The sequence below is a fragment of the Vulpes lagopus genome, chromosome 14 (assembly GCF_018345385.1).
Source record: "Vulpes lagopus strain Blue_001 chromosome 14, ASM1834538v1, whole genome shotgun sequence".
Lineage (NCBI taxonomy): Eukaryota > Metazoa > Chordata > Mammalia > Carnivora > Canidae > Vulpes > Vulpes lagopus.
The window spans coordinates 35,828,170-36,037,101 of record NC_054837.1 but is presented as its reverse complement, the minus strand read 5'-3'; the positions used below and the strand labels follow the sequence as shown (position 1 = coordinate 36,037,101).

At 54.9% G+C, this 208,932-nt stretch overlaps 6 protein-coding genes and 1 non-coding gene across 20 annotated transcripts in view; 1 reads left to right on the top strand and 6 right to left on the bottom strand.

Moving 5' to 3' along the window:
- Positions 1-17,698: 17,698 nt before the first annotated feature.
- NOC4L (nucleolar complex associated 4 homolog) lies at positions 17,699-21,535 on the bottom strand. Its single transcript, XM_041729522.1, has 13 exons — positions 21,149-21,535; positions 20,751-20,858; positions 20,467-20,616; positions 20,289-20,388; positions 20,171-20,205; positions 19,770-19,820; positions 19,546-19,657; positions 19,383-19,443; positions 19,086-19,196; positions 18,837-18,997; positions 18,670-18,752; positions 18,449-18,562; positions 17,699-18,369 (listed from the first exon to the last, which is right to left on the bottom strand). Exons 1-13 carry the CDS (start codon positions 21,218-21,220, stop codon positions 18,250-18,252), a joined length of 1,278 nt encoding a protein of 425 aa, XP_041585456.1. The 5' UTR covers positions 21,221-21,535; the 3' UTR covers positions 17,699-18,249.
- A 1,475-nt stretch (positions 21,536-23,010) lies between these two features.
- Positions 23,011-27,827, top strand: DDX51 (DEAD-box helicase 51). Its single transcript, XM_041728373.1, has 14 exons — positions 23,011-23,446; positions 24,487-24,637; positions 24,935-25,080; positions 25,171-25,242; positions 25,333-25,439; positions 25,559-25,667; positions 25,753-25,898; positions 26,102-26,294; positions 26,378-26,493; positions 26,580-26,696; positions 26,848-26,949; positions 27,052-27,115; positions 27,210-27,344; positions 27,545-27,827. Exons 1-14 carry the CDS (start codon positions 23,036-23,038, stop codon positions 27,569-27,571), a joined length of 1,896 nt encoding a protein of 631 aa, XP_041584307.1. The 5' UTR covers positions 23,011-23,035; the 3' UTR covers positions 27,572-27,827.
- Positions 27,828-38,331: 10,504 nt separating this feature from the next.
- EP400 (E1A binding protein p400) lies at positions 38,332-139,096 on the bottom strand. 12 transcript variants are annotated; one of them, XM_041728492.1, is made up of 56 exons: positions 138,970-139,096; positions 131,664-131,817; positions 130,776-130,828; positions 127,486-128,849; positions 125,809-125,919; positions 113,645-113,735; positions 112,157-112,264; positions 111,030-111,415; positions 108,700-108,987; positions 107,779-107,964; positions 105,780-105,920; positions 105,223-105,301; positions 104,435-104,484; positions 103,988-104,045; positions 103,103-103,192; positions 100,678-100,785; positions 98,860-99,050; positions 98,407-98,584; positions 94,699-94,835; positions 93,613-93,782; positions 93,157-93,331; positions 92,932-93,068; positions 90,496-90,682; positions 88,386-88,552; positions 86,909-87,078; positions 85,931-86,149; positions 83,872-84,036; positions 82,310-82,459; positions 81,151-81,245; positions 80,405-80,676; positions 76,860-77,062; positions 76,603-76,772; positions 75,092-75,288; positions 72,123-72,234; positions 71,790-71,933; positions 67,828-67,968; positions 67,536-67,619; positions 67,076-67,210; positions 66,787-66,831; positions 66,553-66,706; positions 66,084-66,325; positions 65,782-65,955; positions 63,571-63,707; positions 63,372-63,428; positions 60,646-60,724; positions 60,303-60,554; positions 59,227-59,275; positions 59,043-59,152; positions 52,781-52,988; positions 52,480-52,649; positions 50,481-50,699; positions 48,422-48,617; positions 47,889-48,013; positions 45,745-45,891; positions 41,996-42,073; positions 38,332-41,222 (listed from the first exon to the last, which is right to left on the bottom strand). In XM_041728492.1, the coding sequence occupies exons 4-56, from the start codon at positions 128,812-128,814 to the stop codon at positions 40,950-40,952; spliced, it is 9,339 nt and encodes a 3,112-aa protein (XP_041584426.1). In that variant the 5' UTR covers positions 128,815-128,849; positions 130,776-130,828; positions 131,664-131,817; positions 138,970-139,096; the 3' UTR covers positions 38,332-40,949. The 12 variants fall into 12 exon arrangements, with proteins under 12 accessions (XP_041584426.1, XP_041584432.1, XP_041584429.1 ...); XM_041728498.1 differs by having other exon boundaries at positions 48,422-48,596; XM_041728495.1 differs by having other exon boundaries at positions 59,227-59,272.
- LOC121475891 lies at positions 75,490-75,620 on the bottom strand. The gene has a single exon (XR_005983840.1). It is a non-coding gene; the product is annotated as a small nucleolar RNA SNORA49 (small nucleolar RNA).
- Positions 139,097-142,771: 3,675 nt separating the features above from the next.
- PUS1 (pseudouridine synthase 1) lies at positions 142,772-152,823 on the bottom strand. 2 transcript variants are annotated; one of them, XM_041728574.1, is made up of 6 exons: positions 152,759-152,823; positions 152,184-152,415; positions 150,290-150,427; positions 147,637-147,739; positions 144,392-145,083; positions 142,772-143,069 (listed from the first exon to the last, which is right to left on the bottom strand). In XM_041728574.1, the coding sequence occupies exons 2-6, from the start codon at positions 152,403-152,405 to the stop codon at positions 143,040-143,042; spliced, it is 1,185 nt and encodes a 394-aa protein (XP_041584508.1). In that variant the 5' UTR covers positions 152,406-152,415; positions 152,759-152,823; the 3' UTR covers positions 142,772-143,039. The 2 variants fall into 2 exon arrangements, with proteins under 2 accessions (XP_041584508.1, XP_041584507.1); XM_041728573.1 differs by lacking the exon at positions 152,759-152,823 and adding an exon at positions 152,507-152,752.
- A 3,048-nt stretch (positions 152,824-155,871) lies between these two features.
- ULK1 (unc-51 like autophagy activating kinase 1) lies at positions 155,872-177,080 on the bottom strand. Its single transcript, XM_041728572.1, is given in 29 exon segments — positions 155,872-157,452; positions 157,542-157,677; positions 158,407-158,454; positions 158,456-158,565; positions 158,749-158,867; positions 158,953-159,125; positions 159,235-159,428; positions 159,821-159,964; positions 160,054-160,163; positions 160,526-160,716; positions 161,153-161,421; positions 161,738-161,824; positions 161,954-162,102; positions 162,893-163,015; positions 163,508-163,600; positions 163,720-163,780; positions 164,665-164,818; positions 165,501-165,589; positions 165,957-166,007; positions 166,404-166,486; positions 166,574-166,632; positions 167,677-167,778; positions 167,919-167,992; positions 168,075-168,248; positions 168,949-168,985; positions 169,234-169,266; positions 176,071-176,112; positions 176,196-176,288; positions 176,757-177,080. Coding segments are annotated over 29 exon segments (3,165 nt in total). The 5' UTR covers positions 176,868-177,080; the 3' UTR covers positions 155,872-157,396.
- A 19,963-nt stretch (positions 177,081-197,043) lies between these two features.
- Positions 197,044-208,932, bottom strand: part of MMP17 (matrix metallopeptidase 17) — a 19,131-nt gene continuing 7,242 nt past the window's right edge. For both annotated transcript variants that reach the window (XM_041729349.1, XM_041729350.1), the window contains exons 2-10: positions 207,465-207,597; positions 206,546-206,675; positions 205,908-206,191; positions 205,166-205,342; positions 203,784-203,883; positions 202,955-203,037; positions 202,700-202,852; positions 198,665-198,922; positions 197,044-198,054 (exon numbers count right to left, since the gene is read on the bottom strand). In XM_041729349.1, the coding sequence (XP_041585283.1) occupies positions 197,729-198,054; positions 198,665-198,922; positions 202,700-202,852; positions 202,955-203,037; positions 203,784-203,883; positions 205,166-205,342; positions 205,908-206,191; positions 206,546-206,675; positions 207,465-207,597 (1,644 nt within the window). In that variant the 3' untranslated portion in view covers positions 197,044-197,728. The remainder of the gene's footprint in view (positions 198,055-198,664; positions 198,923-202,699; positions 202,853-202,954; positions 203,038-203,783; positions 203,884-205,165; positions 205,343-205,907; positions 206,192-206,545; positions 206,676-207,464; positions 207,598-208,932) is intronic.

The following is a 208,932-nucleotide window of genomic DNA, read 5'->3' as shown; positions in this document are numbered from 1 at the left end:
TTCTAGACAGCAGGGCTTCAGGCTGGGGGCATATATGACCCACATGTTCCCCTTGTCCAGGGCCAGGCAGCCCACCTTCCAGGGAGGACAGGCCCCACCTGCCCCTCCAGGGAAACATCACAGCCATCTGCCCCAGCCGTGCCTGTCCCTGCAGAGGAGCGCTGTTCTGGTAGGGCCAGGGCATCCGAGCCCTGAGACAGCAGCTCCTCTCCCTCTCCTATGGGCCATCTCTGGGGAAGGTGGAGGCTCCGACCTACCCTCGGGGTCAAAGGGCACCCAATCTGGCATCCGCTGTTCTCTGGCCCCGCAGAGACCCCGGGAGTCTGCACCTCACTGTCCCCCATCCCAGGCCCCATGGCTCCCCCTGCTCCCTGCTGCTCCTCCCCTGCTCCTTCCTGGGGCCCAGTCCCCTACTTTCTGCTGCTGCAGGGAGCCCTGCCCACCCCGAGGTCCCCACTCTCCCTAGGGAACTTGACCAGCTCTGACCCAAGTCCCCAAAAACCCTCTATTTCAGATCATCCCCCAATTTTAAGACCATAATGGAGGCAAATAGCTGGTAGTGAGTGAGGCCTCCAGAGTCCACCTCTCACCAAAGACCTGAGCACACTCAAATCCAAGGGTGTCCTGAGTGAGGGTGAGATGTAGCAGCCATGGGCCCACTAAGGGGATTGCCAGTGGTTTAGAATAGAAAGTGTCACAGCTTAAAACCCTAAAACTCTCGGTGTCACAGTTCATCCGGCAGACTGACAGCCTCATCAAAGTGCTGGTTGTGCCCCACAGCCTCGCGGAAGATGGAAGTGTCGCCACAAAGCTCCCGTCCTCACGGGAGGCGGCACAGTTTGAAAGCCTGCTGTTGGGTCGTGGCTGGCGCCCGGCTCTGGGGACGCAGGTCACCGAGGACAGGCAGCCGGGCCTACGGGCACCACAGCAGTGGGTTCGAGGCAGTGGCGCTCTGTCTGCTGTATCCATGACAGACAAACCTTCCCACAAGGCTTGGTCCCAGAGCTCTCCTACGTTCGTTCACTGCAGACCTTCCTGCCTCGTGAGCAACTGTACCCTCCACCCAGGCTTGGGCTTTTCCAGAACTGCCTGAGAATCCAGGGCCTGGGGTGGGGAACTCAGTCCAAAGAGCCCAGCTGATGCCCCTGAGCTCTTTGGACTGAGAATGGAGAGAACAGAGGTGGCCTGGCAGATCGTCAGGTGTGGACACGTTCCTGACCAATTTTGTGGTCGCGGTGAGGTGTGGCCGTGGCAGGCTGGTGGGCATTCCCGCTGGTGCAGATCCCGTCTATCCTAACTCACAGTGACGTGCACTCCCCTGACCCCCACCCCACCATCCTGGATTCAGAAGACGCTCTCACACCATCCGTGGGTTGTCCTGGAGTGAACCCAGCCCCCAAAACCCTGACTCGATTCGTGTTCTCACTTCCTCGGCTTCAAAGCACAGTGATTTTTCCTCTCTGTCTTCTTCTGAAACACTGGTCTGTGGTTGAGGCCACCCCACTGTGCCAGCAAGGATCCATCAAACAGGGGCTCCCATGCAGGCCACAGATCGCATGATGGAAGTGCCGAGGCTTCAAGGTGGGGGGTACTGGGGCATCCTGGGACTCACCTTCCAGCAGCTGAAGGGACCAGGAGCCTGGGCCACTTGTGGGGCTGGAGCTACAGGAGCAACGGGAGCACCCACCATCGCAGATGGGCACCTGGTTCCTGTGGAGCAGTGCTCGAGAGGAAATCAGGCAGGTTCTGTCACCTCCAGTGATGTCTGCCAGCTGGGCCATACCCACTTGCAGGAGTCAATTTTTACATTTTCAGGAATTTTGTGAACCGATTGTGAAATACAGCTATTGCCAAAAGTAAATTACCCTGAACCCACGATTAAATATGTTATGTTGAAAACAAAGGCAAATACTCCAAACTCACTACTTGCTATTTATTCTCATTTTATGATCACCCACACTCTTGGTTCATCTATCACGTGGAAGTGAGGGCAGGCTCCCGAACGGAAGGTGGGTGGCTGGAAGTTGTCTGAGGTGGACGTACTTGTCAGGGGGAATGGCAGCTGTTGGACACCGGCCAGTGCCTCCCTGTTTGCATCGTCCCGGGGCTCCGGACACGGTGTCTTCCCAGCCACATAACACAGGGGGTTCTCGTCAGAGCAAAGAAGGTCTACAGCCAAGTGATCCCCCATCCCCACCTGCTTGGGGAAGTGCTGGCGAGCACTCTGGGAAGAAGGAGGAAGAGGGAGAAATAGGTTTGAAATTGCAATCCCACATCATCCTCAAAATAACCCTGAGTGGTGCTGAGAACTTCTGTGTCCATTTTATAGGTGGGGACACAGAGGCTCTGAGGACGGAAGATACGCAGCTCCAGGCGCACTCACACCTTCCCTGGTGAAGGTGCCAGTCAGGGGTTCCTAGGCAGACCTGCTCCACGCCACACCTGTTCCCCTGCACTCTCCCTGGCTGCACTGAATATGGGTTTTTTTCTTTCTTTTTAACCAATAGTCATGTTCAAATGGCAAAGATACAAGCAAATAGAATCTAATAAAACTTAATAGCAAGTCCACTTCTTCCATTAATCCAATTATAAATTGGCTCTGCAGTGAATTTAGAAAAACTCATGTTGTTTATTTAAAACGGTTCATTGGTCACCAAACCTAACGAGCAGTGGGGCTCTGGGCAGGGCTGTTCACAAGCAGATGCTTCTAATGAGGAGCAGGGACCACACAGAGGTTTTCCCTTTGCTCTGCTCTTGACAGAGATCACGTGCGTCAGAATTTAATTTTGTCTAATAAAAATATTTATTGCTCCAATGAATCTTCAGTTATGGTTGAGACTGGCTGGGTGAGTGGACCCTGTGGGAAGCAGGGGCCTGGCCCAGGGTGCGGTCCCCGAGAGAAGGGCAGGGAGTGGGCCAGGAAGCAGGTTGGGGGGAGCAGGGCAGGGAGGGCAGTGGGGGAGCAGGGACCAGGGCTGGATGTGGGTGGTGGGAGAGTAGAGCAGGGAGTGGGGCAGGGAACCAGGACAGCCAGAGATGGGGGACAGGGAGGGGGCTCCTGGGTGGGGCTGGCCAGGGACCCAATGTTCACAGGGATGAAGAGTCTTCTGAGAACCCCAGAAGCCCCCACCCCCACTCCCCCACCACAGCAGTGGCCTCAGGGCCCTGAGGGAGGGGATGCCTGGAAGAGGAAATGAGATGGGGGGGCGCTGAGGTCTGCAGCCTCCTCCACAGACCACACGCCCCCCAGCACCCGCCCTGCCCTGGTCCTGGGGCCCCGGACTCCCTGCAGGCACGGGGTGGCCCGGGCGTGTGGGTCCTGCCTCCAGGGCGCTGTGGGCACTAGTGGAATTCAGGGCTGAGCCCTCACCCCAGGCACACCCAGGCGGACAGAGGGGCTGGGGGTGTTGGGGGGAGGCATTGGCTTGTGGGCCTCACCACTGCTGGCAGCAGAGAACCCACACGGGAGAAAGCTCTTTCAGGCCCTTGGGACACGGCAGGCAGCAGTGCGGGCGGATCTTGTTTCCAGGGCTCCAGGCAAACCCGGGGAAAGTTCCCTCCTCACAGCCCAGGGGAGCAGTTTCCACAGCTTCTGGGAAGCCCAGGGGGTCTCGCAGATGAAGGGCCACACAGCGGCTGTGGGGACGGCTCTCTTGGTGCCTTGGCAGCCAAGCCCCGGGCACAGGGCTGACCTCATGGTGGCGAGTTGCATCCCTCCGGTCACACTGGCCCTGGGCTCCAGCTCCTGGCACTGGAGGGCCCAGTGCTGGTCGTGGGACGCAGAACTCCGGCTGAGCTCAGGGAGGCCCCCACACATTTGGGCGTCAGAAACATGGATATTCCAGCTGGACGATGACACCCACAGCACCTGGAAGCCACGGGGAAGTGTCCTGTCCGCTGGGCTGCCTTGCTGCAGGCACCCCAGAACCTCGGGTGTGCTGAGTCTCCCCATGTGCTAGCCTGGGCGCTGAGGAGGTGACGGTGCCCAGTGGCCAGCCGCGGCCTGCTGCCAAGGGCCCCAGGGGTACCTCTCAGCACCCGCTGCTAGCCTGGAAGCCGTGTCACTTGCCTGCGTGGGACCCAACCGCTGGCCTGCCGTGCCCGTGACAGCTTGCCCTGAACACTGTGCCTGACGGCTCAAGCTGGGGCCTCGAAACCACGGAGGCCCGTCCTCCCACGGCTCTGGGTCCAGAAGCCCAGAGTTAAGGTGTGGCCGGGACGTGCTCCCTGCTCCCTCCTAGGCTTGGGGGGGGACCGTCCCCGACTCTCCTGGCTTGGGTGGCTGCCTCCCTCCACCCCTGCCTCCTGGTGGAGCTGTGTCCCGTTCCCTCTGCCCACAAGGACACTGGCTGGTGGATCAGGACCGCCCGCAGTTTCCGCCAATGACAAGGCCATGAGCGCGCTGCTGGAGAACCCGCCTCGTTACCGGGGCAGGTGTCTCGGTGCCCGACTCCTTTGTAGGGCTGGGGGGGCACACGGCGCGGCTGCTGCCACTGCTGCCCGGCCCTGGGTCCTCGCAGGCTGCGTGCTGCCCGTCCTCACCTTTCTGTGGCTTCCGTGGGTCAGTCCAGTGCTTACAGCGGCCGCCACCACGGCGCCAAGCGTGGTCCGAAGCCCAGGAGGGCGGCCGTGAGCCAGCGGAGCAAATGCTCCGGTTTGACGCGTTTGTTCCCGGGGAACTTCCCTTGCTGCTGGGGGTCGATGGCAGTGCAGGTCCAGTAGTGTCTACACAGAAACCCAAGCGAGTGGAGTGGGCTGTTGAGCAGGGAACGGGGAGGTGACCTGCGGCCCTCAGGGACCGCGTCCTGTGTCCCCGGGAGCCCCAGCCCCGCTCGAGGATGGGAGCTCGGGCGTGTTGGGGGCGGGGACGGGATGGCAGCGCAGTGGCTCCAGTGAGGACAGCCTGTCCCCGACAGGAGGAAGCCTGCTGGGACCGTGCCCTCCGACGCGGCTGGCGTCCGGGGGCAGGTGTCTCTGTCTGTGAGGCGTCGGCGCTGAGGACGCCTGGAGCTTCGTCCCCAGAGGCTGCCGGCCCAGGCAGGCCCAGGCTGTCCCGGCTGCGGGAAGCAGGACGGAGCTGCGCAGAGCTCGGGGTCTGAGGGCGCAGCCGGGGGGCAGCTCACGGCCCCCAACCACGGGCCCCCAGAAGCCGCCCTGGCACGAACCAGAGCCGGGCCTTGCTGCCTCGCTCGCCGCGGGAGCTCCCTAGGCTGACAGCGCCGATGCAGTCCGCTGCTTGGGGACCAACGGGATGGGAAGCGTGGCTCGCTATTCCTGCTGCTCTTTTAAGCACCTGATGGTCGTTTTAAAATTAAGTTAAGTGGCTGATCTGAGCGGATTCAAATGACGGGGCAACCTGTCTTTGGGACTGGCTGATGGCAGCGAGGCCCGCCACCTGCAGCAGCACTCGGCAGGGCGCCCCAGCCTGCTGCTGCTCTGGGGTGTTGATCACCTGCGACCCGGGCTCATTTCTCCGGGAAGGCAGCAGTCGAGAGGGCCCGAGCCTTGTGGCTCGGACCCCCAGAGCCCACATCTGGGGTGGGGAGGCGGGTGGGCGCCGAGTTCCCGTCCTCGTCGTGCAGACGACGCCACTGCACAGGGGTCAGTGTTCCTAGAACCCGAAGGACTTTCGTAAGAAGTGTGGAAAGCATCAGCCTCACAAAGTGACCCAGGGGAAGCAGGGCAAGGATTCCCTTCGTGCCCAGGAGAGAGGCGCCATGACCGGAAGCAGAGTGGCCGTGGTGGGGGACGAAGCCGGTTTTCCGGAAGGCTACACCCGCGGAGTGTGCCGAGGCTCGAATGCGCTGAAGGAAACTGCAGGCCCCAGAGGACGCTGCCGTTAGGAGGGGCGAGCACTGCGGACTGGGAGGGGATAGGAAGAGGAAAGGCCAAGTGGTCCGGCTCCAAGCTTTGCGATTTTGAGACGGAAACGCTGACGCGGTAGAAGAATTACGCATATGAAAATAAACGCAGGGATACTTTTACTCAAAAAGGGAAAAAGCAGCAGGCTGGCTCCTGCGTGTCCTCCGCGGGGCAGGGGGCTCACCTTGGAGAACCCCCCTTCTCTCCTGCTCCACCTCGCTCCTGTCCTCAGGGAGGAGCCACCTGTCTGCACACCCACACAAAACCAAAAGGAATGACCCAGCAGCCCTCGGCGCACTCGTGCAGACATGAAAAACCTTCCAGAATAAAACAGCCTGAGGACAGAATGAAATCCCCACAAGTGCTTCACCTGAGACCTCCAGAAGTCAGCGTTTTAAAGCATATTTAATTTTATTTATCTTACACTTTTTTAAAAATATATATATATTTTTAATTTATTTATGATAGTCACAGAGAGAGAGAGAGAGAGAGGGCAGAGACACAGGCAGAGGGAGAAGCAGGCTCCATGCACCGGGAGCCCGACGTGGGATTCGATCCCGGGTTTCCAGGATCGTGCCCTGGGCCAAAGGCAGGCGCCAAACCGCTGCGCCACCAGGGATCCCTATCTTACACTTTTAAGAAGAGCTTAGAAATTAGAAGGCAGAACGTAAGAATGAGGTGAAAACCACAGATATCAGAGGTAAAGAAACAAAACGAGGCCTACCCGCGACGGCAGAACCGGAAGCCAAGATGCGGACCCCACAGGGCAGAAACCAAAATGCACGATGCACCAAAGCAGAACCAAGCGCTGACCAGGAAGAAGGCTCGAGGCCATCACACAGACCACAGAGCCCTCCGTAGACCCCTGAAACAAGGCTAATGCATCCCTGGAAGCCACAGGCAGAGGCACCAGTAAGGATCCGAGGTATCCCAAGAGGACAGGAAAACCTGCTGCAGAGGTCGCAGAGGCGCTCCCGAGGAAAGCAGGGGCCACTGCTCTGCACAAGGACCAGGACTGCGTTCAGGGATCGCAACTGGACTTTGCACCACGCGCCAGCTGCAGTCTACCCCAGAGGCCGCAGACAGCAGGTGCAGGCCGGGGGGCGCAGGGAAGCTGCTTGCTGGACAACCCCCAGCTCCGCCTGGGGCAGTAGATCCAAGCGCTGCAGGCAGCGCCCGGGACAGAGACCACACGCTAGCGGAGCCGGTCCCCCCAGAATGCTGGGAAGCCCTAAAACACCCCCCAGGATGCCGGAGGGGAGAACCACAGCACCCTGGCAGTGCCAGGGACCTGCCAGCCCTGCAGTCAGTTAGTGCCTTCTCCCTCACAACAGCCCTCTGAGGAGGAGTTAGTATTGACTCCCACTCTACAGATAGGGAAACTGAGGCTCTTGTGAGACGTTACACCACCAGTGTCCAGAGAAGCAGAACCAAAGAGATGGGTGGGTAGGTGGGTAGATAGGCAGGTGTAACAGATTTATCATGAGGAATTTGCTGACACCATTACCGAGGCAGCCGCCTGGTGGGCAGGGATGGGAGGGGTGGTCAGCTGGGAGGAGGGTGGTGAGAGGAGCTGTGGCCCACAGGGGTGGGGGACTGACCTGGTGGGCGGGATGGGGGGGCAGTGGGAAGAGGGTAGGGGTGGTGGGAAGGAGGGGGTTGGGGCAGTGGAGGGCCCAACCTGGTAGACAGGGCAGGGAGGGAGGCACCTGGGTGGCTGTGCCTGCTCCTTCCCTGTGCAGAGGGCACAGTGGAGGGTGGGGGGTGGGGGGAACCATCCTTCAGATTGTCTCCAGATGAGAAAAATGAAAACAAAGAAAATGCTTTTATTATATGTAAGTCATATCTTCACAAAAAAAAAACTTTAAACATGCACAAAAAAAAACATGCACAAAGTATAATTCTGCTTTGTCAATAAAATGTGTACACGTGTGCAAAAAGGTTGGTACCTCAACACTACAGTGCATCAGGGTGTTCATGTTTATTTTATTTTTTGGGGGGGTTCATGCTTAGTTTTGCTTTTCTTTTATATATGGTAAGAAAATATTCTGACATTTCCAATAATAATAATTGCCATTATAATTAATATATCATCATTATATTATATATTAATATTACAACAATGCAATTATTTATTGCTAATTTAACTAATATAAATTATTTATACTAGTGATAACCAATAATGAGTATACTTATAGTTATAATATTTGCGTAATACAATAGCTATATTATTCATTTAAAATAATAGTTGTAATCATTTCTAGTTATCCTACAATGAGATAATATCTTATAATAAGAAATGATTATTTTATGAAGCAGGGGTGTGTGGAGTGGGGCCCAGCTGTCTCTGCTGCTAAAGGCACAGGAAAGGGTGCTCGCTCTCCGCAATCCAGAAGCCTGGATCGGGCCCACTGGCACCTAGAGGTGCAGCTGTGAGTCACCGAGACGCCCTGCAGAGCAAGGGTCGGGGCAGGGCCTCCTGGGCCCTGAGATGTGCTCGCCTGAGATTGGAGCAGGGCCCACCTCTCCCCACAGAAGCTCAGGCCTGTGGGACTACTTGGTCACAGCTTGGACCCTTCCCTCCAGGGGGAAGTGGGAACAGGAGCCCCCAGACCCATGACCCCACTTGGCTCCTCTGAGGCAGACCAAGCAGGGGTGACAAGGGAATGGCCACAGTCCCAGTTGTCAGGTTCTGGTGCCTCACATGGGGGCCGCTCTCCCGCTGTCATCTCCCAGACACCTGGGACTCCCTCTAATTCAACTCAGGGTCCATCCCAGGAAAGGAGGCGTCGTATCTTCAGGAACTGTCCCACTTACAGGCGGAGCAAGCTGTATGCCTGCCCCACAGCAGCCATTAGGCAAAGCGGCGCTCAACACATTTCCCACGCGGAGTTCAGAGCGCGGGGTGGGCTCCATCTGCAGGCGTGGGTGCAGCGGGCCGCGGACGTGCGGGGCGGCCGGTGCTGGAGGGAGGGGACCTCCCCAGCAGGGCTCCGGGTGCAGGCCGCATCGATCACAATCCACAGAGGCAGCACCTGGCGTTCCGAGAACCCGCATCCTTGTGCTGAGAGCACAGACATTTCCAAGCCTACCACAAAGAACCTTTGCACAACACGCGAAGAATATCTACACATGGACCAGGAAAAGTCACACAGGAAAGGGGGCGGAAGACGCGATGACTCTTCTCTGCGAGGGCCAGCACCGCGCAGTGTGGGTGTGCGGGGGTGTGCGGGGTAGTACAAGCCCGGGACGGCCCAGCGGCGGACCACGTTGGCAGCCCTCGCCGCAGAGGCTTGGGCTGCCACTGCACGGGCCCCGCTTCCCGAGAAGCTGCCTGGGGCCTTGAGTGTCGCCCCTGCCGTTACTAGAGCCAGCAGCCTGTCTGCACCCCCTGACGCCTCCGGTGTGTGCGGTGTCATCTGGGATACGAAGCAGCTGCGCAGCCTGCAAAGTGCAGGACGTGCCTTGTGGGTGTTTTCTTTCTTTTTAAGATTTTTTTATTTTATTTGTTTGACAGAGTGAGAGAGAGCCAGTGAGCGCGAATTGGGGGAGCTCCAGAGGGAGGGGGAAAAGCAGGCTCCCCACCAAGCAGGGAGCCCAGTGCAGGGCTCGATCCCAGGATCCTGACACCATCACCTGAGCTGAAGGCAGATGCTCAACTGAGCGGATCACCCAGGTGCCCTCATCTCCCTGTTTGAAGAAACAGACTGGACGTGTATCCCCCAGGGGAGCGAGGAATGCGCGTCGGACCAGGTGGAAGAAAGCGCCGAAGAGCAAGGCCAGGTCCTCTGGCCTCCGCATTCCTATACCAGGCTGCCTTTTCTAATAATTTTTTTTTTCATACAAAACCCTATCTCTTGGTCATTTGTTTGTGTCTCAGAAATCTGGTCTCATGTGGAAGAATAGAAGGTATTTGCCCAGGAAGGCAGAGACCCACTTTGGAGGGGGCAGGGATGGGCAATGGTCAGTCAAGGATCACATTCAGCTGAGAGATAGGTGCTTAACCCTGTTTTCCTCACCTGCCTCGCCCTGGGGACACATCTCGGTGCCTCCAGGGGGTCAGAACCAAGCCTCTCAGACTCTCTTACCCTTTTCTGGTGATCTCAAGGTGGCTGCTACAGCTCCAGCCATCACGCACACTTTCTAGGCAACAAAAACAAGGAAGGGGAAGGAGGAGAAAGCAGCGGCCTATATCAGAAGGACAACGACTTCCCCGGAAGTCCTCGGGAGACTTCTGTTTTTGTCTCATGGGTAAGATTCACACACCCACCTCCAGCTGCAAGGGATTCGAACAAGCTTGTTGGCTTAGTGGTAGGGAACAGAAAACAGGGCTGGACGGGTGCTGGGTGAGCTGGTTCTGAGCAGGGGGTGGGAGTGAGGGACAAACCCTCCCAGCCGCCCCATTGTCACTCCACCTGCTGCCTTTCTGGAAGGCCCTGGAGGCTTCTGGATTGTGGAGAGTGGGCACCGGGTGGACATCCTGTACATGCCAGGAACCGAAGCTATGGGTGAGGCCCCACGCACCCCAAGCAACACCCCTCTTGGCTTGCTGAGGCTCCCTGCCCCAGACACCTGTGTGTACTCCTGTCCTCGGCAGGGACAGCTGGATCTGTGGCAATGCCCAGGAGTCACCCGAAGGAGGATTCAGCTGCTGGCACACACAGCGTCCAGGGGCCACCATCAGGCACGGCTGCTGTTTCTCAAGGTGGGGCCAGAGCTTTCCCAACTTGCAGAGAGCCTGGTCAGGCCAACGTCCTCTTGGGCTCGCAGCCCCCCCGGCGGTGGCCTGGCCACTCCGGCAAGCTTGCCACAGCTGCCCGTGTCCTTCAAGGTACCTCGCCCTACAGGCCTCCCTTCTCACTGCCCTTGGAGCTTGTCCCCTTCGTCTTTCTCCCCTGCGGCCCCTCCCGGGAGGCTCTCCTGTCTCTTCAGGGCAGCTGGCCCCTGGCAACATGGGGAGGGGCAGCCGCCTCACACCCCTCACTTCAGCCTCAGCAAAGGTGGACTGTCCGGCTTCCTCCTGGCAGTGTCCAGAACGCAGCCCACCTTCCCCAGGGGCAGGGCCTGCTCCGTCATGTGTCTCTCCGACCACGGCCAGGATTTCAAGGGTCCCCATGAGATCCTTACACCGAGCCTTGGGGATAGCCCAGGATACCGTGTCCATCTCTGGGTCCTTGCTGCAGTCCCGCCCACGGAGCTCAGGTGCCATTTGAGGTGACCTCTGTGGGGGCCGTTGGACCAGGATCACCCACAGAAGCAGGGAGCCCACGAGCTCTGGTCTTGGGTCTGCCTTTCGGAAGAGTGTGAACAAAGAGAGCCAAGAGCTCTGGGGGGCGGGGGGGGCCAGTCTGGGTTGGTGTTTTTCATCACCTGCAATCAGCTGATGGAGTGAGCTCTGGACCTCCTGGCCGAGGACTCTGGGAGAGGGGCCACCAGCTGCCAGGAGAGCTCGGGCCCCTGGGAGGGCACCCCCCACAGGAATTTGGGGAACACGCTGGTGGGCATAGCTTCTGCGGATGCACCGCTATCACCCTGGCTTATTCTCCTGGGGCTCCTGGCCCTGCCGGTCCCCAGCACAGGTCGTTTCCCTCCAGACCCCCTTCAACCCCCAGTCTCACTCCCTGGCCGCCCCGCGCTGCTGGCAAAAAGCCCTCACAGCCACGTAGCCTCCGTGGCACTGGCCTCCCTCCCTCAGTATGTCCCTTGGTCGCAGGTGTCGTGGAATGGCAGGTGTCTTCCCGCAGATGTGTGCGTGGCCTCCAGCGCCTGCTTGCGGTGGAGTCTCCCTGGATGTCTGCGGTGTGGTGATGGGTTCTGCTGCCTCACCAGCTCATTAGCTCTTCAAAGGAAATCAGATTTCTCATTGTGCTGCCCCCAGACCCGTGCAGCCCGAGGCCTGATGGAGGGAGGGCCCAGAACCAGGACAATTAATGCATCATTAAGAATTCCTGTAACCATCAACAATTCTAATTAGTGGCACTTTCCATGGTGCAGGGAGAAGGTGTCAATCTTTAAATGCAGGAAATTGGACTCTGAGTCCAGGCTACTGAGCAGGGACGTGCCTGCGGAGCCTGTGGTCCCAAATCCCTCATCTGATTAGAACTTGTCCCAAGTATTGACCCAGACAAAAGAAACAAAATTAACCGGAAATCAATTCCAGAGCAAGGGCTTACTGAGGAAATGGGCTTTGGCTCTCTGCTCATTAAACACCAAGCGGTCTGCACATTTTCCATCCAGGTGGGGGTCTAGGGGGTGAGTTTGGAGTGTTGGGGGGATGCCCACCTCCCTCCTCCCACCCGGCCAGGACGCCAGCCTCCCGCACAGAGCTAGCGGAAGGATCCAAGCCTCAGAGACTCGGAGGACCCACTGCCACCTTCACTCTCTCCTGGGGAGAGACGTGGGGGCGGGCAGGGCATCCTCCTGGGAGCCTGTGCTTCCACTCTCGGACCCTTCTTCAAGTCCAGGCAGGTCCCAGCTGATGTGGCTCCCACCCCCCAGTTGGCGCAGAAGCGCTGGGGGCTCAGCACAGCCTGGACCAGCCAGGCGGGAGGCCTTGCCGCTGGTCAGATGCGCTGGTCAGAGTCCTGGGCTGAGGGCCACAGCCCGAAGGAGCCTTTCCTACCGCTGCCTGTGATCCAAGGTATATAGTTCCTGAAGCAGCCTAGGCCTGGGCTACTGGCCAGCACCCCTGCCCCCCAGCTCAGTGCAGGGCAGGACTGGAGGGGGCAGAGCGCCAGCGAGCCTGGGAGGGGTCTTGTCTGCACCCCAAGAATCAGCAGACAGAAGAACTCCAGGCAAGCCTGCGCCCTGATGCTGGTCCGAGGACCTGGCTCCCAGCCAGCAGGCTGAAGCTGCAAAAGTGAACCTCAGCTCCTGGGGGGCCGCAGGCCTGCCAAGCTTCTGGAGCCCTCCCGCACCCCCGGCTCTCTGACTGCCTCACCTGCTGTCACGGCACTCATGGGGACACAGCTGAAGGTAGGAGGAGCAGGGGACTCCTGTGATTTCTGTAAAGAAACCTGCAGGGTGGCCGCTTGCCCATCTGCCACGAGAGAGCAAGGACCCTCGGCGAACTGCCGCGGAGCTTCCTCCTTCCTTGGTGATGGCTCGGGCTCACCTCCAGGGCCGCCGCGGTGCAGGCAGCTCCTGCTTGCTGCGCAGAGCCCACCGAGGAGCCCCTGGACAGCCCCCGGCTGCCCGCCCACGCCGCCGTCGTGCTCCTGCTGTCTGCGACCAAATCCCTCCCTGACGGATGCGTTCAGAGCATTTTAAAGTCTCTATGACTTTTCATGTTTCTGTGTAATTAGCTGAGTTAAAGTGAGGCGGTACCGGAGGGGGTGGGCCCCAATCCATGGACCATGACCACGCACGAAGGGCAGAGAGATGGGAGCGGGAGCCATGTGGTGGCGGAGCTGCGTGGTGGCGCACGCTGCTGCAGGATGGGTGGGCCCCAGAGGGCCCCCAGCCCCTGCTTTCTGGCCGGCCCCCAGACTGCGACAGAAGCCGTTGGTCTGTGCATGTCACAGCTCGTCAACCGCGAGGGCTGTGCCTGCTGCTGCGCTCAGGGGCCAGGGTCCTTCAGCCTTGTGTGCTGCCCTGGCCACCAGTTCCAGCCCCAGCGAGGCCTACTGACCCCAACAGAGGGGCCCCCAAGTTGGGTGTGGAGCTGACTGGACCAAGCAGCCTCTTTGTGGCACCGTCAGAGTCTAGTAGGGAAGGGCCTGGATCTGTCGCCAGTGTGCCCAGGGCCCTCGGGCACACAAGAGTGGAGACTGGCTTTGGGGCTGGCTGGATCTGATCTCCAAGCTCACGCTTGGACCCCGGTTCCTCTGCCCCTATTGGCCTCACATCTGTCCCCCAGCGCAGAGCACTGCTATTTCTCATGCCCTGAGATTGAGCCGCACAAATACAGCCTTCAAACCTCCTATGGCTGGACCTGTGAGCAGGGCAGGCAGGACCCTTGCCCCCACCTGCAGCCCTAAAGACCCGTGGGTGAGTAGGGGGCATGTGGGCAGGGCTGAGGCGTGGTTCCAGCCTGAGGCCCCTGCAGGAAGGGAGCTGGGCGCATCCCCTTCCAGGGCTGCCTGGGCAGGAGCAGGTGCACAGGGAGGAGTGGGAGCTGGTTTGCCGGCAGATGGACGCTCTGGAGCACACGCTGGGGACAGAGGCCAGGGAGCGCGGACAGTGCTGACGCTAATGGACATCTGGCAGCACAGCCCAGGGGCAGCGTGAAGGTCAGGGCCCCCTGTGGCACAGACCTATCGAGAGATGGGGGTCAGAAGGACCTGGGCAGAAGGGCAGCCGCCCAGGGCACCTACAGGGACAGATGGGTGGGGCAGGGCGGACTCTGGCCTCCAACAGAAGGAAAACCCGTGGCTGACGAACTCCCCAGTCCTGGGTAACCCCAAATGCAGGAGTCCACATCCTCGGACCCAGGAAAATGAGTTGGGTCAGTGCATCTCTCACAGATGAGCCACTCCCTGCCTGTAGGAGCCCAACTGGGAGGCCCTCATCCCTGGGGCTCCAGGAGGGACCCACAGACCCGGCGACGGAGAGAAGGTCCCAAGAGGACAGCCCTTGCCGCCTCCCCACAGGTGACCTCGAGGCCACCTCTCTCCTAGCCATACTAAGCCTCGGACATGAAACCTTTCTCCCTGGCTGAGAGCAGGAAGACGCACGGGGATCTGGGTCCTGCATCATCAGACAGACCCAGACCAGGCCCAGTCCCTGAGCTTGCTGTGCCACCAGCATGGATGGAACCTGCCTGCGCTCACGTGGTGCCCTCAGCCCGCTCCACACACAGCCGTGCCTCCAGTCCCAACCTGCTCAGAGCGCTCACTTCACTGGGTAAAAAAGTTCAAGTTCTACATCACCAGCAAGAGGGACCACTGGGGGTCTGCCCCCACCTCTCAGCCACTCCTCCTCACTCCACTCCTGGCACAGCAGCCACTGAGATGGGCTCCAGTGCCCAAGACACACCCTGCCCCAGGCCCTTTGCACTGGTGGTCCTGTGCCTGGAGCCCTCTCCCCTTCACCCACAGCCCAGGGCTCTCTCCTCACCCTCCCCTCTGATGTAGCAGCCCTGCTGGCAGCCCCATCTCCCCTCCCTCCGTCGTCTTTCTCCAGGGCACCAACTGCCTCTAGAACACCAGGCACTGTTTCGGTTATTCCACTGCCTAGGTGTCTCCCTCTGCTAGAGAGTGAGCCCCAGGGAGCTGGGACGTCATTCAGGTGAGCCTCCTGCGTACCCCACTCCCCAGGATGCCAGCGCGCACACCTGGGCATATGCGTATCTGTTGAATGAACACAGGGAGGCAGCCCTGAGTGCAGGCCGAGGGCATTCACTCCCCTCCCCGCCTGCTGCTGGAAGCCTCCACCCACAACCCCCTGAAACCTCCCTAAGCCCCAGCCCCCTGGCCGTGAGCGAGGCCTCTGACACCCCCACCCCCACCGCCACGCACACAGTGCGGCTCCTGAGCCACTGCCTCTTGTGCAACACCACCTTTCTGGAAGAATCTCCGGGTTTCTCCTGATGCCCCTTACCCGGCGTGCTGGGTCTGGCCAGCCGTCCAGGATGAGCGAGGAGCCCCCCCCACCAGTGATCGCCAGCGGTGCTTTATGAGGAAGCATAGACTTTATTTGTTCTGGCGAGTGGCTAACTCAGTGTGAACCCAGCCTCCCCGCTGGGGAGAACCCAGAGGTTGAGCGGACATGTCAAGCAGAAAGGCCAGGTGACATCTTCCATCTGACAAGTTACAAGCCTCCCGGGGGCCCCAAGCATGATCCCCCCTGTGGGGACAGAGCATCTTCCTGTCTTGGCTGGAGGGATGGGGGTTAGGGAGTGAGCCCCGGGGGGCTGGGACACCATTCAGGTGAGCCTCCCAGGAGGGGGACCTGGGAGGGCACAGCCAGGGGTCTGAGCATTGTCCCCCACCAACCCTGGCCCCAGGAGGCTGGTCGGCCTTCTCTGCTCTGGTCAGTAACCCCGGTCCCCAGCTGACTCCTCCCACCCGCAGGAGGAGGACTTCCTGAAAGTAGAGGGGTCCAAGCTTCAGGCTCAGGGGGTCAGGCCTCCTGCCCCCTGCCCAGTCCTGCATCCTTTTCCTGCAGCTGGACCTCAAGTCCACCCCAGGTGTTCCCAGCACCCGTCAGAGGCACCGAAGGTGGACACAACCCAGGTAGGTGTCTGCCGAGGACGCAGGAGCGGACACACAGCTGTGGCCTACACGCCCAGTGGAATGCAGCCCTGGTGCCCAGCACCCTGTGGGTGAACCGTGAGGACGTGATGGCAAGTGAAGACGCCAGACACAGGACAAAACGCGGCAGTTCCTCGTAGACGACGCAGCTTACGGGACAGGTAAACCCTGAGATGAAGAGCAGATGTGGGGAACCGGGGCAGGGAGGGGAATGCGGGGTCAGTGTTGCTGGTTGCAACAGGATCTTTTGGAAATCCAGAGGTGGTGGTTGCACACACTGGATGAGCTCACTGCCTCTGACCTGTAGGCTTTAAAAGGGCCGATTTCATGTTATTTATGCGAATTTTAGCTCCACAAAAATACATAAGAAAAACTTTACAATAAGTTTTTGAAGATCATGGAGCATCATTTCTGCCATAGCCTCCTAGTTGAGATAGTCCCAAAGCCATCCCAGTTTCAAGGGAAGGGACAGACATAAACCCCACCCTCAGTGGGAAGGGTAACAGAATTTACACGTTTAGACCACACGCACTCGGAAAACGCAGACCTTTGGGCTCTAGGAATATGTTAAGGTAGGTGTCCTCACACTGATTTAAACGATAAAGGGACACTTCTGCTCAGCAACTAAGAAAAGACTGGGTACTGGCTTCAGGCATGGCTTGATCTAGAGACTGGACTGACTCAGTGGTGTGCTCCAGACTGTTGAGGGTTCCTGAGTGTGTACCCCACACTGTTGTCATGTGGTGGTCTCGGGAAGGTCCCATAAGGATGGACTGGCCCAAAGAGAGGGCTGGTTTTGCCGTGCTAAGAGGGGACCCCGATGTGGGACTCCATCCCAGGACCCTGGGATCACGACCTGAGCCAAAGGCAGACACTCAAACCACTGAGCCACCCAGGTGCCCAACAGCAGCTGAGCCCCTCCTCTATGCCAGGCAAGTCCTGGGCCCAGGGGGGGCAAGGCAAGCAGCAGGTCAGTAACGAGCCCTCTTTGGTCCTTGTGAAGGATGGCAGCAGGGATAATCCTCAGACTTCTGCGGTGCTGCAGAGCCACAAAGATCATGTGCCCCATGGCACGCACCGTAACAGTTACAGGATGATCAGTAGAGGCCTCCCCAAGGCCTCACTCAGGCTAGAGTCTGAAGACCAAGGGCAAGGGGGAGAGAGCTATGGAGACGGCAGTGTAAAAGCTCTGGGGCATGAACTGGCTTGACAGAATCAGGGCAGTTCGGCCAAGAGGTAGGGGCGCTAGTGTCCCTAAATCACAGCACCCTATGTAGAGGAGGCGCTACTTCACCACCTGGACAAAGGACCCACCAGGCACACCAGGGTCCTGAGCCACCAGAGCAGCTCCCAGAGACCAAACTGGCAAACAACTGCTGCTGTGACACCAGGGCGCTCCTCCAGGGGTGGAAGTGTGCCTGGACCTCAGACAGGAGGCTGCAGGGCAACCAGGGTCTCTCCCTCCCAGGCTCTCCATCCCTGCCCGTGTGTCTGCCAGGCCCCCCCATCCCATGTGAGCTGCCGTCACTCGGGCGGCTCCTCCATCCCCAGACAAGCAAATTTTTAGGAGAAAAGGTAGACTCAACGACCGGGCTGGTCTGGCAGAAACGGGGCCTCAAAGGCATAAACACACGGGAACCAAGTGAGTGCCAGGCCCGTGGCTGCCGGTGCCCGCTCTATTCAGGAGGGTGAACACCCAGGGGGGTCCTGGGGGCTAGGGAACAAAGGTGTCCTCCTCAGGCCCTGGCTGGGAATGGGTGCATGCGCTCCCTGTGCTCCTCCAGGCCGACCAGGACAGAAGACGCTTACTGTCGCTCCTAGGTCACAAGTCCAAATGCAGTGGAGACGTGGGAGCGTGGCCCAGACGCTCCCTGGACAAGAGGGGCCTGGGGAGCTCGAGGCACCCAGGGAAGCCTTCAGGGCTGGCAGAAGCCACCACCTGGGCACCTGTAGCCCCCCCCACCCAGGGCAGGGGTCACTTCTGCAGCACCTCCGCAGCACCCACCTGGCTTCAGGCAAGGAAGAGGCCCCGGACACCACCCTCCAGCACAGGCCACATGCACAGCAGGCGTGGGGCTCCAGGTGGACACAGCCAGCAGAGGAGCTGGGAGACAGGGTCAGCGCCTAGCCACCCACAGCCTACCCCAATCTCTCTCCTATAAACCACTATGGGGGTGGAGGGGACGGCGCAAGGTCAGCTGAGTGTGAAGTGCTGGGCGCAGAGATCATCCTGAAGTCCCAACAAACCCTGCGCAGGGATGAACTGCAGCGGCACTGACTCTTGGCATTTCTTCTTCAGGTTCCGCTCGAAGATCTGCAAGGGATGGACGGATGCTCCCACGCTGCAGTCCCCGCACCCCAGCCACCCAAGCCTCAGCCTCCTCGCCCCTCACCTCAAACGCCGTGAGCTCCAGCAACGGTGCGATGCTGACCTCAGACACAGACAATGCCTGGTTGATGACACTGGCAGCCTGGGACACCTCGGGGTGGTAATGCTGCTGGAGGGCCTGCAGAATCGCGCACATCACCACTCTCTTCCTGGGCAGCGGCCCCAGACAAAAGCACCGACTCCCGGGTAGGCTGGGAGGTGGGGTGATGCACACAGCGTGCTCACCTGCAGCTCCCACAAGGAGCTCTCCAGAGCTCGGCTCTCAGCTGGGTTGCCTTCTTCAGGGTCATAGGGGTCACTGTCCAGCTCTAGGAATGAGACCCAGGCCCCACTCTGTGACCTGCCCCAGTGTACTGGCTGTTGGGGGCCCCCCAGGCCCTGCCCACACTCACCGTGGCCCAGAGGGTGGTGCACGAGGACACGGCAGGCGGGGTGCCGGCGCAGCAAATTGCAGATGAAGGGCAGGACCATGAGCAGGGCCTCAGGGGGAGCAGTCAAGGCCAGGCGGGACAAGCGCTTGGCAAAGGCAGCCACCAAGTATGCAGGCAGATGGCTGGGAGGGATGGTGGGTCTGAGTGAGACCTCCTCACCCAGTACCCCTGCCCCCCGCTCTGCATCTCAGCCCCGCCTCTGGCACTCACGAAGATGACAGGAAGAGATCTGCCAAGTGGAAGAACCGGGCCCGGTACTTGACGTGAAAGATGGATGGGTCCAACAGACCATAGAGCTTCCGGTAGAAATCGGGGTACTCGCTGGGAGCCGGGGGGTTGTGGTGTAAGTGAGCGGCAGCAGGCATGGGGGTGGAAGCAGATGATGAAGAGACAGGTCGTGGCTCCCAGTGGCCTCTGCCCCCCGCACCCCGCCCACCCCCCAGCCTCCCTAGGGCAGCTCAGCCGGCTCCCCAGCCTGGGGCAGACACCTCCCAGGTGAACACTCACAGGTTGTGCTGATGAATCAGGATAAAAAGTCCGTTCAAAGCCAAGAGGCTGATGGCTCCCCCTGCAAACACGCGTGGTGGTGAAGCCCCAGCCCACACCACGCCGCCACCCCACGGGCCTGCTCTGCGGGTTCCCGAAGACGCCCTGCCAGGCAGGCACTCACCCATGTCATAGGCGCGGGTCAGGAAGTCGATCATGAGGCTGGGCTGGGCCAGGTGGGGCAGGATGGAGTCATGCATAATCACCAGCACCTTCTTGTACAGGCCAAGGGGCAGCTGGCGGGGAGGCAGCATGTGTGGGTGCACCTGCCACGCTCCAAGGACCACGTGAGCCAGAGGGACCCTGACCTGGGGTGCCTGCTCCCCACCCACCCTGCCCCGTCCCTACCTCGTGCTTGAGGAAGCCAAGCCACATCAGCTGGAAGGCCTTTCTGTGCTCCTGTGGTAGGTGGCAGTGGGGGTGTCAGGGTGGCACAGGAGACTCGAGGTGGGGTGGCACACCCCACCCCAGGAGAGACACCACACACACCACCTTCCCCCTACTGTGCCAGAGCTGGAAACCCTGAATCAGAAAACTCCGACAAAATGAGGGCAAACACCCAGCCTAGATCACAGCCATAGGGGGGCAGACAGCAGCATGTGTGCGACCGCCCACAGCGAGGAGGCCCACTGAGGGCCTGGGACCCAGGTACCCATGTGCCTCTCCCCCCACCCCCTGCCCCCATCCCTGTGAGGGACCCCTGTGGCTGCCTGAGCCAGGGAAGCCACCCCCGCCACGGAGCACCTCACCTTCAGATGAACGACCTTCCATGTCTGTGACAGCTCTGCGGGGAAGAGGGGGTCAGCAGGCACGTGGGAAAGGAAGCAGCCGCACGGGGGCCCCTGCCCACCCACCCAGGATGCTCACTTGCATGCTTCACATAGAAGCTAGAGGTGCGGCCCTCCTGGCGGGGGAGGCTCACGGCAGACAGCAGCGTGAAGGCATTGTTCCAAAAAGTGAGCGGCACCTGCAGAATACCTGGCCTGAGCACAGATGTACCCCCACCCCCACCCCATCCCCCAGCCGTGGGACTCAGCCAGCTCACCTCTGGGTACCTGTTGGCGACACGGACCACAATATCCGTGGCCGCCTGCATGGTGTGGTAGCGGATGTCGTCATGTTCCAAGTACTCCCGGAACTGGGAGAGGAGCAGCGAACAGTCGTCCTCCAGGGACAGCAGGCCTTCCACTACAGCCTGAGCGCCGAGCAGGGGGTGGGCATCAGGGGGCAGCCACACCCCCTCAGCAGGGGAGGGTGCGGCACACAGGGCGCCCATCAGCCAGCTGCGCCAGGGCCCTTCCCAGCACCCCACCCCCACTTTGCCCCTACCTTGAAGAGCTGGTGGGGAAACAAGTAGCAGCCGTCCCACTTGGGTTTCTCCAGGGGGTGACCTCCTTCCAACTGCACAAACCTCATGAGCGTGCTGAGAGCTAGCTCCTGGGGACGGCGGGTGGCAAAGTGGCTAAGGTGCCAGGCCACAGGCTCCCCCCTAGAGGCCCCCTCACAATGCGAACCAAGTGCCCGTCACACGGCAGTCCCACAGGTACCAAACACACAACAAAACCAGCCACCAAAACACCAACCAGACAGGGAAGACGGCCGGGGGGGGGGGGGGGGGCCAACGACACGGCCAGGAACGCAGAAGGGGGCAGTGGTGGCCTCGCCTCCCTGTGTGTGGACCACGGGTGGCTGCGGGTGCGGAGGGTGCTCCAGACAGCAGCACTCACCTTGACCTCAAGGGAGGAGTGGGCCAGGAGCTCCCGCAAGCTGTTGCAGCAGCTGTGGTACCGGTGCCTCATCCACACCTTGTACTTGCGGGTGGCCCCTTGGGACCCTGCAGGGAGCGGAGCAGAGCAGTCAGCCCACACCCAACCCCACGAGGAGACGGGTGCGAAGGGTCACCATGTTCTGAGGACAGGGCCCCCCGCCCCTTTCTTTACTCCAAGACCTAAGCCATCTGCAGTGGGGACACAGGAGACGCCCCCACCCCCGCTCCCGAGGCCCTGGCCGCTGTGTCCATTTGGGTCAGACACCGGCCCGTCCCACCAGGCTTCCAGACACACGCAGGGCACACCGGGGGCCTTACCCGGAACCGGTGCCGGGAGCCTCTGCCCGCCCCTCCGCCCGCTGACCCCGCGCCAGCCGGAACCGCCTGGGGGGGTCTCACTCCGCGCTGGCAACCGCCCTCCGCCTTCCTGGAGCCGATCCCCCCCCCCCCGAGGGTGCAGCCGGAGGTGGCGGGGGGCGGCCCGGGGGGAAGGAGGGGGGCAGCGGGGGGGGAGGGGGTGGCCCGGGGGGAAGGAGGGGGGCAGCGGGGGGGGAGGGGGCGGCCCGGGGGAAGGAGGGGGGCAGCGGGGGGGAGGGGGCGGCCCGGGGGGAAGGATGGGGGCAGCCGGGGGGGGGGGAAAGGGAGGCGGCCCGGGGGGAAGGAGGGGGCAGCGGGGGGGGAGGGGGGCGGCCCGGGGGGAAGGAGGGGGGCAGCGGGGGGGGAGGGGGGCGGCCCGGGGGGAAGGATGGGGGCAGCGGGGGGGGGGGGCGGCCCGGGGGGAAGGATGGGGGCAGCGGGGGGGGAGGGGGGGGGGCCCGGGGGGAAGGAAAGGGGGGGCGGGGGGGGGGGGCGCGGGGGGGGGGGGGGCGGGGCCCCGGGGTGCCCCCCGGGGGGCGGGGCGGGGGGCGGCGGGGGGGGCGGGGGGGGCGGGGGGGCGGGGGGGGGGGCGGGGGGGGGGCGGCGGGGCGGGGGCGGGGGGGGGGGGGGGGCGGGGCGGGGGCGGGGCGGGGCGGCGGGGCGGGGCCCGGGGGGCGGCGGCGGCCGGGGGGGCGGGGGCGGGGGGGGGGGGGGGGGGGGGGGGGGGGGGGGGGGGGGGGGGGGGGGGGGGGGGGGGGGGGGGGGGGGGGGGGGGGGGGGGGGGGGCGGGGGGGGGGGGGGGGGGGGGGGGGGGGGGGGGGGGGGGGGGGGGGGGGGGGGGGGGGGGGGGGGGGGGGGGGGGGGGGGGGGGGGGGGGGGGGGGGGGGGGGGGGGGGGGGGGGGGGGGGGGGGGGGCGGGGGGGGGGGGGGGGGGGGGGGGGGGGGGGGGGGGGGGGGGGGGGGGGGGGGGGGCGGGGGGGGGGGGGGGGCGGGGGGGGGGGGGGGGGGGGGGGGGGGGGGGGGGGGGGGGGGGGGGGGGGGGGGGGGGGGGGGGGGGGGGGGGGGGGGGGGGGGGGGGGGGGGGGGGGGGGGGGGGGGGGGGGGGGGGGGGGGGGGGGGGGGGGGGGGGGGGGGGGGGGGGGGGGGGGGGGGGGGGGGGGGGGGGGGGGGGGGGGGGGGGGGGGGGGGGGGGGGGGGGGGGGGGGGGGGGGGGGGGCGGGGGGGGGGGGGGGGGGGGGGGGGGGGGGGGGGGGGGGGGGGGGGGGGGGGGGCGGGGGGGGGGGGGGGGGGGGGGGGGGGGGGGGGGGGGGGGGGGGGGGGGGGGGGGGGGGGGGGGGGGGGGGGGGGGGGGGGGGGGGGGGGGGGGGGGGGGGGGGGGGGGGGGCGGGGCGGGGGGGGGGGGGGGGGGGCCCCGCCGCCGCCGACGTCACCGCTCCGCGCCGCTGCAGTCATCAGGGCGCGTCGGGCCCCGAGGCGTGCGGCTGCGGGCATGGCGCTCTTCCACGTCGCGCGGTACGCAGGCCCCGAGGCGGCCGGGGCGGAGGCGGGGGCGGACGGCCGGGCGCGCGCGCTGCTGGAGCGGCTGCAGTGTCGCGCCCGGGAGCGGCAGCGGCAGAAGCAGCCCCGGCAGCAGGAGGCCGAGCGGGCCGCGGAGGCGGCGGGGCGGCGGCGGCGGCGGCCGCGCAGACCGCGGAGGCGCGAGGGCTGCGGGGCGGCGGGGAGCCCGCCCGAGCCGCGGGGGAAGCGGCGGAGACTGGACGGCGAGGACGGGGGCGCAGGTGGGGCCGGGAGCGGCGAAGACGCGCCGGTGGACCCGGGTGGAAGTTCTCCCGCGGAGGGTTCGGCGCCCCCAGCCCGCGGCCTGCTGCCCGGGGCCCTCAGGAGGAGCGGGGCGGCCAAGGTGAGCGGCCGGCGGGTGCGGGCGGGTGCGGGCGGGGAGGAGCCGGGAGGAGCGGGGAGGAGCGGCCGTCCCTGCGCCTCGCCCCCGGCCGGTGGCTCGCGTCCTGCGCAGACCCCGGGGAGTGTCGCAGGCGGCTCCGCTGTTCCAGTCGGGGCTGGGCTGGTTGTGCCTGATGGGGCACAAGGAGCTCTTACTTGGTGCGTATCCGTTTAGTAAAGGGAACCGATTTTGGCGGGGGTTTAGCTTACTCTTTTTCTCCCTTGAGTGGGGCTTTCCAGCAACTAGATACTGAGCTCAAGGGCTCTGGGATGATGGGGACTCCGGGAGAGGAAACGGTAGGCTGGCCCGGGCGCACTGGGACCCTCGGGTCGGGGCCTGTGTTGGACCAGGGTCAGGAGAGGAGGACCAGCCTGAGAAGGATGGACGGGGGAGGTGAGCATCGGGCAGAAGCAAGGATCAGGGCAAAGGCCCTGGGACAGCGGAATGTAGAGGGACAAACATCTGGGGATCCCAGGTGGCTCAGCGGTTTGGTGCCTGCCTTTGGCCCAGGGCGCGATCCTGGAGACCCGGGATCGAATCCCACGTCGGGCTCCCGGTGCATGGAGCCTGCTTCTCCCTCTGCCTATGTCTCTGCCTCTCTCTCTCTCTCTGTGTGTTTCTCACAAATAAATAAATAAAATCTTAAAAACAAGCAAACAAAAAACAGATCTCTGTGGCTAGAGCATGGTCAGTGATAGGAAATGAGGTTGGGGGCAGGTGCCAGGTCACAGAGGGCTTTGCCAGGTGTGCCTCTGGGTTGGATGTCATCCTAGCTGTGAGAGGACTGACGCTTCCTGATTGTGTCTCTTAATTCCTTCGGAGGTGGTGTGGAAGGTGGGCATGAGAGATGGAGGAGAAGCTGGGGAACTAGTCAGGCTACTCAGCCTGCTTTGCTGTGGTCTCTTCAGTTTGAGTCCCTGAGTCTTTGGTGTCTGTGGGTCTTGCCCCCCTAGTCCCGGGGAGTCTGGAGTATTCACTCGCCTTCTTTCTCTTCATGGTAGGCCCAACCTTTCCTGCCATTGTGGTTGGCTGAGCCAAGCTCTGTTGGAAAGAGCGTCACAGAAGACTTGGTGCCTATTGAGGACATCCCGGAAGTCCACCCTGACATGCAGAAGAAACTGCAAGCACACGGCATCTCGTCCTACTTTCCAGGTGTGTGTGGGAGGGGTCTGGACACATGCCCTCAAGAGCATCCCCACCCAGAATCACACAAGCCACAGGATAGCAGCTGTCAACATGGCTCCCTAGGCACATCCAGCATCAAGTGTGATCTAGGCGTTTGGCCATCTGGGCCTGGTGCTCTTCGAGGCCCAGGTGCTGTCCTTGAGCAAGAACAGCCCAGTCTAGAAGTCATAGGTGAAGGGCAAGGCTACTTTGGGCTTTGGTAGTTGCCCTGATGTTGGGTGTTAATGCACAAACGCGACTTGTGTCTCATCCTTCTTTGTCCAGTCCAGGCAGCAGTGATTCCCGCTCTCCTGGAAAGCATCGCCAACGGGTTCCTGGTGGCCAGAGGCGGCTACCGGCCCAGTGACCTTTGTGTTTCTGCCCCGACGGGCAGTGGGAAGACCTTGGCCTTTGTCATCCCTGTGGTACAGGTGAGTGTAAGGACCCCCCACTCTGCAGGCAGGCTCAGCAGGCAGGGAGCCGGCTCTGCTTACACATGTGGCTGTCGCCTCCTCCCCCAGGCCTTGCTATGTCGAGCTGTTTGCCAGGTCCGAGCCTTGGTTGTGCTGCCCACCAAGGAGCTGGCCCAGCAGGTATGTGCAGCCCGCGCCTAGAAGTCAGAATTAGGGATTTCGACACTGTGGTGCTTCCTACCAGGCTGCTGATGGCCATTCCTTCTCCAGGTGAGCAAAGTGTTTAACATCTACACAGATGCCACTCCTCTGCGTGTCGCCCTGATCACTGGGCAGAAGTCACTGGTCAAGGAGCAGGAGAGTCTCGTCCAGAAGACGTAGGTCCTGCTACGTTGGGGACTCTTCAGGGAACAGGGAGTGGCACGAACCCCTCTCCAGGCCTCTTTGTGGTTGGGGGGTCGGCATGGGCTCAGTGTTGAGCCACTCTGCTCCTCAGAGTAGACGGCTTCCGCTGCTTGGCTGACGTGGTGGTGGCCACCCCTGGCCGCCTGGTGGACCACATTGACCAGACCCCAGGATTCAGCCTCCAGCATCTCCGCTTCCTGGTACGTTGCACACCTGGAAGAAGACTGGGGTTTGGAACCAGTGTTGACTCTGACCACCAGACACTAGATCTCTTGCTTCCTTTAGATCATCGACGAGGCCGACCGGATGATAGACAGCATGCACCAGTCCTGGCTGCCCCGGGTGGTGGAGGCAGCCTTCCCGAGTGATGTTGCCAATGACCCCTTTGCTCTGCTCCAGAGGAGACAACTCAAGGCCACCACTGCTGCCAGGTACCTAATGCTGAGCTCTGCTCTGCACTTGGCATAGCCTTTTCCACCGAGGCCCCCTTGTCACGGCCGTCTGTCTCTAAGACCCCTTTCACCAGTCTGATCGGGTTTGTTCTGGGGCGGCAAGGCTCAAGGAGAACAACTAGGGCTCTGCAGGTCTGCTGGCCAGGCCAAGACTGCTGTCCCACCCCTCACTCCCCTGTCAGTATCTCTTGTCCTCAGATGCCGCTCCAGAAGCTGCTCTTCTCCGCTACCCTGACACAGAATCCTGAGAAGCTGCAGCAGCTAGGCCTCTACCAGCCCCGGCTCTTCTCCACAGGGCTAGCAGGCAGGGGCCCCAGAGACACTGACGGGGACGGGGACTCAGGCGGGAAGTACACCTTTCCTACAGGGCTGTCTGTGAGTAGGGTGCACGGCGGGGGGATGGGGGGTGTGTGTGCTCAGGCACGTGGGGCCTGGCCAACCCTGTGCTATCCCCACAGCACCACTACGTGCCCTGCAGCCTCCGCACTAAGCCCCTGGCCATCCTGCACCTGATTTTGGAGAGGAATTTCTCAAGAGTCCTTTGTTTTACCAACTCCCGCGAGAACTCTCACAGGTGAGGCCTTAGGAGGCGCAGGGGGAGCAGAGGGATGCAGGTTCCAGGCCCTACCCACTTAGCTCCTTGCGGCTTTTCCCACCCAGGCTCTTCCTGCTAGTCCAGGCTTTCGGAGGTGTGGCTGTGGCTGAGTTTTCCTCCCGCTGCAGGCCTGGCCAGAGGAAGGTGGTTTTGAAGCAGTTTGAGCAGGGGAAGATTCAGCTGTGAGTACCTGGAAAAAGAGGGCAGTGGAATCTCACCTCAGGGCCCTCTGAAGGGGAGGTAGTTTCCCTCTGTGGGAAACCAGTCTCCTGGCTGGTGGGGGTGGGGCGCTCCTGGTCTCAAGCAGGGCCCATAGCCCCTGCTGTTCTCCAGCCTCATCAGCACAGATGCCATGGCTCGAGGTATTGACGTGCAGGGTGTGCAGCTGGTAATCAATTATGACGCTCCCCAGTATCTGCGGACCTACGTGCACCGGTGAGTCTGCCCCGGGGTTGTGGAGGGAGATTTCCTGGAAGGAAACCACTGTCCCAGAGGACCCCTGGAGGCCCCCAACCTGGTCGTTGTGCTTGGTTTCAGGGTGGGAAGAACTGCCCGTGCTGGAAGAACCGGACAGGCCTTCACTCTGCTCCTCAAAGTGCAGGTCAGTCTGCTTGAGTCCCTGTAGGGGTCAGGGGTCCCCTGCTGGCAGCACTGCTCGGGGAAAACGGGATCCCTTTCTACCCATTTCCCTGCAGGAGAGGAGATTCCTCCGGATGCTGGCTGAAGCCGGCGTGCCCAAGATGGCACGGCACGACATCCCTAGTGAGCTCCTGCAGCCGCTCGTCCCTCGGTACGAGGAGGCCCTGTCTCAGCTGGAGCAAGCTGTCAAGGTGAGGGGCCAAGGCGTCCTATGACACACGTCTCGTGTCGGAAGAGACCTGATGTGTGGGAAGGGAGTACATGGCCCTGGGAGGGGTGTTGGGGTCAGAACCGCACTTTCTGAGCGAGTGCCGGGTGCTGCTGCTTGCGGGGAGTGGGGGTGGGGGTGCGCAGGTGGCACCACTCAAGCCTCTGCTTCTCCCCTCCGCAGGAAGAGCGAAGGCAGAAGGTGGCCTAGACAGGCTCGGAGGACTGCAGGCTGAGCCCACAGCAGAGCAGGCTCTTCCCATCCTGTGCCTCTTCCAGGGCTTAGCCACATCCTTTCTGAGACAATACTGAATGGTGGCTGCTGGATATGTGAGCAAAAGACAGATTCCTCTGATTTCAGAGGGAGCTGGGGATGTGGGGCCGTGCTTGGCACAGCTGGCCAGAGGCAGAAACACGATCGTACCTACGTCTCTTAGTGTGGGAAATAACAATCCTGTTCAACGTGACTCGTATATCAAATGTCATTAATACACTCTTTTTTCCTTTGTTCTATATATTAAGGTTTCAGGAAGTTCTTTAAAATTCTATGCAGGTTTTTTTTTTCAGTTAATTAACATATAGCATATTATTAGTTTCAGAGGTAAAGTTCAGTGATTTATCTGTCTTACGTACACCCAGTGCTCATTCCATCAGGTGCCTTCCTTCATGCCCATCACCGAGTCACCTTATCCCCCGTCCCCCTCCCCTCTAGTGACCCTCAGTTCGTTTCCTAGAGTGAAGAGTCTCTTACAGTTTGTCTCCCTCTCTGATTTCATCTTCTTTTATTTTTTGCTTCTTCCTCTATGATCCTCTGTTTTGTTCTATTTTTTTTTATTTATTTTATTTTTTTATTTATTTATGATAGTCACAGAGAGAGAGAGGCAGAGACACAGGCAGAGGGAGAAGCAGGCTCCATGCACCGGGAGCCTGACGTGGGATTCGATCCCGGGTCTCCGGGATCGCGCCCTGGGCCAAAGGCAGGCGCCAAACCGCTGCGCCACCCAGGGATCCCGATCCTCTGTTTTGATTCGTAAATTCCCCATATAAGGGGAGCCCATACTATCACTGTCTTCTGACTTCTGACTTACTTCACTCAGCGTAATACTCCCTAATTCCATGTACATCGTTGCCAAATGGCAAGATTTCATTTTTCTGATGGCTGAGGCATATCCATCGTATCTACACACCACATCTTCTTCATCCATCATCTCTCGATGGACATCTGGGCTCCGTCCACAGTTTGGCTATTGCGGACACTGCTGCTGTGAACATTGGGGAGCAGGTGCCCCTTTGGAGCACAGTGTTTGCGTTCTTCGGGTATGTTTCATTGTTTTAAATAACCTGCTCATCAGATGACAGAGTCGCTTTACCTCCTCAAGCGGGCAGTCCTCAAGTGCAGTCTTAGTGTTTACGGGTAATGGACACGAACAGACACATTCGTACTTTCCAAGTTGAGGACCAAAGGACGACATCACTGACCCAGCAGGTGTTCTCAAGTGTTACCATGTCTTCCTCCGAGGCCCGACGGTGGAAGGATGCCATTGTGATACGTCCAGGTTTCTCAGTCACCTGCTTGTCAGTGTTACGTTTGGATTTCTATAAAACAAGTGGTTGTGTCATCTGAGGACGATGATGTTTGCTGTCAGTCTGGGACCTGTTATATTTCCAATGATATAATGAAAATTCGTGGACTTTTTTTTTTACCTCACTGTGGTGTAAGAACAACCGGGAGTTCCTCCATCAGTCATGGCACAGCACAGGCCTACAGGCATGAGTGTTCTCCGTCACTTCACTGTGGGCTTCGCCACACTGCCCCCATCACTACCACTCCTCCCTGCAGGCCCGCACCAGCATTCTCCCAAGAGGGGCGTCTCCACGTACCCCTCCCACACCAGAAAACACCCATCCAGTGTCTGTGGGATGTCCTTTGGTCCTCGTGAGACCACGTCTTGCCATCAAATGTCCCCACGGGAAGTACATAAAGGACACCTATGACAGCTTAAGTTTGGCACATGCGGGTTTCTTGGACATGTGGACACTGACCCAGGGGACCGCAGTGCCAGTGAGCAAAACAGGAAGAAAGCCCTGTCTTCTCCTCTTTCAGCTGTGGCCAACTATTTAGTGATGGGGGAAGGTGAACAGATACTGGCCAGACTTTGGGGAGATCAGTGCACAGTGTGAGTGACCCAGTGACCGTAGGTAGCATAAGGTCCCCTCAAGACCTTGGGGAGAGAGCCACAAACTACAAGTCTGGCAGGAGTCCTGGTTCTCATGGCCACTTCCACCAGGAAGCCCAGAGAGGGCCTGGAGAGCCCCTGGTGTGAGCAAGTGCACTGCAGTCTGCCACTCCCTGAGTATGTTGGGCAGGGCCTGGGTTGTCCGGGGCAGCCACTGCTGGCCGTCTCCTGGTCCGTGTGGCACTGGCCAGCCCAGGCTTCCCTGTCCCAGGAGCCTTTGAGCACAGGGTTTGCATGGGTGGGCACTGCTCATGAGGAAGGAAACCTTCCATGTTTCTACCACAGGCTGCTGGGCCCCGTGCCTGTGCTCCCAGGTCAGAAGGGCTTCCCACCCCTCAGAGCAGGGGCTCCATTTCTGTCCCGAGCACTCGCTGTACATCTAAATCATGAATGAATAACCCCAAGAAACACGTCAAAGTGGAGTAAAAATCTGCTGAAGCTCCCATCCCTCCGAGGCCTGCAAACTTGCCTGCGCTAAAAGCACAAGGTCAAGTTTGTTATATTCTGGAATGTCCTTGGTCCCCACACTGTGACTCCTGAAGCCACAGAAGCACACACAGCCCCTATTAAACATCCCTGCCTCAGCTCTTCTCTGCGAAAGTGATGCATCCTGGGCAGTGGTCCTCACCTGGGCTCTGATGAGTGCTCTTCCGTTGTCTTTAAGAAATTGTAGGTTTGGGGCAGCCCAGGTGGCTCAGTGGCTTAGCGCCGCCTTCGGCTCGGGCTGTGATCCTGAAGACCCAGGATCGAGTCCCACGTCGGGCTCCCTGCATGGAGCCTGCTTCTCCCTCTGCCTGTGTCTCTAACTCTGTGTCTCTCATGAATAAATAAACAAAGAACTTAAAAAAAATAAAAAAAAAATTGTAGGTTTGCTCATGTTGAGTCAACACTGTTCTAGCCCCACATGACTTCGGGAAACAGGTGCTCCCAAGGACATCCTCTGAGTGGCGCTTAGCACTACTGGTGCAGGCAAATACAATGCTCATGAGACTCTTAAGTCCCCCTGCTCAGGGGAACATCTGCTTCTCCCTCTGCCCCTCCCCCTCTCAGGCTCCCTCTCCAATTTATCTGTTTTAAAAAATAAAATAGGGGGGATCCCTGGGTGGCTCAGCGGTTTAGCGCCTGCCTTTGGCCCAGGGCGAGATCCCGGAGACCCGGGATCGAGTCCCGCATCAGGCTCCTGCCATGGAGCCTGCTTCTCTCTCTGCCTGTGTCTCTGCTTCTCTCTCTCTATCATGAATAAATAAAAAATAAAATCTTTAAAAAAAATTAAAAATAGGGATGCCTGGGTGGCTCAGCGGTTGAGTGTCGGGCTTTGGCTCAGGGTGTGATCCTGGAGTCCTGGGATCAAGTCCCGCATTGGGCTCCCTGCATGGAGCCTGCTTCTTCTGCCTATGTCTCTGCCTCTCTCTTTGTGTCGCTCATGAATAAATAAAATCTTTTTAAAAATTAATAAAAAATTTAAAAAATGCTCCTGGACTTTTATTTTTTTTTATTTTTTGCTCCTGGACTTTTAAAAATATTGAGTATTTTTATTTTTTAAGATTTATATATTTATATATATATATTTATATATATATATAAACATCACTTGCTCAAAGTTTGAAAAAGCGTGTTTTCACATGCACCAATTCTCCAAGAAAATAGCCCATGAACAAATCTGTTTAATCTCAGTGTGGACGAAATCAATGCCTGCTAATCCCCAAGTACTCTGTGTCTCTGGCAGATTCAGCGGCAGAGTGGGCATGGCTGGGGCAGCCCTGGAATACACAGCAAGCACCTGGCAGGAGGAGAGTGGGACCCGGAGCAACACGCGCATCTAGACCCTGGACATCAGCGAGTGTAAAGCCCAGCGTCCCCGTGGGACAGGACGGTAGGTGAGACAGGAGCTCCTAGGACATGAGTCAGGGTCTGAACCGTCTCTTCCTGTGAAGGGAACACCTGCCTTCCTGGTCCTGCCTCTGACACCACTGCTTCCTCCGTGGACACGGGCCCTAAGGACACACGACTCCAGGTGCCGAGTCCAGAACCATTCACGATCTCCCCTGGGTTTTCTCTTCCTCACATTTGTTTTCAAGTCGTCTTTACATCCCCTCATGAGGCTCGAACTCAGGACCCCGACATTGAGTCTCTTGCTCCCAGGACCTTGTCTTTAACCCATAAATTTCTTGGAAGTAAGTTTCTCAGTTTCCAAACAACTAAAAATGTAAAATAACTGGTTTCTCATTTTATTTATTGTATACAGAGAATGGTCCATGTGGGGCTGACGTTAAATTTTGCCGATGGTTCCTTTGGGGACAATTTACACTTTCCATGTGTACTTTCAAAGAATCCTCTCACTTTGTGAAGGTTTTTACAGACACACACACTGTTTTATGTGTACGATGTGGTGAAATAGGGTCATCTGTGTTGTTCACACGTTCCACATCCTGCGTTTTATTTCCTCGATCCATCATTTTCTGAGAGACCTGCCAAAGCCCTGTCATTTGTGGACTTAAGGACGTCCGCAGGGCTTCTGTCTCCGGTGCCGCACCCGCCTAGAGCCAGCCAGAGCTCCATCTGACACGGGGCTTGGATGCTTCGGTCACCCGCCACCCTGCACGGCTCCCCTCCAGCAGCAGGGGGCACAGACCACAGGGACAGTAAGAGGGGCGGGGGCAGCCCAACCCCACCCCCGCACGTGGTGCAAGCGGCCTGTACTGTGTGGGGTCCCGACCACCATCCACAAAGTGGGGAGGCCTCTGCACCTCTCCACACCCTGCCCATCGCTGTAACTGTGATCAGCACATAAAATGTCTGGGGCACCTGGGGGTTCAGTAGGTCGAGGGCCTGACTTGGTTTTGGCTCAGGTCAGAATCTCAGGGTCTTGGGATCGAGCCCCCTTGCGGGTTTGACGCTGAGTGGGGAGTCAGCCTGAGATTCTCTCTCCTCTGCCCCTCCCCCACTCTCTCCTTCTCAAAATAAATAAAATCTAATTTTAAAAAATTGGTAAATAGAGCCCAGCATATACTAATAGAATTGTTACACTGTCCCCAAAGGCGAGGTAGACCCAAATTTAAGACACTTGCATGTCAGGAAACTCACTTTATCATCAATTTAAAGCTAAAAACCACAAGATGACAAAATTATAATTCATAAAATTAGTAGCCATTCTTTTTTTTTTTAAAGATTGTATTTATTCATGAGAGACACACACAGAGAGAGAGGCAGGGACACAGGCAGAGGGAGAAGCAGGCTCCATGCAGGGAGCCTGATGTGGGACTCGATCCCGGGACTCCAAGATCACGCCCTGGGCTGAAGGTGGCGCTAAGCTGCTGAGCCACCTGGGCTCCCCCCAAATTAGTAGCTATTCCTAATAAAAATTCAGTCAAACATTTATCAACAAACTTGATTTATTTTTTAAAAAATTTTAAAAGATTTTTAAATTATTCATGAGAGACACACACAGAGAGAGAGAGAGGCAGAGGCACAGGCAGAAGGAGAAGCAGGCTCCATGCAGGGAGCCCGACGTGGGACTCCACCCGGGGTCTCCAGGATCATGCCCTGGGCCAAAGGCAGGGGCTAAACCGCTGAGCCACCCAGGGATCCCCTATCAACAAACTTGATTTAAACCTGGTGCTTGGGACCCCCGGGTGGCTCAACGGTTGAGCGTCTGCCTTTGGCCCAGGGTATGATCCTGGAGACCCCAGATCAAGTCCCACGTCGGGCTCCCTGCATGGAGCCTGCTCCTCCCTCTGCCTGTGTCTCTGCCTCTCTCTGTGTGCGAGTCTCTAATGGATAAAATCTTTAAAAACAAAACAAAACAAAACATGGTGCTTTAGACAAACTAGCTGCCAAAGCTCAACAGCAAATGCGTGACTGTTGACCCTCAGAAACTAATTCCATTACGTTGGGAACACAACAGGAGTGCCAGATAGCACACTTTCATTCAACAGACACTTCAACAACAACAACAACAACAACAAAAACCAAATGACAGGGGACTGAAATTACCATTATTTGCATGCTCTATGTTTGTACGCCTGTCAGTGTATGAGCTGTAATTCCCAGGACTGCAACGACTTCGGCCTTGGATTTGCTTGAGAGACAGGCAGACGTGTTTAAACCTTGTGTGAACAGTACGTGTCTGAGAAGAGGCATCACTCTTTTGAAAAGAGAAACGGGTGCATGGGTGGCTCAGTCAGTAAAGCACGGCCTTCAGCTCAGGTCATGACCTCAGGGTCCTGGGGTTGAGTCCTGTGTTGGGGCTCAGGGGGCTCCCTGCTCTGCAAGGAATCTGCTGTCCTTGTGCCTCTGCCCTGCTCGCTCTGTCAAATAAGTAAATAAAAATCCTAAAAAAAAAAAAAAAGTAACATAGTCTATACATGGAATAAAAGAATAGTATCAAAGAAGGGAGTTCTTGACTTGCAAAATATTTGTGTTTATTCTAGAGCTTTTGTAATAAAAAATTAGTGTTGTTCTGGCAGAGAAATACACCCCCCCCCCAAAAAAAGGAAGAAGGAAAAGAATAAAGTCCTGAAAATAGGTCCAGAGATATATAGCGAATAGAACTGACTTTGAATGAGAAAAAAGAGTGCTTTATTCACAAAATGATAGTGGCAACCAGAAAAAAAAACCTAGCCTCCTACCACACACAATTTCTGATGGAATAAAGGGCTAAACTTTCTGGATGGACACGGCAGGAAACCCAGACCCCATAAAGGGAAAAGCAGAAGTACACAGGAAGGTTCTAAACAAAGTAACAGGGCAGGGACGCCCGGGTGGCTCAGTGGTTGAGCATCTGCCTTCGGCTAAGGTCATGATCCCAGGGTCCTGGGATTGAGTCCCGCATCGGGCTCCCCACAGGGAGCCTGCTCCTCCCTCTGCCTGTGTCTCTGCCTCTCTCTGTGTCTCTCATGAATAAATAAAATCTTAAAAAAAGAAACAAAACTAAGTAACAAGGCAAAGACTCATCACGCCTCGCTGCAAAGGAGGGAAATATCCTTAATATACAAAGAGCTACAAAACCAAAACAACTCCCCAAGTAAAGGGGACAAACACAGGGATGTTCACAGGACAGGGGCTGCCCGTGGGCAACAGCAGCCACAGGATGCCCTCACCCTTTTGATGGCAAAACCCTTGTGTCTTCTAGGAACGTAAACTGCTACCACATTCTGGGAGACACCGACTGAAATGAAGATTTTACGTTCGTTTCCCCTTTGACTCATTCATTAGGCCAGTGTGAGTGGTGGTGGCCCAGGACAGACACAATGAAATGCTGTCCCTCAGGGCATGAGTGGACCAACGCAGCACCCCCTTGCAGTGGGCTGCTGTGCACCTATGTCCTGATCTGAGTGGGTGCCAGAGGCAGACAGAAACAAGACCGGGTGCGAGGAGGGAGGGAGCACGGAGAGGTCTGATTTTTCCATATTGTTTGAGTCTTTCTACGAGGACGTGTCCTGTAATACTTAAAAGCTAACCTAAAGGTATGCCTCATTCTAAGGTACAAAAAAGGGAATCGCTTTGGCAGTCAAAGTTTTCCAGAGTGTCTTGAAGCTACAAGTAGTAAAAGCAGAAGCTAGAAGTGACTATTTTTTTTAAAAGATTTTACTTATTCACAAGGGACACACACTGAGAGAGGCAGAGACCCAGGCAGAGGGAGAGGCAGGCTCCATGCAGGGAGCCCGACGTGGGACTCGATCCCGGGTCCAGGATCAGGCCCTGGGCAGAAGGCAGGCGCTAAACTGCTGAGCCACCCACGTGTCCCAAGAAATGACGGTATTTGTGCGGCAGCAGGACTGAAGCACCCAGGGAGCAGAGTGGACCGGCTGCCCGCCCCTGGAAGCCCCCACACCGGGTGCTGGCTGAGCGAGCACTGTCCCCCTTCCCCACTGCCCACACAGTGGGGGCCACAGAAATCTTTAGGGGACTGGCCAGCAGTTCAGCACATTTTATTCTCCCAGTTGGATGTGTGGCACCTCCTCTGGGCCATCCCTGAAAGTCATGATCCAAACAAACCGGCAGCTTATCCATCTGTCTCATTAGCTTTCATTTTCTTGAAGGAAAAAGCCAAGTGTTGACCATTAAAAAAAAAAAAAAGCCGAGTGATCAAGCTGGTACGTGTGTACACGTGGTGCGTATGCTTCAGTAAGTGCTCCCTGAACAGACAAGAGAGCAAGGACGACCACCCGGCGCAGGTCCTGCCGGGCCGCATTCTGGAGGACAGCCACGACCAGGCCACGACCAGGCCACGCACCAGGCCGCGCACCAGGCCACGCACCAGGCCACGACCAGGCCACGACCAGGCCGCGCACCAGGCCGCGCACCAGGCCACGACCAGGCCACGCACCAGGCCACGACCAGGCCACGCACCAGGCCACGACCAGGCCACGCACCAGGCCACGACCAGGCCACGACCAGGCCACGACCAGGCCGCGCACCAGGCCGCGCACCAGGCCACGACCAGGCCGCGCACCCAGGCCGCGCACCAGGCCACGACCAGGGCCGCGCACCAGGCCGCGCACCAGGCCGCACCAGCACGACCAGGCCACGACCAGGCCACGACCAGGCCGCGCACCAGGCCGCGCACCAGGCCACGACCAGGCCACGACCAGGCCACGACCAGGCCGCGCACCAGGCCGCGCACCAGGCCACGACCAGGCCGCGCACCAGGCCGCGCACCAGGCCGCGCACCAGGCCACGACCAGGCCACGACCAGGCCACGCACCAGGCCGCGCACCAGGCCGCGCACCAGGCCACGACCAGGCCACGCACCAGACCGCGCACCAGGCCACGACCAGGCCACGACCAGGCCACGCACCAGGCCACGACCAGGCCACGACCAGGCCGCGCACCAGGCCACGACCAGGCCACGACCAGGCCACGACCAGGCCCTCAGAGAAGATGAGGACTGCAACAGAGCCCAGGGCAAACAGCAGGGAAAGCCGGGGCTGGGGAGACCAGGGCTGTGCTGGAGCAGAAGGGGCTGCTGTGCTTGGAGGGGAGGCAGCTGCGCCTGTGTTGGAACCTGACCCCATACGCGTTTCTGGGCAGGGGGAACACGTGATCAACACACTATTTTGAGAACCAAAACCAGATATTTTGTGTACTTGGCAAACTGCTTAAGTAATTAAAAGGGTACGCCCAACAGTAAACACCCCTTGATCCCTGAGCAACCCCTGCCCTGTCGCCCTCCCCAGAGGCAGTGGACACACCACTTTCTAGGCTATTCTGTGCACATCCAAGCGTACATGTAGCTCCACTCTGAGAGCATCCCACACAATTCTGCAAGTTTCTATTTACTGAACCTTCCCATTCCAGATTATATAGCTCTACCTTGTTCTTAGTAGCTATGCTCTAGTTCACTGCACATACATACCATGATGTATCCAGTAAGATGGGACCTTTGTAAGATTATTTTAGGGTATAAATATTTTAGGGCATATTTAGGGTATAAATGCAGGCCAAGGAGAGAGAAAGGATGGCAGGAGTTCCCCTCTTTTCTCCCAAGGGCCACTGAAATCACAGCCCCTAATCTGGAGAATGGAGAGCACGCTGCAGAGACTGACACCAGATTTAACCCCCAGAGAGATGGTTAACAGATCTAAGTGAGACCTCTAAAGCCAGCGGTAGTCAAGTGGCCTGTGGGTGAGCCCTACAGGGCATGGTTTATGTGAAACTGAATTTGGATGCTCCTACGTACTGGAGGTGGTGGCAAACGGACCCATGGGTTCAGAGGTGCTCCCCACTGCAGCCAGACAGCAGAATCACTTCAGTGGCCCCTGCCCCACCTCAAATGTATACACAGAAACACAGCCTTGGGCTTGCTGAGGACACGATCAGATGGTCATGGTGATGGAAGGGTTTGGAGGACACACGATCTTCTCCACTGAGTATATATATATATTGTGGGGCAGCCCGGGTGGCTCAGCGGTCTAGGGCTGCCTTCAGCCCACGGCCTGATCCTGGAGACCTGGGATCGAGTCCCACATCGGCTCCCTGCATGGGGCCTGCTTCTCCCTCTGCCTGTCTCTGCCTCTCTGTATCTCATGATTAAAAAAATATATATATATTCTCTTTTATTTTTTAAAAAATATTTTATTTATTTGTGAGAGACAGAGAGAGAGAGAGAGAGAGAGGCAGAGAGACAGGTAGAGGGAGAAGCAGGCTCCACGCAGGGAGCCTGATGCAGGGCTTGATCCCAGTACCCAGAGATCCTGACCTGAGCTGAAACCAAGGGTCAAAGGCTGAGCCAACTGAGCCACCCAGGGACCCCCAGCAACTTTTTTTTTTTTTTTTTTTTTTAACAAAAGTAAAAGTAATCTAAGAGCAAAAGAGGTGACAAAGAAAAGTAACACTTGCAGGCCACCTGCTTTGAGGAGTGTTGGGTAGAGAGCCTGTGAGGCTCCACCTGGCCCTCCACCATGTGGGGTGTCTGGAGGTGGCAGGTGACGGGAGAAAAGGGTAGCCACTGCTGTGGCATCCAAAAGCACCAGGTTTTCCTCCACACGTATTTGGAGCATGAAGGCTGGGTGGGGAGGCGCAGTCTCAGCAGGGAGAGAGTGGCTTTCACTGAGAACCACCAAGCACGCTCCACTCCCATGGCACCAAGGGGGTGGGCCAGGAGAAGCAGGCATCTGCCTCCAACCCTGCGTGTGTTCCCTTTGTTTTTCCTTCACACAAATCAAATAAATGCAACTAGCATCTTATTTTAATTTGAATACTACTGTTCTATGAAAGAAAAAACGAAAAAACATATAAAAAGGTCATTTTATTATACCTTTTGTTTGGCGGGTATCCGTGCCCTCTTTAAAAGCCTACTGTTCAAGTACAAATGGGTATGTTTACAAAGTATGTACAGCTTCAGTCTTCTTCCTTTATGTTTAAACCCAGCAACTGTCTGGCACAGAAAGTGGTGAAGATGCACACAGGTGAGCCCTGCCTCACACGGCCCCATGCTCCTGCATGTGCAGGTTCAGCTTCTTGCTCTCCAGGGGTGCCCCCAAAACAGCCTCAGCTTAGTTAGAGCCAAGACCTGAGTAGAGAAGGACAGGTGCCAGTGCTCCACACAGCCAGGTGCAGTCAGACAGTGTTCTGGCGGCCACTGTGACTTCCAGACCTCCCCCGCTGTCCTGGCAGGAACACCGGTTCTTGGGCGATGCAGGAGTCTGCTGACAGGACCAATGAGGAGGCATGCACAACCTCCAGGCTTGTGCTCATCTCTGAAACGTGGACAGTGTACTCTTGACAACAGAAGACCGAGAAAACCACACCCAGGGAGGAGGAGGTTTCCTGGAGCACCTACCAGAGCCTGCAGGAAGGACACAAGTCACACAACTGCTCCATGTTCTGCATCAGGGAGCCAATGAAGGACACACCCTGGGACATGAGGGGCTCTCACTGTCTCACCCCCCATGCCACACACGCTGCCACCCCAGATAAGTTCTGACAGATGCGCTGCACTCCCTCCTGGGGTTCCAGACAAAGGGAAGGCTCCATCTAGCAGCTCCGTGCAGGGTGCTCTAAGGCAGGCGCAGCCAGCATCTCTTCCTCCTCAGAGCAAGCTGCCAGTGCCCCAGCAAGGACGAAGGGCAGAAGAACAGGGTGCACAAATCCCAAGAAGCTGAAACACGAGCATCCTTCCACATTGCAGCTCCGCAGGTTTGGGGGTAAAAGAGAGCAGGAGTCCCCTGAGTGCGCACATAGCCTTCCTGTGCACTCTGTCCTCGGGACAGCACTGGCCATGCCAGAACCAACTAGTGTTGGTGTGGGAACAGGTCACGGTACTGTTTCGACATATTCGAGTTGACTAAAATGTTAAGTCCCTTCCATCTTCTCAACATCTGATTTTTACTTGTTTCCAAATTTCTCACCCAGAGCTCAATAATGAGCTGCCTAGCTGCTTCAGTAAATGCCATGATATTGCTGCTGATGAAAATCGATGGGGAACCAAAAATACAGTCCGGGTCCCTCTGTGGCACTTAAAGTGGTACATGGGAGAGGACAGATAAAATTAACAGCTAAAATTCACTCTCAGAATGCCCACACAGACCCAACACAAGCTGATCTTCTGGACCAAGTAATCTGAGAGGGACAGAGACAGAACAGAGGGGGTCACTGGACATGCACGTCTGCCCGGTGTGAGCATCCAGGTAAGCAGACATCATCTGCCCATCACGCCCACTGCAAACACTTCTAGATTAGCCTGCCATAGTGAAAAGATAAAACAGGCGAACATGGGACCTCCTCTTTGCCCCTCAACTGCACCACCCTCTCACTCCCAAATACTGCACAGGTTCCCCACTTTACACAGAACCATGAGGGAACACATCTGCTCACATATAAGACACAGGCATCACAAGAAACAGAAATCTGGCATTACCAGTCTATGCTGAAGAGCTCACTATGCCCATTTCTGTAGGTGATACTTGCAGGTTCATAAATACTCTGTACATGGAGGTTTCTCTCCCATCAGCAGATCGTGCCTGGGATGGGCAGGACAGCGAGGGGGCGGTGACAGGCATCCTACTCTCACCGGCACCGCGCCCCTCACACAGCAGTTGGGGCCCCAAACCCGCCTGAGACAGGAGCTCCACAAAGTTCTCTGGAGTGGCTTCAGTGCACTACATTCAAACACAAGCTTCATCCAAAAGCTGGGAGAATATCCCGGATATGCGGGGGTAGACAGCAGTCATACTGTGCGGAGGGCCTGGCGGCAGCCCCACTGGCTGCTCTTTGGAATGACAATTCAATCGGGGATGGTAAGCCTTCACCACGGCCGGGAGCAGGTCATGAGTGTGCCTGGATGGGTGTCACTACTAAATACCTCCTTCAGACGTCTGCTCAAACAAGTCCCACTTTAGGAGGGAAAGAAATCACATTGGCTTCCTCAGATATTCTCTCCTCCCCAAGGACCAGAACACGTTTTCAGTGAGGGATACGGAACTGGGCAGAGGTGGATGCTGCCAAAGACCACGTCTGAGCTTCAGGAAGTCCATTTTATGACTCACTGCACACTCCATGTGGTGATAGGTGGAACACTGCACACTAACCTTAGGAGATATTCTACATGCCTTTCAGGACCCTGCACTACTGCTCTGGGGGAGAGGTGAGGAGCTTCAACGGCCAACATCACTTCCTCCATTGGTCACCTAATACAGAAAAGGGGGTGCTTAACGCAGGTCACCCCCCAACCCCCGTGGTGTAGGAGGCAGGATAATAAAACAATGACACTACTTTGTTTCCATTATAACTTCCCAGGTGAACACCTCAAATGACACTGTCCCACGGTTCAACAATAAATAAAATCTACCCACTTTTGGCTAGGTGGTAGAGCGCACGGTGGCCCATCCCGAGGCCAACCTGCTGCTGTGCCTAGGGGCACGGAGGTTTGGTGGGTGTCTTCAAGCGGACGGCAGGGACTCTCATTTGTAGCTTGGGCTGCTGGCTGGGGCTGTCGGAACTGGCCGGCACCTGGGCGGGGTTGGGGACTCCAGGGCTCTGCAGCTGGCCCGCTGCGGTTGGCACAACTTGCTGTTGCATGAGCTTTTGCTGCACCACCTGTGCTGTCGCCGTCACTGTGGGGATCATCTGCACCTGTTGCCCGGCTGCTGTTGCCTGAGTGAGGGTCACCGTTTGCGGGGAAGCCTGAGCCAGAATGGTTAGAAAACACAGATCTAGTGACACAGTCAATTAAATGTTACCTGAAAGATAGGGAGGGGGGGTTTTAGAAACCTCCTCAGCACAAATGCTTTTGTGAAACGTGAGAACTATGGTGATGTATCAAAGTCTGACCTCTGGTTTCTGACCACACAGGAACAGGAAAAAGCCACTGAACGCAACCACTGTTGGCACAGGCTGACAGCTGGCGCCTGGTGGTGGCATTCAGATTTTAGTGCTGTTTAGTTCCTTGAAATCTACATACCACTGTGATTTTGAAGTATTTTGTTAAAGCGCTGCTTGACAAGGCCACATTTTGCAGCAGCAAATAAAAAGGTGGAAGCCTGACGGTTTGGTGACAATGGTCACTGCTGTCCTCAGTAGTACTTATACTTCTAGGACCAAGGTCACTGTAAGCAGATTCTGTTTCCTGTGTTTCCATAAACTAAGCTATGGGGGTTTCAGCTTGTAGGATGCACTTGCACTTGCTGGCTGAAGGGAGGATCCTACAAATGGGCTCCTTTTATACGTTCGACACTGAGTCTGAATATGGGTGTTCAGTTTGTGTCCTGCTAGATTAAGGATCAGATGTTGTCCCCAGAATTAATCTTTGCTGAATTAAGACAATCAACAGTGATTTTCTGAGAGTTAATATTCTACTTTCCAGAATGAAAACCAAGAACTCTCCTAGCAGGAAACATGAAGTTTTACTCAAAGTCCATGGGAGACTCCCCAGAGGAGTGGGCGTCTGCAGGTCCTACCTGCTGGGAAGCAGAGGCCACCTGCTGGATGCTGGCCACAGGTGTCTGCTGTTGGACGACTTGAGGGAGTTTTGCGACCTTGACAAATCAAAACAAAAAAGCCAAATGTAGAATTCAAGAGAATGTGTACACACAGAGACCTTTTACTCTTTTCTTTCCTTCCCAGTTCTTAATGCAAAAGTAAAAAGAACACAGGGGCCAGATGACACCAAAGAGCAATTCTCGGTTTGCTCACCTGCAGCCAGTTATCATGGCTCACGCAGAGTAATGCCTGTCTCCTTCATCTGTGTGTAACCAACAGCTGGCTTATCTTGGGCTCACACTTCAGTCATGGTTTTTCTTTTACTAACAACTGTTCCAAGTTTATATAAGACAATTAAACTGAAGACAGAATGAAATATTTTGGCATTTCATCAGCGCTCATGAGAGTCCCTTCGCCAAGTCCAGGCGCTGTTCTAGGAGGTTGCCTACACCATGAAGTGATCTGGACCAGCTGGGGTCCATTTCAAACATGTCTCAACGTTCAACGTTTTAAACTAGAACTAGTTATTGTATCATCTTTTAATATTTTCCTTGTTACTGAGATCTTCATTCCTTTCTTTTTTTTTTTTTTTTTTAGATTTTATTTATTCATAAGAGAGACAGAGAGAGGCAGAGACGCAGGCAGAGGGAGAAGTAGGCTCCATGCAGGGAGCCCGACATGGGACTCCATCCCGGGTCTCCAGGATCACACCGGCGCTAAACCGCTGAGCCACCCGGGCTGCCCAAGATCTTCGTTCCTGATAAAACTTTCCACCCTGTGCTGCCTTCTGCAAACACATCATCCCACACATATGTGGCTGTCTCGATGCAGTGGGACAATTCAGGCAACTGGTGTCTACCCAGGGTGTAGGTTCAGAGCAAACCAGGCTCCCAAGTAGCAGTTGCTGGGGGCCAGGACACCTCCCACCTGGGTCTCTAACTCACAGAGCAGGGACGAAAATAAGTCTTACCAAAATAATTCTGGAGAAAATGTCAAATTACAAGATGTACTTTTAAATGAAAGAGCTCCAAGTAAATGTTAGTACTCACTATAAAATCTGAAATCATCGGAAGGCACTTACTAGCTCATTGTAACTAAAATAAAAATTGATAAAAATTGTAAACAGAATTTGCTAAGAGAAAAAGAACCCCTGCCTGAGTGCTCTGAGCACTGGCGGGAAACAAAGACTCGGTGAGCGAGATCAGGGCCCCACCTGCACACGGCAGGATAAGCACAGACACCTGTGGGTGAAACTAAGACGTCTCAACTCCCAACCTAAGCAGAGGTGGGAGCCCAGAGCTGGGAACTGAGGCGCTACAGCAGCTTTCACCCTGAGAGCACATGACTCTCTAGGTCATGCAGGGTGCGCCAGACAAGAGGCCAAGTTCAAACCCACCGTCAGCGATGAGCTATAGCTGTGGTTCTATCACCTGGGGGAAGCTGTGAGGATGTCAACTGCCTGAGGCTCTGGTGCTGCTGGGGGAGGGGACATGGCTTCAGAACTGAACTGACACTACCCGAGAGACACCAGCCCTCCTGCCACAACTGACTGGCCCTGGTAGTGCCCATGGGCGCCCAGCAGAAGCAGGAATCAGCCTTCAACCCAGACCTCGAAGCAATCCCACGGCAGGCTTCAAGGAGAATTGGCTTCCAAGAAAATAACCACTATAAATACAAACAGTTCCTGAGGCAACAACAGCAAGGACATAAAACCCTTAATTTAAATGTAGCCAATAATAAGGAATCAAACATAAAAATAACACAAATAGAAAAAATTATGAGAAACAAACGCAAAATGAGAGCGGAGAGATTCTAACGTACGTCTGTTAGTGAATGACACAGAAGGACATGGAAGAGACTGTGTAGCCATCAGCCACAGGGGTGAGCCTGGAGTCATCAGCACAGAGACTGATGGCAGCCTTGAGACTGGGGAAGACACAAAGGAACAAACACTCCCAGCAAACAAGGTGAAGAAGGGGATCTTCTTACTCTACTGAAGGCTGATTCTAAACATTGGACCCTGCACAGTGACCAGAGTGACAGTGATACAGATAAGTGCCTGTGCGTGCCGCTCCGCCAGGGGCCTGCAGGCCTTGCCAGTGTGGTAAAGCAGGAAGAAAGGGGCAAGGGAAGAGGAAGATGCCAGCCACCACTCGGCACAGGCCACCTGTCCAGGTACCAAGGATGCACTGGGGGCCACAGACCAACTGTCAAAGGAACAGGGCTGATCAAGGCAGCCAGATGCAAAAGCCAAGGTGCAAAGAGAAAGGCGCAGACGTCACACAGAAACTCAGAAACACACTATGACAGAAGTGTCAGGAAACACTAAGTACTGAGGAACCAATCCAGTACAAGGGCTAAGACCTTCCTGGAAAAAATTCAAAAAACCTGGTCAGAGGGCACTGAAGGAGCCAAACAACCAAGGATGCATGGCACTGATGAGTCTGCACTCAAACTGCAAAGACACAGCCTCCCCCAGATACCCGGAGGGGGTGCAAACTCCAGCAACGTGCCGCCCAAGCCTCGTAGTCCTAGCAGTCCTGGTAGGAACCCCAACAGTTCCGTTCCTGGTGAGAGCTTAACAAGCTGACTGGAAACTAACAGGAAGTGCAGAGAGCCAGGGACAGCAGGATGTTCCTGACAGTCCGAGGCAGGCATGCCCCATGGGCCAAGTCTCACTACATGGCCAATGGGACGGACATGCAGACACCACGGTGCTAAAGAAAGCGCCATGCACAACACTACACACGATTTATGCTAGTGTTGGGCTATGGATCAGAAGAAAGGAGCGTGGAAAACAACAGGGTATTCTAATGGGAAAAATAAATTGAATTCTGTTTTATATTGTCTGGAAAAGCCCATTCCAAGAATGTCAGAAACCTCAGTGTAAAAGAAATTACAAAGTTTTTAGAAGATGAGAACATGAAGACCTCTGGAAGGATTTTTATGCAAGACACAAAAACACTAATCAGAAACAGACTGACAAATTCCGATATGTTAAAACTACTAACTTCTGTTCGTGCAGACACCACACAGTTCAGTGCAAAGAAGACAGGCCATGAGCGAGGAGAAGCCTGTGAACAGGACTGAGACCTTAAGGCTAACACCCAGAATGGGAACAGCGCCGTGACACTCAACAGGCGCTTCACAGAAGAGGAACCCAACTGACAGCAGAGTCATGCACAGCAGGACTGCAGGAGTCGCCAGGACACGCTGGTGGAGGGCGAGGCTGGGTGGAGGCTGGCAGGGCTGGCGCCACTGCAGAAGCCCAACAGACGTGCACACGCTCACAGCACCGCTCACACGCATGAAGCAGTCACACTGCTGCCGAGAGGTGGGTCCTGTCCCACAGCATGCGTCTCTGCTGTTCCCTGTACCTTCTCTAAGTATCCCCAGGCCAGGAGCAAAGCCAGGAGCAGCCCACGCAGCCATCAGCAGCACAGCAACGGACTGTGTTGACTCACTAACTCCAGGAAGACATCCAGACATGGAGGACACCCCTCAGAAACAGACCTCGGCATGGCCCCCCAGCCACACTGCTGCAATCCAGAGGCAGCAAAGCCAGCGAGGAACGTCAGGGGGCCAGCCATCTTTGAGGAGCTCCATTAATGGGGTGCTGGTTTCATAGGAGTCTGCCCGTCCTTATTCTCTGTAGCCCATGTGCTAATTACTCACTTTCCCAGGCACCTCCTGTTCTGTGACCCACCTTATGCTCAGGTGTGCTTACCTGGATCTGCGTCTGCACCTGCTGGGTCCCGGCCAATTTCTGGGCCTGGGAGATGGGTGTGGTAAGGAACTGGGTTTTAAGGGCTGGCTGGGTGGCATAGGTGACCTTCTGTGGTTGGCCTTGAGCAGCAATCTGCTGTGCGGTGATCTGAAGTAGAAAAATTGCCCCAGGTTAGAGCCAGGTGAGGCTGTGACCCCTTCTCAGAACAGGGTCTCCCTGTGGGCCCCCATGGCCCTCATGGCCACAGCATGACCACCTCCCACCCCCAACACTGCCTGCCTTTCACCCATTCCTGAAGCTGCCCCCGCAGTGTGCCTGGCCTCCTCTGTCGGGAAGCTCCCTCAGAGACCAGGCTGGAGTTTGTCTCTACATCCTCCGCACACGTGGTGAGGTGTCTGCTCATCACGTGAGTGAACTTGACCAGAATACAAAAACCATGCACATGCACTTTCCTGAATCTAATTTTAAGATCTGGGCATACTTTAAAATACTTAACAAAAGGGATAACAAACCTCTACGCACAAGCTTTGCATGTTTAGCCTGATTTCTAGTTTTCTTTGCTGGAAGAATGCAAATCCTATTCAGAAGGCCATGCATACACGGTCTGTGTGGTTTGTGAAGCCACCGCTACACACAAATATCTTCCTAATGTCTCAGAAGTTTTCTTTCAAATCCTGTGAACATCAGACCAATGCTATAGCTAAAGGTCTTCCATTTCTCTCCTGGCAGGAAGCTAAGCCTTCTCAATTACCCAGGCCCCACTGCTGGCACCCTTGCCCTCCTGTCGTAATGCCTCCAGCATGGCCAGATCTGTGAGCTGTCCTGCATCCCTAAAAGCCCCAAAGCCCAAGGATGTGGTGTGTCCCTCCTGGAACTGTCTGCCATCAGGGAGAAAGTGGCTCCCAGAGACGAGGGTACTGACCACTCTCTTCCATCAGGGGAGACATACCTTTCTTCCTGGCTGTGGCTCTCTCCGGAAGAGAGGAGGAAAGTATCTGAAGGGTACACATCCGGCATGGTGGGCTGCTGCCAGGACAGCGCTTCTCTGGGCCCCATCCTACGCTGCTCTACCATGTCCCAAGTGGTTCTGCCCTTCTTGCCTCACTGCCTTCCTTGCTCACGCTGCCATGCCCTCCTAGTGCTCAACTCACCCAAGGCTGCCGAGGACCGCTCAACTTTTGACTGTCCCTGTCCCCACAAAGCACAGTGGTGTCAGGGACTGGCAGTATCTCAGCCCCCACCAGATCTGAGCTCAGCTCCTGCAAGCAGGAGCAGCGACGCTCAGGGAAGAGCTGTCCGACTCTTGTGGGACACTGTACCGTGCCCCACATGCGATGATCAGCTCTGCGACTCTGAGCCTCAGTTTCCTTAAAGTAACATGCAGCCGTGCTCTGAAAACTGGCAGCAGATGCCCTCAGAGCTCCCAGCACACACAGGGAGTGATAGCTGCTCCACCCTCAGCCTGTGTGTCCAGCTCCAGTTCACAAACAGCAGGTACAACACTCAGTGCAAGCACCAAACGTCATCATCTGCATGCTGGGCCGTATACTACCAGGAAGTACACAAAGCAGAAGTTCTGGATGACAGGGCACCTCACACTCTGCTCCTGTATGTCAGTACAGCATCCGCACAGGGCACAACCTGAACACACGGGCCTACAGGAGGCTCCGCCTGGACACCTGCAACAGCTCAGAGCTAATGCTCAAATGTCAGAGTCAGCGGGACACTGACAGGACTTCACATCAGGCCCCTCTCCCCTTGCTTCCCCTCTCTGCCCTGCATGTACAAACAGGTAAGAATGTTAGTCCCCACCCAGCTCCTGGCCAGGTCCTATCTGTGTGTGCACATCTAGAGCCCAGGCAGTCACGCGGCGAGCTACACCTGCACCCCTGGACCCCCTCTGGCCGTTCCCAGCCATGCAATTCCACAGCTGACTTCACAGCTCCCCCATGAGCTCCTGTGACCACCTTCTCCCTGCAGGGCCTTTTAGCAGCTCCCACCCCAAGAGCTCTGTAAGCCAAGTGCACAAGCACAGGGTCGTGTGTGGCTCCCGTGCAGCACTCTCTTGTCCATGCGCCCAGCAGGAGGGCCTGGCTTGGCCTGAAGACAGTACAACGGGAGAACCACATGTAGACAGCCGGTACCTTCTGCTGGACTGCCGCAGGGCCCGGAGCGGCCTGCGGCTGGATGGCTTTCTGCTGCTGCACAGCTTGTTGCTTGAGCTTCAGCAGCTGCTGGACATGTACAGGCTGAGCCACGACGGTCTGTCCTGTGAATAGTGAGCCCATCTTTAGTCACAGAGCTCAGTGGAAACAAGGGTCTCAAACCTCCCTGAAGCTCCCTCAACCTCCCTGAAGCTCCCTCCACCTCCCAGACCCACTGAGTTGTTCCCACGGACTACTTTCTGGAACTACGTGAACACAAAACAGCCGTTTTGCAGGTATACTTAAAACGTCTGTGAGCCCATTGGGACGTTCAAACAAAGGTGTTTGTTCCAAATGTCAACAGATTAGATCAAGGGCTGAAACTTGTACTAGCCAGAGGGTGCCCTGACATAACTGAAAGGGGCATCTGGCACAGAAGCCAGCAGGGTGGGCATCTGGCACAGCCAGCCAGCCTTGCTCAAGGCTCTCAGTGGGGCAAGTGGGGGAGGGAAGGAGCTGCACATGATAGGCACCTGTGGCTTTCTGTGGCTGCCCAATGGCCACACTGATCCCAGCGACGTTCATGGGCAGGGTCGTCACACCTGGCGAGGAGACCACGGCCGCAGGCACGGACACCACTGGAGGCTTCGCCAGCGCCACCTGAGCGGGCTGGGGCGCCTGAGCCTGCATCTGCCCTTGCGCCTGCAGCTGCGAAGGGGGAACCCGGGTCTAAACAGTGAAAATAATGGGAGAGTCCAGAGATATTTGGGATACTATGTGTCTTTGCAAACATTCCCCCACAAGAGGTCAAACAGTGAGAAATTTACACATTCACAAAGGTGAGAAGTGGCTGTCAACTGAAGGGACACATTTCATTGAGGGCTGCTCTATGCCTAACCCACCACTGGCGAATGCCGGGAAGAGGGCTTAGCAAGACCCACATCTGCTTGTTCACACTGAGGCTCAGACCCTGCTATGTGGCACTGGTCTCCACTGTTCCTCCTTCTGGCTCTTGGACCTCAGAGAGGCCCTATCGATAGCCACATGTCCTACAGACACCCACTCCTCTGGCTGCGCCTGAAGGTCAGCCTACCGTCCCACCCTCAACCACTGCTAGTGACCACCGCCTGCCGGCACCGCTTTGTGCTACTTAGTCTCCACAATGCCACCAAACACTCGTTTCCTGAAGTTATGCTTCAGAAAGGAAAACAGACCTGTCTTACCTGTATAAGCAAGCACTGAGACTACCTGAGACAACACAGAGAAGTAAAAGAACCCCTAGCCCTAAAACTACCCACACATGAATGTGAAAACCGGTATTTAGCCCATCAGATGCTGTTCTTACCTGTGTCGCTTGCTATGGTGGGACTCACAAATATCCTGTAGTCTGTTTCTCTGCCTTTTACAACAATCCTTCTCCAAAGTTGCATGCTACCCCAATGTGTGGATGCTCACCACTATTCAGACAACTCTAGCTAATGGGGACCTGTCTCCACTAACACAACTGAAACAGCAGGACTGCGCCTCCATCTCATTGGATTCGTTCTCTACTTCATGTGAGAATGGAAACAGGACCGCTAGGTAAAGCGGTGACTGCACCTTGTAGCTCAGTGACTAGAAGCCCTCCCAGAGGAGAAGCCACCCATCTGGCCAATCTCACATGAGGAGCATGCCTTCCCCATGCCTTGGTTGGCACACAGGGTCGACACCCTTCTCCTTTGAATTTGCATTTCTCGTGAACACAGATGAAACCAAACTTGCTTTCCCAGTTCCTGTCCGCTTCTACCCTGCTTCTTACAGACATGAAGTGGGGGTGAGGCACACATGAAGCCAAGCCTGAGCACCCTGTGCAAGCTGTAGGGTACTAGCTATCGGATTCGGGCAAGTTACTTACTTGACTGCCTCAGTTTCTGCACCTACTACACACTGGAGTTTATGTGAACATGCCCATGCTGGCTTCAGCAGCAGTCTGTGAGCACTGACCACATGAGAAATACAGAGCCTAGGGAAGTGCCTGGCCTGGAGCAGGGGCCCTGGCATCGGCCATCCCTAGTGCCAGGACAGGGGCTCCCCCAGCAGGGCAGTGTCTGGCCCACAGGACATTTGACTTATACTTGTTGAGTTTAACTGATCCTCCCAGACACTATTTTCACCGCGACATTCTGCTCTTGTTCACAAACCTCGAGCCTCTCTGCCTACAGAACAGTGATACCAGAGCCTGGTGTTCAGGCCTCACCCACCTCCCTACACAGGTCCCATTCACCATAACCTACGCTCCAACTGCATGGGCCTCACCCCCATAGAAACCTCGCCCTTGTGCACAGCCCAGCCCGCCCCCACCTCCTCCAGCTGCCCAGCCCGCCATGAGCTCTGTGATGCTCACGTCCTGGGAAGCAGGATGACGTAAGTGCCCCCATGTGTCGTGTTTCATCCTCTCTGAGGACAACTTAAGCTCTTGGGGGAAAGCGCACATCTTCTACTTTCCTTGTAGGTCTGCCAGAACACCTAACACGGTCCTCAGCAAGCAGTAACATTCAATTAAATGTTAAAAGACATAGCTTTGGAAAAACAAATGTATCAACTGGAACTTACGAGCCGGGCCACCTGGAGGTTGGCCACGGTGGTGCCCGTGAGCAGGGCTCCGGGCCGCGGGGCCGTGACCGTGGCCAGCTGGGGGCTCTGCTGCGGCGTGGGTGGCGGGGCCTGCACTTGCACTTGTGTAGCGGGCTGTGGGGGCCCTGGCGGGGCCTGCGGTGGGGGGGCCTGCTGGGGCAGCTGCAGTTTCTGCTTCTGCATTTTGATCAGATGTTCCTAAAACCCAGATAAAGTAGCTTTTCATCAATATTAACTGCGTTCCATTTCTTATAAATCTTGGTTTTAAGTTACTATTGTACTATCCATTAAATACCAAGGTAGACAGTTGCTAACACACAATATGCAAACCATCCTCCAGAAGCTTTCTGACATTTTCAAATGTTCCTTTATTAAAAACTAGCATATCACTGATGATAACCAGAAATGGTGATTCTGACAGGTCAGTAAATTCATAGCAAAATTTCTGTTTTTCTCACTTACAAACAAGTTGATTTAAGTCTGTAGCACTATAAAATTTTAGAAAGTCTTAAAATCATGGTCCTTCCTGAATTTTTAAAATTTATAAGATGTGTATCAGCTCTCAACTTTTTATTCTATTCGTTTCCAAATGAATACTTAGATGGTAAATAAATCTCGTCTTGAGACACCTGGGTGGCTCAGTGGTTGAGCATCTGCCTTCAGCTCGGGGTGTGATCCCGGAGACCTGGGATCGAGTCCCGCATCGGGCTCCCTGTATGGAGCCTGCGTCTTCCTCTGCCTGTCTCTTCCTCTCTGTGTCTCTCATGAATAAAAAAACAAAAAACAAACAAACAAAAAAAACTCATGTCTTTAAAAGAAGTGAAAACATCAAGATGTCAAAATAGCTCAAAAATATTTCAAGGAATCAATTTTCTTTTTAGAAAACTACTGGGTAGTTCATGACTACCAGATCTCTCTCGACATGCTGAAAACAGTAAGGACTCTGAAACTGAGGAGAGGGCAGAGTGGAGAATCCAGGCACAGGCAAACAAGCGGCTAAGTGGGGCTCTGGCAGCTGAAGGAGGACATGCAAGGGCACGAGCCAGCTCTCATATCCTGGGGAGAAGCAGGAAGGGGAGGACAGGCCATACGTGTGTGTGGGGGTGGGGGTGGGGGGTGTAGGTGCTGGGCCAGTAAGTTTAAAATTCAGCGCTATCTCTCAGACTTCCACGGTGACAGGCATGTTCTAGATCTGGCCTGTACAATATGCTAGCCACAGCCACACATGGCCACTGCACCCTTGAAATGTGGCTGGTGCAACGGAGGGGGTGAATGGTTTACTTGGTTGCATTTCCTTCCTCTCGCGCACATCCCAGGGCCTCACTAGTCAAGTCTCAGCTCAGGGCCTACACGCCCTCACAGCCCTCCAGCACGCCCCCTGTCCCCTCTGTAATGGAGAAGGAGCAGGCCCAAGGTCAGGTACTTACTGTGGCAGGCCCGGCAACTAGTTGGAGCTCTACAATACTGTCTCATGTCTACATGTTTGTCCACTCACTTTCCATACCAAGCAAGAATACTTCTCCATGCTGGCAGGAATACAGTATTTCCTTTCAAAATGAATTCATTTACATACATAGCTGCACAGGTCGTGTAGAGGGTGGCAACAATCGGGACTGTCTGTACTCAGCACCGCAAATGAACTACACATGAAGAAACCAAGTATGCAACACTTCATCTCTGAGACCGTCATTTCCCACCAGCATGTTCTCCAGCTGGGAATGGAACCAAGCTGCCTTCTACTTCTCGGGAGCCTGAACCGCTACTCAGAGCACCAGACAGCAAGCAGAAAGACAAGTCTCCAGAGCGCTGTCAAAAGGCCACGCGACCATGAGGTGGCACTGTGTGGAAAGTCATTTTTAGGGACAATACAAGCACACTTCCCACAAAGACAACAGCAGACCTGTGCAAAATACACTTCCAACTAGGTGACACGTGAGGCCTCGGGCAGTGAGTGTGTGGTTTCCTACAAGATACTCACCGGGGTCAACTTGCCGACAGCTTTGATCTGTGCGGGTGACGGGGCCTGGCCCTGAATCTGCGGGACCTGCACCTGAGACGGCGGTGGCGGTGGGGGCTGCTGCTGCTGCTGACGGAGAAGCTGGAAGTGTGCAGGTGTGATGGCCTTCCCAGGCAGCTGCACTCCTGTGGCTGGGAGAGGGTGCTCTGTTACTCGGCGCACGCACATGGCCTGCCCCTTCTCCCACAACAGACGCATGCTCGTGTCCTCACCAGTTCAAACGTTAAGACGGGTCACACAGGAAAATCCCACCTGCCCTTACCTTGGGACACCTGAGTCACCAAAGACCGGGTTGGAGTCTGTACTGGAGTCAGGCTGGTAGTGACCACAGCTGAGGCTGTCACAGAAGTAACTGCTCGAACACCCTGGGTTGGTGCCAGCGACACAAGGTCGGATGTGGCTGTGGCCGGGGAGCCAACCGCTCGAGGCTGGGTGTGGACTACCTGGGCAGGAGCAGAGCCTCCAGAGGTCTGCAAGAAGCAACAGGGAAGCCGTCAGGTCACTCCACGCTATCCTTCAAGGCTTCCGTGTGTACCAGAGAACACAAGAGGACACCCATCTCTACACCTGAGGAAAAGGAAGCACTCTCCAGAGCTCAGTGCTTTCACAAACTGAATGATGGAGGGAGGACGCTGCACCTGTGCCTTGAGCTTCAAAGTGGGTCAGTCACCACAGAAAAGCCGTTTCAGATGGCAACGCTCCTATTCCCATTCTAAAAGGCTGCCCTGTCCCTCTGTTGTGACTTGAAAGAGTCTGGTCCCCAGGAACATTGTGAGGTTCTGACTATCCTCCAGATGCCTGTGCTCACTTCCCCAAACACACAGTGTAAGGTCTTGCTCTCCACCACTGCCCCTTTCCCACTGCCCTTTCTCCCACTTAAGGCTTCTTTTGAGCAGCCCTGCTGCCTCCTGTGCCCCACACTGACCTTTGGAGCCACAGCCACACCAGTCCCACCACAGACCCCACTGATTCCACCTCTGAGACTGCCCATGAACATGGCACTTGCCTCTGCTGGCCCCTCAGTTTGGGCGGTCAGGACATTCTTCCAGACTGTGCAGCTCACTCCCAGCCCTTCCACATGTCCCTACTCCTGTGTTTAGCTAACGCCAATATCACAAGCTGTGTTTTCTATTCAACCCACCTGGCTCCATGTGTCTTCAATCTCCTTTCCTGCCTTCGTTCACAGCATTTTTTTTCCTCCTCCCACTTTTCCCTCCCAAAGTTTGGAAGTTACACTTTTTATTCTTTTGGTGACTCACCTAAAAATTATACCACCTGAGTGGCTCATGTCATGATCTCAGGGTCCTGGGATCAGCCTCTGCTCAGCAGGGAGTCTGCTTCTCCCTCTTCCTCTGCCCCTCCCCCACACTGAAGCTCTCTCGCATGCTCTCTCTCAAATAATTAAAAAAATTATACCATGAGTACTTGCCAAAGTCACATCAACATCTCACATTTTTCCTGAACAACAAGAGTTCAGAGCATCTCAGCACCTTGGGCCTTGGCTCACTACAGACCACTGTTCCTGTGTAGCACACTGGTTGTATCAGCCCTGCAGGGACTTTCGGCTGCTGTGAGATCAGTCTCCACCTTGACTGTCCATGCGCTTACTCCCTCTGCCTCGAGCTTGTCCTCTAGTACAGACCCACCTGCTGCTAGCTCTGTGCTCTTTCGCTGTTTTCAAAAGAGGCAGAGTACCAGGGTCGGGTGTGACTTTCTTTCATTAGCACAGAGATGTCATTGCAGAGGCTCTGAGAAGGAGGCTGCTGTGTCTCTGGCTGCTCTGGATCCTCTCTGCTGTCCACACTGTGCAGGCGTTGGCTCCTTTCCACCGTCCTGGGTCAGGCTTAGTGGGAATTTCTATATACACTGCTCAGTGTCACTGCTCAGTTCTGGAAAACTCTCACATCTTCCATACTGCCTTTGGCCGCCCTCCTCCCCAACTGAACTCTGAGCTGGCCTTCTGCGGCCTCACATGCACCCTTCTGTGCAGCCCTTGCTGTCACCCTGCACTGCATTCAGGATGGCATCTCCTGACTTATCCCTGGTTTACTCATTCTCTCCTCAATGGTGTATAAACACAGCCCATTACCAGAGTTTTTCCCCCCAATTCTGATAACCATACTTTTCATTTCCAGAAGTCCTTTATAGTCAATCCTTGAACACTGTGGGGGTAACAGGTGCCAAGCCCTCTGCACAGTTGAAAATCCACATACAAGTTTTTTTGACACCCCAGAACCTTAACTGCTAATAGCCTACTGCTGACTGGAGGCCTTAGGAACACATACTTCATATGCTGCGTGTGTTACATGCTGCATTCTTACAGTAAGTGAAGCTAGAGACAAGAAACCAGAATGGCCCCTGGCGCCGTCAGAGGAGTGTGGGGCTCCTGGTCTCGGGGTCATGAGTTCGAGCCTTGCATTGGGCTCCACACTTGGCATGAAGCCTACTTAAAAAAAAAAAAAAGAAAAAAAAGAAAGAAAGAATGCACAGCTCTTTTGCAATCGATGCCCACGGACTCCACTATCTCAGGTGGGAATGTCTGCCCACCATCTGTTGCTTCCACTGGAGTCACTCTTTCCTCCTGTGCTTGGTTATTTTCTACCACGTGCCACTCGCTACACTGGAGAATCACCTGCAGAGGTTCTAGGGAATCTAGAGAGAAGGCAAGTTGCTCCAGAGCACCTGCACCTGCTCTGGCCACCTACCCTGGAGCACTGCCCACCCAGGTCCACTTCACGGGCTGCAAGGGGTGTGGGCACCCTTTGAATGCCACGTCTGCTCTAGCTGCAAACTGACAGAAGGCTGGTGTGTGGCTGCAGCTCTGCAGGCTTGTCCCATCCAGCCTGTCCAGACCCTCAGCTAACGGCAGGGTGGAGGGCAGGCGGGGTTTACTTCTGCTCCAGCCCTGCCCCAAGGGCTCAGGCTCCGACTCCTAGCTCAGCACCTCCCTTCAGTCTCTCCCCTGGAATGGGCCAGCTAGAGTCGCCTGTCCCACGAGGTAAAATGTGCTCTGCAGCAGACTCTGCCTCACTGCGCTATTATTCTGGCTTTCTTCTCTTAGATTTTGCCTTAATAATTATTATTTTGTCAGCTCCTTAAAACTTTTAAAAAGATTAATAAACATGTTTCTATCCAATTTTAGTTTGTTTCATTTAGAGAACAGTATAAATAACTCACTTCACCTTATTACCATAAACAGAAATTCATTCCTGGACTTCCAAAGTGGTTTTTACTCTGCCTGAATCCCGGCTACTACACACCCGTCACATCTCTGCTCAGAGACTATCAAGGGCTCCCAGCTGCCTAGTGAACAAAATTCATATTCTTTAGCCAGATATCCAAACTCTACGACCACTCATGGTGCCAAGCACACACAGCCATGCAGAGCCTCCCAGTGGGTGCAGGAGCCACTGCTTCTCTGTTAATACATTTGTTTGTGCCCCCTTTAAACAGACCTACTTGATGTGCCTTGAACACATCACACCTTTCTGGGCTGAAGAACCATGTGTGTGGATGACACTGTCCTGCTCTTGGGAGCCCAGAAGGCCCCCCCTGTCATCTGTACCCTTCATGGTCCAGCTCCAGGACTAGAAGAGCCCTAGGAAAGCATGCCCTGTGTCTGACTCCAATTTCTATTCCTATATCACAAGGAAGAGTATATTGTTTGTAAGATCTACTCAAAAAATACATCATGGGTGAACTACTTTATCTTCCAAAAATACCACAAATAGCATTAGGTCTTATTCAAAATAAAACTTGACTTATGCTCAATGACTTGAGCATTGCACTCTCATATGAGGAATGGTATCGGTCACAGAGAATGGTTTTAATGCCACATGCCTACCTAATAGCCTTTGTTATTTATTAAGATGGCTGAATCACAAGTGGTTTATTGCAAAGGTTAAAGAAAAATAAATAAAATAAATCTAAGCCACACTCTAGAAAAACTTTTAATACATGTTGTGTTAGAGAATATTCTAATTTTTTTGAGCAAGATTTATTGAAGTATAATTTACATACAGTACAATTTACCCACTTCAGGTATACGAACCTATGGTACCACCACAATCCAGACACAGAACATATTCTGTTTCCTGTCTCTATGATTTTGCCTTTTCCACGTTAAATGGAATCATGAAGCATACGAGGTTTTTTGAAACTGTCCTCACAGTAAAATGTGTTTTAGAGTCGCCCACCTCATTGTCTGGCCCAGCAGCTCACTCTCTTTATCGTTGGGTAGTCCTAGATAGTGCCCATGTATCTACCAAAGGCTGTCTGGGTTTCTTTCTTACCAATTATACTTACTCTTTTTCAGTAAGTATAATTATAAATAAAGCTACTGTACACACTCATGCTCAGATTTTTTTGTGCAGATGTATGTTTTTACTTCCTCTGAGGGAAAATCTAGGTGTGGAAGTGCTATGTTGTACAGTAAGTGTACATTTCATTTTATCAGAAGTGGCCAATTTCCCACTTGATGCTAATATTCTGTGTGCTGACTGTGGGCTCCAGTCAGGTTGCTTCACTGCCAGTGTTTGCTACAACCAGGTTTTTGTTTCTAAAGCCCAGAAATGTGTGGTGGCATTTCACTGTGGTTAGTTTTTCACTGGGGGCAGGCGCAGAGGGAAAGGGAAGGGATCATAAGCAGGCGCCATGCCCAGCACAGAGCCCAATCCCACGATTCAGTTCACGACCTGAGCTGGAATAGTTGGACGCTCTCCTGACTGAGCCCCCCAAGGTCCTATCTCACTGTGGTTTTCCCACGACTCCCCTGATGCTAACATTGAATATCTCTTCACATTTGTTTGCTATCCCTGTTGCTTCTTTGGTGAGATAACCACTTAAATCTTTATCCATGTTTTACAGTGTATTTTCTTTCTTTTTTTTTAATAATAAATTAATTTTTTATTGGTGTTCAATTTACCAACATACAGAATAACACCCAGTGCTCATCCCGTCAAGTGCCCCCCTCAGTGCCCGTCACCCATTCACCCCCAGCCCCCGCCCTCCTCCCCTTCCACCACCCCTAGTTCGAATCCCGGAGTTAGGAGTCTTCATGTTCTGTCTCCCTTTCTGATATTTCCCACACATTTCTTCTCCCTTCCCTTATATTCCCTTTCACTATTATTTATATTCCCCAAATGAATGAGAACATTACAGTGTATTTTCATATTACTGAAGAATCCTCATTTAATCTGCAAACTGGTCCTTTATCATGTGTCCTACAAATATTTCCCATGCTCTCCACTGTCTTCATATTTTTCAAACAACATGTGTCGCTGATTTTTGATGACGACCACTTAATTTTTCTTTCATGATTCACAGGCTTTGGGATCCTAGGACATCTCTGCCTAAACTAAGGGAGCAAAGATGTTGTCCTGTGATTTTCATCAAAAAGTCTTATCATTTTGTATTTTACACTTAGGTCAATGATCCATCTTGATGGACTTTTCATACCTAGCGTAGGCTACAGGCCCATGGTCTTGCACATGGCTACGCAGCTCTTCCAGTACCACTTATTGGAAAGACTACCCTTTCTCCTTGTATCCCTTTGGCACTCTTAATGAAAATCAGTTGACTACATACATGGGGGTTTATTTCTGGGCCTTGTATCCTATTCTGTGGAGCTATGTCTGTCCCTTTGCCAAGGCCACCCTGTCTGGATTACTACAACAACTGACCTTTACAGAAAAGACACTTTTCAGAACCCGACAGGGCCACCCTTCTACTTAACAGAACAGTGCTCAGGCAGGGCACGTGTTGCCCTTGGAAGTGTACCTAACCTGAAAAAGGAGACACAAATTTAATCTCTTCAATCTCAGTTGTTTATTTCTGCTGTTTATAGTGAAGCACTGGAGGCAAGGACATGGGCTGCATCTGTGGATGAGTGCAAGGTTTCCGCTGGTTCTGTGCTCTGAGGGTCTGACAGGGCTGTCCTGATGCCCAGGTTTGACACCTCCCTGCTTCCCACACATGGGTCTGGACCATCCCTCTTGTGCTCCACCTGGCCCCTACACACTCTGGCAATCATGCGATGGCACCTGGTGTGGTACGATGCCCTCCTCCGGTCCAGTTTCCCAAAGAGCGCCCATCTCTGCACCCCCGTATCCCGCAAGAGTAAACCTGTCACGCTGTACATGAGGAATCCTAGCAGTAGAGTCAGCGGCACACCCTCAACCCTACCTTTCTCCTCCTAGAATCGCTGTAGGTAGGGATTTCCATACCACACACTCCCTTAGCAAGAGCACCATGTGAGCCATTTCCTGAACCCCTGAATGTTCACATTATCTTAGGAAATTCAAGCTGTGTCAGTACTTCCTGCATTGCTGGGAAATTTCTCTACAAAGCAAACAACTTCCTGGATACCCAGTAGGCTCCGTTGGAAGAGCATATGACTCTTGATCATGAGTTTGAGCCCCATGTTGGGTGTTGAGATTACTTAAGAAAAATTTTTTAAATTAGAAAACAATGGAGTCCTAGGTCACGCAGGCTACTGAAAGTGCCCAGGGGCAGGGATGACTCACGGTCAAGGCTCCTGGTGCCACAGGCGAAGCAAGGCGCTTGTTAATGGACTGGAAGGTGGCAGCAGGGACCCCAGCGATGGTGTTGACGATGACATTTCCGCTCACTGTGCCTGCAGGGAGAGACCTGTGAGGCAGGAGCACAGGAAAACACTGATTTCTGATGGGGGCATCCCAGGCTTCTTACCCGTTGGCATGCTTGTCCCCGTGACAGATGTTTTAATGGCTCCGGCCTGCTGGAAAGAGAAAAGCATTTGAATTGGAGCACAAGCTCGCCCCTTCACAAAACCTCCAAATGTTTCCACTTCGTCAGAATCACGTCCACACTCCTGCCTGACTACACGGCCACACGGGCCCCCCACCATTCCCTGCCCCCATGCCCCATGCCAGTTCTGTCCCTTAGTCACAGAGCTCTGGCCTCACCTGCCCTCCTGACCCCGCCCCCGCCCCCCAAGCTTGGGGCCTCTGGTCTTACTGCTGGCGCTCTCTACCGATGGACCACCATCATTCAGGCCACAGCCCAGGGCCAGGAGGCCCCGCACAGAATCCCTCCCTAACCACCCACCACTCCACCCATAGGCCATGGGAGCTGGGGCTGAGGGAGCGTGCTTTCTGACCAAAGAGCTAAACTGCCCAGGCTGACGCAGCAATCCCACCCACCATGGCCAACAGAACCATAAACGAGGCTGGACCACTCCCACACCTGGCTGGCAGTGCCAGGCAGCAGGGTTTCCCCATGCAGTCCCAGGCATCCTCCCCACAGGTGACTGCGACATCCGCGTCACACAGACATGGGCACACAGAGCAAGGGAGTATACCGGGGCATGATAGCCGCAGCACAGGCTGCATGAGATCACGAGTCTCCCTTTCTTCCCCTTTCCTGTGTGTTTTTAACCCATCTTCTCTGATGGGCACTAAAGATGTATGCACACGCGAGTGCAAGAGTCAGGAGAAGGGAAGCTTGCACGTTGGCACAAACAGTATCAGCTCTGCACCTCTGCAGGGTGACGTTGACACTGACATCTCACAAATCCCACCTAACTCCAAACTTCCTGGGTCCCTCCACCTCCCAAACCTCCACTAACCAACCTGGCCTGCCTAGAGCAGCCAAAGCAGGTGAGGGCGCCCCTTTGCTCACTCACTCCCCCAACCAGGGAAAGTCTTGGCCTTCTGTGGTCTCTGAGGAAGACATACTGGCGTCTGAACAAATCCTCCCACCCGTGTCCCCGCAGGTGTCCGCGCCCAGGAGAGGCACCTTCTTACCAGCACAGCGGCGCTGCCCACTGTTGTGATCGCGGGAGGCACCTTCGGTGGGGGCTGTGTGGGCTGCGCCTGGGGCTGCGCCTGGGCCTGCGGTTGGACGGCTGGCGGTCCTGCAGGCTGCTGGCTGCCTGCCGCCTGAGACTGGGGCAGAGGTGGGGGAGGCTGCTGGGGCGGCGGGGGCTGCGGCTGTGGTGGGGGTGGTGGGGGCTGTGCCACGGGTGGCTGCTGCGCCTTCTGCTGATCGGCCAGCGCCTACAGAAGCAGAGAGGAGAGGGGCTATGGGGACAAGCCCACCACGCCCACCACCCCAGCCACGTCCAGGAGGCCCTAGCTCCTACTACACCTTTTTCTCTTTGGCAATTCGCTCTGCTCGGAGAGATGCAACCTGAATGGGAGGCAGTGGTTTGTCGTAGTTGATCCCGCTGAAAGACAACAGCAGAGACAGAAAATAAATGGACACAGTCTAAGGAAGACGAACACTCGAGAAACCCAAAGCTCTTGCCTCCCAAGCTGCCAGGTGGTAGGAGGCAGCTCCAATCAAGCTCCCTCGCAAAAGAAAAAAAGCTGCATGGGTCATCCAAGACCATGTCTCCCATTCCCTTTTGACACAAAACCTTCCAGAAAACAGGCCTGGGCCACCATAGTAATACACGGTACTATGTGGATATCAGGTGCCCCGGAAATGTGTGAGGGTGCACCTCACGGTGAACTGCCTGCCCCTCCAACCCAGCCTACCAAACTGCGGCCCTACTTCAGCTTAGGCCTCCCCTCTCTTCCCAATGGAGCATCAGCCCTCCTCCGAGGAGTTGTCCGTAGCCTGTGTCCCCAGGTCCCACTCTGGCCTGCCAGAAGCCCATGTGTCCATGAAAACTGAGGTCAGGGCCCAGGCTGCATGAACACTCCCAACCTCCCATGACACCCCGCTCCCCAGGCACAGAGACTGACCAGCAAAGCCCAGGGAGGGGGAGGTCCCACAGGCCTCCCCACCATCTCACAGAACCCTTGCTCCAGGGGTCTCTTCCACACAAGTACTATGACCTCTCCACCTCTTTGACTCGCTCTGCCACAGAGAGCTTGGCTTTGCTTAACACTTTGTGCATGCCTTCCCCATTTCCTAGCTTCCCCCACCCCTACTCTGCAGGGCCCAGGTGGGGCCACATCTGTCTGTTCCCCCTGCATGTCAGCCCCTCCCACCCTGTCGCTCACCCCAGCTGGCTCAGTGACTTCTTACCCATTCTCTGACCTCAACCACACAGGTCTGCCCAGATCCGCCATCACACTCCCACTCTCACATGAATATCCAGGCCTTCTCCCCACCCCTCTTTATTACACCTGGCAAAGCTAAAGCCATGCTATGCTCCCCCAGTCTGCCAGCTTCAGGTAGGGTCCAAGTATCTCCACTGACAAGGGAAACCCACCCTCTGCAAGGCCCCCCAGCCAGGTCACACGGCATCACTTCCTCTTCCTTGGCACATGGCCTGGCCTGACTCCTTATGGATGCACCCCTGTGGCTAACACCTCCAGATCCTGTGGAAGGCCGAGTCCCCACCCAGCTGTGGGCCAGGTGTCGAGTTCTCCTCTCACCTCACCCTGTCAACCTTTGGTCCTGTCCACCGGCCCACATGGGATCCATCCCTCTGATCTGAGCCAAACAGACACCCACCTGAGCCCCCAAGACACTTGTAGGCCTGTGCTCACCTCATGGTCTCCAACCAACCAGCTGGGCTTCACACTGGACCTATTCCCACTGAGGTGCCCAGGGCACTCGCCCTGCTTGCCTTCTTCTTGCCCTGGAGGTGTCACCCTGGGCCCTCTTGTGCGTAGCCTATGGACCTGCCTTGTAGCCCTCCTTTGACCCCATGCACTGCATACCACGACAGCCAACCCAATATCGCCTCGTGTTGGGGTGACATTCAGGAGGAACACCCCCTGGTCTCCTCCCCCCAGGCTTCCCTCACCCTCGGTCCTGCTGGGCTATTCCAATCACCTGCAGGATGGATCCTCAACCCCTGTAAGACTGCTCTGAGTTTGCGTCTCACCAATACGAGGACAAAAACGTGTCCTGCTCGCTACTGAATGGCTTGGCCCAGCACAGAGCTAGGCACACACCTTGTCCATAAATGTCAGCCGCATGAAATGATCTGCTAATTTAGTCCACAAATGTACACAGAACGCCTGCTCTTTGCTTCCAGATTCAGAAGCCCTACATCCACAGGCACACAAACACCACAACTCAAGTAGAGAATGTGAAGATGGTTCATCCTGTGAAGGAAAACACAGGGCCATGATGCGACTGTATAGAAGATAACGTGTAAGGGGGTCCTGGGCTCGAGTCCAGGAAGACTGCCCTAGGCATGAGCAGCAGGTCACAGCCATGAGGTAGGGAGCATCTGATGGAGGCCAGGCCTCAGGAGCAGCCAGGAGAGTCTGTCAGGGGTCTTGGCAAAGAAGTGCCCAGCTGGTGGCCACACTGAGAACAGGTAAGGTGAGAACCCTTGGTGTATGGCAGACACTCATCTGAGCAACCACAAAGGCCTGAGCCAGACTAGCACCTGGGCTTTACTTAGACATGTGCTTCCTACCACCTCATTGTAAAAGAGACATCTGGAAAGCACAGGGAGTGTGCAGAGAACACCCTGATAGCTGGCACTTGGCTCCTAGGTTGCCCTGCCATACCTGCTCACCCACAGCCACACATTTCCCTGCCCATCCTTTCGTTGGTCCTTTTCTCTCTTTTGTTCAGCTTCAAAACAATTACTCTCACCTCTATGCTGGATATATTTTAAAGGCAGAATCAAAAGACACGTGCCAAATTAGAGGCAAGCACGGCCAAGAAAGGAAAAGCCTCTCCCACGGCCAAGTCACATCCACCAGTATCCTCCGAAGCCTGTAGGCAGGGACAGACCCTCATCATGGGAATGCCATGTGCACATTTGCCAGCTCCCAGCCGGCCACACCACTATCCCCAGCTGCTGCCTGGACACACCGTTTGAACAATTTACTGACCCCACAGGGTTTAAGAAAACACTAAAAAGAGATTATTTCATCCAGTAGAAAATACAAAAATACCTTTCTGCCAACACGGAGGCGTGCTTGGGGTTTTTCTGAAAGGGATTCATGCCAAGCCTGCCACACAAAAAAAGGAGACAAGAGTTACTCAACAAGAAACACCTGCTGAAGAAGGAAGTATCACCAACACGCTGTGCAAGCCGGTGTCCCCACACCAGCTCATCACAGGGGAGGGGCGGTAAGGACACGGGAAGCATACAGAGGCTTGATGGGGGGACTTCTCTTGCCGGCCGTCATCTTCATCAGGTCAAAGTGGCTTGTGTACAGCTGCGTGTGCGTGGCATTCTCGTCCTGGGCGTACAGCTGTCCTGTGCGCAGGGGTCGGTTGTTCTTACTCTGAGACAAAACCAATGGCAGTGCATCAGATAGACGGTGGCTGATCTGGAGACCTGACTTGGAATCTCCCAGGTTAAACAGAGTTCTTCCTTCACAACGTTCAACACAGACGTGAGCATACCACCTGACCACCCACTGCCTGCAAACGCCATTCCTCTCCACACGTCCCCTCACGCAAGCTCCACAATCACCCAGAGCAGGACACCCTGCCTTTGCAGGGAAAAATGACCGCTAGGCCAAGTGCCCAAGGTCACACAGCAAATGAGACCGAGTGGCTGCCCTCCCTGCAAGCCTCTGTTGCAGTGCACAGGGAAGAGGAGAGGTGCCAGCTGGTATGTGAATCTGCTCTCGGGGGCATTCATTCACAGCATCACCTATTCCTGGTAATCTCTCCAGCATAAATCCTACAGTTAAACCAAGCACTGCTAGCTCCCAAGACACCTCATTGTCCCACAGAACTTCAGAACAACCCGATGCCAGAGTGAAAACTCCAGTCTCGTTACACAGCTTGTGTAAAACCAGCACACTTGTAAGCAACCAAGTCAGGACCGGGCCATAGGGCTCCCAGGGACCCTCCCCTGTGTCTACAGGCTCTGATCACCCTGTACCTGTACATAGTGAACAGGATGGAGACTGCAACACAAAGTAAGAACCGCTCACGGGAGAGCCATGCATACGTGTCCTCTGTGCTAAGTGAAGCTTTACATCTAGAAGAGCCACACCAGAGCAAACTCAGGACCACAAGATCAGCATGGGAGGGTCCTGAAAATGAGTCCACGTCTGTGAGCATTCCCGTGCCACAGAAAAACAAGGGAGAAAAGGCAGAGCAAGAATAAGATCAGGTACGTTACACGAACACCCAACAGCGAGCCCAGGTTGTGGCAGGCTGTAAGGGGGCTCCTGCCCTGCCCCACCCAACACACTGCTGCCAGCACATGTCTGCGGGCACCTCCTGGCTGGTTCTGAACTTCATCAAATGGCCCTCTGCACAGGTGCTTGCCAATTTATTCACAATGTCACTGTCACATCCAATAAACGCATTTTTGCCTTTTTTTCTAGATCAACTTCTCATGTGAGCTATAAAACAGAAAAACAGAGCTTCAGCTTTATGCTTTTCCACGTTAACATTACGGCCGTCATTAGAAGTGCTTCCAACACAAGACAGATCAAACATAAGACCTCATGACGTCTTGGTGGTGAAGATACCACACATAGTATTGTTAAGGAATACCTGCTTTTTTTGTTCTTAAACAAAAAGCAAACAAAGGCTTTAAGGCAAATGTTTTCAGGAAAATGAAAACAGAAACGATGGTAGAAACAATGGTTTCCATACTGCGTCAGGGTCCCATGTGTGCCTCTGCCGCATCTGCCCCGTGCTGTCACACGTAGTGGGGAGGACCACGACTCGCAGGCACGGGACCCTTTGTCAAGGCTGGCAGCATGCCACGTGGGCGCCCCTTTTGTGCTCAGACCTTGGACACTCTCCAGAGTGGATGGGCGGTTGACAAGAAGGGGAAGTGGCAAAGCCAGCAGATGGAGAAACAGAAAGAGACCCTCTTGGCTCAAAACAACAAGAGGTATGCAGGTGGAAAGGTGGAAAGCGCAGGGCAGATGCACTCGCCAGCAGTGCTGGCTCTCTTGGGGGGTGGGGGTGGGGGCAGCCACTGCCACCATGGGCTTCCTGGGAAAGACACGGAATACCCAGCCTCTGTCTGCAGAGCATGTGCAAGGCACACAGTCAGCCGGGACCAGGGTCCAGACCAGTCCCATGGCTGGGGCTCCTGGCGGGAGACCAGCAGCAAAGGCATAGGAGGCATAAACAAACTTCTCTTCAAATAAGCCAATGGAGCCAAACAAAGGCTCTTTCATTCACCTCATGCCTTCTCAAAGGAGAAAAGAAAGAGGAAAGAAATGAAGGTAGGACCGAGCCCTTGGGTGGCATGGAGCCTCCACATGGCACACAGAATTTTCCAGGCATGCCAGGTGCCACACGGGCCTCCTGCCTCGCCAGCTTCCACTCAGCCCTGGGGCTGGAGTTCCGCTGATGTGTGAGTGGAAGGGGGTCTGCCCTCACCTTCCCCTCTTCCCTCGGAATGAGCACGTTCTCGTAGCGGCTCCGGCACTGCTTGGAAGAGCGGTAGATGCGGCTGCAGGAGTTGACGACGTCACTGACAAGGTCCCAGTTGGGCGTGTGGGCCGGGGACACAATCGTGAGATTCAGGGGCAGTTCCAGGAGCTGCTTCACAGCCTGCAGGACCAGGTTTCAGGCACCAGAGGTCAGAGAACTGCATCAGCAGGTGCACGCGCGCTCCCAAGGACTACAGCCAAAGGACATGGACAGGAGAGGACGGGACGTGGACTGAGGGCTGTGCTCACCTGCAGCAGTGCCCAGTCCTCGCTGATGAGCCACTCGGGATTGTCTGGGCCCGACTCAGCTGTTGGCTTGGCAAAAGTTGGCAAAGGCTTGGCAAACTGTGTTTGTTGCTTCAACAGAATGTTCTTCTTCTGCTCTTTCCCTTCCCGTCGCATTTTCAACATGCCAGGTGTCGCACGGTCAAACAGTGAGCGAGGAGGGACTACTGGCTCCCCGTGGCGCTGCTTCTTCTTCCTGCCTGCAACTGGACAGAGAGCCTTTCTCAGTGACGTAGCTAATGAGAAGACACTGCCTTCGCAGAGGAAACGGGAACAAGAAGGACAACGGAAGACGCCTGTCACTAAGGAGCCTCTGTAGAGACAAACCCACTCCCTTGCTTATACGCCAAGCAGGACTGTAAGTGTAAAGGTTCCTTAACAGCCTGCAAGTGCAAAGCAAGCAGACATGGAAGCCTGGCGATGGGGTGTGCACCTGAGGGGTCCGTGCGGTGCCGCCTGCGCTCCTTCCTCACGTACACGGGAGGCAGCTTGGACTCTGGGATGGGAGTGCTCTCATACGTGAGACACAGGACCGGGTCCACATAGATGTCGTTGTCATCCTGGGGGGGTGTGGGCGGCGTCCAGAGCTGTGGGGACAAAGGAGAGCCATGAGCCGTATGAATAGGGGAATGCAGCCACCCCAACACACAGGGAGACGGGCACTCACTGGCATGACTTCTACTTGCCCATCGGCGCCTTCACAGACGTATTCCTGCAGGGAAGGGCCACGTTTCAGTGTCACAATCTCAGACGAACACTACAAGCCACCAACTATTTACCTGCATGCTTAGTAGGTCTTCAAAGCACCTATGACACATTTTAACAACCACATTTGGGGAAAAGCCTATGTGTAACCAGAAATGTCCAACCAAGGGTCAAGCATCACACAACGGGCTGCCAGACATGGAGATGGGCTTCATCTCTCAGAAACACACTGGATCCGGAGCCCCGCATACCACATTGTAGGCATCCTCCCTCGTATAGGTGAGAAGCTGCTCCTGCTCTTGCTCCTGCAGCGCCCGTGCCTCCCGCTCTTGCAGGGCCCTCACGTTCTGGGCCTCCCACTCCCTCACAGCGGTCAACACGGCATCCTGGTGAGAAGACCACAGAGAGGGGCTCTGAGATATGGCTACAGCAGGCCCGGCACCCCACACCCCAGCTCCACCCTGTCCCAGCTACGGGCTCTGGACCCCTTTCCTCCTCCAACACATATCCCTCCATCAAGCACCAAGCTGTGCCCAATTGAATGAGAATTGTTCCCTAGGGTTTCTCCAGACTTCATTTTTAATTTGTTTCTACACTGGTGGGTTGCTTTTTATTCCTTTAATTCCACACAAGTCACATTTACTTCAGGCCAAATGTGAATCTGAAGGCTGAGGCCCTCACAAACTACGCAAACCAGAAGTCTACCCTTACCTCGCTGCTGCCCTCTTTCTCTGGGCCAGTTGGCGTGTGGAATAATTCCAGGTAATTCAGAGCATATTTCTCAATAGGTGTAAGCTGTTCCAAAAATCATTGTTTTGAACAGGGTTAACAGCAAATTAACAAAAGTTAAGTCCCCATATAACACCCCAACACTTGAATCAAAAGAATGATTATTTTTACTCAAAGGGACCAAGGAAAATTTCATGGAAGAGTCAAATTTAAAATACCGAGGTATCTGGAAAAAAATTAAGCTGAAGCGCAGAAGAGAAAAAAGCTCTCAAACCTGTTCCATGAAGTCAGCTAACTCCTCCAGCTGAGACGGCTCTTCACTCCACCTCGGGCTGTTGGTGCCGGGTGACCCTGGCACAGCTTCCTCCTCAGGTTTCTGGGCATCTTCTTCCAGATACTCAATGCTCTTGAGGGCCTAAAGAAATAACAGATTTATGTTACTTTCATAGTTTTAAATTATGGGGTTTTGAAAAGGAGTCACCCCACATAAAGCCACGGAAACGCCTCCATTCACTGCACATACAGCCTCCCCGTGGACATGCTCTCGCGCATCTGAGACCCACTTGGATACGAAGAACAAAGCCCTAAGGGTGACAGAGAAGGCGTGGGAGTGGCTCCCAGCCTCACTGGACACCAAACTCCAGGCAAGAGTCACGTGTCACCTGACCCCAAGAACAGAAAGGGACAGGACATCCCATTCAACCTTACACCCAACATGCCCCACGGCCACGGCTCTGACAGAGGAGAACAATTCTTCATAGTGCATGAGACAGGGGCCACAGTCCACAGCATTCACAGAAGACAAACGACCCAGAGCCCTAGGAGCCAGAACCAAACCTGTGGACAACAGATCAGGAAACACCAGAGAAAGGAAGGAGGCGCCTTCCCAACAGCCAGGAGCTCCTGCCTGATAGGCACGTGTACTGCAGGGGTGCACCTTCACACATCAGGCGAACTAATGGTTTCTGGTTACCAGGTATCAGTTAGGAGCTGTGCAACCTCTCTTTCTTGGCGATTTGGCAAAACCTGCAGCTTAAGATGTAACCTGACCTCACACTATACACTATAAATTCTTCCACACTGACCGCATGTCTCAGGCCAAAGTTAAACACTGAAGCACCCAGAAGAAAACAAAGGAGGAAGGATGTCCTGACCACCCAGAGTCAGGAGAATGTCTTTTGAGCAGAACATGAGCAGCAACCGTGATAAAGATGGGCTGCTGGGGGGATTCAGGACCCAGAGTTCCTGCTCACTGGCAGACTGCAAAATGCAGGGAGGTTTTCTACACCATGCACCCAGAACACAGAAGGAATGCCAACAACCGAGAAAAATAAACAGCCCAGGTAACTAAAAAAGGGGGGAAAGACATGGGCAAACACTTCACAAGAAAGTACCTACTCTGCCAGGGAACATGTGAGGTGCACAAATTCATGGGTGGACAGCAATGGGCAAATTAAACCAGAGACATGGCCCACATCCACCACCATGCTGGTTCGAACAGTTCGCAAAACTGCCTGACAGCCCTGCCCATCACACACACGCTCAACGATGATGCAGGGGTCCCACCCCAAGGTGTGCTGCCTAAAAGTTAGCAGAGAGAGAGAAAAAAAGGGGGTGGTGGTGGTTAGCAGATACACACATGCATCTGCCAAGAGACACACAAAATATTCAGAGATACATGGCTCAAAACACAGACTGTGGCCCAATAAAGAAATTACAACACCACACAGAGTATAGTGTTGTACTGCCATGAGAAGCACCATGACCCTGAACCAGAAGCCAGATCCTCACAGGCAGCCATGTGGTCAGGAGGCACAGGAGCAGCCCTCAGGGGCAGGAGTGGTAAGGAAGGCAGGCGGTTTCGGTGGGGGGGAAGGGGTTTCCTATAGTGCCCTCTCATGCTGATTCTCTATGACGTGTACTTCTCAGGAGGCTCTCATGCTTCAAAAAAACTTTCAAAAAAAAGCCATCTTCCTGCACGGGTCTTCTGAAGAGCATCGCTCCTGCTGGAGACTCCCGGGCTACTTGGGCATCTGGAAGTAATCCTGAGACCCGATCCTCAGGGCACTGCTGGCCAGCACTGCCCTCAGGCTCCCACATTCACTTCACCTTCAAAAGACCTCTCCAGTCTCTCCTGCTCTCACCTGGCCATGCTGCTGCCACGCAACTGCACCCCTACTGCTGGCCTCTGCTCCAGCCCCCACAATTTAGACTCAGCACAGAGCCAGAGGGCTTTTTTTTTTTTTTAGACTTTTTATTTATTTATTCATAGAGACACAGAGAGAGAATGAGAGGCAGAGACACAGGCAGAAGGAGAAGCAGGCCCCATGCAGAGAGCCCGACGCGGGACTCGATCCAGGGTCTCCAGGATCATGCCCTGAGCTGCAGGCGGCGCTAAACCGCTGCGCCACCGGGGCTGCCCAAGAGGGCTATTTTTTAAAATGTGGCCAGGCCCACTACCCTCACCCCTCACTCCCTCCTAATCCTCTGCCATCTGTACCGTCCCTCTGCCCATAGCACCCCCCTGCTGGACATCGCCCACCCTCTGCAGGAGAGTCCGTGTTCTACTCCCTTGCTGGTTTACAGGCCTCCTCTTACTGGGATGGAAGCTTAATGGTAGGGGGTGGGGGAGACTACATCTTCCATTCGATGCTAGGTCTTTCCTGCCAACAACATGCCTACACTTCACAGCACCTATGTGCTGCTCTGTGTGGTACACACGTCCCTGAGACAACTGCACACAGAACAATGCATTTCTCATGCAAATGCCCTCCCACCTCTCATTCTCTCCTAGGACACATGCAAGACTTGCAATGGTGAAATCATTTTTTCTGAGAGAGAATCCACTTTCTTTTAGGTGTTTTTTTTTTTGACCTCACGCATACATCTTTTTTTTTAAAGGTTATTTATTTATTCATGAGAGACACACACACAGAGAGAGAAAGAGAGAGAGAGAGAGAGGCAGAGACACAGGTAGAGGGAGAAGCAGGCTCCATGCAGGGAGCCTGACGTGGAACTCGATCCTGGGTCTCCAGGATCATGCCCTGGACTGAAGGCAGCGCTAAACTGCTAAGCCACCCAGGCTGCCCATTATGCATACGTCTTTAAAAGAATGGGGCTGATGTATCTGTCCCTCCAGATGCAGAAAGAACCATAAGGTATCTCTGTGTGTGTGTGGGGGGGGGGGGACCGGGGACATCATACACAGGAAACTTCTGGAAGGAGGCATGAGGACCCACATTAACGGGTGGTCCCTAGCAGAGGAGGGTCTGGTGTGGGACACTTGCTCTTCATTATAAATTCTTGAAAGTTTTGTCATACACATTTATTACTGTTCCACCAAATGAGAACTTTTAAAACAGCCAAGGCTACAGGCAAGTCCTCTTCAACAAGGGTGTGAGGACAGGGAAGGGGGTGAGCAGCACTGCAGGGGAGCCAGGGGAGCCTTCTACCACGGGCAAGGGTATGGGAAGAGGCCCAGAACACGAGGGTCCCTCCACAGCCAAGAGCCCAGAAACCGACACCCAGGAAGGAGGGGAAGGAGGGGGCAACCCTGTGAGGTGGGCCAAGGTGAAGGGGGAAGTCCTGGGGAAGCTGCAGCTAGGCCACTCCCCAAGAGTGGGTCCACAGTGTGTCTACACAGCAGCACTACCCAAAAGGAGCAGCACACAAGCCATGTGAGTACTCTAACATCTCTCACGTGTTAAAAAGTATAAAAGGCAGTATTTTATTTAACCCAATATATCCAATCATTATTTCAACAAGTAACCAACATAAGATATTAACAAGATCATTTAAGTTCTCCTTTGTACTGTTCTCAGAATTGGGTGTGCATTTTACACTCACACACAGGGCTCCTCTCGGACAGGAGCTGAGACAGTGAACCATGGGGACGGGCAGGGTAGGGCAGGGTGGGCAAAGTAGGTCATAGGACAGACAAGGCACTCCAAACCGCTAGTTGCCAGCTATGGCTCAGGGGAGGCAGTGGGGCTCAGGAAGAACCAATGAAGACAGAGATGACTGCTGAACTGGGCAGCAGGTGCCTGGGGCCCCCGGACTTTCCACTGCTCCTTTACCTGCTTGTCCAGATGAGAATGCCCGTAACAGAATGAAAGCAGGCAGGAGGGGTGTGCCAGAGTGGAGCAATAGGGGCCTGCACAGCAAGCAGGGAGCTCAGGACCAATAGCAGGTGCGGCAAATCCTCTATGACCTCCAGGGCAAGCAATCTGTCCTCACCTCAATGAAAGGTCTTGCAATTTTGGGTGCAATGATTTCTGTGGCAGAAGGCTCTTGAGAAAGGACCACAAATTCCTCTGCCTTCACTGGAAAGCCGGCGTCATCTGTTGGAGAGCACACCTCAAACAGCTCCTGGATGGTCCGCTGCACACAAAATGCACATCAGTGTCTAGCCAGAAACAGGTCAGTGCTGACCTGACCATCAAACTGCAACACCAGGGAAACCGCCAAGCCACTCCTCATCTGCATGCATTAAACTGCGTGACCCCTTTACCCACCCCCAACCCCATCACCACACAGCAACCTTGAGGACTGCACACCATTGACAAGTACCTGCGTCAGGAACGCCATGGAGTAGTCATTGCCCTGAGCAGCTACTTCCCGGATCAAGTCTTTGGTTCCATTTTTCAACAGCTTCTCTTCAATGGAGTTACCACTCACAAGCCTACAAAACAGACATGTCATGTACAATGACAGCTGGGTCACCTGGGGGGCACGATGCCATGAGCGGTTCAGGGGGCAGGGGCCTGGTGGCACAGCACCCTGGACCCTTGGGCAGGAGCCACGAGGCTACGTATACATGGGGCAGTCCCCTCCGTGGCGGTCAGGGCCACCTCTCCCACTCTAGCTCTAGCCACCGCCACCTTCCCTTACTGCACTCTGTCCCATGCCTCTGTGGCCATGATCGATTCTGCCATCTTTCCCTCCACTGGTCCCCACCTATAAATGTCCTCCAGGAGGACTCCCTATGTGGAGCAGCTGCTGTCCCCAGTGCTGACAGCCTGCAACGCACACATAACATACCCCTCATTTTCAAATGGTCACGCTTAAACATAATGGTGGACAGCATCTGCTTCACCACACACTTATCTGCATTTTGCTTTCTTACTGAGTGGTGTGCTGCAAAGACTCCTACTCCCCCAAATGGTTTCAGTGGCTGCTCAATGCCCAAGGTATGGCAATACCTCACCCCAAGCATGGGCACTCTCTGGTTCCTGCTTTGTGCCTTGTAAACAAGCTACAAGAACCAGGGATACCATGGGCTGGGCCCCACAGAGGGTAGTGCTGGGGACAAAGGACAGGCATAGTTTTCAGTTCAGCAGACTCCACTAAACTGATGTCAAAATAATGCCACACTCACATCCCCAGTTAGGGGTAGGAGCTCCCTTGGCCAACACCACTGGCACCACCAGCAGCTGTGGCTGCTGCTGTCCCGTGTCCCAGTATCTAAGCAAGGCCACTACACATGCAGCCTCCTACCCTTTACCTACCAAGCCTGGGTGTACCACAAGTGTGAGCAGGTGGGATGGCCTATTCAGATTCTCAGCTTCCTTCCCCCTTTCTCAAAGAAGGGCTCATCTATCTTTCTCCTCAACTTGTAAGAGCTATCTGACCCTCTGTTTGTTGTGAGAACTGCAAATACTTTTCCCAATCTATTATTTGTGCATCAGCTTTGCTTTTGGTTTCTTTTTGCAAACCAAAACTTAAATTTTCATTTTATTGCAGTCAGGTATGTCTGCCTTGCCTTCCCTCCAAGCTTTCTGCCTGGCTAAAGTGATGCCTTCAAGCCACAGGTATCATCTCTTCAATACTACACTAAGACCACTGATTTGTTTCTATACCTGCATGCTTAACCTAGGGCCGGCATTCTGGCCATAACGAGGGCACAGCACTCTGATCTCAGCTCTTCCTCATGGTCTGCTGTGTTGGCACCACACGCTAAATTACCTGCACTCCAATGAAGCTGGAAGCCCACCCAACTGGTCACTGCTCTCCCTCTGATGGCAGATCCTCACATGCCTTCCCCCGAGCCTCTCTGCTGCAACCCTTGTCAGTATTTCTGTACGCCATTATCAGCTACCCTTCACTCCAAATACACTTTTAAAAACCACTTTATCCAGGAGCGCCTGGATGGCTATCAGTTGAGCATCTTGCCTTCAGCTCAGGTCATGATCCCAGGGTCCTGGGAGCAAGCCTCATGTCAGAGCCCCACATCGGGTCCCTGTTCAGCAGAGAGCCTGCTTCTCTCTCTTCCTCCACTCATGCTTGTGTGTATGCTCACTCTCTCAAATAAATAAAATCTTAAAAAAAAAAAAAAAAAGAGTAAAAACCACTTTTTCCAATCACAAGTGTACACAGGTACACCTACACAAATACCCACAATTATGGCTTTCGTTAAAACCATTCTACATATTAACATCGCTTTGGGGGAAAGCACATTTCTATGTACCAGGTCTTCCCGTCCCCAGAACACAGCACAGCCTCCTACTCAGGTCTCACTATGTTTTGCACAATTTTATCCTCGTTTCCTACGCATCCTGTACCTTTACTGCCAAGACTGTTCCTGAGTGTTTGTGGATCATAGTTGCTGAGAATAAAATAGTTTTCCCATTTCTGGCTCGCAACTGCTGAGAGGATCACTCAGGAAAACGTTGCTCATACAACTTACATGGCACACTAGACTTACAGCTACTGGTAACAAGACACATTCTCCACATACCATTGAAAGCAAAAGGGATTAACAAATAAGACTTTCAGCATGAGCCGTCTAAAAAATTAGAAAGACGCCTGGAAAGATATACAGCAAAATGTCACCAATTGCTATCCCTGAGGGATACTTCACTATAAACGTATTACCTGCTCCGTGAACCTCAGAGAGGCAGTAATACAGCTACTTAAAGTCGGCCTTTGGAGGACTCCGCCTCAGTGGAAGGAGTGAATGGTCACACACACAGGCTGGGCCTCGCGCTCCCAGCTGCCAGCACTGCACACACACCAGCACACAGGTGGTCGGGTACCAAACAGGGACCATCAAGCGCTAGCACACACCAGAAACCCACGGTTATTACACTACTATAGTAAATACTTCTGGAAGCTCAGAAATACACAGGAGCGCCTCCTCCACTTTCTCAGCTATATACAGGGCCAGCTAGTTTGTATCTGAAGGCAGTGTACACAGATTTGAGTTCTTTCAGTCATCATCTTACTAACAGACAACTTCTATCTGATAGTAACTGAGACACTCTGAAACATAAACTGCCCTTTTGAAGGGGCAGGTCCTCTAAAAGAGGCACAAAAGATATGCGTCAGATGCACAGCAAGTTATGTCTAAGCAACATAACTTGATCACAATTTCAAGCAAACTAATTATAAACCAAGCAAATGCCGGGCCAGAAGCAAGAACAGAAGTCTGCCTCAGAAAAAACAAACGACACAGCAGGAACTTCTGGAACAAATTGCAGCGTATATTTGAGTTCCATGTGGTGCCTCCGTGGACTCACTGTCACACCCACCACTCTCACCTGTATATGTGGACATCCTTGCGCCTCCCAATCCGTTCGCACCACTCCTGGGCCTTGGCATCCATCACGGGGTTCAGGTCATTGTCATAGAACACCACGGCATCAGCCTCCACCAGGCTCACGCCTGTGGCACGGCTATGGGTTGACAGAATGGCGCAGAAAATCCTCCTGTCTCTGTTGAAACTCCTCATCAGTTCCTGAGATGAAGGAAATCCCTTGGGTTAGCTCCTCTGGTAAACCCTGGGACAGCTCCCAGTTACGAACAAACGTCCAGCTGTCCTGGCTTTTATGCACGCATCCGCACCATCACTCGCTTACTGATCACAGACATCCCCACACGCTCTGCACATTGCAGGCCACAGAGACAAAAGGAAAATGTCAGACTCCACCTGACATGGACTGTCAGCTCAACTCGTAGGCCCCACGAGAACACAGAGTCTTCCTGGGGAGGGACGTGTGCTCGGTCCTGTACCCTCAGGCAATGCCGGGGCACTTCACAGCAAAAGGCCCGGGAGTAAGGCTGAGGGAGCAGGGAAACAGGCTGGAGAGAGGCTCTCAGCCTCCTGTGAACACTGCCCTCTGCAATAATTTCAGCACCAAACGAGACTGTGACACTGACCCTTTTCTTCCCAGAGAGTCCACACGCCACCTATTACATCACTACCCAGAAAATTTTGTTAGCCCTGTGCTGCATCTCTTTCCAGGCCCTTCTCTGTGCGTATGTACTCGGGTGAAAAGTCACACGTGTGTGGGATCACACCAAGAGGCTGACACGGTCTACACTCTGGCAGCCTGCTTCCGGCATGGGAGCGTTCTGCTGTGTTCCTGATCCCGTCCCAAATGCTCTGATGACCACCTCGTAGTTCAGCCCACAGACACTTGGGACAGTGCCACCAAGCAGCACGGTACACGCATAACCTATGGACATATTCTGCTGCTGGACGCATGTGCTGTTCCAGGGAGGAGCAGAGGTGCTGCAGACACGCTGAGCCCTCCATGCACAGTCACTCAAGCCTGTGCACATCCATGACCCACACTTATCAACCCATCTCCTAGAAAGCTGTGCAGCTTCACACCTGCTAGCAATGTGTGAGAACACCTGTCTTGCTGCGCTGACCAAAGCAATACACCTTTAGCTAATCTGACAAGTGACAAAGGGGCACGCTGTGTGAACTTATGTTTCTTGCAAGGCGCCTCATGTGGACTGTGCTCACTCTCCCCCCTAACCCCCGACCCGCCCTGGCTGCATCTGAAGCACACCGACCTGCTCCTCATGGCCGCAGGCCACCAAGCTCAATGTGGAGACAGCAGCCAGCTGCGCACGCCCCAGTAACAGGACACACAAACCGAAGACCTGTTAGAGCCCGGGGACGTGGAGTAGCTCCTCCCCTTGTCTTGAAGGACCGCCACAGCCCTGCACTTACACAGTTCTGAGAAACCACAGCAGAAATCGGTGACTCACATGAACAACACTGAACCATCAACTGTAACAAAGGAAACCTCTTCCTTACCTGCCGTTGCTCACTGTTGGCATTTTCATCGATCCTGATGTATGTGAGATAATGGAAGTTCAAGAACATTTCTAAAATATCCAGCATGAGAACCATCTGTGATAAGATCAGCACTCGACGTCCTTCAGATTTCAACTTCTGCAGTAAGATGGCTAAAGCTTCGAGCTTTCCTATGGAATGAACAACATCAAGTCTCTTGTAATCTGAGCAAGGAGAGGCAATCTCAAGGCCAGTGCAGATGGGGGCCCCTGTCGTACCTGAGTCAAACTGGACCAATCTGAGCTCAGGAAATCGTAGGGAGCGTAGGGCCGTCATCCGCTGCAGCTGCTGTGCGTAGGGAGCTATGTGCTCTTTCAGGCAGTGCCTCAAGATCCTCATCCTGTGGCTATAGAGGGATGGCGGCCTCGCCACCCACAAGGAAGGGGGTGCGGCCACCACCGGAGGGATCACACATACCACCCTGAGAAGAAAGCACCTATGTCACACACACTGCCCACGGCATCTCCACCAGCAGCACCTCTATCCCAGGAAGCAAAGGCTTAAGAAGGAAGTAGGCAGAACCTTCCAAAGGCAGAGTTGCCAGAGGAGCCAGGATGCCTAATTACAATTACCACATGGGTGATGTGGCTGCTGGCCCACACCATCGGTCACAGCAACTATGGGAGTGGGTCTCACCAATGCTGGCTACTGAGGGCCACCCGGATGGAAACAACAAGCACGGGGCACATCCCCCCTCTGTCCAGAGTGCAGGAAAGGGCACAGATGCCCATTCCCTATGAAGTGCATATGTTCTGATGGGAATCTGAGGGTGCAGGTGCTTTGTCACCATGATGGTCTGGGGGGAGAATGTGTGAACCCCAGAACTGGTATAGCCAACCATGCCACCAGGAGGGAAGCCAGACTTAGCAGGAAGAGGCCCTGCTGAGAGGAACACAATGACCACTCAGATGGGCCATTATAGCCGCATGACACCACCTCCAGACCTCTGGACGCCACCCATACCAGAAGAACCTCACTCCAGAGGTCAGCTCAAGCTGGGTTTCCCTGACTTGCTACCAACTGCATGTAAACTCTGGTGGACAAAATTAAAGCACTGAATAAATGGAGAACAACTCCACATTCACTGATCCGAAGAGTCCACATGGCCAATGTGTCTGTTCCCAATCTAACTAAAGATTTGGCACAATCCCAATCCCAATCTTAGCCAGTTATTCTGTAGATTAGCAACATACCAAACCTAAGGCTGATGTGGAAAAGCCACAGACCAGAAATGCTCACAGAGCACTGAACGAGAACACAGCTGGAGGAAGAACACTGCCCAACGCTGTCCTGCTGCACAGCCACAGTGATCAAGACAAGGCAGGGCAAAAAAAACCCCATTCTTGCAAAAAAACCCAAAATAACAGCCAACATAAATTTGATCAAGCCTTTGAATCCAGCAATTTATAGACAATACAGTGAACAAAGTAACGTGTCAGATTATATCTTGAAGAATCAATCAGCAAATCCCAATTGTGAGAAATTCTACAGGGCAAACCATCAGGTTTCCTCAACAAATAAACTGCAAGGGAAAAAAAAGTGACCTAGAAGCACAACCTACAGATTAGGATATACGTGACAGACGTATCCATCAACTGCTACATATCTACATTACTGTGATTTTGATTGGAACCATAAAAATATTTATGACACACGGACGCCTGGGTGGCTCAGTGGTTGAGAACGTTTGCCTTTGGCTCAGAGTGTGATCCCTGGTCCTGTGATTGAGTTCCGCTCCGGGCTCCCTGTAAGGAGCCTGCTTCGCCCTCTATGTCTCTGCCTTTCTCTCTGTGTCTCTCATGCATAAATAAAGTCTTTAAAAAATATATTTATGAGTCAATCAAAAATGTGCATGCGGAATAGACACTTAATGATGTTAAAAACTGTTCTTTTTTTAGATGTGATAATAGTACAGTGACTGTTTCTTTCTGAGCACGATGAAATCTTATATAGGAACCATGTTTGTCTGGAACTCATTGCAAAACAGTCTGTGCTTTGGGGTAGTAAACAGATGAAACGAGACTGGCTAAGAGCCAGTAAGTGCTGAAGACGGGCTCTGGGTACACTGGGATTCACTGCATTATTCTGCTTGCATATGTTTGAACATTTTCCACAATACAGGACTCTTTAAATGGGAGAAAATTAATCTAGATGAAGATCTAGTCCCCTCACAAACATCCATTCAAAATGAGCCTTAGATCTAAAGTGAAATACAGACAAGGAAACTCCTAGAAAACACAGGGAAAAGCCCGGGTGACCAGGGGGTGGCGATAATTTTCCAGGTCTAATCCCAAATGCACAGCTCATGAGAGGACGGACAGCCGGACTTCACTCAACCTAAACACTACCGTCCCATGAAAACCAAAGTCATGAAGAGACAAGCCACAGACAAGACACCTCTGATAAAGGACTGTCATCCAAAACATACGAAGAACTCTTAAAATGCAACGAGAAAACAAACAACCCATTTAAAAAAATGGGTCAAAGACCTTGATAGACACATCTCCACAGAAAAGACACACGCGGCAAAAAACCGAAAGAGGCTCAGCATCATATGTCCTCAGGGAAATGCAGATGTTAATAGCCATGAGACACCACTGCATACCTCTCAGAACGGCCAGAACTCACAACCACACCTCAGCGGCATGACGAGGACAAGAGGCAGCAGAAGCTTGCTCTCACTGCTGCTGGGAATGCAGAATGGGGCAGCCACTTGGCTAGTCTGCTTGACATTTTCTGACAAAGCGAAACATGCTCCCACCAGGAGATTTGACGATCATGCTTCTTGGGATTTACTCAAATGAACTGAAATTTACGTTCACACCACAATCTGCACGTGGATGTTTATAGCAGCTTCATCTGTGACAGCCAAAACTTGGCAAGCAACCAAGATGTTCTTCAGTAGGTGATGGATACACTGGCCCATCCAGACAGGGAAATATTATTGGGAGCTGTCAAGTCATGAAAAGCAGCACAGGACCTTCGCAGCATCTCACTAAGAGAAAGGAGCCCGTCTGGAGCCTGTATCCTATACAGTTCCAAGGATGGGATACTCTGAAAAAGGCACAGCTACAGAGACATTAAAGAGGCTGTCAGGGTTTCATGGGGAGAGGCCAACAGGCAGAGCAATAGGGGATTTAGGGCAGTGAGAAGACTCTGTGTGCTAACACAGTGCACATGAGCCAGGCCGCAGGAACACTGCTGGGTCCCCACCATCAACAAGGACTGACCACGAGATGTACTTGGCTGGGTGTACAGAGTAGATAGAGGAGACCCATTCTCAGCCTGGACCTAACCTGCACTCAAAGGGAATGGAGTGCAACAATAGTCCGTGCACTCGGTAGGGCAAAGATAAAGCAAAGACACACACTTGGCAGGTGGGGGGCTGGGCTGGCCCTGGGCCCAATGGCAACTAGGTTTTTGTCTTCTCTTCTAAAGCTACACAGTGGTTTATTCTGTGTAGCCAGAATTAACATGGCTGTTGTGGCCCTGCACCCAGGCCAGCCAACGTTCACCCAAGCACTGCCCCGGGAACAGTACCCAACAGAAAAGAAATCAACCCAAGGACACACAGCCTTCTCAGAGGTTGGAAAGACCAGCTGGTGCCAAAGCTGAAGAGCCTGGAAATGATTAAAAACAGACTTCCAAGGAACAAGGAGAAACGGGACAGGAACAAACCTTTGTGATAGGACAAGTGCTGCCGGAGGCCTGTGGGAAGGCCAGGAAGGAGCACTAGGTGCATGCACACACAAGGGCACCCTACCTGTCGATGATATCCTGCAGGCAGGCTTGCCGCTGGGTCAGCGTCAAAATCAGGTCCTTCTGACCATTTGAGGGTGACGTGTAACTGCTCGCTGGCCCGGTCCCCTTCTGCTGACTGCTATCAGAAGCCCCAGGCCAAGGTGTCTGTTCTCTGCCAACCACAGAACAAATCCGCAACAAATCTCTGCCGTACATAGGGGCTCGAGAGCAGCGCCGTTCGTTGACAAAGTAGATTTGGTCCAGTCGCTCTCTCAGGAGTCTAGTCTTCTCCTCCTTCATGGAAAACAGTGTTGAAAATGGTCACTGAGGAACAGCAGGCCCAGGGCCTGGTCTCACCAAGCCCCATGGCATCCATCACACACAGCAATCCTGAGACATTCACGTCCCAGCAGACAAGTCACAGAAAGAAGGTGGACAAAATGGGTATGTGTCTCTGACTGAAAAGTATTTCTCCAGACCTGGTGAGATTTCTAACACCCGGAAAACGGATACAAGAAAGTAAAAAACATGAAAAGGGATTCCAAAAATCACAAAGCCCGGTTTTGTTATGAAAAGAGTTTTTAAAGTCAAGTTCTGGGATTCAGAGAGATGATGTGCTTTCAAAGGCACGTACATTGACAACACCATTAAATATCACAACTGTCCCGCACAACAAGTAGCTTCTGAGAAACAACTTCTGAAGGTGAAGGAGTGGTCCAGGGCACATGCCCCCATGTGCCGTTGTGGGGGACATGGACGGCGCCATACCTGGGTTGGCCCTCCAACAGGAGAGGCTGGTTTGGAGGCCATTCCAGGTTCTCCTGCAGCCAGGGGATTGACTGCCACTCGCCCAGGCACACCAACTACAAAGCAAGAGGGAAGAGCTGGAAAGTGAAGCTAACAGTGACTCTGCAGAGCCTGTCCTCTGGCAGCTCGCTCCCGGAACACATCAACTCAAGTAATCACTCAGGACCGCCCTCGAAGCACTCTATGCTCTGGCTGTCGTCTTGGCCGAATGCCATGGGTCTGTCTCTCTCTCACGTGCTCAGAGGAAGCCTGTGGTCACCCTCACTACCATCACCCAGCACAGCAGCCACAGAGCCCCTGGGGCTTCATCCGTTCCCCTGCCCCCAGTAGGGACTTAGCACTGCCCTTGCCCTCCAGAGGACAGAGTGGTCACTGCATCCCAGCGGCCCACCCCCATCAGCCAGGCCACACCATACATCCTGACTGAGGACTGAAAGGGGCCTCGGGTAAGATGTCCTGGGGAGACAGGTGCCTCCTGTGGGCACAGAGTGGGCTTTGGGGGTGGGGGTAGAAGGAGGCCTGGAAAACAGAACCAGCCATGGCTGGGACACAGACTTCTCCAGACCCACAGCAGGGCCCGCCCAGTCTTGCCACAGACAACACAGGGCCCAGGCTGAGCAGGGAAAAGGGTTTTGGGTCAGGGGGCTCCCTGCTGCTTCTAACCATGAACTCCAATCGACCGCCCACTCAGCCTTCTCAGCAGACCACAGGATGCTGGGCATGTCCGGGGAGGTAGGACCCTGGTGGGAAGCAGGCCACAGGCAGGCCAGAAAAGGGCCCAAATCCCACTCTATTACCTGTCCTAGGGGAAATTCTAGTATGCTCGCTAAATGCAAGTCAAATTTCTCATGATTTCAAGCTTCTCGTTAGAACAAAAAGAAAACAAGAATCTAAGTGAGTGAAGACCAGTCATATTTAAGCAGTATCTCTGAGAGGAAAGAGAAAGAAAACAAACCAGCTGACAGTGGCCTGCTTGTGGAAACTGGAGACTGTCACAGCAGGACTTTTGGGTTCTGAGGTACCACAGGCACAAATCATAAACATCTTCCCATTACCTTAGAAGCAAAGTCACACAGAAAAAAGCTTCAAAAGTCAAGTGTTCCCGCTCAAAGCACTCTACCTGGTGCAGTCACTGGCACTGAGCTGCCGGCGGGGGGTTTGCTTCCCAGGGCATTGAGGGCGCCTGCCTGAGACATAGTCTGCATCACCACAGGGCCTGGCGGTCGCAGGTAGGACTGCCCTGGGGCAGATACGATCTGAAGAACGCTGCCTGCAATCACACAAGCACCAAGAGGTGTCACTCATGGGCCGCATGCACCTCCTCCTACCTGCTACACTCACTTCCAAATGTACATGAGCAAATGAAGCAATAAACTGAAAATCTGAAATCACACTTACTCCAACGTGGCAGCGTGGAGTTCAGTTACTTGGGAAAAAAATGCACGTTTCATTTCCAATAAATGAAAAGCATAAGGAACAGAGTTGTTTTTGCTTAAAGTCAAGAAAACACTCATCTATTCTTTGCCATTCCAGACTTCAGGCATTGTGGTGGGTGCCCAGGACTGGTCTATCATGACTGCCTACAGCACCAAGTCACTCCCAGGGAAAGAATCCCAGCTTTGGAATCACATGTTGGTGCTGGCTGACCCATAAAGCTCAATGAAAAAAATAATCTAAAAACTGTTTCTAGCCCGAAAGTTGCAGCTCTCCTCACACCGTTTAAGGAGCTTGCCCCATTCAGCCTTGTGTGTAAAGTCTTTCTGATGTCTTTTACTCTGGAGGAATGTTCCCATGCTGGGCTCTGCACAAACTAGGGCCTACTGGAGATATAAACAGATGGCCAGAAAGCTGAAGGAACAGGGAATCACGCCAAATTAAAAGCTGTCTTTGTTGAAGACTTCCTGGGGCCTTGCTTTGTGAACCTGTGTGTGACCTTCCAGCACCTGTGCAGTGTCCCAACCCTGGCTAAGTGCTGCACACACCTCATCCCAGGGAGGCTGCTGTGGGCACCACCTGTGGCCCAGGCCCACAGCCAGGGGGAACTCAAACTCAGAGCCGCTGCCACTTGGTCACTTAGGGCTAATCCTAGCATGCACCTTGGACTACTTGTCCTCTGCACAAAGTAGTTACTAAAAGAACATGTCATGCTCAAAGGCCTAGGAAGCTCTGGCCTAGGAGTCAATGCTGTAAAATCCATGTATGAAAGAACTCCTGTGTAATCTGCTAGTCCTTTGGTGTTTTTAAGACAATTTATTTCACAGTAGAAATTAAAAAATATCAAATATTTCTATTTTTATTTTAAAAATAGGGAACATTTGGGGTGTCTACCTGGCTCAGTGGAGCATGTGACTCCTGACCTTGGGAGTCAAAAGTTCAAGCCCCACGCAGGGTGTAGAACTTACTTAAAAGAGTGTTATGAAAGTAAAAAAATATGGTAATAAGGAACATTTCCAAAGAGCACATTTTATCAAAACCAGCATCAGCTATGTAGCATGCCTCAACCATAGGCAAGCAGGTGCTTTATGTGTTACCTGGCCAGCCCTCTGAACACCCAATGGAAGACTCATGAAGGCTGTTCACAGATGAAGCATCTGAGCTGATGGGACCTGCCAGACATGCCCAAGCCCCAACAGCAGCAGGGAAGCCAGGACCATAGCAGGGTCCTGGGCGGCTGCCCCTTACCTTGCAGTTGCAAGGGCTGGCCAGCAGTGAGCTGCCGGAGCTGGCTGTGGGACAAGGTGAACTTGTTCCCCTGGAACTGCAGCGTCACTGGGGTTTCTGGCTGGGCGACTCGGCTCTGTGGCCCTGCCAGGGAAGCTAGCTGGGCTATTTTGACCACCTCCCCACCTGTGGAAATGCAGAGGAAAGGGGGATTAAAACTTTTGGGAGAAGTTTGCAACTGTTCTAATGACGACCGTCTGTCGCCCAGAATGACCACCTGTGGTAACCTGAAGTGTCACAAAAACGTTTCTTAGGTATTGCTTTCTAATGCTTCCAGGAAATAATTACTTAAATAGGAAAAAGAAAATTAAATTAATGTTGGATTTTTAATGGTTAACTTACTTAATTATAACTGGTAAAGATTCTAGATATCAGATATTAATATCATTAACCAAACTACCAATGAATACTTTACTTTTCTCTCCAACTAATGGAAAAGCAGCAAACATCAAATATAGCAGAAATCAATTTGTGATACACTTTGGAACTCTAGTATCAACCTCTTTAGAGAGCTTTCAAAATGTGAAAAAATACATGTCCGATTCAGTGCATAGAGGTACGTGAGATTATACCCCTTTAAGTGTAAGAGAACAGGTAACTAGTAATAAATACATCACATGAGCATAGCTTTTGGATGTAAAACTTCATACTAGCTTCAACTAGACTACAGGACTTGATCAAGAACACTGACTGAAGAAATGCCAGACGTGACGTTGCTTAACACATCGTTTGTGAAAATATAACTGAGATGGAGTCCTGTGCACCCGACTCAGAGAGGTACTACCTGCAGGCTGTAAGTGAACACCAGGACATAGGGTTCTGTCCCTCACTGGTTGATAATGGAGCCTATGGACGTGAGGGCGATCTGGCTGCGACATTTGTCACCCCATTGATCGCCAGGGTTGATAATGGAGCCTAAATGTCCCCCCCTCCCAAGGAAATCCATGCCAGAATGATTAGTGACACCATACAGAGAACAGGTAGCAGAAGACCAAGAAAATATCCAGAGGTCCTGCCCACAGAAGCTGTGAACAGGAGGGAACGACAAGAGGAGGCGCAGAGAAGTGTGTGTGGACGGACAGCCCTGCCCCTGCTCCATGAACACGGAGTGAAGGGCAGTGGGGGTCACTGCCCAAGCTCAGCTCCCATGGCACGGCCCCCACAATACCTGTCCCTGGCAAACAGATAGGTCACCCGTGCAGGGCTTCCCTGCCCCCAGCAGCTAACTGGGACTATTATTCCACTCACTGGCAATGGAAGTGAGGCTTCATCATGAGAGACTAGCCTGAACTTGGGGTCTCCTCATGACACACCCTCCCCAGCTTCCCAGAAAGACCTCCACACACTGGTCATGCCCATAAACAAAGTGCTCAAAGGGGCATTTGAGAAACAGTGGTGCCTATGCCCATCTCTTCCCACAGCTGAATCAACAGGGACACATGTAAGATAGGCAAATATGCTAATGACAGATCACAGTAAAAAGTTCTAAGAAAACTTAATACTGTGATGTTTTCATCACCAAATTACTAGGAGATGTCTCAGCTGAGCAGAATTCATACCAGGCTTAAGTGTGATAATAGGTAAGAGAGTAAAAACAAGTCATGTTTTTTTTTTAACAACCATCACCAGTTCCCTCGCTGGTGAGGATGTTACGCACTCTCGCCTGAGTGCTACTTGCTCCCAGGGCTGAGCCCAGTGGCCGATGGAGCAAGTCTCTGGCACGCTTAGGAAAAGCGAGGCCATCAGCATGTCAGCAGAGCATGCGCGGGAGGAAAGTGGAGCTGATGCCCAAGGGATCAGGAGAAAGGGCAGAGGAGGACAGGGCCTGGGTGTTGGCCCTGCAGAGTGCATCCCTCTGCACACTTAGAGCCAGAAACGACAGCGTGGCAAAAGGCAGCACCCGGGTATGAGGTTAGGGAGACAAAGGGGAGTGGACAGCAAGGCTCTTCACACACGCTGATCGGAACACAACTTCCCGTGGCAAAGACGTGGCAGAACCAGGAGGGGCGAGGCCACTTACTGGGCAGGCGCGCCTGAGCCTGCGAGGTGAGCACCAGCCCCTGAGGCAGCGCGCTCTGCCCGGCCGGGTGCGAGGGGGCCTGGGGCGGGGGCGGGGGCGGGGCCCGCGGTTTCGCAGGATGGGCTGGGCTAGGTGCTGTGCTGGAGGTCGCTGCCGGCGGCTGTCTCGGAGCGGGAGCACTGGTGGAGGCCTGGGAGGTCTGAAACGGGGCTGCCGCCACTGCAATCGATAAGGTTTGTTTGTGCAAAGCTGTTAGAGGTTCTTCACGAAATGCAGTATTTTAAACCCGAATTTCAAAGAAACAAAACAAACATTTCATTAAAGTCTCTCAAATGAGAAGCCCTCTTTACAAAAAGGGTGGAAGGTGTGCTCTGTAGGGTGTGAGAGAGAGAACTTTCTATCTGCTGTGTGGTGTTCTTGGAGTTCGTCAGCAGGCCACACAGTTGCTGCTGCAGGACACAGAGCGCAGGACCATCCCAGGAGCCGCGCCCCACCCACATGCTGTGGGCGGCGCTGCACGGGCACGCGGGCCGGAAGCAGAGGACCCGGTGATAAAGGCTAGAACACTGTCCTGTTACCTTCTGCCAGTCAGCACTACCCTTCTTCACAGTGACAGTCAGGCTACGCGTGAGTGATGGTCCCAAATGTGAAAGCAGCCTTCCTGAGGTTTTGTACACAACTCTGAAACGCACTTCCCTGCATAAAAGAGCCTTCGCCGACGCACAGCTTCATTAGCACGCCAAGAGCAGCTCAATCAAGACTGTGATGTCTTGCTTGGGAAAAACTCCAATTTTAAGAAACTAAAAGGCCAGAAACTCCTGGGCGCGCTACATGAGGTGTGTTCAGCAGAGCCAGAGCAGGTGGCCCGCTCCTGCTCAAAGCAACGGTTGCCCGCCCAGAGGGGCAGGGGAAGCATAAGGAGCTCCATCTGTAAAGACCCTCGGTAACCCCGAGGGCACACCGGCACATGAGGCATACCTTTCGTATCTGGATTTGCAGAGAATGTGGCAATAGGCGGACGTCCTCGCATGTGGCCCTGCGGATTGGCTGTGGCTGTGGCAGAGGCTGCTGTCCGGGGCGGGTGTGTGCTGGGGAAAGCCACAGTGCGACCCTCAGGCTTCTGGCCATACTGCACGGGCTGAAACAACCTGGCAAGAAGGCATGTGCACCACTGAGACACGGGGGCTCAGGCCACCCAGAGATGGTGAGGATCCCTACTCCCAGTGTGGCTCAAAGAGGGGTGGGCGTTCCAAATGATGCACTGAGAAGCTCAGCACTGGTCTGAGGGAGGTGGCTGCCCACCCTCAGGATACAAAGTAGCGATGTCTATCCCCAAGCTGGGGGACACAGGGTGAACATGTGCATCTGTTCTGACACTCACAGGCCATGACACTATGTAGAATGCAAGTGGAGTGGACAGGAAGCCACCTCCAACAATCAAGTGATATGGCAGCACAGGTCACAATAGAAGTGTACAGGCGCCTTGGAGGCAACGGGTAAAACCACAGAAACCCAGTCCACAGCCACTGTTCCAGGTGTTACCACACCTCAATGTGTTACCTGAAAAATCATAATGGTGGGAATTCTATATTTTCAAATCCCTGTGCAAGCACCAGCTGGAGACAGGAGGCTGCGCCAGCCCTAGAGAACCGCAGCTCCCCTGGCCCACGTGTGGACCTAATGGAGGGCTTTAGGCCCCTGTGAACATCTGGCAGAAGGTGGCTGGCTCCCAAGGTCTCAGCAAGGTCTTGTGCAGAACATGCAATGGGAATGACTGCCAATCTGCAGAACTGGTCCCATTCTCTTGTTTATAAACTCCTATTTTCTTGTTTCTTTCTCGTTTTCAATCTACATGTGAAACTTTGCGTATTTCTAACTTGCTGGGTTTAACCTATTTTATTGCTTATTTCCACTTGGTCATTTAACATGCTGTGCCACTCTCAGCCATGTGGCACCTACAAAATCAACTCCGATGTCCTTCAGAAGTCCCTGTGCTGCCGTCAGAGGTGGAGCCCGCTGCCCACCTTTGGGCCCCACCACCACCCACAGTGCACCCTCTCTGTCCAAGACAGCGGCCACCAGAGCATGCACTGGGCAGATCAGCCTGAATTCCTCCCCCGCACAGACCCTTCCCACATCCCAAAGCTGTTTAACCACCACCACCACCGCCCCACCCAGGGGTGCAGCCTGTCCACACAAGCCACATGCAATGAGCTACCTCCACAGACAAGAAGGATGCCAGGGCAAACTAGGGAGAGACTTGACCATTTCTCCCCCTCTGCCGCAGTCAGGTCCTCATGTGAACTCCCACCACACATCCCAGGCTTCCCTGAGGCGCTATGGGGCTGGGCCCTTCCAAGAAGGGGAACGTCACTGACCCCTTGGCTGAGTTAGGGCCAACCAAGAGCCAGCCAGAAACTTGAGGGAGCAGGATGCAACGCTCCACACCACGCACCTGTTGGGTTTTAGTCTAAGGGCTGCTGGCCTGCCTGATGGGGGTGGCGCAGTGAACAGCTCCTCCATGAGTTTCCGTGTTACCTTCTTCTTACACAGCAATTCTGCTTCGTGGCGAGTCATTTTATTCTCTAAGCTGATGAGATCAAATATAGAGAGATCCGTTTCCTAAGGAGAAAAAGAGAAATTTTGCTCTGGGAGTCAGGAGGGAAATGACTGGGACCCAAGCACATCCTCAACAGGACAGCCAGGCCCCACACAGCCACACTCCCCAGGACATGCCCTGAAGCCATTCTGGGGCTTGTGCAGCTGCTAGACCTCAGCATGCCTCAAGTGTCTCCATCATTTAGAGTACCCCAAGCAGCAGTATGAATGGAGAAGGCAATATGTAGAGAGAATGGACTTGACAGAGATGGGTGGGGGTCCAGACGCATGGGTGCCAGGTCATGTTGACAAAGGGTACTCTAGGGGAGAGACTCACGCATGCTGGGGAAGCAGAGGCAGGCACAGGACATGGCACTCAGGCAAAATCCCTGGGGACACGCATTCCATAGGCAGGACATACTGCCCAAATCCCCAGCTGGAGCAGATTGCCTGCATGCCTGGCACCCCCCACCTGTGCTTCTCTGATGAGAACGTGCAGCCGCATTCCCACCACAACTCTGAGCATCAAAGAGGACAACAGCAGGTGCTGGCAAGCCCTCCTCCCACGCTCTCATACATGCATGGGGATGTGAAAACCGCCTGGCGCTCAAAAAGTTAAATGTGGAGTAAGTACATGACCCTGCAATTCCAAGCCTAGAATTCCATGTGCATGAGAAACATGAAACCTACATCCACACAAAGCTGGTCTGTCAATGTCCACAGTAACGTTATTCACAAGAGCCAAAACGTGGAAGCAACCCAAATGTCCATTAACTGATGACCAGCTCGACAAAATGTGGTCCATCCACACCAGGGAATAGAACTCAAGCCTTAAAAAGGAAGGAAACGGGCAGCCCAGGTGGCTCAGCGGTTTAGCGTCACCTTCAACCCAGGGCATGATCCTGGAGACCCAGGATCGAGTCCCACGTCAGGCTCCCTGCATGGAGCCTGTTTCTCCCTCTGCCTGTGTCTCTGCCTCTCTGTCTCTCATGAATAAATAAATAAAATCTTTAAGAAAAAAAAAAAGGGAGCCTGGGACACATACCACAACCTGGATGAACTTCGAAAGCATTATGCTCAGGGAAGTAAGCAAAACACAAAGACCACGCTTGAGTGACTCTATCTATATGCAAAATCCAGAACAAGTGGACTCATGAGGCAGTTCAGGTGCACAGCTGCCTGGGGCAGGGAGGGAAGGGAACAGGAGAGGTAGCTCATGTCTGTGGGTCCTCTCCTGGCAATGACAAAATATTCCACAATCAGTGGTGATCAACGCAGCCATTTACAGTTGTCTCAATCGCTACTATTCTAGTGGCTAGGAAAGCTTCGGAACCGTAGCACACCTCAACGCCTGCTGAACAAACTAGAGAAAACAACGCAATGTAACATACACTGAGCTCTTGGAGACCAGGCACATGTAAGGTTCTTCCTATAGATTCAACACACACAGTAGTGGAAGTGCAGGATTATCCCTGTCCTGAGAGGTTTCAGCCCAAAGCTCCCTAGCCAGTGCGAAGTTTGGGGAGGGTGGGGGGGGGGGGGGCATAAGAACACTGGGCCATAGCACACAGCAAGGACCCACAAACACACACAACCAGGAGCAGGACCTCACCAAAAACATGAGAGCGACCACCATAACAGTCCTGAGAGACACCTGCATGTCCACAGGGCTCATGGCAGTGGTGACCCAAACTCCCCTTCAAACACTCCACATGCTGTGCTGTTGCCCATGTTCCAACAGCACACATAATGCTAGGAACCCCTGCCCTGCAATTTTCAAGCCAGGCCTTGTCTTCCTCAGGCCAACTGCAGATGCAGACACTGTCAGGAGAAGGCATGGCACAAACGTCATCCATGGCTGCTCAGCATCAGGCAATTCCAAAACACAGGATGAGAGTATGGAAAGCAACCTCCTAGAGCCATGGTACCTTGAATGTGTCTGGAGCCAACTTCAGGGGGACACATACCTTCCAAGAGTCTCTGTCGAGCGCCTTGAGGATGAGGGAGGCAGAGCAGTACTGGAGCGGCCCAGCTGTGTACGACGACTCCGGGAGCCGGGGCTCCACCAACCCAGGATGGTTGCAGATCCTCTGCAGCCTCAGCAGGATGCTCAGCACATCCACAAAGTGCCCACTCTTCAGCGCTTCCTGGGTTCTGCTCTCAGAAAGAAACACCAGTACTGTCATCTGTATACGTATCGTGTATGCCACCACATAAAAGTGGCACATTCCCCCTAGTTCTGGTTTATAATTAGTTCCATCAGGACATTCACATCCAAACTGCCCTTCAGGTGATTATGACTCTTAGACTCAGTTCTTATCCCCCGGAAACAGGCCAGGAGGCCAGAGAGCCAGGAGTGAGGGTCAGATGGGCACGTAGCTCTCCAAGCCTCCCCTCCCAGGAGAGGACCACATGGCAGCAGTAATGGATTTCCACCCCACAGTGATGAGGGCTGTGAAGCAGGAGTGGGCACCAGGGTGAGAACACCTGATCTGAAGGAGGAAAAGCCCCTTCGGTGGGATACCAGCCCTGCAGCCATGATAAAGGCAGACACACAGGCCACCCACATGCGTAGCCAGGACTGGGGAGAAAACACAGTCCAAGCAGAGAATTCCAAGGTCTTCAGATGAGGGAGAAGGCACAGTGTCCCCAACAGGTCAGGGAAGGAGCCATGCAGGACAGCATGGAGGGCAGGACACCCGGGAGCAGCAGCAATGGAATAGAGGGACAGGAGGAGGCAGGGAGGATGGCCAGGCTTCCAAATGAGCAGCAAGACAATGGGCTACTGTGCCTGAGAACAGGAAAGCCTAGGGAGCAAGTGCTCTGGGGACGCCCTCTTGAGAGGTCTGCAGCATCTTCAAGAGACAGCCAAGCAGCCACAGGAAAGTGTGGGCAACCGGGAGCTCAGCACGGAGCCCAGTGGCAGGCAGGCTGTGCTGGAAGCCAGCAGAACTCCACACAGGCAGTTCTCAGCCATGGCACAGAGCGTAAACAGGGTGCAGACAAGCACACAGTCTGCAAGCCCAGCTCTGAGAACAGAGAGGAAAGAGGAAGGTATTTAAAATCACACCTGTCTATACAAGGACACATTTCAGAAAAAAGGCTGAAGCACAAGTGAGACCCAAGACCTGGTAACAACTTCCTGGATGGGAAGAGGCTCACACAGGCAGGTCTGCAGGGCCCCAGGAAGGAGGGAGGCCTGGGGTCTGCCGAGAAGAGAGTGGACCTTAAGACGGCAAGAACATGAGCCACGCCACCACACAGTGACCAAAGGGAAGCTCAGAGCCCACTGATGACCCCAGACCATCACATCAATATGCAACAAAGAATGTCGATTATCACAAACTAATGTACAGAAAGGTATAGGAGTGCTCAACGCTTCCCATTTGACTTGACAGGTTCGGAAAAAATAGGCCCACAGATAGGAAGACAGAGAGTCACTTCCACCAGAAGCAGAAGCCACACGGCAGCCCAGGTGTACGGTCACCAGCACCCACATCCATAGACAGGACTGACAGTGGCACCCTCTCATTGCCAGGGCAAGCCCAGCATGTCCACAATCCCAACCTCCTGAGAGCATGGTCTGCTCCTGGTGAAGAAACTCAGGGGAGCCTGCCAACAAGCATGGGCCTCCTTCTGTGGGAACAGGAGCACCCTCCATGAACCCTGCTCTTCATGAAGCACCCAGAGGAAGTCAGCACCTAAAGAAAGAGCTGCCCAATCGCCCACCCTGCCCCAGCACTACAGCCTGCTTGCACCGCACACTAGCCCAACGCGGAGGGAGAGCACTGCTGGGGAAGGACACTGAGGCCCCTCTTCTCCCCTGGAACAATCGGCCCACTGCAGCATCACTGATGCCATCTGTCAGGGCCTAAGACACCGTATCAGGGAGTAAGAATGCACGCTTACATTCTATTCTAAAATTTTCTAAAACTAACTAAAACAGCAAGTGTGAATGGCAAAACTGTTTCCTGAAGGCTCGCGACATGCAGATGTGATCCTGACTTTATGAATGTGAGGGCATGATGCGCACGATGGCACAGTGCCTGCTCTCATCTCATGAGGGGCTGGTGCCAAGGCCTCCGCAGGCTAGTGGAGCCCCAGCCAAGACCAGCACGTGCCGCCTCAGGGCAGCTCCCCGGGAGGAGGCAAGCAGCCTATGAGGCTGTAACCAACTGAGCCACTTGGGTGGGACATGCATCCTGTGTGAGCCTCACCTGAAACACCATGAGCCTCACCAATGAACCAGGGAGCAGGACAGGCACCAGGCCAATTCTGGGCAGAAACACAGGGAGCCTGGGGCAAGCACAAACCCAGAGCACAGCGCAGGCTCCAGACTCCATCCCCACAGAGGCCCAGTGCCTCCCAGCTGGGCAGCACCCACAGGCACCAAGCCCGCTTACCCGGGCTGCAGGATTACGTCCTCATACAAGGCCTTCTGCCGACTCGACAGGCGGCACTTCAGCACATGCTCATACTTCTTCGTCAGCTGCTTCTCCACATCTCTCTTAGTTCTCCTCAAGATAAAGGGCTGTGTCACCTGAAAAAAAAAGATGAGTGTGCATGGTCCACTTTCCAAGACACCACACCCACCGCACACATGGCACCACAGCAGCAGCCCGCAGTACCCGGTGCAGCCGGATGACCACTTTGTGGTAGTAGTCCTGGTTCTCGTCGTTCGGGGCCTTCAGCGGCAGGTGTAGGTAAGGCCGGGAGATGCCGGGGATGAGGAAGTGCACCATGGTCCACAGCTCCAGGAAGGTGTTGTGCAGGGGAGCATCGATCAGGAGCAGGCGCTGCTGGCTGTGAGAGAGAAGCGACAGCAGACATGGCGCACCCGGAAAGCTGGCAGTGGGCGCACTTCCTCTGCAGATGTTTAAGGACAGGGATAATGGGCTTAAAGAACTGACGCGAGCACACACACGCCTCCCGGAAGGGGACCAAGATGCCTGAACATGGGGGGGACCTGTGGCCTCCATGCACAGAGCAAAGGGAAGTGAGCTGTGTTGCTGAGAGGCAGTTTGGTCACACACACTCCTCTGCCAGCCACATCCAAAACCCCAAGAGGGGGGTGCGGGTCAGACCTCCTCAGGGTGAACACGGCCTCCCAGTGCCTCTCAGTCATGCCTCGGACGCGCTGCATCTCATCAATGACCAGGCACCGCCAGCGCACACGCATGAAGGACGCGTAGCCCCTGAAGAACTGCTTGTAGGGTGCAATGCACACGTTGAAGCTGTTGGGCTCCGTCCACTCCTGCAGCACACATGATAGACTTCACCTACAGCAGCCTCACCTCCCGGTGTATAGCCTGCCCCCGCCAGGGACCCTACACACCCTTAGCCCGTGCCAGCTTGCTCCCTGCGGGCTCCCTGCCTCCAGTATCATTAGGATTTTGTCTAATAGGAGTCTACACTGCTCCAGAACACAAACCAAGAAGCTGCTCTGAGCATTAACTACTGCTTCTGGGAAACATCTCACCACAGTGTCATGAGGGAGCCAACTTTGATGGGATGGAACCCGAGCAGCGAAACTGTACTGAGAAGGTGACAGAAGGAGCAGCACGTGTGCTTCAAGTGACTGCTCTGTAAGCTTACAAAAAACAAATAAATAACCAGAAATAGGGAAATGGAAAATACATCTCCAGGTACTTTTCCAGTAAATACTGAACAGAATAGTCTAGCAATACGGCAAAGTTTCATCTACAATGAAAACTTGTGGCTTCTAGTATACTTTCACTCAGAACCTGCTGCTGGATGAGACTGGGTGGAAAGAAGAAAGCCTGTCCAGCTTTGTTCCCATGGCCTCCCTGTCTGTCACCTAGGCCTGTGCCCATGGGAGTCAGTGTAGGAGTTCACCACTCAGAACTCAGGGCACACCATACGTTCCTGTGGATGCATGTGCGCCTGCCGGGCCCGTGGGTGGGGGGATGGGAGCTCTGGAAGGAAGGCGGCCATGGCCCAAGCATGGGAGGGGCCACGGGCCTCTCCTGGCAAGAGCAGCGTGTGCTTTCAAGGGGCTCCAAACCTAGAAACCACTTGAAGATCTAGCATCTCACAAACAAGGGATTTACAACAACTACACAAACACAACTCGATGTTCTGAAATCTGTCTCCTATACAGATGAAGACCATTTCTGTCGGGTTTTTATTTCACATTTAAAATAAAATACCTGTCTCTTTGCTTTCAGTTCTCTGTGGCTGCCAACATATAAGAGGGTTTTGAGCCCAGGGCACCAACGCTTCAGCTCAAGCTCCCACTTGAGGATGTTACAGCCTCTCACAACCACAAGATGAGGACCCCAGTTGCCTACAAAGGAGAGAAGAGACAGAACTTTCCTCTTTAACGAAAACCATCCAGTCAAGTCCAGACATCTGGTGCTGTGCTGACCAGAGAAGCATGGCAGGTACACGTGGGAAGTCCCGGGTGTGATGCAGAGGCATCCTCCTGACCATGTGACCTATGCCGGAGGGGCTGGAGGCCTGACACACAAGAGGCACTCAACAGAGAGCTGCTGAAAGGGGACTGAAAAAAGTGAACATTTATTACAAACACAGTGAACCCCACTGTGAGCCTGGGAAAGAGTCCTCATCTACAAGGAATAGTGCCCAGAAAGTGAAGAAAGCATGCTGACAGGGCCATAGGACCTGCCGAGGGAGGCAAGTTGGCTCCGGCTTGAGCACAGCACACATTCCCAGGCTCCAGTCAGAATATACCCACGCCACCCCAAAATACAGTTTCAACCTCAGTCCTCCAAAAACAAATGTTTTAAATTTTTTTTAACGAATGTTTTAAATTATTAGAATAATACACACATAACAAATTTCCACTTCTGTGCTATAAATGAAACAATAGCACACTGAGATAGCAATAGCAGGCTTGGAAAGACTATCAGAACACACGGTCACAGATAGTACAGGTCCTGTGCAAGGCACTGCTTCCAGAAGAACCACCCAAGAGCAAAGTGAACAAGGATAAAAAGAAATACAAGAGGACAAAAACTCATTAGAAAGCCCACCCCATGGGATCCCTGGATGGCTCAGCCGTTTAGTGCCTGCCTTCAGTCCAGGGCATGGTCCTGGAGTCCCGGGATCGAGTCCCACATCGGGCTCCCTGCATGGAGCCTGCTTCTCCCTCTGTCTGTGTCTCTGCCTCTTTCTCTCTCATGAATAAATAAATAAAATCTTAAAAAAAAAAAAAAAAAAAAGAAGGCCCATCCCATGAGAAGAGATGCAAATTAACCCCTTTCCCTCACTAATTAGCCCTTTCCCTCACTAATAAAACCATGATTTTTTTTTAAAAACTAGCATTTGGGGGCATCTGGGTGGCTCAGCCAGTGAAGTGTCCACCTTCAGCTCAAGAGATGATCCCAGGGTCCTGGGATCAAGCCCCACGTCAGGCTCCCTGTTCAGCGGGGAGTCTGGTTCTCCCTCTGCCCCTCTCCCCTGTGTGCGTGTGCACACATTCACTCTAATAAATAAGATTTTTTAAAAAATAAACTAAATAAAAACCAGCATTTAGAACACCATCCCACTTTTGGGTTTCTGCAAGGCCCCTCATTCCAGACTTACTGCTGGGGCCCAATGTGGTCCTCCTGAGTGGCTCCGTTCTGCTCATAGCTACACCCTCATGCCTACTAGACCAGTGTCTAGAGTACCATAGGTGCCAAGGTTTGAGAAAGTCATTCATTCATTTGTTCAACTGATGAACGAAAAGCTCCTATTTTTGGAAGTGTAGGCTACTTCCCATTTCTTACTATTATAAATACAATAATGAATAATTTTTCTACCTTAATAGTAAAGGAAGGTAATATTCTTAAAATAACTATATCTAAAAAAAAAAAAAAAAAAAAAAATCTCTACCAAAACCATTTTTAAAGTACAACCATGAAGATTTTATATCCCTGGGTCAAAAAAAAAACAAATTAATACAAGAAAATGAGGAGTCTTGGTGTCGATCCATTTGTATTTAAAAACTGAGGGGTGGGCAGCCCCAGTGGCCCAGCGGTTTAGCACCGCCTGCAGCCCAGGGTGTGATCCTGGAGACCCGGGATCGAGTCACACATCAGGCTCCCTGCATGGAGCCTGCTTCTCCCTCTGCCTGGGTCTCTGCCTCTCTCTCTCTCTCTGTGTCGCTCATGAATAAATAAAATTGTAAAAAAAAAAAAAAAAAAAAAAAAAAAACCCTGAGGGGCGCCTGGGTAGCTCAATCAGTGAAGTGTCTGCCTTCGGCTCAGGTTATGATCTCAGGGTCCTGGGATCAAGCTCCATGTCTGTCAAGTTCCCTGCTAAGCAGAAGTCTGCTTCTCCCTCTCCCTCCTGCTCCCTCCTCCACTCATGATCTCTCTCTCTCACAAATAAAATCTTAAAAAAAAATAAAATATTTTAAAAAACTAAGATTGATGAAGCTTTTCACACAGAGGGCAAAGAAAGGTATTTACTAGTGATGGTGAGGGAAGGGCACACCAAGCTAGGGAGGAGGGAGGAAGAAGCTGCCCCAAGTAACCACCACCCTCTACACAACCCCATCTCACAGGTCTGCTGAACATCAGCAGTTTCCATGTGACCTACGGCTGGATGCCACGTTCCTAATTTAAAGAGTCCCTTTCTGGCTTCTGAAACTCCAGGAAGAGAAAGAGAACATTTGTTCTTCTATCAGTTATCCAGAGCCCAGTCAGTCTGCATCTGGAATATTCCCTTTGCAAAAGAAACACTATACCTAATCCATGAACAATGTGAGTGTGAATCACACAGGTACATGTAAGCACACACAGATGTTTTTCAATATGCACGGTACTGTATTTTCTCTTCCTTGCGATATTCTTTTATTTTAAGATTTATTTATTTATTTATTCATGATAGACACAGAGAAAGAGAAGCAGAAAAGTAGACAGAGGGAGAAGCAGGCTCCATGCAGGAAGCCCGATGTGGGACTCGATTCCGGGACTCTGGGACCACACCCTGAGCCAAAGGCAGATGCTCAACTCCTGAACCACCCAAGCGCCCCTCCTTGTGATATTCTTAGTGATGTTTTCTTTTCCCTAGCTAACTTTTAGAACACACTAAATAATACATAGAACACACAAAACATGTTAGTCACCTGTTCATGTGATCAGTACAGCTTCTGGTCAACAGTTCACTATCGATAGTTAGGTTTTGAGGAAGTCAAAAGTCATGTGTGGATTTTTGTCTGTGTGGGAGGTCAGTGCCCATGACCACCATGCTGTTCAAGGGTCATCTGTAGGTAAGACGCTGTCCTGTGTTAGAGACACACAGCGCATGGCCTTCTACAACCCTCAAAGGCACAGAGCAGGAGACAAGGTAGGCAACTGAGCCGTAGGACGAGGGCAGGGCAGTGAGTGGGCGCTGATCCCGGAGCACGCCAACACGGAGGCTGTGGGGCCTGGACCATTGGCGAGTAAGTTCAGGCAGTGTGGGGGGAGGAAGCAGTCAGAGTGGAAGCCTGCTGCAGGGGAGCCTAGACAGTGCTCCCTACAGAACCCAAGCAGCAGAGAAGTGTTGCTAGATAGTGGAGCCTGGCTGGAAGGAAAGAGGGTGCCAGCCACGGCAGCAAAGTTAAGACCAACGCATGGTGAGACCTGCTGTGCACACAGGTCTTGGCTGGCAGGGGACACTGCTCCTACAGCCTGGTCACAGCCTGGAGGGCCTGCCTCACAGTGTACTAGACTTGGAACAGTGAGGTGCTTGACCTAGTGTTAACAGTGAACAAGAAGAGTCTCTGAGCCCTATTCTCTTGAGTCTTACACCAGAGCACGAGGCAGAGGAACAGGAAGGAAGGCCACTTCCCACCCTCACGCCAGATGTACCACCTAAGATCAGTCTTAGCAACTACATACTCCTGAAAAAAAACAAGCTCTTACCTTCATTGCAAGCGAGGTGGGCAAAAAAAGCAATGATCTGTACTGTTTTACCAAGCCCAGCCTCATCTGCCAATATGCCATTGAGGTTCTTCCGGTAGAGTTTGGCCAGCCAGTCGAGGCCAATCTTCTGGTAATCTCTGAGCGCACCGTACAACAGAGATGGGGCAGTCAACTTCACCTGCAGCAACACACATGCCTAATAAGCACTTTTCAGAACAATCACAAAAAGCTTTTCTGCAATGGGAAGTCAAATCTGTCAGATGGCGAGCCTAAAAGAGCACCGAGGAAAAGATAAAGAGAGGACAGGACAAATAAGACCATTTGGTATTGGCTCCTCCTGACAACTTCTGCCCCTGGAACAGAGCTGTGGGGAAGTATTAAGCCTTTTCATGGCCTCACAAAGACATTGCCGCCCCCCCCCCCCCCCCCCCGCAGGGTAGCTCAGTGTCTCACCGTGGGGCTGACCCGGGCGCTGCCCTTGGGCAGCAAAGCTTCGGCCACAGCGGTCACCTCTGCAATGTCCTTTGTGTGAGGGTTCCCGATACTCATTCTCTCTGCAGCTTTAAACTGGTCCATGATGAACAGTGAGTCTATGAGAACCACATCTTTCCGGCTCTCTTGGTCACCTGGGCAGTCTTCCACATCTGTGAACAAGAGAAAAACGATTTGTGGTGGCTGCAAAATTTTATGAGTCTACTTATCATTTATCAAAACAAATAAAAGGAAAAGCTGACAGAATCCAAATACTTCAAATGCAGAAATTTTTTTTATAAGATTTTTTTATTCATGAGAGAGAGAGAGAGAGAGAGAGGCAGGCAAAGACACAGGCAGAGGGAGAAGCAGCCTCCATGCAGGGAGCCCAATGTGGGACTCGATCCCGGGTCTCCAGGACCACACCCTGGGCAGAAGGCAGGCGCTAAACTGCTGAGCCACCCAGGGATCCCAAGAAATTTATTTTTATTTATTTTTATTTTTTAAAGATTTATTTATTTATTCATAGAGACAGAGAGAGAGAGAGGCAGAGGGAGAAGCAGGCATCATACAGAGAGCCTGATGTGGGACTCGAACCAGGGTCTCCAGGATCACACCCTGGGCTGCAGGCAGCATGAAACCGCTGTGCCACTGGGGCTGCCCAAGAAATTTGTTTTTAATCCACTTTATATACCTAACATAAGCAGACCAATGGGTATAAGCTCCTACGAAACTATCAAACGTAGGAGTGCTCTGGAAAACCCTCAAGTAAAGATGGAGAATCTGTTAACAGTGACCAGAGCCGGTCTTACCAATAGATGTATAGGAATCTAGGGGCTTAGTGACCTCACCTCTGCCACCAGGACAGAGGACAGTCACAAGGAGGCCCCCCCATCCCGTCCTCTAGCCCTGCCTTCCCTTAGCTTCTCTGCTCAGGATCAGTGTCTAATGATCAGAACAAATGGAATGGAAAAACAAGGAAAAGTAGACTTTTGGGGTGTGGTCTTTGTATTTGTTTAGACCAGCCAACAAATGTAAAATAAACTCCTCAAAACTAGCACATTAAACAAACACAGCCTACCCTAAATATACATGATAAAAATCTAAAACTATAAAACAATGACTTTTACAAACCTGGAAAAAAATGTCTGTATTGTTTATACTTGAGTCAAATACTCTGATAATTGTGCCAGGTTAATAAATAAAAATAAAAAGCATAGAATTTAACAAAACACTATCAATGTAAAATTACACTTTAAACATACTTGTAGCATGTATGTAGCATGTTAAACATGTAGCATCTTTGTATTTTAATTTGTTTTTTTAAGTAGGTTCCACACTGAGCATGGAGCCCAACATGTGCCTTGATCTCACAACCCTGAGATCAAGACCTGAGCTGAGATCAAAGTCAGACACTCAACTGACTGGACCCCTCAGGCGCCCCCACATACTTGTTCCCATCTTTTTTTTCCCATCAGACTAAAAGGAAATGAAGGTGACTTCAATTCTACTGTAAACACCCTCCCTCTGCATATTTTGGCTTTTGCTTTAAGGTTGAGTTTTTTTGTTTGTTTATTTGTTTTTAATCTTTATGAGAGAGAGAGAGAGAGAAAGAGAGAGAGATGGTGAGAAAAGGGGGAGCAGCAGAGGGAGAAGGAGACTCCCCACTGAGCAGGGAGCCTGATGTGGGACTCCATCCCAGGACCATGAGATCGTGACCTGGGCCGAAGGGAGATGCCTCACTACCTTAGCACCCGAGGCACCCTAACAGCTGAGCTCTTTAAAGATGTCAACACAGACCTTCTTCTTCACTGGCCTCTTCACTGTCAGGTTTAGGTTGTGGCCACTGGAAACTGGGCAGAAAAGCTCCTTCATATAACTTCATCAGATCGATTAAGGGCAATTCAGCTGGAAAGGGTCACAGGAAGAAAGGGGGTTAGTTTGTACCAGGAGTGGCAGTCAGCTGGGAAGAAAAAACAGCTGACGCTCTTCTGCAGTTAATTTTTTCCAAAAAGTAATTATTGCCCATTATGATACCAGGTCTAAGGCACTTTCTTTATAAATATGAGAATCTTTGGAATGACATAAACTCAATTTTTGTTCATAAAAGAATTTTTAAATGTCTAAAACGATCTCATAAACGAACAGTAAAACCCATAATCTAATAAACACTGATGATAGGAAATAATTTGGTGATATGACAAATAGGAAACATCAAATAACAGTCAAACAAATATAAAACAGAAAAGTGCTGTAAGAAGCACATAAAAAAGCTAGGATCCCTCCTGCAGAAAGAGCTTGCCCTACTGGGCCCCCAGCCAGGCTGCTCCAGTGACTCCCTCACCTGCAGAAGGTGGCAGAGGCGCCAGCTCAGACTCTGACCTGTTGGAGGCCCCCATTGTCCTTGGAAGCCGTGGCAGCAAGAATGCAAACAGAGCACCAAGGAGGCCATGAGGAGCACCAGAGCAGCAGAACGAACAGCCACGACAGGCCGCCACACGCCGCCACTGCAGGAGCAGGTACTCCCTTCCAGACCATGCACAGGCCAGCGCCCGGTGCCAGTACATCTAACTTCAGCTGCCCCCATGAGGACGGCAGTGAGAGGACCAGGACTAGGCAGGAAGAGTGGGCCCTCTCTTGAGGTGAAGAGGCTGTGCCCACTTGGTGCACGTGAACTCCGCCAGGCAGCTGCATTCCCGACCTCGGCAAACATGCTACTTACTACAACTACAACTGAGAAACAGACGAGGCACCTAAAAACCAATCTTACAAAAAATACGCCATCATTAAGTGTCCCTGGAAGCTCCTGCAGAGGACCTCTGTGAATGATCACAGACTGGAAAAGCTCAGCTTCATCAAGACACAGGATGTTGACAATCATCCTCTGACTCCACTGCATCCAGGCCCCAAGTCCCCACAGACATGCCTGAAAGTGGATGAGAAGATCCCGAAGCAGCTAAGGCCATCCTGAGAAGAAGAAGGTGAAAGGTTGCCCCCAGCCAGCTCTCAGAAATGAGCACAGAGCCCAAGGACAAGCAGGCGGCCCCAAGCACAACAGAGGTCCACCAAGAGCCTGTGCTCTGGAAATTCGCCTGCTGTTTGAGCTGGCCGGGCCCGCCAGGGCCAAAAACCAGCCTTTCAAATGGTGCCAAGATGACTGGAATCCATTCAGGGAGAAAAAAAAAAGAAACTGCACTCTCATTTCACACTACAGACCAAAACTATTCTTGATTGAACAGAGACCTTGATATGTGAGTAAAATAAAAAATTTGTGGACAAACAGGAAGACATCCTCGTGAACCTGAAATGAAAAATGGGTGTTTTAAAACAAGACAGATAAATCCCACATACACTAAAATGAAGAATGCCCATTCATCAGAAGGTCCCAGAAGGACAGAAAGACCCAACACAAGCAGGGGAAGGACACCGTGACACACATAACTAACAAAGCAACCACCTGTGGGATACAGAAAACGTGCCAGCAAGCCAATGTGGAAAAGCAGGCTCAAAACCACAATGGAAAAGGAAGCCCTGAAGAGATGCCACACCTTGTCAGTTCTTAGAGAAGTGCTACCACAGACACAGTGAGACACCGTCTCTCCCCAACCAGGTCGGCAGCACTGCCCTGATGCATGGGGCTTGGAATGAGCCCTGCAGCCCCAGCCTGGGCAGCCTCGCTCAGTGCCATGCCCCCCTCCCTCCCCAACTCTTCCACTCTGGGACACGTGTGTGTCCTAGGCCACTGGCCACTGGGGCACTCCTGCAGTGCACTGAGGGCGAGATAGGGGAAAACCTGAACACGCAACAGTGGCACAAGAGGGAGCCTCTGGCATGCTCACGTCCCAAACTTGGTTCAGTAGTGAGGGCTAATAGAACTGCAGCAACATACAACCACTAGACAAAGCTCAGGGACATGAGAGCCAAGGGAGAAGGGCTAAGGCCAGGGCACAGTGCTGTTTAGACGCAGTTCCCCCGAGTGAGCCCAGTGGGGCGCCGAGCCATGCCACCTGGCAGGGCACTCAAAGCGGACACCATGAGCCACCAGGGCAGTTCAGCAGCTAGCACGTGGTACTCAGGCACTCTGTCCCATGCTGCATGGCATGGCCCTGACACTGGCTCTTGATGTATCTGTTCGGTTTTTAAGATGTCACACGTTTTTCACACGTTCTTTTGTGCATATTTAATGTTTCCTAAAATCACCTCCAGCAAGACGCTCACAGCCTACCTTCTTTGGCTAAATTGGACAGCTCTGCCTGGTGGTCCACAGCCCCCTCGTTTGCTTCTTCCTCTTCTATGGTCTCCTCCTCGTCCTCCACTGAAATGGTCAGCACCAGTATCAGAGACACAGACCTTACTACATCTTCTCAACTGCTCATGAAACACTATCAGGCACCAACAGTGTCTCGCACAGCTATGAGAGACCTAAACTAGGCATTTTCATTTCTCAGGTTAAATTTGGAAGTCCAGGCTAAGTGAGCAGGGTGTGAAACACGGCCTGGTACCTTATTACACGACAGACCTCCCCTAGCAAAACTCAGAGTGATGTCAAACTTCTCATCCACCTGCTGACCCCACAATAGAAAAACCCACAAGAATGCTGTCTGGGATCACGACTTTGTTATCGCCCAAGTCAGGGAACCCAGCCATTGCTCAGCATGACATCCCCTCCGCTGGGCTCCTGTCCTGTGCAACCACCACCTTAAAACCAGGTTGGCCCCGCACCCTGTACCTCACTTCCAGGAGAGACCTGGCTCTGGACAAGGACCAACTGGCACCCTGAGCTGGCCCAGCTACAGCCTACCCTCCATCTGAGCACGAGCCCTTACTGCCTAGGGCCCTGCCACTAGACTACACCTTCTCTCCCACCAGCCTCTGCCCTTCCCTGCTGGCTCCTCTATGCAAACAAAATGTCTATGGGTAGTTCTGCACTCTCCCTGCTCCAGAGTCTGGCTCAATTCTACAGACTCCCTCCCAACCCCTAATGCACCTGGTCCCCAACGATACAAGTCACTGGGCTACCAGGCACCCTGACAGCACTGAGGAAGCACTTGGTCAGCAGTTTCAGAGAGCCCATCCTACAGATGACACAAGAGAGTACCAGGGAACAGACCTTCATCATCAGTCAGAGATGTGCTAGCTTTCCTCTTCCTTCCAGACAATCCTGACTCCTGAAACACAGAATAAAATTTGCAAACATAGAATGGGAAACCAAAACAGAAACGTCTACTTCACATGCTCCTGGGAAGACAATGGTGAGCGCAGGACAAATAGGTCAGCCTCTGCTGCTGCCAGATACAGGAAAGGCGCTGGGCAGCAGACAGGACTAAATCCACAGTCACTGTCTTACCATATCCCCAGATCGACACCCCATGGGAGCCTACAGTAAGGAGGACCAGTCTTCTTCCCCAAAATAAATGGACTCTATGATGAGAGGGAATACTACGGAGAACATATATGTTTCTCCAGACAGAAAAAGGGACTCTGTTCTATCAGGCACCGTGCCTTCTCCACACCACTTCCACGCCCTTACCCAGTACAGCAGCAGCCCTCAACTTACCAGGAAAGCTTCTGGCAATGCATCAAGCCCCTTGGGCCTTGACTCTTTTCCTAGAGACAGGGAACATGATTTGCTTTCACTGAAGCTGCCTGTGTAGACCGCATGTCGCTGGCACCTCCACACAGGAGGAAGACAGCAAGAGTGAGCTCTGCCTCCTTCCTTCTGGGGACCAGGGTGGCCATGCAGCACCAGCCCACACCTCTGTATCTACAAAGTATGCTGGCAACTCTCTAGACATCTCTGATTTGGAGGGGAACCAAGGAGCTAAATGACAATGCATGTTTTCTATCTCTATAATCTTACGTTTGTAGGACTCTGAGCAGAGTCCACCGCCTTGCCTTGATTTCCTCATCAACAGAATGAGAGCCATCATGGTCCCTGTCCCCACCCAGTGACAGCTGCTTCCGCCAGGGCCTGGCATGCATCATAGTGTCCAATAATGAGGCAGTTGCTTCAGAGCACTGTGGAGGCCATGCACCGAACACAGAGATGCCCCACGAGGGGAGTTCACCATAGTGTCCGGCACTGACCACAGGGGACAGGCTCAGAACTTCAATCCTAAGAGTGTCCCAAAGCTGACCAATGAGCCTAGGGGTGCTGACTTGTGCCAGCAAACCTGAGTGAGCTGAAATAGGCAGCTACACAGAGAGAAGTATAACATCAGGCAGAGCATGAGCTCAGACTGGTAAGCAAGTGCTCCAGGCACCACCACAGCAGCCAACTGTGGGCAAGAAGGGAGTCCGAACAAAGTGCTGTCAGGAAGTGAAGGCTTTTAAAACATATCCTACCTCTCCGGGGAACCTTCTGTAAAGTTAAGGCCTTCTTCCTTTTTTCTTCCAATTCCACTTGTAATTTTATCTCCACAACCTGAGCAAAGAGTGAAATCTGGAGGTTGTTAAGGATGGAAGTTATGGAAGCTCTGCATAGGACGTTAAAACTTGCACACAAGCCTGAAAGCGCAGTTGTCTCAACGTCATTTCAAGTCACTTGACCAAACTCAGTTTGGTACTTGGTCAGGTGTTTTGCAACTACATGCTGCCCAAGTCCCAAGGCAGGGGGGGCAGTCCCAAGGCAGAGGTAAATGTGTTCTAGAACAGGACACAAGCCACCTTCCATGACCGGCACTGAAGGCAACACTAGAAGGCCCTTTCCCAACAGCAAGAAGCACTCAGCCACGTGTGCATGGGCTCCCAGGCACAAACACAAGCGTGGGCAGAATGTTGCACGCTCACACCTTTCCCAGTGATGCCTCAGGCGCTACTTGCCTGTGTCTCCACGTCAGTTCAGGCACGTTCAGAAGACACAGTCTATGCTTTCAGGACCCTGTTTAAATTTCAGGATTTACCTGTTCAATATTTGACCAAAAACACTCTATTTCTCTGGCAGTTGAAGCAGCGATTCGTCTCAGTCGGTTCTGCTCCTCTTTCCTTCCCCTCTCCTCACGAAGCTTCTTTTCCTCGTGATGACGCACCACAGTCCTGATGAGCTAGTAAATAAAAGGTGGAGGACTTGATGTCACACTGCAGCAGGCAGGTGCACAGCGCTCCTGAGCCGCAAGTACACAGCCTGGCAGGGAGACACGCCTCTGTCTGCTCTGATGATGCAGGAAACATGCCCATGCTGGCAAAACCACCACTAACACCCTGCTTGACTTTCTACAAAGTGTTATCTTACTAAATACACTTCTTTTTCTCCAAAAAGCAAGCCATATTGTGTTATAATCTTCTTTCCTTATTTGATATATGATAAACATGTTTTCATCAAACAGAGTAACACTTTGAATACACATCACTTGCACTGCAGGAATGTAGCAAGATGCATTTAACTGCTAAGCATGAAAAATGTCAGGGTGGGATGGCTCATATATTTCAAGACTTTTGCTTTAAATCTCCAACTGCGGGGATCCCTGGGTGGCGCAGCGGTTTGGCGCCTGCCTTTGGCCCAGGGCGTGATCCTGGAGACCAGGGATCGAATCCCATGTCGGGCTCCCGGTGCATGGAGCCTGCTTCTCCCTCTGCCTGTGTCTCTGCCCCTCTCTCTCTCTCTCTCTCTGTGACTATCATAAATAAATAAAAAAAAATAATATTAAATCTCCAACTGCTTTCCAGGATCTATGCTCTTATATCCCACCAGCAGTCCTCAAAAAGGTGAAGAGGAACTTGGAAACAGATGCATTATGTGCCTGAGCATGCCCAGCCGGGTGCCTCCAAGGTGAGAGGAGAAGCCCGCTGGGGGCCGCTTGGACCCTGTGGACGGCCCCCTGCTCCTAGACTCCTCGGGGTCTTATCTTGGTCCAATCACGTCACTGGCACAAAGCCTCCAGCTCAGAGTCTGCAGTTTCTCCCAGGAGGGGGCAGTATGTGGCCACAGCCCACCGTTCAGCAGCTTGCTGCCCTGCCTTGCCTACTTGGACCATCCTTCTTTATGAAAAAATGTGTGCCAAAGGAGCAATCAGGTTTTTCCAGATTCCACGAATCTGATTTAAGACCCTTTACACTCAGACCCCACTGCTTCTAAAGCTCTTGTATTTTCTCTACCAAGCCTACATGGGGAAAGCAGAGTTTGGGGGAGGGAGGTAGACAGCAGGGCACACAGGACCACACCCCAGGCCTGAGAGCATGGGAAATAAAAAGAGAGCAGTTCTGTCCCAAGGAATAGACGGTGGTGCAGTGACGTCAGAGAAGCAGGGCCCAGAACCATTTATATGTACATAAGGACAGCTGCTTCATACTCTGAGGCCTAAGGTTTCTGGAAATCTGTCCCTTTCCACGTTCCTAGTACTGGCACTGCCAACTGCTAGAGACTCCCCAGGACTAGGTGTCTGCTTTGGGACCAGTGAGAAGGAAACCAATCCTCAGCCACAAATGGGGTGGCGGGGAACGCTGGACCAGATGACCAGAGCTATGGCAGTGCAGAGCTGTGGGGAGCCTGAAAACCCAGGATGAAGCCCCAAGCTGTCCATCAGCCGACCAGCCTCTGCCCCCTCCCAACCCTGAGCCTCCTCAACTCCCACCTCAAAACACCTCCAGGCACCAGCTTGGGTCTGGGGGCCACAGGTATCCCAAGCACCAGGAGATACTGGCAAGGAGAGAAACCTAAATCCCCTGCTGGAGCTGCAACAAGAGCAGACGTATCTGTCCCCAGTGATCCATACTGGGGGTCTGAAGACAGCCCCCACAAGTAAATCACACAGCACACTTACTTCCTGAACAGTGGCAAAACATTCTTCATATTTTGGAGCTAAACCCCTCAGAGTTGGTCTGGAGACTCCCCAGTACAGGTGTCAGGAAGCTCCTGCCCACCACATGCACACCAGGAAGCACCGACATCTGTGCCTCACCTACCTTCCTGGCTGCAGCCATCTTCCACCTCCTCTCCTGGGCAAAGTCTGTGGCCATCCACTGCATCTCCTCCAGCAGATAGTCCCAGTGTGATTTGGGGCGAGGAGCCTCCTGTAGTTTGGGCAACCGCCTGAGGGACCACAGGCCTTCTTTCCTTAAATCTGCTATTCGCTGATGAATCTGGTTTTCCTGCAAGGAGCGTGGGGGTGGGATGTGTCCAGTACCTAATTAGTGTGTTCCACTAATTCAGGCCCCAAATTCAAGAAGCCTCAGTAACAAAGACAGGACTGGACACAGAGGTCAAAAGTAGCCCTGGAGAGGTCAGCAGGCATGCAATCCTCCCCAGAAGCAGGTGAAGCAATAGTTCTGTCCTCCTGTGTCAGAAACACAGACAGAATACACTGGCTAATGTTCACACCAGAGTACTTACAAGGGCAACAACACATGCCTGGCTCTTGCTCCAAAACCACTGGGAAGGGTAGGGACAGATCACCTAAGACTAGCCACATGTTTTCAGTGACTTAACACCGGACAGCAGGAAATGCTGGGGTTGTGACATCCTACCAATTCTGGTATGTTTAATTCCCCCAATGAGCTTTCAGAAAACAACTGCTTAGAAACCACTCCCTGCAAACAGCAAGTGCTAACTGGGTGCTGAGCCACGGCCCTCCTCTGAAGCCCATGATGAGCTCAGCCTGTGAGGTCAGTACACAAAGGACCTTTCCCCCACCAGCCTACTTCCACCAGGACAGGTCACGCTTCCTGGTTCTAACCTTGTTTTCTAACTGATCAGAAACCACGTTTGACTGTCCTCACTACCGAGTGCTCGGTTTTAAACTACTGAATCCTTGAAAACTGAAATCAAATGCGATTCACAAACTAGAACATGTTTTACAGCCTTCTTGATGTTCTAAGTGCACTTACCAGTGCTATCTGTTCTACCAGCTTATCCTGAGAGCTGTCTTGGGGCGGGGCAGCATTCTGAGCTGGGCTCTGTGGTTTTGGGGGTGCTGACACGGCTGCTCCCGGTGACCGGGAGGTGACTGGAGACAGTGACTTATTGGCTGCCGAGGAGGGTCTATTCCCTGCGGAGACCCGTGCTGGTGACAGGCCCGAGCCACTGGCAGGAGCTATGGACGAGGTAGAAGAGGTGGCTGGCGGGGGCCGCTGACAGGGCTGGGCAAGGTCCACCGATGGTCTTGTTGACGCCGTCTGGCAGGCAGAAAACAGGCCAGCAGTGAACAGGAGACCTCAGCCCCCCAGTGCAGCCACACACCAGAGCCCACGTTCCTCGCACACCCTCCCCCCCCCCCAGCAGTGCAAACGAGTCACACATACCCAGCCCACTCACACTGCAGCCAAGCCAGGCCCCCAGGTGCATCCTTTTGCTCTACAAAGCTATGCTAAGACCGCAGCACAAACTCAGCTTTCACACACTGTTTTATTTCCTAGGAGCTTTCTCTTCTGATTTTTTGTTTTTTTATAACCATTTCTATGTACGTTACTTTTTAGAATTTGGATTTATATAAGCTCCTTCCTCACTGAAAAATAACCCAATGCTCCTCTTGTATCTTCTCTGCCCCTCCCTGTCTGAGGATGGCATTCTGGGGGGAACAGCAAGCAGGCCAGGTGCTGCCACAACGTTAAGAGGGCCGAGGGTGGATGGTTGCAGAGCACAGCACACTTACAACCTGGCGTACAGGGAGAAAACCAACTCAAGCACACTCTGTACCAGGCCGGTGTGCAATTTGTCTTTCCATCTCACCTAGTCTCCTGAGATTGCGGCCAGCCGCATGCTCTTGTAGAGAAACCTCTAGGGGCACCCAGGCACAGCCCTCCTCTGTGCTCCGAGGTTACTTGCCATCAACAGCAGAGCTCACTGACTATGGTGGAAACCATGTGGCCCACATGCCTTAGGTGTTTTCACCTTTTAGGTGTTTTCACCTTCCCTCTTTGTGGCCCTTCACAGGAAAAGTCTGCCAGCCCTACCCAATTTAGGAGGGCCAGGTTTCCATGGGTTTTGTAAGGAACTGATCCTTTCAAAAACAATGGCAGGTAAAGGAATCCAAGCAAAACCCCAGAGCTGCCTGAAGTCAGCAGGTAGCTCAATGAGACAAAATACTTGAAACAGAGACTCCGTTTCCATAAAAATCTCACAAAAGCAGAGGCCCAGAGAGGTTCGGGTGCCCTGGGGGCAGTGTTCTCCTCCCTAGGCTATGCAGAAAGCTGCAATGCAGATCTGTACAAAAGGCTCCAGAATCCATGGGGTGCAGATCACAACTCCTCTAGCCACTGGCAGAGTGACCCTGACAAGTTACTTAAGCCTCTCAGGTCTTATGGTAAAATGGGGATAAAAGATTCTGTATCCTAGGGTTGCCGGGCAGAGAAAAAAAATAGTGCCAGTAAAGGCTCCCGACAGTGCCTCATGTCCAGCAGGTGGTGAGCACAAAGCAGCTATGACTGCTGATACTCCGACAGCATACAGATCAAACCTCGCTATCAAGCTCAAATAACCATAAAGCACTTGAACTGAAAGCCCCCTTAAGGAAACCTCCTTGTTCGTGAGGGAAACAGCAAAAGGGAGGGGAAGGCTTCCCAGGCAACTCAATCATACATGCTCAGACGATTCTCTGAGACCACCACCTGCTGTCCCTCAGGGCTCCTGGGGGTTCAGGGCTCCTGGGGGTTCACACTCACTTTCAGGGACTAACTGCTCCTTAAGAACGGCAAGCAGTGCACTGTACACTTTTCAAAAAGAAGGTTCTGAGTGACAGCCATCAGTAGGGGAGGAAGGATACCAAGGTAGAAACCCAGGTAAGGAAGGCCTCATGCCTTCAGAGTGCAGAGCACCCAGAAGGGGAAGGCATCCGTGGGAGGCCCAGCAGTTGGCTCGGTGTGGGCACACGCAGCCTAGAGAAGCCCCGCACTGCCACAGCCCCTTGCACACTGGTGGGAGGGTGCCCGCCACCTGCCCCACCGCATAATTGGACATATCAGCCAGGACGATGACCATACCGCTCTCTCCATGACTGAACTGCAAGCAGTAACTAAACCTGTACTGGTTCTCTAGTGCTTCCATAACATAATTGTGGCTACAGATCTGGATAAAGTAATGTTGAGCGACCCACTGATTCCAAGCAGCACAAGAAGCCACTAGGTGAGGTGCGCATACCCTGCAAATGCCCTACAGTGCACATCTCACACCTCGGCTTTTCTTCCATTTCTAAGGAACAGGATAGGCACCCACTAAGTACCTGTGGCTGGGTCGAGAGTGGAGCGGCCTGCATCTGAGCTTTCCCAGGCATCGGGGCATGCAGGCCCTGTGGCACAGGCTGTGGTGGTGGAGCGGGCAGCTGGCTGGGTTGGGGAACAGGGACAGGGGCATTTGGCTGCTGCGTCTTCGCTGGGACTTGGAGCTGTGCATGAGGCTCCACCACCTGCGGCTGCTGAGAAAAGTGCAGCGCTGGTGGGAGAGGCGCAGCAGGGAGGCCAGCTGGCGGCAGCCTGCCAGGGAGCTGCGGTGGGGGTGTGTGTAGGCTGGCAGCGTTCTGCACCGGAGGCCCCGTGGATGGGTCATACTGCTGCTGGCTTTGCTTCTGTCCGGCGAGTTGAGCGGCCTGAGGGGCAGGAGGCATTCCTCCTGCAAGAAAGGAATGGCCCCAGTGGTGCTGACTCTGGAGTCGAGAGCATCTTACCACGTGGAAGATTTCACGTCTCGGTGTTCATCACAGGCCTGTCACTCAGAGCCATCACACACTCCCATGGGAAGTTTCGCTGGTGGAAACTTCTATTACATTAACTCTTATGTTATAAACCAGCACACTAAAAAGGAAAGAAAGGAGCTTGACCTCTGCAACTTAGTGTCAAGCAGAATAGATATGGCAACCAGTGCCCCTATGGCAGCAACAACCAAGGAAGACACAGGCATGCTAAGTAAAGAGCCTGAGGACACGGAGTGGCGTGGCTCCCTCAGGGATGAGAGCATGCTGGCAGAGGCCCTCTTACCACTTGGACTGGGGCTCAGAGCCATGTCCCAGCCCTAGAAACCATTTTTTTTTTTTAATTTTTTTTTTTAATTTTTTTTTTATTTATTTATGATAGTCATACAGAGAGAAAGAGAGAGAGGCAGAGACACAGGCAGAGGGAGAAGCAGGCTCCATGCACCGGGAGCCTGATGTGGGATTCGATCCCGGGTCTCCAGGATCGCGCCCTGGGCCAAAGGCAGGCGCCAAACCGCTGCGCCACCCAGGGATCCCCCTAGAAACCATTTTAACTGCGCTGCCAAGATTGTACGAGTCTTAGCCAGATGCTGGACTGCAAGATCTCTCACTGCATGTGCTCTTTCTGAGCCAGAAGAGCCACTGTTGTCGCTGGGCCTTACCTTGAGCTGTCGGCATTAGCTGCTGAAGAGGAACCCCTGTGTTCGCCCCTGGGTGCTGGAAAACTGCCCCCTGGTGGCCCACTTCAAGCCGAGGCCGCTTAGACTGCTCTAGAATAGTTTTCAGAAAAGGTGCAGTTTGATATAAAAACAAAACCATAGAAGTAGTAGAAAAAAAACATGTGTCAGCGTTATAATCTTTGAACAGGGAGCCTTTCCATATATCAACCAAAATCCAAAAGCCAGAAAAACTAAGGTTGATAAATAGAATTTCTTGCCCTTAACATTTTGCCAGTGTAAGAAGCAGCCTCATACAAAAGGGTGCGTGACACCCCAGGAGACCGTGGTGTCTGCAGCATGCATGTGGGCAAGACACTGGCGGGGCTGCCATGTGGGAAGCTCTTCTAAGTTCATGTGAGAAATGCCAGCAACCAGACACACAGAACGGGCGAAGATCATAAAGAGTTGAGCAGAGGGACAGTGTCACAGTTAATAACATGGCAAGCTACCACGCAACCTCACCAAAACTGAAGAGTTGCATAGCACAACAGAAGACTTGTGTTCACCCATCACATCAACAAAGACCAGAGGAGTGATCATGCTTCATAAATTGGCCAAAACGTGAGAGCACCAGAAACCGAACAAGGGCTGATCCTGCTGCAGGACCACGTGCATCACTCACGTGCTCTGACAGAGCATTTCCATTTCCGGGAGCTTCTCCCGTAGATAAAGTGACAAACACATCAAAAGAAATTTGGGAGATGTTCCATCCCACGTTTACCATAACAGAAAAAGGTGGTAATAAAAAGGAACACTATCAAGGGTGTGATGAGGGAAGGACCCCCACATACCCAAGGAGTGCACAGTCATCAGAGAGTGTGGTCCTAAGCAGGCAAGGTGGCCTAGGAAGTTAATGCTGGCGAGAGAACAGTGCACAGAGAGTGCACTCCCACTGCCTCAGAATAGCATCACCACCAAGCGAGCATGTGGGCAGGAGGTCCCTTACACACACACACATCTCCAGCAGCAACCTCTCTAGGGCTGGGGCTCAGGGTGGGAACACCAAACCAGAGAGAGACTCGACTCACACCCTCCTTGACTATCCAAATCTTTCATATAAAATGTGTGTTTTTATAATTTTTTTTTAATTTTTTTTATTTATTTTTTTTTTGTTTTTATAATTTGAAGAAAAAATTCAGTTAAAAAAAATGAGTGACAACTTGAAAAATAAGACGGTTTTACTCTCAATCCCATCATGAGGACTAAGAGCATGCCAGCACACAGGAAACCAAAATGGAACACACCGCACTCAATGAGCAAACTTTTAACTTCAGTATATACATACAGCTGATGAGTCAGCTGAAGAGAGTTAAAAAATTAACTCTCAAAGTAAAATGAAAGTCACCAAAACTAAGTGCTCCAGTGTTCATGTGGCTGCGATGCTGTATGTCCCCTCAGGCCAGCCACCTGAGCCAGTGCTCCAAAACATACCTGCCGGGGTCCCCGCCTGCTGCCTCTTAAAGGGGTCCGTCTCTCCCGCACTTCCGGCCCCCGCCACAAGGGCCCCTGTGAGAGCTTGCTGCTGAAAGAGAAAATGAAAACATGAGGCTCTGATCACGGAGGTACCTTACAAGAATGGATATGAACTAAACTATCGTAATTAATCCACATACTGGCCTCCCTACTCTCTAACTGGAGAAATGTTATCTGCCCAATGCATGTAATATATGGTCACATATCATCAGGCACTTAAAGTTCTAACTTACCTCTGGAGGGGAAAAAAAGGACTTGTGAAAGATCTTATTCTGAGTTTCCTATCAATGAATAATTAATGCACATAATCTACAATGCCTCAGAAAGCAACAGTGATGGCAGAGCACTGGCTGGTGGTAGGAAACACCATCAATCCCACATCTGAGCCTCCCTGGCAGTCATGCTGTCTGTCATCACTTACTCCCCCCGCCCCCAAAACACAAAAGCTGAATAATAACAAGAAAGGTTGAAAATTTCTTCCTCTTGGAAAATGACATCGAAACTCTACTTGACAGACAAAAATCTGATACAATTGGGTCTTCACAGTGGACTTTTCCAAGTTAGCATCCTACATAGCTGGGTAAAATGTATACAGGTGATTCAGAATGTTTCAATGAAAACAAAATCAGAAACTAGCCAAGTCTGGGTGCCCCATACCTTTTACATCTCTGTACCATCCTTGTAGTGCTGCTAAATGCTAAGGATGACGTTTATCAATCACTATTTGCTAATTGTTTGAATGATCCAACTCTGTCCACTCTACCTAGCCAAGCATCTGAAATGCCAGTTACACATGCCTACACAGGGTATGTGCTCCACAAGGGTCTGTGAGGGCTGCCGGGCTGCGGGGGCCATGCCCTAGCACCAGCCATGCTGCAGGTGTCCCCCATGGGGACAAGTGCAGTGATTGACAAGGGAGAAGTAAGCACCACTATTTATGTTCAGTGAAGATGGAGGGAGGAAGGAGGGGGGGTAAAGGAGGGAGGAAAGAAAAGAATGATTTAAAAAAGCACATGGTATATGAACAGTAGTTATCTGGGGACAGAATCAGAGGTAAGTTATCATTTGTGTGTGTGCACTTTTCTAAATCTTCCAAACCTCTACAATGAACACATCCTACTTTTATAATCAAAAGACTTTAAAAAAAAAAAAGAAAAGAAACTGATAAAGGGTTCTATGTCCAGTAGTGGCCAACTGCTTCCTATCAGACTCCCCATACTCTAGACAGACATAAACTCTGGAGGACAGGACTGGAATGGACGCCTGCAAGAAGGGAATGGAACAAGCGGAGGTTTAAGACATGAGGGCAGGCCCCAGCCTGTGCTATGTGGACCAGCTCAGAATCAGACACACAACCTCACTGGCTTGAAGACCACTAGGATGGAGAGCGTGAAACCACAGCAAAAGAAGGAGGACTCACCCCAGACATGGCAGGACACAGGGAGGCTCCAAGTTCTCTCCCTAATCTCTGTCTCCTAAAGCAGGCACACAAAGACTCCAAGCCCAGGCCAACAAAACCACACTGAGATTTCAGGTGCCCTGACTCAGGACACACAGTTCACAGTTAAAATTCAATCACATTAATTAATTATGAAAGCAGAAACGATCAATACTCTTCAGGAGACTGCAGAAACCAGAGTCTCTCTCTCATTCATGACACCCAAATCGCTCCCAAGCACAAAGCCACAGGAAAACATGAGCCATATTTAGAGCAGTTCATGGACACAAATCCACGCAACACAAATGCTGATTTAGCAGCAAGGATTTTACAACGGGTCTACTAAGTATGCCCGGGGACATAAAGAAAACATAGTATAATAAAAAACAAGAGAGAATCGTGACCAAAAAGAAGAAACTACTGAGAGAATCAAATGCAGATGCCAGAACCGAAAAATAAACTCTATGGAATACAAATTCACTGGATACAAGAGTGGGAAGCAGAGGTCTGTGAGCTGAACACACAGTGTTGAGAGAAGAGGAAAAGGAACAGAGTGGCACTTGTGGACAGAGTTGGGCCACCGGGGTGGGGCGGGGCAGTGCTGTGCTGCATACACATGGGCAGATGACAAAAGCTGCACCAAGCCCAGGGGACACTCACTCATACAGCACCAAAAAGGGATGGAAAGTCTTCCTAAAACAGTGCTGGGGGACTGGTCACCCACAGGAAAATGTCGAAACTCTGGACACCACTGAAATAAACTTGCGCTCATCAAGGGCAAGAAGGGGGAGGGCTGGCCTCTCTTCTCTAGGCCTCCTCACAGCCCTGACTCTCACCTTCAGAATTATTCCCTTACACTGTCTTCATGAGTATTCTACTGGGAAAGATGCTGCGGCCTTTAAAATTCAAGTTTGATTTCAATTTAAAAAAAACAACAACAACTCAACATCAGAAAATAGAGATTCTCTAATGGGAACTGAATTCTAAGTGACCACTTTAAGAGAGAATACCAAAACAGACTTTATCCATGGAAGACAGTGTTACTAATTTACAGGGAGTCTAAAGCTACACCAGGAAAAAGAACAGTTGAGAGAACTGGGGGTGTAGCTCACAGAAGACAGCCTGACACCTGAATGAGGAACAGATGTAAGTTATTCTAGACAAAGAAATTCAGTCATTAGGGATCCCTGGGTGGCGCAGCGGTTTAGCGCCTGCCTTTGGCCCAGGGCGCGATCCTGGAGACCCGGGATCGAATCCCACATCGGGCTCCCGGTGCATGGAGCCTGCTTCTCCCTCTACCTGTGTCTCTGCTTCTCTCTCTCTCTCTCTGTGTGACTATCATAAATAAATAAATAAAAATTAAAAAAAAAAATTCAGTCATTACAGCTAGCAGTTACCAGGGGGTAAATTTCTGATTTATTTATTTATTTATTTATTTATTTATTTATTTAGATTTTATTTATTTATTCATGAGAGACGCAGAGAGAGAGGCAGAGCCACAGGCAGAGGGAGAAGCAGGCTCTATGCAGGGAGCCTGATGTGGGACTTGATTCCGGGACTCCAGGATCACGCCCTGGGCTGAAGGCAGGGGCCAAACCGCCGAGCCACCCAGGGATCCCCTCTGACCAATTTAAATAAAGCAACCCACAAACCAACTATAAACTAACTGGGCCTGTGGTTCATAAGGCTAGGTGTGCAGTCAGACTGGGGTCAGAAGGGCTTGCAAACGCAGACAGCTGTGGAGTGGACAGTGCACCGTAACTCAGCTCAAGGTTCTACGGGTGGTCTCCTGGGCTCACCTTGGGGCAGGAAAACAGACCAGCAGAAACAGAAAAAGGACTCACGGTAATAGCATGCCTATTACAACAAACTGAGCTGCCCACCTCTGCCTAATCTACACCCACAAGCTCGTAACAATATACAAAGTATGAACACATGTAAGAATAAGACAGCCAATAGCAGGGTAAGGTCACAGAGCTACAATTGTCCATTTCTTCTAATGTGATAATCATCGAAAAATAATCTCCACTGAGGATGCTTTTTAAAATCTAAATAACGGGATCCCTGGGTGGCGCAGCGGTTTGGCGCCTGCCTTTGGCCCAGGGCGCGATCCTGGAGAACCGGGATCGAATCCCACGTCAGGCTCCCGGTGCATGGAGCCTGCTTCTCCCTCCGCCTGTGTCTCTGCCTCTCTCTCTCTCTCTGTGACTATCATAAATAAATAAAAAATTAAAAAAAAAATAAATAAAATAAAATCTAAATAACAAAATAGTTATGTCGTATACAACTGCACTCTAGTAGAAAACCACCTCAAATGCTTTTATTTTTTTTATTTATTTTATTTTTTTAAAGATTTTATTTATTTATTTATTCATGAGAGACCCAGAGAGAGAGGCAGAGACACAGGCAAAGAGAGAAGCAGGCTCCATGCAAGGAGCCTGACATGGGACTCGATCCCAGGTCTCCAGGATCAGGCCCTGGGCTGAAGGCAGGTGCTAAACTGCTGAGCCACCTGGGCTGCCCTCAAATGCTTTTAGAAACGAAGTAATACACACATGAACTGAGAATTCTGTATTTATTTGTAGAGCTTAATTAGGCACCAATTAGTTTCTTATAAAAACCCTTTAACTGGTGGCAAATAATGAAATTCATCCTGAGAATATGTCTTAAACTGTTTAGAAGGTTCAACATTGCTGACCAGGACAAAATAAAACCGGGGGGGCCACTTGTATATTTCTACCAGCACTTTTAGCTAAAAACAAAGTGATGATATATGGCAAGTACCATAAAGATACACAGACTTCCTTGATTAATGCCACTAATGCCACTCCTGTGAGTGTTTTCTAAATAGAAAAATCACCTAAAATTAGAAAAATAGTTTACTGAATTGCACTTCCACAAAATGATGGCAGATTAGGAGTTGCTAGAATGAGAACTGCTAAAAGTGAATAAAACCGGGGATCCCTGGGTGGCTCAGCGGTTTGACACCTGCCTTTGGCCCAGGGTGTGATCCTGGAGTCCCGGGATCGAGTCCCAGAATCGAGTCCCACATTGGGCTCCTTGCATGGAGCCTGCTTCTCCCTCTGCCTCCTGTGTCTCTGGCTCACTCTCTCTCTGTTTCTCTCATGGATAACTGAATAAAATTAAAAAATAAATAAATAAATAAAAGTGAATAAAACCTAAGGAGTATTTGTTAAATGAAAATACATTTTTAAAAAGTATACTCAGCCAACCAAAATAGATGTAATATAAAATAAATCTCTGGGGTGCCCAGCTAGCTCAGTCACTGGAACACATGACTCCTGATCTCAAGATTGTCAGTTCAGGCCCCATGTTGAGTGTGGAGATGACTTAAAAACAAAATAAAACAAAACAAAAATATTTGCATTAGAAGGATGGAATTATGGATAACTATTCATTTTCTCTAACAGAAAAATCACTGAAAGTCACTACTTATGATGGGTTTTCTTACAAATAAACATATACTCATATGTATGTATACGTAGACACATATTATTTTACATAGGACCCCTGCACTCAGTAGCACTACCTCAAAATCCTCTGGGAGCAGACAGAAATTAACTTATCTGTAATACAAAAATTCTTAAATTATTTCTAGCATTTTGTTAGTCAATACATATTAGTCAATATAAAAATTCTACACCTGGGGCAGCCCAGGTGGCTCAAGCGGTTTAGCACCTGCCTTCAGCCCAGGCCGTGATCCTGGAGACCTGGGATCAAGTCCCACGTCGGGCTCCCTGCATGGAGCCTGCTTCTCCCTCAGCCTGTGTCTCTGCCTCTCTTTCTCTCTGTCTCTCTTATGAATAAATAAATAAAATCTTAAAAAAAAAAAAAAATTCTACAACTGAGCAGCCCAGGTGGCTCAGTGGTTTCATGCCACCTTCAGCCCAGGGCGTGATCCTGGAGACCTGGGAATAAGTCCCACATCGGGTTCCCTGCATGGAGCCTGCTTGTCCCTCTGCCTGTGTCTCTGCCTCTCTATCTCTTTCATGAATTTAAAAAAAAAAAAAAATGTAGAATTCAAACTGGAGACTCCTTCTTCTTCCTCTTTCAGCCTCTTAAATATATGATTATGGACTATATCATCATGTATGCCAAGAAAATTATAAAACATATGTATGGAGGGATGCCTGGGTGGCTCAGCAGTTGGAAGTCTGCCTTTGGCTCAGGGCGTGATCCCATTATCTGAGATCAAGTCCCATACCAGGCTCCTTGCGGGGGGCCTGCTTCTCCCTCTGCCTGTATCTCTGCCCCTCTCTGTGTGTCTCTTATGAATGAATAAAAAAAAAAAATTTAAAAACAACAACAACAAACATAGGTATGGGATTTTTTAAAAAAGATTTTGTCCATTTATTTAACACAAAGAGTGAGCGAGGGGGCACACACAAGTGGGGGAGCAGCAGAGGGAGAAGGAGACTCCCCACTGAGCAGGGAGCCCGATGCAAGGCTCGGTTCCAGGACCCTGGAATCATGACCTAAGCTGAAGGCAGACGCCTCACTGACTGAGCCACCCAGGTGCCCCATGTATGTGATTTTAAATGCATGGTAAAATTATTAGAATTTTTTTTTAATTTTTTTAAATTTTTATTTATTTATGATAGTCACAGAGAGAGAGAGAGAGAGAGACAGAGGCAGAGACATAGGCAGAGGGAGAAGCAGGCTCCATGCACCGGGGGCCCGACGTGGGATTTGATCCCGGGTCTCCAGGATCGCGCCCTGGGCCAAAGGCAGGCGCTAAACCGCTGCACCACCCAGGGATCCCAAATTATTAGAATTTAAATAGTGGAACAGAGTTGTTCACTGAACACACTGTTCAACTTTTCTGTTTGAAATCCTCCATATAAAAATGTGGAAAAGGAAAGTAGAAAAATAAATACACAGTTTAAAAGAGTAATAATAAAGCAATCACCTGGGGTGGCACCTGGGTGGCGCAGTTGGTTAAGCATCTGACTCTTGATTTTGGCTCAGGTCTGGTCTCAGGGCCATGAAATAGAGCCCTGGGTTGGGAATCCACGCTCAGCAGGGAGTCTACTTCAGAATCTCTCTCTCTTTCTGCCCCTCCCACTTATACACACTCTCTCAAATAATCTTTAAAAAATAAAAATAAAAATAAAGCACTCATCACAATGCTCAGGAAACAGACTGCAGCTTGTGCCTCACCGACCCTGGGCACCACGCAGGTGCCCACTACCTGAGCGGTATGTGAACATCTCATGATACTGTCACCTACAGACTCCTCTCCAAACAGTATCTTCTCCAGCTTTGCTTCCTAGAGAATTCCCTATAAGTCCTCTGTCCCACAAGGTGTGGCTGAGCACAGACATACCCACACATTTTGGCACTGTGACCACCTCTTCTCTACTGATGGCTCTCATCAACATTCTTCTGTATGAATGTGCACCATCCACTAACCTGTTCTCCTTGCCAGTGTACATTTGGTTCTTCCCAGTTATAACTAGCGCCACTAGGAACACTACTATACCTGGTTTGTAGCAGAGACATTCAAGAATTTCTTAAAACACACTGTCGAGACAGAGGGTCTGGTCTGCCCATGCTCACCTCTTCAGGTCATGCAAAAGGTTTGCAAATATCTCCAAGCTACCCTCCATCAAAAGTCGATGAGACTCCCACTGACCTACATCAGCAGATTCCACCCAATTTAGTTTCTGGTGATCTGGCAAGTGTGATGGCAAATCACAGTGGTTTAATCTGTGTTACCATGGAGGCCACACGTCTGTTTCATAAGCTGATGGGCACTCCCTGCCTTTCACTACTCCACTGTCCTCAGGCAAATACTTATTAAAGTGGTCTAGAAACACAGTAGTGCATTACATTCCACAAAGCATTACAGGAAAGATGCCCTACTAAGAAATGTTCTCACAATCTCAAAGGTAAAAAAGCTTATATTCAACTGCATCAAACTCATCATAAGAAGCATCTGAATATCAGGTTGAAATTATTCTTCACCACCAAAGGGGACCAGGCCCCTTGCAAAAATGACCAATTCTAGTTTGGATTCAGGAATACCCAAGATGAACCTTAAAGGTGCCAGCAAGTAAGAAAGGGCTCAGAGAATGACAAGGAAACATTAACAGTGCAAGAGGATCAGCTTAAAGGTCCTCACTGGGTCAAATTACAGGTAATCTGACCATCAAAACACACAGTAAGATAAGGGGATGAGGCCGCTGCATAGCGATGGCAGGGGCACAAGACCTGATGGGAGTGGGTTACACGGGCACCTGACAAATTCCACAAACTGTAACACTTAGGATCTGTGCCTTCCCCACCAATAAAATATATCTCATGTGACAGAACCCACCTGCTTTATAGGCCCAAGAACAAAAATCACATGATCATGCAAATAAATGCAGAAATAGCATTTGACAAAATACCCATTCATAACACTAGAATTAAAGAAATCTCTTTTACCTAGTAAAGGGCATCTACAGAATCTGTAGCTACTATCATATCTGACAGCAAAACATGAGAATGAGTAAGAATAAGTATTCTGACCACTCCATTTAGCATATTTGGAAGTCCTTGCCAGTGCAATAAGGCCAAAAAATAAAAATAAACAAAAGGCTTCTAGATAAGAAAAATAAAACTTGCTTTCTTGACAGACATGATTCTCTATGTAGAAAAATCCCATGGAATCTACAAAAATGCTCCTAAAACTAACAAATGAGTTTAGCAAGACTGCAGAGTATAGATTCAAATAATCACCTGTATTCCTAAATACCTACGATGAATATCTCCATTTTTTTAAAATTACCACTTACAATACCACAGAAAAACTGGAACGCCCAAGCATGTATCTAACAAAATATGTACAAAATTGGCAACCTGAAAACTACAAAAATACTGATGAAACTCTGGTCAAAGACAACCAAAACTGGGACACCTGGGTGGCTCAGCGGTTGAGCATCTGCCTTTGGTGCAGGATGTGATCCCAGAGTCCCAGGATCGAGTCCCACATCGGTCTCCCCGTGGGGAGCCTACTTCTCCCCTCTGCCTGTGTCTCTGCTATTCTCTTTCTCTGTGTCTCTCATGAATAAATACATAAAATCTGGGCAGCCTGGGTGGCTCAGCAGTTTAGCGCCGCCTTCAGCCCAGGGTGTGATCCTGGAGTCCTGGGATCGAGTCCCACATCGGGCTCCCTGCATGGTGCCTGGTTCTCCCTCTGCCTGTGTCTCTGCCTCTCTCTCCCTCTCCCTCTCTCTTTCTCTCTCTGTCTCTCATGAATAAATAAATAAAATATTTAAAACTAAATATAATCTTTTTTTTTTTTGAAAAAAAAAGGACAACCAAAATAAAGGGAGAGATATACCATATTCCTGGACTGGAAGATTCAATACTGTCAAGATAACACTCCTCTCCAAACTGGTTAACAGATTCAATGTAATCTAAATCAAAATTCTATAGATATCGACAGAAACAGATTCTAAAATTTCTATGAAAATGGAAAAGAACTAGAATGACCAAAACAATAAAAAAAAAAAAAAAAGGTTGAACTCACGTTGATTTCAAGACTAACTACAAAGCTACAGTAATGTAGACTGTGGTGTTAGCAAGACACACAGATGAAGGGAATTCTGGAGAGTCTAGAAAGAGACCCACACAGTCAGGAATCAGCTCACTTTCAGCAAAGTTGCAAGGTCAATATAAGGGAAATGGAACAGTCTTTTTAAGAAATGGTGCTGGAAAAAAAAATGGTGCTGAAACAACTGGAAATCAATATGCAGAAAAATGAACATCTACATGGTTGCCACGTAATACAAAACCTGACTCAAAGAGGGTCATGGAGGTATATGTAAAACACAGAAATACAACTTCCAGAAGAAAATACAGGAGGTTGCTGTGACCTCGGGGTAAGTGAAGAGTTTTTAGATAGGGTGCCAAAAGCACAATCTATTAAAAAAAAAAAAAAAAAAAAAGATAAAATACACTGCATCAAAACATAAAACATTTGCTCTGAAAAAACAGTGTAAGAGAGAAAGATAAGCTTTATTTTTTTTTTTGAAAGATAAGCTTTAGAATGGGAGAAAAACATTTCCAAATTTGTATCTGCCAAGAAACTTGAATTCATACAAAGAATTCTCAAATCTAACAGTAACATATAGGACTCAGACTTTCCCAAAGAACATACACCAACCAACCATCAGTGAGCCCCCAAACCACGACCACTTCAAGCGTATTGTGACAACTAGAGATGAAGGCGGAGGACACAGCAGGGCCTCCCCTCCAAGGGGCGGCAGGAGTGCAGCAAGGCACAGCCACTGCAGCAACTTTGACAATTTCTTGCTAAATGGAACATACAGATAGTAAACAAGCGGGCAGTCAGCCTTCAAGGCATGTTCCCGCACAACACAAAGGCCTAGGTTCACACAAAACTGTATTTGAATGCTGACAGCAGCCTTACCCCTAAGCAAACAATCCAAGTGTCCTCCGAAGGATGAGTGAAGAAACAAACCCAAGGAACTCATGCCATTGAACACTGCTTACTTAGCAAAGAGAGAAGACTATGGTAAATGGCACAGCGTGGCCGCTCAGGGACAGAAGCCACATGTTGTAGGATCCACCTAGATTTCATTCCGGAAAAGGCAAAATCACAGAGGCAGAGAGCAAAGATTTCAGGAGGATGATAGAGCTCTGTTTCTGGACCACAGTGATGGCCACACAACTCTATGGGTTTGGCAAAACTCAACAGAACTACAGACAAAAAAGAGTGAGTTTTACTGAATTAAGTCAGTCTAAGTAAATGAATAGTATTATTAGTGACATTACCCACTGGCTGAAAAAGAAATCCACATATGAATATGTAAACGGAGAAAAAGGAAAGCCCACTGTTAACAGCGGAATGCCAACTGATAAATGCATTAGGGATGACTGGGCTAGAAAAATTCATTTCCCAATCTTTAAGGTAAAAATGGATTCTGTCCCAATGGTGGAATTAGTGGCTGAAAGTTTAATGAGATACTGGATTATTTACATAGTCTCAAAGTATCTTCCCCAAATCGCTTATCATTTACCAAAGAGAAAATAAGAACCTTCCACTACAAAAGCCTGGTGGACCCCAGTCTCACAAGTGGTCAAGGTGAGCATCACCAGTCGCAGGACCACTGATCTCATGGCTTCCTACTATGGCACAGCGAGCTGCACACACTGTCACCTCAGTGGTATTCCTCTCAAAAATACATGGCCCAAGTCAGACACAAGGAAACGTCTCACAATCCAGTATCTAAGGACATTCTACAAAATAAGCAGTCTAAACTCAAACAACGTGAAGGTCATGAAAGACCAAGGAGTCAGCCCAGATTAAAGAAGACCAAGCAGGCATGACAACCAAGCACAGCTGGTGACCCCAGACTACAGGAAAAACACTGTGGCCGACCCTTGAGCAAGGCAAGGTTGAACTGTGCAGGTCCACTTACGCACAGATGTTTTTCCCATACGGTACAGTAAATGTATTTTCTCTTCTTCTTTATGATTTCCCTCTTTCCAGCTCACTTTACTATAAGAATACAGCATATAAAACATGTAACAGACAGAGTACGTGCTGACTAGGTTATCAGTAAGGCTTCCAGTCAATGGCAGGCTAACAGTAGTTAAGTTTTGGGAGGTCAAAAGCTCTACGCGGAGGTTCCACCGTGCGGGGATGGTGCCCCTACACTGTTTAAGGGTCAACTCTATAAAGGACGCCGTCAGGGCAAAAGACAAAAAAACACATATGAGCCCCTGGCTTAGTTGTAATCCTGACATGACTTGTACTGTGCTGGGTAAGAGAACACTCTCACCCGCTATGTGCTGAATATCAGCATAAAAGGGCCTGCCACAGTACCCGCAACTGCTGGTTGCCCAGTTCGGGGGAAATATGTGTGCAGACACATACAAGGGAGTGAAAACACTACAGAGGGGCAAAGAGTGCACATTGCTGAGTCCAGGCAAAGGACACATAGGAAATTCTTTGGAAAACTGTTTTTGCAACTTTTCACATATGTTTGAAATGATAGCAAAATTAAAAATAAAAAAAAGTTTTTTTAAAAAAATGTATCACCACAAAGATGAAACTACTCTCTGAAGCAAGAACCATCCATTATTCCCTATTGCGAGAATCTGACCTATCCTTTCAGGTTCTGGGCATCACTGATGTTAACACTGAGTGATTTGGTTTCCAAACACACTAATCAGTCTACACCTGGTGGACACCTGAATGGGGCCTAAGGTCCTGACTTCAGCATTTCTTCCAGTTCGGAAAATACCAAGTTACCAGCTGCTTAAATCTATTTTTTTTCTTGTTCTGTTTTGCACTGTTCTTAAAAATACAGATAGAAGACACAAGAAAGAACCAACATTTAAAACACAGCACACAAGGAATCCTGAGTACACATTCAACAAGACTGTATTAGGTGACATGCATGCTAAAGCTACTACTGCGTCACACTCAACACAGAAAAAATAATAATGCATTAAGATCCGTGCTGTCATTTACTCATGCAACTTAATTTTATCATTTTTATATACAGGAAGACTTTTTAATTTTTAAAAAATAAGGAATGGGCTCTGGAAAAAAATGTTGGAGAGCAAATAGTAAAATTGAAGGTTAAAATATCTGGATGAAGGGAAGTTTGGGATGAGGCTACATTTGAGAACCATCGAAAAGTACCTGAAGCGGTTGCTGCTGGGATGAAAAAGCAGCAGAAACATTTGGCGGAAGCTGGGTTGCTATAGCAACGGGAGTACCAGTCTGCCCATCCTTTCCTGTCACAACCTTTACCTGAGAGGAAATATTTTGAGAAAAAAAGGCAACATAATTTTTAAGACTGCTCAAAATTTTGTCAGAATTTTATTGCTGATAGCTCAGTGATGTTTGGTGTTTAAAATGGAATGTTTTTGCATGAAATCTTGTAAAAGGATACCTGACTTACGGTGGATTTACAACAGAACAACCTAACTCTAGTGCGAATCTTGCAGGAACTCCAATTTGAACACAGTGCAACATCCTCAGATTCTGCAACTTCAAACCGTAAGCAAGGGAACGGCAGGCAGTCTCTGAGCAGCAAAGCCCTAGTGCCCTCACAGGCCATCTGTACAGCAGCCACCCCACTGCCTGCTGTTGTGTGGGCCTATCTCAGTAGGAAGGTGCAAAAAAGGGAGGAGTCATGCCTCCTCATTAGCACAGATGAGGGGGACGGAGCCTACAGACAGCATTGAAATACAAACAGAGAACTGAATTTTGCTGTTTCATGGCAAAGAGGTGTAATCCTCAAAATAATCATATTGACCTTTTAGAAAATAAAAATAGTCCTTTCTGGAAAGGGTGTTAAAGAAAACACAAAATGGCAAAGCCACACAGATATGTCCAGAAATCTCAATGAGGACGGCAAAGCAAAGAGGTCAGCTTTTGCTCAGCAAAGGCTGATTTCTTTGCAGGAGAAGAGCTGACAAAGAGCCAAATTACTTTAGCTGTATCATAAAACAAAATAAGCTCCACCAACATACTGTACACTACACAACACAATGGCACAAAATACAGTGCGTTACAGTATCCCTCACCATTCTCACCACTGCTCTGTTTTCATTAGCTCCTCTTTCAGTAAATACAAGTAGAACGATCTTAGGAATCACTATGGTACTGATAAAACTCAACTGGGGGATTTATGAAAGACCTGTTCCAAGCACCCCAAAATATTTCACTCCCTATAAAAGATTCTGTGTTAAATATCACTCAATAGGTATTTGCACACATGAGTTTAAAAAACCTCAAATTGAAGACTTTCACATCTAAAAACTGAAAATTTCTCCAAGCTTTGCTATCACAATGGTATCTTCATCATGAAGACACCATACAGACCTACCTGGTGATGTGAAATCATGACTGTTATACTGTACAGTTACTGATTCAAACCCCTTGTTTAAAAACTTTTGTCGGGTTTTTAATGGTAGACCAGTGTAGGTAAAATGCAAAATCTATGCAAGTAGCCAGAAGGCATCCACATCTCCAGCCTCAGAGCTGGACAAGACCCACAACTGACTACGGGAGACGGCTGGGTCATGCCAGGCCAGCCTTCAGAAACTAGATGACCTAGCTCTGCAAGAACATGTGCAGGCCTGGACCAGCACTGCTCACAGGGTCATCCTGCATCTTCTTCCCAATGTCCAGAGCAGCTCCTCCCCACCATGCAGGGAAAGAGCAAAACACATCTTCAATTTTACTCCTGGATCAAATCCTCATGAAACCACATCCTAGAAACATCCCAGGCTCAAAGGCTATGTTTTATTTACAGTTGCCTAGACTCAAATTTGCATAGCATGGTACTCTAATTAAAGTGCTATTTCTCACCTCATCATTGATAACCTCAGATTTTTCTTCCTCCTCCTCTTCTTCCTCCTCCTCCTCCTCCTCCTCTTCCAGATCCAAATCATTCTGCCTAAGATAAGCTTGCAACGGGGCATAGTGCTTCTTCTTGAAAGCCAGGAAGTCCATCATGTTCCCTTGAAGGTGCTGCAGGAAGAACAGTTCGACCAAGTACTCCCTGAAGGCCTCCTTTAGCGCCTCCATCTCTCTGTAATGGTACTCCAGGCACTGCTTCCTCATCTGGGCCAGCTCCTGAGATGCTGGGGGGATCTCCTCCAACTTCTTGGGGGCCTTTCGTACCCCTGCACTCCCCGCAGATGTGAGAGGAAGGCTGGAGAGGCCCGGGGGCACCGCAGTCCTGGAGGGGCTGGTGGGGGGTGGTGGGGACGTCATCCCAAAGGCCGAGGCCCCCCCGACCCCAACCCCGACCCCGGGCAGCAGGGGTCTGGTCAGTGGCGGCCCCTGCAGCACCTGCTGCTGCTGGACCAGCTGGCCCTGGATGATGCTGCTGATCTGGGGTGGCAAGCTCGCTGTGGTGATGTGACCAGGGCTGGCCAGGGGCTGCAGGCTGGCTGCACCTGCAGCCGCAGGACTCTGTGGTCCCAGGTGGTGGACGGTGCCCCCAGACTGTGCATGGGGCTGTGACAGTCTCCGTTCTCGGACTGCGATGGGAGCCCCTGTGTGCTGCAGCTGCACCTGGGTGCCTGGAGCCATCTGGGCAAGGCCCGAGCTCTCCTGAAACACAAAGTGCCCACCACTAGACGGGCTCAAGCTCATCTGCCTCACTAGCACGCTGGCGTCCACAAAGCCCCCGGTGGGACTGCTGCTGCAAAGGCCCAGGCCAGGGCCAGGGGTGCCTGTCCGCATGCTCTGCAGGCCTGGCCCTGGCCCAGGACTGGGCTGGGTGGGGCTCTGAGTCTGCACCTGTTGGGACAGTGGCGAGGTGACCTGGATGTACGATGGAGACCCATGCTCAAAGCGCCTCTGCTGGGCGCTGAACTGGAAACCTGGAGAAGTAGGGCTGGGGAGTGGCAGAGGAGCGAGCGTGATCTGTGGGTTTCCTCCCACCACGGGTCCGACGCTCTGTAGGGCGATGTTCACGTTCTGCCCGGTCACGGGACTCCTGTTCATCAACTGCTGAACTTGGTAACCAGGAGACTGAGGTGCAGACGGGCTGGCCGATGGCGCAAAGGGTGTGGCAGGGGACTGGGGAGGATTTGGGTGGGCCTGCTGCTCTTCTCCTTCGCTGCTGGTGAAGGCCCTAGACCTCTGCAGCTGGTGCTGGACACTCTGAGGGCCGCTGCCATGGTGCATTATCGCCCCCCTTTTTAATCCAACTTAACGTTCTCCTGAAAAATCAAAGTTAATATCAAGTTACTTGAAGACAAATGTAAGCATCTGCATCTGATCAGCACTTACTACAAGTACCATTTAGCAGCACTGGAGAGATAGTCTGGTATGTTCCCAGGGGCATCTGATGCAAATGAGTCTTATTAATTCTTATTAAGCCATGAAAAAGATGGCACTAAAGACAATGTCCCTCAACACAGATGAGGGACAGGTCCTTCTGGGTCACTGCTGGGACCTGCAGGTGGATAATCCCAGTTAACTACCATGGAAGGTAACCAGCATCGCTAGCTCAAGGCCAGGCAGGATCTGAACTTGGCACTGGCACTTGTGCCTAATACATTTCTTCCCAGAAGCCGCCTCCTAGCTAGCGGTTCCTCTCCATTTCCACATGCGGGAGGGCTGTCGGCCTGTCTCTCCTGGTAGAAGGACAGCCCCCTGCTCAACGCCAGGCACCCAGGAGGCAGTCAGTGACTGCATCAGCTGTCTGCGGTCTACTGCCATCACCCTATCACCAGAACAGAACACCCCACCAACTTCTGGGCTACATCAACTGCAAACACAGAGAGCAACCATTTCATTTCAGATCCTAAGCTCCTGAAGAAGAGGGCCCAGGCCTGGGGGCCAGAGCCTCACCTTAGACCTGTTGTAGAAGCCAGGACAAAACAAGAAGGCACCTCAAACTTCAGAGAGAGAAGAAGAATGGCGGGACTTGGGCCCATGCTCTGGGAGAGTCTCCCTCAGACATATGCAAACTCTCTGGAGCTGGTACCACAGCTTCAAAGGGGCTCCTAGCCCAAACAGCTTTGTGCAGAGGACCAGGGAGATACTGGGAGAGTAGAAGACATGTGCTGGGGGTCAGCTCTCAGGACCCCAGAATGCTCCCAAGTCAGATCCAGCTAGAGTCTCAGTGTCTGCGAGGGATACGACCCCACTGGGGACATGATGTCCTCCAAAGCCCCCTGCCCCAGGTGTCTGCTCCCCACTACAACAGGGTCACAGGCACAGAAATAGCCTTTCACCACTGGAAATTCTCAAGTCTTAACCGACACACTGAGCTCCCCATTTCTTGGTGTTCTTTCCACCCTGCCACTCAAAACAAGCAATAGGGCCGGTCTCGTCATCCACAGGGCATCACAAATTATCTCAGAGGACAGGGGTAAAAACATCAGAAACCAGAAGCTACAAAAGTTACAATGCAAAAATACAACTACACGTGGAACCCTGGCCAAGATAGATGGTATGCAGAATTAGAAGCTACAGAATGTATGGGTATGCCAGTAAAGGCTGGGAAAACACGAAAATTGGTGCCTATTTAAACAACAGAAAAGATACTTTCTGCTCTGAAGGCTACTGCTAAAGAGAGTCCAAGATCACAGGCAAGCTGCAACACACATGTCTCACAGGAGATCATGGTCACAGTGAAAAACAGCCATAATGAGCAGCCCACCAGCATGTTCCTGCCTTCGCCCCTGAGCAGAAGCCTCCCATGGTGGCTCAGGGCCGGGGGCCTCAGCACACCTCCTGCTTTCAGAACGAGCTCTTGCTCCTGAGCCTTGTAAATAAGCATTATGAGGAGACATGTGTGGAACTGGCACAAAAATAGAACAAATGTGATAAACACAAGGGCATATTTAGGATTATTTCCTTAGAATACATTCTCACAACATCAAAAGTGAGCAAAGAGAGAGAACAAAAGCCATAAATGAGCTCGCTCACATATAACAATTCACAAAACCAGGGGAAGCTAAGACTTAGGAGGAAATATGTCATGATCACTGACAGAGTGAAAATCCTATTTCAATTCTCACCACAAATCATTCACCAAAATAAATGGAGCATTTTCATAAGGTAACATCCCAAGTTTTATACCAATTGTAAAAGAGTCAAAATAGAAATACATAGAGAATACAAAAATGAATACTTACTAAAGCTCTGAAGCGGAATTCAAGTTCCTAAACTTAAAACAGTAAAGTTGTATCTGAAAAGACAGATGGATTTGAAGACATGCAAAATTTTAAAATGTTTAAAATTCAAAAATAAATCATCAAAATCATGACTATTTGTTATGATGATCATTAGTTATGATCATTAGTTATGATCATTAGTTATGATGATCATTTGTTATGATAATCATTAGTTATGATGGGGCTATCACTACACTATAGAAAGTACTCATATAAAGTGGAAATCACTGAAATCCCACAGAAAAATGAATTAAGGACAAGAGACAGTTTACAAAAGAAAAATATCTATTTAACTAGCTGGAAGGGAAATGTCCAACTTCACCGCTTATAAAGTAATACAGACTGAAATAAGTATCTCCCAGATCCACTTAGCCAAGATACTATATCACACGACTGGCACCCTGCCAACCCCACATCTAGTGGAGGGTTGAGAGGCAGGTAGGAACACAGGGCAGAGATCTCAAAGAGCTCAGAGGCCAGGACATGCCTGACAAGGTGGGCGACAGTGCTAGGAAAGCAGAAGCAACCCACCTGACCCATTACCTTTGACCTAGTAAGACTAGCTCTGGAAATCTCTCCTGAGGAAATTCACCTATTTTTTTTTAAATTGTGCATAAAAATATTTATTGCAGAATACAGTAAGAGTTCAAAAAAAAAAAAAAAAAAAAAGTAACCGGAACTATCCAGTGCCCAAGTAGTTCTAGATGGAGGCTCTAATAAAAATGAAAAATGTGCAGACATATTACCATGAAAGAAGCAGGATACCAATTATATGATATAGCCACTACTCTGTTAAAGATATAAATTAAATAGCTAGCCACTGAAATATATCAAAATATGAATACTGACCTTCACCTGGAGAAGGGATAGAGCACTCCTTGGCGATATGAGGACCAAGCTACCAAACTACCAAGCACTCACACCACGATGAGTTGCAAGATGCCAAGGAGCAGAGCCAGACGCAAGGATCACACTGCGCAGGTCACTGACATGACATGATATTCTGGAACAGGCAAAACCAGAGGGACAGAGATTAGACAGATGCTGAGGGCTGGAGATGGGGGAGGGGCTGACTCGGGAGCAGCAGAGAGAATCTGGGGGGTGGACCCACTCTTCCACTAAATGTGTGAAAGTGGTTACTAATGTGTTTGTCCAAAGTCATAGGGTCACACGCTAAAGCATGAACTTTGAACATTATACCTCAACTTTTTAAAGTAAATTATACCTCAACTTTTTAAAGTAAATCCTGACTTCAGTGAGCTTACAGTCAGGTAGAGAAATAAACCCAATCAACAATGAAATAAAGAAACTGCTTATCTAGAGCAGCATTCCCTAAATATGTGCCACGGTCACCCCAATGGAAAGCAAAACTACCACCAATGGCGAAACAATTTTTTTTGGTAGTAGCTGTTTCTACTTTCAAGGCCCATCAGAAAGAGCTGGAGCCAACCCTTAAGCTCACAGTCCCACGCAGGTACTGCTCAGGATGAGGCTTAGGTTGGGGCACCATGGTAGAGCATGGATGCAGCCTGGCAAGAGGCAGTGTACAGGCCCTCAGGTCACTGTGTGCAATGCTCCCTAGTGCCACTGGCAGCAGGATGCCAGCCACAGGCCCACATCCCTGCTGCTGCTCTGTCTGGGCGACAATGACATCATAAAGGGGCACTTCCAGATGCCAGGAAAATGCCACTCTAAGGAACACTAATCTGGGCCCTGTTCTGTGCAGGGCAGGGGTCCCTGGGTCAGAGCCCATGAGAGGGAGGGATGGATGGCTTGAGAGACTGGACACCCCCAGCAGCTGCTCCCAGCCCCACTGCTGAAGCCTCAAATTGCTCCTGCTGCCCACCCACCATTCCTGGTGTCCTATCTAGGAGCTGCCAGATCAGGCAGCTAGGGATCAGGAGCTCTCTTATTCCCCCTCCCCAAGTAGGGAGCTCAGGCCATGAGCCTTGCTCCCTTCCCAAACTCACCCCCCTCTCTGCCCCCACACTTCCCCAGACCCAGCCAGGACCGTCTCCCCTGCTTCAGGGAGTTTTGCAATGTTGTCACCATAGTCACGGGGCACCCTCGAAGCCAAAGGCAAGGCCTGGGCACTGTTCATCACACAGGGCCACTGCTGTCACCACAGGGAAGTGCTTCTGCACATCCACACCACCCGTGTCCAGTACACAGCTCATGGCCCAAAGAACCCCAGCAGGCCGTGAGGAAACACACAGCGGCAGACATGGAGGTGTCAGAGACAGTCCAGCCTGCTGAAAATAAGGACCAGTCCGTAACTCTGGCCTATGCAAAACCCAGAGCGCAGACTTGGCCCTCATGAACCAACAAAGTATCTCTACAAGGCTGCTCACAAGCAACAGGCTAAATGCGACTCAGTCACTCACTCCCAGACCTCCTCACTTACGAAATGACATTTCCTGTTAGAGAAATCAGTAAAACAAAGTAGAACTCCAAGACCTGAAGTTGAATTCTTTCAAGCATATTAACTTATAAATCATCTCTCTTAATAAAAGAATTGCAATTAAAACTAAACTGAAATGCCATTTTTCATCTATCAGAACGCACAATTCAGAAGCCAGACATACTGCTGGTGAGGCTGGGAGAAGTCAGGTCCACTCAGCTCTGCTATAGTGCTGTCCGACCCGACCCAAGGACCTGGCACCACTTCATAAAACCGCATGTGCTTGTCCACATGCTGGACCCTGCAGTTCCACTACAAACTCACCCTGAATAGCCACCTCTGGTACAAAAACACACAAGCACAGAGTTCAGTCACTGCAGCATTATTTGTAAACACACACATTAAAAATAATTGGGCTCAGCAGTTTAGCGCCACCTTGAGCCCAGGACCTGATCCTGGAGACCTGGGATCAAGTCCCATGTCGGGCTCCCTGCATGGAGCCTGCTTCTCCCTCTGCCTGTGTCTCTGCCTCACTCTCTCTCTCTCTCCCTGTGTCTCTCATGAATGAATAAAAAAAAAATCTTTAAAATAAAAATAAACTACACATCCACATTTCACAGACTGGTTGACTTTATTTGGTATATCCACTCAATGGAGCTCTACGCAGCTGTACAAATAAGAAAGCTCTCTGTGAACTCGTACAGAGCAATTTCCAGAAATGTCACATGAAGTCAAATAAAACACAAAAGATTCTATGTGGGACACTACCCTTGCTAAAAGGAAAAGATAGGCAGATGTATAAATAGATACATCTTGCCTGCATTGTTTTCTACAAAAAAAAAAAGGATATGTACATAAATCTGTTATATACTTAATTTTTTCTCAAAAAAATGTATTTCCTAGTTATGTTCACTACAACAGTCTACAAACACTGATATCCTGTAAATAGCTGCTTACTTTTACAAAAAAGGAACTCATAGGGACACCTGGGTGGCTCAGCTGTTGAATGTCTGCCTTCGGCCCAGGATGTGATCCTGGAGTCCCAGGATCGAGTCTCACATCATGCTTCCTGCAGGGAGCCTGCTTTTCCCTCTGCCTATGTCTCTGCCTCTCTCTCTCTCTGTGCCTCTCATGAATAAATAAATAAATAAATAAATAAATAAATAAATAAATAATCTTTTAAAATATTAAAAAATAAAATATTTAAAAACCTTTAAAAATTACAGGAAAAAAGATTTTCCACATAAGAGAGCAATACCAAACATTCCTTAACAAATTAAAGGGTGCAATAAAAGTCCCATTTACCAACAAAATACACATTCTTCTCCCCTCAGAGTACATCAGGCAGGCTCCATGCTCATTCCTAAAATACGTACATTCCAAATGACATGAACTGGGCCAAACTGAGTTTAAAACTCTGTGGGTTTCACTGTGCCACGTGCACAGATCAGTGACAGATCAGTGGCTATAGAGAGGGAGGAGCTCAGGAGAGTGAGGGTGCTAGAGAATTGTTGGGGGTGAAGCAACTGGCATTTTTATTTTTAATTATTTTTAATTTTTTTTTTGAGATTTTATTTGTTCATGAGAGACACACACACAGAGAGAGAGAGAGAGAGAGAGAGAGAGGCAAAGATACAGGCAGAGGGAGAAGCAGGCTCCATGCAGGGAGCCCGACATGGGACTCAATCCTGGGTCTCCAGGATTACAACCCGGGCCGAAGATGGCACTAAACCACTGAGCCACCCAGGCTGCCCAAGATTGGCATTTTTAGAGAGAGTGTGTGCATGAGTGAGAAGAGAGGGAGAAGGAAGGAATCTCAAGCAGATCCCTGCAGAGCAAGTAACCCAATATGGGGCTTGATCTCACGACCCTGAGATCAGACCTAAGCTGAAATCAAGAGTTGGATGCTTAACTGACCAAGCCACCCAAGCACCCCAGGAACTGTTCTGAATCCTGATTGTCATAGAAATTACACAATGTCTATCAATATTGTCAGAATTCTATACCAAGAAAAATGAATACTATGATGTGTAAAGTTAAAAAAAAAAAAAAGCTAAGCAACATGAGGTTATGCAAAGGTCTTCCCTTTACTCAGTACACAAATTATTTTTAAAATTTATTTCTACAATAATGCACCAAAACAAGATAAAAATTTCCACTGACTAGAAATAAAGAACCATGGGGAGGTGGAGCTGAGAATACAGGCGCAAAGGTTAGATGCTCTGCCCAGAAGAAAAGAGAGGGCCAGAGGTGACTCCTGAAGGCAGTGGGCACATGGTCCCTCTCCAGGTGGCTGAGGAGCAAAGCCACTTGCCCGAGGCTCCCAAGAAAGGAGCAGACCAGCCAAGTAGAGACTACTTCCACAGTGGGACCACAAAATTTCAGGCACTGGAAGACCCAGTTCCAGTGCTGCACAGCCACAAACCCCTGCTAGGGAAGAGCAGCTTCCCTCCCACCCAAGAGGTGTACTGAGACATGAACATGGGGGGGGGGGGGGGGATGGACAGAGAGAATTCACTGCCAGTACACAGGCCCCACAGATGACACAGGTGGAGAAACCACGCCCAACCTCATGTGGAATGCAAGGTCTAGAGACTGCCCCCTTCCTTGAATGGCTTCCCACCCTCCAAGCTGACTCCCTTTCATCGCCAACCACGTCAAACCTCACCTCCTCACCTCCGGCATGGGTCTTCCTCTTGGGAGAGCCAGCTTCCCTCTTCTAAGCATGCGAATTTTATTCTTCAGCATCCCCTAGAATCATTGATTATCCCTGTATGCCTAGGTCCCTACCAAATCCACCTGCTTTAGGGGACCTGGGTGGCTCAGTAGGTGAAACGCCTGCCAGCTCAGGTCATGATCTTGGGGTCCTGGGATCGAGCCCCACCTCGGGCTCCCTGCTTAGTGGGGAGCCTGCTTCTCCCCCTCCTCCCACACCACTCGGGCTCTTTCTTGCTCTCTTTCATGCTCACTCTCTCTCAAACAAATAAAATCTTTTTTTTTTTTTTTTTCAAACAAATAAAATCTTAAAAAAAAAATCCACCTGCTTTAGGAAAGAATTTGTTCATTGTTATATTTACTCAATAACTATTTATTGAGCACTTACTCCATCAGGCACTATTTTGAAGCACTGGGGACACAAGAGTGAACACAGCATGGTTCCCGCCCCCAGAAGGAGGGCAGTCAAGTGATACACAGGAAGTGCAATGGCAGAGCTCTGGCAAGATGAGGTAGAGACAGTGAGCAGTGTGGGCAAGGTGTCGAGTTCTACAGCCTCTCTGAAGAGGGGCTTTTGAAGAGAGTCAGACCATGGCATGTAGGACCCAACATTCCACACACAGCCAGGGTGTGCCCAGGCCCTGAGCCAGGTGTGACTGAGCCAGGGGATGAGGACTGGGGTGCAGGGACATGAGGTAACAGGGGCAGTAAGGACCTGGTCCTGAAGGGCTTCATAAATTGCCTTAAAGACTTTGGTTTTTTCCGGAGATAAGAACTATGGAGAGCTTTGGGCAAAGAAGTGCACAACATGATTTGTTTTAAAAACATCAGCCAGCTGCTGTGTTGAGATTCAAGTGCAGAAGAGATAGGGTGAACAGGTAGAGCTGGGAGGAGGGCATTGGAATAACCCAGGTAAGAGATGGGTGGGGAGGGGGAGTGAAGGACAGCCATGGATGAGAAGACACTGAGGAGCAGTCAGGTCTAAATCTGGTTTTGAAAGTGTGGACACAGGACAGTTCTGACCTGAGCAACTACAAACATGGAGCTGTGTCCAAGTGAAATGCAACAGAGTGTAAGCAGCAGATTCCCCACAAGTTAAAGTAAGATTTGGAACTTGGAACAGGAAGATCCAGCTGGGAGATACACATTCAGGATATGTTGACATGTGACCTACAGTCATGACACAGGATGAGATCACCTGGGTGTACAGACCAGAGAGGTCTGAGGACTGCTCTGAGGCATTAGAATCCTTATACTTACGGGGAAAGGAGAGCATAAGGAACCAGCACAGAAACTAGAGGGAGCATCCAGCAAAGTAAAAGGAGAACCAATAGTGTGGTATCTCAGTGCCATAAGGAGATAATGTTTCAAGGAAGCCATGGGTGGCCTTGGCAATATAACAGCATTGATGACCCCAAGAGAAGTGGTTTTCAGAGAAGAGGTGGGGTCAAAAGTTTAACTGAAGTTGGTTCAAGGGAAATGAGAGGAGAAAATGGTGACACGGAGCACATGATTTTTTCCTATATTTAGAGAGGGGCACCTGGGTGGCTCAGTGGTTGAGCATCTGCCTTTGGCTCAGGTCGTGATCCTGGGGTCCTGGGATTGAGTCCCGCATCAGGCTCCCCGCAAGGAGCCCGTTTTTGCCTCTGCCTGTGTCTCTGCCTCTCTCTGGTCTCTCTCACTAATAAATAATGACATCTTTAAAAAGATACTTCGGAAAGAAGATAAACTGAAAACAAGACATGAATATTAAAGCCACGGCCTACGGTAGGCAAGAAATTGTGGGTCCGATAGAAGAAACCAAATAATGGTTTGCAGATACTACAGTGCTAACAGCAATTATTGTACCAGACTTCACAACATGTGATCATACTGTTTTTAAAAACACATAAAATTACATTATACAATCTCAATTATAAAAGAAAAATTACACGGGGACGCCTGGGTAGCTCAGTGGCTGAGCACCTGCCTTTGGCTCAGGGTGTGATCCCGGGGTCCTCCTGGCGTCCTGGGATCCAGTCCCGCATCAGGCTCCTTGTGGGGACCCTGCTTCTCGCTCTGCCTGTGTCTCTGCCTCTCTCTCTGTGTCTCTCATTAATAAATAAATAAATAAAATCTTTAAAAAGAAAGAAAGACAGAAAAGAAAAGAAAGAAGGGAAGAGAAAGAAGCAAGAAAAATTGCATGAATAGAACAAGAGGCTGTAGAAGCATTAACCGCGCTAATCTTCGTGGGGTAGAATGATCTAGTTCCAAAATAATCCCTGCATTTCTGGCAACCGTTCAGGGAGCACATCTGTTATTGGTCCCACTAAAAACAAAAGTCACCCAAACCAGTGTGCTGCATACGTGACTTCAGAAATCAGCCAGAAAACACAGGAGCCTCCGACAGGTACCACAGCGGGACAGCAGTGCTAGCGTCCCACGGCGCTGTCCTCCAACAGGGACGGGAGCGAAGAGCCAAGGACAACGCGTCTCCGTGGGCAAGTGCTGGGGGCGAGACAAGGCCGGCGCGGAGGCCCGGGGTCCGCGGGAGGCGAGGGCTAGGCCGGTGGCGGGGCGCCCGCACGCCCCGACTCCACTACGTCAGGGCCAGCCGCGTCGGGCCGGGCTGGGTCTGGCCTCCCCGCTGCCCCTCGCCGCCCGGCCCGCGCGGGTCCGCGTCGCTGAGTCCGTCCCCGCAGCCGCGCAGGTGGCACCGCGCCGGGCCCGCCGCAGAGCCGAGGCCTTCCCTGCCCAAGGGCCGGCGGCGCACACCCGGGAGCCAGGCCCGGAGAGCCCCGCGCGGGCAGAGCGCCCCTCCCGGCGCTGGGGTCCGGCGGGCGCGTCTCCGCCCCCAGCCACGGCCACGGCCGCAGCACCGGGCCGCGTCCCCGCGCCGGCGCCCCTCCCCCCCACAGCCGCGGGCCCCCTCCCCGGCAGCGCCCCCCACGCCCGCGGGCCCCGACGACGCGCCCCGCTGGGTGGGGGAAGGCCGGGGACGCGGGCCGCACGACTCCCGACCCCGACCCGCCGACTCCCGCCGCCCCGAGCCCCACCTACCCGGGCCTGGACCACAGTCCCGCCGCTTCGGGCCGAGGGCTGGGGGCGGGGGTCGAGGCGGGGCCGCTCCGGTCGGCGCATCCGGGGCCGCGGACAGAGGAAGCGGCGGCGCGCCCGCGGCCGCGAGCCGGAAGTGACGTCGCGAGAGGCGTCGAGACGCGCGGAGGGCTAGAGCGGCCGCGGGGGGGGGCGGGGCGGCGGCGTCCGGCTGGGCAGGGCCGGCTCCTCGGGGAGCGCGGCGCCGAGAGCAGTCGGCCCCGCGTGGGCATAGCGGCGGGCCCCGCCCGAAGCACCGGCTCGCAGAGAGGCCCCGCGGCGGCGCCCCGGGACCCGGGGGCTCTGAAGCGGCGAAATGTGGGTGAGCCCCCGAGTGCGCACGCGCTGCGCGACCCGGGGAAAGGGGCGGGGGAACGGGGGGACCAGGGGCGGGGGGCGCGCCCCCAGGCCCCCAGGCCCCCGCCCGCCGCCTGCAGCCGCACGCGCTCCTGGCGCCGCCCTTGGAGTCGCGGAACAGGAACCCCCGATGGCGGCAGCTGATGAACCGGAGAGCGGGGCGGCTGTGGGCGACGGGCGGGCCTCCGCCCGCTGTGGGGTGGCCGCCCCGTCGGCCCCTGCCGGGACGCAGGTGAGCCCTGGAATGCGGTGGTCCTGGGAAGACCAGGCAAAGGCCTTCATGGAAGAGCAGAACAGGTCAGCGACTGCCAGCGGGGTGGGGTTCCTCTAGGGGCTGATGAAAATGAGACCGGGTAGTGCCGGCCACCCCTGTGGAGGTACTGGAACCACTGAATTGTGCACGATGAAGGACGCCATGCCGGACGAGTCACAGCTCGTTGCAAGATTCACTTAAAAAGAAAACGAAGGTCAGGGACACCTGAGTGGATAAGTCGGCGGAGCATGACTCTCGATCTCAATGTCCGAGCCCCACGCTGGGTATGGAGATTACTTTAAAATTTTTTTTGGATCTTAAAAAATTGAAAGAAGGCGAACAGGATAAGCATCTTGGCAAAGTGCAGGTGCAAATGCCTTTGGATGTTAAACTGAAATTTTAAAAAAATAATAATAATAAATCCTGGCTGTAAAAAGGAGGCAGGAGTGGGCAGCTGCACTTCGCCGTGTTCCCAAGAACGTTCTCCCTCCTACAGAACTGCCTGGGTGGCCCGGCTCCTTGGTGAAGATGGAAAGTTAAAAGCATTACGTGCCAGCATCCCAGCTGCGTTATGCCCCTTCTGTTTGGGGCATTTGTGCAAGACTGGAGGTGCATGGGAGGTGGCCGCCACCTTCCTACTGCTCCTGGCTCACTTCCTGCCTGAAAGCAGGGCTGACAATTCTCTCCTGCAAGGGAGGCCCAATGCTGGATGGCCATCAACTTTGAGCTTCTTGGCATGAGCCCCTCCCCCTGCACCACAGCTCTAGGCAGCACGTCAGCAGCTCTGGGTGGGGGAGCTCTGGGTCCTCCCATCCCCCCAGCTCCAGAGGCAGCATGAGGAATTGATGTCTCAGTGGGCCAGTTCTGTATTGTTCTAGGAGTCACTCCAGGCATCTGGTCCAGTCCAAAACCAGGTCCTTGAGCCCCCCACCCCCAACAATCTGTAAACTCCAAATTTCCTGAAGAAAATGTCCAACTATACACAGAACCAGTGACAGCTCTCTCAGGAACCTGTGTGGTCTCAGTACACACAGATGAGAGCAACTCACACCATTTCCTCATTTCCCAGGTGGCTGGCTCAGGTGCACATCTTACATGCTGGCCACTGTGGGGACCTGGCAGGCAGCTGAGCTCCTCCCTTGTCCAGGGGCCAGGGCAGGGAAAGGAGGTGCGGGGTCTTGCCCTCCTGTGTCCTTGGGATAACACTGCTTTCTGGCCTCTGGCCCCCTGACTATGCAGATCCTCGCCCTAACTTTGTATGGCCTTCCACACTCAGGGAAGGATCATACAATGGAGGACTTTTGGGGCTGGCCCCAAAGTCAGGCTTGCTCCCCTGAGGTTCTGGAGGGAGTGAGAGGCAGGGCTCCGCAGAGGGCAAGAGCTGTCAAAATCAAGTGGCCACTAGAAACCCATCAAACTGCTGATTCTGCGTCCAGGGCTACTCACACATGTGAACAAGGATGTATAAGGATGGTCTGGACAAATGCCTGGCAGCAGGCTGGACAGGGCAGACCATCTACACAATGAGCCACCAGCAAGAACAATGAAGACTTTTGGGGCTGCAAAGCCATGCTATGTTGAGATAGGCCAGTGTGTTGTAAGCCACTGTGAAGGGGGGACCAGATGGGGTTCAATATACACAAAGGGCTCACTGGGAGAAGCCACAAACCTCTGGAGGCCCTAGGAATGCTCAAGTATATTCATTACTTTAACATGCCACACACCCAGGGATCCTCCAAGGTGACTTAAACAGGTTATCCATTCATTACTTTAACAGCCACAACTGGGAGTTATCTACTCTAGAGGTTTGACTGGTCTTCAGACCAAGACCTTGCAGCCTTTCATGGGAGAACCCACAGTCCCAGCAGTTATTCAACTAATTTCTGTCCTCAGAAATGACTTAATAAAGAGCCCTATCATGGGCACATCAGCCTAACACCAACCTCTGTATCTTCTCCCAACACACCCTTCCCCAGTGGCCCCAGCTCATCAGTTCAAGCATAAGGCCCACGTCACCCTTAAATCCTCCCTCTTGTACTCACCTCCAACCACCTGGCATCAGGAAGTCCAACTGCTTTTCTGGCTGCATACACCTACTTCACTCACCCTCTGCTCATGGGCCTCCCCCAGGTCACCACCAGCATCCAGTCTTCATGATTATACTCATGACACCTCATCTGTCCACCTGGAAGAAGCCCTCGAAGATACCTGCCCAGCCCTAGTGCATACACAGGTATGCCCATACACACTACATGCCACATGCATGCACATAGCACATGCATACAGGCAGGTACACCAGCACACAATCGCATGTGCATATGCATGGGTACTTATGGCATCCTCTGCATTCACACATCACGTGTACTCGCACACCTGTGCAGGTACACCAGCATGCCCACAATCACATGCATACACATGGGTATATATGCCATACATCTTCCGCATGCATGCATCAGGTGTGTACTCACACACCTGTGCAGGTACACCAGCATACACAAAATCACACATGCGTATGCATGGGTACATATGCCATCGTCTGCATGCACACATCATCATGTGTACTCACACACCTGTGCAGGTACACCAGCACCTGCACAATCACACCACTTCTCTACCTGAAACTATCCATGCCTTCCACAGACTTGCCCACTGCCTGCCCATCACCTGCCCCCCTTCCTTCCTAACAGGTCACTTTTATTCTGTGGTGCATCATGTACCACTTGTTCTCCCAAGTGCATCTCCCAGCATCCCTTGCAGCTAGACAGGACCGTGTGACATGCCCTTGACCCATGAGGGAAAAAGCTACTGATGGGTCTTCTGTTTGGAGAGCTCAGAGGGGCACATTCTGTCCCCTCTCCTGTCCCGCTCCTCACACCTGGACGTGGGCAGGGGTGGGGTGGATGAGACGGTGAAGGCCAAGTGCGGAAAGGGCCAAATGGACAGAGGAGCCCTGCTCGGGGTCAGGGATCACCCTGTCTAGGCTGTCTGGCTTCTGCACAGCCACCACCGAGCCCCATCTGGAGGGCCTGCCAGGAGCACCCATCTGCCCTGGCCTCTACCCACCAGCGCTACGTTGTTCCTAACAGCACACAGCACTTCCTCCCTCTCTGGAGGCAAACAACACAGGAAAGACTAGGTGAAACGTACAAACCAGAGTGATTTAAACAAAGTTTGTCTTATTTAATAAGAAAATTGCTTCTTTAAAAAAATAGTGTCTTTACACTCTGAGGTGTATACAGTTAATGACAGCTAAGAACACACTCGCAACAGGTCCTCCTGTGATGAAACCCAACATGATGCAGGTCTCACGACCCTGAGGTGGCAGTGCCGCAGTGTGGCTCTCCTATGGTGGCAAGGACGGCCCGCCGCGGCGGCTCCTTGCACCTGTGGGCGACCCCAAGGCACTCTTAAGGCAGCCTCCACCTCAGTCACTGTCTTCTGGAGGGCTGGGCACCTGCAGAACAAGAGCAGAATTGTCGGGGTGCTGTCTGTGGGGAAGCTCAGCATCAGGGCCTGCCCCCAGCCTGCCCTATCATCGGGGACAAGTGCAAGCCCTGGGTCTCAGCCCGACTCCTGGTCTCTATGCTTACAGTCCAAGAACCCAATCTGCTCAGGGAGAGGCAGGGCTGGGGCCAAGGGGGTCTTCATCAGGCTCCACAGGATCCCCACAGGATGCAGTGCCCCCAGGGCAGAGAAAGGGGGGCTACTCCAAACTGCACAATCGCAGGCCCTCCCTTATCTACAGACAGCAGGCAGTGGAAGCCTGGCCCAGCAGGAGTCAAGCAGGGGGCAAGTCTGGCCCCCTGCTCCAATGTGTACACATGCTCCATCTGGCCTCACACTGTTGGGGAAAACTGGTCACCATCAACACAGAAAGAGTGGAAGATTTAACGTGATTCTGGAATGCCTGTTTCTCTTGGAAAAACTTAAGCTCTCCCAACGTGGTACTCCCCACAACGTGCCAGCCTGGTGGCAGTGAGACAGACCAGGAGCACTTCTGCTTGCCATGTCCAATCCCCATCACTTGACACCCCTGCCACTTGTCATCTACCTGCACACCTGCTTTTCCACACCTTGCCTTTCTGGGTGTGCAGACGACGAGAAGCACTCTCCCAGCACTCCAGGTAAGCATCATCCTTGGAGAGCGGCTGGGCCCCCGAAGCACACAGCTCAGGGACATCTCCCGCCCCAGGGAAAGAACTCAAGCCATAGATGATGCTTAGCTCCAGGGCCCCAGATGCCCTCCTCCTAAAACACAACCCACAGGGATGAGCCGCTCTAGAGCCGTGACCCTAGCAGGATCGAATACATGGACCCCAGGACGAAGGGCCAGACAACAGCCCACCCAAAGCAGGTGGTAAGCATCTTGTGTGCCTCTCTCTAGGAACCCCAAGTCTCGGAACAAGTAGGACAACAGTGATGTGCTGAGGACCCAGCCATGCCAGCCCCAGAAGCACTTGACCTGACACCTCCAACCCACAAACGGAAAGGCAGACCACAGAGCACAGCCTCTGTCCAAGGTCACTAAACAGTGGGGAACAAGCACAAGCAGCATTTTGGGGTCACCAGCCACCCAGTCCAATGCCCTAGCCCTGCTTATCCGCTGCTGTGTGACCCTGAGGACCTGACACACCACTCTGTGCCTGAGCTTGCTTATCTGCATAGTAGACACAACACCAGTGCACAGCAGGTTAGAAGCTTGGCCGAGCTCCCGAGAGGGAGGGCCTGTGGCAGCCCCCGAACCCTGGCCTCCAGCCCCATAGCCACAGCCCCCACCTTGGTGCCTGCGCCCACTGCCATGTGGGCAGTGGCATTGAAGTCATGCACGGGCAGGGTGCTCAGCCACTGGGCCATGGACCTTTCGTGGCGCTCAGTGCTGATGATGGTGGGGTAGATGTGCTGCTCCTTGAATGCCGTGACCCCCGCCTCCTCCCGTGTCCAGTCCAGTGGCTCGTGCAGCCCATCGTTGCCAAAGCGCTGGTTATACTTCTCAAAGTGCACGCGCTCCAGGACCAGGCCAAGCCCTGGCGCCTTGGGCACATCCACCTTCGCATCCCCCCAGCTGCGCTCCAGCACACTCTCGGGGGCATAGCCCTTGACAATGGCCACTAGCAGGCCAACCATCTTCCTGATCTGGTGCGTCATGAAGCTCTGTCCCTTGACCTTGATTACCGCGAACTCCATGCCCTCCCGTACAAAAGGCTCCTCGCAGAACATATCCAGGATGTACCGCCGAGCGCTGGCCTCCTGGGGCCCCTTCTGCGACGTAAAGTTGTGGAAGTTGTGTGTGCCCTTATAGCAGGCGAGGAGCCCATTCACACGCTGCAGCGTCTCGGCACTCAGCCGATAGCTCTCATCCTGCACATCGTGGTCCTTGTGGGCGAAGGCAAATGTGGGCAGCATGTAGAAGTAGGTCCTGGCATCACATTTGTTCTTGGAGTTGAAGCCGCCTGTGACCCTCTTCAGTCCTTGAGGGGAGAGGAGGCAAGTGAGGACAACACTTCCCTGCCAATGAGCAAATGAGCACCTGGACAGACAGCTTCTAGGCACTGAACCCACGCGTACCTGATGCTCAACTGCAGTTATGCAAACTGACTCAGTGGAAACACCAGGGGTGTTAAAACCCCAGGGTTTGCTGAGGTGCAGGCAGGTGCATGCTTGCCCTCTGCCACTGTCCACAGAATACATTGCAGACCTGAAACCATGCCCTACAAGTTGTTCTACGGGAGGCTACAGGCAGCAGCACATCTAACAGCAAAAACAAAACAAAACAAAAAACTAGAGCCAACTGAGAAAGAGAAAAACGTTCAAACGCGTTCTAGACCATTGGCAGGATGAAGCAGAAGGCAGTCCCCGAAACACAGGAAGGCAGGTCTGCAGGATGTGAGGCCCCACACTTGGAGAGCTGACAGACCCAGCAGACACACAACACACAAACTTCAAGGAAAGGATGAAGACAGAATGAAGTGTGTGCTGTGCGAAGGTCTCCAGTTGTGAGCAGCACAGAATTGTACATGTGCAGACAGAGAATTTCCCTGAGGACAAAGTACTGGGGAGGACCAGGCAGCCCCCTGCCCTCCTCTGCCTGAACAGTGCTTGGGCCTTCAGGGGTCAGTCTGGGCCCACACCGCACAAGTGGCCAGGCGCCTCCAGCCAGCCTGGCCCTGGGGCTCCTGCCCTCCTTGCTCTCGCTCTACTGTCCTATTTGATTTGAAGGTAGTTTTAAGTTTTCTTTTTTGCCTGGCATTAAAAATTCACTTTCGGGGACGCCTGGGTGGCTCAGCGGTTGGGTGCCTGCCTCTGGCTCAGGTCGTGATCCCAGGATCTGGGTCGAGTCCTGCATTGGGCTCCCTACGAGGAGCCCTCTGCCTATGTCTCTGCTTCTCTCTCTCTCTCAATCTGTCATGAATAAATCTTAAAAAAAAAATTCACTTTGTCCACACGGAGCATCACCAGGGCGCATCGTGCAGGCAGTTGTCTGCCGGGATCAGGGTCCAGGCTGCCCAACGGCCAGGCCCCAGGGCTACACTGAGGGAAACTGCCTGCCCCGCACGTCACACTGCAGTGGGAGCGCCGACTATTGTGGTAACTGTACAGGATTCGGAGCTGTTTCAGCAAAACTGGGGCTGATCTAGGGACTACACTAAAGAGCTTCCCGTGCAAACGCTGGTTCTACGTGAGGAGAGTCTCGGGAGGGGACCCTCCCCAGAGGCACAGAAGGACCACAGCAAAGCAAACAAAAACCACGCTACATTGAAACACAGACATTCAGTAGTAGGCAAAGTAACCAATAAGCGTTACCACCTTCGTGGAAAGAACCCCTTTACTTGCACCAAACACCCGGGGCAGCTTTGTCCATGATGGCACGGAAGCCTAGCACCCCTGGTAGGCACACGGAGAAACAATGTGTGGCACGCCCACATGACCGGGCCCGTGCACACCCGGCTCTGTGAAAGAAGCCAGACGTACGATCTGATTTCCATTCACATAAAACACTTCGGGCTCAAACTAATCCGCAGCAGAATGCAGATGAGTGGCAGCCAGTGAGGAGGGGTAGGAGGTAGAGGGGTTCGCAGCCCTACCCTGGATGGTTCCACGGGTGTGTGCGCGCATCTAAACCCTACACTTAAATACAGCCTGCAGAATATATCAATTAAATCTCCATTTAAGGTTTTCTCAAGTGGCTGCCTAAAAAAAACCACGCTGCATGGGTTAGTAGCACAAGTGGCCATATGATACATGCCCATCAGCACCAGGGCCAAGGGGACTAATGCAGGGGTGCTGCTGTCGTCTTCAGACACTTTGAGAAGTGGGGTGAGTGGATATTAGAGAAGGACGTTCTAACAGAGACAGCCACCGTGGCTGCCTAACAGCCCGTGCGTGAAGAGGCAGATGGGCGTGGAGCCGAGACAAGGTCAGGTGGCCACATGGCCTGGCCTGCTACAGAGGATCTACCAATTCCTGCTTTAACCCTCAAAGCAAACACAAAAACCACAGTGAGGTACAGCTAACAAGGCAACCAAGGTGATAATTAGATGGAATTAGGAAAAACATTCATTAATCCAAAAGAAAACAGAAAAAGGAGAACACAGAACAGAAAAGACAAAAAGAAACCAATGGCGAGCTCTACACCAACCAACCAAGCCAAAAGCACAGAAACACTAATGGCCTGGACACGCCACTCAAAAGCAGAAAATCAACTGGACAGGACTGTCTCAACAAAGACCTAAAACTCCCATTTAACAGGCTGCTTTTAAGAGGTTAATTATCACCCCAATTTTAACTTTACCAAACCTGGATGTTCATGTCCAGTGTTTAGCTGAAACAAGGTGCTGCCACAAAGGGAGGTTCCAAGTGTCTATCCAGCTCATCCCTTTGGGGACTAACCACCACTTCTACCAACCACTACGCAATCGCCCCAGTGTCCTAATTCTGCACCAGAGCAGTCTGAGGGTTCACGTTCCTGCAGGCCCAGCCACCATGCAGCACTCGGCCTTGCAACGCTTACCCAGTATTCTTACCCAGTATCCGAATGTGAGGTGGAAGGTGGCTGTTGATCTTTTCTAAAATGTCATCAATCAGCCACACCTTCAAAGACACGACCTGGCCAGCCGCAGACACCCCCTGCAAAGGAAGCAGAAGGGTCAGGCACACCCCTCCATGAGGTGGTTTCCTTAAGGACCACGCCAACGCCGCATCATTTCCTGCACAAGATCTGGGTTTAGAAGCCCATCTGAGGGGCTGGCGATACATGAGGACGGCGCTCCGCACACCAAGGGGCCAGGCACAGCACAATCGCTAAGGATCACTGGTGGCTGCAGAGCCCAATGGAACACAGCACACCAGGCAGGTGGGAAATAAAGGCCCCCTCATACGTGCTCCACACCACATAGGGAAAAAGAGCGCGCATTTTAGTCAGGAAACCACCGGCCAAGCAAGGAAGAGCGGTTGTCCAGCCTCAACCACGGCTTTGCTGTCCCCACTCCAGGTGCCCGTGGTCACCCGTGCTGCTGACACTCCAGCACAAGCCCATGCCATCTGCACCCCCCATCTGATCACATGGGCACATCTCATCTCCTCCCTTCGTTGAGGGGACAGTGGATACAGCCCAGAAAGCCTTTGAGAGATCCCCCACTCACACAACTTCCAGGCCAGCACATGGCTGTAATGTCCTGGTTTGCCCTGAGCTACTGCTGCCGTCTCTCCCTGGGCCGCGTTTTTGAGCACCATATCATGGGTGTTCAGCACCACTGACAGTGCAGGCATCCACCAGGGATCTGGAATGTGTCCCCCACAAACCAGGGGGCGACCACTGTGCCATCTAAGTCTCTCCCTCCTCCTTGCTCTCTAAAAAACAATTGGAGAGATTGAGGAAAAGAACAAAAAATGAACAATGAAGATGCTACCCAGACTAAGTCCACTGCCCCCAGGTCCACATTCTCCCATACAGAGCATCTGGCCACACACAGCCACAGAGGGCATCAGACAGCCACTCCATGAGTGGGAAATACACAATGGATTTCAAACAGTTAGATTAAAAAAAAAAAAAAAAAAAAAAACGAACGAAAAAGGGCACCTGCCTGGCTTGGTCAGTGAAATGTGCAACTCTTGATGTGAGTTGTGAATTTGAGCCCCAAGCTGGGTGTAGAGGTTACTTTAAAAAACAAAATCTTGGGGTGCCTGGGTGCCTCAGCGATTGAGTGTCTGCCCTGAGCTCAGGTCATGATCCAGGGTTCTGGGATCGAGTCCCACATTGGGCTCCCTGCTCAGCGGGGAGTCTGCTTCTCCCTCTCTCCCTCTGCTCCTCTCTCTCAAATAAATAAAATCTTTTTTTTAAATCTTAAAAAAAAAAAAAAAAAGGAATGAAAATAGATGGCACTGCTATGTTTCAGTATCCCTCATATGTGTCAGTGAGAACATTCTGTATGTGCTGGTGGAGCGGGAGAGACCGCTAAGGGACCTGGGAAGATGAAAGTGTCCTCAGACCTGCTGCAGGGACAGCGCCACAACTCTGCAAACACATCAGAATCCACTGAATAACACAAGTGGGCAACCTGGAAGGGGTGAATCATATTTCAACAAAGCTACTTTTTAAGGAGTCTGAAATAAACAAAAAATGCTATCATTTATTCATCCGATGGGCTGAACACATGACTGCTGGGACGTTAGTATCAGAAGTTTCCCGTGTCTTCAGGTTCCCCAAACTGTAGGAGGAAAACATGTTGGAATAGAACAATCTCTGACAACAGTGGAAATTAAGCATCATGCTCTGAAACTCTCTCTCCATTAGCTCAGGCAAATAGCTGCTTTTCTCCTGCCCTGGAACAACCAGAGAGCTGTAATTAGAACAATTAAAGACTAAAGGAAGACTTAAGGAAGCACAGGACCCTAGCCTGCACACAAGAAAGCTTACTGCATCACCTGGCACACGAAAGCCCGGGATTGGGTACCTCTGGAACCGGGTGTTCTTCAGCTGCTCAGGATCCTAACCTGCCCATGACTGTGTCAGAATCCCAGGGACATCAAACAGGCACAGAGGCATCTCAGGGCTGGGGCAGAAGACATGCTGTGAGCTGTGCCCCACCCGCCTGCCCAGCATCCCTCCATCCTCCTCTGGGGAGCTCCTGCCCATGCTGGTCCCATACCCAGGAGCACAACTCGGCAAGACCACCCGGCATAGCTGCCACACCGGCCACGGCGGAGCCCAGGACAGGTGTGTGAGGCAGTGAGCCAGCGTAGTGGGACTCAGTCTTGGGACTGAGCAGACAGCATCGGCCACAGCCACTGAGGCTGCCCAGTCTATGAGTCGTGGCCCCTGTGGTGGTGACATGCTGTGAGCATGGAGCACACAGCGCACTGCTGTGGCACGTGCACACATGCAAACAATGGGAACTGTGCTTTGCTGGCTGTATTTACATTGATTATGTGGTGAAAAAAGACTATCTTGGATAAACTAAGTTAAATAAAACCAATGACTAACCCCAAAGCTACCTGCTTCCTTTCCCCTCTTGGAAACCGGGACATCCCATCCTATGCACCTGGCATGCCTGAGCTGCGTGGGCCCAAGGCGGTGGACATTGTGTCCAGACGCTGCCGAGTGCTGCGGAGGACACACACACTGGCAGCTTCAGGTGCTGCTAGAACCTGCAGGGGGTACACAGAGGTGGCACCTACCTTATCTGTGCGGGCGCACCGCTGGAAGGACATCTTCCTCATGTCTTCACCATGGTTTTCAGGAATACAACCAGACTGGACCAGGGCGGACACTAAGTCATCTTCAATGGTCTTGAATTGTGAGGATCCAACATTCCTCTGAAGAAAAGAGTAGAAAACCAATTTTTTTCACTCAGTCACTGCCCACAAATGGGAACCCTGAGCCTGGGCCGCTCCCCGTAGGGCACCTGAGTGCTGTGCCCACACCTGCGGCCCTAGGGACACAATGTGGCTCTTCCCCGACCCTATGGCAACTAGGACAGGTACCTGAGGGTATCCCATCTCTAGAAACTCCCCACCCTGGGCAGCCAGGTGAGAAGCTGACAGAGGGTGTCACCCAGGACACGAATCCCTCCCACCCAGTCAGATCTGAAAGCAGCGCCCCTCCTGCCACAGAGCCGACTGTGGTCAGCAGCTGTTGGCTGCAGAGGGACACCCCCCGCCCCCCGCCCTTAGCAGCACAGTGGGCAGGAAACCCACTCCAGGATGCTAGGGCTAGACCCGGCATCCCTGGCTTCTCACAAACCCTTCAGCTCGCGTGAGCAGCCTGTACGACTACTTGGGACTGATGCACAGCAGGGAGGGACACCCACCACTTCTAGAACCTAATAACACTACCCCTTCTCAGCGTGCCCTAACCATAACTCAGGGCCTCCAGGTCACCTTCACGCGACCACCTGATGCTTCTCAAAGAAAACATTCCCCACACCAGGGACATGAGGGGGCCCCCGAACACTTTGTCCCCTGAGACTCAACAGAGTGGGAAGTTCTTCCTGAGGTCTGACCGTCTCCCTGCACGCACTGAGTCATAAATGCTCCTCAGACACCAACACACATGGACAGAGCTGGGGCAGTGGGGAAGGTGGCCGAGGGGCAGTCTCTCCATCTGTCCTTCCATCAACTCTGGGATGGAGATGCCACTGTCAACTCTCCACCCCTCACTTCCCTAAAAGGGAAACTGGGGCAAGCAGAAGCCGTGGAGACACAGCAAGGTTCTGAAGACGTGCCTAAGGCAAAATGCACCTCATCAAAATCCCTCTCAGAAAAGCAGCTGACTGCCCACACACAGCGGCTGGGGTGGTCCGCGCATTCCCAAGGCTACATCCCCTGGCCCTGTTGGCGCAGGGGACCCAACATCACAAAATCAGTTTTCCGGGTGCAACCCGACCTGAAGTCCACTTCCTACTCCCACGACTCATGGTGAACATTATCACGCCCTGGGAGAGCAGGCACAGGCATATTAAACTTGCTGCGGCTGGACGCTCCAGGCATGGCACCGAGTTTCCTAGTGACTCAAGCTTCACCGAGAGAAACTCGGTTTCGGAGAAAAACCGAGGTTTCGGAGAAAAACCGAGGTTTCGGAGCTGATGACAGGGACAAGAGCCTTCCTGCACCTGTGGGGCACCTGCGGCCTGTCAGGACGGCACAGGGCACAGGGCGTTCTGCTCGCACACAGCCTGGGCCTCCAGCTTCTGATGAACACCCGCAGCCGCCCGCCCAGCCCCTCGGCCTCAGGAGAGACAGGAGCCCAGGAGTCTCAGTCCCCTGGCTCCGAGGACAGTCGTGAAAGCCCCAGGGGCACCTCCTGGGACCAGAGCAATGCTCAGGGCTGCTGGGACTCCGGGCTGGGCGCTGCCCCAAGCGATGCGGCATCTCGCTGAGAACCAGGTGAAGAGCGACACCCTGTTCCCTGAACGGCCTCGCTGCACAGATGTTACCCGGAAGTCGCAGCCTGGGCCCCACCGTGGTCCGCAGGGGAGGGAGCCCAGAGGTCAGCGCCCCCTTCCCCCCGGGGCGGGCCTGGGCGAGTCCTGGGGCCCGGGGCCCGCCGCCCGCCGCCCGCCGCCCGCCTCGCCTGCATGCCGTGGTAGCCCTTCCCGGAGTAGGCCACGAGCAGCACGATCTTCCGCTTGGGCAGCTTCCGGCGCGGCTCCGCGTCCGGGCCGGCCCTGCGCTTCTTGGCCTGCTGCTCGGCGTCCTCCCAGGCCCGGGCCCCGCCCTGCCAGCCGCCGCGGGCCTTGCGGTCCTGCTCCAGCGCGGCGCTCACGAGGGCGGCGGCCCGCACGTCCCCGGCCATGGGGCGGCAGCTGCAAGGACACGGCGGTGAGCGCCGCGGGCGGGGCGCGGGGCCTGGGGGCGGGGGCGGGGGCGGGGGCCCGGCCGGCGCGCCGCGGTTACCCGAGCAGGTGCCGTCCCGGGCGCGGGCTCCACGGTCCGCAGACTCTCCGCAGGGCCCCGGCCGCCGCCCGCAGACTGGAGGCCGCCATGCGCGGCGGGGCGCGGGGGCGGGGGAGGGCACGCGCCCGGCCCTCACCCCGGACCCTCCCCGGGCCCCCCCGCGGCCCCCGCCCGCCCGGCCCCCGCCCCCCCCGCCCGCCCGGCTTCCCCTCGGGAGGCTGCCGTCGCCGGGCCACGGGGACGAGCTCTCACCCGCACCCACTCACGGCGCAGCGGACGGAGCGGGACCACGTGGGCGCGGGCGGAAGTGGAACGCGCGGCGGACGGCGGCCGGGCAAGGACAGAAGCCGCGGGGGCGGGGCTTGCGCGGGGCGGGGCTTGCGCGGGGCGGGGCTTGTGGGGGCGGGGCTCGGTGCGGGGGCGGGGCTTGCGGGGGCGGGGCTCGGCGCGGGGGCGGGGCTTGCGGGGGCAGGGGCGGGGCTCGGCGCGGGGGGCGGGGCTTGCGGGGGCAGGGGCGGGGCTCGGCGCGGGTCGCGAGCCGGGGGAACAGGTGCTCGGCGGAGCGGGCGCCGCGGGCCCAGTTCCGAGGCCTCCCGGGCCGTGGCCGCGCTCCCCGGCGCCTCCCGCCTCCCGCCTCCCGCTGCCCAGACTCGGCGTCCCCTGGATCCGCGGCGCCCACGCGCTCGCTCTCGAGACACACCTGGCGACGCGCGGCCCTCGGGAAAGCCTCGCGCGGGGCCGCGGGGCCGCGGGGCCGCGGGGCCGGGGCGGGCGAGCGACGCGGAGGGCGTGGGGCGGCCGGAGGGGCCCCGCGGGGTGTCCGGGAAGGTCCCCAGGGGCGGCCCAGGAGCGCGGCCCGCGGGGCGGGAGGCGGCGCCCAGTGACATCCAGCGCGGGGAGAGCCGGCACCGCAAAGCCCCAAGGGCCCCGGGCCCCGCGCGCCGCTGACCGGGGGGGGGGGGGGGGGGGGGGGGGGGGAGCGTCGGCCCGGGGGGACCGGACGGCGGCGCCGGGCAGCGGGAGGGGGTGCGGCCGGGGGGGCCCGGGGCTGCTGGCCGGGCGCTGCGCTCAGGTGCGGGGATGGCGGAGGAGCAGCTCAGGCGGGCGGGCCGGACGGCCCCTCAGGGCGGCCCTGCCCTCCCCGGGCCCAGGGGACACGGAGCAGGTCGGGGTGACCTGGGAGTGGGGGCTCAGCAGCTTAGGACGTCCTGGGCCCTGGGACGCCGGTGGCTCCGCGGTGGATCATCCGCCTTTGGCTCAAGGTGTGACCCCGGGTCCCGGGATCGAGTCCCGCGTCGGGCTCCCTGCACGGAGCCTGCTCCTCCCTCTGCCTGGGTCTGCCTCTGTGTCTCTCATGAATAAATAAAATATTTTAAAAAAAACAACCCTGTCTTGGGCTAAGGTTGCAAAGAGACCTTGGCACAGGGCCCCCCACCCTCCTTCCTTAGACTCCTGCTGTGGAGAACGAGCCCTCCCCACCCCAGCACGCGCTCTGAGGTCATGGCTCACCTTGGCACAGGGAGCTGGACATGGGGCCCCAGGCTGAGGGCAGCTGCAGGAGTCCAGGACCAAGACAAGTGGGATGGCTCCAGGTGGGCAGAAGACTAACCCAGCCACGGAGCCCGGGGTGGGGGGGGTGATGCAGAGGCTTCAAGCTGTGCCCCTGGGGCAGAGCCTCTCCCTCCTGCCACCCTCCTGCCTCGTGAGCTAAGGGTTCTCCGGTGCTGGAACAGAGACCCAAAGCAGGCGGGGGGCGGGGGGGGCGGCCCTGTCAGGGGCAAGCCCAAGACCCCAGGCTGTACCAAGTGCAGCCCCTGACTGGGGAGCTCCCAGCCAGGCCATGAGGCAGGAAGGATGGAGGCACGTGTCCCTGCCAGAGGCCTGCTCCGGGGTGTTGGTGGGTGTGAAACACGCAGGAAGGTAAGCACCGTGGTAGGTCAGAACTGCCCACTGCCAGCTGACAGAAGCCCCCCGTGACCTGTTGTGTGGGGACTAGGCCAGCACACCTGTTCCCTCCTCAGACCCCACCAGCTAGGTGGCTGGCCTGAGCTTGGTCCTCCTGCCTGGGCCCCTGTGTATGTGCCTGGAATGTGCCAGGGAATAGAACTCCTGCAGAGTTGCCCCAGCCCAGGCCTAGCCCTCCTGGGCCTGCCCCTGACCACCAGGTTCTGGCACAGCGACATTGTGACGTTTATAGCAGTTTCAGCCATAATTGCCCCAAAATGGAAGCACCAAGGTATCCTTCGGTGGGTAACTGGATAAACAAAGTGACCCATCCAAACAATACAGTACACTCAGAGCTAGAAGGAAAACGACCTTTGGAAAAGACACAGAGAAACCTCAGCTCCGTCTTATGTCAAAGAAGCTGAAAAGGCTGCACGCCGTCTGATTCCAGCTCTATGACACTCTAGAAAAGACCAGGGCTTGCCAGGGGGTGGGGGAGGGAAAGGAATGGGCAGAACAGAGGATCAGGGGCGGTGAGGCTGCCTCGGTGCCGCTGATGAGGGACATGCATCATCCGACAGGTGTCCAGCCCAGCGATGGACAGCAACGACCATGACCGGGAGTGACTCGCAGACTGTGACCCACATCCCACACTGATGCAGCTATTGACAATCAGAGAAACAGAGGGACAGCAGGGGGAGGAGGAGTATATACAACTCTGAAGTCTATTAATGTAGCAACAAATGCCACGATTGTCTTAACCCTTTGGGCATTTCTTCCACTTACAGACACACGAGGGGCCCCACAGAGTGGAAGGGGTTCCACCCCCTGCCCGGTTCCCCACCAGCACAGCCCTTCCCATCTGCAGGGACCGCGCACACACACTGCAGGAAGCCAGACAGGAGCAGACCCCCGGCCCGCCTCCCCGGGCCTCACACTCTGTCTGTCTGCGTACTTTCGTATAATACTGTGGTTAGCCTTTTTGGTCAGGAGTTATTTTTAAAACCCACAGAAACAGTATGTAGTTTTGAAAATGCAAATTCTACAACCCGACCGACCTAGAAATGGCCAGCAAGCTCACGAAAGGATGCTGGCGATCAGATCAGCACAGCCAGAATTACGACAGAACCACAGCCCTGCTGCATCACAGACAGGGTGGACATGGCACTGCCACTGCGCAGTTTGGAGCGGGTTCCCCTCAACCCACACCCCCTGCTGGGTGTGCCCCCAAGGACTAAGACCAGGACCTGGTGGCAGAGGGACAGATGCAACAGCAAAATCACATCTGAGCACCAGAGCCATGCCCTGCGGGTCCGTGTCCTGCACGAAGCCCGGCACCCAGCACACGCAGGCTGACTCCAGGTGGGGACCCAGTGTGACACACTAGAAATGGTGACAAACCAGCCATCAGCTACACTCACTCAATTCCAAAGGTTTATTTCCTTAAATCAGTTTTACACAATGTAACGCAAATGAAGGGGTTGGGAGAATCACACAAAACTCCTTTTAAAGTACACCCAGGGTGGGGCGCTGAATCGTGGAGAACAGAATCAGCTGGCAGCACACACGCTGGGCGGTGGGCAGCACGGCAGCCCACAGGGGCACCCACGAGGGGCGGGAAGCTGCCCGAGTCCCCTCCCGTGGCACCAGCCTCCTGGTGGCCCTGGACCTCAGCCGACTGTAAAGCAATAAATATGCACACATTCCGTGCAGCAAGGAACGAAGTCACTGGGTGTTGAGGGAACATATGACAGGGCTGCCTTGAAGTCCAAGCACAGTGGCAGTATTTCAAGTATTGCAAAGAAACACAAAGATGTCTATGTCTTGGTGTAAGACCTTACAGCCCTTGCCCAGGGCACCCGGACTCAGGCAAGCTCCCTCTGCCCTCTCCAGGACAGAAGTCTCCCCACCCCACCAGCCCCTCCAAGGCAGCCAGGACCCAGCCTGCGGGGCAGGGAGAGGGAGAAGAACAAGGACAAGGACGCGGACACGACTTTGGCATCAAAACCCATTGTGAAAGCTGGATGTGAGGCTTCGCACCAAATGCCCTCACCTGCCCACTACTTCGTGGCAGGGGCAGGGCTGCTCTAACAGGCATCACCACCTCCACCTGCATCCCCACACGATGCTGAGGATCTACCCTTCCAAAACCAATATCCTAAACTCCTACAAATTTTCTTCTTTTGTTAAAAAAGAGCTGCAGAAAAATAAGACACATTTCAGGAGTAAAGTGTAATAGACTTCAACGTCTGTTCTGGGTTCAGAAAGCTTGGTGCTTCGTACTGTCCGTCCCTAAAAGAACATTTAAATAAGATGTCTGTGTCTACCCGAGAGGGTCCCAGGCGGCAGGCACAGCACACACGCTTGCACACGCTCGCATGACTATTTATATATGTATATATGTATATAGGTATGTACACACGCCCCGTAGTACAACAGGCGGGACTGCGCGGGCGGTCCTGCTTCAGGTCTGCCTGCATAAAGTGCTCCATGATTCACAAAGCTGGGTGGGTGGTCTTGGGGAAGGAAGGGGACCAGGAGGCCACACCTTTCCCTGGGCAGAGCAGTCTCGGGGCCTCTGCGTGTCCTCAGCACGTCAGCAGGCATGAGGGCTGCCCTGGGGTCTGGCTGGGATAGGGGACCGGCTACCTGTGCCCACTCGCCTCCAAAGTGGCCGAGGATAGTTGTGATCGTCAGGCAGGAGCTCTGCCCATCAGTGAGGCCAGAGGTCTGGCCTGGATTCAGATCCCAGCGCCCTGATGCCCACCGCAGCATAGCTCAGGCCTGCAGCTCAGGGGGGACCCACCCTCTCTCTCCCTACCACCACCAAGCAGCACCAAGGCCACAGGCTTGTCCCTTCAAGCCTGGCCAGCCGGCCGCCCCTCAAGCCTGTGGGATTGGCAGAGGAGATCCAGCCGTTGGACAGTGAGCCAGGTACTCCGCGGGTCAGGCAGAGATGCCGGTCAGCAGCGCCGAGAGTCTCCGCTCGATGCACAGCTTGCCTGCGGCACGGGATAGCAGCATGAGGGGGATCCTGCTAGACACCCGTCCCTCCTGCCCCCCACCCCCCAGCTGGCCCAGTGGCACTCACACTTCGCAATGTTCTCCACGTCTGCCTGGTCAGTGAGGATGTGCTGCAGCCCCTCCATGAGCAGCAGAGCCTTGTGGTAGCGCTGGACACAGTCCTCCCGGCGGTGGAACATCTCATCCAAGGCAGCCGACTGCACCTGCTCGAGGGGGGGCGAGGGGCTGAGCCCAGCTACCCGGGAACCCCACACCAGGCACACAGGGACCAGACACTGACTGTCACGGCACACACAGGGGCACTGAAGATGGCATGGCACACGGTGAGGACTGCTGAGGCCATGGGCAACCAGCCGGCCCCCACCGCCCCTCTGGCACACAGGGTCGCTACAGAGATGGCCTAAGTCACCAGTGGTCACCCTTGGGGAGGAGGCAGGCTGTCCCCCGAACGTTTGCTCTGACAGCACAGGTATGCTACACGGATGAATGTTCTCGAAAACAGCCACTCCTCAGAGCCAACTGTCTTCAGGCAGGAAGACCCCCAAGCCACAGAAGCAGAGAAGGTCGTGTGGTGTCCCCCCACCCCACCCCCCCACCCCCGTTAACGAGCTGCACAGCTGAAGCCGGGCTACCTGCAACTGGCCTCTCCCGGAGAACACTCGCCCCCTACTGGGCTTGCGAACCAGGCCGCCTGCTTCCCAGTGGGGGGACCCGAGGGCTGTGGCCAGGAATACCTGTGGGCCAGGGAGCCCGTGCAGTAGAGCCAGGCGGGCTCCCCACCCTGAGCTGGGCCTGGCGGGCCCCGGAGTCAGCGCTGGCTGTGGGGTGGCAGGAGTCACACCTCAGCCTCAGGTCCAGCGAGCTGTAGACAACACCTCCCCGCCCCCCACTGTAGCCCCACCACCAAGGTCCCACCTGCCATTCCCGCCTACCGTCTGCACGGCATGGCTGAAGATGAGCTTCTCGGCTGTGACACTCTGGGATACGATCCAGGAGCCGCTGCTTGTCCAGGAAGAAGCGTTGCAACCGTAGGCTCAGGCCTTGGCAGGACACCACACTGGCCTTGTACAGTTCGTTCAGCTTACGCACCACTGTGGCAGGGGGCAGGGGCCGGGGCGGACGTGCAGCCGCCATCAGCTCAGGCTGCCCTTGAGTGCCCGGGAGCCCTGGCTGCTCCCCACCCAGGCTGGCCCTGCCCCAGGTGACCCCTCCCCCCACCCTATCTGTCCACCGTCTGTGGCCTCCATCGATGCCCCTGGGGGTGCAGAGCTCACCCTGCTTTACGGTGGACGACAGGCACAGCTTGCCAGCCCGGATCTGGTCAATGGCGGTCTGCAGGCCTGAGGACAGCAGCTCAGCCACCTTCAGGTAAAGCACCAGCTGCTCCGCGAAGCTACAGCGGAACAGATGTGTCAGACGGCCCGAAGGCCGTGGACCCCAGGCCGCCTCCCCACCTTGGCCCCGTGGGGCACACACACCCCCACTCGCGGCTCAGTAGGCTGATCTGGTCGGCCACGACGCTCTCCTGCAGCTGGTACTCAGGTCCCCCGGCTGTGTTGCTGGCACTGCCCCTCAGGGCTGCAATGTCCAGGACGTGCTGGACGAAGACGAGCGTGAAGCGCAGGCTGTGCAGGATCTCCGTGTGCTCTTGCTGCGCAGACGTAGGGCAGCTGAGGCAGTGGCTGTGGCTGCACCCCTGCTGCCCCGGGACCTGCTGCACATGGTGGGGGGGGCGGTACAGGGGTGGGGGCTCGGCTCACCTCCATCAGCGTCTCCTCAGGGAGGTCCGGGGCCTCGAAGGTCACAGCTCCCTCCAGGTTGGCGGTCACGGGGTCAGCAAAGCTACAGCAGTGGCTAGGGGCCGGGACCTCCGGGGCAGCCTCACTACAGGCTCCAGGTGCCAGGTGCCGGGCAGAGGAGGAGCCCGCTGAGCCAAGGGAGCTTGAGGAGCCCACTGTGGGGAGAGGCCAGCGGGCAGCAGCCCTAGTCCTGCTTGTCCCTCATAACTCTCTGATGCAAACCCCCTCCCCAGCCATCTGGTCACCTCAGGTTACACTCCTCTTCTGCCACCCTAAGCAGAGTCCACTGCAGAAGCCCCATCCCTCCTGGTCCTGCCCACTGCAGGGGTCCTCCAGTCCAGAGGCTGGAGCTGTGGGCGCATCTGTGCCCTGAGCGCAGGACTCCTGACCCAAACAGAACAGCCCTCCCAGGCAGCTGCAAAAGCAGGTGCTGTGAGCATTACCCTGACCACACGTAAGGACACGACCTCACGCTTCCAGAACCATCCTGACCCATCTGCACTGCCACGTACCCCCTACAGCCTGGAGGAACACGTGCAGTCCTCACCTGAGAACATCCTAGTACGAGGACCCTGGGGTGGCGTGGTCCCACTGGGGGGCGAGCCCACAGTGAACACCACAGGAGATGGGCTGCTGGCACCCCCAGCACGAGCTCCCGGGTGCAGGTTCCCTCCAAGGCCAGCAGAGGGCGCTGCAAGAGCAGGGGGGGCTCAGGGCCTGGTGGTCAGCACCCCCCCATCCCGCTCCAGGGTTGCCCCAGGGATGCCCCGGTTGGCCCACCGATGTCCATGGGCTTCTCCTGCAGGCTGTCTGTGCTCCCTGAGTCAGGGGCCTGGGTCCCGAACGCAGCCTTAAGGAGCAGGTCTGTGAGGCGGCCGGTACTAAGGGACCTGCTAGGTGAGGAGCAGTGAGGAGCGGGCACCAGGCCTGGACCTGAATCTCCCAGCCTCCCCACCGCCCAGCCAGGGTCCGTGCTCAGCCCAGCCAGGGGGGCTCCCCACCCTGCCCCAAACCGCTGCACACCAGGCACACAGGCACTTCACGTGTGCTGGCCATGCAGTCTCCCGCCCCCCTCGCCCGCCCCCAGATGCAGGTACTGTCCCCCGTTGAAGGGACACACAAAGTGCGGCTCAGAAGGGGTCACAGTGGGAGGAGGTACAGACTGGGCCCTGACTTGGGGAGACCAGGTCTGCTCCCGGCCTCTCCCAGAAAGCAAGCGCACGCTCTGGTCAAGGAGGCCCTGCCCACACACCTGCCGAAGGGGCTCTTGTCCTCAGTGGGCCGCAGGCCAGGGCCCAGCTGCTGCCCTTGGAACGGTCCTGCCTCTGAGAGGTCTGGCAGAGTCCGGTTCCGAGGTGGGGTCATGACTACACCCTGCCGGGCCAGGAGGGTCAGCAAGTTCTGGGAGCTGGGGTTCTTGGGGAAGTCGAAGGCGGGCAAGGCCTAGGAGGAGCAGGGGGGCACTGAGACGCATGCTTCAAGTGTGCTAAAAGCCTGATGCCGGCGCCTGTACAGCACCACGCTGCCGCCACCAGACCTCGTTCACTGCAGGAGGGCACTGAGCACCCGCACACCCACCACGCAAACATGTGCCCTCAGGAACCCCACATGCATGGCTATAGGTGTGTCCTCACATCACCCACGAGAATAGCACAGCGAGGGCTAAGCTAAGCAATGTGCCTGGAGCAGAGCACACTCTGGGGCCTGAAGCGCCCCATTCCCAGGCCCATGTCCCACAGGAATCCTGCCGGGCAGGTGGCTGACATCCTGGGCAGGCGGATGGGGAGGGGTCCTCAGTACAGAGCCACCACACACCTCATGCAGGCCTGGCCACTTCCTCCCACCCCTCTGCCCTGCCCCAGCCCCGGGGCCTGGTTACCTTGGTGGGGGAGCCCAGGATGGGGGGCAGGGGGTTGCGCTGCAGGAAGTCGGGCAGCTTGGGCGAGCCTCGCAGGGGCCGGCAGGATTGCAGCCCATGGGCTGGCTGAGGGGGGCTGGACTGTGGGTGACCAAACGCCGTCCCCAGAGGGTCTGTGGGGGGCTTGGGCAACTTGGGACGGACGACGTGCAGGTCGGACAGGTTAGGAGCGCTGTGCAGGCGGTAGCCCAGCCCAGCAGTGTGAGGAGAGGGCTCGGGCACAGAGGAACCTGGGGCCGGATGGGACAAGACCTGGTCACCGCCGGGTGGGGCTTACCCAGCGTGGCCCAGCCCCCACCACCAGCAAGGGGAGTGTGTGGGAGACCCTCAAGTCAGAACCACTCCCCCCACCCCAGCTGCTCCGTGGTGTACCTGAGCAAACAGGCACAGGTCACGCACCAGGCGGGCGCACACAGAAGCCCCGAGAGCTCCTCCACAGGCTAAGACCTGAGCTGTGGACAGTGTCACAGCACCTTCCTTCCCTTGTAACGTGACCGCTACGAGAGCGGGAAGCTGGCTCCTGCCCTAAGCCAGGGCTGCGCCTACCTGGACGAGGGGATCGGCCACCCCGCATCTCGGCTCCCTGGGGGGAGGGTGCCCCGCTCCAGCCCGGCCGCTCGGGGATGATTCCAACTTGAGCAGAGAGAGGAGTCATCAGGGTCATGCCCTGACGGGGAGAGCAAGTCTCCTCCCACACTGTCCCAGCCCGGGGAGAGGCCCAGTCCCACTTCAGACGTGTCCACCAGGGGCATGCAGGTTCACCTTGTGGAGACGGGGTGTAGGGCCGCCCCCCACCCAGAGACAGCTTTCTGGCCAGGGCAGCTCCGTGCTCGGTGTGGGATGGGGGTGACGGACTAGCCCGGGCAAAGCCCAGGGGACTGGTGCTGCCAGACCTACGGATGGCGGAGGACCTGGGGACACAAGCAGGCAGGATGAGGTGAGGCCCCAGCCATACACAGTGAGGGCCACAGCCGTACGAGATAGCTCGTTCCCCTCCATTCAAGTAACAGGCCTCACTCAGGAGCCCTCGGGAAGACGGGACAACTCGCCCTCCTGCCCAGAGCTGTAACGAGGGAGTGAAGAACCCCAGCATTTCCCCTGGGCATCCTCAGACCTGAGGTCACAGTCCCTGCCAGGACAGTCACTAGCAAACAGAACCTTCTGTGAATTACAAAAAAGGGGGCCTCTCCCACTGTTTGTTGAAATTTGTCAAAAATTGATACTGGGGGGGGACGCCTGGGTGGCTCAGCGGCTGAGCATCTGCCTTTGGCTCAGGTCATAATCCCAGGATTCTGGGATGGGATCCCACATCAGGCTCCCCACGGGAAGCCTGCTTCTCCCCCTGCATAGGTCTGTCTCTCCCGCTCTGTCTCTCTCATGAATAAACAAAATCTTTAAAAAAAAAAAAAAGATACTAGGTTTTGTAAATTCAAGATACACATCCACCAAAAAGTTGTCCTAAAAAAAACAGAATTAAAAAAAAAAAAAAACCCAGAATTTCCATGCATCCGTAAATGGTGGCAGCGAGACTTACACAACTTACAGCCTGTACAACCGTACGTGCGGCACAACAGTGCCCCAGTCCGAGGAGCCTGTAGGGGGTTCTCACTATCGTTCTCCAGGGCATGCCCTTTGCCAACAGGGGCACCCCTATAGCCATGGGAGGTGGCGGTGGTGGGAGGTGAGGGTGACTACACTCACCGTGTGGTCTGGTACTGGGTGGGTGACTGGAGGTTCTGCTCAATGCGCTGGTAGTTGTGCACCTGGGTGGGGACAGGTATGGGGACCGACACGCCACATCTGCTGCTGAACGGGCCGGCCCGGCTGTGGCAGGAAGAGAGGCAGGGGGTACAGAGGGGTGTCAATGGAAACAGTGTGCTGGGCTGAACCCCGGGCCCCAAAACATCCTGGGGCAGAGGCCACCAAGGCTGCCTGCCTCCTCCGCTCCCACAGGCTGCTGCCACCCTTCAGGCAGCAGGCCTGCTGACATCCTGCTCACCCCGTGCCCTGTGCCCAAGGGGCATCTGGCTGGGACCAGCCACTGGGTCATGTGGTCGGTGGCCAGCCTCAGGACAATGAGGCTGGGCCTGGTCCCCGGCTTGGCGCTGCAGGCTAGGGGTGGTGGCAGCGCTGGTCCCTCAGCTCCCCCTCCCCCACCCTCCGGGGACTACGTCCCTCCCACCACAGGCACCCATAGAAGCCAGGGGGCCTCCGAGGCCTGAACCAGAACAGGACCTGTGGACACAAAGTGCTGCCTACAAAACCGGACCTGGGGCTGGGGGCCACCCAAGCCTACCCCACCCCACCCCTGCTCACCCTGATGGGCTTGGAGAGCTGCTGCTGCATGGCGGAGAAGGAGACGGGGTCCGGCCACGGCTCTCCAGGCCAGCTGAAGCCACCAGGGAGCTCCTGGTGGGGACAGAGCATGGAGGGACATGTTCGGGTGGACCTGACCCAGGCAGAGCAAGAGGACAACAGGAGGCGCGAGATGCTCCCCATGCCAGGAGGGGGCAGGACAGAGAGCTTACCCGCTACACATCAGGCTATCCGGTGGGGGCTTGGCACCAGCCGCCTCGGCCACCAGGTCACCTGTGGACAGGAGACGGGTGATGCTGGGCCTGGGTACCTCTCACATCAGAACAAGCGTCCACTCCACGCTCCTGGGCCACCTCCCCCACCACAGCTCAACTCCAGACAGCAGGGGGAGGCTCCAGGCAGGGGGAAGTGGCAGTGCTCCCAAGTCCCCACTTCCATCACCTTACCTGACCAGACCTCAGGGCTCTGAAGGTGCCCTCCATACCCCAGAGCCTTCAGCCACCTTGCAGGCGACCAAGGCTCCCAATCTGGGCTGGACCCCTCCTCTGGGACCCTGGGTCTCGGACCTGCCCCATCACCCTTGCTCACGGCCCTGTCTTCCTGCTTGCTGCCCTGCCCTGTAGGCCCAGAGCCACTCCAACCCAGCCCTGTCTCAGGAGTCATGGGATGGTCAGGGGCAGCGAAAGGGAAAGAAGTGTCCACACCCAGGATCTCAAGAAGAACTTAATACCCCAGGACAGAGTTTTGGGAGGGGCTGGGCCTGTCCCAGAGGCCTGAGCACCTGTGCTCAACAGACACTAAGCTAGCAGCAGCTCCCTCCCTGGGAGCAGGCACTCTGGAGGGTGGGGAGACTGGAGAACAGGACCTGAGCTCAGGGACTCAGTCCGTGGACCAGCCACGGGGCACCGGGACCACTTGGCTTAGACTCTGTAGCCAAGCTGACCTGATACAGAAGCTCCCAGGACCATCCTGAGGGCGCACAGGTAGAGACAAGTTTGCAATGACAAACCTGCAATGGCCACCGGTCCCCATTTCCACACCCACACATGTGCACACCACACACACACACACACACACACTCTCTCTCTCTCTCTCTCTCTCTCTCTCTCTCTCACACACACACACACGCTCACACCAAAGCAACCCCGGTCCTAGACCTGGAAACTGGGCTGGGACCATGACGAAGTCATCTGTATCACAGGACGAGTCCTTGCTGCTGCCGCCGGAGCCTCGGGAGCCCTGCAGGAAGCCAGCAGCGTCGGCCGGGGACGTCAGCGTCTTCTGGAGCTGCTGGTGCATCTCTCCCAGGGACTAGGGGTCAGAGGGAGGGCCACTGAAGCTCACTCAGGGCCTGGGTGAAGCCAGAGCTGCTGGCGCTGACAGAGGGCTCAGCCTGCCCTCCTCCCCACTGGTTTCTGCAAGCTCCACAGCCGGCAGGGCTCCGCAGCAGCAGTCACCAGACGGAGCCACCCAGCTCCCGCAGAGCTCCCAGGGAGACTTCCCATGTCTCCCATCAGTCCTGCAAAGGCCTGAAAGGGCGGCCACTCCACGCTTAGGACGTACAGCGTCCAACACCAGCTTTCCACATGGGCAAGACTTGTCCTCACACTGGCCCTGGCGCCCCAGCTCCGTGCCCACCCATGCTGAGGTGCCAGAGACACACACTGCAGGGTGGTCTCCAGGACACAGGGCCATCCCGTCCCCGTTTCCACACCCACACGTGTGCACACCAGCACACACGGACCCACACCTAGCAGGTCAGCCTCTGAGACAGGAAGGCTGTGGTGGGGGGGCTAAAAGTGGTTTTGCCAACTTGTCACGCTTCAACATTTCACAATCAGGATGGATCTGTCTGCAGTTAGTGTGAGTGAATCAGACAAAGTCACAGAATCAAAGGCAGGTGTCCTGACGGTCTCCTGGCAGCAGTGTGCTGTCCACACAGGACACATCCCAGGAGAGAAGCCCAAGGCCCGAGCCCCAGCAAGTGACTCACCGGCGGGGAGGCCAGGTGTGAGGTGGAGCTGCTGCTGGAGCTGCTGCCGGACCCCGAGCTTGGGTACGAGGGCACAGGCACAGGAGGGGCTGGCGGGGGGCAGTGGTCAGCTCACAGGCACTCCTCCCTGGCCCTACAGACCCCCCCCACTTGGCACTGACCCCATGCTACAGACAGATGCTAGCTCCAGCTGTTTCCATGGAACACCGCCCCCCCCCCCCCCCCCAAGTTACGGGCTAGCCTGTCAGCAGCAAGTGTGGCATCCTGGTCCCCAGGCAGGTGCAAAAGGACTGTGCAGCACACTGAGCAGAAGCTGCAGCTGCCCACCCAGAGGACTCACATGCTGGTGGGGAAGGGACAGCCCCCAGCCCTATTCTCCTCAACCTACAGCACCATGTCAGCCAAGCCCAAGCCCCACTGTGGCTGTGGGGGCCCCAAGATCCTCAGGGGACTCACACTTCTTCACAGTGGCGCTGGCATCGAGGAAAGGGTGATGGAAGAAGTCATCTGTGGGAGAAAGGATGAAGAGCCCTGACTCCAGGGTCCCAGCAGGAAAGATGGTGTTCACCTCCATCCACGGCCCCTGGGGCCCAAGCTCCAGCAATCCTGGCACCCGTTCCAGCCAGCATCACACCAGGAGTGGAGGGAGAGAGGGAGACAGCCCCAGCTGCTGGCTCTTCACCACGTCTGGCCAAGGCTGGGCCTCCCCACCCACCTAATACCTGTTCCCAGCAGCACTTCCCATTGCAAAACTGGGGTTTTCACAGCCCATGTTTCTGGGAAAGCAGGTGTGGGCAACCAGGAGACAAGGGTGGAGGGCTCCCAGCCAGGAGGGCCAAGCCCCAAACCAGGGAGCCGGCAGGAGAGGACAGGAGGAGTGGGCTGGTGGCGGGGCCTGCTCACCGAAGTCCATGCGGTCCTTGTGGTTACGCTGCAGCAGCGCCAGCAGCAGCTGTCTCAGTGGGGCAGATGTCTCCCTGGGGATACTGGGCAGTGCAAACACAACATGACGTGATCAGCCCCGGGTCAGCTGGGATGCAGGGGGCGGGTGAGGCCAGGACCCAGGCACTTACGTGGGTACCAGTGTCTTGTTCCTCTCGTAGAAGAGGCGGAGGTCCTGGGGGCTGCTGGCCTGGCAGGGGATGGCAGCGTGAATGCCCCCACTACACCAGCTGCTCCCCCCACAGCCTCCAAGCCCTGTCCAAGGTCCCTGGTCCCTGGCCACAACTGCCGGCCAGGACTCGTGGCCCTGGACCAAGCACCACGTGCCCTCTATGCTTCTGGGGATGGGCCTCCCTCCTCCCCTGTCTAGCCTCCAGACCAGGGGGACCGCACAGGGTGGTCAGGTGGCCCAGAAGCCAGGCGGCCAGGCCTCCCTCCCGCTTAGGGCAGACTGGTCAGGGTACACACTGGATGTCTGAATGCGTGCTTCTTGTGAGGAAACGACAGTCCATGCACCTCACCCCAGCGGAAGATCCCAAAATCTTTCCCCTTCCAGGGGGCGCTATACCCCATGGGGAGCACCTGGCAGGCACGCATGTGGCTGGTCACTGCTCATGCACACTGCTGTGTGACATGTCGTTCCCAGGGCTGGCAGCTGGCCAAGACCAAGAGAGCATCTCTCCTTCCCGGGGCTGACAGTGAGAGATGGCCCTCCACCTGCTCAGGCAGGGGGACACAGCAGATGAGGAGGGGCGCAGGGAGCTAGGGGGCCAGCCGAGGTCACTGGGCAGTCACGGAAGGTAAGGGGCAAGCTGGCAATAGCTGAGAGCTGCGTAATCAGGCCAGAAAGTCGACACGGGATGCGCAGCCCAGCACGGGGGGCTTGGAGCCCCCAGCCCTCTGGAATCCCGCTGCTAGCAGGCCACTGCTTTTCAAATGTGATGCCCCCCTCCGCCCCCATGCCTGAAAGCAACTGGGCCTCGTGGCATGGATGGGAGGACATAGACTTGCTTCTGACACACACACAGGCACATGCCAATGTGCTCAAGAGCCCTCGGACCCCACCGTGGCCTGGAGGAGGGCAGGGCCCCACATGCCTGCGTGGTGGGAGCCACGAGACCACCTGACTCTCGTGAGCAAGGGCTGCAGGCCCGCAGTGCTCAGCGGCCGAGCTGGGACCCAGAGCCGAGTGCTGGAGTGGCGGCCAGCGCCTACCTGACCCAGACTTGCTCACCTGGAAGGGCGCCTTCCCCGTCAGGCACTGGTACACGATGGTGCCGATGCTCCAGAGGTCTGCCTTCCCATCGTAGTGCTGGGACATGATGACCTCAGGGGCCTATGGGGCATTAACAGACAGACGCCACACCAGACGACTGCAACAGCATGTGGCAGACGACAGTGGTGCAGCCTCGCGGGAGAGGCATGGGAGCCCCCGACACTCTTCCCGGGGCAGCAGGGCAGGGGTGGCTCACCTACCATGTACATGGGGGAGCCGCAGAGCGTGGCCGCCATCATGTTGCTCTGCAGGTACCGAGCAAAACCGAAGTCGGCTGAAGAGGAGAAGCGCGTGAGGCGGCCAGCCGAAGCTCTCGAGCCTGCCTGGCACCCTCCCCTCACCAGCCCCGGCCTTACCAATCTTAACGCGGATGTTGTTGGGGTTGGCGCGGCGCCCACCAGGGTTGGACAGCAGGATGTTCTGGGGCTTCAGGTCACGGTGGATGATGCCCTTGCTGTGCAGCAGACGCATGGCGCCTGCAATCTGCTGCAGGAAGAGCCGGATGGTGTCCTCACTCAGTGTCCGCATGGCTGCAGGGAGACGGGGTGGCTCACCGGGCACCCAGCCCTCCCGGAGGCTTCACGCTCAGCGCTGCTCCCACACGCACTCCTTCACATTCCCACCCCCACCCTGCAGCAGCTGGGCACGGACCCTTCCACTGCGGGCGGCTGGCATCTTCCTCCCACACTGCCCAGCACCACCCTGCCACAACATGTGGTGCCCTGAAGCACCCTTCCCCAGTTACCATCATTCTCCGGAGCCACCTCTGCCCACCACTGGAGAGGAGCCCCAAGACCTGCCCTCAGGGATAGAGGGGATGAACACGCCGATGCCAGGGCCACGACCCGGAGGGCACCTACCCCCCCACCTGTGGCAGGGTCCCGGGGAGGCCCACCCCTCTGTGGTGAGCCAGGCCTTACTGGGCCCAGAGTGCTCGGAACAGACCAGCCCCCAGCAGAGAAGCCAGCCAGGTGCTTCAGGGACCCCGTAGGGCCAGGGGGCACCACATCCCCACAAACCACTTAGGGCCCTGCTCACAAGGGGCCTCCCTGACCGATCTGTCCAGGGAGGCTGTCCCTGATGGCTCCACTGCCCTGTCCATCTTCCCTAGCAAGTGCCAGGGGAGACAGGAGGACCCTCCGGGGCCCTGATTCATGTCAGACTACCTTGCAGGCTGGGTCAGGGTGAGACTGGGCATGCAGCCCACCTGGCCAAGGGGCGTCCACTCACTGTGCAGGTAGTCAGCCAGGTCCCCGCCATTACAGTACTGCAACAGACCATTGGAACACCCGGTCAGCGGTCAAGGCAAACCCTCCGGCCCTTCCTGGATTTCCCCACCACCCTACACCTGCTCCCCTGCTCCTGGCCTTCCTGGGGCAGATGTCCCTCGCAATCACCCCTCAAGCACCTGCCACGGCCGCCAGGGCTCCTGATGGGGTGGGCCCTCAGCCCACGGATGACAAGGAGACCAGGAGAGCCTTCCCTGCCCTCACAAGCTGGGCCCACAAGACTCACCTCCATGACCAGATACACGGAATTGGCCATTTCCTGCAGGACACAGAAGTAGCAGTGAGAAGTGCAGAGGAACACCCCCTGCCCCCACTCCTCTCAGCCTCAGCATGACGTAGGCGCTCAGCACCCATGCCCTCACCATGCCACCCGGGCTACAAGCGAGGCCAGTGAGCACGGACACCAACGGGCCTGGAGAGCCCCACGGCCCCCTGTACCAGCACCTAGCCAGCTGGGTGGTGGCCAGTTGAGCCCCTCTGACAGCCGAGTGGGCTTGAATGAGAGGGGCAGCAGCCAATCAGAGAATGCGGATGCTGCCAGGTAGGGGAAGAGGCCGAGGTCCCAGGAGAGGTGTCTGCGGTAGACGTGGACTCTGCCTCTGAAGAGCACCTTCAACTACCTTCACTGCCCCCGTCTCCGTCAGGATCAGGGTCAGCCCCACCCTGAAGTTTCAACAGGGCTCCCCTTCGTGCGCCACCCTCCAGGGGAAGACCCAGGTCCCAAGGAAGGACCCAGCCCAAGCAGGAGTGCCTTGACGCCAGACCTCAGAAACCACGCCTAACTCCAGGATCAAAGATGCCAGCAGAATTACAGCTAGGCAGCGCCAGCCCGCTACAGGCCAGCAACGGCAGCTGGGCCAGCTTCCGGCTCAGCCACGCAAGGCCCCGGGTGCCACTGGCATTCTTGGCTGTGTGCACCCCCCGAGACAGAGGAGCCCGAGGCCAGGCCACGACACACCCCCACCCACCAAATGCCAGCATCCATACGGCCCTGTGCTACGAGCATGCTTCATCTGCTGGCAGGGTCTCTGTTACCCTCTACTGTCCTACAGATAGATGGTCCCTCAGCTCTGCCCCAGGAAGTGGCCCTGAAAGCAAGGACCTTCAGTGTCAGCACACCACCAGGGCAGGAGCCCTCTCTGCTCTGCACTGTGCGAGGGGGCGAGCCCGTGAACTGGCCCCAACACTCTCAAAGCATGTGCGGCGAGGCTAGGGGGCCCCTAGGAAAGGGGCAGGGAAGGGACCCCAGGAGGGACCTTTCTCCAGTCACTGGGGGAGGCCACCTCAGGCTGATCCACCAAGGCCTGACCTCCAGCAGTGGGCCATTACCTTCCAGCCCTACTCAGGTCTCAGGGATGCTTTTGACCCCCGCCTGTCTCCAGATAGGGACCTGGAGCTAGGACATGAATTGGTACTGGGGATACCCCATGTTTAAGTGTCAGTACCCACCAGGGCTCCACCAACAGAGGACCTATGTCCGTGACAAGGACAACCTGGGGAGCAGGCTGAGTCGTGGGGTGGGCTCTCAGGGTGTGGGAGCCCAGGGCTGGCATGCTTGTGCCTGTATGCCCCCACCCTGCATTCCTAGGCCCATCACTGGTCCTTCCGTGCCAGCTGTAGGGGAGAGATAACACAGGGGCAGCTCCAGGAGAGTCCCCTGGGGGCGGGCCTGGCCCAGAGGGGCAAGAAAGAGAGAGAGAGAGAGAGAGAGAGAGAAACAGAGAAAGAGAACACGCCTCAGAGGCGGGGGAGGCAGGGGCCGGATCCAGCAGGGGGTGGGGCAAGAGAGAAGAGCCCAGGAATAACTTAGGAGAGGCAGCACACCGGTCACTTGCCACCGCCCTGCCACAGCCACTTCTGCTGTTTGCTGGGCATGCTGCTTGCTGCACAATCACTCCTCACCATGAGCTCCAGGGAATGCTATGAGCTTTCTGGTCTGCAGTGGCCCAGAGAAGCTAAGTCCCTTGCTCTGGGACACACAGCAGAGAAGCAGAGCTGAGACTCAGGCCCAGGCACGCCCAGAAGAGCCCCAAACCCACCCTGCCGAGCCAGGACAGGCAGGGCCAAAGTGACAGGCAATACGGAGACAGATGGGGCATCTCCTCCCCACCGAGTGTTCTCAAGGACTGACCTACCAAGACTGGCACGGACACAAGGGCTGTGTGGGAGCCTGAGTCCAGAGCCTGGGAGCCTCCCTCACCCCAAATCTGGGAGGCCTCAGACCCCACAACAACCCACCCTGTAAAGAAGGCCCCCACAGCAGAAGTGACAACAGGGTCCCCTTTGTACTCAAGAACCCACAGGACCCTGAACACAGCCTGGACCCTACTCCCACCCCAATCCCCACATCCCAGCCACGGCAGACTTCCAGGTGTGAGAATGTGATGGCAGACACCCTCCCTCCAAAGACCCCACTCCACAGGCCCCCAGGGCCCCTGCCCAGCCCTGCGCATCTCCCATCCCCACTGGCCCACTGTTCATAGCACACTCCAGGCCCTCCCTGCCCCCAACAGGAGGTCACAGCTTATCGCGTCCCCAAAGGCCTCCTGCCCTAAGACCACACTGAAGCCTCCCCAAGTCCGTGAGTGACAGGCCAGGGTGCCGCTGGGGCTATGTGGGGGCTCTTCCTCTCCACTCTGACCTCTGTCCCTGTGGCCTAGGATCAGCTCCACCCTGCAGTGAGCCCTCCGGGGCAGGGAGCGGAGTGCTAGCAGGGAAAGAGCACGGCAGGGCTGAGGCTGACCCAAGAGAGCCAAATCGGGGTCTCCCACCACCCTGGGGCCAGAGGACAGCTTCAGACCAGCCCCTTCCTGCATCTGTCTCCCCACGGTGACACCCTTAACTCCACTGGCTGGCAGAAGCTGAGCCATCTCCCAGGTGAGGTCAAGAAGCATGCCCAGGCCTGGGAAGCAGAAGCCAGCTCCAGTGTGTCCTCAACCCCGTGCCAACACCAAGCCAGGTCCCAAAGCAGCCTGGCCTCACTGTGGCCCACCCTGACGGGGACTGGGAGAAGGTGCAGGCCCCTGGGTGGGGCACTCTTCCAGAAAGGCTCTGTGCCCGAGCCCCTCTGCTGGGGCCACTCCCGGGTGTCCCCCACCCCTCTCAGGTGGTCAGCTCACCACCTACCACCACAACCTAAATGGCTTCAGACCCACTTCTGCTGGCCTCCACACATGCTAAACTTGGTTTTCACAAGCTCCCTTGGGAGTGAGCAGGGGCCACATAGGCTCCAGGCACCGAGGCACCTCCCTGGGGTCAGTCTAGATTCAGTCTACACACTTGAAGTTGTCAGGACTCCTTGCAGGGCTCCAGAGAAGCGTCAGATCCCAAGGAGCTCACCTCCCGCAGGAGGCAGAGGGGAACCACTGGCAGGTTCTTGGAGCTCATTATAAGGTCAGTGCAGAAACATACCCGTGGCCTAGGCACAGGCCGCCAGGTGCCATGTCCTATGGGGAATGCACAGGGCTGCCCTCGCTGCTCCATGGCCAGCTACCCACACGCCCCGTTGCCCTAGGACAGGGCAGGTCTGTTCCTGTCACAGGCTACCCAAGGAGGAAATAGGACACACGGAGGTCCTGTCATCTGCCCCAGACAGCTGGCAAGGGAGGGGTGGGGCTGGGCAGGGAAGCCTCAGTGGAGACCACCCCACCACACAGCCCAAGAAAGGGGATGATGAATCCCAGCTTGTGTCCCCAAGGTAGACAAAGCAAAGCCTTTACAAGGAGAGGACATGGAGCCCTCTCCATCCCCTGGCAGGGTGCCCAGAGGCCCTGGGGATAGGGCTGGCCTGAGCGTCACAGCCAGGTGTGCTGGGCGGCCTGGCACGGGCATCCAGGCACGTAGGAGGCCACCCCACCATGGGGCGCTAAGGTGCTTTGCTTAATAGGATCCCACTGCCTGCCTGGGCCAGGCCTGGTGGGTGGGCAGGCACTGACCTACTTAACTCCTCGGACACTGGCGCTCTTGGCTCAGGAAGGTGGCAGAAGCCCCAGTGGGGGCCAGAGCACAGCTGCCCACGGGAGCGGGGCTGCTCCCCACCCCTCGCTGGGCTCCTGCGGCCAGCTCCCACCGGATAAGGGTGCCTGGCCCCACCCCACTTCCTCAGGGGAGCCTCCTGGCACTGCCTGTAGGTAGGTCTGCCCGGCTCAGGAAATACAGGGGAGACTCTCAGGGCAGGGCGGGGCGTGAGCTGGTACAAGCCCTCAGAAAACAGAAGCCACACGCTCCTCCCAGAGACCCGGCAGGCCCAAGCTGCCGCACACCACAGTGACACCACAGACCCAAACCACACATGTGCCCGCGGCTGCTCTGTTGGGAGGACACTGACGATGGGGCACCCACGGCGACATGGACCCCGTACCCCCGGTGTGGTGTCAAGGGCACCAGGATAGGCAGCAGAGCTGTGGGAGTCCAGGGCTCAGAGTGGGGGGCCCTGCAGAGAGAAGTCCCCACAGCGGCAGAGTCCCGGGTCCTATGGCCACAGAGAAACTGGAGGGCTGAGCCCCTGGGGCAAGCTGCGTCCCCCTCCTGACCTCCCCAAAGGGCTTAACACAGCATTTCGCGATCTGCGTTCCCCACTGTCCAGCACGTATTACACTTCAACATTTTAAGTGAAAAAATTTAAGTTATAAAGATAGATAAAACAGCAGTAATGTGAAGCACCTGGGTGGCTCAGTGGTTGAGCGTCTGCCTTTGGCTCAAGTCATGATCCTGGGGCCCTGGGATCGAGTCCCTCATTGGGTTCCGTGCGGGGAGCCCGCTTCTCCCTCGGCCTGTGTCTCTGCCTCTCTGTGTGTCTCTCAGGAATAAATAAAATCTTCAAAAATTAAAAAATGAAAAGTCCAACAGGAATCATGCTGAGGGCAGGTGGCATTCCTAATACACACACATCACGAGATGCTCAATTTGCTCATACACAGATGAGAAGCCTCAATCACAGCGAGTGAAAAACACCGAGAGGTCATTTCCACCACGATGGAAGTCCGATAAGTAGCCTCCTGGCAAGGATGTGGGGAGACCGGCCCTTCCGTGCGCAGCCCTGCTGCGTTGTCCAGTCCAGCCCCTGGGGACCACACTTTGGCCACTGTCCCAACTAGAAACACGCATCCCTTTTACCCAGGGATTCCTGTCTAGGGACGTATGCTGCAGATACACACACGGCCAACCCGAGCGCAAGGACAGTCCCCACCATGCTGCTGCCATGTCAGAACGCCATCAGGGGGGGACTGGCAGGTCTGCTCTGGAACATGGGGCACTGGAACCCAGTACAACCACACACAACACCCACAGCCACACCAGGACAACAGCGAGGAGGGCACACAGGGTGCACCACCCAACGGCTCCACGGTCTCTACCACAGGAAGATACGGAGGCACAGACAGGGGAGGATACTTGCCCGAGGACACACGGCTAGTTCAAGTTTGGAGCTACCTTTAGAGCCAGGATTGGAACTAGGTGACCTAGCTTCAGAGTCGGGCTCTAAACCACTGTGCTTAAGGGGTGGCGACCTTCCCGGGAGAGGGCCGTAGTGTCTTACGGACGAACAGAGACAGCGGTGTGCAGTGACAGATCCTTCCCCAAGATACAGGCCCAAACGGAAAAGCCCTTTAGATGCAGAAGCAGATGGTATGTGGCCAAGTGGTCTATAAGGACACGCTCCTGCCCCTGGAGAGATCCAGAAACTGCCCACGTCGGTGTGGGTGCCTCTGGGGGCAAGACAGGGCCCAGCAGGGAAAGGGGTCTCCTTTTCCCAAGTCCCCTTTTATAACCCATTTTTCTTTAGCCAAGTTCCTTCTTACCTAGTTTAAAAAGCCATTTTTCCTGGGTCCCGTATGTCTCAGAGGAGTCTAAGGACCGGGGGAGCACCCCAGGCCCCAGGGCTGAGGGCCCAGAGCCCCAGCAGAGAGGCAGGGCCCTCAGAGCAGAGAGGCCATACTGGCCTCTAAACACTTCCTCCAGGCAGGGGAGGCTGAACAACCGCCCACACTAGAGGAAGTAGCACTGCCCACAGCCAGGTGTGGTCAGGATGGGGAAGGAGGGAGTGCCAGGGACCCAAGCAGGGGAGGACAGGTAAGGTGCGACAGGGAGGGGAGAGAGAGAGCAGTGGGGCCACCCTCCTGGCCCCGGGACACTGTGTCTCAGTAGCCTAGTGCCCGGCTTCCAGGTACTCGCCGGGACACTGGAACTGTGCCCTGCCCATGTCATCTCACATCATGCCACAGCCCCCAAGGCCACAGCCTGGCCCTGCAGGGGGAGGGAGGAGGCCACCAACACACAGACAGCCTGGCTGGGAACTTCCCCTCAGCCAGGGGCTGGTCCCGTGGCCTCAGTAAACAGGTTTCAAAACCATTAGTCAGCACTTTGGCCTGCAGATCTGCTGCCTCAGGTTCCCAATCCCCAAACTGGCTCTCCAGGGTCTGGGACCCTCACTGCCTAGCCCCACCGGAGGCCCCAGGGGTGGGGAGGCGACCAGGCTGGGGCCTCCCATGCCGGTCCTGGGCCTGAAGTGGACTCATCAGACTGAGCAACTGCCTCCCTCCCTTCTTCCCTCCCGCCTGGGCTGTCGCACCCCAACTGCCAGGGAGAAGGAATCTCCCTGGGCCCCTCCCCTCCCCCCAGCCTGACGCAGGGAGGGACCGGCCAATGCTGGGCCAGAGCAGTGTCAACAAACAAGTGGCAGCACCACCCTGCCGCCCGCCAGCGCTGGGGACAGGACCCCTCGGTCAGGGCCATTGGGTCAGACAACCAGGGCCTGCACCGCAGCCGGCCAGACCTCAGTGGGTCCCTGCGGCCCTGTGGGTGCCTGGGGCAGCCAGGCGGCGGGGACGGCAGGACTCTCCCCACATGCCCGGAGGAAGCTGGGCCCGAACTGGGCCGAGAAAGAAGTCTCCAGGGCTCTGGTCAGGCCTCTCGGATGGGCAGGCCAGAGAGCTACCCCCTCCCAACACGAGACCCCGGCCGGCCTGGGACCCAGCTGCTGCGGCCTGAGGCTGAGCACCGGCCAGCCTGGGAGGTCACGAACACCCCCCCCCACCACCACCACCAGCACAGCCCCAAAGCTTACCTGAAAGTCATACAAAGCCACGATATTTTCATGTTTCAGTTCCTAGGACAGAAACCCAAGTCTCTTAGGACCAAGGCTGGCTCGCCCACCACCCCGCTCCCCTACAGCGTCCAGCGCCCGCTCACCTTGAGGATCTTGATCTCTTTCCCCAGCAGCGTCTGGGACTTGGCCAGGTTCTTCTTGTTAATGCACTTGACGGCGACCTCCAGGTCGTGCTTCTGAAAACCAAGCGGGATGTTCCTCGGGGCCCAGAACCCAGGCACCCCGACAGGGCCACCGCCAGGCCAGGTAAGCACCTGGGAGTGTGTGTGTGTGTGGGGGGGGGGGGGGGTCCGGTGCCAGTCGCAAGGCCTGGGGTGTGGAGTGGGGAAGAGGCGTCCAGAGGTGCGGTGGGGTCTGGGATGCGGGGACGGGGCTCCCATGGCGGGGCTGAGCGTGGGCCTCTGGGTGTGGTGCGGGGATGGAGGGGCTGAGGGTCCGGGGCGGGCGGGACGGCTTCCCTGGGCCAGGGAGCGGATGGGGGTGGGCAGGTGTGAGGGCAGGGCCGGGGGGGGGGGGGGGAGTCCCAGGTGAGGGCCCCCACGGGGCGGGGATGGGGGGTGGGGGATGGGGGCGGGGTGGGGGATGGGGTGGGGGCGGGGCGCGGCGAGGGCCCCGGGGCTTGTCCCGGCCGCGGGCGCCCTCACCTCCCGGTGGCGGCCCTTGAAGACCACGGCGAAGGCCCCGTGCCCGATGAGGTCCTTGCGCGAGAACTCGAACTTGCCCACGGCCTCCAGGCCGCCGCGGCCGGGCTCCATGGCGCGGGCGGGCGGCTCAGGCGGCGGCGCGGGCCGGGGGCGGCGGGCGGGGGGCGCGCCCCATCGGGCAGGCAGGGCCCGCCTCCAGCCCCGCGGGCCGCTGGGGCGCGCTGGCAGCCCGGGCGGCCGGGCCGGGTGGCTCCGCGGGCGCGGTGAGGGCCGCGGTCGGGGTCCGGCTCCGACTCTAGCGGGAAACAAAAGAGCCGCGGCCGCAGGGGCCCAGAGCCCGAGACAGCGGCGCAGGCGCAGTGCGCGGCGGGGGCGGGGCGGGGGCGGGGCCTGGCGGGGCGGGGGGGCGGGGCCTGGGGGCGGGGCCGGGCCGGAGGGGCGGGGCCAGCACTGGGCTCGCCCCCTGGGGGACCTGACCCGGGAGGCTCTCCACCGCGACCGTGCCCCGTGTCCCCCTCTGCTTCCTCCTGTCTACGCAGCCGCATCACTGCCTGGATGTGGCCTGTGTACCCCAGGGTTAGGGACCGCACAGGATAGACCGGGCTGCTGTAGAGGTGCTGCATTTTATTCATTCTTTTTTTTTTTTTTAATTTTTATTTATTTATTTATGATAGTCACACAGAGAGAGAGAGAGAGAGAGGCAGAGACACAGGCAGAGGGAGAAGCAGGCTCCATGCACCGGGAGCCCGACGTGGGACTCAATCCCGGGTCTCCAGGATCAGGCCCTGGGCCAAAGGCAGGCGCCAAACCGCTGCACCACCCAGGGATCCCTAAAATGGAAATTTTATTTTATTTTTTTTTAATTTTTATTTATTTATGATAGTCACACACAGATAGAGAGAGAGGCAGAGACACAGGCAGAGGGAGAAGCAGGCTCCATGCACCGGGAGCCCGACATGGGATTCGATCCCGGGCCTCCAGGATCGCGCCCTGGGCCAAAGGCAGGTGCCAAACCTCTGCGCCACCCAGGGATCCCTATTCATTCATTTTTTAGTAGCCTGTACACACCCTCGAGAGCCCAAGTGCGTGGCTCCATCTCAGACCCTGAGATCATGAGCAGAGAGGATATCAGGAGTCGGAGGCCTAACGACTGAGCCCCCCAGTTGCCGGGATGTGTCCAGTGGTAACGAACCGTCTGCCCCATGGAACCTAAACACGGGAAATCAGAGGGAAAGCTTCTGTAAATCATTCCATTGGGAAGATACGCAGCAGGTTCTCAGACACAGTGTTAAATAGACACTCAGGCGTAAAGTGCTCCAAAGTTTATAATTAAGAGGCCCAACAGTGGGATCCCTGGGTGGCGCAGCGGTTTAGCACCTGTCTTTGGCCCAGGGCGCAATCCTGGAGACCCAGGATCGAATCCCACGTCGGGGTCCTGGTGCATGGAGCCTGCTTTTCCCTCTGCCTGTGTCTCTGTCTCTCTCTCTCTCTCTCTCTCTCTCTGTGACTATCATAAATAAATAAAAAAATTAAAAAAAAAAAGAGGCCCAACAGTGACTGTGCTACTGGTGTTCATTTTAAAGTCCCCGGAGGGGTGCATGTACAAGACCCTGAGAGCAAACCACTGCCATGATACACGTGCAGGTCAGGGTATTCACAGCGCTAGGCTATGTGTTTCCCGTGTAAGGTGTAACGCCTCTCCCGGGCTCTCCATCTGCCAGCCTTTCTCTGTATTGACTCATTTGTTGTTCCTCCCAGGGACTCCATGAGATACTTGTTTTATATCACCATTTTATAGATGAAAAAACCGAGGCCCAGAGAAATGTACCCAAAGTCACACAGCAAGCAAGCAAGGAGCCAGATCCTCACACAAGAAACCGTTAAGTGGCTGTTTGGGAAGAGCCAGTGCTTTTTGCTGTACACCCCGCGTACTCACGTGAATGATTCTTACCGCCACCCATTGGAGGACTGCTTCCGTCAATACAGAGGGTCAATAGTCCTCCTCTCTGCCCCCCCCCCCCCCCCAGCTGCAATCACGCTCTGAATGCTTGCTGCAGGCTCTGCAGCCAGGGCCCTCCCAGTGCCTACACTGCCTGCTGCCCTGGGGGGACCCCACTCACAATCCCCCAGAAGCCTCTTTTCAGGCTCCCAGCCCTGAACTGAGGCCAGAGGCCACCAGAGCTGCGAGGGACAAGAGGTCTCTTGGCCAAGTGCCTTGTTTTTCAGGGGTAGGGTCCCCCGGGTTGAGGTCAACCATGGCACCTGTCAGGTTGGTTTCTATCCCTCAGTTCTCCAGTTATGTTCACTGGGGGCTGCTGCAGCACAGAGAGAGCACCCGCCTTCAGAATGGCTTGGGGGAGGGGACACAAGAGGGCAGTAATTGCACAACAGGTCATGACATTGCAACTGAGGTAAGTGTGAAGAGCAGGCTGGCAGAAGGTGGGGGTGCAAGGTTGCCAGAGGGTGCAGGTCCCTTGGGGCAGGAGCCCAGACCACCCTGGGAAGGAGATCTCCCACCTCAACTCCACAGTGAAGTTGGAGCAGGTGGGTGGAGGTGGGATTTGCATCTGGAAGAGGTTCCTGGGCCTCCAGGGGGAGGAGAGGCTCCCCTAGGGAGGCTGGGTGTGCCCAGTTCCCAACTCTTTATCCTGTGGGCCCTGCTGGTCACTGCCAGGCTCCTGCCCCCCTCTGTCTCCTGGTCAATGCTTATGTCCTCATGATTCACAGCTGCAAATCTGGGTGCTCACATGCTTCCCTGGGCGCACATTCCCAGCTGAGGGTCAGATGAGCTCTGTCTGGGGGCAGTAACCGCCTCGTTGGCCACCAGGTTTGATGTTATTGATCAACAACATGTGCTAACTAAGGTGTCTTTAAACAGAAACCCACATAAAACAGATTACGTATAAAACATTTGACAAAGACACAGTGACCAGAGGCTGGCAGGAACCGCAGCCCGTATGTCCCCTGGGGCGTAGCGTCCCACTAGTTCCATGTTCCTTGTTTGCGCGGTACAGGTACCATGACCAAGAACCAGCTGTAAAGGCTGTGTGTCACAGCACCCTCTATAGGAGGGTGCCCTTATGCCCACGTTGACCCTGGGAGGTCAGCCCTGGTCCCTACTCGCTCCTCATGGGAGCAGATACTGAGTGCCAGAGAAGCTACCTTGGGGCAGCCCAAGGTCACACTGCTAAGTGGCTGCTCTTGGGTTTGAACCACCAGTCTGGTTCCACTGCACTCGCTTGCTCCTCATCCTCCTGGGTCCCCAAGGCAAGGACTGCGCTATGCATCCCTGACCCCCGGAGCTCAGCCCAAGGCCTAGCAAGCAATAAGCAAACTTTGAAAGGAGGTTGAATGAACTTTAAGACCTCCTCACTCAACATCCAAAAACCCACCACCCACCACCCACCAGATGGCCCCCATGCCACTTCCACCTTCTACAACAGGAATGGTGTCATTTCAAAGGTCCTGGCAGTGACTCCCAAGAGACTTAAGGTGAAAGGCGAGTGCTAGGAGGGGGTCTGTGATCAACCAGTAACATCTGCCACAGACACTGGCGTGTGGGGTGGTTTGCGTGCCTTCAAACAGAGGGAAGCCCACATTCTTGTATCGCTGTGTCTTCAAGGGTGTCAAACTTCCTAAAAGTTAAAAATTTTTTTTTTTTGTAAGATTTTATTTATTTATTCTTGACACACAGAGAGAGGCAGAGACACAGGCAGAGGGAGAAGCAGGCTCCATGCAGGGAGCCCGATGTGGGACTTGATCCCAGAACTCCAGGATCATGCCCTGGGCCGAAGGCAGGTGCTAAACCTCTGCCACCCAGGGATCCCTAAGACTTGGGTCATTTATAGAGATTTGAAGACTGTTAGGGTAGATCTGTTGGTCAGATACAAAAACTGTTTATTGTTCTCAGGGGCAAACCATTAACCTGTGATTATCTTTCCCACTGCAAAGGGATCATTTGACCTACGAGTTCACATGGAGATAATATCACAGGCCCGGAGCCTCCAATGGTCAGCAGAAACTTGGACATGAGAGGATTCGCAAACTACGTCTAAGGGGCCCAATCCAGCCCTTCTCTTGGCTTTCTTCTTTTCCTTTTTTTTATTGGGATAAAATAAATTAGAAACTTACCGTCTTAACCATTTTTAAGTGTGCAGTTCAGGGGTGTTAAGCACATCCACACCGCTGTCAGCCACCACCACCGTCCACCTCCAGGACTCTAGCGTTTTCCCAATTGGACACTCTGTCCCCACTAAACCCTGTCCCTGCCCCACACCCTGGCGCCCACCATCTACCCCGTGTCTGTGAGTCCGTGGCTCTGAGGCCCCCAGGTCAGTGGAGTCACGCAGTGTCTGCTGATGACCAGTTCACTCCCTCAGCTTCATGCCCTCAGGGCTCATCTGGGTCGTGGCAGGTGTCAGAAGTTCCTTCCTTCTGAGGCCAAACAATAGTCCACTATATGGATGGACCCTGTTTTGATTGTCCACTCATCGATGGATCCTGGGGTCACTTCCACATTTTAGCCACTGTGAACAACGCTGCTACGAACACGGGTGTGCAACTATCTCCCTGAGATCCTACTTGCGAGTGTTTGGGGCATGTACACAGAAGTGGAATTGTTGTTGGACCATACGGTAGTTCTATTTTTAACTGTATGAGGAAAGTCCATACTGTTTCCCACAGTGGCTGCCCTGTTTTACATTCCCATCACCTGGGCAAGAGGGTTCCAGTTTCTCCACATCCTTGCCAACACTAGTGATTTTTTGACTTTTTAAAAATAGACATCCAAGTGGGTGGGAAGTGGCTTCTCACTGTGGCACTGATTTCCATTTCCCTGGTGATGGGTGAGGCTGAGCATCTTCTCATGAGTGTTGGGCATTCATTTGTCTTCTCCAGAGACATGTCCATTCAAACCTTTGACCAGTTTTTAATCAGGTTGCTGTAGTTGCAGTTCTTTATAGATTCTGGATAAAACCTAGCCATGTCCACTCCCTATTCATTCTGTGTAGCTGCGTTGGAGCTGCACCTGCAGAGCCGAGCAACTGCGTGGCCTGTGTGGCCTGCAAAGCCCTATTTCCACCTGACTCTTTACGGAACGGTTTGCCCACCTCGCCTGGGCCTGGTAAGGGACCCTGCGGCACAGCAAAGAGAGGCCATGCCATGGTCCTTTCTTACCAGCTGTGGGTCATTTCCCCAAGCAGAAACCCAGGAATTCCGGGAACCCCGGGTGGCTCAGTGCTGCCTTCAGCCCAGGGCGTGATCCTGGAGACCTGGGATCCAGTCCCACGTCGGGCTTCCTGCATGGAGCCTGCTTCTCCCTCTGCCTGTGCCTCTGCCTCTCTCTCTCTCTCTCTCTCTCTGTGTGTCTCTCATGAATAAATAAATAAAATCTTAAAAGAAAAGAAAAGAAAAGAAAAGAAACCCAGGAATTCCAGTCAATTCCTGTCCCTGTCACCGCCACCACAACTCCTAGGGCAGGTCCACTCTTCAGATGTGACCTCTGGCAGGGAGGTGGGCCTGGGGCCAGTGTCCCCTCCCCCACTCCTGACCCCCTCCCCCCAGCACTGTGCTGACAGCTGAAAACCTCCCTGGAAAATGGGAGAGGTCCCAAAGAGGATTAAGCAGAACAATGTCGATGAGCTGGCTTCTTCTGGAGGAGTCCTTCAAAAGGACAGGATGCCTCCCTGCCCGCGGGCCCCAGTCTGACTCCAGCCCTAGAGCTTGCCCCCAGGAGGCACCCCTGAGGCCAGAGCTCCTTCTGGAAAGGAGAACTTAGGCAGTTTCTCAGAGCACAGGCTCTGAGAGGAAGGTATCCCGCCGCCTCTGCACCGGTACTGAGCACCGGGAGACATGGGCAGGTGGACGTGGGCATATGCTCCCTCGATGGGGAGGGTGCCAGCCCGAGGGCTCCCCTGGAGGCTCTGGGCCGGTTTCAATCCAAGCCCGGGGGAAGGGCTACACCTTCATCCCTCTAGGCAGAGAAAATTGGTAGTATTATAACTCAAAACATAAACTTCCCCTACAACCCAGCAATCCTAGTCTTGAGGTACACAAAGTCCTGAATGGGAAATATCCATTCACTGCAGCCAACAGCTCAGAGTTGGACGCGAAAGTCCATTCCCAGGCAAAGGAGAAGCAAATTGCAGGCATAGTTCTTGGCAGCCAGAAGGATCAGACAGAGGTGTGGCCCGGCACAGTGCGGACACTCGGTGCACAGCACGAGCAGCCAGGTGCCAAGAGCCCCATGGGACGCAGCATCCACCAGGAGGCATGGCTCAGCCATCCCTGGTGCTGGCGGTAGAAGCCGGATTGCTGCCCTGGGGCAGGCGGAGGATCCATGGGAAAGGATGGGGGGGCACCCTGGGGGCGATGGAAGGGTCCTGTGGTGACCTGGGTGGTGCTGAACACACAGCTTCATACAATGATCAAAACACACTGAACGGGGGCATCTGGGTGGCTTGGCAGGTTCAGTGTCTGCCTCCGGCTCAGGTCATAATCCCGGGGTCCTGGGGCTGAGCCCCACATTGGGCTCCCTGCTCAGTGGGGAGTCTGTCTGAGATTCTCCCTCTTCTCTCCCTCTCCCCTCCCCCTGCTTGGGCTCTCGCTCTCTTGAATAAAATATTTTTATAAACTGCACTGAGAGGCGCCTGGGTGGCTCAGTTGGTTAAGTGTCCGCCTTTAGTTCAGTTCATGATCCCAGGGTCCTGGGATACAGCCCCACATGGGACTCTGCTCAGCGAGGAGTCTGCTCTCCCTCTCCCTTCGCCCTCCGCTCACACCCCTGCTTGTGCTTACGTGCATTCTCTTTCTTTCTGTCATATAAATAAATAAAATCTTTACAAAGAAAAACAATAACTGATTATTAGAAAATTCTTCTTTATGGGACACCTTATGGGTGGCTCAGTGGTGAGCGTCTGCCTTCGGCCCAGGGTGTGATCCTAGGGTCCGGGGATTGAGTCCCACATCAGGCTCCCTGCATGGAGCCTGCTTCTCCCTCTGCCTGTGTCTCTGCCTCTCTTTCTGTCTCTCATGAATAAATAAATAAAAATCTTAAACACACACACACACACACACTGAATTATGTATGTTTCATCATATATGAATTAAACCCCTCGAAGTTCACTAAAAGGTTGGCAGTGACCCATGGTGCCACATGGATGAGCCTGGAATGCATTCTGGGAAGTGAGAGAAGCCAGATCCCAGGGATCACACCTTGGAGGACTCCATTTGTGTGAGACGTTCAGACAGGGCAAATCCAGAGATGGATAGCAGGGTGACAGTTGGTAGGGGCTGGGGGGGCCGCGGAGGGAGTGCTTGCGATGGAGGTCTCCCACCCACTTGTGGGCACCATGCTGGGGGCCGGTGGGCGGGGGACCCTCAGAGGGGGTCTGGCACCAAGTCTGGTGCCAACGTCCCCCGGGGCCCGAGGGAAAAGGAGAGAGCCACTGTGGGTCCCTGGATGCCAAGCATTACGTGACATCTTCCCAGCCACAGGGGGATCCTGTGCTTGCCCTACAGCAGCTCCTGAAGGAAGCCTGGGAGATTCCTGCCCTGCAGAAGGCCTCAGCGGGGCACCTGGGGCGTTTGCACCCTGCTGGTCAGTGACTCAGCCTGACTCGAACTATAGCCACCCTGCTAATGTAGGATAAAGTCACGAGCCTTGCAGGACATCTTTAAGGCATGCAGCAGCCCTGGTGACCTGAGTCACCACAGGCTCGGATAGGGACAGGCCAGGGACAGGGGCTAAGCCTTCCTCAGAGCTCCCTCCATAAGCCCTGAGCCCCAGCTCCACAATTCTCCCAGCTGGACAAAGCTGTTCCCTCTCTAGCCCTCAGGGGTGTCTTCAGGATGCTGCCCAATGTCCCTCCTGTCTCCTCCCCCCCACCAGATGCTGGCACAAGCCTGGCACACCCCCAGGCGCCCCTCAGCCTGGCTGCTCCCATGCCCCTACTCTGCGCTGCAGGCCCTGCATCCCCCACAGGGGCGAGAAGAAGGGGCAGAGGAGCAGGTGGGAGCTACTGTTAAAACCAGCTCCTAAGGGGGCTGACGAATTCATGGACTGTCAAAGTATAAATACGGCTGACGTCAGGCTGATGTCAGGCTGATGATGACAAAGCACCGCAATCCAAGGCACATCCAGGCAGCACATCGAAGTTTGGTTAGAATTTTTTACAAAGGGGGATCCCTGGGTGGCTCAGCGGTTTGGCGCCTGCCTTTGGCCCAGGGCGCGATCCTGGAGACCCGGGATCGAGTCCCACGTCGGGCTCCCGGTGCATGGAGCTTGCTTCTCCCCCTGCCTGTGTCTCTGCCTCTCTCTCTCTCTCTCCCTCTCTGTGTGTGACTATCATAAATAAATAAAAATCTAAAAAAAAAAAGTTTTTACAAAGGACAGCTTATGTAACTGTGCAGAGACAGATGTTTGTTTTCGTGTACACGGGCAGCCTGAAACGACAGGAAGTCAAAGGTCACTTGCGGCATGGTCCGTTTATGCGGCGTATCTAGGATAAGGAACTGCAGACAGGTTGCTGGTTGCCAGGTCTGAGGGGACAGCCAGTGCAGAGTGACTGCTAATGGGCCGAGGGCTTTATTTTGGGGTGACAAGCATGTCCTGGAAGCAGGCAGAGGTGGCATGTTCAGCAAACGGGTAGTCTAGTGCCGTGCGGACCTCCCTCCAAAAAACCCAGGGAAGTCCTGAGTGGGGGTGGGGGGGTGGGGGGGTCTGGCTAGGAGGGAGGTGCTCTGAGGGCTGGGGGAGGGCTCTTGGGGCTCTGCTCTGAGTGGTGGTTCTGCCACCCTCCCCATTTCACAGGTGAGAAAGCCAGGGCCCGACTGGCCCAGGGTCTCTGGCTGGTGGTGTGGAGTGTAGACGTGAGCCCAGCATGGGCGCCACGGGGCAGGGTGCCACCCAGCACCTGTCAGGTGCCTCCCTTCTGGTGGGGCCCCATCCAGAGGCAGGCTGGTTAGATTGCACTCCATTTTCTTCTAATTTTTTTTTTTTTTATGATAGTCACAGAGAGAGAGAGAGAGAGAGAGAGAGAGAGGCAGAGACACAGGCAGAGGGAGAAGCAGGCTCCATGCACCGGGAGCCCGACGTGGGATTCGATCCCGGGTCTCCAGGATCACGCCCTGGGCCAAAGGCAGGCGCCAAACCGCTGCGCCACCCAGGGATCCCCCATTTTCTTCTAATTAAAATAAATTCATATACCGTAAAATTCACAATTCTAAAGCATGTAATTCAGTGGTTTTAGTATTCAGTTGTGCAGCCATCGCCACTACTCATTCCAAAACGTTTTCATCCCCCCAACAGGAGCACCCCAGTCCCATGAATAGCACCTCTGACAGCCACCAACTTTCCTTCTGTCTCTGGGTCTTCCCATTCTGTGCACTTTGTGGAATCATACACCGTAGGGTATGTGTCTGCTTATTGCACACAGCGTGATGTTTACAGCGTCCATCTATATGTGGCAGCTCATCCCTTGCTGCTGCTGAGTAACAATCCACTTGGTGGCAAGAATCTCTTGCTTTTAACAGTCAGTTGATGGATATTTGGGCTTTTTTTGTTGTTGTTATTTGTTTTTTTTTACCTTTGTCGGATGAAAAATGCTAGTTACCAAATTTTCTTCCTTTAATGCCCATGGTCCTTGGATGCATCACTTCAAAGAATGCAGAGGAAGGGGGGTCCACAAAGCCAGGCTTATTCGAGGGAGGGGCCCAGAGCGTGGCCATCAGTTCCTAAGTCTAGGGGTTTTTACAGGGTTATCGGCAGGGTGTTTTAATCTGATTCACAATCTCGTACCTGTCATCCCATCAGGCTCTTCCCATCTGTCACGTGGGTAAGGGTGGAGGTCCTTCCAGGGTGCCTTCCTCTTAGGGCAGGGTGGGGCATCCCTACCTCTCTTCCAACCATCCTTCATGACTCCTACAGGCCATCCTTCTGGAGTTCAGGTGAGGAAAGAGGCCCAGGGCAGAGCCAAAGCGCCAATGTTCTTGGGAGCTGGTGGCAATGTGGCCTGGTCAGGGGGACCGGCCAGCACCAGGGCCCGGGGGCTCCTATTTGGGGAAGAAGAGAGGGCCCAGGAGGCATCTGAGGAGAAGCCCAGTTTGTCCCTGCCCCAGTGGTCCCCACCAGTTCCAGGCCTGGCCACCTGTCGTTAGGTTGGGGCCTGGCCTGTCAGGGGATAGGGATTTCTGCCCACTGAGAGGCCTGTGCCTGGGGCATCTTGGTGGTTCCCTGCTGGCCTTAGGCCGGGCAGGCAGTCTAGCAAGCAGGGGTCACCATTTCCGACAACCCACAGTTCACCCAGAGTAGGAGGCACATCTCTGTGCTCCCTCCCACCAGATGCCGTGAGCTTCCCTCCTCTGATCTCAGTGCTCTTCCCAATTGCATGGGGGCATCTCTCCTGCCCCAAGGCCTTTGCACTAGCTGCTTACTCTGCCAGGAGGGACCTGTCCTGCCCCAGATCTTCCCCTCAGGTCCTGACCTCCAGGGCACCTTTCATCATCTAACAGTTCATGTTTTATTTATTATGGTGTCTGTTATCTGTCTCCCTCACTGGAGCAAGGACTCTAAGACAAGGGATTCGCCAGACCTAAATTGGTAGCTGCCCTCAGGAAGCCCTCAGTGGGTATTTGTTGTGTGAATAGTTACATGCACTGTCCCTGCCGAAGCTCCCAGACCCGATGGAGGAACCATGATGATTACCCCTGCATCAGTCAGCGTCCTGGTGGGAAACAGCTCTACTCCCAAGAGCTTCCCTGGACCTTACTGGAGAAGCTGGGTGCAGGGAGCTGAGGCCTTCAGTGCCTGCAGGGTGGGGCTGGGACACGGGGTGTGGGAGGGGGGCACCAAGCAGGAGCCCTGGTTGAAGGACACAGTGTTGGGAGGGCAGCCAAAGGGGGTCCAGGGGCTCCTCCAGCCTGGGCCTCCGATTGGCCAAGTCCAGGAGAAGGGACCAGCTTCCGGGAGCTGGTAGAACCTGGCCTGCCATTCACAGGTCTGGGTGTCCGGACACAGAGATGGCACAGGACATCTGTCTCCGGGGACAAAACAGAGGCTAGGGCAGAGCTGGGCTCAGGCAGAGCCCCCAGGCCCTGGTCCAGGCCCGCATCACCAACGGCACGGCTCCCCCAGGGACTCGGGGGCCTCCAGGTAAGGAGCAAGTGTCTGGGCGCAGACTCCCGCCTTCTGACACAGAGGGCAACACTCTTGGTAGGGTGTCCTGGGCGGGGGCTCAGGCCCGGACAGCCACACCCAGCATACCCAGCTTCTTCCTCGCGCCTGGGGCCAGCCCGCCTGCCTTCCCAAGAACCAGGGCTGAGACCTTGGGCAATCTGCTTTTATCCTTGCTTAATTGCTTTCTTCTCTGTAAAATGGGGCCCATTATCTACTAGGGTGCCACCAGCTCCCCAGCTCCTGGGCACTCAGTGGCCACAGCCTCCTCCTGCCTTCTGGGGGCTCGAGTCCCGTAATCAGTTCAGGCTGGCAGGTTGTCAGTAGAAGCAATGCTTTTGCCTCCGGAATGGAGCTCTAACGGCTCCTCCTGAGCCCTTTACCCTGGTCTCTGAAACAGCCAAACACTCATCACCAGGGGACCTGGACCCCGGAGAGCCCCCCACACCTACCCCCGTGCCCATCCTGTAATGAGCACGTAGGGGGAACAAGGAGTAAATCCGTATGGTTTTGAGTCACTGTGTTCTGAGGTGCTGTTTGTTATCGCTGGTGACTTGGCCTGTCCTGACCCACAGGCAGGGAGTCACAGGCTGTCTGAGGATCAAGGAGCTGAGCATACAGCGCCCAGCGCATTCCCGACGGATGATTCACGGAGTCAGGCGGGGCGTCCAGCCCCGAAGTCTGTGCCTGATGAGTTCACTCAGCAGCGTGGTGACCTGGCTCCGAAGCCCGCCCGGCCGTCACCTGCTGCCGTCCCTCTCAGCCCTGCCCACGCAGGCCTGGGCTCCTCCTCGGGCAGGCCCTCCTGCTGGCAGGCTCTCCCCAGAGCTCCAGAGCTCCACCTGCCGCTTCTGGGGACACAGCCCAGACTCCCTCCTCCCACCCGAGCCACTGGATCTCCGACAGGTGACCCTGTCCTCCTTGACCTATAGGACTGGTCACCGGAGGTGAGTCACCAGATTAAAGGCATGGGAAAAGGAGGGGCTGGGCCCTTGATTGAATAAATTTACTGTAGAGACACTGGGAGGGACCAAGGGGGCAGATTTGATTGTGGATGGAACGAATGACATTAGGGCATCGTGGTTAATATCAGGAAATGTGACAGTTAGTTGTCTGGTAGGAAGTGTCCTTATTCTTTTTTTTTTTTTTTTAAGAGTTTACTTACTTACTTACTTATTTATTTATTTATTTAAAAAATTTTTTTAATTTATTTATGATAGTCACAGAGAGAGAGAGAGAGGCAGAGACACAGGCAGAGGGAGAAGCAGGCTCCATGCACCGGGAGCCCGATGTGGGATTCGATCCCGGGTCTCCAGGATCGCGCCCTGGGCCAAAGGCAGGCGCCAAACCGCTGCGCCACCCAGGGATCCCCTTACTTATTTATTTTTAAATCATTTTTGATAGTTTCAGTTTGGAGTTCTTTTTTTTTTTTTTTTTTTTTTTAAGACTTTATTTAAGAGACAGAGAGAGGCAGAAGACACAAGCAGGCTCCATGCCTGGAGCCGATGTGGGACTCATTCCCGAGTCTCCAGGATCACGCCCTGGGCCGAAGGCAGGCACCAAACCGCTGAGCCACCCAGGGATCCCAAGAGTTTACTTATTTATTTGAGAGAGAGAGAGAGCATGAGCAGGGGAAGAGGGAGAAGCAGGTTCCCAGGCTCCTGGGATCATGACCTGAGCCAAAGGCAGAAGCTTCACCGACTGAGCCACTCAGGGCCCCTGAAAATGTCCTTATTCTTTTTTTTTAAATATTTTATTTGATTTATTCATGAGACACACAGGGAGAGAGGCAGAGACACAGGCAGAGGGAGAAGCAGGCTCCCTCTGGGGAGCCCGATGCAGGAGTCGATCCTGGGACCCCGGGATCAGGACCTGAGCTGAAGGCAGACGCCCAACCACTGAGCCCCCCAGGTGTCCCCAATGTCCTTAACAAGACATATAAAGCACTGAGGAGTAACATGTCACAATGTCTGTATTTTACTTTAAAACTGCTTTGGTGGGACGCCACCATAGACCCATCAATGTAAGTGGGCTAAACGCCTCTCGAGTGGGGACAGGCTGGCCGGATGAAAAACCCAGAGCCAAGTAACTGCACGCTGCCCTAGCCACCTCCTGAGATCTGGGGCCCGCGGCTGGCAGCCCAGGAGAGACGCGCTCTGGGGAGTCTGCGGACTGCCCTGGGGACTCCAGGGGCACAGGTGCATCAGCAACCGCCCCCCCCCCCCCCCGCCAAGCTGTCTTACAAACCCTGTGTGACTTGTGCATAATGGGCAGTCGTGCAAGGTCTCACCCACCGAGCTTCCGTCATCTCCCCTCCATCCCATGGAGAAATCCGGGTTTTCTTCCATTCACTTAGTCATATCAGTGTTTCTCATCCATAAGGGTGTCTTTTCATTTTTTTTTCTCAACTTTCTAACATCTGCCTGGTTCCCTCCTGAGCAAAGTCTTTAACACCTCTTCATTTTTATAGCTCTGTGAATCATGACTTTCCCTGTTTTGACTATCTTTTAACAACAGCATAGGGGGTGTGTTGTGCCTGCTTTCCTCATTCTCTGTGCCCCGGAATGAGCTGGCTCCCCACTGCTGCCCGCCAGCTCTGCTCCGAGCCCACTGGACATTCTGACCTCAAGCCCGTAGGCTGGTTCTGGACTTCTGCTGCTAACATCAGGCTGCCGCAAACGTTCTCACTTCTCTTTCCTCACATGAGTTCCTCTGGGACGTGTCGGGGGGTGGATTTGCCAGGGAATTGGCATTATAACACATCTCCCAGGGGGTGCAGAGAGTGGCACACCCCCAGAGCTCCCCTTGACCCATTCCTTGCTCCTTGCCAGCACTGGCCTGGGACACCCTGAACAGGGCACAGATGCTGATGTCAAAGAGCCCATCTCCGCTGCCTCAGATGGCTGCTTTTCCAGCTGGGTGCCACTTGTTTCCTATTTGGGACATGCCTGCTCATGTCTCACCAGGCCAGGCCCTGAGGAAGGAGGAGCCGACCCCCCCAGCTATGAGGATCGCCTGGAACAGCACCTGGAATAGAGTGGGTGCCCTACAGACACCTGGATAATGGATGAATGTGTGGAGGAGGTGTGTGTGCTGAAGGCATGCAGCCAGCTCTTTCTGAGGCCACAGGATCTTTGCTCTGGACTGGATGGGGAGGGCCCAAAAGCTGAGGGGCCCTGGGCTGCCACACATCTCCAGACTGGGTGGGGGATGCAAGGACAGAAGTCCTGTCCTTCCCACATCTGTTCCACCCTCTCCTGGTCCTTTTGTCGTGTCCAGGAGGGGAGCTCACGAGCCACTCACATTGGTCCCTCGGTGCCTTTGGATGAGGAGGCTGGAAATCAGATCTCCTGGTTGGGGGTGTCTCGGAGGTGGCCAGCCCCTGCTGCTGTGCTGAGTTGGGGGATGCTCCACAGCCTTGGGCTGGTTTGCTGAGATGCGCTAGTGCTACTGTGTCTCTGGCTGGCATCTGGGGATGAGGGTCCTGGGTCACCCCTGTACTGGTGTCACCTGCCCACCGATTATAGGGCTGCATGAGGTAAAATGAGCTGCTTGTCAAGCCGCTAAACCACGTTCTCCAAACCCCCAGAAGCATCCTTCTTTTCCCTTGCTGACAAGTGCTCGCTTTGGCACCTGCTCCTAATCAATGTGCCAGAGACGTGGCTTCCACAGGGCTGATCGCCGAGACCCCCCCCCCCCGTGCAGGTGTCTGCCGAGCTCCTGGGGGTAGCTCTCACCCTCAGACCCCTGGCCTCAGCCCAGCCTCACTGCTGAGTCCACACCTGGGCAACCCTGGACGAACCCAGGACAGGGTTGCAGATACTCACCCCCCAGGACCTGCCCACTGGGCCTTCGTGGGAGCCCCCGCCCCAGGCCTGGACCAAGACAGGCCTGTAGGCCTCTGGAACCCACAGCCTCCAGAGCACGGCAGGGGCCCCTGTAGGACCAGGGAGAACGCAGGGAACTGCAGAAGCAGAGGCAGAGACGTTAGATGGGTTCATGCTTTTGAATGACAGACACAGGCAGGGGTGGGAGGTGCGGGGTGGAGGGTGGGGGTGCTGGGCCCCTCTGCTCCACCCTGGAGGCCACAGCATGTGCCCAACCCTCACCCACTATGGGCACAACCTCCCCAGTGGCAGATGACACAGGGGTGTAAACAGATGACAAGTGCCCCACGGCTCCTAAGGGAAGCCAGCTGCCCGCTCCCGCGTGCACACCCGACAGTGAAATGGGTCTCAGCAAGAACGAGTGCGGGTGTTCACAGTCACTGCGGCCAGTGGGCAGGAGCACCCCGCTGATGTGCGGATGAACAGGACAGGACGAGGCCCAGCCATCCAGGGGCGTCGTTCTCAGCCCCAACAAGGAACGAAGCTCAGATTCAGGAGCCTTGGAGACGGGTCGGGCAGAAGGCAGACACGAAATGACAGCCAAGAGGCAGGGGCATAAACTGAGCAGGTGCACGGGGAGGAAGGGGCTGCATGGGGCTGGGGACAGGATCAGGGGAGCGTGCCACCCCCGGTGGAAAGCTGATGCCAACAGGGGCCTGGCCAGAGGGCATGCAGCGGACGCCTCTCTGGGAGGCAAGGAAAGGCTGAGGCTGTCTAGGGGCGCGGCGTGGGGCATGGCCAGAGGGGATCGCCTTGGGGTCCACATTGCTGTGGCCTGGAGCTCCTCCCTGTGGCGACCTAACACTGGCCACCTCCCCAGCAGCGACAAGGGGCAGCCCCAGAGCCACAGACCCCACGACCACGGACACACAAACGTCTTGAGACAGCTCTCAGCCCTGGCCGCCTGTGCAGACCCCTGGGGGCTCTGTTCCTTCTGGGACGCGTCCTGGGTCTGGTTCTGGCCACAGTCATCATGCTGTGCCCTTCGCTGTTTATTCACAGTCCCCACTGCCACCCTAATTCCTGCAGGTCACCTGGCTTCAGAAGAGAGCACCATGACAAATATGCACCCGTGTGGCTCATCCATGTGCCCGCCAGGGCCTTGGTGAGGCCGAGAGGCCATGTCCCCCATCCGTGGCCGCCCAGTCTCAGGGGCAGGGACTCTGGCTCCAGCACACCGGGCTGTGTCTGGCGGCGGCCACTCCGCTCTAAAGGAAGCTCCTACACAGCAGGCTCCGGGGCCCGTTCTGTGCCGAGCTCTGCTCTCTCCCTGCGCAGCCTCTCCCCTGCACCTCCCTGACTACGGGCGCTGACCTCTCCCGCCACAGTCAACAGAGACACATTTAAGGCCCCTGTGCGAGGCCACCCAGAATTCCCAACACCTGCTTTCCCTCCCAGAAGTGTCCCGGTCCGGACGATAAATCAAACAATTAATCAGGTGGTTGCAGTCCCTGATGCCACATCCTGGGCCGGAAGCCTGCGTGTGGCTGAGTGTGCCCATGGCCTCTGTTACCTGTTCGTTCATCAACAAACGTTGGCGGAGTCAGGCACGGTTTTATGGCCACAACACGGAACGAAAGAGGCCAAATCTTTGGACGCCAGTGAGGAAGAGAGACAACCAGCAAAACCCAGACGGATTCTACAAACCGGCGGGTCCGACGGGTGAAGGCCGCTGCTGAGCAGGTGGTGTGGAGACAGACCTGTGTGCGTAGAGGACACAGATGGGGGGTGGAGGGCAGGGCCGCAGTGAGGACTCGGGGGTCGGGGCAGGAGCCTGGGCTGGGGGGTATTCCATGGGACCCTGTGGCTGCCACGTGGAGATCACCCCAGAGGCTTCTGGGGTAGTACGGGGGACCAGTCGGGGGGCTGCTGGAATGTTCCAGGCAGAGCTGATGGGGCCTTGCTGGGTGTGTGTGGAAGGTGGGGCGGGGACTGGGAGAGGAGTAAGGAGTAAGTGGACAGCGGCATGGAGTCTGTGCCCAGAACAAGCAGCTCTGGGGGCCCTCAGGGGCCCGCTCTTTCCCTTGGGAAGTTGGCGCGTGTGGCTGGTCAGATTTTCCAGGCCGGGCACCACAAGACCTCACGTCTCGTGTGGTTTTCTTGGAATGTGGACTGATGCTCCGTCATCCAGAGAGGTGGGGTCTGTCCCCTCCCGTGGCTCAGGCCAGCCCAAGACCTTGGCAGGAGCCGGCCCACCTGGTGTCTGAGATGAGGTCGCAGCAGCGGTGCAGTTTGTCCCACTGGCTGCCACGTGAGGACACCCAGGCATGCGAGTGAGGCCCCTCCAGAGCCAGTACCACCACCCCCTGGGCTAGGCTACCACCTGGCTGCAGGTCCTGGCAGCCGCCAGGGGAGAGCCATGTGGCCGAGCCTGGGAAAGCCCAGACACGGGACAGTAGTAGATCACTGTCGCTGCTGTAAGCCATAAGCTTTTGGTGACCTGTCACAGTGTCTGGCAGATGCCCAGGGAGAGCGGGCAGTTGGCACCATGGTCTGTGTGCCTTGGCTTCCTCTCATTCCTCCAGAGGTACCACGGTCCTGCCACCCTTTGTAGGCTCAGGGAGGGATGGCAGAGCCAGCCAGGGGCCGACTTCTATCTGGGGACAGTGGCTGCAGGCACGCGTTGCTGGGAGAAGCCGGCCGGCTATGGCTGGGGCTGTCACCCGTGTTGCTGCTGTTCGGTCCCCAGAGCGTGGAGGAACGTCCGCTCACCATCTTTGGGGATCCCATGTGCATCGTCAGGTGGCTGCCTCCATACTCACACCCCCCGGACACGGGGAGAACCACAGGAGAGTTTGGCCCCCTGGATTCCACTCCCAGGCCCTGTGCCCGCAGAGCCCACCCTTGGCAGCTCACTGCCCCTCTAGGTGCCCAAGCTTCCTCACCTGGAAAACAGATGCGACATTCCCCTCCTTCGTGACACTGAGCGGATCCAAGAGTTTGTATTTGTAAAGTGCAGAACAGCCGCATCACTGTGATGATTCCCTGGGGTGATGAGTGCCCCAGAGCCCCCCAAGCCCCCAAGCTGCTCCCAGGGGTGGAGGCGGAGAGGCCGGGGCGCGGCTGAGATCTGAGTCTGGTCTTGGGGCGCCGTGCCCCAAGCTTGGTGTGTTTCCACCCCCCACCCCTGAGTCTGCAGGTGGAGGCCCCACCCTGGTGGGATGGCACTGGGGGGGGCTTCTAGGCAGTTGGATATGATGAGGTCATGGAAGTGGGGCCCCCACGGGACCTGTGTCCCCATGCGGAGATCAGGGCTCACGATTTCCCGAGTGAACACAGCAGGGACTCGGCTCTCCCCGGCACTGACCTTAGCAGCACCTGACGGCCGACTTCAGGCTGCAGAGCAGTGTCTGCTGTGTGGCCCCTCTGTGGTGCCTCCAGGGCCTGAGCTAAGCCGGTGAGACAGTTTCCCCACATGCAAGGTGGGGGCCGGAGTGGCTGCGTTCTCACCTGGGGCCCCCCGTGCGGGAGTGTTTGTAAACCTGCTCCCGAGCACACAGAGGTGTGCGTGTGCAGCCGGCGCCTGGGCCTGGTGTGTGCTGCAGGTGGGCTCCTTGTCCTCACAGGTGTGGGCCTGTCTCCGGCCTCCCTCGGGGGTGGGATCTCTAGCTCTGCCCCATGGCTGCTGGTCCCCCGGGGGGCACAACCTCTCCCAGCAGAGCCAGCGGAGGTCGGGCTGAAAATCCAGAACTCAAAGTGCGTGTCTAAAGGGTGACTCAGTGAAAACTGAAAGACAGTGTGGGTCGCATCATTCTGGGACGTTCCTGCCATTTTCTTCTTCACATGGCACCGAACTGGCGGGGAAGTTTTAGGAAAGAGCATTTGGCGTGAACACAGCACCAGACCACCACCCACATCCAGAGCCCTGGTCCTTGCAGGCCTGGTCCCTGTCAGCTGTGCGCCCCGGGGACTGGCAGACGCTCTCTGGGCCATTTCCCCAACTGCACATGGGTCTTGGGTGGGCTTCCCCAAAGCTGCAGAAGGAAGTGGGGCCACACAGGGGGCATCCTCGGTGGGCAGGAAGCAGCCTGTCCCCCAGGGAGGCCTGTCCGTCTTGTCAGGTTTGATAGGCAGAGACCCCTCCCAGCCCCAAGCACCAGATGGCAGACAGACGGGGCATGCGGCCTGGCTCTGGAGCCTGCCCGCCCACTGGTGGCAGACACATGTCCACATCCAGGGTGGGCTCTGGACCTGCCATTGCTGTCTGGGTGTCAGGGAGGGATGGGGCATGAAGTCCTAGGAGACTGTGCTCTCCTCTGGGAACATTTCCACCTCTCCCTGGAGCCAGTGGCAGGGAAGTGGGGGCTGGATGAATGTTTTACCAGCAGGGAATCCCCCGTGGGCTGGCCAGGCCGTTCTGGGTCTCCCCACCCCTGCTGCTCCCTCCCTGGCCTGCCTCTTACGCCTGACTGCATGACCAGCTCCTCCCTTTGTTCCTGTCCTGCTCAGGGCAGCCTTTCTGGATGCCATGCATCACACTGACCGAGGTGGGGGCTGGCGCACATGGCGGCCCCACTGTGCTCCGTTGGCAGGGCAGGGCTGAAAATCTGAATTGCTACCAGGTCCAGGTGATGCCGATGCTGTTGGGGGACGCTTGTTCTAACAAGGCCCCTCCAGGCAGTCTGCACTCACCTTAGGGCCTCTGGGAATCTCTGGAATCAGAGGAACCACCACCCCCTCAACCCCTGGGGCTGGGGCAGGACCTCACATCTAGAGCCATAGAGGGCTTCCGTCAGGAAGGGTGGAGCATCTGGGGGCAGCCACCGGCGTCTCTCCTGCATGAGGGGTGCAGTTGCTCCTCTCTGCTTCTCCAGGTGGGAGGGCAGTCCCTAGACTGGCTGCCCAGCTGCCTCCCGTACTTCCTGTTGGGTGGCTCCCTGACTTTGGCAGCTGGTGTCCCAGTTGCTTCACTGAGAATGGGCACCAGCCACGGGAGAGGTGTGTGCACGCAGGGAGGGACCATCAGTGAGCACAGGGCAAATGTGCCAGAGCACCTGGCCCCTACCTGCAGGAAGCAGTCTTGTTTCCCAGGGTGGGCCTCAGCTCCCCCACCTAGGAAACTGGAAACGGGTGCAGGGAGGGTCAGGAGGTGCTGGACAGGACCGTGTCAGAGACCAGGGGAGGGAGTGAGCACCACACAGGCCTTCCAAAGAGCAGAAGGGCCTGGGCCCAGTTGGCACGCCTCCCCCCAGGGCCACCTGCAGTGCATCAGTGAGCCCAGACAGAGCCGTTAGGAAGCAGGGAGAGGTCATGTTTGTCTGAAACACATCATGGGGGGGGCCGACCTTAGCCCCAGCTCGGGGGACTCCTCTGTGAGTCAGAGGCTGCTCTGAGCAAGGCAACCACAGGCCCATAGGTAGGGGTGGGGCATAGGCCCCTGGGATGGGCGGAAGCACCAGGGGCAGCAGTGTGGGTATGAGATGGGCTTGATGGTGCCGCTGGCGGGCTCGGTGCAGGCTGTCATTCCCAGGGCCGCGAGGCTGTGGGCAGTGTGGCCCACCGGACGCCCTCCCAGCCCTGCCTTGCTGGCTCAGCAGTTGAGTTCTGCGTGATCCAGCTGCTCACAGGCGGGAAGGACAGCTCCTGTCCCCAGCTGGGCCTTGATGAAGTCTTCCCAGCTCACAGCTGGCAGTCAGGCCACCTCTGAGCCAGAAAAGACAAGACAGGTGGCTGCTCCTCTGTGGCTGAACAGCTAGATGGCAGCGTCCTCTGCTGGCCTCTCTCCAGCCTGCGGGGGCACGACCAGGCAGTCTGCTCAGGGATGGCAGTGTGTCCTCTGCAAGGCCGGGTGTGTCGCTGCAGGAACCCTGGGTCTTGCACGGGAGCGGCGGCGGCACTGGAGGGGCAGGAACACTTGTTCTTGTCCTGTGAGGCCCCAGCTGTGACCCGTCTGCTCTGTCACATGCCGGCGGCTGTCAGAGCACCAGGGCCCAGGCCACTGTCCACAGGGTGCTCGTGGGCAGTAGCAGTGTGGCTGCCAGCAGCGGGCCTGAGGCCTTTGGAGGAGGAGAGGCAGGGGAAGTGCAGGAGCAGACCTCGAAACTGTCCTCTGGGCGGCTCTGGCTGTGCTGTCCCGGCCGGGCGTGGGCCCCAGCCTCTCCGCCTGCACCCTCTGGGTCTGCCTGCGGGTCTCTGCAGACCAGCCAGTCCCGCGCTGTGGACTGTGGGTACCCGGGCGCCACCTCCAGCTCGCTGTCCAGCACTTTCCAGTACTCCTTGCCGCGGAAGAAGTAAGCAGCACCTGGGAGAGAAGAGGGCGTGAGCTGCGGGCAGGCTGGCTAGCAGGGGCAGGAGGGAGCAGGGTGTGGGCCAGCAGGCAAGTAGAACAGCTTATACCAAAGTCAGGCTGTCTCAGCCCCAGGGAGCCATCTGTGGGCCCCGGGGGCCTCCCAGTCCTGGGCAAGCTTGGGGGGGCTGCCAGGAGGCTGGAGGTTGGATGAGATGACCTCTCGGTTTCTCTATTACAGGATATTTACTGAGGGGCTACTATGTGCCAGGCTGTTTTAAGAGTTGGGGACAGAGTTTTTGAAAACAGAAAAGAGACATGTGGCCCCCATCACCTGCCCTGGGGGAGGGAGGCGTATTCTTCCCTCTTCCAGGTGGGGCTGCACCATTTGGGCCTGAAGCAGGTGAGGGACGGGCCATGCAGATGTCTGGCTGTGACTGAGGGATGCGGGGCAGGTGCAAAGGCCCAGGGCACATGAGGCAGCCGGAGGCCACACACAGTGGTGACCCCGCATGTCAGTGGCTGGGAGGGGCACAGGTGCGTACAGCGGCTCCTGGGTCCTCCCAATCAGTCTGCTTTGACCCCCATTCCACAGGTGGGGAGACTCAGGTGGCGTGGGGCTCACCGTCGGACCAGCACATGGCGTCATCGAGCGTGCTGGGGACGCCCCTCCACGGGGGGCTGCGGGCGGGGTGGCCGGGGTCCATGCGCCGTGTGTGCTCGTCAAAGCGCCAGTACAGCTGGTCCTTAAAGAAATAAGTCTTGTCATTGTGGGACCAGGAGAAGGCCGCGTCGACGCCGCCTGGCGGGAGGCCGAAGTCTGAGACGGGCCGCGGGTATCCTTCCTCTACGTTATTGTCCTTAAATACCCAGTATCTGTCTCCTGGGGGTGAGAGAGAGCGCCGTGGGCCAGAGCTCAGCCCACCTGCAGGGCAGAGGCTCCAGCCATTCCTCTCCGTCAGCCACCCAGTGCCGTCACCCCAGCCCCGCGGAACCCCGGGGCCTCACGTGTATTTACTGAGCACCTGCTCTGGGCCCGGCATGGGGTCAGCCCTCAGCCCGCAGCCTGAGAACCCACGTTCCGACGAGGCAGGGGAGCGGGTGCCAGGCCCCCGGGAGGCCGCTGTGCTGCTCTGCCTCACCCACTGCTGCCACAAGGCGGAGGCAGGGAAGGCACTCGCCAGGGCCTGAAGCGACGGGCACATCCACGCCTTTGTCAGCTTTTACACGGATGCGAATATTCAGAAATTACAAGAACATCAAACTCGTATGTAAGGTAAAAAAAAAACAAAAAACAATGGGGTAGGATCCTTGGCTGCGCCCTGCAAACAGCACTACACTGATCTGCGACCTAAGTTGCCGCACGTGGCATCACATCCTCCCCTGTGGTGGGACGAGGAGCAGCCCAGGGGACTGGGAGAGAGAGGGGAGGGGGGTGTGGAGCCGGAGAGAGGGGCAGTGGGGAGAACGGGAGGGTAGAAGGGGGAGGGAGGGGAGGGGAAGGGAAAGGGGAGGAGGAGGGAGGGGAGGGGGAGAGGAGGCAGAAAACCTTAAAGATCTTTTGCCGACTAAGGACTGAACAAACATTTCTCCAAGAAGACACTCAAATGGCCAACAGGCAACATGCGTGATGCCCAATGTCCCTAACCAGGGAATCGCAACGAGATATCATCACCTCACACCCACTAGAACGGCCACTACCAAAAGCCCCGATGAGGCCAAGTGTTGGCAAGGATACGGGGAGGTCTCCATAGCGGGGATGTAAAGCGGGGTGGCTGCTGTGGAGAAGTCTGGACGGTCCCGAAAATACCAGACACAGGATCCAGTGAACCCACTTGGGGGCAGACACACAGAAGACCCGAAGGCAGGTCTTAAAGGGCTACTAGCACCGCGTTCACAGCAGCAGCATTCACAAGAGCCAAGTGGCAGGAGCGGCAGGTGTCTGCCGGCAGGCGGTGCACAGGCCGGGGGGTCCATCTGTGTGAGAGGATTCAGTCTCTGGAGCGCAGGACGCCGGGATGCTGGTCACAACGTGGACGAATGTCGGGGACGCGATGTCAAGGAGACTGAGCCATCCCAGGACATGTGCCGCATGTTTCCATGTCTACGAGGCCCCCAGCCCAATCCACAGACAGAGTAGATGGTGGGTGCCACAGCCCGGGGGCTCGGTGTTGACTGGAGACAGTTTCCATTTGGAACAAGGGACACATCTTGGAGGTAGACGGCGGCGGCAGCAGCACACAGCGCGGATGTGCTTTATGCCCCTGAACTACACGCTGAGAAGTGATTAAGAGAGCAAATTTTCATGCTGTTTTTTTTTTTTTAACCACAATTAAAAGTAAACATAATTGTTAGAAATCCTTTGCCAGAGGCAGGAAAGGACTGGAATGCCCCAGTGGGTGGGAAGCAAGCGGCGGCACACCCGGACGGGGACCCCCAAACAGCCAAGGGTGAGGAGGCTGGTGGTGCCCAGAACCCAAAGGGCAGGAGGTATTGAGCCTGCCCCGCGATGGTGAGAACCTGAGAAATCTGGCAGGTCCACTGCCCAGGTGAGCACAGGGAACGGTGCCAGACAGCTCCTGCCCGGGGCAGGGCGGCTCGGGACACGTCCCTCCTCGGCATTGCTGCTGAATGTGCAAGAGCAGGAGTCGCTCGGGAGAAGCCGCTGGGGCACCTGCCCAAGGTGTGCTGGCCTGGACGCTGCCAACACGCCCAGGGAGGCCAGATGCTGGCAAAGGGACCCGGCGGTGGCCACTACCTCGGAGCCAGTTGAGGAAGACACAGGCCTGGAACCGCCCACGGGAAAGAAGGAAGCAAATGTAGCAAAGTGTGAACAAGGGGTGAAGCTGGGTGACGGGTTTTTGCAGTTTTCCTGCGAGTCAGAATTGACTCTTCAGGATAAAGGTTTGAGGAAGGAGGCGGCTCTTTATGCAGTGACGTGGAACCGGCTCCCAGCTCTCTCGAGTGCAGGGGCGTACGGCCCGCCTGTGCGCACCTTCTTTCCAAGACGCACTGCCCCATTGGGGGAGGCCGATGTCAAGCACACGGCATGAGAGTCCAAACAAAATATCTGTCAGAATGTGTGCCATTCTTCTAGTTTTGCTTTTTTGAAGGTTGAAATAACAGCTGCCATGTCTGGGGAGCCCCCGTGTGTCAGGTTCCTGATGCCCCAGGGACGGGGACCAGACCCACTGGCACCAGCGGTGATGACCGGTCACCTCGCCAGCTCACAGCGGACAGGTGCCTGACCCTGAGCAGGGGCTGGCAGGTGACGTGAATGAACACAAGAAACACGAGGAATAATCTCGACCTCCTCAAAGAAACAGGGTCCACTGTGTTGGTTCAAAGAGCTGCTGTGGCGGGTTACACATGTGCCCCAGACTCACATCCACTTGGACCTTGGAATCAGACTCATGTTGAAAGAGGATCTTTGCACGTGAAATTAGTTAAGAAATCATGCTGCAGCAGGGTGGGCCCCACATCCGCTAGTGGGGTCCTTACTAGGACGAGGACACGCACATGTTGAGACACACAGAGGGAAGCAGCCCGGGGGGGTGTCACAGGCTGGCTGGAGGCAGGGGGACAGTCTCCCTTGCTCAGAAGGAACCAGCCCTGTGGCACCTGGGTCTGGGGCCTCAGGTCTCTAGGCTGGGAGAGAATAAACCCCATTGTCTCATGCCAGCTTCTCTCCCCCCCCACCTGATGGGACGTAGGCACGGGAAGGGCTGCCAGGCTCCAGCTCCAGGGACATGAGACGGGGTGGCCCAACCTGCTCCAGCAGCCCCTGGCGTGCAAACAGCACAGGCCCCAAGTACCATGCCCTCTGCAAAGTCCATGCTGGAGCCATGGGGCCTTACAGTTTTCAAATGTTGAGAAAGAACCCAAATCTAGAAGACCCTGCCTTGCAGGGCCCACTCCCATGCCCACAGCCTCGGGCAGCAGGCCTGGGAGGCAGTGATCCTGCTGTGGTGGGGGAGGCACAGTGCGTGGCTCCTGGGGGGTCCCACCGTGAGAAGGGGTCAGACTCCAGACCCCGCACAAGTCAGGGCAGGACAGTGGCTTCACTGGGGAGTTGAAGACTCGGTCGCCCCAAAACACAGTGAGGGGAGGCTCACGGCCCCTGAAACCTGCAGGGCTCAGCGCCCCTCTGTCTCCTGCTGCAGGCTCCGCATCCTGCCAGCTCCCCAAGAGCAGGAAGTGTCTCCTCTGGCCCAGTGCAGGAACAGTGCAGGGTGTGGAGGGTGGAATGATGCCCTGTGACCAACAGACCTGTCAAACCCACCTCATGCCCTCCTTGAGGCTCTTGGCCCTCCGCAAGCCTGTCTGGCCTAGCACCTCTGCACGGGCAGTTCCCTCTGCCTGAAACCGACTCCCTCACTACACGCAAGTGCGAGCCGTGGCTCCTATGGGAATGAGGGCAGGAATTTTTGCCCATGTTGCCCACTGTGTGCCCACAATGCCTGCCATGGTTCAAGGACACAGTAGGTGCTCAATAAATACACGCTGGTGGAGCACACAGATGAGTGAGCTGCCCTGTGTTCTGGGCTTGGAGCAAACCAGACTGGACTCCAGCGCAGAGGCGTGCTGAAGGGGGCCCAGGGTGGGTAGGCTGAGGCCCCAGCGTCAGCGATATAGCTGGAGCGCCCGGGGGGCTGCCCACCTTTGAAGAAGACGATCTTGTGGTCACTGGTGCGCTCGTACACAGCGTCCACGCTGTCCAGCTGCAGCGGCAGGCCCCGCCAGAAGCGGTGCATCTGCGCCGGCTGCAGTGACACCAGGTGCCCATCCCGGGTCAGCCGCCAGAAGTACTTTCCTGGGGGAACACAGAGGGGGTGCGGCTGCAGGGGGCCGGCCTGCGGCCCAGAGGGGGCTGCCCTTCCGGCATTAGTGGCTCGCCGGGCCGGGTGGGCATTACCTTTGAAAAAAAAGGCCTCGCCGCGGATCTGGGCCACTGCGTCGAAGTCGGTACTACACCGGTGAGGCACATCCTTCCTGGGCCTGGGGGCAGAGAGAGATGGAAGCTGAGGCAGAGACCCGGGGGCTGGGAGGGGCCCCCCACAAGCCGCTGTGAGGAGCTGTGCTTCACGAAAGCCCGGAAGGAGCCCCCACGTCCCTGCCTGCAAGTTCAGAGCTGCAGGGCCACGGACGCAGGTGAATTAGGAGGCCCTTCCTGTCAGCCAACCCTACTTCTATTACAGGACAAAAATCAAAAGCCCGAGTGCCTCTCCCACAGCCCAGGGTGGCCGAGGCAGCGTGGAGGGAGTGGAGTGGAGCGTCAGGGAGCGTCACACGGCGGTGTGTGGGACAAAGGACGAGGGGAATCCGTAGCTTCCCAGCCCGGGCCAGGGAAGCAGGTGGCCCTCCGCGGCCTGGATGGGCGGGGGAGCAGGTGGCCCTCCGCGGCCTGGGTGGGCGGGGGAGCTGGTGGCCCTCCGCGGCCTGGGTGGGCGGGGGAGCTGGTGGCCCTCCGTGGCCTGGGTGGGCGGGGGAGCTGGTGGCCCTCCGCGGCCTGGGTGGGCGGGGGAGCTGGTGGCCCTCCGCGGCCTGGATGGGCGGGGGAGCAGGTGGCCCTCCGCGGCCTGGGTGGGCGGGGGAGCTGGTGGCCCTCCGCGGCCTGGGTGGGTGGGGGGTAAAGGAAGTCGGGCTCAGGACTCAGCCCAGAGCCATACCTTCCTCAGAAGAGCATGGAGGCTCTGAGCCCCTGGGGGGGGGGGCGCATGTGCAGACCAGGGCCCGTGGCTTACAGGGTGCTAGAACGGTTGTTGGGGGGCTCTGGCAGGAGCGGGGGCTCCTTGGGCTCTGGGGTGTCCGGCTGCGCCGTGGGGGACACAGACTCCCGCACACCTGTGGAGACAGAGGTAGGCTGCACTGGGCGTGTGGACGGGCCCCCCGGCCAATCCCCCCAGCCTCCCTGGGACCCCCAACGTGGAACTATGGCCACTGGGTGCCAGGGCGTCCACATGTCCTACAGCCAGAGCACTGCCGCACAGGGAGGGGACACAGGCCACGATCCCTCCTTGACCTGCAGGCATTAAATGAGGTTGCCCCCCTCCCCCAACCCCAAAAAACCAAACAGGCGACCCAACCAAAGCTTGTCTGTGACTCTGAACAGGACTTTGCACAGCAGCCAAAAGGTGGGATGCGCCCGGTGTCCACCAGATGGGCAGGCAGATAAAACTGCTCCCACAGAGAGGAAGGAAGAACAGCCATGGGACATGGGCAGGACGTGGCAGCCTCGGAACAGGGCACTTGGTGACAAAAGCCAGACAGAAGGCCACTCGGTGTGCAATCCCATTTGCGTGACAAGTCCAAAGAGGCTCACCATGGAGACAAACAGAAAGGTGGACGATGGCTGCTGGGGGACGGGGTGGGGGAGAAGGATGTTCTGGAACCGGGTGAGAGTGGCGGATGGGCCACTGTGAATACGGTCAATGCCACTGACCCGTACGCTCGGAGTGGTCAATGTGGTAAGTTCTTCTATGGCAAGAAGAGCCCACAGGTGGCAGAAGGTGGTGGGTGCTGGGGAGCTCGTGGGGGCAGGGCGTGGGCTGCCACGTGGGTTAACTGTGGCCACTGTGGGGGCCGTGCTGGGGCTAGGAGGCTGAAGCCACACACGGGGATGTGACCCCAACCTCTGCAGAGGCCTGTGTCCACTGCCTCCTCCTGGGCAAGTCCCTGACGTGATCCCAGCCGAGGACATCCCTGAGGCGGGCTCCGGGGTCGGTCCTGGCTCTGCGGCTGCCACGGGTCATCCCGCCTCGACTTTCCCATCTCTGGGTGGGGAAGGCAGGTCCCCTCATGGTGTAAAGACTGGATGCCGCACGCGCGCAGGCTTTGCACAGGCCCAGGGCGCTGTGCACACCAGCGGTCATAGCCTGAGGCTATCTGGGGCCGCCTGGGATTGGAGGCTCTGGGGCAAGATCTGCTAAAAGGCCTGCGGGGCCAGCATCCAGGGACCCTGGGACAGACCACCTATTCACCCCGCACATTATGGGGTAGCTAAGGTGTGCCATGCAGGGTCCAGACGCTGAGCGCTAAGGTGAACAAGACAGGAAACGCCCTTTTCCCCCAGGATCTGTCCCCAGCCTCGGGGTGACTGTGCCTGACTTTGAGGGGAAAGACTCACCGTACAGCTGCCAGATGCGCACCCTGTCCTCATAGGGGAGCCTGTAGTGCAGCGGATCGCCCACTGGGCCCTGGTAGTAGGGCTGCATGATAGAGCTTGTGGCTGCCACGTGGCTCAGCCCGATGGCATGGCCGAACTCGTGCACGGCCACCGCGAACAGGTCCATGTCATGGGCATCTGGGAACACAGGGGGCCAGTGGGTCAAGGGAGGGACCACAGCTGGCCAGGCACACAGGCTGGGGCACCCACAGGGAGGGAGGTATGATGGGTATGGCTATACTGCCCTGGTCACCTCGGAGGCCCTGGTCCTAGACAGACGGATTCTGTGTGGTCACTCAGGGCTGTCCACTTCCTGCCAAGGTCCCTATGGGGTCTACGAGAGCTTCTTGGACCCTGGGGTCCCCCCATGGCAAAGGGCCTAGAGGCTCTGCGGGGTCACTGCTGGCTCCTCAGGCTGGAATGGGCTCCCCGGGCTGGAGTGTGGAGTGACCCCACACGGGCCCCCGTCTCTGGCCCACATCCATGCTTTGGGCCCAGGGGCGTGGCTTCGCGACCAGTGAATGAGGGCGCGAGGGTGTGAAGGCCTGCAGAGGCCTCCCGGGAGCAGGGTGAGGACGAGCCTGGCTCAGCCCTGCAGGGGGAACACCTGGAGCCATGGCAGCTCTCATCCCAGGCAAGGCCATGCGGGTTCTGCATCCTGCGGGGCTGGAGTGGCCCTGTGACTCCGTAGCAGCCGACACACCTGACGAGCGGAAGGCCCAGGACTCATCATCATCGAAGTGGGCATCCCCCGCAGTGTGGTGGTCGCCAGGGAAGAAGGCATGGGCCACCGTGCCGCCTGGGCCATCGAAAGGGTAGGCGTCATTGTGGTCAGCCCTGGAGAAGTCGATCTGGATATCCGCCGCACTGCCTGCCACCTCATGGAAGTTGAGGGGCGTGATGTCACTCCAGACTTTGAGGGCGTAGTGCATGAGTGCCCGCACCGTGTCCGGGCCCAGGGGTGAGTCCCGAGGGAATGTGCGGACCCTACGGAGTGGTGTCAGGGTGTGAGGTCTGCCCACCCGGCGCAGGCTGTGTCCCCGCCCCAGGCTGCCCTGTGCTCCTGGGCACATCCCTCCCCGGGGTCTCCCTCAAGGGCCTTATTGGGAAAGGGGGTTTGGGGGATGCAGTTAAGGTTTGAGAGGAGGCCTCCTGAGTGGGGTAAGGTGTCCTCGGAGGACACAGCAGGGGACACAGAGGCGGCTATGTGAGGGTGGACGCAGGGACTGCAGCAGTGGACCAGAGGCTGCCAGTGCACTCCACGCACAGAGGCCGGAGGGGTACTCTGGCCTGAGAAGAAGCCAGACACATAATGCCTGCAGGTGCAGCCCGCCCACCCACCTCCAGGACAAGCTCCTCTTGTGCCACGTGGTTGGAGCTGGAGCCTGGCGCCTCCTTCGAGCCGGGGCCGCGGCCGGGAGGTCAGGGAGGGAACACCGAGGGGTCTTCATCAGCGCCAGGGTAGCCACATCTACAGGGGTGCGGGGGTGGTCAGGTCCCCTAGAGCTGGCACCAGGCTCCAGCCCTGTGCCCCGATCCCCACCCCAGATCTGGTGGAGACCAGGCCCAGGGCTCCAGGCACTGGCCAGGCCTCACTGCTATGGGTATGGCCACCATCAGGACAAGGGTCATTCAAAGCATTTACTAACTACAGCAGGGCCTGGGCCAGAGTGGTCATGGGTGGGGCCCTGGCCACCGGGAGCAGCAGGGCCACAACCTGCAGCCAGCGCTGCCGATTCTTCCTGGAGTTCACAAGACACACAACTCTTCCAAGGCCTGGGGACAGACGTGCTTCATCAGCCCACAGGGAGGTCTCTGCAAACCTGGACTTGTTGCCAATGTGTAAAAGGTGGGGTGCTCACATAAACACCCCAGATTTCTGGTTTCCAGTGGAAAGCTGCAGGTTTTGGCGGCACAGATCTGCCACTTCCACGGGACAAGAATCAACCGGGACCTCCATGGGCACAAAGGCTTGAGACCCTGCTGCATGGTGTGGAGATGGATCTGGGCACAGCTGGCACCCCCACCCCCACTGTGCCCACCCCTGGGTTGGGGAGCATGCTGATGGGACCCTATGTGGCGGGAACCCTTGGGCCCCAGGGACACCAGGCCTAGCCCTCACCCCATCCCCCATGAACAAGCTGGATAGGGCAAAGGGCCCCAGAGAGCAGTCGGGGTGGGGGTGGGGGAGTTGGGGGAGACCAGGTTTCCCTGGTCGTGGGGTGGGGAGCACCCATGTCCTGCCACCTGGACGACTGACCCAGGATGCCGGTGGCCTCCAGACCTCCAAACCGCTGCATGGCAGCAATGGCCTTGGACAGTTCCTCCTGTGTCTGCAGCTGCCCAGTCGTGGAGTCTGCTGGGGGCAGGTAGCCGAATCTGCTCAGCCACTCCTGAAAGCAGAGAGCAGCGTGAGGCGTGCAGGTGGGGGCTCGGCTACAGGAAGAGCTGCCTGCCCTTGAGGGGAGGGGCAGGCCTCTTCTGGCTCTGGTCACCACTAGCCCCAGCCCCCCAGGGGCCCACACGGCACCTCGCGCCCCCTTCTTTAAGCTACTCTATGGGCAGGTGCTGGAGACCCATTTCAATAAACCCGACGTCCCTTAGCCGGGTTAGCTCAAGCAGTGTACAATCCGTGCAGGTGCTCACAGCAGCCTGCCCCACCTCACTTCTCCTGAGCCACGAGCAAAAGTGGAATTTTAAAAAGGTTCTTAGTACACGCGACAAGTGCCAAATTCAGGCCCTGAGCTGCCCTGCCCGGGTGCCAATCCCACTCGGCACCTAGTTGCTGTGCAACCAGGACAAGTCCCTCCACCCCTCTGGGCCATGTCCTTGCCTGCGGGTACGAGGAAAGCAGGAGTTAGCATGTGGACAATGCTCCCTCCCATTGGCACCTGACACAGGTGCTCTAGGAGGCACGTGTGGCGTTGTCAGGGGACGTCTGGGGTCCCCCAGGAAGGAGGACTGAAAGATGACCCTTCCCAAGCCCCTTTCCCCTGGGGGGGGCCCGAGGACAGACGGCAGTGCTGACACCGCTTTGTTTTCTCCAACCACGAAATGGTCAGTGCTCACGCCCACTCCCTGGGCTGTGTGACAGTCCCATGAAAGCCCCAGGCCATGTGGACAGTGGCTGGGCTCAGCAGTGACGGAGGACCCGCAGGTGAGTGGGGGGCAAGGTTGCAGGAATTCCACGAGCCCCTTATCTCCCAGGCCTGGCTCCCCAAAAGGTAGCAACCTGCAGACCTATTTGTTTTTTAGTGGACGTTCAAGAAACTCCTTGATTCGTTTACGTCATCCACAGGGCCCCCAGAAGCTTCCGTGTTTGTAGCCCCCGGCATAGGACCCCTGCCCTGGGGGATCTGCCCCGACGGGGGGCACAGCAGGTGCTTGGTGGGAGGGGGTCTATCCTCCTGGAACTCTTAGGAGCTTCAGTTGGCCAGGAGGGGCCACCTTGATGATTGACGTGTACTTTGCACTATCCCGCAGAGAACCAGCTAGATTCCTCCCTTTCTGGGGAAACAGAGTCTTTCCTGGGGTTTCTCTTCCTTTACCCCCCTCAAGCCCTTACTGGCCCAGGCCCCCCAGTCCTGCCTGGAGACCCCCCAGGGAGCGTGTGTATGACTGGGGCCCTCTGAGGGTGCTGAACAGGACTGGAGAGCAGTGGAAGTGACTTGGTCCTCGATGGACAGCGACCCAGAGACCTTCCAAGGGGACACTCTGGTTAGCAGGGC

What these genes read in the sequence shown, in the direction of transcription:
- NOC4L (XM_041729522.1), bottom strand. Translation starts at nt 21,220, where the DNA reads ATGAGGCACCGGTACCACAGCTGCTGCAACAGCTTGCGGGAGCTCCTG. An exon ending in GACCCGCGCCTATGACATGG is followed by an intron (nt 19,444 to 19,545) that starts GTGAGTGCCTGC and finishes GCGTGTTTGCAG; the next exon opens with GGGGAGCCATCAGCCTCTTG. An exon ending in GATCTCTTCCTGTCATCTTC is followed by an intron (nt 18,998 to 19,085) that starts GTGAGTGCCAGA and finishes CATCCCTCCCAG; the next exon opens with CCATCTGCCTGCATACTTGG.
- EP400 (XM_041728492.1), bottom strand. Translation starts at nt 128,814, where the DNA reads ATGCACCATGGCAGCGGCCCTCAGAGTGTCCAGCACCAGCTGCAGAGG. An exon ending in CACTCTCGACCCAGCCACAG is followed by an intron (nt 108,988 to 111,029) that starts GTACTTAGTGGG and finishes TCTGCCTGCCAG; the next exon opens with ACGGCGTCAACAAGACCATC. An exon ending in TTTGGTCAAATATTGAACAG is followed by an intron (nt 105,302 to 105,779) that starts GTAAATCCTGAA and finishes CTCTTTGCTCAG; the next exon opens with GTTGTGGAGATAAAATTACA.
- DDX51 (XM_041728373.1), top strand. Translation starts at nt 23,036, where the DNA reads ATGGCGCTCTTCCACGTCGCGCGGTACGCAGGCCCCGAGGCGGCCGGG. An exon ending in GAGCAGGGGAAGATTCAGCT is followed by an intron (nt 26,697 to 26,847) that starts GTGAGTACCTGG and finishes GCTGTTCTCCAG; the next exon opens with CCTCATCAGCACAGATGCCA. An exon ending in CTCTGCTCCTCAAAGTGCAG is followed by an intron (nt 27,116 to 27,209) that starts GTCAGTCTGCTT and finishes ATTTCCCTGCAG; the next exon opens with GAGAGGAGATTCCTCCGGAT.
- PUS1 (XM_041728573.1), bottom strand. Translation starts at nt 152,595, where the DNA reads ATGGCGGCCTCCAGTCTGCGGGCGGCGGCCGGGGCCCTGCGGAGAGTC. An exon ending in ACCTCACATTCGGATACTGG is followed by an intron (nt 145,084 to 147,636) that starts GTAAGAATACTG and finishes TCTCCCCTCAAG; the next exon opens with GACTGAAGAGGGTCACAGGC. An exon ending in CAGTGGGCGCAGGCACCAAG is followed by an intron (nt 143,070 to 144,391) that starts GTGGGGGCTGTG and finishes CTTGTTCTGCAG; the next exon opens with GTGCCCAGCCCTCCAGAAGA.